At 39.0% G+C, this 288,358-nt stretch overlaps 8 protein-coding genes and 1 non-coding gene across 16 annotated transcripts; 4 read left to right on the forward strand and 5 right to left on the reverse strand.

Annotated features, from left to right (window-relative positions):
• Window positions 1–43,094: 43,094 nt before the first annotated feature.
• On the reverse strand, window positions 43,095–56,921 carry TMX1 (thioredoxin related transmembrane protein 1). Its single transcript, XM_034433301.3, has 8 exons — window positions 55,575–56,921; window positions 53,568–53,683; window positions 51,551–51,596; window positions 51,154–51,282; window positions 49,230–49,275; window positions 48,977–49,078; window positions 48,819–48,888; window positions 43,095–46,259 (listed from the first exon to the last, which is right to left on the reverse strand). The coding sequence occupies exons 1-8, from the start codon at window positions 55,766–55,768 to the stop codon at window positions 46,093–46,095; spliced, it is 870 nt and encodes a 289-aa protein (XP_034289192.2). The 5' UTR covers window positions 55,769–56,921; the 3' UTR covers window positions 43,095–46,092.
• An 8,238-nt stretch (window positions 56,922–65,159) lies between these two features.
• KLHL28 (kelch like family member 28) lies at window positions 65,160–76,360 on the reverse strand. The gene is made up of 5 exons (XM_034433306.3): window positions 76,139–76,360; window positions 73,498–74,396; window positions 71,315–71,758; window positions 68,390–68,598; window positions 65,160–65,323 (listed from the first exon to the last, which is right to left on the reverse strand). The coding sequence occupies exons 1-5, from the start codon at window positions 76,358–76,360 to the stop codon at window positions 65,160–65,162; spliced, it is 1,938 nt and encodes a 645-aa protein (XP_034289197.2).
• A 273-nt stretch (window positions 76,361–76,633) lies between these two features.
• TOGARAM1 (TOG array regulator of axonemal microtubules 1) lies at window positions 76,634–107,654 on the forward strand. 4 transcript variants are annotated; one of them, XM_087894945.1, is made up of 22 exons: window positions 76,634–77,935; window positions 80,936–80,987; window positions 82,739–82,873; window positions 83,722–84,030; window positions 85,720–85,982; window positions 86,419–86,651; window positions 88,102–88,202; window positions 90,855–91,022; window positions 91,811–91,909; window positions 92,493–92,668; window positions 93,717–93,873; window positions 94,289–94,366; window positions 95,057–95,216; window positions 95,512–95,617; window positions 97,109–97,344; window positions 99,041–99,199; window positions 99,752–99,878; window positions 100,592–100,707; window positions 102,118–102,307; window positions 104,534–104,753; window positions 105,886–105,972; window positions 106,493–107,654. In XM_087894945.1, exons 1-22 carry the CDS (start codon window positions 76,793–76,795, stop codon window positions 106,744–106,746), a joined length of 4,569 nt encoding a protein of 1,522 aa, XP_087751071.1. In that variant the 5' UTR covers window positions 76,634–76,792; the 3' UTR covers window positions 106,747–107,654. The 4 variants fall into 4 exon arrangements, with proteins under 4 accessions (XP_087751071.1, XP_087751073.1, XP_034289193.2 ...); XM_087894947.1 differs by having other exon boundaries at window positions 95,063–95,216; XM_034433302.3 differs by having other exon boundaries at window positions 83,722–84,018.
• A 4,620-nt stretch (window positions 107,655–112,274) lies between these two features.
• On the forward strand, window positions 112,275–135,501 carry PRPF39 (pre-mRNA processing factor 39). Its single transcript, XM_034433307.3, has 14 exons — window positions 112,275–112,499; window positions 115,230–115,590; window positions 118,113–118,238; window positions 118,897–119,015; window positions 119,621–119,788; window positions 121,756–121,924; window positions 123,387–123,494; window positions 126,453–126,617; window positions 126,939–127,065; window positions 128,397–128,665; window positions 131,459–131,643; window positions 132,220–132,294; window positions 133,558–133,678; window positions 134,804–135,501. The coding sequence occupies exons 2-14, from the start codon at window positions 115,264–115,266 to the stop codon at window positions 134,858–134,860; spliced, it is 2,016 nt and encodes a 671-aa protein (XP_034289198.1). The 5' UTR covers window positions 112,275–112,499; window positions 115,230–115,263; the 3' UTR covers window positions 134,861–135,501.
• Window positions 128,725–128,808, forward strand: LOC117675185 (small nucleolar RNA SNORD127). The gene has a single exon (XR_004594155.1). It is a non-coding gene; the product is annotated as a small nucleolar RNA SNORD127 (small nucleolar RNA).
• A 555-nt stretch (window positions 135,502–136,056) lies between the features above and the next one.
• Window positions 136,057–143,560, reverse strand: FKBP3 (FKBP prolyl isomerase 3). Its single transcript, XM_034433308.3, has 7 exons — window positions 143,290–143,560; window positions 141,659–141,760; window positions 140,150–140,257; window positions 139,223–139,358; window positions 138,582–138,649; window positions 137,311–137,408; window positions 136,057–136,265 (listed from the first exon to the last, which is right to left on the reverse strand). Exons 1-7 carry the CDS (start codon window positions 143,389–143,391, stop codon window positions 136,211–136,213), a joined length of 669 nt encoding a protein of 222 aa, XP_034289199.1. The 5' UTR covers window positions 143,392–143,560; the 3' UTR covers window positions 136,057–136,210.
• A 1,128-nt stretch (window positions 143,561–144,688) lies between these two features.
• FANCM (FA complementation group M) lies at window positions 144,689–190,700 on the forward strand. Its single transcript, XM_087894971.1, has 23 exons — window positions 144,689–145,270; window positions 147,087–147,259; window positions 148,483–148,560; window positions 149,214–149,372; window positions 153,410–153,541; window positions 155,530–155,662; window positions 159,405–159,521; window positions 161,052–161,150; window positions 161,614–161,798; window positions 163,684–163,890; window positions 165,385–165,616; window positions 168,282–168,439; window positions 169,641–169,793; window positions 174,943–176,770; window positions 178,314–178,390; window positions 178,487–178,552; window positions 181,404–181,538; window positions 182,389–182,542; window positions 184,050–184,156; window positions 185,659–186,180; window positions 187,233–187,584; window positions 189,398–189,689; window positions 190,486–190,700. The coding sequence occupies exons 1-23, from the start codon at window positions 144,787–144,789 to the stop codon at window positions 190,598–190,600; spliced, it is 5,958 nt and encodes a 1,985-aa protein (XP_087751097.1). The 5' UTR covers window positions 144,689–144,786; the 3' UTR covers window positions 190,601–190,700.
• A 5,612-nt stretch (window positions 190,701–196,312) lies between these two features.
• On the reverse strand, window positions 196,313–220,981 carry MIS18BP1 (MIS18 binding protein 1). 4 transcript variants are annotated; one of them, XR_015734439.1, is made up of 17 exons: window positions 220,711–220,981; window positions 218,323–218,897; window positions 217,159–217,290; window positions 215,260–215,672; window positions 214,006–214,097; window positions 212,119–212,249; window positions 211,106–211,196; window positions 209,932–210,080; window positions 208,405–208,571; window positions 205,928–206,036; window positions 202,638–203,523; window positions 202,130–202,296; window positions 201,460–201,599; window positions 200,411–200,578; window positions 199,912–199,996; window positions 199,361–199,418; window positions 196,313–196,937 (listed from the first exon to the last, which is right to left on the reverse strand). XR_015734439.1 is itself a non-coding variant. In XM_034433309.3 (17 exons), exons 1-17 carry the CDS (start codon window positions 220,755–220,757, stop codon window positions 196,846–196,848), a joined length of 3,480 nt encoding a protein of 1,159 aa, XP_034289200.2. In that variant the 5' UTR covers window positions 220,758–220,981; the 3' UTR covers window positions 196,313–196,845. The 4 variants fall into 4 exon arrangements, 2 of the variants coding, with proteins under 2 accessions (XP_034289200.2, XP_087751109.1); XR_015734440.1 differs by having other exon boundaries at window positions 220,860–220,942; XM_034433309.3 differs by having other exon boundaries at window positions 200,411–200,556.
• Window positions 220,982–269,204: 48,223 nt separating this feature from the next.
• LOC132712214 (coiled-coil domain containing 8 subunit of 3M complex) lies at window positions 269,205–279,048 on the reverse strand. Of its 2 annotated transcripts, XM_087894989.1 has the most exons (4): window positions 273,937–279,048; window positions 273,104–273,295; window positions 271,919–272,073; window positions 269,205–269,612 (listed from the first exon to the last, which is right to left on the reverse strand). In XM_087894989.1, exon 1 carries the CDS (start codon window positions 278,734–278,736, stop codon window positions 274,006–274,008), a length of 4,731 nt encoding a protein of 1,576 aa, XP_087751115.1. In that variant the 5' UTR covers window positions 278,737–279,048; the 3' UTR covers window positions 269,205–269,612; window positions 271,919–272,073; window positions 273,104–273,295; window positions 273,937–274,005. The 2 variants fall into 2 exon arrangements, with proteins under 2 accessions (XP_087751115.1, XP_087751119.1); XM_087894993.1 differs by lacking the exon at window positions 271,919–272,073.
• Between the last annotated feature and the right edge of the window lie 9,310 nt (window positions 279,049–288,358).

Genomic DNA, 288,358 nt, shown 5'->3' on the forward strand with positions numbered 1-288,358 from the left:
CTCACTGTCCGACTCCGCTGCCAGCTCTGCAGGCTGCTGGTGGACCACAACTCCTATCGAAAAACCGTTTTCTTCCATCTCCAGCAAGCTCTTTGCAACAGCTTTCACAATAGCAGCATCCCTGGAGGCCTACAGGCAGCTTTCTACCAGTGAGGGAAAGCAGGTTAAACCTTTTCAGGAGAAGAGATGTTTTTGCTGTCCCCGGTGACAGACTAAAGGAGAAGGCTGATATCACAGAAAGCAGGTTTGCTTTCCACTCAGGTAATTGATAGAGCTGCCCTATTCCTCTGCTCTTGGCAATTGTTAATGGACATAAGTATATTTGTTATGACTGTCCTGATGTGCTGAGTTTTTAAATGACTCCTGAAAGAAAAGTGTTTGTAGGGAAGGAGGCTGCTGGAAAAAAATAAGAGAGATGCTAAGAGTGTGGTATGCTCCATCTTCAGGTCCACCATTTCTGAACTGTGCTATTGTCCTTCTTTCAGGAAGAAAATTCTACCTGAAATTCACCTGCAGTTTGTGCAGCCCTAAAATCTTGTTTTCATACTTTCTAATCATGTTTAGGCTGATACTGTTTGGGTATCTTGGAATGATAATTTCTAGAACTGTAGTCTCTTTAGGAGCTCTTAATGGAGGGCTCCAAGTAGAATTGTCAACAAAGGGCATCCTTAAATTTCCCTCAGTTGTGTTAACAATCATGATCATGTTCCATTTTGCATTCATTTAAAAACTAAACTAAAACAATATCAATAAGCTGCAGCTCATGAACTCCATGCAGCCTCCAAACCCTTTTGTGGAGCTTATTTGATAGCAAATCCGTAGAACATTATTTCCAGCCTATTTCAGCTGCCAATGATAGAATAACTATCATAGTAATAGATAGTAACAACTATCAGGAATTTAATATTAACTCCTTAATGAGTGCTTATGATGTTCATATTTGGATCTGTGTTCTATTTTTGTACTGATTGCTTATTGCCATGATCAGATAATGATTTAATGTCTATAACTGAAGCAAACCAAAAAATCTCCGAGCATATATACAACCAAGTACTGTTGCTAAGTCTCAATCAGAAACTTATTCATGGTAGATCAAAGTATAAATGGCAACACATAATGGTTAAATGTGCTACTGTTTTGTACTAGATCAGATTTTTCCAGTTTAGTCCCCTTCCAGATGTGTTGGACTAAATTCTCAGCTAAGAATTCTAGATGATGCAGAAGTGGGATGGGGAGATTCATTGAATGAAATTCATTCAGTGAATGCATTTTATGGGAACTGGTTTAGTGCTGCTATTTTTCCAAGTGTGTGCCAACATGCCATGTATAACAATAGCATTTAGACTTATATGCTGCTTCACAGTGCTTTACAGCCCTTTCTAAGCGGTTTACAGAGTCAGCATATTGCCCCCAACAATCTGGGTCCTCATTTTACCCACCTCGGAAGGATGGAAGGCTGAGTCAACCTGGAGCCTGGTGAAATTCGAACTGCCAAATTACAGGCAGCTGGCAATCAACAGAAGTAGCCTGCAGTACTGCATCCTAACCACTGTGCCACCACGGCTCATGTATGCTTCTTAGTTAGACAGGACACGTTGCAGGACACGTTGCAGGTCCCAGCTATGAAGGAACTACATCTTGTGGGACGTAGGAAAAGGGCCTTCTCTATGGTGACTCCATCCCTTGGAACTTCATTCCCCCAGGTTTAAGATTGCACATACCTTTCTGCTTTTCTACAAGACCTTGAAGACACGGTTTTGGGGATCAATTCAGAGTCTATCAAGTGACTTGTCTGATTCTGTGGTCACTACTACAGTGTAGGGAGTAGGGTGAGGGATTTAAATTGTGGATTACAGTAAAACTTAGCTTTCATTGTGATTGTGGTATAGTACCCCAAATGTACTAAAACAGACTGAGTGATTCTTTCTTAATCTTTGCAGGAACCTAGGGTATCTCAGGAAATGAATAAAAATATCAAGATGGCAGCTGCAATAGTGTAGTAAAAGCTCTGCTGTTTCTTATGTGTGTCACAACGTTTTGGACTGTTTTGATCATACCTTATGGACACCCCTGTAAAAACTACTGAGAGTAAAACAAGTACAATTAAGGTTGGTAACCTCTTCTATAACTTCTCTATCTTACTAAAAAGCATAGTGGAAGACCAAAATTGGAATGAACTGGCAGGACAAACTAACTTATGCTGGTACTCTTTTTCTGCTGGCTCAAAGGCAGAAAGTGTACAGAACAAACTTTTGCTCACCATCAGGTCATTGAGAAATGCGTAAAAGTGAGAAACCTATTGTAAATGCATCTTTGTCAATTTAAAGAAAACATAAAATATGAGTAAATAGGCTTGAATTCTGGAAATCTGTTTTATTAAGATGGAGTTGAAATTTTGTTGCTGGTTGCAATAAGAATGGATACTGGACATAACACCTCTAAGTGGAATGCTTAGCAAATAGTTCAACCACAGACACAGAGATATTACAAGGGTGGTATTTCTTGTGACACTCTATGGAAGTTGAACTTTAAAGAAGGGTGGTATACAAATTAAAAAAAATAAAATAATAAAGAAGTAGGATTAGGAAAAGTATAAATGTCTTTGAACTTTGGTATTGGAGAAGACTCCTGAGAATACCTTGAGAAACCAAGAAAACAAATGGACAGATCATTGAACAAATCAACCCAAAGTTCTCATTTGAGACACAAATGACCAGGTTCAAAGTATCGTACTTTGGATGCATTCTGTGAAGACTCAGTTCTCTAACGGCTCTAACGCTGGGAAAGGTGGAAGGAAAGAGAAAAAGAAAATGACCAGCAGCAAGATGGATGAACTTACCATATTTTTTCAGAGTATAAGACACACCTTTTCCCTCTCAAAAAGAGGGTGAAAATCTGGGTGCGTCTTATAATCCGAATGTAGCCTCGCAAAGAGAGAAGCTTCTGAAAGAAGCTATAGAAAAAAAGCCTTTTTTTCTGAAGGTCTGTTTCAGAGGCTTTCAGAGGCAGAAAAAAAAGTTTTTTCTGAAACAGAGTTTCAGAAGTTTCAGAGGCAGAAAAAAAAAGCAAGGTACAGAGCTCACAACCAATGAACCTGTTGCTAAAATTCATTTCTGGGAACAGGTGATTGGGGGTATTCCAGGAGGCCGATCCACCCACCAATCAGCTTTTTTCTTATTTTCCTCCCCAAATATTAAGGTGGTCATATACTCCGGTGCATCTTATACTCTGAAAAATATGGTAGTTTACAGTGGCGATGTATGCCCTGCTGGAAATTTGAAATATTGAGTAGATTCTTACGGAGAAAATCTATCTATGAGGCCACTAGGATTCAAAAAAAATTGATGGCACATAATCAATGACTAGGATACACAGTGTCCATTTGGCTACTTAAATGCATAAGGAATGCTTGTGATGGTATTAGAGATGTCTTGGTTGAAGACGTGAATGTAAATATAGTTTTGTATGAAAAGGTTAGCTGAGAAACTGAATGACTTCCTGCACATGTTAAATAGATTGTATAATGGAACAAGGAATATGTATTTGAAAAGGAAGGTGTCAAAAACCAAGTTTGCTTCTCTTTACCAAGAATGGAATTATTGTAATTTGCCAGACAGCATTCACAATATCTCAGCCTCCTTGCCAGTCTAAATGCTGTACAGTATTTAATTTGAATATACATTTTTTCACAGCCGTGGGTTTTGCGCATAAGGCCAGGAAATTACCTCCACACCTAGATGGAGAAAAGGATTCATTCTTTTAAAAGGCAAAGGCAGACCTTTGGAAAAATGGAGAAGAAATTTAATATGCTTGTTGTATCATCTCCCAATTCCTCCAATAAATTGCTTGAATAATCCCTATATAAATAGTCCTGAATTTATGACTGTAATTGAGTCCACAATTTCAGTCGTAAGTCATATTGGTTGCAAAATGGGTCACCATATGACTGAACAGATTTTATTGTTTGTTTGTTTATGTTTGTTTGCTTACTTGCTTGCTGGCTGGCTGGCTGGCTTGCAATGGTGGTTAAGCCAATGCTACAGTCATTAGGCGAATGCATTGTTCACTGGAAACCAGAAGTAAACAGGTTTCTGGCAAAAACATCATGAATTGCAATCACATGTCAATCATGTGCTGTAAATGGCCATAAATGTGAGTCAGTTGCTGAGCACCCAAAATGCAGTCACATGCGGGGGTGGAAGGTAGATGTCAGAACTTCAAAACTGAGTTATAAGTCTCATTTGGGGGGATATGTCAAAACTTCAAAAGATCACAAAGCCAACAGGTTCTAAGTCAAGGAGTACCTGTGGGCAGTGGTGAAATCCAAATTTTTTTTACTACCGGTTCTGTGGGCATGGCTTGGTGGGCATGGTATGGCTTGGTGGGCGTGGCAGGGGAAGGATACTGCAAAATCTCCATTCCCACCCCACTCCAGGGGAAGGATACTGCAAAATCTCCATTCCCTCCCCACTCCAGGGGAAGGATACTGCAAAATCCCCATTCCTTCCCCACTCCTGGGGGAAGGATATTGCAAAATCTCCATTCCCACCCCACTTTGGGGCCAGCCAGAGGTGGTATTTGCTGGTTCTCCAAACTCCTCAAAATTTCTGCTACTGGTTCTCCAGAACCTGTCAGAACTTGCTGGATTTCACCCCTGCCTGTGGGGCAAGGAAGTTGCAAGGAAGTAAGAAGACTTTGTGTTGGGATCCAGATTCCCTTGAAATGGGTAAATGTTATAGACAGAAGATATGTTAAAATTTATTTATTTATTTGTACTGTGGACACTTCTGTTCTTTATACCATGGCCCAAGCTCAATGATCATATACATTTCAGTTTTTTATGCACAGAGTATGCGTGAGAGAGGTGGTCCCTAAATTTCATATATAAATAAAATAAAATATACCAGGTTGTGCATGAGGATAATTCCTTTCATTTAAAACTCTTCAGTTTATATATATATATATATATATATTCTCTGATAAATTATTTGATTCCAGTAAAACTCAGAACCTGGTGGAAGTATAGCAAATCAGTGCCATCTTGTGGTCTCTAGGGATGTTTTTCTTTTGCAATTTTAATCCATTTGTCAGCTGCTGTATATCTGTATAATTGGGCATCTCTATATGCTGCAGCCCCACATATTCAGAATAAAGAACTGATATCTCCAATCTGATCTCTACATGCTGTATGGCCAGGAGACAGCAATATAACAATAATGTCATCACTTCAGGTTTACATTTTTACTTACCAGAAGGGCAGAAAGGGGTAGGATCAGTGGTGAAATGTAAAATTTGTTACTACCGGTTCTGTGGGCATGGCTTGGTGGGGGAGGTGTAATGTGACTAGGTGTGCGTGGCCAACTTTTTTTTTTTTTTTTTTACTTTTAAAAGCATTTTTTCTACAACCTCTTCGTACAGATTGAGGGTTTTCTATTCCAAGTTTGGTTCTGTAAACGGAACTTTATAGGAAATGAAAGTTCATCCTAGCTGAATATTATGCTTTAGACTTCAGTTCCTTGTCTAGCTTTAGAAGAAGGAGGGGAACCTCTTTTTTTTAGCAGATGTTGCCATTTTTACACCCTTCTTTTCCTCTGAGGCCACAGCGGACGTTGGTGTCATGGCCTGCCAGCATCCTGGATTGTTGCTGATCCCAACAACGAGAAGGCTGCTGTGGTGCTGCGCCAGCAGCCTGTGCAGCCGGCGCTCAAGTCGGACAGTGAGGAGGCTGAAGAAGATGTGGTGCCAGAGGCAGGGATTCAGTCAGGGACTTCAGAACCTCCAGAGGCTCCTTTAAATGCAGAGGATGAAGAGGAGGAGCCTCTTCTCAATGCACGGGCACGCAGAACTGCCAAAAGGCAGGAGTGGTTCCTCAGGAGGAGGTCTCCTCAAGAGTAAGGTTTGGGGCTAATTGGCCACTCCCTTAGCCTATTTAAGAAAGAATGCAGCTTACAACAAGCTGCAGGAAACAACTTTAGTTCGTTAATCATCGTGTTGGGATTTCTCTGCAACCTTGCTTCTGGGCTTTTTGCCAACTCCAGTAAGATTCTGACTATCTTATCTGTGGAATTCTGGCAGGCTGTTAAGAATGCTTATTAACAGCCAGCATTTCTTAAAACTGCGTTATTTGAGTAAACTAAGTTTTGTTCAGAGTTTGTGTGTGCTGTGTTCTTTGGGATCCGTAGCTGGGGCAGAACAGTTGGTGATGTAGTGGTAACATTAAAGGATGAGGATTAAACAGACTAGCTCCTTTAACAGCAATGGAAGCCTAATGTTAGTTAGTTTACTTTATTGTCATTGCACTTTGTACAAGGAAATTAAATGCCATCTTCAATGTACATTATAGCTATAAAAGTAAAACACAAACACACATCCTTCACATTCTATACAATTGAATTGAAAACCCCTCATATTGCATTAATATTGCACTATACAGTAGAATTCAATATAGTTACTGTTCTGGGATAGAAGCTGTTTTTAAACCTATTTGTCCTTGTTTTTATTATCCTGTACCATCTGCCAGATGGTAATAGTTCAAAAAAAAGATGCCCAGGATGAGATGGACCTTTAAGAATGCACCCGTTTTAAGATTAAAAATAACCCACAATAATGTTTGTGCTATTCATCTTTCTAGGGTGAAACAAAAATAAGTCTGGCAGGTACACACAGCTCAAAATGATGCCCAGACTAATTTTAGTATTTTTAAAGTCCCAACATTTATTTCTAAACCACAATTTCCTTATTTCCATGAAATAAATTTTCTCTATCAAGACTAACCAGCCCTAAGCCATTTACAGCTTTTCAACTAACCAGCTCTTCTTTTTTTTTATTTTCACAGCTAAAATTGCAGAGGAAAAAAAAAAGATTAAGGAAACAAATTTATTCCAAAAATGTACTTATATTCTTATATTCGGGAATGCATTTATGCTCTTGCTATTCCATTATCTCAGAAGCCATGCTTTGTCCAACTTACTACTTAACAGGGCTAAATTCATCCAGCAGACTATGAGAGGGGGTAACACACTGTGAAGGAAAGCCCTCCAAACTGTATTTTCTTTCCAAGGCAATTTTGAAGCACTCAGGAGAAGAAAGGAAGAGGGGGAAGGGAACCATATTTGCAAAGTTACACTGACATTGTAATTTCTGCATATTTAACAAACCATCGCTCCTTTAACTGAAAGTGGTGATTTTCATGGAATGCTACCCTTTTCATTATTGCATACTTCTTTGATTTAATTTGGCATGGGACGCATCAACCTTGATTTTGGAAAGCAAGGTTAGAAGGGATATGCAAGGCATAAAAATGAGTTCCTCTCAAACAGGAAGGTTTGGGTTTCTTTTACCTTGGCTAATAGCATGAGTGCCACATTTTGTGCTTCGTCTGGAGCCCTGGAGATCTACTACCAACTAATCTAGACTGAATTCTTGCAACTGTTGTCTGTATCAGATTCCTACTATCCTCACCTGATTATGAGTAGAAGAATATAATATTCTTTATTGGCCAAGAAGGGATTTGTCTCTGGTGCAGGGGTGAAATGCTACCTACTATCGGACGAACCGATAGTAATAAAAGCTACCAGTTCGGGCAAACTGGTAGTAAAAAAAAATGCTACCGGTTCAGACGAACTGGTATTTCCAATGATCAGCTGTGCCGCACAATTTATATTCGCTAGAAAGAAGGAAATCCTGCTTTCTAGCGAATCTAAATTGCGTGGCACACCTGTTCTCCCCCTCCTCGCTGTTCTACTTACCTTAGGAAAGGCTTCTTAAGCCTTCTTTCTCAGCACTGCACGGTAGCTCCTGTCGTGCGCATGCATACAAAGCACACATTTGGCGTGCACTGCGCATGTGCATGCACAGCGAACCAGTAGCAGGCCTTGGAGGATTTCACCACTGCTCTGGTGCATAAGCTCTCAGTATACATAAAATTAACAAAGTGATAAATCATAAATTATAAGATACAACCAACAAAGTAATAGACATAAGATACCAGTAGGAGTGGATAATAGGAAAGATGAGAAGGATATTAGTAATACAGCTCTACTACATGGTTAGATATTCACAGGCATAAGATAGCGCTGTAGGAATTAGGTGTTTAGCAGAGTGATGGCATAGTGGAAGAAACTGTTCTTGTGTCTATGCTGAATCGGGGTTTTTTTCCTCCTAAAGTTTTACTTTTTTGTAAACATTTCTTGTCAACAGGATGTCTTGATCAAACTATTGCTTCATCTATCCTGAATTATTTAAGTATATACAATTTGGGGTGATTTAATGGCTGTCTTGAATAATTGGTGTTTGAATAGTTGCTAAGGACTGAACTTTCCCCCCCCCCCCCCCGCAGCCTTTAAACATATTATATTTAATTATACTTAATAGCAATAGCACTTAGACTTATATACCACTTCCCAGTGCTTTACAGCCCTCTCTAAGCGGTTTAAAAAGTCAGCATATTGCCCCCAACAATCTGGGTCCTCATTTTACCCACCTCGGAAGGATGGAAGGCTGAGTCAACCTTGAGCCGCTCAGAATCAAACTCCTGGAGTGAGCAGTGAGTTAGCCTGCAATACTGCATTTTAACCATTGCACACAGTGGTGGGTTTCAAAATTTTTTACGACTAGTTCTGTGAGTGTGGCTTGGTGGGCGTGGCATGGCTTGGTGGGCGTGGCAGGGGAAGGATACTGTAAAATCTCCATTCCCACCCCACTCCAGAGGAAGGTTACTGCAAAATCCCCATTTCCTCCCGATCACTCGGGGGGGGGGCAGAGAACTGGTGGGGGTGGGGCCAGTCAGAATTTTTACTACCGGTTCTCCGAACTACTCAAAATTTCCACCACCGGTTCTCCAGAACTGGTCAGAACCTGCTGAAACCCACCTCTGATTGCTCCACCACGGCTCTAATTATATTTAAATTAAATTAAAGAGAGTTTACATGATTATTCCTCATGAATTTAAATTTTGTTCTCCTTCCATCTTCTTAAAAATTAGTATTCTGTGGCAAACTTTGGAAAGAATCCAGGTACAATACCTGAGCCTTGGGAGACCACTTGTATTCTTGAGTTCTTTGATTAATATATCTGATTAGAGACCCAGGCAAGGGGGCTCAGGGGGGAATTTTTATACTGACAATGGACAAGTGCAACAAGTGCATCCAATACTCATATTTTATTTCAGGCTGCCTCTTTCTAATTGGTTCCCAATACAAAAGCAGGACATTACTGAATAATAGAGGACAATAAACCAAAATAATTCTTTTTATAGCCTACTTGTATAATAGTTAGTTCCTATACTGATAAAAATTCAAGAGGCTATTATGAAAACAGGGAGCTATAAGTTTCTTTGTAATCAGTGAAAGGCTACCTGTTCAGTGCATCGCAGGAAAACTTTACAAAAAGAAATGCTCTACGCTCTAATGTACTTGGGGATATATTAGTTAAAATGTTTTCAAAAATTGGGAATATTTCAGCAGTTGGGATTCTTGTAATTCTGTCCCTTTCATTTCAATAACTCTTACTATATAGAACTCAGTGAGAATCATACTTAAAAAAGAATCACTTTTGGTTTATTAAAAAATGAGTTGGAAACAATTTGATCTTACTCTGTAACATGAGTCACTTAATTCAGCCCTTCTCAACCTGATGCCCTCCAGGTGTGTTGGATTGCTGGTTTTGTGACCACATCTATACCAGACAGATTTGCAGGAGACCAGCATATCTGGAAAGTAAGCGAATTGCCAACATTGAACTACGTTGTAGTTATAACGTATTTTATGACTTAGGCACTATGCAATCCAGAACTGATTCACATAGCTTGCTCTTCATTCAATTTTGTAACATTTCATTGCCTTTACACTCAATTGCCAGAGTTTGACTGTCCAAATGGACTCAGCCAACAAAGTTGTGTGGCTATTTGAAATTATATGAAATAACTACTCTAAACATTATATCTTAATGTTCAATAAAAGCCAGTCATGGCACACAGAATCCAGATATAGATGACTATGCTTTATAGTCCCCTTGGGACATTAATTTTATTTTGGCCTCTTTAGTTTTCACTTTTAATTTTCCTAGAAAGATAACAAGGAAGGAAAGTCCACTGATTACAAAGCAACACCTTCAAAGTAGCTAAGTGCCTTGATATGGCAGGTCTACAGTGTCAGCTTTTGTGTATGTCTATATTGTATTTATTATAAAACATATAGATACACAAAAATTACACTCTGGTAAGATGAGTGGCCAATAAATTTTATAAATAAATATACTTATTAGATTTGTATCCCACTCTTCTTCCAGGAATTTGAAGTGGTATTCACTCCTCAATTTTCCTTTCATGACAAAATTTTGAGGCTAAACTGAGAGACTGACCCAAAACCACCCAATCAGCTTCATTGGTTGAACTGGGTGTCTCCAGTCTTCATCTGAAATCTTAATCATTACATTATACTCTGGCTGTCTCTGTAAAAGATTAAAATTATTACCTTGGATTTAGTAGGAGCAAATTATGTTGATGATTTCTGGTGGGCTCGTGGTGGGATAAATGCTAGAAGGGCCAATGCTTGGCTAGCACTAATTCTTCCTTACGAAAAGAAATATGATGTGCTCAGACATTATTCCATAAAATATTGTGTAGCGGATGTAATCTCTGTGGAAAAGTCCCACTGCTGTGACTGCATGGGGTGACTTTGCTAAGGAGGAAAGCGGGGGAGAACCAACAGTCTCGATCACCTTGAAAAATAAGCAAACCCCCTCTTTGCTCCTAAAATTCTCAGTTAATTTATGTTCAGGTATTTTATTAAAATTTCAGACATAAATCTGTCAGAGAAGAAATCTGCTTTGCAAAGATAAAAATAAATTGAACGTATTCAATCTGGTATGCAAATCATCTTGCATGTTCATCAGAATGTAATGGATCCCTACTTCCCAACAAAAGGACTTTGAAAATGATTTTAAAAAATAGTTTTACTACTGGAACTTATAATAGAGTCCATAATACTATCCTCTGGGAAATATTCCTTTTTTTTTTTCTGTGGATTCCATCTGGAAAAAAAACCCAGAAGATATGAAGGCACCTGCAGTGGTGCCTATCAGTGAAGTACAGTGCTGGCCATCCCGGATATGCTTTTTTTTTTTTCAAAAGACAATTGGATTTTCTTTGTTTTTCCTTGAAGACATTTCACTTCTCATCAAAAAAAGCTTCTTCAGTTCTTCAGTTAGTCAAAAAGCACCTTTGGGACAACTATGACCTGGATGACTGACAATCTCCATAGACATAGAGCACAGGCCAACTTTTCTTGCTGCAGAATAAGGCATTAAGCAAAGAAGCAGTAAAACAAAAGCTTCATCTGAAGTTGGATCATTTTGTTCAATAATGTGCCCCGTACAATTTATACTTTTGCACAAATTAAAGAGAGGCATATGACATATCAATAATATAGTTATGCAGAGGTCACTTTAATATAAAGTATTCTTAATTTGAAGGTGTGGGTGGGAAGAATGCTACGTTTCTGAAAAGAGACTGTGCAGCAATTTAATCTCCTTTCTTTTGAATGGAACAGAAAATAATAAGTTGACTCAGAGCCATTTTGAAAGAAGTAAAAGTCTCCTCCAGCTTCAAGGTGCTTCTCAACTTTGTAGTATTCTCACCAAGGTACTTTGACTTTTAAGTGCTATGTTCCTTTCCCCCAGTTTTCTTTCTAAAAGGTATTTTCTCATTTTCTTGCAACAAAAGCTTGCTTGAAAACATTTGTCTGTGCCCTGGGGTCAACAGTCATTCCTGACTCAATCTCTCAGTTTGAGTTTTGGTTCACAAAACAGACATGGGAGCATGTTCCAGAAAGATACGGAGTAGGATATGATCTACGTCTGAATCTGTGGACCTTTCCTTTGTAGGCATTCTGTCAATAGATACTTTGCTAGTTTGAGAACTAGGAAGGCAACTTTTCTTTCCGAAAAGAAAGAAAACACTGAAGAAAAAGTTTTGCAAGTGGAAAGGAATGGCAGAATTGTAGAATGGCATTGGATGAGTTTCTTTCTCATCCAGTTAGAAAAATTTAAGACAGGGATGTTGCAAATTAATAGTGTGAGATAGACACAAACAGAAGAGATCGGAGTCCCACAACTAGATTGTAAAGTAGACTGAGTGGGACAGACTGGGATATGGATGGATGGCAAGAAGAAAAAAAAAGTCAAATGACAAATAAATTACAAAAATAGGGAGATCAAAAAAATTAATCTGAGGCTTTGAACAAAGACCATTAGATTTTGAAAAAAATAAAATAAAACACTTTCTGGATGGCTATAAAGCATCTTATAAAACATTAAATTCCCCAACAATTAAGAGAAATGCTAGCAAGATGAGATGAATCTAGGCAAAGTACCGTAACACTAAAAAGAAAAAAGCAGATTTATTCAAGGAAAGCACTTAAAATCAGAGATGGGCAACAGTTTTTTATTGCTGCAAATTTGTCCATTTTTGTTTTCCAATTACTCATTTTTATAAATTTTTATAAGGTTCTGGTTGTCAAGCTTGCTTTTAAAAAAGAAAGAAAAAAGAAAAAGAAAAATGTGAATTGTAAAATACTGGTATGTATGCATTTTCATGACCTTTCTTTTTCCAGGGATGCATGATATACAATTTTTGCCTGAAACTTTCCCTCATGTAACACATGATTATTTCCATGAATATATGCATTTTTGTACAGATATTTCTCTAATCAACTTTTTAGAAATCAGTGACTAATGGCATTGCAAAATTGAGAGAGCTGTGAATTTCAAATGAAAACTAGGTTTCACCTCTTATTTTGGTTTGAAAATGCAAAATAAATGAACTTTCCCCCACTTCCCTGCTTGGAATATTAAACAAAGCTTGTGATTTGGCAAAGCAGAGAACATACGTTACTCCAACAATTTTGATTTTCAGTATCATTTGGAGTGGGGGAAATGTCAAAGAGCGAAGAAAATGACAACCATGGAATTAAAACTCTAGTCCTTTTTTTACAATACATAGCACGTACTTTGGGGCCATCATTTTCACTTTTTGGAAAATTTTCCTCCCCACATGCTGTTGTCCCTGGTACCTCCAAAAATAGTTAGCTTGTTTATCAGAACATCCTAGTTCCTTGTTTTTGCTTTCATTTCCTAACTTTTTTATAAAGATGCTGATTGGGAAGACAGAGGATTTCTGGTTAGTTTCTTTAATGTTTGTGTTTATCTCTGAATTTGAACATCCATTTTTGCAATGAAGCATTCATTTAGATTGGTTGCCATAGAAACTAGAGAAACTCTATTCCAATGATATCCAATCCCTCTCTTATTCCATTTGGGCACAAAATGGCTACCTGCATTCTTTCCCAACATTTTTCAGAGAAAGACCCTCTCTCTCTTTAACCATTCAAAATGTACATAAGAATCTTACCTATACCCACCTGATGGTAGAACAAGAAGCAATGGGTGGAAACTAATCAAGGAGAGAAGCAACTTAGAACTAAGGAGAAATTTCCTGACAATTAGAACAATTAATCAGTGGAACAGCTTGCCTCCAGAAGTTTTAAATGCTCCACCACTGGAAGTTTTTAAGAAGAAATTAGATAACCATTTGTCTGAAGTGGTGTAGGGTTTCCTGCCTAAGCAAGGGGTTGGACTAGAAGACCTCCAAGGTCTCTTCCAACTCTTTTGTTCTATATTGATTTTGCTGAGGAAGATTCAAAGCAAAGCCTTTTTATCAAATGTTGCGTGTTGCTAGTCCTTCTTTCCATTAAACTAGACATACCCAGTTCCTGCAACCGTTCTTCATATGTTTTAGCCTCCAGTCCCCTAATCATCTTTGTTGCTCTTCTCTGCACTCTTCCTAGAGTCTCCACATCTTTTTTACATCATGGCAACCAAAATTGAATGCAGTATTCCACATGTTGCCTTACCAAGGCATTATAAAGTGGTATTAACACTTCATGTGATCTTGATTCTATCCCTCTGTTTATGCAGCCTAGAACTCTCTTGGCTTTTTTGGTATTTATTTTTTAAAAAATAGGTTACAGAGAAAAAGTTTTAAGGGTATAGATTTTGGTTTTTCAGTAAATTTAAGAAGAGGGAGAGAAAAAAGTGGCAGATACAGAGTTAATGTTTTAAAAAAAACAAAACCTACAAACAATATCATATTACCCCAAGCAAATTAATGTCATAAAAATAATATTCAGGCAAATATTGGAGCCTTGGTGGTACAGGGGTTTAAGGCACCCTGTTATTAAGCTTATTAAGACCAGCTGCCTGCAATTACTGCAGGGTTCGAATCTCACCAAGGCTCAAGGTTGACTCAGCCTTCCATCCTTTCTAAGGTAGGTGAAATGAGGACCCAGTTTGTGGGGGCAATAAGCTGACTTTGTATAAATATACAAAAGGATGAAGGCTATTGCTGAGCACATTGTAAGCCGCCCTGAGTCTTCGGAGAAGGGCGGCATATAAATCAAATTAAAAAAAAAATAAGTAGGGTAGCTAAAAAAATGTGCATTGACTATCACATTATCTCCATCCATTTTCTTTCCTTTTGAAACAGGATTTGTAATCAGTAATCAATATCTTTAAGTGATGCATCTGAGATTAAAAATTAATTTAACCATGAAATCCATCACGCTCATTCATTTTTCAAGCTTACTCTTTTTTAAGTGAAATTTCAGCAATACATGGAACTGTGGCTCAATCTCATGATGCTCAGTCTAGATTAGGGATGTGCCTTCCCTAGTGATTAAGTCACGGGTGTCAAACTCGATTGCGTCACATGATGTCACATGACGTATTGTGATATTCTTTTGCCTTTGTGGAGCTGGGGTGGGTGTGGCCTGCATGTGATGCACCCGGCCTGCGGGCCACCAGTTCAACACCCCTGGATTAAGGTTTTTTTTTAAAAAAAAAGGTTTAGAGAAGAAAGAGGTGCAAAAGTGATCCTCATTAACATTTTTCAAAGCAACTGCATCTTTACCAGTGGTGAAGCACTGTTTCATAATCCTTTCCAGTGCTCTACACAACCCAACTTTATGCATAGAGTAGAGTCAAAAGCCTAGTTCAAACAGGAGAGCAGCTGTGTAGAACATTTCCTAGGTTCACATTTTCTTATCTGCTCGCTGACAGGTTTAGGCTGGAATGGGCATGAACGGTTTCAGAGAAATGGCCTTCAATGGAGGAAGATGGGAAGTAGAATAGAATGAAAAATGAGTGCATTTACTCAGTTCCAGGTGGAAATATATCATACCAACTCATGAAAGCATGAAGAAACTGAGAGGAGAAAAGGGGTGAGGAAACACTCCCTCTAGCAAGACACCTTAGAAAATTGAAGATGAAAACATGGGCAGTCTTTAGCAGATACGAAAGACCTGCTAAAGATATTAATACTGGTCTTACAGAAGTCATTTGAAAAGGAAGTATGTGGAAACAGGATGTTCTAGCAGCTTGGTGAAAGAAACAACCGGAGCCTTTCCTTTTCACCACCCCACCACCAATTTATTTTCTCCAGAAACCTTAAAGATTTGATGTCATTTTGGGTCAGCGAGGCTAGTCTACATGAACCAATGAGCTAACTATCAGACTGTATCTTTTGGTGTGTGTGTGTGTGTTTTTTTTAATATCCCAGGAGCATCAATGTGTTTGGTTTCTCTGGGAAACATTGTGATAAACACGTCTGGGGTCAAAAGAATCAACTTAAAAACTTAAAAAGAGAGAGAGAGAGAATTTGGTGAGAAAAGAATTTTACATGTATCACAAACAACAGTGTTTAGTTAAATAAAGTATCCAGCCTGAACTGATATGCTTCAAACTATTTCATTCCCCATTTCTCTATTGTGGAATTAAAGTAGTGCTGTGTCCTCCTGTTTTGTAGCAGAATAAAGAGCAAAATGTTCTCCTGCCACATAATTGATGGCAGTGTTGCTTAAGGACCATCACAAAAAAAAAAAAAAAAGTAAAATCAGGCACAGTGAGTTGGTGATCCCTTAACAACAACTGTGACTTGCAACCATAATTCCTGGCTCAATTATAGTTATTGAGTGCTACCTGTATTGTGGGTTGAGTCAAGCCAGGCAGCACAGAAGGAAGAAGAGGGTTTGTACGGTCCTGATAAGAATAATCAAACCTTGTTCCTTGTTTCTGGGACTGAGTGCCAATTTAACCCGAATACCTCTGGCACTGTATTCTCAATTGCTTTATATTGTTTACTTGTGCAGTTTTCTTGGGATGATTTTTCCCACACAGTATGAAACAATGCCTTTGCTATACTAGTATCATACATATCAGACATATTGGACATTAATACAATTGAGCAATTAATACAATTCTTCACAAGAAGAGTCCTCCACTCCTCTGCTCACAACAGAATACCTTATGCCACCAGGCTTGAAATTTTGGGCTTAGATAACTTAGAACTACGCCACCTTCGGACTGACCTAAGCATAGTACACAAAATTATCTGCTACAATGTCCAACCTGTCAATGACTTCTTCAGCTTCAACCGCAACAATAGAGCAGACAATGAATACAAACTTAAGGTAAACTGCTCCAAATTCGATTGCAGAAAATTTGACTTTAGCAACAGAGTGGTCAATGCCTGGAATGCACTACCTGATTCTGTGGTTTCATCCCCAAACCTTCAAAACTTTAACCTTAGACTGTCTACTGTTGACCTCACCCCATTCCTAAGAGGTCTGTAAGGGGCGTGCATAAGCGCACCAACGTGCCTACCGTCCCTGTCCTACTGTCTCCGTTTATTCATATCTATTTCCTGTGTTCATAATCATGTTTATACTTATATCTGTTATCTTATTCCTACTTGACAAATAAATAAAATAAATAAATAAAATAAATAGTAAAGTGTTCATCTGCAGCATCTTCCTGTATTGCTACAGTCCAATATAGGTGTCTGCTTGCTTTAACTGGGCTACTGGAATGATCTTCATACCTTGGGTGACCTTGTTGAAATTACATACTCTTGGCATACCCTTCCACTGTTATTCAATCATCCACCTAGGAACCCCCCTGTTTTGATGACTGCACAGCCAGACTTAGCAGGTGGAATATCTATCTATCTATCCATCCATCCATCTATCCATCCATCTATTCATCCAGCCATCTATCTGTTTATCCATCCATCCATCCATCTATCTCCTGACTTTCAGAATTTGCAGAGAATGAATGGTTTTATATTTAGCAACAAATTCATTTACTTTTCTAACTTACAGTATGACAGGAAGATTCTTCTTAGAAGAATTTGTCAGTGAGGTCCTTGGTGCTCTCTGAGGTTGGTGATTTTCTTGTAGATATTTCATTACCAAACTAGATTATCTCTTCAGTGCTAGTTGGGAGTGGGCTATGCTCTCAATTTATCTTCTAGTGGCTTGCCCTGTCTTTGTTGGTGGGAGTGGTCTTATGACTCCTTGATTGAGCTGTTGTTTATTGTTAGCTTGTTTGACAGTTTCTTGATTGGGCTATTGTTTGTTTCTTGATTGTTGGTGTAATGTTAATCTTGGTGTTAATTTTTGCTCATTGAGGTATTGATTGCTGGTGAGGAGGTGTTTTGGTCTATTTGTTTCCTTTTGGCTTTTTGATTGTCTCTTTTGAATGGTATGTAGATGTCATTTATGTCTATGCTCCTGTTGATGGTTCATTTGTGTGCCAGGCTTACAGGAATTCTCTAGTATTTTTGGACTTGGCTCGGTCTAGGATGCTCAGAATTTCCAAGTTGAAACTATAATTAGGTCTGTCCACATGTTATGCAGTTAAAGTATATAAAAGTATGCAATTAAAAGTAGATAAAATGAGAGCAAACCCCACTCCCTACCAGCATTGATGACATTACATGGTTTGGTAATGAAACATCTGCAAGAAAATCACCGAGCTCAGACAGCACCAAGGACCCCACAATTTAAGCTACAAATATTGTATTCTAAGGTTTTGCCTGTTAGTCATGCAATCTGAACATATAATCTCTCCTGTTTTCCTGTTTCTTTTCATCACTGCTCAAACAGCATGGAAAGAGCACAGAGAATTCAAAACTAGGAGGAAAAAGAAAACAAGCTGACATCTCCCACTGTTGAGTTTTTTTCAAATATTGGCAGGTACAGCTGGCCTCCATACTGTTGTGCACTTGCTGATATGCTTCTTTCTGTTTACTCAGCTGTGGAAGAAGCCAGCAAATACCCAAGTGACACCAATCTCATTGCAGCCTGGTTTGTGATCATGATCATGGTTTACATTGCCAGCTTCTGTCTTTCAATCAGCTTTTTTTATTCAACTGGGATGTATGCAAACCTGATTCATTGCAAGCTGTTTCTGTCCAGGGTTCCCAGGATATCTATGCAGCATCCCCTGTCCTCCCCCCAAAACACACAAACACACACACACACACACACCAGGAACCCTGTGAGGTAGGTTGGGATGAGGAAGAGAAAGCCAAGAAGACTTGAAAGCAGAATCTTTTCCCCTAGCTCACTTGATTTTCTAAACAGATCCTTACATCTGAACCTTTCATCAGAACAATCCATGCAGATTCCTGCAGAATGCAACTTATCTTCTACTCCTGATTCAGAAGTAAAAGCCCATAGAGTTTTGCAGAACTACCTTTAAAGAAAAAGAGAGAGAGAAAGAAGGAAAGGAGTAATTCTCCTATTTTTATAGAACTTGGTGGTGGTTTTATTTTCTATATAAAAGGAATAGAATAGAATAGAATAGAATAGAATAGAATAGAATAGAATAGAATAGAATAGAATAGAATAGAATAGAATAGAATAGAATAGAATAGAATAGAATAGAATAGAACAGAACAGAACAGCAGAGTTGGAAGGGACCTTGAAGGTCTTCTAGTCCAACCCCCTGCTCAGGCAGGAAATCCTATACTATTTCAGACAAATCGTTGTCCAATCTCTTCTTAAAAACTTCCAGTGTTGGAGAATTCACAACTTCTAGAGGCAAGTTGTTCCACGGGTTAATTGTTCTAACTGTCAGGAAATTTCTCCTTAGTTCTAAGTTGCTTCTCTCCTTCATTAGTTTCCACCCATTGCTTCTTGTCCTGCTCTCAGGTGCTTTGGAGAACAGTTTGACTCCCTCTCCTTTGTGGCAGCCCGTGAGATATTGGAACACTGCTATCATGTCTCCCCTAGTCCTTCTTTTCATCAGACTAGACATACCCAGTTCCTGCAACCGTTCTTCATATGTTTTAGCCTCCAGTCCCCTAATCATCTTTGTTGCTCTTCTCTGCATTTTTTCTAGAGTCTCAACATCTTTTTTACGTTGTGGGGACCAAAACTGGATCCAGTATTCCAAGTTTCAAACCAAGCAGTCAATATATTTTCAAACCTTGTTTTGCAAAAAGGAATCTGGTGCTTTTTGAGCATTCTTAGAACCCAAGATTCTGAAACCACTGCATGTTTGTATAAAACAGGAAGAAGGCCAGCTAATCTTCTGTCCTTCTTTTGAAATGAAAGAATCCCTGTCTCACACTGTGAATCCTTTGATTTGTCCTGCAAAGTAATGTATTCTTGTTCCTAACCGTCCTTAGCTGATGTTGCCTTGTGGCAAGAATGTCCAGTTAGTGTGGTGATTGACATGCTGAAAAGGATAGGAACCTGCAGAAGAACCAGTCAGAATTGCTAAAGGTCAGGGCTGAAATTCAAATTTTTTCCCTACCAGTTCTCTGGGCGTGGCTTGGTCGGCATGGCTTGGTGGGCATGGCAGGGGAAGGATACTGCAAAATCTCCATTCCCATCCCACTCTGGGGCCAGCCAGAAGTGGTATTTGCCGGTTCTCCAAACTATTCAAAATTTCCACTACCGGTTCTCCAGAACCTGTTAGAACATGCTGTATTTCACCCCTGCTACAGGTAGTTCTTGACTTACAGTTGTAATTGATCCCCAAATTATGGTTGTAAGTTGTGGTTAAGCAAATCACCAAGTAACCATGACTGGTTTTATGACCTTTTTTGCAGGAGTTGTTACATGAATGTGGTGGTCATTAAGCAAATTCATTTTCCCCAATGGACATTTTTTTTTGCCAGAAACCAGAATGTAAATGACAGAAACCAGCAAAAAATGTCAGAGATCACAGTCATGTGAGTGCCAATAGTGAGCCATGGGCTGTGGGTTGGGGACCCTTGGATTAGAAGACCTCCAAGGTCCCTTCCAACTCTCTGATTCTGTTATTCTGTTAACTGCACTAGGCTAACCAATGTCTCTCACTGCCTCCTGGCTTGTTTTTGAAACCTCAGAAACTCTGCTGCTTTGCAAGTACTCTGAATCTGAACTGATTGCCAAAGGAAGGATGACAGAAGTACAGCCAACACATATGCAATGCAGTCAAACCAGTGAAGATGAAAGTACAAATAGTCCTTGACTTACAACCATTTTTGTTTAGTGACCATTTGAAGTTACAACAGCACTGAGAAAAGTGGCTTATGATCCTTTGACACACTTATGACCATTGCAGCATCCCCGCGGTCACATGATCGAAATTCAGACGCTTGGCAACTGGCATGTATTTATGATGGTTGCAGTGTCCCCAGGAGGGGGAGAATCATGTGATCACCTTTTGCGACCTTCTGATAAGCAAAGTCAATGGGGAAGCCAGATTCACTTAACAACAGTGTTACTAACTTCACAACTGCAGTGGTTCCTTTAACATTGTTGGCAAGAAAAGTTGTAAAATGGAACAAAACTCACTTAACAACTGTCTTGTGTAGCAGTGGATATTTTGGGCTCATTTGTGGTTATTAAGTCGAGGACTACTTGTAACCAGGGGTGGATTTCACTTACCTTTATCACCGGTTCACCGTGAGCACACACACTCTCTTCGCGCATACGCCCGTGCTTCCATGCATGCACTTTGCTCGCTTGCACACCTTCAGCGCATGCCCCCAGCCCAGGGGTGGGTTCTACTTACCTTTACTACCGATTTGCAATGGAAGCACACATGTGTGCTTCTGTGCATGAGCAGATCGACCATTATGATGTCTGGGTGGGTGGGTGGAGCCTCCCACCACTTTTACTACCGGTTCGCAAGAACCGGACAGAACCGGGAGCATCCCACCATTGGCTCAGCCTCAAAACCATGCCTAAATAGCACAACTTGGAGCTGGGGCGAGTGGGCGGGTGATTGCTGCTACCAGTTTGCCTGAACCAATGCGAACCAGCAGAATACCACTTCTGACTGTAACAGCAACTTCCTTTATAATGGGATCTGACGCCAGCATCAGCATCGGCCTAATTCTCCTCCAGCTAAGCCCTGTTGAGCTACTGATGCAGCAAGCAACCATCCTGTTTGCAGAGTTGCCTAGGAGGTTTCGCTGACATTTTTTTGCTCTGCCTTTCCAGGGAGGGACGTGGAAGAACATATTGAAAGCGGTTTGTTTCAAAGGGCACCCAATGAATAATGGATGGACTGAAAGTGGGTCAGAGTTTATCCGAAGTGTTCTGCGTGTTCAATGGAAATTAGCATGCTGTGCTTTGACAGCCAAGCTCCCTTCCAATTGCAGACTCAGGTTGCCTCCAAAGCTGCCGGATCAGCTTCTAATCTGGACAATGATTTCCAGCCCTTTCCTTTCTTTCTTTCTTTTTCTTTTTTAACATTTTATTCATATATTTTCACATTACATATATAAGTGCATAGTGAACAGTGTATTGTCTGGATCAATTTATTTTATACAATAATACTTTTCCCACTCCTAATTTCTACCTGTATTGTCCATTTATAAAACAAATCCCATGTTCAAAAATACTCAGTACCTTCTTTTTCTTTTACTGGTAATGTCAATCTATAAATTTCTGCACAATCTAATTTTTTTTAATTACGTAATCCTCTGTGGATGTTTTCTCATTTTTCCAGTGTTGTGCATATACAATTTTTGCTGCTGTCAAGAGATGTAATATTAAATATAGATTCCCTTTATCCTACTTTGCCAGTCCCTTCCTGTAATGGCTGTAAATTGTGCTCAGCATGATGCAGATCTGTCTGTCTTCTGTATCATGGAAAGTCGGAGTTTGCCACTGACTTCTCAGTTTCCCAGGGATATCTGGGCCCAGAGAAAGAGAAGCAAGTAGGAATCTCTCAAGCTTCTGCCACTGTGACCTCTATGAATAATGTGGTTTGAAATGCATACAAATGTGCATATCAAGTATAATCTAACCTCACAGTCCCAGCTCTCCACCTGATACTACAGCAGGATTTGTGTTTCTCTTTGCTCATTCCTTCCCTCGCACATCACTGCACTGCACTTCCCTCTGAATTCTCTTTTGGCTTCTTCTCTGTTTCTCCACACCACAGCCAATGAAGTCAAATGCATAATGTAATTCTCAGGAAAAAAAATAAATCCAACCAGGGAGTGCCCGTACCTCGAAAAAGATTATTTTTCTTGCGATCAGATGCCAATCGGAATTGACAATTTTCACAGAAACTAGGCTGCCTGGATTGGTCTTTACCAGCATTAGCAAGGAATCAGATTAACTTGCATAATGTCTGAGCATGGACAGTGACATTACTAGCCAAATCCTGCCGGCAATAGAGTCATAAGTAAAGGAGGAGCTTGTGCAGCGATCATCATGAGAATTTTCCTATTTTGTTGCTGGGGTGGAATGTAGTCTGGATTCCCAGGAGGGAGGGGGCTGCATTCCAGAGAGCAAGCAGGGAGCAAAGCAAGGGAAGTTTGGTGGGAGAAAAAGACTTAAGAAGGCTCCCCCCCTAGAGATTCCCAGGGTATATCTGTTGTTGTTAGTCGCAAAGTCATGTCCGACCCATCGTGACCCCATGGACAACATTCTTCCAGGCCTTCCTATCCTCTACCATCCCCTGGAATCCATTTAAACTCATGCTCACTGCTTCAGTGACTCCATCCAGCCATCTCATTCGCTGTCGTCCCCTTCTTCTTTTGCCCTCAGTCGTTCCCAGCATTAGACTCTTCTCCAGTGAGTCCTTCCTTCTCATTAGGTGGCCAAAGTATTTGAGTTTCATCTTCAGGATCTGGTCTTCTAAAGAGCAGTCAGGGTTGATCTCCTCTAGGACTGACCAGTTTGATCACCTTGCAGTCCAAGGGACTCACAGGAGTCTTCTCCAGCACCATAGTTCAAAGGCCTCAATTCTTTGGCGCTCAGCCTTCAGGGTATATCTATAATGATGCAAATAGTCGCTTTAGTTTTGCAAGATACTCAGGCCCCAAGAACCAAGAAAGGGTATGAAGGAGGTTCTGTACACAATAGACTGTGATCCAATTACGCACACAAATGCACTAAAGCCTGCAAGTTGAGAGAGGAGTCTTGAGAAACTATTTGTTTTAATAAAAACACATAAAAGCAAAGCCTATAAGAAAACACCAACAGCCAAAAACTCTCCTCTTAGCGAAGTCCATCAGCTCTTTATGGAGTCTTCCCTCAGCATAGGGAGTTCTCGGTCCCTTGTCTGCTTCCTCGGGACCAAGGCAATGACTCAGCTCTTTTGCTCCACTGAAGTGACTTCAGCCCTGGAGGCTCTATGGCTGTGATGGCGAACCTATGGCATGCGTGCCACAGGTGGCACGCAGAGCCATATCTGTGGGCACGCGAGCATTGCCCTAGCTCAGCTCCAGTGTGCATGTGTCTGTCGGCCAGCTGATTTTCAGGCCTTCTGGGCCCATCGGAAGTTGGGAAACAGCCATTTCCAGCTTCTGGAGGGCCTCTGGGAGGGTGGGGGAGGCTGTTTTTGCCCTCCCCAGGCTCCAAGAAAGCCTCTGTAGCCTGGGAAGTATGAAAATGGGCCTACCGGGCCCATCGTTTGGCCGTTGCATGCCAAAAGCGGGGGGGAGCGCAGGTGGGGGGGGGTTGGCACGCAACGGCAAAAAGGTTAGCCATCACTGTTCTATGGCGTATGCAAGTCTCTGTCTCTCTCTTCATCTGTGTGAGCCTGTCTCTGTGTCTCTTCGTGTCTCGCTTTGGGCTGGGAAAGCCCTCCCTTATATACTTCAAGAATGTCCGTTGGAAAAAGCCCGGGAAAAAACTTGAAATCAAATACTGTGGCATGATTGGCCAGTTCAAACTTGCAAGCTGATAACCAATCAATAGTTACAGCTAATCCTGAGAGAATTTATCTCTCACAAAGGCCCTGGGTGTTACTTTTGAGCAGTTACTTTTATTATTCCTCACCCATAGACAGAAATTTTGCCAAACCAAAGCAACCATTTACATCACTATAGCAATATTCTGGGAATCAATATGGAGGAGCCTTTTTGACTCTCTTCCTCCCAATCAAATTTTCCAATTATCTCTTTGCCCTCTGGAATGCAGCCCCTCCCTTCTGGTGATCCAGGCCACATTCCACCACAGTTGCACTCCCTGGGACTGACTTTGCTTTGCAAGTGAATGAGCTGATAATGTAGCTTTCAGATTTGGAATTGTTTGTGACAGAATAACATAGAGGAAGTCAGATGGAATAAAAAGAATCCATGGATATCATTCTCCCCTTTATTTATGGAGTTGCAATCTCACACCTTATGTGTGTTTAAATGGTAATAATCAAACGTTGCCCTTTCCACTGGCTGTAGAGCTCAGGGTGTTGTACTCTATCATGCATATAGTCAGAAGGACTGAATTCAGTGCTTAATTTAGGGAAATGCATGAGATTGATCAGATAAAAATTTTTTACTGATCAGGTCAGATGAATTGGATGATTGCACCCAAATTGGCAACCATGAACCGAAACTCATTTTGATTGAAACAGTTGATGAAATTGTCATCAAATCAAATCTCAAACAAGTCTTTCAGCAGCCTAAGGACACCTGAGGTATAATGATCTGTTGAAGTGGGTATCAAATGACCCAGATCAGCCCTTCCCATCCACCTTGAAAGAACTTGAAAATGAATTAGTACAAGAAACAGAGGCAAACAATAAACATTTTATTGGTAACATAGGACAGGTTTGGATCAGCCGTACTCAATTCTGTTTTCAAGCAGAATGCAAAATGATGTTTCTTTCCTAAAAAGCAACTAATAGTTTAATAACAAGAAATCTGGAAGTCTTGTTATATGATGCTGTCAATAAGTGTTATTGTTTAAAGAGACATGTTGTATGGCCCATTGCTTAAGAGGATTAGTCTGTATGGATACTCATATCTGGTGTCAGGGTTCCAAGTAACACAACCAACGGACTCAAAGCTCCAAGGCAGGCATATTCCTCAAAGTATAGATTTATTAGGCATGTCATATTGGCATATCTGGGGAAATCCGACTCTAAACTCCCCTCGGGTTTCCCCCCTAGTTTGTTTGTTTGTTTGTTTGTTTGTTTGTTTGTTTGTTTGTTTATTTATTTATTTATTTATTTATTTATTTATTTATTTATTTATTTTTAATTTGATTTATATGCCGCCCTTCTCCGGAGACTCAGGGCGGCTTACAATGCGCTAAGCAATAGCCTTCATTCTTTTGTATATTTATACAAAGTCAGCTTATTGCCCCCACAACTGGGTCTCAATTTACCTACCTTAGAAAGGATGGAAGGCTGAGTCAACCTTGAGCCTTGGCGAGATTCGAACCTGCAGTAATTGCAGGCAGCTGGTCTTAATAACAGGGTGTTTTAGACCACTATACTACCAAGGCTAGTTAAAAGTAAAGTTTTCTTTCCCCCTGCCTATGCAGTCCATCACATCATCCAATCCAGGGGTGGTATTCACTTACTTTCCCTACCGGTTCGCAAATGTGAACGTGCATGCATGCGCACGTTCTTCCGTGCATGCGCTTTGCTCATTCGCATGCCTTCCACGCATGTGTCTGGCCTCAAAAATGTGCCTAAATAGGATGGCATAGAGCCAGGGCAGGGGGGCGGCCCCACTTGTGATTTCTGCTACTGGTTCAGGTGAACTGGTCTGAACCAGCTGAATACCACCTCTGGTCCTATCAGGTCGGAGTCCAAGGATCCCTGGGTCTCAGATCCCACCGCCTTGCACCTGGTGGGAAAGTCTTTGGTTCTCAGAGGAAAGGATTTTATTTTGGCTACAATCCCCCAGCTATCTCTACCTCCCCCCTCCCGTTCCCATAGCTCAACTCATTTCCGCTGCGGCAGCCCTGAAGGGGCCAGGAGAAAATGGCTTCAGGGCTGACATCTGGGGCTTTTTCTGAGTCGCCCCTCATTTTAGATCCACCATCTTAGAAAAGCCAGAAGGGTCCCCTTTTTGAGTAGTTTTATTGATACATTCTTAAGCACTTTGCAGAGCAACAGAGACAAGTGATAATTTCCATGGGTTAATTAAGTTCCTTGAAGGTAACTTCTGTTTTACAGCAGTCCAGGTTTCTCTTCCACATCTTACCTGATTGTTTATATGTGCCACATCTGGAAGCAATTAATAGGACAGTCCTGTTTCTGATGAGGCCCTGTGGAGCTGCTACAAGGAAGTGTGCTCTACACAGCACATTTGATCTGCAAAGAGTTCCCAAAGTACTTTACATCCAATCTGCTTTTCATCTCTATTGCCTTGCGAATCACTGATGCTTTTACACTGGTTTCATCCATATGGCGGAGAGTCTGCAGCTCACACAGAGGGCCTCCATCCAAGTGGCATTCACGATTATGCTGCTTTTGTCAGAATGATGAAAGCAGCTTTGTGCCATCACACTGCAAGCTCTGCCCCTTTGGGGGATGCATGTGGTGTAGCAACACAGATAAAGAGACAAGGTGTGCATTGCAATGCCACAACACTCCCCTTGTTCCAGTCTGTGGGCACTGCTACATCCAATGACTGCTCATCTGGATAAGCCAATACCTGAGCATAGAGAACATCAGCCCATCACTGCTGATTCCTCGTCTCCAACTTCACATTCACTGCAGTTATTGCTCCCTCTCTGTTTCCTATTTCAAACTGACCATAGAAAGCAGTACCTGGTGAGTCTGTAGAGATTCTCAGTCATCCAGGTCATGACTGAGAATCTCTACAGATTTTTAGCTATACAATTTGGGATGAACACCCTTTGAATGGTGTGGGCGTAGGAATGGATTTCCAGAAGAAAAAAATTGCAGACTACAGGAAACAGGAGCAATACTCAGGTGACTCTGAGGACACAGATAAACCTCCAAATGCTTCAATGACCCTCTAAAAGATGCAAATGACCAGTTGTCCGGAAGGAATATAAATCCTTCCATTCCCCACCACCCTGTCAGAGCTGAAGAAGCTTCTTGGATGAGAAGCAAATCATGTGCGGCTATCTCTAGAAGATCATGTGACGGCTGTGGCTAGGGGGGCTTTTTATCAGGTTCGCCTGATTCACCAGTTATGTCCCTTTCTGGATTGGGACTCCTTGCGCACAGTCACTCATGCCCTCATCACTTCCCATCTGGACTACTGTAATGCTGTCTACATGGGGCTCCCCTTGAAGAGCACCCAGAGGCTCCAACTGGCCCAGAATGCGGCCGCGCAGGTGATTATGGGAGCGACACGGCACTCCCATGTAACACCTCTCCTGTGAGAGCTGCACTGGCTCCCGGTGGTCTTCCGGGTGCGATTCAAGGTGCTGGTTACCATCTTTAGAGCGCTCCATGGCTTAGGACGTGGGTACTTACGAGATCGCCTTCTGCTACCGATAGCCTCCCACCGGTCAGTACGCTCCCACAGAGAGGGACTCCTCAGGGTACCATTGGTCAAACAATGTCGACTGGCGACCCCCAGGGGGAGAGCCTTCTCTGTGGAGGCACCCGCCCTCTGGAATGAATTGCCCCCGGAGATACGGATGATCCCTGACCTACGCACCTTTCGCCGTGCCCTCAAGACGTTATTGTTCCAACAAGCTGGGCTGGCCTAAACATTAATTTTAATGGGTTGCTTTTGTTTTTAATGATGTCGGGGCCAAATTATTTAATATGTTTTTAAATTGCTTTTAAATTTTATATATGTTTTTGTTTTATCTTTGGCTGTGCACCGCCCTGAGTCCTTCGGGAGAAGGGCGGTATAAAAATTAGATTAAATAAATTAATAAATAAATAAAATAAATCTTTAAAAGGAAAAAAAAAGAAGACAGTACCCAGTGATTGAAGAGGTGTCATCAGAAGTTGTGCACACCCCAGACCCCTGAGCATATTGTAAGGACATTGTCAATTAAGTATATTAGATCATGCCCAAAACAAACATTATGTTGAGAGAAGAGGGAACAGCTAAAATCAATTTTAAGTGGCCCCTAGTGAGCATCAAGAGGACATGTCATTTAAAAATGGTTTCTGGAACACATTTCCGCTGTGGCTATTGGGACATGAGAATGAATCCTATGGGTGCTTCTATGACTAGTTCTTTGAACTGTACCACAAGCTGTAGACCCTATCCTTGCTCTTCTCTTGTATTCTTTGAACTTTCTGGCTACCGTATTTTTCAGAGTATAAGATGCACCCCCCCCCGAAAAGAGGCTGAAAATTTGGGTGCATCTTATACTCCGAATGTAGCTTTTTCAAAGCTTTTACCAGCCCTAACGAAGTGGTAGCGAGTGAAGTGATCTTCCCAGTTTTGCCTGTTCCCTCGACTCTCCGCTGTGCTTTAACGAGATGCTAGCAAGTGAAATGATTTTCATGCTTTGCTCTGACTCTCAGCTGTTCTTTAGAAGTTTTTTTTCAACCCTAACTAGGCGCTAGCCGAGTGAAGCGATCTCCCTGTGCTTTGCCTGCTTTTCTCATTGCTGCTTCCTCTCAGCTGTGCCTTAGAAGCTGTTTTTTATCCCCAAGCAGGGGATTAAAAAAACAGCAAACTAATGTGCTGAAGCTGGCCAGACTAAGCATGCTAGCCAGATGAATACCTGGTAGGCAGATTTCCCCCCCCCCCAATTTTCCTCCCCAAAAACTAAGCTGCGTCTTATACTCCGTTGCGTCTTATACTCCAAAAAATACGGTAATTTGGGTGATTCTCCAACTCTTCATAAACTTTGACCTTCATTGGCTCTTTGTTACTTAAGCCAAAAGAAAATCAAGTCAGCCCCATATGCCCGCCATGAAAGGTGACTACTTATTCTTGATCTAAGGAAGCTACTCCTACAGTTTCATGTCAACCATGGTTCTGGCAGAATAGAATAGGATAGGATAGGATAGGATAGGATAGGATAGGATAGAATAGAATAGAATAGAATAGAATAGAATAGAATAGAATAGAATAGAATAGAATAGAATAGAATAGAATAGAATAGAATAGAATAGAATAGAATTTTTTATTGGCCAAGTGGACGAACAAGGAATTTGTCTTCGGTGCATAAGCTCTCAGCGTACATAAAAAATACATTCATCAAGAATTATAAGATACATTATAAGATTTAATAACTGCAGCTAGACTTTTGGTGGCGCAATATTGGAAGAAGGAAGATTTGCCTACTATTGAAGAATGGACATTAAAAGTAGCGAATTTGGCAGAAATGGCGAAAATTTCAGCATATTTGAAAGATCATTCACAAGAAAGATATATATCAGAATGGAGAAGATGGATTGATTATATTCAAAACAAATATCAGACTATAAATTATGAATGAATAGAAAAATTAAATGAATGAATAGAAAAATTAAAAGTATTTATATTTAGTTAAGTAAAAGGTTAAAGTGTGAAGGGGGGATAGGAATCCATAGGTAGCTAGCTTAGTTTAGTATATGATTGTTAATTGTTATACCCTGTATTTTGTTCTGGATGGGGAAATATTTGTAAATATTTTTTTTTTTGTAAAACTCTTTAATAAAAAAAAAAGAATTATAAGGTACAATACTTAGTGATAGTCATAGGATGCTAAATAAGCAATTGAATCATACTAGGAAACTAAATAAACAATATAAATCATAAAGATACAAGCAACAAGGTTATAGTCATAAGTGGGAGGAGATAGGTAATAGGAAGGATGAGAAGAATAATCATAATACAGTCTTACTAAATAGTTTGACAGTGTTGTGGGAATTAGTTGTTTAGCAGAGTGACAGCATGTGGGAAAAAACTGTTCTTGTGTCTAGTTGTTCTGGTGCGCAATGCTCTATAACATCATTTTAAGGGTAAAAGTTGAAATAATTTATGTCCAGGATGTGAGGGGTCTGTAGATATTTTCACAGCCCTCCTTTTGACTCGTGCTGTATATAGGTCCTCAATGGAAGGCAGGTTGGTAGCAATTGTTTTTTCTGCAGTTCTAATTATCCTCTGAAGTCTGTGTCTGTCTTGTTGGGTTGCAGAGCCAAACCAGACAGTTATGGAGGTGCAGATGGCAGACTCAATAATTCCCCTGTAGAACTGAATCAACAGCTCCTTGGGCAGTCTGAGATTATACCAGAGGTGGTATTCAGCAGGTTCTGACCAGTTCTGGAGAACCGGTAGCGGAAATTTTGAGTAGTTCAGAGAACCGATAAATACCACCTCTGACTGGCCCTGCCCCCATATATTCTCTGCCTCCCAAGTCCCAGCTCTCTGCCTCCCAAGTCCCATCTTTGGATTACTCCAAAGGGGAGTAATTTTGGAGTAATCTTCCCTGGAGTGGGAAGGGAATGGAGATCTTACAGTATCCTTCCCCTGCTACACCCACCAAGCCATGCACACCAAGCCATGCACACAGAACCGGTAGTAAAAATTTTTGAATCCCACCACTGGATTATGCTCTGGATTATCTTTGTACATCCCCATATAACTGAGGCATAGTGCTATAAAAACTAGCAGTACAAACTGGTACAAGTTATCGCAGGAACTCTCTTACCCTAATAGGATTGACCTACACCACCGGGCCGACACAAAGGGCATACTGCAAACCCTGTCAGTCAAGGAATTTTGGCTGGCGGCTCCAGGAGAAGGGCCTTTTTTGCCATGGCTACTGCCCTGTAGAACATTGTACCCCACTCCTCCAAGTTGAGACCTGCACCTACCCTCTTGATCTTCCTTAAGGGCCTAATAACTTATCCTGCCAATTGGCTTAGGCCCCCCTTTGGGGAGTATCACTCTGGAGAAGGCTATCGGATTAAAAGAAGGCCCCTGCCTCTCTGTGTGTATTTGCATTCCATTCTCTCTCCATCTTTTAATGATAAATTATTATTGTTGTTATTGTTTTATCCTTTTCATGGTCTCTAGTTATGTTTGTAAGCTGCCCAAACTCATCTCTAGATGAGATGGGCAACACATAGATCTAATAAAGCAAGCAAGCAAACAAACAAAATATGTTTGCAGTGCAGGGCTAGTCAAGTCAAGTCAAGTTTAGGCAAGTCAAGTTGCTGCATGAGGCTTTTGGTTTTATGTATCAAGAACAACAAATTCTTCATTCTTAAATGATTACAATTACATGAATTGTGGTGGCTCAGTGGTTAGAATGCAGTATTGCAGGCAAACTCTGCCTACTGCTAAGAGTTTGATCCTGACTGGCTCAAGGTTAACTCAGCCTTCCATCTTTCTGAGATCAGTAAAATGAGAACTCAGATAGATATGCTGAGATTTGTAAATCTCTCAGAGCGCTGTAAAGCACTATGGAGTGGTATATAAGTGCTATTACTACATTTTTATACCATCAGACCCTACAAGGAGACACTTGTGGGATTCTTGTGCCACATGAGGCAAAATGGATTTTTTTGTACCTTGACTTGTGGTACAGTTAAAACATTGTGCATGCTTACTGCAATAAAAAGCGTAGGGTAAATTCTGGTTAACAAGGAGGTGGCCTTGATGCTTTTAGTGTTGTGGACTAAGTTTTTTTTTTATACCATTCAAGTAACTTTTGAAGCATTTAATACATCAAGCTTGAGAGATTCACTATTGTGCCTCTTATCAGCGCCAGTAAATACAATCATCCCTCAGTTTGTTTATTTTTTTTCAAAAGATAATTGAATGGAAAAAAATATATTGTCGGTTTACTAGGATACCATCAAAACAACTTTTTTTTTTTTTTTTTTGCCTTGAAAGGAAGAGATGTCTTGGCTGCTGTCAGGACAAAGGAAATATAACAAAGTTTTTTGGAGTAAGAAATATTAGGCTTTCAAAAGAATACCTGGGAATGCATTCGTTTAGCTGCACGTCAAAGGAATTGCTTCAATGGGTTGATCAGGCAGTGGTATGAAAAGGGCCAAATGCATTATGGCTAGGAATAGGGATGGGAGAAAAATTTATTTAGATTTGCATTCAGATACAAACAATCTAATATTGTATTTTAGAACCTATACCCAAACCAATAATCCTCTCCATCTTTGGAGAGCTGTGCACCATAATACAGGCAAATTTCACTCAAAGCAGCAAATCAAACTTGATGTATTTTCAAAATGGACAGAAATTGGAATTGATGGTTTACCTATCCTTACTTATGACATCAGCCATAATGCCTGCTGCATACAAAACTGCTATGAGAGAGGGGGGAGAGAGAATGAGAGAGAGAGAGAGAGAGAGAGAGAGAGAGAGAGAGAGAGAGAGAGAGAGAGAGAGAGAGAGAATAAAGTCAAATATTAATAGAATAGAATAGAATAGAATAGAATAGAATAGAATAGAATAGAATAGAATAGAATAGAATAACAGAGTTGGAAGGGACCTTGGAGGTCTTCTAGTCCAACCTCCTGCCCAGGCAGGAAACCCTACACCACTTCAAACAAATGGTTATCCAACATCTTCTTAAAAATTTCCAGTGTTGGGACATTCACAGCTTCTGCAGGCAAGTTGTTCCACTTATTAATTGTTCTAGCTGTCAGGAAATTTCTCCTTAGTTCTCTCCTTGATTAGTTTCCACCCATTGCTTCTTGTTCTAGTTCCATCTTCATAAAGATTTAGATGAGGGATGAGGGAATAGAATGGGAACTCATCAACTTTGCAGATGACACTAAATTGCCAGGAATAGCCCAAGCCCCAGAAGATAGGCACAGAATCCAGGTGGATCTCGACAGATTTGAACACTGGGCTCTATCTAACAAAATTAAATTCAATGTAGAGAAAAGGAAGGTTTTACACTTAGGCAAGAAAACCAAATGTACATATACAGATTAGGTGAAACCTGGCTCAATAACTGTGAGAGGGAACTTGGAATCCTAGTGCAGGAGTCCCCAATCTCTGGAACATGGCCTATTAGTGGGCTATGAGATGTTTGCAACTGGGCTGTATGGCCAGCAAGTGCACGTGCACCCCCACATGCGAACAATGAGAGAGCACATGTACATGTGCATGCCGCTCACACAAATTAAGATGCACATGCTTTCCGGCTGCTCGTGCGGAACCATCCCCTCTCCGTTTTCCCTTGCACCAGTCCACAAGGCCGGAAAGTTTGGGGAACTCTGTCTTAGTGGACAATCACTTAAATATGAACCAGCAACGTGCAGCAGCATCTTAAAAAGCCAATGCAATGCTAGGTTGCATTAAAAGGGTGATAGAATCAATATTATGTGAAGTACTAGTACCGGTCCGACTTTAAGACCACACTTAAAATACTGCATCCAGTTTGGTCACCATATTATTAAAAAAATGGTGAGACTCTGGAAAGAGTACAGAAAAGAGCAACAAAGATACTTAGGGAGCTGGAGGCGAAAACATATGAAAAGATAGGTTGCAGGAATTCTATATGTCTAGTCTAGTGAAAAGGACTACGATGGCAACGGTCCAAAATTTGAGGGGTTGCCACAAAGAAGGAGAGGGGGTAAACCTATTTTCTAAAGCACCAGAAGGCAAGACAAGAAAAGATGGATGGAAACTAATCAAGGAGAGAAGCAACTTAGAACTGTAGGAAGTTAGCACCCACCCCTTTCCTGGAAGAATGAAATATTTTAGGAAATATTAAAAAGGCAGAATATTATATTTCCCTAGATGAGAAATGGAGAAACATATTTTAAAGACAAAGCAGCTTCCTGCCTCCCCCACATGCACCTTTGTTAATGGGCCATAATCTGCAACACAATAGCAATAGAAACTAACACAATAGGACCCATCTAGGACAGAAACTCACCACATGGCACCTGGGAAGATTACATCAGCCAGCAAGGCTAGCTAAGACCCCCCCCCACCCCCTGAGAGTCTGACAACCAATCAGGATACTCTTTCTGGGCCCCAGGAAGTTCAAAGCCAGATAAAGCATAAAACCTGGGGACTCGCTGTATCTCGCCCCTTTTCTGTTCAGGAACTCAAACCATGTGATCCTGTCCACCATTAAACCATCTTTCCAAGCAGTCTCCATGTTTCCAGTGTCTTTTTCCCCACTTGGAGCAGAACCCAGAAGGATATTTCTTCCAACAGAACTAAGGAGAAATTTCCTAACAGTGAGAACAATTAACCAGTGGAACACCTTGCCTTCAGAAGTTGTGAGTGCTTCCTTTCCTCAATGGTAGCCTTAGGTGTTTGCAGGTTTCTTGATAATCTGTTCCCAAGGGCAGAGGTTTCAGCACGAATCTTTATTCAGAGGCTGCCTATGTACCTTAGAGACTGCAACATGTTGACTTGTATCCCGAGTCGCCTTAAGTTTTAAACCTTGGTTTTAATGAAGGTGATTGTTTTTGCGAAGTTTTAATTAATATCAGATTAATTAAATGCTGCTTCTCTGTGCGTTCCCTGATGAACAAGTAAAAGCAACCCTTGCTTCCAAGATGAAAATATCATCCTTTTAAGTCTGTATCTCGCACAAATTCCTTTTCCTCTTTTGTGGAAGATTGCAAACAAGCAAATCACAGGACCCCAGGGTGGCTCACACATGTGTGGGATATTGTACAGTTACTCCAAAATAATTGCAATCATTTTCACACTTCCAAAGAAAGTCCACCCTTATGCATGAAAACAAAAGACAGCCATTGTGGAGGCTATGAATGTATATCTCATGTCCTGGGCCCTTCCAGTTATGTTGGATTTGAACTCTTATAATTCTGGCTGCAGATGATGATGGTGATAGGAGATAAAGTCCAATTGGTAAACAAGACGTATTCAACTGGGGCAGATAATACTTTACTACTCAGCTGGGTCCTGTAGGAAGTTAAAACCCACCCCTCTCCTAGAAAATGAAATATTTTAGGAAACATTAAAAGGGCAGAATATTTCCCCTAAAAGGGAGGCAGAAACTCAGCCTCCCCCTCTACCTTTGTCAATGGGCCATTAAGGCCTGGGCCAGTCTATTCTACATAACAAAGATCTACCCCCTTCAAGCAGAGCCATAATAGGAATTGCTCAAAGCCCCTTCATTACATCATCACCCAGCAAAGCTCAACCAAGCCTAGAACACAGACAACCTACAAAGGAGCTGCATGGCTCCATGGGAGTCTGACAACCAATCAGAATACAAGCTCAAATTCAAAAGCCCAGAGAGGACATAAAAACGCAGGCACTCTCAGCATCTCTTCCCTTTTTTTTGCCCAAGATCTCCAAGGCATGTGATCCTGTTCATCAATAAACCTTCTTTCCAAGCAATTTCCATGAGTCCAGTGTCTTTTCCCCCACTTGGAACTGAACCCAGAAGGATATTTCTTCCAACAGTCCATATAAGGGGCAGGAGAGTAGACCAACCCTTCCTTATTTCCCAAAGCACCTGAAGGCAGGACAAGAAACATTGGATGGAAACTAATCAAGGAGAGAACCAACCTAGAACTAAGGAGAAAAATCCTAACAATGAGAACAATAAACCAGTGGAACAAATTGCCTTCAGAATGTGTGGGTACTCCAACAATGGAGGCTTTTAAGAAGAGACTGGACAGCCATCTATCAGAAATAGTATAGGTCTCCTGCAGGAGCAGAGGATTGGACTAGATGATCTCCAAGTTCCTTCCAACTTTGTTACTCTTATTCTGTTTCTCTATTTGGGAAAGGAAATATCTCTGATACACTGATCCAACAGGGCATGGTTGTCTAGAATTTTATAAACCTGAACAGATTAGTTCTGGAAGCTTTGTATGGTGGGGAAAAACACATTATTCATTGGAGTCTTTTTCCCCTCTTCTTTTTCTTAGCAGAGAAGACAAGACAGCGTAGTCTGCCAAATGCATCAGAGAGAAGCAGATATAACAGGGCAGGAGGGAAGACAACTAGCAGAAATATGACTTACACCAGAATTCGGTCTAATGCTGCTATGGTTGTGTGACTTTGCCACCAGACTACAAATACATGGTCCATATCATACTACAGAGCATCAGAACTAAGAGAGAGGGATCTTCATTCTTGTGCTGAAAGACTTCTGTTCCCAATTGTAGTAACTGTGGAAATCCACCAATGAGGAGGAATGGTGAGAGATGGAGCTAAAACATGTCGATTCATCCCATCTTGCTGCGGTTGGCTAGGCCTTGAATCGGCAACAAAATGGCTAAGGTCATTTTTCCTCTAGGGACTTAGTGCACCTCCCAACTATTGTTGTGCCAAAATTACAGATTTGTTTAAATCATTTCAGAAATGACTGAGCAAAGTTATGAAAATGCTGTATATAAGAGTACAGAATACAACTTCCTTGCAGATGGCTTTCAGAGGCAGTCACGTTCAAAAAGGGCAAATAGCCATTGGTTCTCATAATTTTCATAAATTGATCCATTATTATTTTTTTTAAGCCAGAAAAGCTGGTAGCCTGCGTCACTTCTCATGGTAGTTTATTCCTGAGTTTGATTACCCTGTAATGAATGCTGTAATTCACTAATGGAGAAAAAGGTGGAACTATGAATAGCAGACTTTCCTAGATCAGCTTTTGCCTCTCTCGTGATGTAGCTCTATTAGCTACTGGTAGTTATAATCCACAGAAATTGGCCTTTCTATGCCAAAGATTTGTATTCTATGCCACGATCCCAGAGGTTTGCGCTGACCACAGGATGATTAATTTACATAATTAGTGGAGATCCCAAGGGCAGAAACATTCCTTATGCCTGGAGCAGTGGTGGGATTCAAATTTTTGTACTAATGGTTCTGTGGGCGTGGCTTGGTGGGCAATTCAGGGGAAGGATACTGCAAAATCCCCATTTCCTCCCAATCAGCTGGGACTTGGGAGGCAGAGAATGGATGGGGGCGGGGCCAGTCAGAGGTGGTATTTACCGGTTCTCCAAACTACTCAAAATTTCCGCTACCAGTTCTCCAGAACTGGTAGCGGAACCTGCTGAATTCCAACCTCTGCCTGGGAGATAGTATTACAATCCTTTACTTAAGATTGATCACTTAGCTATTGTTTGAAGTTTTGATGAACCTACCTACCTATGAGGGAATTTTGCTTCCCCATTGACTTTGCTTGTCAAATGGTCGCAAAAGGGGATCACATGACCCCCCTGGACTCTGCAACCATCATAAATTTGAATCAGTTGTCAAACATTCGAATGTAAATCACATGACCATGGGGATGCGGCAGAGGTTGTGTGAAAAATGGTCATAAGTCACTTTTTTCCATGCTGTTGTAAGTTTGAATGGTCACTAAATGAACTGTTGTAAGTCGAGGACTACCTGTATCCTGGGGGGAGAGGTGTCTGTTGTAACTTCAAATGGTTACTAAGCTACTGATCATAAATTAATTACTACTCACAGCCAATCTCAAAAAAGCTCACTTCGAGTCTTTTTAAGTCTTTTGAGAGGCACCAGAAACAAATTCCTTGTGTGTCTAATCACACTTGGCCAATAAAGAATTCTATTCTATTTCCTAATCAGGACAACCTCAAAGGGCTGAGAGAAAACTCAAGATATTTGTTTGAATGTTTGATAACTACTTCTTCCCTCCTTGCATACATGCACACATCTAAAGAGATGATCAGATAATAAGATTAATAAAACAGCAGCAAGAACGAGGATCAAGCTGGGATCAAAGTAGAACAATATCTCTAAGCCTGTCCAGGTCCTGCTTCCTTTAAAGATTGGCAGATGGCAGTGAAAATCAATGTCCTTTGGTTCTACTGACTTATCCCAAAGCTTATTGTCAGAGGTCTCCAGTCCCATCATTTGTCTGCTGAGATGAAAAGGTGTGCCCTGAAAAATAGCTGAATGGCAAAATATTGCAGCATTTGTCATTTGCTTTGCTTTTCAGGTTGACTGCACCAAAAACTGGATGCATTGCTATAGCCAATCCATCCAAGTCATTGTAAAACTTGATTTTCAGCTGCTTTAAGGTGGCACAGTGGTTAGAGTGTAGTACTGCAGGCTATTTCTGCTGACTGCTGGCTGCCTGCAATTTGGCAGTTCAAATCTCACCAGGTCCAAGGTTGACTTAGTCTTCCATGCTTCTGAGGTGGGTAAAATGAGGACCCAGATTGTTGGGGGCAATATGCTGACTCTGTAAAACCGCTTAGAGAGGGCTGTAAAGCTCTGGGAAGTGGTATATAAGTCTAAGTACTACTGCTATTGTTTGGACAGGTAGTGTTACATTTGAGTGAAGATTCAGACCCATCTAGGTCCCAAAGGAAGGTACAATTGATGAATATGTCATAAGATACACGAAACTAGTAAAATCCAGCTCCTTTCCTGAAAATTGATCCATGAGAAAATGTGTTTTGTTTTATACAGGTAGTCCTTAACTTATAAGTTCATTTAGTGACTGTTCAAAGTTACAACGGCATAGAAAAAAGTGACTTGTGACTGTTTTCACGGCCAGTCTTACTTATGACCATTGCTGTGTCTCAAGGTCATGTGATCACCTTTTGCAACCTTCTGACAAGCAAAGTGAATGGGAAAGCCAGATTCGCTTAACAACCAGATTACTAATTTATCAACTGCAGTGATTCACTTAACAGCTGTGGCAAGAAAGGTCATAAAGTGGAGCAGAATTCACTTAACAAATGAAGAGAAATTTTGGGCTCCATTGTGGTCATAACTTGAGGACTACCTGTATAACCTACTTATCTAGAAGATGACTTAAACCTCAACTGGTGGTCCATATTTACAAGGTGGGTAAATCAGGTTCCAGGCCAACAAGCACCTAATAATATTAATCATAATCTCCTTTTAACAACCCCATAATGCCTTGCAGGATGGAATTTGGGCAACTGAATTGAGCTAGCAGAGTGTTTTAATGACCGGATGCCCTTCCTGTCGCCAATGCAGAGTTTTGTTCAGCAGATATGTTCAGATATATTCAGTGTAGAGAGAAATATCTGCCTTTACCTAGGATTGAACTCACAGCCTCCTGATTGTGAGGCAAGAACTCGACCTCTAGGCCACTGCACCACTCCTACCTAATAGTACCTAATAGTATTAATAAGAACCAATTATGAACTGTTATAATAAGTGAAATCTTTTTAGGATGCTTGATCTACAGCAAAAAGAAATCAACTGGGAACAAATCCAAGGTGCTGGTGTTCATCTATACAGCCCATCATGCCATAGGACTGGGTGACTTATGGGATCACCTTGTTCTGTCCCCGTCTCACACACGCACCCCCAGAGACAGGCAAAAGTTAAAGTACTCAGCCGACAACAGTTTATCTGGTATCAGAATTGGCAGCAACTCAGTGGCTGGCTGCCAGGTATTCTTTACTCACGAGGGGGGAGTTTCTCCCTTCGTCCGGGAACAAAGCCAATACACAATAATCAACAAAGTCCAGTAAATACAAAGAAGGTCGTCCGATATCTGTTTTTTGCTTGTCACAGAGCTGAACCGGCCACCACACCCTCTTTTATACCCTGTGGGGTGTGGTCCAATGACTCAGCCTAATCCCTGGCACGCCTCTTCTTCTGTTGCGCGCGCTTATCTCTGCGACGCTGCCAAGGATCCAGCCAAGACTCATCTTCCTCATTACTGTCCACCTGTGGCTGCGTGGACGTGCTTGGCCTCTGGCCTATCTCTTGACCTTCAGTGGACACCGAAGGCATTGCCAGAGAGGAGGGTCCTGGAGAGGGAGGCCTTGCCAACTCCTCTCCTTCACTCTCAGAGTCCTCTCCTGCCGATAATAAAGGCTCAGGTAACGGAGCCACAACACACCTCTCCTTGTTTCTACCTGTCCCATTACACCAGGCAGAAGCCTGTTGCACGGCTTGTCAATTAAGAAATGTCATCTGGCAGGACCATGAAGAGAGACTTTTTGTCATTCTGCCTATACTGTAGAACATCATTTCCCCCAATGGCCCAACTCTTGTCGGCCTTTCACAAGGACACGGCTATAGTTCAGGCATCTCAAACTCAATTTCATTGAAGGCCGCATCAGGGTTGTGTTTGACCTTGGGGGGGGAGGTGGGGTGTGTGTAGCCAGGGTGGGCATGGCAAGCATATCACTTGTCGAGGGGCGCCTGTGGTGGCCTCGAGCGCTCTGCCAGCGAAAACAAGCTCCTGAGCTCAGTTTTCGGCTAAGACGGCCTTTTGCAACCCTCTGCCAGCAAAAATGGAGCTTGGAGGGGTGCGTGAGGCCCTCACAAGCTCCATTTTTGCCGGCAGAGGCCCTGCAAGCCGGTCCTTCACTATTTCCAGGGCAGCCCTGGAGGTCAGATCTAAGCACCCAGCAAGCTGGATCCGGCCCCCGGGCCTGCTATAGTTGAATTGTTAATCAGAGCCTGTGTGATGGCTATATTAGTTGTAGGTTTTTGTTTTTTTTTATCTTGGCTGTCAGTTATGGATTTTTTTTTTATGGTTGGTTTTTTTTTTTAAACTATTGTTAGCTTCCCAGAGCTACCATGCTGAGGTGGGTGGGCATATTAATTGAATTAAACGAACAAATAAGCAAGTAAGCCCTGGATATTCATTCCTCAGCGGGAGTTTGACACTCTGGATGCAGAACTGATTTGCTTCAAAACAAAAGAGGGGAAAGCAGATCTGAAAATAAGCAGTTTGCTGGATTACACACAAATTCAGCGCGTGCAGCGTTTTATTCCCAGTAGCAGACTAGATGCAGATGTGGAAACTCCTAGCAGGGCATCAAGTCTGGATGATATGATCTGCAGGTTACAGATCTCGAATGTGTTCATTTCCCATGTCGATCTCTTTGCCTAGCAATTGTGTAGATTGACCTTTATTTCTTTTTGCATAATCAGGAATATTTTTTTTTTTCATCCTCATCTTCATTCCTGATGCCATACTGGAAACTTTTGTGGTTTATCCTGCCTGTCCCAAGGATCATTAGGAAAGCTGCTGTGTCACCTTTGGGGCATTACATGCCAATGATCTGCTTGCATTCCTGTTCAAGTGTTTTTGCAGATCTCCCCTCAGAGTAGATTATGTTTGGCGACAGAGCTTTGCTGCCACCTGCTGCATTACCATCATATCCCATCTTTTCATCAGCAGGCCGGTCAAGGAAAATCGGGCGGGGGATTTTATTAATATGAATTTCTTGGCCTCTATCCTGTGCTTAATGTGCCTCGCAATAGCACTTCAGGATGGAGACTGAGAATAAGCATTCTATTCTGCCCCATAAATCATGATTCCTGAGCTACAATGGATTGGGTTCACAGAATTAATAATCTAGGTCATGATTTGAAGCAGAACCTATACAGGTCGCTAAGCCCTCAAGCCCTATCCAACAAAATGAAATTTAATGTGGAGAAAAACAAGGTTTTACATCTGGGCAGGAGAAATCAAAGGTACAAGTACAGATTAGGTGAAACCTGGCTCAAAAACAGTAACTATGAAAGGGACCTTGGAGTCTTAGTGGACGATCACTTAAACATGAGCCAGTAGTGTACGGCAGCAGCCAAAAGAGCCAATACAATCGTTGGTTGTATAAACAGAGTTATAGAATCAAAATCACGTGAAGTATTAGTACTGTTTTATAAAGCCTTAGTAAGACCACTCCTGGAATACTACATGCATTACAAAAAAGATGCTGAGACTTTAGAAAAAGTGCAAAGAAGAGCAACTAAGATGATTAAAGGCCTGGAGATTAAAACATATAAAGAACAGTTGCAGGATTTGGGTTTGGCCAGTCCAGAGAAAAGAAGGATTAGGGGGTACACGATAGCAGTATTCCAGTATTTGAGAGACTGCCACAAAGAAGAGGGGGTAAATTTATTTTCCAAAGCACCAGAGGGTAGAAGAAACAATGGATGGAAACTAATCCATGAGAGAAGCAACCTGGATTTGAGGAGAAATTTCCTAACAGTGAGGACAATTAACCAGTGGAACACCTTGCCTTCAAATGTTGTGGGTGCTTCATCACTGGAGGCTTTTAAGAAAAGACTGGACAGCCACTTGTCCGAAATGGTATAGGATCTCCTGCCTGAGCAGGGGGCTGGACTAGAAGACCTTCAAGGTCCCTTCCAGCTCTATTCTGATTCACTCTGGAGGTTTGGGGGGGGGGAAATTATTGGAGAGGTATATGTTTACATGTTAGGTTAATAGGGAATTTTAACTCTCCTCAAATAGACTTAGTTAAAAATGTTCCACTCATAGTGAAGAAGTTGAATTTCTAGGTGAACTAACAGCCCAAATCTTAAAACAGTTTACCATGAATTCCTTCATACAGGAAGCTAAGCTTAGTTTAAATCTAAGTGGCGTACAGCATCTAGTCTGTGAAGCAACTCTTGAACCAATTAGAAACTAATCGCAATACATAAATATATACAGTATGCGTCTATATACAGTAAGTGTATGTGGTTTTATACACACTTACATGACAATTCACTAACAGTAACATTTCATAAACAGGAATACAAAATAAATAAACAGAGGAGAGTTTGAAATAAAGGGGGCCAAGTCAGTGCAAAAAATTCTGCACTGTATAATATCAATAAGACAGAAATTGAACCAGAACATAAACTGCAAATGAAGAATTGTATGATTACTGACATGATTAATAGGGCATGCATCATTTGGAAATAATTTAGAAAATATGCAGTGCAGAGTTTTCTTCTGCAGCTGCAGCTGCAGCATAATATTGGGGGAAAAATGCAACTGCTTTCAAGGGTTGCATAATAAACATACCGGTAATTGGGAATGGGGGAGTTTGTGGAAAGGCACCAAGAAATTTTCTAACTGAAGAAAGAATTGAATCTTGGTTTCCCACATTTTTTCATGAGTTTCAGTTAGAAAGTAAAGTATTTCAAATAGACAATCTACATGTATTGCATGCCTTTCAATTATTTTTGACATCTGCACTGAAATAAATGTGTATTTTTTAAAAATTCTATGAAAAAAAAACCCTAGAATAATCAACTAGTTGAGAGTTATGGAATTAGTTCAGTATTCATATTATTCCTCAAGAGATGTTCTTTCACCGATAATTGTGTCAAAGGAAAACTTGGTACTATATTCAACTATCCAACTGAGGTTATTAAAAGTGACCCTTAAAAAACAACTCAAGTTACAAATACATAAAATTCCAGACATGGAGGTAACTTTATTACTTGGAAATGTTTTCTTAAGGGGACAAAAAACACTTACCAATTATAATAAACACATCCGCTTAACAGCTGAATACTGAACATGCTTTACATCCTTGGAGATTTAAATTGGCTTATTCAAAGACTAAAGAGATGAAGAATAATTCCTTCAGCACAGCATAGTCCTCAAGCATGACCCCCGCCTCACCCTTTCTCTCCTACGTATCTGAATTTGTTTTAAAGGTTATTTAACTGCCAGCCCACAAATGTTGAACAAGCTGTAAGAAAGGACTTTTTGACTTTAGACTGCTTATGTATTGCCTGCTCTGTAAAAAGACAACCTTTTGCAAAAGGAGGGCACAACAAGGAACAGGTAGGCTTAGAACTTTATCCCCCCCATTGTGTGACAACTTATTCTGCCTGAAGGTTTCTTTCAGCGGAGGTTGTGCTGACCAGAGAGAAATTGTTGCTAGAGAAACTCAACAATAAAATCCAGATGTTTGCCTACAGGAAGGAGAAGTATCTCCATTTCAAGAGAACCTAGTTCTGGCTAGTTCTCGCTAGTTTAAGCTTCAGATTGATTCAAGGGAGCTCTTAGGAGCAACAGCAGCAGATGACATGCTTAGCAGAAAGCCCTGGAAGTTTGCAGCAATTTCCCATAGACTGGACTGCACAGAATTAAGTCAGACTGCTTTCAAGGACACCTATGGATTCTCCATACAGATCACGTTAAAGCAAATGTACATTAATTTCAATGCTTCAGTATGGAAGTCCCAGTTGTCAGCATGTGGCCATTGTTGAAACAAGAACAGGTGCCTGAGAAGCTTGTTTCAATCAGTTAACACAATCCCGGTTCAATGGAAGACAAATCGACCAACAGAACCACCTCTTCGCATATCCTTATCTCAGCGCTGAATAGCAATAGCAATAGCACTTAAATACCGCTTCACAGTGCTTTACAGCCCTCTCTAAGCGGTTTACAGAGTCAGCATAGTGCCCCCAACAATTTGTGTCCTCATTTTACCCACCTCGGAAGGATGGAAGGCTGAGTCAACCTTGAGATGGTCAGGATCGAACTGCTGGCAGTCGGCAGAATTAGCCTGCAATACTGCATTGTAACCACTGCGCCACCATGGCTCTTCAATACAAACAAGACCCTTTCCAAAACATTCTTAAAGGTTCATAACACAGCTGGGGGTAGAGAGAAAGAAATATTAACTTGAGTCAATTGTCTGTGGTAGGGGCAAACACACCTATATAGAGCCAAAGAACCTGACTTCCAATGGCTTTTAAGACCTTTAAGGAAACAGGCAAGCCACAAGCAAGCAGGGGAAGAGATGGCTGCTTACTGGCCAGCATCTTACTTTTAACATCTTTGGAAGAAAATGTGAAATATTTTTTTTTTTGCCCATACAGAAAATGGAAAAACAAGCATTGCTATGGTCTGTAGGTTCCCATTATGTACATCAAAACTTAGGCAGGGTTCAGAAAAGAATGACAAGTAATTCCTAGTTTTCATGAGCTTGTAAAGAGAGCTTTAAGGGGGGGGGACAAAAAAGAAATATTTTATGTAAAAGTAAATTGCTCTATGCCTGCTTCATAAGCCAATTGAACTGTATTCTACTTATCAGCTAAGGCCATATACTACTGCCTTTGCAAGGAAATATCCTGTTTTTCTAAAGCTTTTCAAACTTAAACATATTTTGTTAAAGCTTTTCAAACTTATCACATAAACTTGTAGTTTGTCAATATAATAGGTGGTTAAGGCAGACTAGCCAGCTATGTCAAGTGGCCACTGAGTCTTCCTTCTTGAAGACAAATTTTGATTAAGCAAAAATATTGGCAAAGTGACTTTTTGTGGTACAAAAAGAATGTGATGTCCGAAAACTTTCTGAGAATGTTGTGTCTTAGGAAACAGAACTAAAAGGAAACAGATGAAAAATGATAGCTGGCAGAATTTCTTGGCTTTGTGATATGCTGATGGAAGCTGCTGCAAGAATCCGCATGTCCTGAAATTCTGATAAAAATGAGATTTTATTCAAAGATCTAAGCAAAAAGTTCCCCCCAGGGAAAGAAACTGACAACTATGCTAACAATGGCAGCATCCTTCCCTAGATACAGGATTATCTAATAAACTTGTACGTCTTAGTCTTTAAGCTATTAGGAATAAGATCATTAAACTAACTTTACATGATTACTTCTTTTTCCTGCCAAATAGTTGCATATGAAGCTTGAAGTACCTAATCAAGCAACATTGTGGAACAGCGTGGAGTTCAGGCTAGGCAAAAGGGATACTATGGGCTCTTTCACTTTTGAACAATAGCCTCTCATATAACAACCTCACATAACAAGCAATTTAAAACAGAAACAACAAATAAAAAACCCAAATCTCTTTGCCATGGGATCCAAATTTTTTAGAATGAATTAGCTGCTGTTCAAAAATCTGGGCTTCAACTCTTCCTGGGTATTCAAAATTAGCTAGATTTTTTAAAATTATTATTATTAGTCAGAACGAAAAAAGGCTCTTTGTAATTTTGCACTTGTAAAAGCAAGCCAACTGTAGAAGTAACCTCTTGAGTTGGGATCCAAACAAGTAATAGAAGAAAGCATTTTTCTTCCTGGGTTATTTCTACATGGAGAGAAAGGCTTCATCAGAAGGGATCATCTGGTTTTGGGCCCAATGTTTGTCCCGGCATTGCAGACTGGTAACTCATCCAAATTCTGGAATTCCCTGTGCCGTAGGCAAATTAACACTTTTGCACCTCCCGGACCAGTTCCAGGGAGACAGGTAAAAGCATTTCCGTCACCACGCTTTAAACTTGTCCCACTGAAAGATTCAGAAACAATTTTTCACCATCTCAAAACGATTCTGAGTCTTGGTTCTCTTGGGAGGTAGAAGAGGAGGACCTTCCCACCTCTCCTGCCCACCTGCAGATTTGATCATCAGGCATCCATCCAGGATCACCAGAAGATGAGCCTGCTGGCAAGAGCTATGACTGCTCTGCTTCAGAAGCTGGTTTTGCGACGCGTTGCCTCACTGGATTTGCTGGAGGAACAGGGTACCATGGATCTCCGCGGTCCATTCCACCATCAAGATTGACTCCGTCAAGTCCTTCACTTTTTTTTTTCGAATGCTGAGCAGATTCTAGTAGCTTTCCTAAAAAGAGAAGAAAATTCAGCACTGCCAATTTATCTCTTTAGATCAGGGGTGTCAAACTCAAGGCCTGGGGGCCGGATCTGGCCTGCTTAGATCTGGCCCAGAGGCTGCCCTGGAAATAGCAAAGGATCGTCCCGCGGTGCCTCTGCCAGTGAAAATGGAGCTCGCAAGGGTTTCATGTGGCCTTCCCGGGCTCCGTTTTTGCTGGCAGAGGTTTGCAGGAGGCCATCGCAGCCGAAAAACGGAGCTCAGGAACCCGTTTTCGCTGGCAGAGCACTCGGGCCACCACAGGTGCCCCTGACACGAGTGACCTCAAGCTGGCCATGCCCACCCTGGTCATGCCCATCCCAGCCCCCCAAGGTCAAACACAACCCTGATGCAGCCCTCAATGAAATCGAGTTTGACACCCCTGCTTTAGATGGTAAAGAAGCAGGGTGAACAATCTGCAGGTATGGTATGAAAGTGACTACTATTATCCACTCTGGTCAAATATCTTTTAACAGTATCTCAGTTCCCAGAAATCATGCTGCCCGCTTTTAACAAAAAGGTTGGATTGCAATTATCATTAAATTCAACTAGCGAAACTTACGTTAGGACTGTGAAAGGTAACAATCCAACTAAAACCAGGAGCCTGAGTTTAGAAGCAATCATTTTAAAAACAAAATTTGTGTGGGATTTTATGCAAGTATTACATTCCAGTTCTGCAGAAGTCATGCAGCAAAAAGCAATTTGCAGAATACCTTCAGAGTTTTTAAAGCAGACCATAAACATTAATTTGGTTTTAAATTCATGCCAGTTGAAATCTACTTGTAGGACATTTTCACTGATAAAAAATGGATTGAAGACAATCAATTTTCATTTGTTTCCCTCTGCAATTTTGTATAACCACTCTAGAACCAGAGAGTTGGATGACCCTTAAAATAGAGGTCCTGAAGTTATAAAGGAGACAAAAATGGCTTTGTTTTCCCTCTGTAAATGAGAGGGAAAAATACATGCTCCTGGCTCTAGAGAGACAGTTGCTGTAATAGTTAAGTGGCTGGAGCATAATTAGGCTTCAAATTGATCCTGAACTATGGATTGGGTGACTTTGGGCCAATCTCTTTTGCACTACATAATTCCTAGAATTTGCTGCATAGATAAAATTAAGATTCCCAAGTACTGAATTCATAACTGTTTCAACTCCTTACCCTCAAAATGACGCTTTAGAGCACTGCACACCAGAACAACTAGACACAAGAATAGTTTTTTTCTGAATGCCATCACTCTGCTAAACAAATAATTCCCTCAACACTGTCAAACTAGTTACTAAGTCTGCATTACTATTAATCTTCTCATCGTCCCCATTACCCATCTCCTTCCACTTGTGACTGTATGACTGTAACTTTGTTGCTTGTATCCTTATGATTTATATTGACTGTTTCCTAATATTTGATTATTTGTTCCCTATGACTATCATTAAGTGTTGTACCTTATGATTCTTGACAAATATATCTTTTCTTTTATGTACATTGAGAGCGTATGCACCAAAGACAAATTCCTTGTGTGTCCAATCACACTTGGCCAATAAAGAATTCTATTCTATCTCTTTTGCACCACATAATTCCTAGAATTTGCTGCATAAATAAAATTAAGATTCCCAAGTACTGAATACATGGAGGAAAAGTAGAATATGAGTCTAAGAAATAAACAAATTATTTCCCCTCAGTTCTGTCTATGAACAGAGCAGCAAGTCAGGATTCAAACTACTGCATGGGTAAGATTCTGACATGAATTTTACAAGGCTAGGTAACATATATCAATCCTACATAAAAAGGGCAGGAAAGAACTGGTTGCTAAAGCCCCCCTCATGATTTCCTGGAGGTGAAATTTACTATAAGACCGACACCTGCTAAAAATTTTGCTTTCTAATTGGGTCCCGCCCAAGGCAATTTCATTACTTCTTCTGACTTTGTATTCTATTTTATGAGGAATACGAGCTTTAGGCCTCAGAGAATAACTGTTTAAAGTTGCAAAACCTTGCTAGTATCAGAAAATTAATAGTTAATATTTATCAAACTTGGGTGAAACTATTCCTTCCTTATCTGCCGCTTGTTATTTAAGATACCCAACCGGACACAATAGCATTACTATCTCCTTTTAAGCAAACAAGATAGCCTCCCTCCCTCTGTTCTTGCTGGTTTAGGAATAAGATCTAGGACGGAGCAGAGAGGTACAAATGACCACTGAGTGGTACTGTTGAAAGTGGGCAGGGCTAAAAGAAATAGAGTTAAGTGCCATTATTTAATTAACAGGTAGTTTAATTAGTGAGATGTTTTATAATTTTGGAAAAAGCTCTGGTAATTTATTTATTTATTTAATTTTTATATACTAATATAATTAGTATATTATAATATATTATATTATATACTAATATAATTAGTATATTATATAATATACTAATGCAGGAAAATAAAACGAAAGATAAAACCACACAAAGGTGATAATTTCAAGATTGGCTCAATGCTTAAAGCTCCCCTTTTCAAGTGAAGAAATTCCCTTGGCATGCAGCAATATACTTACTCTGATGAGGATGCTGGTATGGCCTTTGCTTTTTAGTGGGACACACACAATCGGCCAGAAACACCATGATCTGAAAAGAAAACCAACATTCTTCAGTGCTACATTCCAGCTTTATCTTCTCCTTTTAATTCTGAGTGCAAAGAGGCATGTTTACTTACAAGGCCTAGCAGCAACCCCGAAAACAAAGTTACAAATGCAAAAATTGCATAGGATCCCCAGTTTGGTATACCAAGGTTTTCTGTGAAATAAGTGTGACATTGCTGAAAGGGAGAAAAAACAAATTTTGAGAATTAGCTGGACAGCAACTCTGTAAGCTGCCTGGAATCACAATGAGTGAGTTGGGCAGCCATATATATATATAAACTCAAACCTAATCTCCCTTCTGATTTAAGAGGAAGATGTGGCACGTACCCTAATCCACATGGAAAGCTGAAATAAGGCAGACATGCTGCTCATCCTGCAAAGAAACACATGAGAAAAAAATTAAAATAAGGGATAATTCTACGGTCAGAGGTAAAAAATAAAATGTACAATTAAAGAACTTTCAGTGGATTTCAGTGATCTAAGCAGCCCATTTGAGATTCAGCATTCAAGTTCTATTAAGGTTGCTCATGCAATTTTCACCTGACTGCAATGGAATCAATTCCCATGTCCAACTATAAATGAAACCCAATTGTAAATGATTCCTATTGGAAGAAAAAGTGGGAGACATCTAAAGAAATCAATGTAGAAGCAAAAAGAGTTTTCTGCGATGCTCAAAAGAAAAAAAAGGGTCTGCATAGTAGTATGAAGAAGCCTCTAATCAAAGGGGAAAATATGGTAATCACAGGATGAGCTTGAAACTTGCAAAAGTTTCCCAAAATAACAACATAAGGGGGCTGGGGGTATGTTAGAAGAAATAGATCCTAACTCTGTTGTGAAGAGAAAGGAATGAATTAGTGAACAAGTAGACTATTTTAATTAAGATTTTAGTTTTTCCCCCAAAGGAAATAAAGCCTTTGCTGGCCATTGTTGTGTTACTAGTGAAATGAAGTGAAGCAGCTCAGATATACAAGAGAGAAACATGTAAATGAACTCAAATCTCCAAGGCCAGAGGAATTATGTTTTTGAGCATTCAAAGAATGACAAAGATATTTACAGAGTTCCTGGAAATATTGTGAGGGTCCCATCCCAAGACTGCAGGAGAGCAAATGGCCCTATCTTCAAACAAGGTGGGGAAGATGAACTGAGGAAATTAAAGATCTGTCAGTTTGATGTCTTACTGGACGGGATCTTCAGACTATTAAACAGCATATTTGTGAGTTGTGGATAGGAATGTAAGAGACAGTATAGGTTGGATACAAACCCAGTTAAATTCATGTCTTTTATTGACAGAATTACTTACGGCTTACTTACGGGAATACGGCTTGAACATAGTGGACTCTAACCTTAGCAAAGCATTCAAATGTTCTTTTCTTTTCAAACCTAAACACATCCAACTCCTCTTCAAAGGGTTTCTAATCCCCTGATCATATTCATGGGCTTTCTTTCTCTGAATTTATTCTTTTTTTTTTTTTAAGTGAAGTGCTCACAACTGGGCCAGTACATGAGGTGGTAGTGGACCAGTGCAGAATAAAATGGAACGACTATGACCTATTTGGTTACCCTAAACTTCTTATAGGAAAATAATGAAAATATGAAATAACTAGACTCAATCGAGATCATAACTGTTTTCATAAATCATTAGTTTAGATCCGTGATGGCAAACCTATGGCACGCGTGCCAGAGGTGGCACACAGAGCCCTCTCTGCTGGCACGCACGCTGTCGGCCCAGGTCAAATCTCTGTGGTGTTTCTTTAGTGAGCTTGTTTCCCTGCAAACGACAAAACAGAAGCTCATGAAAGAAAAAGATGTTACCTCTTGCTGCGCTGCCGGTGTTGGGATGCCCCATCTCCTGCCAGTCAGCTGGTTTTCGGGTCCTTGCTATGCATGCACACATGCGCACATTTGCATATGTCCATGTAGTCATGCGCATGTCTGAGTTTTTAGTTTGGGCATGCAAATGCATGCAGTTTGGGCACTCTGTGTCTAAAAGGTTCGCCATCACTGGTTTAGATCTTAACTTGATCTTGGCTTCATAAATTATTAAACTTGATAGGGGAGGGAGGGAGGGAGGGAGAGAGAATGAATGAGGGACAGACAGGATTAAAACTTCCCAGGTAATTTGCCTAAATCAGTGCTGTTGACTACAGTGATGATCTGTAAATTAACTGGATTCATCTAAAGTCAGAATTCAAGCTTTGGCATTTATTTCCCAAGCCTGTTAGGGAGCAGAAACATTTCTGCTGATACTTACAAAAATGAAGACGGTCCAAGCCATGAAGAAATAGGCTCAACAGACTTCCATTCTTGCTCACTGATAAAATTGATGAAGTCACTTTTAGTTCGGGGACCTTGGTACCGTCTAAATTCTCCATCTTTACAACTGTTCAAAATAAGAGCCATGTCAAGCACTTAAAATTCTCATAATGTCTCACCTAGCAACACTGTAAACAATAAACAATATTACTTTAAGTTTCATTCCCTTAATTGATTTTAAATTCTAGGTCTTTTATCATCCTCCAAACAGCTACTTTCACTGAAGTTTAAAATTACTACAATAGAAAAACGTGAGATGCTGAAGTATTTTCCTATTTTGCTTTTGAGCCAAAAACCACAGGAGTTATAGCAACTTTAGGCTTTAAAGTACTTACTGGTAAATGGTGGGAAGTGCTGTTATGACAAATCTTCCACTTAGTCCTATATAAAGATCCAGAGAGAAAAATAAGGGTCAAGAGTTCATTATGGTAGATGTATTTCAAGGTAATCAGTCACAAGTACATTAACTTTCCTCAAATTAAATTTCCTCATTTTAATTATGCATACAATTGCAGATGACTTTTTTAAAAGAGACAGAGGTAATAAGTAATGTGACTGAAGATCGCACTACCCATCCCATCCCCAGCATCCTACAAACAATATATTACCAACAGCCATATCCAGAACTCGATCAGTAAAAACCATCTGTTTCTTATATATTATTATTAGTTACCAGTATATTATTTTTTTATGAAAAATTCAACAGGCAGACAAAAATGGAATTGGTCAGAACTTTACTGATGAAGAAATTAATGTTTCACTATTCAAACATGTTATTAGCTGTTACCCCATTCAGCTTCTAACAAGCTACTGAAGTGCTATATTCTGTTACTAACCTATTACATTATTCAATTTTCCCAACACAAACATATCTTGCTATTTTCAAAGTTGTAACAATTAGCGGCACACAGTGTTTCAGCAAACCAACAGTTGTTATTGTTTCTATATCACAATTAAAATTGGGAGTGCCTAGTTCCATGTAATTTGCTCCAGGCTACATAGTTCATGACAGAGGAATAATTTTGAATGCAAAGCTTTCCACCTATAATCCTTGCTACTAAATTATACATCTCATTAAAGGCCTTTTGTTCCAAAAATCTTTCCTCATCAGTTTGTCAGCTAAGCAGAGGGCTCAGAGGGATAAAGTGGAGAATTTATCTACCCTCAGTGCAGGCATGCTAGTATAGTCCAATCTGACTCCTGAAAGAGTTCCCAACATTCATTTACTTCTCACTAAGAAATTCCCAAAAAGTTTCTGAAGAATTATCAGGATCCTCAGAACACAGCTTGAAGGTATCTGATGGAAAAAGCCTGAGGCTACATACACATTGCATCATGAGTACATTGAATGTAAGTTGCCTACAGTTGGCATCAGGAAAGATAGGCAGCATATAAAGTTAAAGGTTTCCCCTATCCAGTGGAGTCCAACTCTGGTGTGTGTGTGTGTGTGTGTGCGCTTTATCTCTGTTTCTTAGTCCAGGAAGCCAGCGTTGTCCAAAGACACTTCCATGGTCATGCCAAGGCGCATGGAATGCTCTTACCTTCCCACTGAAGTGAGATATATTTATCTACTGTACTTGCATTTACATACTTTCGAACTGCTAGGTTGGCTGGAGCTGGGGCAAGTAATGGGAGCTCACCACGACACGTTCAAACCTAGGTAAGTTAAGCATCTTGAACCACTGAGACATTGTGCTCCTATGAGCGGCATATAGATTGAATAAATCAATAATAAATAAAAGTACTGAAGGCAAATTTCAGGTTGGAGAAAAACCTTACTTTTTTTATTTAAAAAGGTTTTATTTAAAACCTTACTATTATTATTATTATTATTAGCATATAGCATTGTGACATTAACTAGGAGAGTACAATGCTAATGCTGAGTAGTAGTTTGCCTATTTACCAGCTCTATTAGATACACGCTTGCACACTTCCCATGGTGCACCACAGGAGGGCGAGCTGGCTTCACACCAGAAAGATAAGCAGCTCTTTCTGCATCATCATCTGATCCCCCCACCCTTTCTCTGGAGTTGCTTCACAAAGGGGTGTCGCAACCTGGAAGGTTCAGAAATCTGACTGCACTGACTGCCTCAACTCATCTGTCCACCAAAGTGGTACCTATTTATCTACTCGTATAGAACATCCTTTTGAACTGCAAGGTGGGCAGAAGCTAACTGATGGGAATTTATCCCGTCATACAGTGCTAGGTCTCGAACCAATGGAGCAGAGAAAATCTCCAACATGATTAAACCACTGAGTTACCACACCCCAACCTTCCAACTGTGTGTAACTTATTCTAAAGCAATGAAACGTATTTTATGTTATTCAATTCACATCGGAACAACAATTTACCTGGCTGCTCTGTTACATCCACTTTGGCAATGTTCACTTCAAGATCCTCGCTCCATTCAGCAAAGCTTTCCCATTCTGACTGTAAATTCTGACAGGCAGGACACCAAGGAGCATAGCTGAAAAATAAATGCTATATAACCAATTGTTACACAGGAGGGGGAAAAAACATTTTCTTTCCATAACTGAGAATAAAAACTGCAGGCATCTTGGACTGCATACTTGCTATACCCTGTTTCTCCGAAAATAAGACATCCCCTGATAATAAGCCCAATCAGGCTTTTGAGTGTATGTGCTAAAATAAGCCTCCCCCCGAGAATAAGCCCTCCCTGAAAATATTTAAACGCAAAGCTGGAAATCAGGTAAGGCGGCAAGAGGAGCCCCATCTTGCTTCATGCGCCCCAAAATAATGATCTCCCCAAAAATAAGGCCACACACTTATTTCGGGGTTCAAAAAAAATATAAGACAGGGTCTTATTTTCAGGGAAACACAGTATATTGTTAATATGATTTATGAAAACTGTAGTGCCAAGCATCTATGATAGTAGAGCAGTACTGGTTACAATATAATAAATATTTAAGACTAAAAGGGGCAGAATTTTAAGGAAAGTATCTATGCCCTGCACACAAAATCTTCTTAGTTCGTTCCTTGGTATATCTAATTCAATGGATATATAGTTGTGATGGCTAAGATCCTCTTTGCTCAAGAATTTCAACAACTATCTCCAACCAGAGGAGATAGTTTGTTTATTCTGGAATAAACTAACCACTGAGGTTCTAACTCTGTAATATAAAGCAGCTTGCCGTCATAAAACCTTGATCAACTTCACTGGATTCTATAACACAGAGAACTGTTTTATTACATTATCTTACTTCATATGGCAATTCATTAACCTTAATAATTACAATAATTCAGTAACAGGAGGCATTAATGCTCTTGAATATTCATGGAGTGTCTCAACAACCAAGTGCTAGAGAGGTATATAACATTCCATTTGTTAACTGTTTCAAGCACAAAAGAGCTAGTTTTAGGAGATTTGTGTCAAACCAAAACACTCATGTTATATCTATGCATGGAACAAATGAGTTGTTTTGCTACAGTCACAATTGGGAGTGGGGGGGGGAGTACATACAGTGATGCTGATGGAGGCAGGGATTCCTCTTAATTGCCTAGACTGGATGCACAAATCAGTACATTGGCAGTGGCTGAACTGAGGGAGAAAAATATGATATACTACACTGCAAAAATGGGAGATGGACTAATGGGATATAGTACTAACTAAACAAAGCATGGGGAAAATAGGGCATTCAGGGTTTAACACATGGAGACTGTGACTTGCACACCAGTCTTGGCCTACTCATTTTTTGTTTCATTCAAAAATTGCTTCTGCTTTCACTTTTGTAAAACAGTAACTGGCTTGAAACAGCAGAGTTCCTCCCATTCAGAAACTCCCCTCCCCCAAAGAATTACCAAATCAAGGAGCTGAAGAAGCTTCTTGGATGAGAAGCTAAACCTCTTCAAAGAAAAACCAGGAAGTCTAGTTACTTCTTGAAAAAAAAAACACTTTAGGGATTTACCAAATCTAGGGTGCAAAATTCCCCTTGGCTCACGTCCATCAACTATGGTTACTTTTTAAGATGCATGAAGTCTATTCCCAGAATTCCCCAAGCAACATGCAAGCTGCCCAGGAATTCTGAGAGTGAAGTGAAGGGTCAATAATATATATCCTAAAATATTGACAAAGCCTGCTCTCCATCATTTAAATAGCCAGCCCCAAGGAAGAGACAGGAAGGTCAGGGGGGCATCCACTGTTCTCCCGACTGACGAGTGAAATGGGGCGAAGGAGACAAGCGAAGGGTGGAGCGGAGTTAGCCCTGAGCAGATACAGAGTTCCCCTTTCTAGAGGGCTGGACTAGATGATCTTTGCGGTCCCCTCCCCATCCTACGATTTGCCCGGGCACTTCCGGGAAAAAAAAAAGAGCCGCTTTTCTCTGCCCGCCACGACTCACAATTCCACCATCCACTCGCCCTGCAGCAGTTCTTGCCACGCTCCGTCAGTCAGTACTTTGACTCGATTCCTGCCGGCCAACGCGGGTCCCGGCACTATAAGCAGCAGCAGGAGCAGCAACAGCAGCATCGAGACGAGCGTTATCCAGGCAGATCTCGCTGAGGAGCCACGGAGGGGAATAACGACCGCCATCATCTCGGACGACTTCCGCTTTGGCAGGGCGCCAGGAAGCCAATCAGAAAGGATGCCGGGAAAAGAGGCGATTCATCCTTGGGAAGAGAGAGAAAGAGAGAGAGAGAGAGAGAGAAACTAGTCGCGCGCGCGCGCGCACGGGCGGGCGTTTCCTCGCTTCCGCTGCCCGTGGTTACGGAGGGGGGGGGGCTTTCCGCCCCCGCCCTTGATTTGATTGATTTGGAGAACAGCGAACCAATCAACGGCTCGCCTCGATCCTTTCGCCCCGCCTTCCGCCTCCTCTCTCCCTTCTGCTTTTTCTCCACAGCTTTGGAGCGGCTTTCATAACAGTTTCGGTGTCGCTCGTTCGCCGACTTTTCAAGGCGACGGAACTCAGGCACCAGACGGATTAAAAGGAACCAGGAGTTGCTATGACGATTTATTATTATTTTTTTTCCTTTTCAAAGGAATAATAAAACACATGTTTTAGAAATAATATTTCCCGTGTTGTTGTTGTTGTTTGTTTATTTAAATGCGTTAAGGCATGAGATTTCTTCCTCTATGGACAGGGCATTTTTTTTTCTTGCTCACTAGTTACGGCTAGTGAAAATGAAGAGATTTCAGAATCCTCCCGAATTCCTTTTCCAAATTCCTTCTCCTACATGTAAGTGGGGCCTTGATTGAAGGATCCTAATGTGCCACAGAACATAAGTCTTTAAAAAAAAAACTCCCTGCTCTGAATTAACAGGAATTTCCTGCTCCTACTGGCTTGAGATAGGTGACATTCAACCCAATGTATTTGGACAGGGTTAAAAAAAGTTAAGGGAGGCAGCTTTCTGCTTCATATTGCATCATCATCGCCCTTTCAGTCTAAGGATAAATTAAGCAAAGCAATGTAAGAAATTAACCCCTTTCCTAGAGGAATGAAATATTTTGTGAAATATTAAAAAGGCAGAATATTATGTTTCCCTAGATGAGAAATGGAGAAGTATGTTTTAAAGACAAAGCAGCTCCCATCTTCCTGCCCCCCACCCTATGTCAATGGGCCAGAGGCAGAAACTCAATCTTTGTCAATGGACCATCATCTGCAACACAATAGGACCCATCTAGCAACGGAAACTAACACAATAGGACCCATCTAGCAACAGAAATTCACTACATGGCACCTGGGAAGATTACATCAGCCAGCAAGGCTAGCTAAGACCCCCACCCCACCCCCTGAGAGTCTGACAACCAATCAGGATACTCTTTCGGGGCCCCAGGAAGTTCAAAGCCAGAGAGAGCTTAAAACCCAGGGACTTGCTGCATCTCACCCTTTTCTGTTCAGGAACTCAAAGCATGTGATCCTGTCCACCATTAAACCATCTTTCCAAGCAGTCTCCATGTTTCCAGTGTCTTTTTCCCCACTTGGAGCTGAACCCAGAAGGATATTTCTTCCTACAGCAAGATACAAGGAACTTGAACTGAAGTAAACTATACACCTCTACAGGTTGACCTTGCTTAGTGATTGCCTCCTTCATGGACGGTTCGCAGTTATAATAGTGTTCAAAAAGTAATTTTGGAACCAAGCCTGGCATTTACGACCTTTGCAGATATAGAAAGCAAAGGAAAACTAAAGCAAGACCATAAACATAGTCATGGTTTGACTTAGGGACCATTTCTCTTAACAACTGAACTGCTAATAATTCCAGACGTGGTTGCAACGTGAAGACTATGTGTGAGGGAGTAGTCTAAGAAATTAATTTGAATGAGACATTTAATTGGGCACTCCACTCAAAATATCTAAATAATGCTCATCTTCAGAGACAGTTTGTTACAGTAGGTAGGAGAGTTTATCATGGAGCAATAGATCGTCCACAACTTACAATAGTTTATTGACTGACCTTTCAAAGTTACAACGGCACTGATCCCAAAATGTGACTTGGGATCATTTTTCATACGACCACTGCAGCATTGCCAGTCACATGATCAAAGTTCAGATGCTTGGCAACTGGCATGTATTTATGATGATTGCAGTGTCAGGGGGAATCATGTGATCACCTTTTGTGACCTTCTGACAAGCAAAATCAATGAAAAAGCCAGATTCACTTTAACAACTGTGTTACTAACTTAACACCTGCAGTGATTCACTTAACAACTCTGGCAAGAAAGTGGTAAATTGGGACAAAATTTACTTAACTATCTCGCTTAGCAACAGAAATTTTGGGCTCAATTGTGGTCATAAGTGGAGGACTACCTCTGGTATAAAATGAAAGCTGTCTTTTTCCCAAAAGGCTTGCTGTTCTGGGATGTATTTTCGTCTCTCTAAAAATTCTTTTTCTAGAAATTATTTTTTGTTCCTGCTGAGATAAATTATTTACCCAAATTTTTATAAGTCAAGTATGTAATATCCTATTTTCTATGAAATTATATCATTTTAATTTTTTGAATAATGATTTTTTTTCTCTTAAGGGATATGTGCTTCATTTACATTCCATATTAAGCATTTGTAATCCCATGATGAGGCTAAGAATTTAGAAAAGTCAATACCTATAATACCTTCCCTTTCACTTTCCAGTTGCACTTGTAAAGGTTTTTGTGTAGACTCATCCTGTCACACGCATTCGTATTGTAGGAAGAAATATCCTTCTGGGTTCAGCTCCAAGTGGGGAAAAAGACACTGGAAACATGGAGACTGCTTGGAAAGATGGTTTAATGGTGGATAGGATCACATGGCTTGAGCTCCTGAACAGAAAAGGGCGAGATACAGCGAGTCCCCGGGTTTTATGCTCTTTCAGGCTTTGAACTTCCTGGGGCCCCAAAAGATCCGTTGTCAGACTCCCAGGGGGTGGGGGTCTTAGCTAGCCTTGCTGGCTGATGTAATCTTCCCAGGTGCTATGTGGTGAGTTTCTGTTGCTAAATGGGTCCCATTGTGTTGCAGATGATGGTCCATTGACAAAGATTGAGTTTCTGCCTCTGGCCCATTAACAAAAAGGTGGGGGCTGGAAGGTGGGAGCTGCTTTGTCTTTAAAACATGCTTCTCCATTTCTCATACAGGGAAACATAATATTCTGCCTTTTTAATATTTCCTAAAATATTTCATTCTTCTAGGAAAGGGGTGGGTGCTAACTTCTTACAGTATTGTCTCCAGTGTTTTGAATTTTTCTAAACATTCTCTTGTTTTCTTCACAGAATTCAGTTAAAGCCTATGTTGTTTGAAGGTAAAAACCATTCTTGCAGTTTGTTCCATCAAAGTACATTATTTTTCTGTTTAAGTCTATCAGTCAGAAAGAAGCACTGTTTTCTTTGATGCAGTATTTTAATTGACATTTAATTAAATGTCAGACGTTTGAAGACAGAACAACCACAGCACAAGAGAAGCGAGCACTCCGCAAAGCCAGAGCTGCAAATGCTACAACAATGGCGCCCACACATCTGCCCGACATGTGGCAGAACATTCCGTGCCCATGTAGTCCTTACCAGCCACCTGCGGACACACCATGGACAGCCCACAACCCATTAGATGTCAAGGTCCTCTTCGAACATGATGACGAACATCATTTTAATTGAATTTCTTTAAGAACAAATGCATCTTTATTATTAATCTTCAATCTTGCATTATAATGCTTCTACACAACTTGGTCTCTTCTCTTTTTCCTAACAAAATGCACCAGGACATCCTTTCCTAATTTTGCAAATTCTGTGAACTTCGTCATTTTTTTTGCCTCTGTATCCTCTTCATCTTTTCACCTCCCCTTTAATAACTTTTGTCTTACTTTTCAAAAATTCTTTATCATTAGTTTTACATGTCTGGTCACTTCTCTCTTCCAGAGCTGTTCATTTAGTACTAAGTGATTCAAACAACTTTTTGCGTAAATCCTCAAATATTTTCTGAAGCAATTCTGGTGTAATTTCTCTTTCTGCAAGTTGTGCTAACAACCCCCTCCTCGATTCTCCTGTTTTTCCTGCTCATCTGGTAATTGTCATTCTAATTTTGTAATCCAGAAACAAAAGTCTCAGTTATAAGAGCCGAGGTGGCGCAGTGGTTAGAGTGCAGTACTGCAGCTACTTCAGCTGACTGCTAGTTCAGCAGATCAGCGGGTCAAATCTCACCAGGCTCAAGGTTGACTCAGCCTTCCATCCTTCCGAGATGGGTAAAATGAGGACCCAAATTGTTGGGGGCAATATGCTATTTAGTATACTGTCTTTGGTGTAAGCCGCCCAGAGTCCTCGGAGAGTGGGCGGCATAGAAATATGAATAATAATAATAATAAGAGGGAAAGTAAAAGGCAGGCATCCCCCCCCCTTTTATTTTGCTTTTGTCTTTCTGCATCTTGGATACATTCATCTAAAATTACACTCCGTATTTGCAGTCACTGTCACAATCTGGCTCACATTATCTTTATTCTGTAAAAACTACCAATTGTCTATGCTCTTAATGCTAAAAAATAAGAGTCTCATGAGTCAGGTCTGCTTGCCTGTTTAATTCCAATATTTAAAAAAAACACTCACCAAATTTAATATTTCAAAGTTACTGTCTCATTTATCCATTTTGAACTTTTGATATCCAATTCCTGTTAAACTTTTTGCTGAAAATTTAAGTCCTTTATATCCTCCCCACCCATCCTTCTTTATCCAGAAAGTATGTTGACTCTTTAACTGGTTTTCTTTCATTCTGCCTTACTCTTTTAACTGTAAATTGATTACATGCAACTGTGATTATGAAAGTGATGCTTTTGCAGATCTTATGTCCATTACAGGCTGCATTGTGGCTGTGGAGCTTGATTAAAATCCCTCAACCTTCCCAATAAAAGTATGTTTACTAAAGAATATTTCTGGTTTATCTGTGGTATTTAAAGATGAAGATAATCAAGTTAGATCAGGGGTCGGCAACCTTAAACACTCAAAAAGCCACAAAGGTCCTAATCAGAAGGGCCCCTCCCCATTCAGTTCTGGAGCTGACCAGAAGTTTGGTTCCCCCACCAGAGAGTCTCCTCCTAGCGCGGCATCTTTTTTCCTCTACCTGTCCTAACCGAAAACCCTATCAATTGTGGAGCCAACTGGTGACAGAGAGCCGCAGTAGAGGGATGAAAGAGCCACATGCGGCTCCAGAGCTGTGGGTTGCCGACTCCCGAGTTAGATATTTTAAAAAATTACAACCAAACTTTTTTTGTCTTCATAAATTTATTTAGTAAACAGTGCACATTGAAATGAAATACTGTAGCAATAACAACAGAACATGACCACATTTAGCAAACAAAGGAGAAAATTATCTGGTAGCTTCCTACTCAACTACCATCTTTGTAAAGGAAGCTGGCAGAGAGGGAAAGAACATGAAACTCTGCTGGTAGGAGAACGCAACATAAAACATCACTGCCCGTCTCCTAACATCCACAATAAATCCCTCTGTGCAGGTCAGAATCTTACCAAAAGCTACTGTGTATGAAAGTTTAGAATTGGGTCACAGAAGTGAAAACACAGAATAGCATGTAAGGCAAAGAAAAGGAATTATTTCTCAGTTCTTTCATGTATGAAAGGGGATTTAAGGCAAGTAGGAGAGTGAGCTCATATTCTGTCATAGAATGGAAGGAATTAACAAATGACCTTGGTAGATGGGGTAGAAGAAAAAACAGAGAAGAAAACAAATAGAAATAAAGAGAAGACTGCCTACGTTTGTCACATAACAAAAATATTTAACCACTGCGAGGCTCCAGTCTTACACTCTAGCTGACATAACTCCAGGAACCCTTTTATACCATTTAATATTTCTTGACTGAAGAAAAGACCCAGCCAAGGTGCCAACTTCTCTATCTCTCATAAATATTCATTTATCATGAATGGAAAGGTGTATTATGAGAAGAAAAATTCTTCTATAACAACAGATGCTGGCACTGGAAACAGTGTCTGGTTCTGGAGTTGTGCTTTCAATCAAGATTACAGGTAGTCCTTAACTATATTTGTTTAGTAACCAAAGTGATGACTGGGATGAAAAAAAGTGACTTATGACCGTTCCTCATACTTATGACTGTTGCAGTGTCTCCATGGTCACATGCTCAAAATTTGGGTGCTTGGCAACTCATATACATTTACAATGGCTGCAGCATCCCAAGGTTACATGGTCATCATCTGAGACCTTCCCAGCTAGCTTCCGACAACAAATTCAATTCAAGCCAGCTCCAATTAATGACTGCAGTGATTTGCTTAATGGCCACAGCAAAAAAAGATCATAAAACTGGGCATAACTCAGTCAACAACCACCTCACTTAGTGATGGGAAATTCCATCCCAAGCGTGGTCGTAAGGTTGAGGATTACCGTACTTGTATTACATATGCATATAATGCTACCCTATATTACCTATGTACAAAGCTATGGGGTTATTTTTCTTCCAAACAAAAGAAAATTCTAAAAACAAACAGCCAGGAAATGTTAAAGTGCTTTTGCTTAATCATTAAGTAAGTCACTTGAATGGTTTTGTGGAACTGGATGTTAAAGTAGGTACTATTTTAGGAAAGGCTTTCTCTGTAATGCTGAGCTATAAGCAGCTTATTGCAGCCTACAAATGTTAAAATTGGTTGTCCAATTTATCTACACTTGAGCAGTTCAGTGAATGGTGAAAGAGAAGTGACTATGATAAGTTAATTTAAATATAGTATTATTCCCTGTATTTGCTACAGAGATAGTATCTACTGCACTAGTGAATTAATCTAATTGTGACTAAATAGCTATTTGTGCCTTAAATTGTTGTTAATACAGATGGTCTACATAATTAAAGCAATCAACTAAATCTCCTTATGGGCAAATATCAAGATAGACTCAAATAAATTAACAACATCCTTAGCTGAACTGCACAATAAGGGCTACCCTCAAATTGCCTGGAGATTACTAATAATTCAAAAAGTGTTATATTTAGAGTAATTGACTTCTTACTGGGTACATGCCATCACCCAAAAGGGGTGCCGAAGCATATCAAATGTTGTCACCGTCTGCGCTCTTTTTTTAAAACAGAAGCAAAAAATCTCCTTAACTCTGATGTTCAGATCTGCCAGTCAAAGCAGTTTGAGTGGATGCTTTGCAAAACATGCATGAACAAGGTAGATAACCAGGTGAACTCTTCTTAAGTCCTTCAGCTACAATGGGATTTTCTTTTAGCATTTTCCACTCTGTGATCACTTCTCTCTCTCGTTTAGAGCTGTTCTGTCTGATTCCCAGATTCTCACTATGTGAGCAACTTCTCAAACAACTACCAAGCATCAATATATTTTTTCTAAATTCAAAGGCAGCTTGAAGAAAGACCTAAGAAAAAAAAACAATTTAATTTTGCATTTTTTGTGAATGCAAATTGAATAGCTGTTGATCCAGAAGCAACTGCTTCTACTGTCACATATGATTGCTTTCTTCAGAATCCAGATCTCTCAAACGCGTTTCACTGAAATGAATGAGAATGTCCTAAGCACACAATTCCATGCATTAAAAAAATCAATGTACATGTTGTATTATGCTATTATTGCTGCATAACAGGTATCAACTAGCATATTACAAATTGCTTGTTTCATAGTTAGTTGCTTCAAAACTCTGCTTAACCCCACAAATACCTAAACAAGAGTTTTAGGATTTGATAACATCTTCAAGTGTTGGTAGAAAAATGATGTTAAGTAGTTTAAGAAGTGTGCTCCTCTGGTCTTAATTAGAACATTGATTAGCTCATGGAAGAAGAAGAGCTTTTGCAGCTTGGTTAGCTGCCATTCTTATTACAGAGCACAAGTTACTAGTCCATAATCTCCCCTTTTGTGTAGATAAAAGTAAAAGGCTCAAAATACAGGTCAGTCACACATCTTATTATTGCATGTTTCTGAACACTACCAAAAATCATGCTAAAGGGAGATGAGGAGAAATGTACTTCCAAAGGGAGAAAAGGCAAACAAGAATAAATTGAAGTACAACTCTTTCAACAAAACAAAAATATACATTGAAAAGTACCTGAAAGAGAAAACTGCAGAAACAGTTTCAGTTATTTATGCTAAACAATATTAAAAAATAAGGTTATGCTTTGTTCTCTTTGAACCTTAACAGTGAGTTTCAGAATGTTCTATCAATGACCAAATTTCAATTTATTAGAGGAATTGTCCTATTACAGAACAATCCAATCACTACTAAAAAGTTCTGCTGAGTTCTAGGATATCTCAAAGCAATGTCTGGGGGAGCTGCTAAGAATGCAGAGATAAATACCCAGTATTGTTACCTAATTCACTTTTTAAGGAGACGAACTATCTCTAAGGAAATCAATACGCCCTCCATTCTCTAATCTGTTCAGGCTTCTGTTCACCAAACATGCTCATTTAATAAATTCTAGCATAAGAAAAGCTTGATAATTTCACAGGAATAGAAAAGAAAAATAGTGTTATATTTCAATTTAGTAGGTATCATTACATATCTTGCAGATCACCAAAGACAAAAAAGGTATTAGTCAAAAATTTGCCTTAAATTCAATGCTGTACATATTCAATCAATCCCTCTTAATATTTCTAGCAATCTCAGCAATCTAATTGTTTAGCACCATGTCAAAGTTAGTACACACTGAAAATTTGGTTGTACATTCTTTGTAGTCACTCGTGGGCTACAAGCCATAAATTTATGCACAGAGGTGGAAGATATTTCTTTCTGGAACATTTACAAAGGTGCTGGCATATCATTATGCATTATTTTAAGAAAACCCAAGCCACATGGGCTTTCTCTAGGAGCTTAAAAGCTGTAGGTCTTCAGATAAAGGGCAAGAAGGGTTTACTTTTTAGATGTACAGACAGGTCCAAATAGTGTAAGAATAAAAATAAAATTTTAAATGCAATGAACTAAAAATTGGAAACTTCACAATAGCTATCCATTCTTATCCTCCAGTAAATTATCCCTCCACTTCGAAAGGAGGAGGCGTATTAAGTGCAGATAAACAAATTACAGTATCAGATATTTACAAAACCTGCGTAATGGGTGGAGGGAAAAGGCAGCCCTTTAACTGTTCATAAAAAATGTGAAGCAATCATGGTCTCTATGTAAATATGGAGACAGACATCTAGTAAGATTGTGCAACACAGTCAAAATGATCCCACCCCTTTAGCAATATTACCTATGCCAGTCACAGGAAGATAAAGATCAAAGCTCTGAGTTTGGGAGGGTTTTTTTGCCTATTGCAGGCAACACAGTGCTTCTTTTATCAAGATAAATTATTTCAGATCAATAACAGTGTGCAATTTGGATCTCCATTAGAAAGACAGTTCCATATTCCCTCCTTCCATTTCTTTCCTATCAACAATATCCAATTCTTATTTGGGGTTCACCTGTTTGCATTACAATTAAGTCATTTCTCCTATCTTGAAGAAATACATCGTCTGCTTTGTACAGGTCGGGCATCTTCAGTGCTACTTGCGTCCTCAAATGTATTCTTCAAAGTGCAGTCAAGCCAAAATTACAACGGCAGTACATCATGCCAGCAGTGTCCAGCCAGTTATCAGATATAGGGTCGTATTTCTGTACGGTATTAAGATAGGATGACCCTGAGTGTCCACCAACTACATAAAGATACGTATCAATTACAGCTGCGCCAACTCCTATTGGGGAAGAAAAAAGAAAATATATTTAACATTACAAAACCAAGTCCTTTTCATAGAAAAAACATCAGGGGTGAAATGTAAAATTTGTTACTACCGGTTCTGTGGGCGTGGCTTGGGGGAAATGTGACTGGGGTGGGCGTGGCCAATTTTTCCTTTATTTTTAACTTTTCAAAGCATTTTTTCTTTTCAAAGCAATCCTCAGATGGGATTGTCAGAGAGACTTTTTAAAAAATACCTCTCTGCCATCAGGCAACTCAGCTGGGATCGTCAGAGACTTTTCAAAGCATTTTTTTACCACCTCTTCGGCCAAGAGGTTGCAGAAAAAAATGCTTTGAAAAGCCTCTGACAGTCCCAGCTGAGCCGCGCAATCATCAGAGGCTTTTTTTTTTTAACTTTTAAAAGCATTTTTTCAGCAGTTGTAGAAAAAATGCTTTTAAAAATAAAAACAAAAAAAAGCCTCTGATAATCGTGCAGCTCAGCTGGGCATGGTGGAGGGGGGGGGGGGCACAGGGATTTTTGCTACCGGTTCTCCAAACCACCTGCCATCGCTACCGGATCGGGGGATCCGGTCCAAACCGGGAGCATTTCACCCCTGAAAAACATGCAAACTAAAAAAAAAAAACCAACCCACAATTTAAATAAGTGTTAAAGAATTTGTGGTCGTTATGAGGAAACTGGGATGCAAGAGTATTACATATGTTCACCATCTTCAGATATATGTAAAAAAAGGCAAGTAAAAACCTAATCATCATCATCATCATCATGAATGCTGTAATGTAGAGGGTGGAAAATGTCCAAAGATCAGATGTTTTCTTGAGGGAGGGGAGGAACACCTATAAAATTCTCCTTTCAATTCATCTCTTCACTGCCCTTCTCTATCATGGAGCCTAGCAAAAGACAATAGTACAGGAAACTCAGAACAGAAATGGCCAAATATTACTCCAATATCATGAAAATGGGTTAAACAGAAAATGTTTTCTAGAACAAATTCTTGGCCTACAGGTTATGCTTTTACTGCCATAAAGAGTTTTGGCTGAGAAGAAAGCAGCAATTTATCCTTGAAGATTTGCTTGAAATAGCTATATTCTCTAGAATCAAGGATCTAATAAACAAGCAGTTGTGTAACAGCTCTGAGGACCCTGTCCACTTCCTCAGATCCAACAGAGTCAAACTGCTCCCAGATAATCAGGTGAGTCTCTAATGCACAAGTGTCAAACTCAGTGTCACGTGACATACCACATCATTTTTTCCCTTCGCGGGGCTGGGGTGGGTGTGGCCTGCGTGTGACACATCTGGCCCACATGCCACCGGTTTGACACCCCTGCAATGGATCTGCTCCATGCTTGGTTTCCAGTCGAGAACGGATCCAAGCAATTTTGTCTGTTATATCCTTGACAAATTCCTCCACATGATTTCCTAGTTGCAACTGAGGAACTGAAGACTGTCTATGTATGCTAATGGGATTTGGGAGAGTATATGTTCTGGTTAGTCTGGGATTCTATCTTTTCTCCTTTTCTTTTTTGAATGCTATCTCAAGACAATGGGAAAAGGATGTTGGCATTGTTGAACTGAATGAAACAGAGGTCGTGGGAGAGGCCTGTGTGTGTCATGTTTGTTTGGTGTGGTACTTGATGCTTGAGAAGTGTGTGAATTTATTTTTTATTTATTTTATTTTAATTTGATTTATATGCCACCCTTCTCCAGAGACTCAGGGCGGCTTACAATGTGTTAAGCAATAGCCTTCATACTTTTGTATATTTATACAAAGTCAGCTTATTGCCCCCACAAACTGGGTCCTCAATTTACCTACCTTAGAAAGGATGGAAGGCTGAGTCAACTTTGAGCCTGGGGAGATTCGAACTAGCAGTAATTGCAGGCAGCTGAATGTTAATAACAGGCTATTAGTCTGCTGCGCCACCAGGCTCCTCGTAGTTGTAATTGATCAACTACAAACTTTCACTCAGCTTGGAAGCTTTTTCTGCTAAACTGGATATCAGGCTGAACAGAGAGAGAAGTCCTGTCTCTGCCAAAGTGTAGGCCTCATGAGTAAGTGGCTGCTAGCTGGCTGTGAACATCAAAGGAGACCTCACAAGGACAGCCATCTATTCCTGATATCATCCTTTCTCTGGTCATTTCTCTTGTGTACCTATTTCTTCATAAGCTCAGCCCCACTTGGACTCTGCAAAATTTGCCTGCACCATGCCTGTTTGCTGAAAGGCCAGGAAAAGAGGGAAAAGAGAATGTGGTATTTCCAGAGGAAGATTTACTTTTACAGACTGTGCTTTATAGTTTGCAGAGATCTATTGCGACCCTAACACCTGAGCCAAATAATAAAGTAGCAGGAGGGAAATAAGGGTGATTCTGCATTACACACATAAAGTTATGTTTGCAAATTCAAAAATATGAAGTAGTTCCCAAATATGTAATTGCCTTACAGGGAGAGGATCCTGTAAAGGTAGAAGTTACTAGAAGAGTAAAAAAAAATCAGCTTAGTTGGATTCATTAATAGCTATAAGATCTAGAATGGTATCAAATTAATACCTTAAGTAATATTATTACTCAATCACCAAAACGTCTAACTCTAGAATAGACACACTGTCTATCCACATTCCCACAAAACTAAGTTTAATTTATTTTATGCTAGGAAGTCCTCTGAAATCCTAAATGATCCAATTTTTTATGCCACCATCTTTATTAATATAATCACATTCTTTTTGCTTTCAGAGAAAAAAAATGCAGTCTTTGGTTGTAAATAGTTTGCCTGTGTCTTAAAGTACTGATGATATAAATGCTGTTCAAGTAAATCTCTCTCTTCCTTTTTCCAGGGTTTTTCTGGTTTATCATAGCAAGGATAAGAGTTGTTTTTAAAGGAAAAGACAACTGAATAGCATGTTGGGGCATTCTAACACAATTTGCATAGAAGTAGCACAGTAAGGGAGAATTCAGTGATGATTTTTTTTGTTCAACGTAAGACTTAATTGCTCCCAAAGTGACATGAAAAAAAGAACAACAAAATTAAACTGAACAGGAGCAGTTTAGATAATAAACTGAGAAGTTTATTACCAGTTCGAGGTTCCTTCATCGGATGACAAACAGTCCATTGGTTTTGGTGTGGATCATACCGCTCAATGCTGGACAAGTGAGAAACACCATTGTGCCCTCCAACTACAAAAATGAAGCCCAACATAATCCCAACACCGAAGTTTATTCTCTTGTCTGCCATTGGTGCAACTGCTTCCCAGGAGTCCTTGTTGGGATCATAACGTTCCACACTGCAGATGGAAACAAACAACAGCATTTAATGACCAGAGTTTCTACTGATTACTGCAAGCTAATACTATAGCTGCTTTCATGAGGGATAACCAGCAAGTTGCAATTCCCACATGAATGCAGCTTCAATGGCCTCTTGAGATAATCTATAATACAAGTTATAGTCAAGGTATTTTGATAGCACACAAAACTCTACAGTCAAGATGGAAATCAGGGACCAAAAGGAGAGAAAGATTGAATATGGTTTAAGGTATAAAACAAAGCAACTATTTTTTAAAATTAGTGGATGTATGACAATTATACAATTGAGGAGATAAAGGGAAGTATGGCATCTAGCCACAATACAGTAATACCAAAAAAAACCCTAACCCTAGTTTAATGGGATTGACTTGTGTGTCCTTTTGCTGATTAAAATACAGGTCGTCCTTGACAGTTCATTTAGTGACCATTTGAAGTTACAATGGCACTGAAAAAAGTAGTTTATGACCAGTTTTCACACTTATGACCATTGCAGCATCCCCATAGTCACATGATCAATATTCAGATGCTTAGAAACTAACTCATATTTATGTCAGTTGCAGTGTCCTGGAGTCATGTGATCACCGCCTGCGACATTCTGACAAGCAAAGTCAATGAGGAAACCAGATTCATTTAACAACCGTGTTACTAACTTAACAGCTGCAGTGATTCACTTAACAAACATGGCAAGGCAAGTCATAAAATGGGGCAAAATTGACTTAACAAAAGTCTCGCTTAGCAACAGAAATTTTGGGCTCAACTGTCATTAAGTCAATGACTACCTGTATCACAGACATTTCCACATATAGCAAACAAAGTGTGAAACAGAGCTAAAAAAATCTGTAAAAAGGTAGTAAATGTAGAACAATGAAGAGACTCAAACATTTGCCTGTAGCAGTGTAAAGGTAGGAAAATTTTGTATCTGATGTAGCTCAAGCAAACAGGGCTGCCTGGTTTTGCTCTACATCCATCACCTGGCCAGACAGTCCATCATGGATAGGATTCTATAAATCCATTTCCTAGATTAACGCCCCCCCCCCAAAAAAAACACCTGTGCAGTCATATGCACCACAACTCTCTTTTGTCCTTCTCCCTGCAAAATTTCAGTGAACTGCAAAAAAAAAAAAAAAAAAATAGGGCATTTTTCTAAATGCCTTTCCACTGGGTTTCTATAAAAGTCCAGAAGGAATGAAAAGGAACTACCTTTTTTTCCTATGATCTTTGAAAAAGAAGAACAGAACAGAATAACAGAGTTGGAAGGGACCTTGGAGGTCTTCTAGTCCAGCCCCCTGCTCAGGCAGGAAACCTTATACCATTTCAGACAAATGATTGTCCTATCTCTTCCTAAAAACTTCCAGTGTTGGCGCATTCCCAACTTCTGGAGGCAAGTTGTTTCACTGGTTAATTGTTCTGTCAGGAAATTTCTCCATAGTTCTAAGTTGCTTCTCTAAAATAATATGACTTATTACTTTAGATCTTGGGACACTTGCTCTCAAAGATAGCTCAACAAGCTAATGCTATCCCAAATTTTTTTTTAAAATGCAGCCAATGTCTGTTTATAATGCTGGTAACGCACCCACCCCCACTCTGAAAAAAAAACCCTGGCATTTGGGAAACACAAACCTTTCTTTCTTCAAACAGGCCATAAATTATAGTAATACATTGGCTTCCAGAGGCTCCTTCATTTCATTCAAGAACTTTCAAACTGTTTTAGTATTAATCGCATACAAATTACATACTAATTTATGCTGTTAGGTGACTGTGACGTTATTTTTCCACAATAGGAAAGAGACTTGAACTTTATACTGCAGCTGTGTTATTCCATGTTTGTGATGGTCTTTACATAACAAGTTTTGATTAAGTTTTAGAACAATTTTAACTTCAGATTTAACTTTTTATTAATGAGGATTGCCTATTAAGAGTCTGCAGAATGAATTGGGTTAGAGTTAAATGACATAAACCTCTACTGTAGTTGGCAAGTTGCACTCTAATTTTGCATGTTTAATCTGGGGAAATTTTTCTCTAATTTAAACCAGCAGACATATAGGGAAAATTACCAGGCTGTGTTCACATTATGTTTTTACCCATAGTTAATTTAGCTTTTGTTTCCCTAACACTTTAGAAAGTTGGATTAACACAGCACACTCAACAGTAAACTAGCCCCAAGCGCATTTACACAACACACTTGCAAAAAATGTGGCTAGCATTTTAGTGTACCGTTATCTCAGGAATACAACCCCAGGCTACAGTAATGAAATTATGTACAAGGCTGGAATATCATATAATTAATCTTACATCATCAACCAGTTGCTCTCATAAAGGGAGTTTTTAGTTAGAATGAACGCTTGGTTTCTGACATGTGTGTGCACATGACCAATAAATACCACAGTATGATTTAAGGCCTAACTAAATATATGTAATTTCTTCTCCCCAGGTTTTGAAAAAACAAACAAATCACAAGTATAATTTTAACAAACCATCCCAAGGAATTTGTTAGACAAATTACCTAAGGCATGAGTTATGAAGGCATTGTTACACTGGGAATAATTAATAAGGTAGAGGGTCTTGCATATTATTGTTCTGCTATATACCACCCAGAGTTGCTTTCCATGAGAGGGTGCCCACTTAATTATATGATCAAATCAAATCAACAAATGTTTAATAACAACAACAAATTGCCAAGCTTAAACATGCACTTGCCTGTTCATATGAGCTGGACCATAGCCCCCAATGGCATAAATCATTCCATCTAAAACAGCTGCAGCAAAGCAACTCCTGGTTTTGTTCATTGGTGCAACAGGCTGCCACTCCTTCACCTTTGGAATATACTTCTCCACGGATTGCAGATAGGACTGCCCATCATAACCTCCCAAGGCATAGATTTCTCGTGACAAAACTGTTACGCCCAGAGTACTTCGGCTCTCATTCATACTCTCAATTGACGTCCAAGTGTTTGTATCAGGGTCCCAGCATTCCACAGAGCTTTCATGCTTCCGATAATTGATGCCTTGACACATGTGGGTTGCAATTCCTCCTATTACATAGATTTTCTGATCAAGGGCACAGATTCCAAATTCATAGCGAGGAACACTCAGAGGTGCTAAGCCTATCCAAGAGTCATTCTTAGGAAAATACATCTCAACACTGAAGAAGACAAAAAAAAAAAAAACAATCATGAGGCAAAACGGAATTTCAATATATCAAAAGCTGATATCCCAAATTCCAACTTTTATCCCATGTCTCTTTATTTCCAACAGTTTTTTCTTTTCTTTCTTTCTTTCTTTTTTTTTACAAAAAATGCTGGTTTGAGTTGCTTGATACTGAATCATCTTCTAAACGGACCCCTACGCACAAAAACATTTTAACTGAATTAATGTTGTGTGGTAAGCTATATATGGTTTGGTTTGGGCTTAATGCTTTGGGTAAAAGAAGTCATTGTGGCATGTAAATAATAACTGATGGTTTAGCAGCTAAGTGTGATCTCTGTAATATATTCATCAAATTAATTATAAACAAAACACTGCTCAGTGTGAGGTGTGTAACTAGTCTCTAAATCATAAGAGTTAGAAAGAAATTCAGGACAACAAATCTTAAAAATAATTTTACTTGCAATATTTATTTATATGAAACTAAACTAAGAATGCAATCATTTGATTTGTTCTGCGAACACATAGGGGATACTTTCACACAATATTCCTGTGACCACAAAACTTTGTATCACCCAAACTTTACCAAAGCAGAGCTTTATTGTTTTGAAAAACAGCTCACCTCCTTAATGAAAAGATTGCTCACCGGAACTGAAAGGCCCTAAAAACACGGTCCATCAATGGAGATGAAGGCAGTCAAGCGGCTGATTTGATTGTGGTGTTGTCATGGAAGTGGCATTTTTTATGGGTTATTATATGGTGGGTGTCACTTATGTGTGAGTTGGGCGGCTATATAAATTTGCTTAGTAAATACATAGATTTGGTTAAATGGGCAAAGTTTGGAGAGTGAAGCCATCCTAGCTAGTTTCTCCATCTATCTTTCATAGTCTTTCAATTTACTGCTACTGCAAAGGAAGGTTAAATGTATAAGCAGTTCACACAAAATCTACTCTGCAAGATCTCCTAAATCTTTAGAGTGGTCTGAGCAAAAGGATTACAAGGAAGAAAGGGAATTTAAACTAATAGCAGTATCCATTCCGTGATGCTTTAATAAAACTGACTACTACTCAATATTTGGAGATAATGTAGTCAAGTAAAATATAGCCCTTAAAAGGTGAGGCAGGGGCATAAATGAGTTGTTGACTTTCTAAATATGAGCTGTCATACATTTTACAGCTAGCGATTTTAGGCAATGAAACTGATTACAGGATAATTAACCTCAATACATTTCTTTGTTGTAGTAACAAACCTAAGAGTTGACAAAGAAAAATAATAAGACCATTTATACTTCTAACAGAAATTAGATTTGCAGTTCTTATTTATGCTTCCACTTTATACTTAATTGTGGGGGAAAAAAACCCTGAAATCGCTTTCCTTTTTAGTAAATGGGATAAATTATTAGACTGATATGATTAAGATATAAATTAATTCCTGGACTAAACGATTGCTAGTAATTCTTACAAGGCTGTGACAGTGAGAACAGCAGCAAAATGAAGAATATTCAAAATTATAATACCCTAGTCAATTATCTGCTTTTCTAAGGCTTCTGCATTCCAGACTATTCCCTTTTTCTACTATGGCATGACAAGCAACTGAAGGTTGTCAAAACCTGTATAGTTTCCTCAGAGATAGGCTCCGCTAGCTACTTTGACTTGTGAACGGAAGAGGTTAGCAAGGCAAGCCTGCTTAAATCCAGGGTTTTTGGTTTTTTTCGTTCTTGTGGCTGTTATTTCTCACCTTTCCAAACAAGCAAAGAGTCCAGCTTTTCCTCCTACTGCACAGAGCACTTTAGGAGGGCAGCGAGGACGTGTAGTTAGTACAGTCTGATATGAAAGCCTGTGTTCAGGCATGAAATGGTACTTCAGGGCTTCATTCAACAGGTGTTTACAGGTATGGTCATCACGAATGAGATGATTGGCTTCATAAAGTCTTGTGAGAAATTTAACACTCAACAGAGGCAGCCGTACACAGTGAAGTAGCTGCGCCAGAAATTTCTGACGCTCCTGTACATCATATTTGATCCAAGATTCCAGCGCATAAAAAACCATTTCCTCTGTAACCACATTCAAGCAGTCATTGGAAACAATTTCATCCAGTTCAGAATGGGTAAGTTCAAAGAACTCTTCTGTCTGACAAACATCTTCAAAATTCTGACAAATATATTTATTGGCAGCCGAGTACAGATCATGGCAGCCATACGTCTCTGCAAAACGGGAGATACCAATACAATTGCCAGGATCCAGCTGGCTTTCTAAAAAGGTACAACATTCTTTCAGCACAAGCTTGATTTGCAAGAGATTGGCAGCGGGCAGAAGTGATTCCACGGTGTCCTGTGATATGAATACAGTCCCAGTATAAGCATATTCCACTATGGCCTGAAGAGCTGCTTCTGCAATGCACTGGAATTCTACTTCTGAGTTTTCTTTTTCAGAGAGATTGCCACTGAACATGGCTTTGAAATATGGACTGATACTAGCAAGCACAACTTTATGGGCATGGATCTTGACATCTCCAACTCGAAGGATGACATCACAAAGTTCATGGTGCTGGCGGAGTAAGTTCAGGCCTTGCAGGAGTTGCTCTGAATGCAGGGGTATTAAATTAGCAATCATATAGGTTGGAGATGACTGGTCCATCTGTTAAAATAAATTTAGAACATGTTTTCATAAATTTTTAACTACGGTAATATACTTTTGATACATACAAAGCAATATAAGGACTCATGCCCTTATCACAATGCAATGTCTTCGATATAGGGAAACTTTGAAGACTTCTCAAAAACAGCATCTAATACAAAATGCAGCAGTCTGTTTATTGAGCCACTTGAGTCACATTATACTAATTTTGTGAACACTGCATTGGTTACCAATGGATTTCTAGGTGAATTTTAAAGTTCTAGTTTGATTTATATGGTTTGGCTCCTATGTATTCCAACCAGATTTGGCCCATTCAAGGGTCTCTTGCAAAAGTATGAAGGTTGCATTCATATGAAGTGAATGGAACCAGAATGTGCTTGTTTTCCAATACGGCATTAACATTATGAAATAGTCTCTCTTGAGATTATGAATGTCAACAGATTAGTCTCTCTGCATTTTATTTCAAATCATTCCTATTTTTAAAAATCATTGAGCTTCTTTATCTTTCTCAATTTGTATCAGTATCTCTGGCTTTCTTTTTGGATAGAAATACTGAAACTATATTGTAAAGAGATTTTCATATTCTCCCTAGATGTCTACACACCCAAATTATATTCCTTTTACATATGTATATGTGTATGTAAGTGTATGTGTGTGTATACCCACACACACACAAGCTATTTTTTATTTGCAGTGATTTACTGATTTGAATAACAGTAAGAAAAAAAGAACTGTACTGAAATAGAAAATCTGAGTCTGAAACATTACTAGTATGAAACAGAAAATAACAAGTCTGCCTAAAGTTAGCAATAAGCCAACAATCACAGTATGGCTAAATATTCTCTATCTTATACTGTTTGGTTTATGTGCTCTATGCAGGGCAACACTTTAAAATTCTAAAAAAGCTGCCTTAGAATGTACAGAAACGCAAACACTTAGTGAGTCATTAAAGTAGCATGTCTGTTATAGGGCTGCACTTATGTTCCCATTGCTCTAAAGCAACTTTTCAGTGTCGAATCATAAAACTTTACAACAAACTCTTAAGTGCTTTATCTTTAAGTTCTGTGAATCTTCATGACTATGGGAATGCTCACTCATTTCTGACGAAGATTACTTTGGAAGTCCTTATCACAATAATTAGTAAAACGTGAATGTTTTAGAACCACCACAGGTCCCTACATTACCCACCCCCCACAAAAAAGTAAAACTCTACCCCTAACATTTGAAAACCAGCAACTTACAGCGTGTATATTTGATTATGATAACCTCTGTCCAAGGCAAATAATCAACTTTAACACCACTTATCTTGTCTCAAGAGAGACATACTAACTAGACATTACAGAAATTGCCACCAATTCGCTTGAAAACCAAGTCAATCCCTTTCTGTTCTTGCATTCAGCTCTAGTAACCCCAACTGCCAGCCGACTGTTCCCAGTACTATTTGGGGCGGTGGGGGAGGGGGAGCGAAAACAAGTTACCGAGCACGTAGAGACGACAAAGGCACCTTAACCTGCCAGGGGCAAAGAGCCCAAAAATACCCATCGCGCCCATTTGCGAAGGACGAGGAGGAACGGAGAAAAACCAGGACCTCCCGCAGCCAGTCATCCCTTCCAACCCCCGTCTCGTATTATGCTGGATTTTTTTTTTCTCGATATCGTTGTCGAGCCACGCTCTTTCTGGCCCAAATTCCTCCATTTCGGCCATTTCCCTCACAATTGATACCGCGCGGGAGGGTCACTCACCGGACTCAGGAGACGGCAAGCCCGGTCGGGCGGGGGCCTCAGCGGGCTCCTTTCAGGCACAACAACACAGCCAGACGCAGCGGAAGAGGAGAAGAGAAAGAGGCGACGGCTGGTTGCGTCACTTCCGCTAACGATCCACAGACTCCGACTCCTCCTCCAAAATTTCGACTCCCGGCAGCCTTTTCGCCGTTCACGGGGACAGGTGTTGCCACAATTGCACATTCCAATTGTACATTTAAAACGGAGCAAAAAATAAACCTTCCCTGGGCGTAGTAGATAATTATAGCACCATTTAGGCCTTTGGCCCTGTTGGGTGAGGGATTGGACTACATACCCCGGCGCGCACTGCGCGCCTTGCCCGCGAGACCCTCCTGAGCGTTCTTTGCCAGCCTTCGTGGCTTCTCTCTCTACGTTTCCTATGAAAACGATTGACAGGCGCTTGCTGTTCTTTCTCCCCCCCACCACCCCGAGCTGGGCGTTGTGCGCACGCGCAATGAGGCCTCCGTCGTGGCCGAGGCGGCGAAGGAAGCGGCGGTAGCGGCGGTGACGCGTTTCCCTGGAGACGGCGATGCTCCCCTGTGAGGGGCCCGGCGGCGGCGGCGGCGGCCTCGGGGCGGGCTGGCGGGGCAGCCGGGCAAAGCCCTGGAGTGGGGCATGGCCAGAGAGGAAGAGCAGGAAGGGGGTGCCTCCGGCGGAGGAGGGGGCGGCCGCGGCCGCGGCGGGGAGCAATGGGAGGCGCCCGCCGCTTCTTTTCCTGCAGGCCTCCCGCCGACCCCGCCGGGAGTCACGCCTCTGCGCTTCGGGCTGGTCCCGTCGGAGCTGCACGCGCGGCTGCTGGACCAGCATGACTACCGAGGCCGGGTGGGCGCCATGGAGCAGCTAAAGCGGGTTTTGGGAGAGGCGCCGGGGGCGGCCTTGGCCTGCTTGCCGCCCCCCAGCCTCCTCGGGCTGCTCAGCCTGCTGCGGGCTCTGCTGGACGACTCGAACTTCAAAGTGGCGCTGGGGGCGCTGGAAGGGCTGCGCCTGCTGGCTGTCCGCCTAGGCCCGGCGGCCGGGAGCCGGTCCCGCTTGGAGCCGTTGGTGGCGGCCGCGGCTAAAGTGCTGGGCGACGCTAAGCTGGCCATCCGCCAGGAGTACCACCAACTCTTTCTGGGTCTGATGCGGGCAGCCGGCCCTCAGCCCGTGCTGGATCTCCTGCTGCGCCCCGAGCACCTGCAGCACCGCAATTCCCGCGTCCGCGAGGTTGTCCTGGCCATCTCCATCGCTGCTCTCCTCACCTTCCCCAGCGAGGACTTCGAGCTCCCCAAGCTGGTGGTTGCGCTGGCCCCTGCTCTGGCGGACAGCAAGCGCCGGGTTCGTCACGCCGCCTTAGAGGCTTTTGCTGTCTTGGCTTCGGCCCTGGGCCCCGGCCGCACCAGCCTCATCTTCAAGGCAGTGGACGTGGTTGAACTTCAGGATAATTGCGAAGGAGTCATGAGCGCCGTGCAGGCTCGCTTGGCCAGAAAAACTCTCCCCAAGCTGACCGACCAGTGGTTTGTGGAGTATGCCGTTCCCCTGCCGTCCTCGGCGAACGGGCGCGGCTTTCATTTGCCTCATGGAGCGGACACAGATTGGCTCCTGGAGGGCAACCGTATCCAGAGTGCCCACAGCTACTCTGGAGAGACTGCTGGGTCTTTCACCCCTTTTGCGGACCAAGGAGTATGTCCCCGGCGTGTGTTAAGTGCTGGGAAAGGAAAACTGCCTTGGGAGAGCGAACGACCTGGGAACCAAACTTGCTTTGCGAAAGGAAGTGAACCAGTAAGTAAAATCATTGTAAAGTGCTGCTCTTCTCCTAATATATGGTGTCCTCCAGGTGTCTTCAGGCCAAAACTTCCACCGGCCAGGATTCACATTCACTTCGCTGAGTTAGGGCTGAAAGGATATGGAGTCAAACAATCTGGATAGTACCAGGTTAGGGGAAATTAGTTTGTATTCTGTTAAAGAATAAAAAGTAAAACTCCCATTAGCTCTGGTTTTTAGCTGAAGTTCATGCTACCGTTCCCAGAATTTTGAGTGACCCAATTGAACTTACTTTTAGATATTCTTAATACTGTAGGGCTTGTAAGTTTAAAGAATATTTTAAGAGTTTGCATTTGAATGCTGTAATAGCATAATTGTGATTTAATTGTTGGCAGGTAGTCTTAGGGCCATAGTATAATATCAGTGGGATATGGTTAAATTAAAAATGACATAACTCTAATTTTATTCTTTCACTCAGCCCCTCAAGACTTAGCTGTCAGATCACCTGATTTAATCCTTTTAGCTATTACCAGTACTTTCTAATGTATTTGTTTAATATGATTACTGTGCTTCACAGTTAATTAGTCATGTTGATCTGGTGGATGTTAAAGGAAAAAAAGTGGAAAATAGGGCATTTAGAGAGGATTGTTGCCTATGTTGAAAAATCTGCACCACTTGCTGGCTGCTAGCTGGGCACAATTTCTGGTACTCATGTTAAGATCTTTTGCTTTACTGTTAAGAATTTTTATGCCATTAAAATATGCTGAGAGGTCCTTTTGATGATGCTCTCAAACTACCAGTTTACTAATAAGACATGTAGGAGACACCTTTCTCCTGTTACTTTGAACTAGATCTTCACAGTCAAGTTATAAAAATTTGAGCATTTGGCAACCTGCATGTATTTATAATAGTTGAACAACTCAGAGTCATATTATTACTATTTGCAACCTTCTTACCTCTTCAGATAAGCAAAGTCAATGGGAGAAGCGGGATTTGCTTAACAACCACATGATTCACTTAATTGCTTAACACCCATGGCAAAAAGTCGTAAAATCAGACACGACTCACTGAACAACCTGCTTGCTTAGCAGTGGAAATTCTGGTTACAATTGTGGCTGTAAGTCAAGGAATACTTGTAGCTTGTCAAAGTTTGCCACAAGTCATGTCTTGAATTTGGAAGACTCGTTATCTAGTGAAACTTGCACTGTCCCAAGAACAGTGGAGGAGTGGTATTATTATGGCCAGACTAAAGTGGTTCATCAGAAATTAATAAGAACTCAGATAAAACTCAAATAGATGAATTTCAGGTACATGCTTTGGATATTTGCATTATCCTCCCAAACTCTGCTCTTCTATTCAAATTTTATTTTCACACAGAACTTAACAGTTGTATGTAGGACTATTTGCATTGATGGAAAGCTGAATTACCATGGAGATTAGTTGAGATTTAAACTCTTATCATATGTTTTCTTCTGAATTTCTGCATAGAAGCATGGTATCAACAAAAATTGACAATATGTAATCAGAATGTCTTGAATATGTACCATGAAGAAGGAAGTTGAAAGCTGTCAGATACTCCAACTTCTGTATTCCATATTAATTAGTGAACCATGATAAGAGGAGATGCTAGATCAGACCCAATTTTTTAAAAATGTCTAGTCTGAATGGTCTCCATGCAGAACTTGGACTTTAGCAACTAACTTTTAGGAGACTGCAGGGCCTGAATTTGATAGATTCATTCAAGTCATTATGATTAATCAAGATTTGATTGTTCATAGGTAGAAAGTGTTCTGAAACTTTTTGAATCAAGAGCTGAAGCTGCTGCTTCAATTAAATTTAAAAATGTGCAGTTTACAGTAGGGTTCACACGCCTATGAAAATCTAATGCCTAGTGATCTGAGGTGGCAATGGTAGCGCTGGGGAACAGTTGCAAATACAGATCAAGTTTTACTTGCCTTCCCACCACTCATCTCCAGCTGTGCAGCCTAGGTCCTAACAGGCCACAGACTGGTACCGGTCGATGACCCGGGGGTTGGAAACCCCTGCTTTATTAGACCTCACCCCTAGACATTACATCCCTTTTGTGTAGTGTAATGGAAGTAATGCCACTATATTGCAAGTATATGTTTTCTATATGATCATGCCCTTCTTTTTCCTCTTCTCAGACCTATTAACATTTGTGAGATGGGAAGCTACATAAGTATGATGTATAAATAAATAAATTAAAAAGAAAAAAAGTTGAATATCAAATTCAGTAGATAACACAATTAGGTAAAACTGATATTGACTTTGAACTGCCTTTTTAAATAGAAAGGTCAAAAGATGCAAGTGTCTTAAACCATTCAGAATAATTTTCTAATGGTCAAGCTAGTATGCTATATTGATTATTGAAGATAAATCTTTGGATTTGAGTTAGGATAAGTTCAAAGAAAGGTAAATGAATATAATTTTCACAGTCTTTAGTTTTTTAGCTAAGGTTTCTCAGGATTTGAAGAAGATTAATAATTACATTTAGGTACATTCCAATGACCTCAGTTTTGTTACAGATTAACATAAGTAGCCCCCAGCAGTTAAAGGAATTTGTGAAGTCAGCATTGTTCATAGGAGGTCAGTAATAGTACAGACCAATACAGGAAACTAGCAGGTACAGAAATAAGTCTTTTGTAGTGATTTTTCAATATATATATATATATATATATTTAATAAAGACTATTATTTGTAGTCGACTAGATGGTCTCTTAAGTTGACTTTCATTTCTGTATTTCTGAAATTTGCATTGTTCTAAGAACAGTAGAGGAATGGAGTTATGATCACACTAAAGTGACTATGAAAAATTATCAGACTTTAAAAACTCAGTTTAGTTAAAATATCCTTTTTGAAAACTTCAGATGGTTTCCTATACTATATCCAGGGTCTACATTCTAGTCAGTGCACTTTTTTCTTCTTAATTTTGCAAATGAAAAATATATGCAAATTACATTATACCGTAATACTATTTGCCTTTTCTTTCTGTTCCAGTGCTTGACATCAAATGATTTTCTTCACTCTCCTAAATTAAGAGCTTCTCAAGGTAAGCCAGTGAAATACTAAGTATGTATAGAGCTCTTAAGAACATCAGAGTTATTTATAATGACAAGATAATACAATAGATGGTACAGTACAGAAAAGTTTCTGCCACCCCAGGTTCCTGTTCTGCCTTCACCCCCATTCTGTTTTATTGTGTGGCCTGAGTAAGACTGAACAAAGAACTGCTAAGATACTATGAAGTGTGGTGCAATTGAACATTTTTGAAGCTGTCTCACTGTTTTCTTTTTTCTTTTTCAATACTCCGACTGTCATCTTTAAAATGTTGGAAAAGGATTCGATTTAACTAGTGAAAATAGAATGAGACTGAGATGACAAGAACTTCTACTGCATTGATTGCCTAGTTATTAGAAAATGTGATAATATTTTTGTAGTTTGTATGCTAACTTAATCAAAACATTATAATTTTTTTGCCTAGAAAGGTATAGGAGAAGATGATTCAGGGAATATCCCAAAGAAATACAGAATTAAAATCAATTGAAATTTTAACTTGAGAAAATAGAACTATGGGATAATGCAGTTGGTTTTAATATTATATTTTTTGTTTTTCCCATCTCTGAGTGACAACTGGACCAAGTGGCAGATGGGTTTTGTAGATATAAAAAAAAAGCCAATGAAGAATGGTAATGAATATGGGATATGTAGTTAGTATATTGATATAGCCAATTTAACTCTTTTAAACGCTTACTGTAGTATTTTTGTAACTCTTACAGTAGTATTTTTTCTTGTAAAACACCTGTTGCCTTATCATCCTGGTTAGAGTGATAAATGACCACTGGAAATTGTAAATACTAAAATGGCCCGCAGTTGAACAGTGGTCTTTGAAGGAAAATGCAATTAATTATATAATTATTAATGTATACATTCACATGTCACATAAGGATTGTGTATTCTAAGATCCTGTTGCTTACAACTTCCAGAAATCATTGAATTCCATCTATCCTTCTTGGGGAGCCAATGGAGGTGTCTAGAAATACAGTACTACAAAAACTTTACTATCAGTTGATAGTTTTATAAGGCAAATCTAGTCAAGGACATTTCTTACAGTTTGCTCTGAATTTGCTAAGTAGGACAGAAAGATGGAAATTTAAATTGACAAGTACTACTGGGGAGGAAATTTAAAGCTTAAATGTTTTGCATAGCATCTTAAAGAAAACTGTTTACAATGAGATCTTTATAATGATATATAGGTTGCCCTCAACTTATGACCATAATAAAGCTCACATGATTTTGTTCGAGGCCTTATGTTAATATGCTTATTGACACACACACATAGGTCTCTATTGTATATCAATTATCTTTCTGATTGGTTTAGTCATGCTGCATGTTTCTTTGTGGTTATGTGCATTTAATTGCTTTTATTGTTTCTGATTTTGTAAATCAAGCAGAGTTTAATAAAGTGAGCACTTATTAAAATACAATAAATATTAATTATTAAAAATTGTATTGGAGATTTCTTGTATCTCCTACTCTGGAAACTGTAAAACATATATTTAAACAAATGCAACATTTTGATATGCTATGAGGGAAAAGGGTTCTATCTTTTCAATTCTATATAGGATATATTATTCTATTTTATAAAAACACTGTGCTAGAAAATATTCAGAGTGGATTTTTACAGCTTTCTTTCATGCTGTTCTCTTTACACTAAAATATATTTTAAAATTTGAATTAAACTTGTTACTATCAATGGGACATGGAAACATATCTGGCTATCTTTTGTTTTTTGCTTGAAAGGTGTGATGGCCTCTCATCAGCCACATATTTCAGGAAAATCCAATCTACTTGGTTTCTCTCATAGCCGTGGGAAAAGTGGTAGTGTGGATTCTGACCTACAGTTTCTAGGACTTAGCAGTCCATGGCAAGATAAAGGTATTGAATAGCATGATTTTCCTGGCTACTACTACTATTCCACATTCAGTAATAGTAGATTTTTCCTCATTATTTTTCTATTTCAGTCTGCTCCATAAGGGTTCTAATATTCATAGACACATTTGTGGATAATGTGTTCCATCAATATTTCAGCTATAATAGGATTACTTTAGCCATCCAAATAATTACAATACAGTATTAAGGTGTTCAGATTTCGGTATTTAACCTAATTAGCTGGGTATGGATAACAGAACTCTTCCCCAGCACTGCAGATTAAAATCCTTAATCAGATGGACTTTACCTGTGCCAAGCATAAGCATAACCACCAAGTTAAAGCAGCAGTTCTCTTCTTAGAATATCTTGTGATGTCAGATTGATTTTTGGTCTGCTTCTCTCTTAATCTTCAAATTTCTAAATTATGTTTTAATTTAATGCTTAATTACTTTTTGTTATTTTTGCTCATTATAACCTGTGTTGGGAAAACACAGATAGTCATATCTATCCTGTTATATAGATCAGGGAAATGCAGTTTGTAGAATTCCACATGTTGCCACATTCCAGTTGCCATTAGGTTTAACCATTATGAGTAATTATGAGAATTATAGTGCTATAATATCTGAAGAGCCAACACCCCCTCTTAAAATGTTCCAGGAAAGAAAAGTTAGCACAACCTGGTTTAATATATGGACTAACAAGAACTAAAAACACTTCTGCTTGATAGAATTAGGAACTCAAATAAAAACCTTCCATGCTCTTCTCCTTAAAGATTAATGATCAGACACAATTGCCAATGGTATTGTTTTTCCAGGATTATTTTATGCAAATTGTCTACTTTGTGTCTTTTCCAGTGTGTACTAGCCTCAATTTTACCAACAAGCCTCAACGGACCTTTTGTAGCCCACCTGAGCATACTTCTCCTCTCTTGGGCTGTCATACTAGCCAAGGAGCATTCATTCTTCCATCCTACCCATTTTCATCACCCAGGCAGAGTCCAAAGCACACCTCTCCGCCAACAGATTCACTTAAGAAATCAAAAGATCATGCTGTTAATTTCTCTAATTCCTGGCCTCTTAAGAGCTTTGAAGGGCTTCCAAAACCTACACATCAGAAGAAGTTTTCCAGCCCAATATCAGGAGAGGAAGCAGGTAACATCCTTGGTAATAATCTGTGCTGTTTCCAATAATGTGCACAAAATCTGGAAATAAAATGCCAAGAAAGGAAAAAAGGAAGTAAATGTAAGAGAGACATTAGCAGTCAACTCCCTCTTAAGCTTTAACAGCTTTTCTTCAAAGACAGTAATTTACATTCTATGTCAATACTGTTTAATGAAATTACCATCTAATATCAGTTTTATCTTATTTTTCTTTGTAACAGACATGAAGTCTGGTACTAGACTAATTTAATTTTGATACACTAAACAATTTTTTAACTTGCAACCAATTTATAAGAATTTGTACAAATAAAAACCATGCAGTTCTATATTGCTGTTCTAGTCTATTGTATTTTCTTTAAAGTTGCCTTGAACTGCTTTTAAGAGAAGTACTGGTTTCTGGATTTAACACATTTCACGGGAATAGAGCTTAAAAATTGGTAAACGTTTGTTTCAGGCAGCATGCTTAAAGAGATTCTTCCACTTAAGTCTAGGGATAATCATCATTATCGTTCTCAGCCATTCAGACATGTCCGATCCTCAGCCACTCTATGCATCAGCATTTTCCATGCTCCTCTGTCTCATACCACCACCTTCAGATCCACCATGTTCATCCCAGTGTCATCTTTTTATAGTGTCCAGCCAGCAGTTATTAGGGTGGCCCCTTCTCCTTTTTCTGCTGATCACTCCCAACATGATTGACTTTTCAGCTCTAAGTGAGTCAGCTCTGATGACATGACCGAAGTATGAGAGCCTCTGTTTGGCAATTTTGGCTTCAAGTGATATTTTTGATGAGGTTTGGTCTAGGACTTCTTTCTTTGTTATTTTTGCAGTCCATGGGATTTGTAATAGTCACCTCCAGCACCACAGTTCAAAGGCATCCACCCTTCTGTCTTCCTTTTTCAGAGTCCATGTTTTGCAGCCATAAGCAGCAATTGGAAAAAATTATTGCATTAACTAATCTGCATTTGGTTGTGAGGTTGATACCTTCATTCTTCCAGATGTTATTCATGCCAGACATTGCAGTTCTTCCAAGTACTATACACTTTCTTGTCTCAGGGCTTCAGTCATCACTTTGGTCGATTTTAGAGCCCAAGATTCCTTTACTTGTTTGACTGTCTCATTGTCAATCTTCAGTCTGACCTGTGTGTTCTCTGCAGTTGTCATTATCTTTGTTTTCTTGATGTTAATGTGCCGTCCAAATTTCTCACTTTCATCTTTGACTCTCAGGATTAACCACTCCAGTTCCTTCTTGCTTTCCCTGAGCAATGCTGTATCATCTGAATATCGGAGGTTGTTGATATTCCTACCACTGATTTTAACCCCAATGCTGGATTCCTCCAAATGTGAATTTATCGTAACTATTTCTATGTACATGTTGAATAGTATAAGTGACAGGATGCAACTTTGCCGAGTGCGTTTTTCAATCCTGAACTATTTTGTGTCTCCATATTCCGTTCTTACAGTGGCTGCCTGGGCAGAGCACAATGACTGAATGAGCTGGATGTGGTATGGTGATATTCCCAGTTCTTTAAGGCAGATTCCAGAGAAAAAACAAATCAATTGAAACCTTTAGAAGCTGTTGCAGATAATGCAATATCTCTCCAGTTATTCCATTCTGTACTAATCAGTAAGTGCTTCTATTAGGACATCAGCAGCACATTTCTAAAATGCCCTATATAATCTCTTCATACAGACGTGAAACCTCAAGATACTCCTCCTATTCAGCTGAAACCTGCCTTTGTGAGGACCCCAGCTTCAAGGAGAGGCCTGAGTGGAACAAAGCCAGTGCCTCCAATCCCCAGGGGGGTGAGCCCCTTGCCTGATAAAACAGAAATCAGCTCAATGGGACAAAAGAACGGGGAGCCAGAAGACATGTGGCTAAATGAAAGGGATAAGAAATTGGCCATTGATCTTTCAGAGTTAAACATCAATGAAAGAGAGCTTGATGAGGAAGAGGTAGGAGTACTGATTAATAGTAAATTTGCCTGCTCTTTTTATTCTCACGGACTTCTTATGTGATATAATTACATGGTTGACATGTTTTCGCCCTTTATTTATTTTATTGCATTTATTAAATTTATATGCCACCCATCTCACTATTGAGTGACTCGATGGGTAAATTTATACCTATTTTTTATCTTTTACAGTCATTGTTAGAAAGTTATGGATGATTTTGGAGTTCTTGCTTACCACATTTATTAGAAAATAGATATTACCATACCAGATATTACCATACCATTACCAGTAGCAGAAGAACATCAACTGGAATTGACCCTTATAACCAAGTAGTTGTGCTATTCATTCAAATGTCCTACAACAGAGAAGTAATAGACATTGCCTGGATTTATACTTTTCTTTACAGCATGGATTATGTGTTGTTCCTTGTCTTTAGATGCATAGTTCTCTTCGGTCTCTTCGTAATAGTGCAGCTAAGAAGAGAGCAAAGTTGAACGGCAGCACTTCTGATCTTGAAAGCCCTGATTCTGTGTTGAAGCTTGATCTAACTTCAGAGTCACCTTCCTGCTTGTCATCTCCAAGTACTAGTTCTTACAGTGAAAGTGGAGTTTATAGTCTTGAATCTGTAACGTCCCCACTATCTACAGCACCTCAAGGTTTAAGAACAATGTGAGTTTTATTCAGAAATTAAAAGATATATATATATATATATATATATATATATATATATATATATATATATATATATATATATGTGTGTGTGTGTGTGTGTGTGTGTGTGTGTGTGTGTGTGTGTGTGTGTCTTTGGTTATTCGGGTTTTCTCCCACGTAAAATTGGAGGTGTCTTGGCAACGTTTCGACGAAGTCTCATTCGTCATCTTCAGGCTGGTGTTTTCAGCTTCGTGCTCGAGCCGAAAACACCAGCCTAAAGATGACGAATGAGACTTCGTCGAAACGTTGCCAAGACACCTCCAATTTTACGCGGGAGAAAACCCGAATAACCAAAGACCTACATACAAACACCCGCGAAAACCTCAGAAAACACACACATACACACATATACATAGTTCGGGGAAAAAATTGTGCATGATCATTGTTTCCACTAAGTTACCTTAGTGTTGTTTAGCTACCTTAATTTGATTTTCAACCAAGCAGTCAATTACTTGAAAAGGATTGATGATCCGGAAGTAGTGTTACACTATTTATATCAGAGGAGCACAACGTTAAGTCCTCCTAGTCACCTCTGGGCCAATTTGTGTGTAGCCCTCAGAGATTTCTAATATTTGGTAAGAAATTATAGCAGCTTCTGAGTAAATAATTGACTGGATGGTAATTAGCAGAATTTAATTTGAATTAAAGACAATTCATATTTTTAAAAGTAATGTTTTGTCTTGGCTACGCTTGCTACTTTTGGAGTATATGCACTAGCCTTGAAGAATTGTGCATTGGATTTGGAATAATGTTGTAAAATCCCTCAAAATGTTTTAACTATCTGCCACTGAGATAGCTAAAGCTTTACTTGTCAATGTCATCAATTGTTGGTGAAGCATAGCTATTTACTCCATACCTGAGGAACATGATTAATTCAGCTAAGTTTATCTACCTTAACCAACAGCAACTTTTAAGGATTTCATATGAGGATATTTTCAACCTTACCTGTGTATACAAAGCAGGTAATCTGACACTTAGTTATGGTCCTTGAATTTACAACTTTGAAGATAAGAATATGGTAATACACATTTAGGTATTTTAATATGCTAGTTATGTCTCCGTGGCAACTTCCCCATTCCTCTTATTTACACAAAAGGGAGGGGAACATTCCTGACAACATATTCATCCAACTGTTGTAGCTTTATAACTGAATAATAAGTGTAAAACTCATTGTTCTAGTCCCATTGAATCTCGTAAAGAGTCACTTTTTTCATTTTGTTGAATTTCTAATTGGAAGCACTTCTTTCAATTTACCATCTTGATACCAGCTACATTTAGTGTTTTTTGAAAAAATAATTAAATTTTTCTTGTGCTCACAAGATAGCTTCTTCAGAATAATTTGATAGCATTGGAGTGTCTGTACAAAGTTGGTCTATGTTAATCTTAAATATTTTTTCTGCTTTAATAGATCAGATATCTTTTCTCTACCTGGAGGTAATTCCCGCCCCACAAAGCTCTCACCTGCACGAAATCGAAGCTCTATCATTGTGGAGCAGAATCCCAGTGCAGGTATAGTATTGAGAATAGGAGAAAATATTATATTTAGTAAAATAAAGACATTTTAGTTGTTTGTAATATACCATATCTCTCTAGTATATTCAATCAAATATAATAAAATATAAATGCATATATATGCGTATGTATATGCATTTATATGTATAAATGAATATATAGAAACATATCCATGCATATATTTATATTTTACTGTTTTGTATATGTACATGTACTTGAGTAGATTAATATCAAGTTTTGGATCCTGATAAAGATAATATTAACTGTGCTACATCACTGAGAAAACTGTCAAAACCACTAGCAAAGAATTTTAAATGTATTTCACAGTTGGGTTATTTATTTTTTAGTAAGAAAGCTGTGCATTTTCTGTAGCACAAAATTAGGATTATCTATAATAATACTGATTGAATGAACAAGGAATAAGAAGTTTTTAAAAAATAGAAGAAATGAATAGAGAAGGTCATCAGAATATAGTTGAAGGCATATCCCCAAAGAGAAAGAGGCAAATTTTAGAAGTGTGATGCTGATTGTGCAAGAGGTACAAAGGAAAATATAATCATAGGTACATTTAGAAGAAAAGGTTCTTTTGAATCTTCCTGAAAGGTCAGAAAAGGTGCTTTTTGTGTGAAAAATATAATCATAGGTACATTTAGAAGTAAAAGTTCTTTTGAATCTTTCTAAAAGGACAGAAAAAGTGCTTTTTGTGTGAAAATCCACTGTATGTAGTGGTGACACTTCCTCCCTGTGACCTGCCTACCTCTAGACATGCTCAGAATGGATTAGAAGAAGGGAATGAAGTCAAATATGATAGCAGTCTGATTTAAAACATTGGCATATAAAAAAAAGAGTTGACCTGTTTTCTGTTGCCTTAGAGAGCAGAACGGATCCAATGGATGTAACTACAGGGAACTTTAGATATCAGATTAGATATTTGGAGGAATTTTGTATTAACTTCTTTATGTTTTAGTTTATATAGTTTTTCTCTTTAATGATTATAAGTCACCCAGAGTTATCTTGAGGTAAGATGGGCGGCCCTATAAATTTTATAAATATAAACAGTCAAAAAATTTATTTAATAAATGAATAAATTTTCTGACTCTAGGATTTGCCAACCAGCGCAACAGGTTGCCTCATAAAGTGGCATGTTCCTCTTCACTAGATGGATCTAGACAATAAAAAAGTTATTATCTGAAATGCTTTAGCAGAGTTTAGCAGAATTTTAACCAAGCCAGGAGTTGGATCAGATTATCTCTTATGGGTACAGTTCAATCATCCTGTGATTAACTATTGTTGTAGCAAAAATACATAATACTGTATTATGTGTTCCCAAGTGAATAAGGGTCATGACTGGTTATAATGAGGAATCATTGGGATTTGAATTGTTATAAAAATCCCCAGGCCTCTGTATGGTAAAGTGCAGTTTAGAAACCAAACGTGGATTGGAGTAAATGTAACAATGCATCTCTACTACTCTGACTGGTTATAGTTTTTGTATAATATGCAACAACAGGCAGCTTTGTGCAGTCTGCCAACATTTTTTTTTTAAAAAAAAAAATAGTTCTTGAGTTTCAACCATTCATTCAGCAAGTATTCAAAGTTACAACAGCACTGAAAAAAAATGGATTTAAGACTAGTCCTTGAAGTTGCATAATGTCTCTGTATCACATTATCAAGATTTGGATGCCCGGCAATTGGTCCGTGTTTATGGCCATCACAGCACCACACTCTCACATTCTCCTGCCCTCCTGAACTACCTCTGCTTCAACTCCCCCCATCTGCCTATTTCCCTCCCACACACACATCTCTGTACTTTTGGCCACCCTGCACAACTTGGTCAAGATGAAGAATCCACTGTATTCAGCCACAACCTTTGCTTCCAGCTGACCTTCATCGTATTCTTCACTTTGCTTCCCCTATGCTGGACTTGCCAACAACATGATCCCTGGCTGGCAATGGTCTGCTGAAGTGGGGCAGAGGCCCACCAGGAGCCTGGCAGCTGAGGAGGTGGAGGCAAGCTGTGGAGCTTGAGGTTGACCATGGCAAGGAAGCGAGGCAAGACAAGGAAGGGGGCAGAAAATTCAGCCATGCTGTGCAGGATGGCTGAAAGGGCAGAGATAGGAGAGAAAGGCAGGTTGAAATGGAGGCAGTTTGTGTAGTTTGTTTCTCTCTTAACCAGGACTGCCAGAATTTCTGTCGCTAACCAGTACAGTTGTGATGGTTTGTTTATCGAGTGCTTCACTTAGCAACATAAATTCTGGTCCCAGTTTGGGGGGACTAGATATAAATTGACAAATGCCACGACCCATAAAACATGCTGCCGAGCCCCTCCAAACATCTCCACTATTGACAAGTTCAATGCTTCTGCCACTCTGCTAGGCATAGAATGGCTGATTGGCACTCAGGTATTTCTTTGCAGCCCGTGAAGATTTTTAATTCATCAATGTGGTCCTTTCCCTAGACAAATTGCGCAGTCCTGTGCTACAGCCCTTCATCTCTATAATACAAAGCCGACGTGTGTGTGTGTATGCGTAGACGTGTATGTATATATGCGTAGACTATAAAAAGATATTGTATCTAATGGGCAGAATTTGTGTGAAATCTACAGATGCCATATTAGACATTTTCCAGTGATGTTTACTTATCCTTCAGGAACAAGGTTTCATGAAAAAGCAACTTCCTATGTAAGTGTTAGTGGCCAGCATCTGAGCTGTGGAAATGGATCAGGAGATTATGAAGATGATAAACAGAAAGTTTTGTCTCCTGCTAGTCTGAAAGGGCAGAGCAAAGAGTATCAAATGCACTGTAAATCCACAAAAGGTAAATAATTATGAATGTCACAGAATTGGAGGAAGAATTGAGAGGAGAATATGGAACTGTAACCTAATGAACTGCTGCTTACATTTCTGGACAGAGACCATATCTGCCTAACTTCTTTCCACTTCTTTCCTTCACTTTCTGTAATTTCTACATGCCATAGTTGTATAAAGTAAAGTAGAATTCAGGAGCAGCTGTTTTAAAATTGAGGTGAAGTTAGCTTCAGAGTATGGAAAAACGAATCACACAAATTAGAGCTGTGCTGTGTGCAGGCAGTAGTATGTATTGATAATCTAGAGCTTTCCATGGTAAAATTATTAAAATAACTTTCAGTTTTTAAAGATTTTACTAGAACTGAATAGATGCCTTTACAATTGACTATGTTATCAAATTAGCTTTTCCTGTGCAGTTTCAATAGTAATCTCTCATTCTGCGCTTTGGAAATTTCAGTTGTTAGTTACTGAGGGAGATTTCAGTTTAGCATTTTACCTAAATCATTATGTATCATTATATGTAATTTAAATTTGGCTAGAATAATTTTGCTTACTGTAGAAAATATGAATAGTTTTTTTTTCTTTTTCATTTCTCTGGTATATAAATAATTATTAGCTGGTCAGTTGTTTAGAGGATTATTTTTCAGTTGGCTCATATCAAGAAATCTTATTGTGAAAAGCTTATATAGTATCAGGGTAATAGTGACATAATGTCAAAGTTCTTTTTTTTTAACTTTCTGAAGGAAAAAAATACTTATTTGGGAAAAACATAATTCTGGTGTTATAATTTTTTAAAAGGATTTACAGGACCTTCTTCAAGTTTACATCATTTGAATAGTCTAGAATACATTTCACCGAGTGCCTTGTCAGAAGATTCTGTAGTTATTGTTGGAAAAGGTATTTGAAACAATTACATTTACCCTTTATTATATCTTTGTTTATCCTGCCTTTCAGTGACTATGATCAGAATGCAATTACAAGAAAACATTAAATATAACCAAAATAGAACAGTGATTCTTATATGCCTTTGATGAAGTGTGCAATATTTGTGTATAAGCAATTGGGAATTAAACATTTAAAAATTGTTTTGTGTCTTTGAACCTTACTGGTTAGTGCACTATATGCAACTCTGCTAGTTGAAGACCAAATATTTAAAAAGGACCAATTTTTTTTTTTAAAGGACAAAGGACTTGTACACATTGAAGAGACGTGGTATTATTCCTTTTTGGTTAATTCAGTTCCCAAAACTATCATCTTTTTAAGCAATATTTTAATTAGATTCCTTGCATACAGATATAGAACAAAATTAAGCTTTGATACTAGCCATGCTGACTTGACCTCAGAAAATGTCTTCAGACAACATTGGCTCCCTTGGCCAACAGACGGAGATGAGCACCGTGCCGTAGAGTTGGACACGATGGGACAGGCAAACTTTTACCTTTTTTTCTTTTTTTGTAATCCAATGAATTGTGCATTTCAGGAATGTTTGAAAGCCCCTCTTCACTTCCTACATATGGTCAATCCATAATATTCTCCATGGAGAATGGAGATGCACCTTCGTTCAAACCAAAAATGGAATCACTTTCTGGCATCTATGGGAGAGCCGTCCAGCAGCAAAGCTCTGCACCTTGCCTAGATGTGGAAAACGAAAGAGATGTAAGAATGGACATTCCATCATTTAAGAAAGAGGGCAGTCAACTCACATCTTTTTTTTTCCAGATTTTGTAATATAGTATATAAGAGAGTGGGGGCTACATGTGAATGTGTTTCCAAGTATGTCATATAATTATCAAGCATGTATCTTCAGGATATCAGATATTAGTCAAATGAGAAAGCAGAAATATACAATTTGACATGCCAGCCATTAATTTTGTCTCACTTTGGTGTGCATGACCAAAAAATACATATGTGTATCATAATAGGCTTTCAAGAATGAATTGCATATGTTGATGTTTGCTATAGCACATTAACAAATACATATATTTTCTTGTGTTTTATTCTAATGGAGTCCAACAAATAAACAAATGCAAACTTCATTTTTATTTTTACTCATTTAGGATTACAGTATTTCTAATACAACTTACTATTGTTATGAGGTAACAATAGTAAGAAAACAATTGTAAATGTTGTGTCCGACTCTTTGTGACTCCATGGACCACAGCATGCCCTGACCTTCACTGTTTGTCCAAATTCATATTCATTGTGTCAGTAACACTATCTAACCATCTCATCCTCTGCCATCCCCTTTTCCTTTCGTCTTCGATCTTTAGACAAACAATAATAATTACTTAAAAACAAATTTTTAAAATCCTTCTCACAGGACAGTTGATGGGTATCTTATTTAGTCTCACATATTAAGTCATCATTTTATTCTTACTCCAATTAGTTTCCTAAGAATTCTTGGTTTGGGCTCCCCTCATTTCCATTTCATTCTAAATGTGTATATACCACCAAAGGGCAATTCCTATGCATTTATCATAATTGAAATATCTGAAATTATGTGATTGCCAAAAGTTGACCCTGCCTTGATGGCACATAATCAGTCTTGATTATGTATTGCAGTTAAGAGCATCCGGGTGAAATATTGGCATGGGTTTGCATCTTGTGTCTCAAAAGGAGGAGAAATGTTGGCTGTGTTCTTTTTTATTCGAGTGTTACATTCTTTGTTCATCCCATACTGAATGTATTTTACTTTCTGTTGTAGATGAAAGTTGCCTTATCCAAATCTGCCCGAGAAAAGATGAGACAGAAGAAGAGAGAGGAGAAGGAGCATCAGCAAATTAGAGATCTAGGGAAAAAGGAATCCAACCCTTGGGAATTGCTCAAGATCAGTGAATCAGAAAAGATGACAACCGACAGCAGTAATTCATTATTTCCTTAATGATTCTTTAACATGGTTACCAAAATGACTGCCATCTTAAATTCTGTAGCATGCACACAAGGTGTATTACTGATTTCTTTTTAAGTTCTGCTTCCTAGTTCCGAGGGTGATTTTATTAAATGCTGCTGTAGGCAGATAAACATACCATAAGGAATATAGTTAAAAAAGAAATCATCTAACAGCATGGCTGTTAGATAAAAATCTGATTGTTCCTTTATTCAGATAGTTGTTGTTTGCATTAATCAGTTTTATCTGTAACCTTACAGTATAATTTATAATAATTTTCTAATATCTAGTAGAAAATGTTGCTTCCTGTACTTGGTGAAAGAGAACATTTACAGAGATCATTATGGAAACATTCTAAAAGGGCCTTTGTTTGTTTCTTTGTCCTTAAGGAAATGTTGCTTTCAGTCCTTTGTTGAAAAGAACATCAAGTATTAAAAAAGCACAGCCTTTGATCTTGTTAGACTCAGGTAATCATTTTATTTGTTTGTTTGTTTATTGATTAATTGAATTTTTGTCTCTTCTCCCTCTAAAATACAGCATTAACAAAAACAACCTTTTCTAATTGTCATTAAACACTAGATGGAACTAATAATATAACTAAAGATTTGTGCCTTCATCATGTTAGGATTCAAAGCTCTACTGAAAAGCATGTTTTTCAAAGACCAATCTGCCTTCTAGTTCATATCTCATTTATTTCTTATAGAAGTGGGACCTTAAACAGATCCTCTCTAGATTTCTAAGCAGGACAATAGTAGTAAAGCCCAATCTGTCCCTTCTAGATTTTGCCACTCTTATTGTGCTGGCAGAATATATTTTCAGCCAATATAGGAACCTTGTTTTCTTACTCACCCAGTATATTGTTTGCCCCAATCCTGCACACTTCTGGAAAACTGACTTTTTCTCCTGGGTTTCTCCAGATTTCCCCAACAGATGAACTATAGTACACTTTACTTCTGATTGCTGTGTTATTGCCGTAGTCCATTTTTAATAGTATGTCCTGTTTACTTTGATATATTTTTTTTTATTTGATGAGCTATTCTACGCCACCCAGAGTCACGTCTGAATTGGGCGGCCATATAAACACAAATAAATAAATAAATAAATGGCTTATTCACATCACAGAGTTAGGTCACTTTTGCATAATCAAATGGATGAAGTTGCAGGTGAAGACTCTCCAGGTCCACAGATGCCGTTTAAGGATCGGATGTTATCGGTCATGCACAGTTCCGAAATAATGGAACCCTCAGATTTGAGACCCTTCCCCAAGCCTGAATTTGCTCTTTTGGAAGCCTTGCAGTACCTTGCTGATAATGATTGGTATGTTTCTCAGTCTTTATCTTTTTTATTTTTATTTTTATTATTATTATTATTATTATTATCATCTTCACCTTTGGGGTGAAACGGAAAAAAATCCTGTTGGACACAATTAAATAAAAAGCAAATGCCACAGTATTTTACTCTTAGTGTAAAATATTACTTTTTTTTTCTGGTGATTTTAGTTATTTTTTAGAAGAGTGATAAAATGTGTAAATTGAGAATTTTTAATGAATCTGAGCTGTTTGTCTATTCTGTGCAATAAACCATACATATTTCATCTTTTGTTTCAACATAGGGAGAAGAAAATTGAGGGCCTCAATTCAATTAGGTGCCTTTCTGCCTATCACTCCGATGCTCTAACTGCGAAGCTGCATGAAACTAGTTTGGCTGTTGTGCAAGAAGTAAGGTCCCCCCCCCCCCCGTTTCTTCATATCTCATGGGTGGGAGTGGGGAGGCACTAAATGAGAAGATGTTTGCTATTAGTTGCTTTTTTTTTTTGTAATTTGTACTTTAATTTTTGCATCCTCTTAATTTTACTTTAAATGTTTTCCTTTTTCATGAAGTTTGCTGCTTCCGGAACTTAATTGTCTTAATACCTATGACCTCAATATTTAATATTTCCCAATATATTAACTATGACTCTAGGCCTCCAAAGCTTGTAACAAAAAGGCATGCAAAAAAAATGTATAGATATGCCCAAAAAAAACCCTATTCATTTTTGCTTGGCTGTATCTTCATTTTAGTAAGACTTTAGTTAGAAAATGGTTCGTAAAATATTTTTTCATGTAACATTTCTGGCCTACCAAACTTAAGCAAAATTATCTAGGTTATAATTCTCTGATTTATCATCTTTTCTACTAAATCTGTAGCTTAAAGCTATAGCCTTGTGTGCATATACAGGTAACCCTTGTTGTACAACCATTCCATATTACGACATTGCTGAACAAATGGTGGGCCCCACGCCATGCCGTTCACAAAAACTTTCATACCCTCTTTGTTTGGGTATTGGGAAGTCGGCAGGAAGCTGCCTTATCTAATGACTATGAAATTTCATTAATGACAGCAACCAGGATCACAGAGATCATGCTTTACAACTTCATTGCTTAGCGACAGAAATTCCAGTTGCTATCATAAGTCAAGGACTACCTATACAGGTAATCCTCGCTTAATGACCGTTCAGCAAATTTTTGAAAGTACCAACAGCACTGAATGAAAGGACTTATGAATGGCCATTGCAGCTCTCCGACAGTCACGTGATTGTGATCTGGGTGCTTGGCAACCGATTCATATTTAGGGCCATGATCATCTGGTCACCATGTGCAGTCTTCCCTGCCAACTTCCCCATAAAGGCAATGATTGCAAACCACTGCCACCTACCCAAATGAATCCCTCTGGTTTCTGGGGACTGGCTGATAAAAGTCTCTCCCAAAATCCAAGCAAGAAATCCTTCTTGGATTTCAGGAGGGACTTTTTCAGCCAGCTTCTTTCTTTTTCAGATAAATGACCTTTTGTCTTTGTGTGCCAATGGTGCATCAATTTATAGTTGCTGACCCACTTCAGCACTCATTCCTCTGACTGACTGTAAATTCCAAGAGGACAGCCCTGTTTGTAGGAAGGGAATTAAACAACTAATGCCAACACAGTTACTTAACATATAAACATTTCTTGGCAACTACCTTCTTCATTAGCTCCAGAAGGTGGGATTTAAACCTGGTTAATCCAGTTTAATGTATAATATGTTACATTTGCATTTATTGTGATATCCCATATAACATGCTTGCCTGCACATAAAAATTTTTGTAATGTAATGGCTTGATGGTGGATAGGGTGGTGGGATTCAAAATCAGCAGTGTTTTGCCAACTGTTGCTGATTCAGGTCTTTCTTTTCCTAGGTGAAAAATTTACGTTCTGTTGTTTCCCGAGCTGCGGTTGTTTGTTTAGGAGATTTATTCAACTACCTGAAAAAAAGCATGGACCAAGAACTAGATAATACAGTTAAAGTCCTTTTACATAAGGCTGGGGAATCAAACACCTTCATTAGGGAAGACGTTGACAAAGCGCTGAAAGCTATGGTTAATAATGTGACCCCTGCACGTGCTCTTTCTTCTCTGATCAATGGAGGTCAAAGGTAGAATTTTGAATTATGGTCTTTCAGAGGCTTTCTTGACTCTGCTTAAAATAAAATAGGTAGAACTATCAAGCAAATCTAATCATTATCAGCTCAGCCTATTACAGTTCTGATGATTCATCTAAGAGAATTTTCTTTTCCTTTACACATAGGTATGAGATATGAAAATGAGCAAATTTGAGAAGTAGAATGTGGCTTTATGCCAACTACAGAATGTGCAGACCATATTTTATCTCTAGAGTGAGACATTGAGAAATGTATGAATGGGAAAAAATAAAATGTACATTTCTTGATTTAGAGAAAGCATATTGTGAAGTGAATCTGTTCAAATTATGGAACAGTTTGCATTTATATTGGGTTGAGACAAGGTTGCTGAACATAGTTATAGCAATATATCTTGTAAGTAATGAATGCATGAGAATAATTAGAATTAGTGGATAATTCAGGAAGAAATAAATTAAGGATGTGTGATAATCCCTCAATTGTTTAAAATACTTCAGGTTAAATGTATAAAGATTGTTGATAATGAAGATAATGTTGTGATTGTTGGGAATATGAATGTGTATTTACTATTGCTTGCAAGAGGTATTTTATTGTCTGAAAACATGAAAGATATGCAGCGAGTGGTAGATTGCATGATGCATTGAAAACGTATGTAGCAAAGACCAAGATAATGTTTAATAGAGAAAATGGAATGAGTATAATAACCTGTGCATAAATAGTGAAAAATTTGAACAATTAGATAAATATATGTACCTTGTTGGATAGAATATTTTGTAAACAGGAATATAGGAAAATAACAGTTCCACCTCTTTTTCTTGTCCACGATATGTATAGCCCAGAAACCACTCTCATTCAGATGAGAGCGATGATCTCCACCTATCTTTAATTTTAGTGAAAAGCTGATTTGGTTTTTGTGTCATTCCTTGTGACTACATAAGAAGTTACTCTTGTATGATGTACTCAAGAAGTGTGTGAGGTAAAACAAGAAGAAATAGGGTCAAGAGTGAAAAAGTGCTGGATGAATGAGAATAAATGTAAAATTGATTGAACAATACCTAAAAAGTTATGGTGAAGTGGGTTCTTTTTTTTCATATACTATAGACTTGATTATCTCTTGAAAAAGAGAGAAAAATGTATGAAGCAGTGTACATACATGATAGAATCAAAGACGGAAAGGTAGAATGGATGGTTCAGGTGTAAACTAGATTTGCCTAAATTTCCTTTTCTTATGTCTTTAATAAACTATTTTTACTCCCTTCTTGCACTGTACATAAGCTCGTTTAAGCATTTTTGTAATCCATTTTGGAAGCCATAGTGGAAAGGCAAGATATAAGGAAGCAATGGCTGTCCAAGAAAATATTCAAGTTCTTCTATTGTTATTTCTTCTCTTTTATTTAAAACATTTCTTTAGCTTTAATGACCAAAAAAAGACCTTGTCGAGCTTCCTTTTGCTGCAACACACCTGCATTTTAATCTGGAATTGTGTTGTTTGGAGTGGTTCTACTACATAAAGGGCCTTGCATTGCTACTAGCCAAATGCATTAAATTTAGCTTCAGATATCTGGGATTTTATGCTTTTGTTATCTTGATTCAGTTATAAAATGCGTAAGAATTTTCAAAAGGTCTTTCAACATCACTGTTGCAATAAATAATAATCATGTATTTTTCTAAACTGTATATTTATTCTTACCAGCCACTTAAATACAGCAGTAAGAAGATGCACTGCCCAACATTTGTCAGATGTTGTAGAGCACATGGGACCAGGACGTATATTGTCTGGAATTAAGGATATAACTGACAGGATTTTGTCTGCTGTGGCCAAATTTGTCCAGGATGGTTCACAAGAAACAAGGTGAGCAGATGCAGGAAAATGCTGAATGGCATGATTTTTTAAAATAAGCAAGGACATGAACATGTTTTAGACTGTTTTGTATGAAAGCTTAAGTTTCTATCTCAATTCTTGAAGAAATATCAAGCTGGCATGACAAATCCTTCTTAAACTGTTATATTTATGGAAAATAATGTTGGCAGATATTTTTTATGGAACTAAAATATAAATTCTATATATGATACTACTGTGTGTATTCACAGATTTGTTTGGAGACTAATATTCTCATTTCACAAACTAGTAAATAGTAACATATGTCTGTTGATTTTCAAGTATGCAAGAATGGTAGGAAGATAAGATTCTCTAAGAGAATCACATATCACTCCCATTTGGTTAGTATGTTGCTTCCTAGATATTCCAGATTTCTGCTTTCTGGCATCTCCAGAAAGCAGAAATCTGGAATATCTAGAAAAAAAAAAACAAATTATCCAAGGTTTGTATGACTGCATCCTAAAGCAAGTACATTTAGTAATAAATGTATATGTATTAATAAAACTGATTTTGTAATGTTTGTAGATACTATGGGCGAAAGATGCTTTTCACTTTGATGACACACACGGACTTCGATAAAATGCTTGAAAAGCATGTGCTGCCTAAGGACTTGCCTTATGTTAAAGAGACAGTCAGCAATTTGCGTCAGAAGGTATGTTAAAAAGCACCCCAAAATAAGATTGAATTAAAATAAACCATAAATTCCTATTAATCTGGGGAGTGATAAAAACTGAACATGCTGCTATATGGCCTGGATAAATTTACAATAACATTTATGTTTTAAAAGTGCAGTATTTTAAGTATCATTATACCTGTCTGTCTTTTGTTTTAATTTAAAGTTCTTTTTCCAATTCCTCTTTAGCAGATGTATGCTATTGCGTTTCTATGAGAAACTTTTCTCAAGTAATGTCTTTTGCACTCCGTTTTAAAAGTTAGTTATGCTTTTATTACTTAATTAGAATATGTTAAATCTTTGAGATCTATTAAGGCTGAACACCTATTTCGTAGTGCTTGGATTTCAATTTGAAAATAAGTTTTGAGTCTTGGAACTCCATTAAGTCCTTTGCTTTAGTACAGAGGAAACATTAAATAATTTCATTAAGCCTGTTTTTATCAGAAGCATGTAAGCTGTTTTTATGAGGACTTCTTTCATTTATTGTTTATATATTACATTTTCTCTTTTCCTTTACTTTCTCCTGTGTTTACGTATTTACAAGCATTTGAAGTTTTTTTGAGACAAGAACCCATATTTTATAAACGTGCCCTTCCTTCTTGATGATATTGTATTAGAGATAAATGAAGATATGAGGTAATATAAAGATAATTGAAATAAACATTTTTTTTATTTTTGTTACATAATTTCAGGGACTTGGGGAGATGCCAATAGTTACACCCTCAGCCAAAGGAAGGCGTTCTCATACTGGCAACATAGACAATTCAAGATCAAACATGTCACGCGAAGTACTTAGTGCTAGTGACAGGTATGGTTGTGCCCTCTTACTTCAAAGATTCCATCTAAATAGTATCTTTCAGATGTTGCAAATCTAAAAGAAAATAATGTTTATTTAAAATTTTATACAGCTGCTATGTATAAACAGGTGTGACAGTTTTTCTTGCTCTTGTTCAGTATAAGTAGAAAATTGAACATGGAGTGTGTTTGTAAACTAGGCATAGAAAAATTGGAACAAAAGAAAATACCAAATTAACATTTCAGAACTTTCTTCTTATGTGCATGATAACCCTTGCATCCTGGACATAAACTGCTTCAACTCCTACCCTCGAGATGAGGGCACTGCACACCAGAACTAGACACAAGAACAGTTTTTTCCTCGAACGCTAAATAAATAATTCCCTCAACACTGTCAATCTATTCACTAAGTCTGCATTACTATTACTATTAATCTTCTCATCGTTCCTATCACCCATCTTCTTCCACTTATGACTCCATGACTGTAACTTTGTTGCTTGTATCCTTACGATTTATATTGTTTCCTAGTATGAGTTGAATGCTTATTTGTACCCTATGTAGGTGCTGTACCTTATGATTTTTGATGAATGTATCTTGTCTTTTTATGTACACTGAGAGCATATGCACTAATGACAGATTCCTTGTGTGTCCAATCACACTTGGCCAATAAAGAATTCTAATCTAATCTAATCTAATCTAATCTAATATGATTGCTTCTTTTTTAATAACTAATTTGTCAGGTTTTGTGCATTTTGTTTGTGAGAAGTCAAAAAGTTAAATAACATTTTCCTTATGTTAGTACCTGAAAAATTTTAAAAAACTGGTTTGTCACTGTTGACGCTCTATAAAAGCAAAGCTTGTACCTAAGTAAAAAAAAAATAATCCAAGGAATATAATTATTTTCAAAATAGCAGTTTTCTACAGTAGATGGTTTTTCATTTAATGGAATTGCTTATGGTTTCACCATAATCACTACTTGATCTGAAGGATAGAAATATTTTCCAGATCAATGAAAAATTCTTCTGTTGAGACTATATACACCTAATACTGAGCTTTCTGGATTTGCAATTGATAATTTCTGAGTCCCTCTTTCTCACTTCATTTTTATATGAATTATTGTTGCATTAAACTCTTAGTAGTAAGTACACCTCTTTGTATTCATGTTACAAATAGACATTTTCAGGATTTGATTTCTAGCCCACGTGAAACTGATGTTATAATTGACCTGATCTCTGTAGGAGATCCAAGAAAACTCAGTTGTTGTTTTTCTTTTAGAAGCTAATATATTTAATAACTTTAAATCTATTAAAGTAATACAGTACATATATAGAAAGATCCATGGACTATGGCTATGTACATGTACTGGACTATACAGGAGATTGGACTATGCAATTACAGAATGCTCTCATTATTTTCTCAACAGAGAGATTAGAGAAATACGTGACATATCCAGGAAATTGGTTCCTCGCAATGCTTTGGAAAGTGCTGAATATGTAAAGTTTATAACAACTTTACTGAATGCAAAAGATTTCCGCGATCGAATTAATGGAATTAAACAACTGTTAGCAGACACAGAGAACAACCAAGACCTTGTTGTTGCGAACATTGTGAAGGTAACATTATATACAGTAGGTTACAACAGAACCTTCAGTGCTTTCTCTAGAATTGGCAGGAAATCACATAGGTGATATATTATGCTATTTACCCTGAAAAAATGTAATATAAATGCAAGAAACAAATGACTATAATGAAAAAATAAGTAAATCACTAACCCAGTAAATAGAATCATAGTTACAGTTGGAGGGAGTTATGGAGCAAAGATAAAGAAAGAAGCCTTATATGTTGTCAGAACATTGGTCCATGTAGCCCAGTATTGTCTGTTCCGGCAGCAAGAACATGACATGGCAAGAATATTATTTTGAGTTCTATTTCCTGAGCTTCCCTAATATGAAGAAAGTGGAATTATGTAGAATATATTTTATGTGTTGCATCTGTCATACTGCAGCTGTCCAGAATATATCTTGCCAGTACACGGAACCCTCCTGCAGGATGTATTCTTAGTAGCCGTAAGATGGCAGGTGCAACATAAGAAAGACTATTGACATAACCAAGGCAAGACTGTCATAAAATATTTAATTAAGCTTAAGACATAAAACTTGCCAGTACCTTGGTTTTTTTCTGAACCCACATTAAACAACACATTGTTATTCTAGAATTTAATTTTAGTCTTGAGATGTTTAAAATGTATTTTATTTTACTATATCAAAATAGTTAACAAGAAAAAATGTAAATACTTAAAACAATATTAATATATTGAAACTTCAAACTTAATAATGGTGAGAATACAAAATAAAGGAAGAGATGCCTGGAAATGATAAACACAACATCTCCAAAAAGTATACTCTTGATTCTTGTGTCCTGATAGATTCCAAATACTAGAAATATTGCCAAGAAAAACAAAGATAGCTTCAGGAGTTGGAATACTGTAATATGGTCTCAATGGTTAAGTTACTTCCAAATTTTGGACTTATCAGGATTGTTGTTGTCATCTTGGATCAATTTTACTTCCAATAGCAAAATCATTGCAACCCATTCCACTCCCCAAACATTATCTGAAGTGTTCAATACACAGTAAACCTTTTTGTTAGATTAATTTATGATTATAGAAAAATAATTTCATGTTACTCAAAACAACTTTCAATAGTTTATCAGGACAGGGCAGTTCAAGCTCATTGTTTCAGAGGCTACATAAATAACTTTGATTACATCATCTTGTACAAATGAGCCACAATTTAGTTCTTCAAAAGCTCCAGGCATGTTGGAACTTAAAATACTGAATAACAAATGTTTCAGTTGTCTCTTTGTAAACATACTGAGATAAAGTTCAATTTTACAAACATTTTAAACATAGCTTTGGCAGAATTGTTTCGATTCAAATAATATGATACTCAATTTAGTCAGAAAACACATTAAACTACATTTTTTAACTTCTGGCAAAACCATAATATAAGATATTCATGAGTAATATGTCAATATTTTCCATGTATATATTGCAGTATTAAGTGCTTATACAGAAAATGATAGCTGCATGAATCAGATCTCTTACTTGTCAGCATTACAGTGAAGTAAAATAAAATAACTATCAGGTGGAACATAAATATAAATACGTGCCCATTGCATTATGCTGTGTAAGCAACATTATATAAAGTATGGAAAATGAATGAGAAATAAAAGAGGGAAAGGAAAGTCAAGAAATAAAAAAGAAATTTGGCTAAATCTAGTTTAGACCAGCACCAGTTATAGTATTTCTCCATATATTTTTATTAATGCAAATTATTTCTACTATGTCCTTATATAATGCATTTTGTTAAACCCATACTATTACATTGCAAAATGAATTGCCTTAAATGAGCAGATCAATCATCCTAAATATCATTGTTTATTATCTATTTCTTTTGTGTGATATTTCTTTATCAGATATTCTTTAAGCGATTGAATATCTCTTGGAGTTCAAACTCCTTTAATAGTTGGGGTTTTTAGGTATTCTTGAGCAAAGAAGCATATTGGTTAAAGAACTTTAAAACTGGTTACATGAGTTGTATGTCCTTGATTTGCAAAGGGGTTTGCTATCCTTTGGCTGACCAACAATTCTTCAGGATATTCCACCAGTGCAGCAATATATGAAAGGAAAAAAGAACTTGTTTGGGTTTACATTGAAATTATTAGAAAAGTTGGGACCTGAGCACATTTTCATAGGATTCCACATTTTAAACCTGACAGTTTAAATATATATTTGGTCAAATAAAATAATTCAAACTATTGTAATTGTGTCTGTCTAGATCTTTGATGCCTTCAAGTCTCGCTTACATGACTCAAACAGCAAAGTCAATCAGGTTGCTCTAGAGACCATGCACCAGTTGATTCCTCTGTTAAAAGAGAGACTATCTCCTGTTATCAACATGTTAATTCCTGCCTTGGTTGACAACAATCTGAATTCTAAGAACCCAGGCATCTATGCTGCTGCCACCAATGTCATCCAGGCTCTTTGTCAACACTTAGGTAAACTGACTGTTTTTCTTTCATCTGCTATATTGAGCTTTAAGGGGTAGTGTTGCAAAAAAAAGGGGGGACTAAACAATTTGGAATTTATGGGTTTTTATTTATCCGCTTATAATACAAATGTGGATTTAATAATGCTTGCTTTGTTCAGTTTGTAAACATTCCTGTAATGTACCAGTCTCATTTCAACAATACTTTAGGGCAAGTTAAGAAGTTTGGCAGGATGTAGAAAAAGTCACATATAGGTTCCACATATATTGAGCCATGGTTTGGGTTACCCATAGTTGGTTGATTATCATGTCAGAAAGGACAACTCAAATTAAACTATTGGCCCATGTGTTGCTTTTTTTTTTTAGATTTTATTAATCCAGCCTTTATTAATAATAACTCAATAACAACTCAAGGCAGCAAACATACATAATATCCTTCCCATTCTAAGGAGATTGGGCTGAATGACTGTCATAAGGTCATCCAGCTGGCTTTCATGTCCAAAGTGGGACTGGTTGGAGACCTTTTTCTATTTTTTGTACTTCCCAATTACACTAGATTGTGCTACTGAAATGTGGTGACCAGTAATTATTTTTATCTATTTGTATGCTGTCTCAATCACCTAGGGAGCTTTAGGCTGTTTTTGATACCATACCTTTATTTTTTTCTCTCTGTTCCTCTCTTCCCCTCTTCAATTTAAGTGGTAAAGTGTTGCCTACCTTCTATAACCTTACTGCCACAATTAGAACTCAATTTTAAAAATACTTTTTAAAAAGTTCTCAACCATTCTCTAATATCACTGTAATGCCATGTTTCTCAGAATGTTGAATTTAAAAAAATGAAAAAATTAGGAGTGTTCTCCACCCCACCCAGCCCCAAACATTGTAGCTCACAAACAACACACAACAGCTGCATTAACCACCATGCTAAGTGAGTCCAAATAAACTATACTGTGATTTAATGCAGCATTTAAATTCATCCATTGAAATTCTGGGATTTCTGGGCCTTGAGATTAAATTTTCTATTCCCTTGCCATCTTCCAAACTCTGTTTCATTTTTGTGCCAAAGTCGTCTTATTAGAGCTCAGAGCTAAATCTCCTGAAGCAAATCCTGTGTTTTATGTCCTTGTTTCCTTTGCTTCAAGACAATTACCTGCTTCTCCAGCCATTCTGCACTAAGGCCCAGTTTTTGAATGGAAAAGCCAAACAAGATATAACTGAAAAACTAGCTGGTAAGGTTTTCAGCAGTTTTTTTATGCTTCATGTCTTTTTTTCTCTTCAATGTTTTTTTTTCTCGGTAAGACGGATCTATACCGAATAAGTCTATCATGCATTTTCATGAGTCTTTATTCAAGTGTTTCTGTATTGCAGGGTTGGCAGTAGATAGTTTTAGTCTGAAGCTCATGGCCAATACAGGAAATTGAAAAGCAAATGTAATATGGCCTGTTAATATTCTATTCCATTGAAGTGTTTGAAATCAGAATAGAGATTTGTTTTCTATTGGTACACATTTGTTTGGCAGAAACGTATTTTTCAATATTTACCATGTTTCTAGAAGATCCTTTGACTTTTTCGTATGCAGTACATAGTTCACAATAGTTGCTTCTGAATTTGCACAATAGCCTTCTTAAAAAGACTATATTAAGATAGAATTTCTCTTCAGTTTTAGGAAATAATCTGGGGAGTCAGCATTTTACCATATCTTTGTATGAAAAATAACTCTTTCTTCCTTGGTTCTTTCCCTGCATTCAGAACTTGTTGTTGAGTTGTATCCCCGGAAGCCTCATGCAGTGGAGCAGAAAGTCTTGGTGGTTTTATGGCATTTGTTGGGCAACATGACAAACAGTGGTTCCTTACCTGGAGCTGGTGGAAATATTCGGGCAGCCACTGCTAAACTGTCAAAAGCACTTTTTGCACAAATGGGTCAGAATCTGTTGATCCACGCTGCATCTCAGCCCCCACACATAAAAAGAACTCTGGAGGAATTCCTAGACCAAACTACCTGAAGCAGACCCTGATGTGGACATAAAGATTATTATAGGCTCTGGATAACAGCATACAGTTTTACATGGGCTGGAATGGATCATTTTCAAGCAGCCTGCCTTTTTTATGTTTGTGCTTTTCATGCAGAAATGAAATTGGAGTGACTGCTTTTAATGACCAACCATTTAGGACTTTATTTTTCCAGTTTAAGTCCTAGGCTGAAACCAAAATCAGTATGGCACTTGTGAACGTACTTCCTGTCCTGGTGCTGTTCCAAGATTCTGTAGAATCGGGATTGGATGTCTGTGAAAGCAAAGTCAACTCTGCTTCTTTGCACTCTTTTTGACTTGGTGGCATGGTGCCCTGTGTGTACTAACAAAGATGAAATTTAGAAATAGTTTTAATCATGAAATCATGTTATGACATGTCTTCTCATATAGCCTTAAAGGGGGGGGAGGGACTTCAGAGAGACATGAAGAACAGGGTTTTGTGTGATATTTGTGGAAAAAAAATGTATTTTAAAAATCAGTCCCACTCATGATTGTGCAGTGTTAGCTTGCTTTTGCTGCTGTTGATGTATTACATCTGCTTGACAGTTGAGCATAATTATCTGCACATTGTTGTAAAACTTGGAAAAGGTTTTAATGAAGCATGTTGTTGACCAAAATTTATAGAAAATAATTTTTTACAGATTTTGAACATGTCTTAAAAGAGATGGCACATGTTGAATATAGCTTCCATATTTTAGTGTGAAAAATATTACTGAATTTTATCTGTCCAAAATTTATAAAGGTGTTAACTTTTCTGACCTTATGTGCAATCCTCAGCAATATAGTGCCAGTTCTGCTCTCAAAATATGACACCTACAAGTACTGTATTCATCTGAAAGATAAAAAAAGTTATAAAAAATAAATGGCTTTATTTCTGTAAATAATGTTTATTTTCTTTTCCTGATTTGTATGTCTTGAAGATTACTGTTTTTGAAACATTAAGTTCTAATTACTTGACACATTTTTTATTCCATTCAATTGTGTCGTTTTCAGAGCCTGCCTGGACAAATCCCTGCAGTTTTCTTGGGAAATTTTTTTGGAAGTGGTTTGCCATCACCTCCTTCTTAGGGCATGAGTGGGCCAAAGTTAGGCAGCTGGCTTTGTGTCTATAGCAGGACTAGAACTCCAACTCTCGTAGTTTGCACAGAAAAGGACCAAGAAATTGTAAACAAATATGAAAGGGATGTTGGAATAAATGTCCATCTGGGTTCAGTTGCAAGTGGGGAAAGACATTGGAATCATGGAGACTGCTTGGAAAGATGGTTTAATGGTGGACAGGAATCACATGGCTTGAGTTCCTGAGCAGAATCACATGGCTTGAGTTCCTGAGTAGAAAAAGGGGCGAGATCAGGGGTGAAATCCAGCAGATTCTGACAGGTTTTGTCTTTAAAACATGTTTATTTATTTATTAAATTTATATCCTGCCCTTCTCCCCGAAGGGACTCAGGGCGGTGAACAGCCGAGAATTAAAATAACATACAATATAAAAGTTAAGATAATTAAAAATAAATTAAATTAAACGGCCGCCCCAATTTAAAACCCCTAGCTATACAATTAAAAAACTAACCCATAAAACCTATTCAGGCCAGGCCGGCTTGCTGAAATAAAAACGTCTTCAGGGCCTTACGGAAAGTGCAGAGATCCGGAATCAGCCGTATTCCGGGAGGTAGCTCGTTCCAGAGGGCGGGTGCTCCCACAGAGAAGGCTCTCCCCCTGGGGGCCGCCAGCCGACATTGCTTGACCGACGGCACCCTGAGGAGGCCCTCTCTGTGAAAGCGTATTGGCCGGTGGGAGGTTATCAGTAGCAGAAGGCGGTCTCGTAAATACCCTGGCCCTAAGCCATGGAGCGCTTTAAAGGTGAGAACCAACACCTTGAAGCGCACCCGGAAGACCACCGGGAGCCAGTGCAGCTCATGCAGGAGAGGTGTTATATGGGAGCGCCATGTCGCTCCCGTAATCACCCACGCGGCCGCATTCTGGACCAGTTGGAGCCTCCGGGTGCTCCTCAAGGGGAGCCCCATGTAGAGCGTGTTGGCGTAGTCCAGGCGAGAAGTGACGAGAGCATGAATGACTGTGCATAAGGAATCCCGACTTAGAAAGGGGCGCAACTGGCGTATCAGGCGAACCTGATAAAAAGCCCCCCTGGCCACGGCCATCATGTGCTCTTCTAAAGACAGCCATGGGTCCAGGAGGACGCCCAAGTTGCGAGCCCCCTCTGTGGGGGTCAATGACTCGCCCCCAATAGCCAGCGATGGCACCAGCTGGCTATATCGGGATGCCGGCATCCACAGCCACTTGGTCTTGGAAGGGTTGAGTCGAAGCCTGTTCCTCCCCATCCAGACCTGCATGGCCTCCAGACACTGGGACATCACTTCAAGGGCATCGTTGGGGTGGTTTGGGGTGGAGATGTACAGCTGAGTGTCATCAGCGTACAGATGGCATCGCACCCCAAATCCACGGATGATCTCACCCAGCGGCTTCACATAAATGTTGAACAGGAGTGGCGAGAAGACCGACCCTTGTGGCACCCCACAAACAAGGCGCCTCAAGGTCGACCTCTGCCCCCCTGCCAACACAGACTGTGACCGGTCAGAGATAGGAGAAGAACCACCGCAACATGGTGCCTCCCACCCCCAATCCCTCCAGCCGGTGCAGCATGATACCATGGTCGATGGTATCAAAAGCCGCTGAGATCTAATAGGACCAGAACAGAGGAGCAACCCCTGTCCCGAGCCCTCCAGAGATCATCAACCAACGTGACCAATGCCGTTTCCATGCTGTACCCAGGCCTGAAGCCGGACTGGCACGGGTCTAGATAGACGGTTTCATCCAGGTACTGCGGGAGCTGTTGCGCAACCACACTCTCAACAACCTTCGCAATAAAGCGAAGGTTGGAGACAGGACAGTAGTTAGCCATAACAGCTGGGTCCAGAGAAGGCTTCTTAAGGAGGGGCCTCACCACCGCCTCTTTCAAGGCAGGCGGCAGGAAACCCTCCCCCAAAGAAGCGTTTATAATCCTCTGGAGCCAGCTTCGCGTAACCTCCCGGGTAGCCAGTACCAGCCAGGAGGGACACGGGTCCAATAAACATGTCGTTGCATTTAACCTCCCCAGAATCCTGTCCACATCCTCAGGAGTCACAGGATTGAACTCGTCCCAGATAACATTCTCAAGACCCGCCTCAGCCACCCCGCCGGAATCTACCCAGTCAGAGTCCAATTTCTCCATTTCTCATCCAGGGAAACAAATTCTGCCTTTTTAATATTTCCCAAAATATTTCATTCTTCTAGGAAAGGGGTGGGTGCTAACTTCCTACATAACTTTGTAGGTTATCTCTCAAGCTTGCTTGAGCCTTGCCATGTGGTGAGTTTCTGTTGCTAGATGGGTCCTATTGACAAAGGTTCAATAGGAACCAATGATGGTTCATTGACAAAGTGGAGGGAATGAGTTTCTGCCTCTGGCCCTTTGACAAAGGTGGGGGGAGGCAGGAAGCTGCTTTGTCTTTAAAACATATTTCTCAATTTCTCATCCAGGGAAATATAATATTCTGCCTTTTCAATATTTCCTAAAATATTTCATTCTTCTAGGAGAGGGGTGAGTGCTAAACTTCCTACAGGGAAACACAGCTAAAAGTTTTTTACACCAATTCTATTCATTCCTGTCCCTGGTCCCATCACATTCATATGGCATTTCATATATTTTTTTTGTTCTTTAAATTTATCTGTGCCCCCCCCCCAAGATTCTCATCAACCTTTTTGCTCTCAGCATCCATTCTTCATATACTGATTTGCAATGGCCCTTGTCAGTCACCTAAGTATAATACTCTACAAGCATTTTTATACAAGACTTAACAAGTTCTTTGTTAAGCATGCTTCACTCTAAAACTTAGAGGAAACAAAAAGTGACTGAAATCATTAAGCATAGGAGACAGATGAGACGGTTTGGTACAGAGTTTGATAACTTCTGTCAAAGTGAGTATTTTACTATAAGCAAAAAGTCGGCAGTTCAGCGGTTCGAATCCGTAGTCGCGTGTAACAGGGTGAGCTCCTGTTATTTGTTCCAGCTTCTGCCAACCTAGCAGTCCAAAAGCACATAAAAATGCAAGTAGAAAAATAGGGACCGCCTTTGGTGGGAAGGTAACAGTATTTCGTGCGCCTTTGGCATTGAGTCATGCTGGTCACATCACCACGGAGAAGTCTTTGGACAGTGTTGGCTCTTCGGCTTAGAAACAGATGAGCACCGCCCACTGGAGTTGGGAACAGCTAACATATATGTGCGAGGGGAACCTTTACCTTTACCTTTAAGTGATGATCAGCTAGGTTCATTCTTCAGTAACTCAAAATTGGCACATTACAATGACAGAAACAAGTATTTAAAGAGCGCAATTGTTTTGGCAGTGGTTGAACTTTGCAGAGGTACTTCTTAGTTTTTCCAAGGTATTATTCAGTAGTGCAAGAGATGCTCAGAATCCCATTTCTAGTTATAGCTAAATCCTTTAGAGGTGGAAGAAAAATCCATCTGGTTCAGTTCCAAGCTAGGAGAAAGATGCTGGAAACAAATAAGGGGCTGGAGGCTGATTGGAAAGGTCCATTTATTAATTAACAGAACCACCAGGGCAGCTGACAAACTGGTTTGGTTTTACATGGGCTTTTTATACAATTTTTACAGCATTTTGTAATCTGGAGGCTTGCCTTGTGTGTTTTTTATTATTTGATTGGTTTTACTTGTCTCATGATGGTCTTGATCACTTCTTTAATCCTGTCAGGCATGTGTAATTCATTTTATCCTGTTATCTATTGCCTCTAACCTGCCTTTCTTAATGGACAGGTATTGTTTCCACTTTTCTCAATGTCCTGTCCTTTATTCCATCACCCTGGAGCTAAAGTTCTTTTATCTTGTGAATAGGCTGGCCCAATCTTTCTTAATGGGCACACAATATCTGCTGGGGGCTATTAAGAAAGACTTGAGTCTGCTCTGTCTTTAAGAGCAGCATGTTTCTCCATTTCTCCCTTTGGGAAAATGTAATATTCTGTCTTTTTTTAATATTTCCCAAAATATTTCATTCTTCTGGGGGTGAGGTGGGGGGCTTCCCAGAGGATTTAGGACGCCTTCCTTCATCTACTCAGCCAATAGCATCAAAAGTATGGTGTTTCCCCACGTCAGCTATGCCCTCCAATTCTGCAGTTTGCACACAGAACCAACCAAAATAATCGCGTTTGCAGCTTTCAAAAGAAATTAAGCCGTTATCGGGGTGGAGAGTGACAGAGGAGGCGTTTGGATGAACTTTAGTGTCTGGTTATGCCGCCGTATTAGTTAAAGATGATTAGAACGACACAGCGTCCACATTTGGAATAACTCAGGACTTAACTAATAGATATAGGAAGTAACTCTAAAGCGGCCCGTAAGCAGCTCCAGCAGAGACTCGCGGACTAAGAACCGCCTCACGCAACAGCCACGTCGCAAGAAAAGGCCGAGCGGATCTCCTTCCGGCGCATGCTCTTTCAGCGGGTTGTCTTCCGGGCCTCCGGCTGGGCGCGCCACCACGCATGCGCCTCCTTCTTCCCGCCGGCGACGCAAGTCAGATTGGGCCAGAAAGAAAAGAGAGGCCTTAGGACCGACGCGCCTGCGTAATACGTTCTTTTCGGACGGCGGGCAGACCGGAGGCCTCTCAGGGAGTCAAGTCGACGGCGACGGCCGAGCGGGACTGATGGCAGAGAACACGCGCCAGGTCTGTAGGGAAACGGGCGAAAGAACGAGAAGCCTCCTGGTTGTGCGTGTCACGAGGCCTGAGGAAAGGTTTAATAATTGAAAAGAAAAAGAAACCGCTTCGCCAGCCACGCTCGCTGAGGCAAGGCGGTTGGGCAGTGAGGAAAAAGAGGAGGGGTCGTTGTTGCCGACCCACGTCCCTCCACACGGTTGGCTTCTTTCCCTGCTCCCCTCGAGCTTGGCGTGGCCTGAGGCAGCGCTGTAAACCCAACCCCCCCCCTTTCCCGTCTCCGGTGGTCCGAAGGCGCGCGTGTGCGCGTGCGTGGGGGGGGGAGAGGGGGAGAAAGGTAGATCAAATGCGCGCGTGCGAGAGAGAGAGAGAGGTCGGGGTGGGTTGGGTGAGGGAAAGCAGCTCTTTCCTCAGCTACTCTTTGTGGAAGGAGCAGCGCGAAAACCAAGGAAGGAATTTGCTGGCGTCGTTATACCCGGAGGGCGGGCGACTCCTAAGCTTTCTTTTTCTTACTCGGCCCCGGGACGGAATGACCGCGGCGGAGCTTCAGTCAGAAAGTCTATTATAGCGACTTTCTCCCAGCCATATTTCTCTCTTAACCAGGATTGCTTTGCTTGGCCCGAATTTTTGCGCTTTTCGGTGTACGTGTTGAACTCTATATCTATATATATCATGCGGGTTGATCTCCAGCCATGTGGCTTTGGGGCTGTGATCTCTCAAAATAAAAATGTTGAGATTAAAAATAAGGGTTTTTTGGGGGGGGGGGAAGCTGGTTGAAAAAAAAGGGGGCGTAATTATACTTGCATCGCTCCTCCTGATCAGAGCGGTCGGATACATAACTTTCATTTTCTGAACGTGACTCGCTACAGTTTTCAACGGTCAAAAGTTACAGTAAGGAACACAGGAGAACGGGCGTCGTCGTGGCCGGTGGGTTTGCCACTGAAAAGGAAATGATGATGAGAGTTAAGAGGTTTCTCCCCCCCCCCCCCAACTGCAGATGCCTAAAGTGCCTTATAAGGAACTAGGCGTTTTGAAAGAGGTCAGGACAAAAAAAAGGGCTTTGAGAAAGGGATCTTTTTTTTTAAAAAAAGCAAGTAGCTTGGAAGAAAGTTATTCATTTACTAGAACTTCATTTTTGCTCTCTACACCTCCTATCATCAGCTTCTGTATGCAATTCAAAAAATGGTTGCTTTACTTCTGATACAGGACAAACATTTTCAGAATTGTAACTTGAGAATTATGGTTATTTATATTTTTAGACTTTTCCTGTGAGCTGGGAATATTTTACATTTTTCCTATTTTGGAGGAAATGAGAGGAAAGCCTTTGAATAGCCAAATATTTGCTCTAAAAGGCAGAGCTAATTTCCTGTAAATCTCAGTTCTATTGAATAGGTTCACTGTCTGAATTCTCTTGTAACTAAATCTTGACAGATTTTTATATGATGATGTTACCAAGTTTGGATAATGAAACCCCTGCAAGAAGACAACCAAGCTCAGAAAGCAACCCCTCAGATTTACACCCACACCCACACATGTAAATCTGAAGTGTCCTAAAGCTTTTTAACATGTCTGCCTCTGCAGGGAGGTACTTGGTACTGAATATATATATAACCAAGCTGTGTGTGTATTTCCATTCAGCTTAGTTATGTATATTTTCAATACCAAGTACCTCTGCAGAGGCAGACATGTTAAAAAGCTTTTGGGTTTCTTTGTGTTCTAAAAACATTATACTTAAAATCCATTTCCTCCAGAATGATTTTGGGAATTTAGATAATTCTATTATCCCAATTATAGACTGCTCTGTCATCTAGAAAGATCTTGATTATAGTTGTTAACTAATACCAACAAACTCGGAAGCATTGTGGGAGGATACCACATAAAAGTCTATCAAGTAGTTCCAACTTGACTGAAGTTAGCAGGTAATGCTTCCTTTGAGTCTTTGTGTACCAGTTAGGGATTATCAGAGCTGATGCATGATCTTTAAGGAGTGAGATGTGATTGGACTTCTTGCCACTTTTTAATTGTAGGTTAGGGCAACTTGTTTGCCCTTTTGTAACTTAATTTGCTATGAAAGCTGCTGCCGATGATTTGAATGAGCAAGTTATCTCTTGTATGACAGACTCAGTTGCCACCTGTCCCTCCCTCCCCATTCAGTTGAATTTTTTGGAATTTGTTTCAGTGAGACTATGACTGTGAGAAAGCAGGATCCAAATAATAATTTATTCATTTGTTTTTATTGGTAATTGAGACTAGAGAAGATGGTGCTTATATAAAAATATTTGGCTTCTCTGTTGGAATTTGAAGTAGAGATTAATGGGAAATGAAAACAGTTCCACCAGATATATTAATGTAGCACTTTATTTGGATATTTTAAGTTATGAAATACAGTGCAAATATTTTTCTTTTTCTTGTAATTTGTGCAGAATAGAGGTATGCTAAAGTGGTATGTTAATTATTCATTATTGTTTACTCCAGTTAGAATTTTAGCCACTTATTAATCAGGGTAGTTTAGCTGGGCTAAAATGGGCTGGAAAATGGTTTTACTCTGATATTTGCCTTATACTTTGCTGTCAATCTATATGTTAGAAAGACTTGACTCATTCATTCAGCTTTGATTCATCTAACTTTTAATTATTTTAACACTTATCAAATGTTATCTTTATTTTAAAAAGTCAGATGCCTATACTGTTTAATGAAAATTCAATAGACAGTACTGATGCTAATTATTTTCTGCATTTACAGACTATTTCATAAAGATAAAAAGGTATCAGTCGCTATGCAGAGTTCAGAACATACAGAAGACAACAGCAACTTGAAAAGTGAGAACATGGGTAAGGACACTGAGGCCAAGAATGAGCAGCCAGCTGACTTTAGCACAGAGATCATGAGTGTCATGGAGATGGAGCAGTCCCCTGACAATTCTCCAGCCAATTCCCAGGAAGAGACTGTTCAGGACACTGAAATACTAGATACAGAAACTGTAAAGACATCTGATCCTGAAAATTCATTCCCTGCTGACTTTGACAAGTTTTGGAAAGTAGTTGAAACTAACCCACAAGATTTTACAGGTTGGGTTTACCTCCTTCAGTTTGTAGAACAAGAGGTAAGTAATTATATATTTTGGGCCAGTAGTAGTGTTTTTTCCTCTACTGGCCAATACTTGAATGTGTGAATTCTAAATCCCATGCTTCTAGCAATTATATCATCCCTCAGGTTCAGTGAAGTTGTGTTAATATATCACATTCAATATTGTAAAATGCTTTGTGTGCCACATGTAAGAAATGGATGAATTGAGTGGAAAATGATATACAACTGAGGGCTGTTCATCTTCCAAGTATTTACTTTCTTCCCATTATTTCCTGAGAAGATAACCTTTAGTATAAGATTTCTTCCACTCACCTATCTTGTGAGTGAACGTTCTAGCACTCTTAAAATGTTCTCAGTATTCGTTCAAAAATTCTTGTGATAGATTTTTTTTTGTATAGAGAGTATGGGGAAGGGTCCTAGAGCAGCAGTTTTCTTCTCTTACAGGCAAAATAAGGGCAGTGGCTGTAGCTCTTTCAGTTTATTGGAGTGTAGGAAAACTGTTTTGGGAGGCAAAACATTAATGTCTATAATAGCAAAGAATAGGGATATGGAAGGGCAATGGGAGTGGCAGCAACAGCAGTTGCAGTAGTGACAATAATAAGGATGTGGGTAAGGTAATCTAGAAGTGTGGAGAAAGGGAAGACAATAGTGAATGGACCATTAAATGTGGAGTGGACAGTGCCTGTGGCTTTTGGATACATGTGTTAAGTCTCTAGTCCTCCATTCTGTTGGAGTTCAACTATCTTTATTTGTAATTGGGAAAAAACTGAACTGAAATAAAATATTCCCATATTTATGAAGGGAGAATAAATTTCTATATGTAGGTGTTGGAGATGCAAGTGTTAAGTTAAACAATTGCTGTCCCTGAAAAAATTTGCATGAGTTTTTTGTGAAATATTTTGGAGTGAAAAAAAAACACCATAGTTTTAGTAATACGTACAACATTTTAAAATTTTTATGGGTTTAAAAATTTTTTTGGCACAGTGCAAATTTAGGAATACAGCTACATTATGTTTTATGAATCCCAAGAATCTAGTTTATTTGTTGAAGTTTCAAGGTCTTTTTTGATACATGTTTGTTTGATATGTTTAAAGCTTTAAGCTACTGAATCCTTTTCCATCGCATATGTGACAATAGGATACTAAAGCTGTCTAATATTTTGGAATAATGAAATATTGTCATGTATATTTTAAAATACAGTGAGAGCTTGATTTAACCAATTCCATATTCAGCAAACTAGGATTTCTGTACAGCGTCTCAGAAATTGCAGACTAGTCCTTTGCATTCACAGTAGATCAAGAGAGGCATTTAAATTTATATTAACTTTTCCTTAATGTTATAACTGGAATGTTATGTATGAAGACTTTTATGCAAATAATATGAGTCATGTCAGTTGCACCTATTTATGTAACGCTCTTATGACATAAATTCAAATGATATAAATTCTTTAATATTTATTTATTGGACAATAGGCAATAGCAAATATTCCTTCCTTTCCTAATTAATGTAATAAAGTGAAGCTTTATTGTAGTTTGGATGAACCATGTGGAATCTAGAAGAGCAATTAAAGCCTTGCCTCTTGATAGCAGATAATTCTTGATTGAGCTGGGTGATCCAATCAATCCCATATTCTTCAAAAATAAGAATAAAAATTATCAAAGGAATTATTTTGTCTAATGTTACCTTAATTGAACCAATTAAATCTGATTGCTGATAGTAAAATTTCCTTCAGAGAAATTGTAATATAGATAGTCAACCTGGCAACCTGTTCTCGCTTCTGACCAAGCCCTCAATCTCGAAAATCACTATTTTCAGTTCCCTACTCAGTGAAAATCATGAAGATCTAAGTTTCCTTTTTGTACCCTGTGGAGCTCTCCTGTGTGCACAGACAAGAACTCCTGCTGAGGTGCAGAAATGGAGCTTGGAATCTTCATGATGTAAGCTTTGTTTCTGCATCTCACCAAAGGAGTTCCCTTCCATGCATGAAGGAGAACTGACATCTTTTTGTGGGGTGCAGAAAAATAAGTTTAAATTGTGAAAATCTGAGCTTTGATCGTCATGATTTTAAGCTTTTCTGCATCCCATGAACGGATTTCAGCTGTCTTCCACCCACAGAAAGGAACACTTCCAGTGGGGTGAAGCAAAGGATCTTAGATCTTCACATTTTAAGCTTCTTTTCTGCGTTCCACTAAATGTTGTCAGCTCTTCTCCATGCATGGAAGGGAAGTCGTCTGGTGGAGTGCAGAAAGAGCCTTAAGATTTTCATGATTTAAGACTCATCTGCACCCCATCGGAGGAGTTTCCTTTTTGCACATGGTGGACAGCTGACATCCTTCTGCAGGCTACAGAAATGAAGCTTAGGTCTTCAGATCTAAGTTTCTTTTCTGCTTCCCACCAGAGAAGTTCCTTTCAACTCACGGAGGGGAGGGGAACTCCTATGGCAAGGCAGATGATGTACAAATTAAGGTTTTTTCCCCCTTCCAATCTACTGCAGAGTCTAAAACTACTAAATGCTATCCTCTATATTTTTTTCCCCAGAACAATTTACCAGCTGCAAGGAAAGCCTTTGACAGTTTTTTCACACATTACCCTTATTGTTATGGCTACTGGAAGAAGTATGCAGACCTTGAGAAGCGGCACAGTAACATGAAACAGTCAGATGAGGTATGTATATAGAGGTATGCAGCTGTTGCTCTTGGGTTCTGTGAGCCAAATGATGACCAAACCACTGCGTTGCAAGAAATTCTTTGGCTGCCAGTACCTGCCACTTTCATTCAGGGTTTTCTATTTACACTTGTCACTCCTTATGGCCTTTGGAGCTAATATCTTCTCTCTTTGTTGGCAGGTGCGTTAAACTTCTACTACAGTTTGTCAAGCTTTGCAGTGCAAGCGTCTGCATTACACTGCAGCTTAACAAGTAGGGCAGGGCTTTTCTGTCACTTACATTATACATTTATTCACAAAATTCAAACGCTGTGGTTGGTTTTGCTGGTCACCATTGCTACATCTTATTGCATTTTTGGTCAGACGCTGACATTGATGCTCTAAAGGGTCTGTGCCCTATGATCTGTACCCCAAAGCCTGCCCACACAGCCTGGTCAGATGCAGGGACTGCTGCGCTTTGAAGATCAAGACTCCGCACGTGGAGATCAGAGCATTGCCATGTTCTAGCCAACCTCCACCCAAATGGTAATGGTAGATTATTTAAACAAAATTCCAGTACATTAGTATTTCGTAAGGTTCACCAGATAAGACAGTGTTGCCTCTCTCATATAACCCACCTAAAGGTTCAAAGGATAGCTATTTAATGTTCTCTTTGTAGGTGTATCGGAGAGGACTCCAGGCGATACCTCTTAGCGTTGATCTCTGGATTCATTATATAAATTTCCTCAAAGAAACACTGGATTCCAGTGAGGAAGAGACCATTGGGACCATTAGAGGGTAAGTTGGTTGAAAAGAATCTTAATGTGTGTATCATGTGTAGTGGAATTGTACTTAGGACTGTACTTGATCATATGAAAAGACACTTTAGTATTCGGCCTGAAGGAGAAGCCTGAAATTAGAAATGCCATTTATAGCAGGGTCTTCAGAAACTGATGATTTATAAAGTTGAAATGTACTTGTTTACTAGTTTTCTGAAGGTCAGATAGGAGACCAAATAAAAGTCTGGTCAGACTTCAGAACACCTTAGCATATATAAATGTGAATAAAAATCCCATGCCTGATATATGTGATTTTATAAAAATAATAATTAACAGCCTAATATATAGCATCCATACTTGCCATTGATATCCTGATTGGGCCTGAAAGAAGTTTCACAATACTAAAAGGATTAAATTTGAGGAAAGCTGTCGTAAGACCGCCAATTTTTCAGTCACAAACAATGCAGGTACTAACTATTGTGTTCCGCTTTAAATAGCTAAAAGGTATTCTGTGCTAAATACTCAAAAATCATGTCTCAGTGACTTCATTCTTTTCTAAATGAAATATTACTAATTTGTTATGTGATGTATTTTGTGGTAATGAAAAATTTCCTTGATTCCTAGGACATATGAGCATGCAGTGCTTGCTGCAGGGACAGATTTCCGTTCAGACAAACTCTGGGAAATGTACATCAATTGGGAAAACGAGGAAGGCAACCTGAGAGCAGTGACTACTATATTTGATCGCATTCTTGGGATTCCAACACAGCTATATAGTCATCACTTCCAAAGGTATAAGGATTGTAATTGTTTGGGTAGTGTTCTTTTATTAGTATAATTGTATGGTACATTTTTACAATTACATGGCAATATAATCTGACCTACCAGAACAAGGCAGAATTTCTTTCCTGAGTGTTTTTGAATATCTTTCCAGTCATATTTTTGCAACATTGCAAAGAGAACCAGATTCCACAGTGGTGTTCTGTAGATTTTTCCTGAATTGAAAATCTCTGTCAGACCAATCTACCTCTCAGGATTGTTGTGGGAATTGTAAGAGTTTTAGGTATTGTCACCTCTGTGAAGTGGGCCAAATATATAATAAGCAGGATAATAATAATAATAATAATAATAATAATAATAATAACAACAACAACTACAACTACAACTACAACTACAACAACAACAACTAAGTGATAAATACATTGCAACTACGTGATTATGGATGAAACATGTAACAGTGATACCCATTGTCATCGGGGCACTTGGTACCATGTCCAAGAATTTTATATGATACATCAACAAATTGCAGCTTCTTACAATAACACCAGCGGAACTGCAAAAAAACTGTGCTACTTGGAACATCATACATCTTAAGAAGGTACTTGGTTGATACCTAGGATGCTGGCAGTAACCTGTATCAACCATTAGCACCAGTCAATGGTATTTGTGATGCATTTTTGAATGTTCAGTTGACTTGAGTTTCATGTTTAATGAATAAAGTTAATAATAATAAAGCTGTAATGATCTTCACACTGAAGTATTATCCAAATCATTTTTAAAATGTTTTTGTACTTTTCAAAAGAGTACTGATTTACTACTCTTACCAAAACAATTTTAAGTTACTGTGTAAGACTTGACTCTTGGGTATAGAATGTGATGCTAATCCAGGACCACTTAAGTATTTTTGTGTCTGATAAACAGATAAAAAAAATACCCCATTCTGCCAAAGAAAGAGCATAAAAAATATCTATTAATCTCATGTGTTTTAGTTTCTAATGAAATTTACTTCCAGCAGCCTGCATATCATTTGTCGGGCAAGCTCTTGAGAAATTGATAGTATTGCTGGAAATACACCCTTTTATCTAATGAGATTGCAGTGGCATTGGAGTTGACCTGACCTGTTCTGAAATCTTGTAGTGGGTTAAGTTGTTTTTAGACTCAATAGAAGGATCTGATCGAATGTTATATCCAACTATATAAGGGAGAATGAGGAAGGAAGGAATAATCTCATTAGATAACTGAATATTACACTAGTTGTATCCCACATAATTCATTGTTTATTATTAAAACTTACATTGTATATGACACTGATAATTAAATTTGCCAGCCTGTTAAAGAACATAAATGTGTTAGATTTCTAAAATATTTCTAGGTGGTCAGTTGTGCAGCTGCAGCTTTCCCTAACATAGTGTACTGCAGTTACGCCATACCAGTTGAGGAAAATTAGAATTATAATTCAACACATGATAGCTTCATTTGGGAAAAGTTGCTATAAACTTATATGCAGAAACCATTGATATTCAGTCTTATGTGTAACCTGTTAAACGTCTCTTTAATGTTTTCTGATTAAAATATTTTTTTCTTTATCCATTTTAATTGCATTTTATATTCTTGGAACTCCAAGGCATTCATGTTAAACTAGTGGCTCCTGCTAACTTGTTTGGTTGCCTATAGTAAAACCCCCAAATGAGTCCAGTTACTTCATTTTGTAGCTCAGGGTAGAAGAAATAAACCTTTGTAATCTGGAAGTCGATTATTTTCATAGATTTAAAAAAAAGCCTTGAGATTGAATAATATTTTCAGAACTGCTTCACTGAGGTGTAAGCTTGGCCTGCTTTATCTTGAGGAGTTCACAACTGTGCGTGTACTTCAGGAGTGGAAGCTTGGAATAGCTAATATTTCACCTTGAGCCCTGTATTATGTAGAAGTGAACAAAATAGTAAGATTTTCTACTCCTTGTTTTTGTTGATACATTGCAGGTTCAAAGATCATGTCCAGAATAATCTGCCTCGAGACATTCTTACTACTGAACAATTTATTCAGCTGCGTAGAGAACTTGCTTCCACTGCCAATAATCATAATGGGGAGCATGAACCACCTGAAGATATCCAACCTTCTGGAATTGAAGATATTACTGACCCTGCTAAAGTAAGCAATCAGCATTTTCGAATAAGTTTGCAGTTTGGAATATACAATAGACAATTTGTCTGGGGCTAGCAGTTTTTTTATAATTTAGTCAGCTGTTTGGAAATGTTTTTGTTGAAAGTGGTATTAAAAATTATATTCAGAAAATTGTTTCTATACAGAAACACCAATGTATGTGCATTTACTCATAAATTCTGTGTATTCCAGTTCTTTTTCTTTGTCTTCTGCCTTTAAAATCTGTTGGTGCTTTTGGTTTTCCATTCTTTTCATTGGATGTTTCTGAAATGTCATCTAATGATTTTGGTGTCCTGCTTCAGTGCACAATCTTTTAAGCAGCGTGTCATTTTCCTACATATTTATACAGAAACTTTATCAATCGCAAACACTAGTGTAGATATAGTTCAGGGAAATATTTTTAAATAGATGTATTGTTCTGGTAAACTATTTCAGGTAGCTGTATTTAACACACTCATACACACAACTAGTACTCTGAAAGATAAAGCTAATAATTCTGCCTAGTTTGGTACTTTTATTTGAAAGTTTCCAAGTATGTTTAGGTGGAGGTATGCAGTTCCATTTACCTACGCGTATGTGTCACTTACTTCCTATAGAACAGGAAGGGTTATTGATGGAAAGATTCTGACAATTTACCACGGCCAACTTGCTGTGACAAACATGAATATCAAAGAAATGGTGGAGTAGACTCATTAAAAAAAGGATGCAAAAGGAGGGACAGAATGGAATGTGGATGACAAAAAATAAAATACGTTTTTATTTATTTTGAATAATTGATTTGTTGAATTGGCTGTGGCAATTTGTCCTAATCTAGGTGGAAGGGTGTACTGATTTTACTGTACCATTTTCTTCCTATTGGTAATTGTGGTAAAACTACAGAATAATTTTTGATCAGCAGAACATCTGGAACTTGATGGTTTGTTCCAAGTTCAAAACATCTTCCCCATCTTTTTGCATACCTCTGTTTCTGATATTGCAGTAGGATATTAACATAGTATATTGAATAAGCTACATGTGGCTGGGTTTCTAAAACATGTAAAACCATAAATCATGGTTTACCATTTATAGCAACATACTAAGACCCAAAAGAAAGAAACCACATTTTGTTTTGTTATTAGTATACTTTAGCCACAGATAAATTGTCTAGCACAATACTATCAAGTTAACCATTCTTTAGGATTCTTAGAATGCTTTGATTGGTGTTTCCAATCTATGTGTGGTCAGGTATTTTGATAAAGGTTGTGGGACTAGAAGATAATTGTTTTAAGGTTTTTATTCATATTAAACTAATATATATCAGCAGTTCTATTGGAATACATCATATTTCACAGTTGCACTAGAACAGTTTTTTTATTATTATTCCCCTCCAGAGTGTGTACTTGTTTCAGAAATTTCTAATAAAAATGCCTCTTTGCCTGAATTGTATTAACGATTCCAATGTCTGGTTTAGCTTATCACTGAAATAGAAAACATGCGCCACAGAATCATTGAAATTCATCAAGAAATATTCAATCACAATGAGCATGAAGTTAGCAAGCGGTGGACATTTGAAGAAGGGGTAAGTTCATTTGAATAATCTTGTCAACGTTGAGGGTTCATACAGTTTCTGTCATGGCACTGCATATTAAAAAGCCTCCCTCTAGAAATTAGGCTGCCCCCTTCCTAGTGGCTTTGCAGAATCTTTAAAGAGATTAAGGTTTTTCTATTTCTGTTTTCTACACATTAGTGAAAACAATGATGTCATACTATTTAGTTGATGGGACATTGCCTTGGCTCTTCCATTTGCTTGGTACATAGTAACACATTAACATTTTTATAAAGGAAGGTGCCAGCTGCATGTTTGTGGCTTTACAAAACAATATCTGACCATTGCTAATTAACAAACGTGGCAATTTTAGTGAAAATATTGAATATATTTTTGGTTGCCCAAAGTAGAATGTATGTAGGTATTTCATTTTGTACTTTAAACTGCATTTGAAACAGGGCATGGAGGAAAAATAAATAATATCTGTTCTTATTTTGCAAAATTAGAGGTTGCAGCTGGATAGTAAATAAATACTGTCTCCTCATTCACACTTCTTTCTTAGTATTTTAAGAAAATACAGGACTTTGCCAAATTTTCATATGTAGTTTTAGGCCAATTTTTCTGTCTTTATACCATAGAAATGCATTTGTACTAGAAGTACTAGAATTCCCAGCAAAATGGCCTATAGTAGCGGTCACCAACTGGTGGTCTGCAGAAAAATTATTTGCATTTTTTTATATTGCACTAAATCAGGGGTCCTCAAACTACGGACCCTGGGACGGATACATGCAATGAATGTTTGTGTTGCTGCAGAGAATCTCCCCCTTTGGGGTTTTTTTGTGTGGGTTGGAGGGGGGTAGAAATTCCGACTTGGATTCTATTTCGGCTTCCTGGTGCGGGGCTTTGGGCGAAGGCTGGAGGGAAGTGCTGCTGGTGGCGAAGAGCCAGAGGGCCTTGTTCCAGTGGGACTGCATCATGGCCTGGAACTGGCTGACCATCTCAGCATCCAGATTCTGGTTCCTGGCCTTGCACTCCCGCAGGTCTTCCCTCTGCTTGGAAAGGCTACGTTCATAGTCCTCAGTGAGGTGGTTCTGTTGAACCTCCTTCTCGGTCATATCCAATTTGAACTGAACTGTTTTGCCAACTCTTTCTTGTGGTGGCTGCTTAGCTCCAACAACTGCTTCCTCTTGGGGCCCTAAGGAGCCTGGACGGGTAGGCAAGGAGTGGCTGGGAGGGGAGGGGCAAGTAGAGGCTGACGAGGCACCCCTCGATGTGAGTGACATTGAGTTGGTCATGCCCACCGAGTCACATGACCACCTAGCCAGTCATTAGGCAGATCATATTAGTGGTCCACGGAATTTAAAATTATGAATTTAGTGGTCCCTGAGGCCCGAAAGGCTGGGGACCCTTGGCCTATAGTACAGTATAAACCTAAAATGTATGGAGGTAGAGTCATCAGACAGGGACAGCTTTTCTGCTGATGAGAACTATAGTAAGAGAAGTTAGAAATCTGTTTCACATATATGGGATCCCTTACACACCTATCAATCTATTTGAACATTTTGAAAGTTCAGCACATGCTCATCTGTTTTTCAGTGGTAGAAAACTCTAAAATGCTTTTAGGGTCACTTCAAGCATTTGATTAAAGATTGGGTCGTTGTTGGAAGAGCATATATCTTCACTGTTTGCAATTTATAGTGTGACTCCATATAACCACAAAGGCCCCAATGTGGTTTTTCTCCCTTAAAATGTCCACCGTATTAGGACATATTTCAGACAGGAATAAGATAATGCCTGCACAGAAGGTTGGATTAGAAGATTTCCAAGGTCCCTTCCAACTCTTACTCTGTTATGCCTGGCATCTCCAGCCCTAGTAGTATGCTTTTTTCCAAGGGCATTATGTTTGACTCTGTAGCTTCTTGCATAAATTTTGCTTGAAGACATGCTTGGTGTTTCAAAGTATCAATTGAATGGGAGTCATTGCAATCTTCCTGATCCCTCAAAATGGGCGAGTCAGAACAAATAAATACTATAAACAATCTTCAGTAATCTAGGTGTGGTTCCAAACCCTTTTGTACTCCCTTTAGTGTCTTGCAGTCAGCACATATTAATTAATGGCTTTACAGTAAAGACAAGTTGTGTTCTTGAAACATTATACTTTATTATTTGCATATTTCATTTTTTTAAAATTCGATCCTTAAATGTCCAACATTTTTCTGTTGTTTCTCCTCATAGCTGTGTGTGCTAAGTTACTAAGCCAAGGTCTCACAGCAAACATGTTTTATTTATTTGATGTCTCTCTGCATGCTGCTTTTTGTTTAATTCAAGGAAGAATATTTGGCTAGACCAGAGTAAGCACAAAAAAAGATAAAGATGAGTTTGGGCATACATTGTCTTGTAGAAGGGATCTTCTGTTTTTTCCCGTAAGACAGGAGTTTTTATTCTTGCCATCATACACAAATCATCTGAAAGTTTAGTGCTTCTTTAGACTTAATGATTTTGTTGTATCTACACATACCTTTTTATTTCTGAGTGACTTCCTTGCTTGTCTACAAGCTGTTTATATTGCTTAGCTGATTATATTCACTTACATTCTACTAGTGAAAAACAACACATGTCCAGGAACCAGTGTTCACTTTACACAATATTTTGTTTTGGTTCTTGTTCTTCCTTTATTTTTAGAAAGCTACAGTATATCCAAATTGGATATATTTGGATATGATATATTCAACAAACAAACTGGTTTTATTTGAGGATAATATATAAGATTATGAAAGTAATAATTTAAAAAAATATTAAATTTATGTGCTCCCTGACTCCCAGAGAGGGTAATTTAAAGCAACAAGAGACAAAGAATAAAGTTCTCAAGAATGACCAAAACAAATAGTTGGGATCAAAATAAATATGGTTTACTGAGATAATTCGGCTTCTTAATAACACAATGTAAAATGAAATTTGTTTTCATGATTTCCCATGTCTTGTCCATTTCAGATAAAACGACCTTATTTTCATGTTAAACCTTTGGAGAAAACCCAGCTAAAGAACTGGAAGGAGTATTTGGACTTTGAGATTGAGAATGGAACTCATGAACGAGTAGTGGTTCTTTTTGAGCGTTGCGTGATCTCCTGTGCTCTCTATGAAGAATTCTGGATCAAGGTAAGGGGTGTTTCTCCTATGCCAGTTCTGCTCTTTGCAAACATTGATGATCAGTGACTAACCTTCTGTACTCTTGTTTGAATGTTGTTCATGTATAACTATATCTGTTGCATTAGGAGATGGTCTGCTTGCAACCAGATTTGACAGCTGCATATGCCAACTTCGTTGCCTCTCTTCGTCCTTCCTTACAGAAACTAGTCTAATGGTTCAATAAAGGTGCTGAATGGGTTTAAAACACAAGAATTTTATAGTTCTCTCAAGTATTTAGCAACCCAGAGTAAGCTGGGAATCATTCAGTCTCTGCTCTGTCTTCAAATGCAGTATGCCAAGTATATGGAGAACCACAGCATTGAAGGGGTGAGGCACGTATACAGCCGGGCCTGCACGATACACCTCTCGAAGAAACCGATGGTGCACTTGCTCTGGGCTGCTTTTGAAGAACAGCAAGGTGAGGAGTAGCTGGTGGCCATATAGGTCTCTATTGAAGTGACTCATTCATCTTTTTAGATTCTCGCTCTAATTGAACAGTGGTCTGAGCATACCATCCATCTCCCCTTTTTTTGCATGTGTCTACATAATATTATCTTGTCTCACAAACCTTTTCTCAAAGTTCCTACTGAACATTGTTTTTGATTTGCATCAATCAAATTAATCACAAGGCACACACTCCTAGTCCCTTTCTTTCCTAGTCCCCTGCCCTAAGACACCCCCCTTCTCTCTGAAGTTTGGCAGGCTTGATTCCTAAATCTAAAGCACTAAAGACCTGGCTTTTTTCCTAAGTAGCTGTGATAAGACCAGGTTATTCAAGTTATCAACCATTATTTGTAATCGTTGCTCATCAGCTTCCCTAAATTAAATAAATGTTTCTTCTTTAAACTTGGTATACTGAACAGAAAGTTCAGGGAGAGTTGAAAACCTTTAATTTCTACTATGCCGTCAGGTAATTATTTTCCCCTTTCATGCCAGCAGGATCAAAAGATTTCCTATAGATAGTAAATTGTACTTATTGCTCCTCAACAAATTGAACCAACTATAAGGTTGCAAGAGGAATTTTCTGCTATAGTTCTGTTTGCTTTTTTAAATCTTTTAAGGATGCTTAAGCATCCATCTTAGAGACTGATCTCAAAAGATGGAGATTATCTACACATTGTGACAAACAATGATCCATGTTCACAAGGGCTGGTGCTTTAATAATCAAGGCGACAGCTACCAATTTTCTATTTGACAGTAATTCCATGGTCCAAACACCTTCTAAAACACAACTCCATAGAACTATTGATTGTCGTCGAAGTCTTGCATCCACTATTGAGACTAAATCTCAGCCAAGGAGCCAGGTTCATTCAGATTTGAGCTAGTTATAACTGGAAATAAACAGTTCTGTTAGACTCTAAATTGTGACTCAGTCTCTATCCAGACCACTCTGGCCTCCCATGGAGCATCAATATTCAAGCTACTTGAAACCACCTGGCACATTTTCTGCCAAAGAGAAAAGGAAGTGGCATAAAAATCATTTCTTTAGATACTGGCCTTTTTTGTAAATGGGTATTAATTATTAAGCACGTTACATCATAGATTTCAGTGGTGGCTTTGATCCTTTCAGATTCTCAGATTCTTGACTGCTGAAAATCCAACTAATATGCATTATATAATATCCTCCATCAAGAGTAAAAGAAGGGCAAAACATAATCTTGATGTTGGGATGAAGAGATATAAAATATTTGATGAGCTCGTGTAAATTTGCAGTTCCAAGTCCATGCATACTCTCTCTCTTACTTTTAGGGAATATCAATGAAGCCAGAAGAATTCTGAAGATCTTTGAGGAGAATGTTTCAGGATTGGCCATGATTCGTTTACGAAGAGTTAGTTTAGAACGGAGACATGGAAACATGGAGGAAGCTGAGCACCTGCTTCAGGAAGCTGTGAAAAATGCCAAATCAAATTATGAAGCCTCTTTCTTTGCTGTAAAGCTTGCTCGACACCTTTTCAAAATTCAGAAGAGTCTTCCAAAAGCCAGGAAAGTTCTTTTGGAGGCCATTGATAGAGACAGGGTATGTAATTTCCCCACTGTTCGTTTGTATGTCTTATCTTAGGAAGAAGTCATTATAGCTGGCAACTGTGATGATTCCTTTAAACTCTGCAATGTGCTTAGCTGCAGTATGGAGACAACAGTCCCTCTAACCTGATGTTGCTTGGCTTATCATTTGTCTTGTTTCTCCCTAAATTTCAGGCTTCCTTTCCAAAGAAAATTATTCTGGTATGGGAATTACCTGGCATTAAAAGCATAGTGATGCCATATCTTGGTAGTATAATGTGGCCAAAAATGATACATCACTGTACCTGAGTTGGTTGTGTTCAAAAGAAGCAATGCAGATTTCTAGATAAAAATGCAACTGTACATATTATACCCATATTATAGGATGGGTAAATGTTCCTGGGGGAGTGGGATTATATGGCAAGAAAAGTAAGATCTTGCACTTAGGCAGGAAAAACCAAATTCATAGAATACGAAATACCTCGCTCAACAATAGTAACTGAGAGGGATCTTGATGGATCACTGGTTAAGTATGAGGTTAAGCTGCAGGGTGCTGCAGCTGTCAAAAAAGCCAGTGCACTTCCAGACTGCATCAGCACAGGGATAGCATCAAGGTTATGGGAAGTGATAGTACCACTCCATACTGCACCAATGAGGCCATTGGAATACTGCATCCAGTTCTGATTACCACAGATGCTGAGGCCTTTGAAAGTGGACAGAGAAAAGCAACAAAGATAAGAGTCTGAAGGCTAAAATATATGATGAACAGCTAAGAGAACAAGGGTGTTTAGCCTAATGAAGGCTTAGGGGAGACATGATAGCAGTCTTCCAATACTTGAAGAGCTGCTGCAGGGAAGAGGGCTCTGGTTTATTTTCCATAGCATCTGAGGGTAAGACAAGAAGCAATGGGTGAAAGCGGGTCAGAGAGAGATTCAACCTAGAAGTAAGAAGAAATTTTCTGATAGAGCAATTAATCAGTGGATCAGCTTGCCTAACACAGTTGTGGGTGCTCCATTGCTGGAGATTTTCAAGAAAAGATTGGACAACCATTTGCAGGATAATATAAGGATTCCTGCCTTGGTTACGGGAGGGCTGGACTAGAACATTCCTTTCAGCCCTACACTTCTATGAAATATGTATGCCCTTATTTGAGACCACATTTGAGATAGTTCCTCTGATATTTGTATGTAGAAAAGAATGTTGACTATCATGGAGCTTTGTTTAATCCACAACATTCCATTCAGATGCTACAATACATGTGGCCATGTATGGACAAAACATATAAGCTTCCAAGGCCTTATATTTTCAGTATGTACCATGTTTTGATTGAGAGCAACATGATGGCTTAGTGGTGAAAACACTCGCCTCCCAGTCAGATGGTTGAGAGTTCAATCGTAGATAACAGATTTTCTCTCCTACATGCAAAAAAAAAAAAAAAAAAAAAAAATCTAATGCAAACTCCGCATAGGCAGCAGAGCATCCAATCAGTAAATGCTCAGCTCTATCCAGTCACCTTAACTTTATCCTGAATAGAGATTATGGGGTTATAAAAAGGGAGGTTTTTTTAAAAAATGTTTTGATTAAGGTGCAAGACATCAACAAGTTCTTGCAAGTGTATATTTATAATGAATAAAGACTTTCTCCTACAGTATGCTTTCTCTTAGTGAAGTACGGTCTATTCTGATGAGTTGAGCCATTTAATTTTCTAGGTATTGTAAAATTGCTGATAATTTCTTTAATGGAAGTAGGATAGAGGGCTTGTTACGATACATATTCCCAAAGGATTGGCTCAGCTGTCAAGAAGCATTCCTACTATTAAGACACCTAATATTTTAGCCTCAGGTTGTTGCTGTAATTTGAAACCTGTTGCAAAAAGCATATTTGTGCAGTGCTCACACAAAGAGATAATGAGCTGTCTTCTTGCACTGGATGATTTCACTTAGAAGTGTAGAGCTGCATAAACTGTATTTGCCTTCCTGTTGTTTTGTTGGCATCTGATCTGGCTCTTTCCTAACACTAGAGAAACTGAACTAGGAAATCTGCTTTTTGTGTATGCTTAATCTTAAAATGTGAATTGAGCAGGAAGCCTTCAGGAACAGAGCAGGCATTTTGACGTACAGTTCCCCAAGGAGTACAGCTAATGGATTTACATACCTCAGAGACTTTGGCTGAGTTCATATATATATAAGCCATGGTTTACTGAAAACCCACACTGAGTTTATATATAAGTTGTAAATCATGGTTGTAACCTACACCTGGTTTTACATAGCACAAACTATGGCCCAAACTTGTAAACATTTTGGAGGGCCTGGAAGATAAAAATGATTGAAATCCCCTTCTGGGTCCTGAAGGTGGCCTGTTTTTTGCCATTCTTTTTTCCTTGTTTTATTATTGTATTAGTTTTGGATTTTTTTTTTAATCCATAAACTGCCAGACTTATTGGGAGTCAGGCAGCATAGACATTTAATTAATACATGATAAGATTTATTGACTCAAGCCGTGTTTTCAATTTCATAAGGTAATTACAATAGATATATTCTGTCAATTTCAGAGTTGTGAAACCATTTCAAAATGAAATGAACAACAAAATACTGAGTTACTCAAGATTCTCATTCATAAATCTTAAGCCAGAATTTAAATCATGCTTTCAGGTTTATTGCCAAAGTTTGTTACCTGATGTTCACTTAGAAATTGAGGAAACCTGTAGATTAAGCATAACTGTTAAAATACAAACCAGGAGGCCATTCTCAATGATAGGTCAACACGTGGGAACTTAAATTGACCTTAAATTATGTTGCTTTTTGCACAGGATAATCCAAAACTGTATCTCAATTTGTTGGAAATTGAGTACAGTGGAGATCTAAAGCAGAATGAAGAGAACATCATTTTGTGTTTTGACAGCGCTATCAATGGAACGTTGCCTATAAAAATTAGGATTATATTTTCTCAGCGCAAAGTGGAATTTCTTGAAGATTTTGGCTTGGATGTGAACAAGTAAGATTTATTTTCAGTGATTGCAGCCTTTGATTTTTGGGTTCATGGATGGTTTGTAGCCTACAGAGATCAAGCTCAGTCTTTATACATTCTCCCAGAAATTCCAATCCTAAAATTTATTTTCCATTTTACTCTGATTATAATACCGTGTTTCCCCGAAAATAAGACCATCTTATATTTTTTTGAACCCCGAAATAAGCGCTTGGCCTTATTTTCGGGGAGGTCTTATTATTTTGGGGCGCATGGAGCAAGACAGGGCTCCTCTTGCTGTCTTACCTATTTTCCAGCTCTGTCTCCCTAACCCTAACCAGAGGAAATGGTGGGGACCGGCTGCATATACATTTAAATATTTGAGGGGAGGGGGGGCTGGGCTTATTTTAGCACATGTGCTCAAAAGCCCGATTGGGCTTATTATCTGGGGAGGTCTTATTTTCGGGAAAACATGGTAGTACTTTCAAAAACCAGCAAAAACAGACAGCGAAAGCAGTATATAAAACACCAGTGTTGGGAATTACGTTTGTTGCAGATATGTCTGGAATAGGAATCTCAGTTTTCTCTTTTCTTTCCTTTTGGTAGGCTTTTGGATGCTTATGAAGAACATCAAGCCCTTCTGAAGGAACAAGAATGTTTAAAAAGAAAAGCAGAGAATGGGTACGAATATTTTCTTTCTAGCTACGAGTTCTGGATTGCTTTTTTAAGCATAGCTGTTATTTACTGTTACATTTTTGGAACCTTACTAATGGCAGTACATGTCTGAGCTGATTAAATGTAACTGAAGTATATATTGAGAAGAATTGTGCACAGGTGGTCCTTGAGATACAACCACAATGGAACCTGCCCATCATGATCATAACTTGGTGATGGTTATAAAACAAGTTGGTCACTGATGAACGACCATATTTTATTTTTTGCAGCAATCATTAAAGCAAAATAATGGTTTGGTTTTGTTGAAAACTGGAAATGCTGATTTTTGACAAAGCTGCTGTAAAAGGTAGTATGACTGCAAGACACTGCAAATAGCCTGGTTGCCCAGCACCCAAAGTGCAGTCAACTGACCACAGGTGTGGAGTACTGTCAGAACTTTCAGTCTGGGTTGTAAATAGCCCGTAGGTAGGTCCCTCGGAACTAAGTGACCTGTTGTAAATCAAGGACTATATCATATTTCCAGAAAACATGAGCAAGAAAAATACTTTTTTCCTTGATGTGATCACCGATATTGCTATAATAATTTTTATATGAATAGAACAGTTCACACTTTAAATATACTTTTTACTTAAATAATTATATAGGCAGCAGTAGTAAAATGTGCTTGTATGCCCTTTACATACACAATCTTTAATTCTGTTGAAGGAAAAAAATAATAATTGGGACTTCTTTGCAGATGTCATTTAAGATTAAACAGGAAGCTCAAAAGACCATAATTTCTTTAACTGAATTAGTAAAAATGATTATTTTCTTGAAGAAAACTAAGGAAAGTTTGTTTTAGCCCATGCATCCATTTAGGACTTTAAATGTTGCATGACATATTTAATGTACAAAGTTTATGTGTGGTGTGGGATATTGAATTCCAGTCTTCAGTTTAAAATTCATTATTCAATAATGCTGTAACACTCTGGAGAAACTTGTGCCAAATAAACTTGCCTAGGAATATAGTCACCATCTTCTACTCAAGATTGGGGGAAGGGCCCTGAAAAAGGCTTCAATGCTGAACTCCATATTTGGCACCCTCCACTGAGGTTAAATTTTGATTAAAAGTGACTGCTTTTCACAGTTTACAATATGATAGGAAATGTATGGCCAAGTTCAACATGGAGGAAAGTATAGCATTTCCTCATACAGTCATTGGGGGGGGGGAATCAAAAATCTCTGCAAGGGTCTTGCTTCATAAACAAGTGACACAAACAATTTTTGCAGCTGTGAAGAACCAGATGAGAAACGAATTCACAGTGATGAAGGAGGTCTTATGTCTGGACAAGTAGCAGATGGAGATATGCAAGCAAATCAGGCAGCCTACAACTACAATGCCTGGTATCAGGTGAGCATCATTTATCTGCAAGTTTTTGGACTAAATACTTCAATTCTGCCCGTTTCCCTGCAACTGAAATTATTTAATTTTAAAAATGTAGTCCAGCTTAATAATAGTTCAAGAGTGGGTCGGTATGCCTTATGTACAGGCTTTGCAATAATTGAGGGCTCCCAAATCCAGCCTGCAGATATGTATGACCAGTAGATGGCAACAAAGAGAGTTTGAATCACATGGCTGCAGTCTATGGCTCCCTGGAGATTTACAGCCCAGTTGTAATAATCCTTGTCCGGCAATCATTCATTCAGCAGCCTTTCAAAGTAGCAACAATTCTGAATGAGGGGACTTGAAACCATTCCTTCTGGTTGCACTTCGGATACTTGACAATTAGCATGCAATTACCATGGCTGCAGCATCCCAAGGTCATGTGATTGCCATCTGCAATCTTCACTGCCAGTTTCCAACAAACTCAATGAGGAAACTTACAGTAGGCCACAAATGGGAATCCTGGGATGCCGTGACTGCACAATTCACATAACAATGGCAACTAGAACTGCTGTCATATGACATCAGCTTTATCAACTGAGTTATCAAATCTCAAATTACCTTATTAAAAAAGGGCTATTTGTGTATTTTACACCTTGAGAATTTTAGTTTTCAAGTTATTTTTTTTTTTTAATTTGATTTATATGCCGTGGATCAGCTTGCCTAACACAGTTGTGGGTGCTCCATTGCTGGAGATTTTCAAGAAAAGTTTGGACAACCATTTTTTAAAAAAATTTGATTTATATGCCGCCCTTCTCCGGAGACTCAGGGCGGCTTACAGTGCGTTAAGCAATAGCCTTCATACTTTTGTATATTTATACAAAGTCAGCTTATTGCCCCCACAAACTAGGTCCTCATTTTACCTACCTTAGAAAGGATGGAAGGCTGAGTCAACCTTGAGCCTGGTGAGATTTGAACTTACAGTAATTGCAGACAGCTGGTGTTAATCACAATGCTTTTAGTCTGCTGAGCCACCAGGCCGTGTGTTTTAATTGTTAATTGTTTTAATTTTAATTTTGTTAGCTGCTTCATACTGGAGTTTACAGCATTAACTATAAAGGGTATTAATTTTCTCTATTTTTTCCCCTTTAGTACAATTACTCAAATGCATGGAATTATGGACAATATTACCAGTCATCTTCAACCTGAGCAGAACAATTTAACAACAAATGGAGTTTCACAATGTTTTCTTAAGGCTTTTCTTTTGTAAAAGAGAGAGAAATAGGGATGTGAACAAACTGTCACGTGATTGTCTTTTTTGCATGTATGATGAGTTGATTTTCACATTTTTCTTGTGACAAACTCATATTGTTATCTTGCTGTATTCCAAGTCTACTGAGCTATTAACTTTCTCAATAGTAAAATTATCAAATGATTATATGAAGTAGTGTTGATGATTCGTTGGGAAAGTTAATTTGCAACAATTAACATGTATTAATACCAAAATTTACCCCAGCAATCTCGGACATTACCCAAGCCAGGAGATAATACTTTCCTTTTCTTCTGCAGTAAAATGTGCTTGAATATTTTCAAAGTCCCACATCCCTTTTCCTGCATCTGTTTGGTTTTTTTTACCAGTTTACAATTGCAGCACCCAAAAGCTGCGAGCTTTTAGAAAAATGTTAACAGATGAGGATGCATAATGTATAGGGTATCTCTTTGAGTGACTAAAATGAAGTGTGTTATTAGAACCATGCTCTGTCTTAGGATGGATTTTGTATTGGAATTTTCATGTGTAAGTTTAGTTTTTTGTTTAAAATGCCTTTTTGTAATAAAATCAAATTGTGTAATTTTTCTTAACAGTAGCTTTTCCTTAGGGGTCTGTTTATCAAATTTATTTTGGAACATGGCTTCTTTCTGATGATTTCACCTGTACTGCTATTCAGTTCCAGGTTTCCTTTATGCATTGATTTTGAAACTTTGCATGTAGGGCAATTGTATTATTATGTGTTGCAAAAGCCAAGATGCATATTTGGTCCAAAAATTATTTACTACTCTTTTCTTAGGTTAATCTGCTTTCAAAATATGAACATCCTTGTTGAAATACAACATGGTAGATATCACTGGATATGTATGCTCCAGCTGAATAACCACCCTACTATTCTGATATTGTATGCCTGCAAGATTAAGATAACTGATTTAAACATATAATCTCCCATTCTTTGTGTAATCAGATAGACTAAAATAGATTAGGAAAATATGGTAATTTGGGCTGAAAGGGATAGAAATTATAACCCAGCAAATAAGGAGCCCTGATCTTAAAATGTCTTTCCATAGATAGCACAAAGTACTTAATAAATTAGAGTATTTTTTGCAAGTCTTTGCTACAAAACATCAGTCAAAGCCATGTATAAAGTAGTTTTTAGTAATACAGACATTGTACTATAATTGCAGTAAGAGTCTTTTGACTCCTCCATCAGATAAAAGGCCACAATTGCATTTCCCTGAAATCGGAAGTACTGTGTCTTCACAAATACTCAAGACTGAAGAGACAATACATCATTCAATATCTACCAGTTCAATTTCAAAGAAAAGTTTTGCATTGGGTGGAATCCTGAAATAGAAGTTAAGGAATTTCTTATATAGTAGATTGTGTTGCAAATGTATCTATACATAAAGATTGGTGTAATTTTTTAAAAATTGCATGACTTTTCACAAGGTATTCTTGTTCAGCGTATAACTCAGATGGGAGCTTTGGCAACCAAGTACAGGTAGTCCTTGACTTACAACAGATAATTTAGTGACTGTTCAAACTTACAAAGACACTGAAAAAAGTGACTTTCGACCATTTTTCACATTTCTAACCATTGTAGCATCCCCATGGTCACATGATCAAAATTTAGACATTTGGCAATTGACTAATTTATGATGGTTGCAGTGTCCCGAGGTCATATGATCCCCTTTTGCAACCTTCTGACAAGCAAAGTCAACAGGGAAGCCAGATTCACTTAACAACTAAAGTGATTAACAATTGTGGCAAGAAAAGCCATAAACTGGAAAAACTCACTTAAAAAATGTTACACTTAGCAACAGAAATTTTGGGCTCAATTGTCCCAAGTCAAGGACTACCTGTAATGAATGCTCATAAATAAAAAAAGTACCTAGACATTGTGGAAGCAATGCTCCTTAGATGTAATGCCCCTTAGAGGATGTAAGCATGAAATTGAGAATATGAAATACTCTTAACCACCCATCAATGTCCATTTTTCCTTTTCTACCTGTTTAGACAATTAAAGATAACTTAATCATGAAGATCAGACAAGATAACATAATTAAATCAGTGAAACATAGTCCCCCCCCCTTTCTGCTTTGCATCCAATATTAGATGAGAATACTGAGGATTGCCATTTGAACTTTGCCTTATTCTGTCCCACCTCTTTACCTCTCCACCCCCAAGAAGTTTTTCCAGTTCTTTCACAATGAGGGATCTGTCAATGAAGATCCATCCCATTGATGTATCTGTCAAGACACTTAGTATTATGGACAACAATGGAGACTTCTGCAACAGTATAAAATTGTTGGAAAAAATATGCTCTCAATCTCTTGTATAGGAAAAATGGTTTTTGCAATCTACATAGTGATAAATGTCAGCAGGATACTTGGCATCAGGTTGTCCTTTCTTCCCATAAGCCCATTCTGGCTCAATTTCCAAATTAGCCTTTTCTCCTTTGCTCATTGTCAGTAAGGCTTCATCCCACTGAAAAAATAGAAAAGAAATGTGTTCTGGTTAGTTTTAATACGATGCCTTTCTTTTTCATTCTCCACTGCTGCTGAAGCCTTTTTGTTAAGATTTCCACACAACACATGCTAGATATTATTTAGAGAAATAGTACAAGATACTTTCATCAGGCCTACAAAATTCATCTGAAAATTAAGTAGATTGGACTCAATTGGACCCAGGGACTGCAATATTACAGAAGGTCATGAATAGGTAAAGTAACGTGCTTGTCGTTCCTGACTCTAGGGGGCGGTGCTCATCTCCGTTTCAAAGCTGAAGAGCCAGCGCTGTCTGAAGACGTCTCCGTGGTCATGTGGCTGGCATGACTAAACGCCAAAGGCACATGGAACAGTGTTACCTTCCCACCAAAGATGGTCCCTATTTTTCTACCTGCATTTTTTACGTGCTTTTGAACTGCTAGGTTGGCAGAAGCTGGGACAAGTAACAGGAGCTCACCGGTTATGCGGCACTAGGGATTTGAACCACTGAAATGCTGACCTTTTGATTGACAAGCTCAATATCTTAGCCACTGAGCCACCACGTCCCATTAGGTCATGAATACAGATTTACAAACCTGAATATTACAGTCTCCTGTCTCGGTAGAGATGCAGAACTAATAAACAATCTTCCTACAACCCAAAACTAAAACTAAGGAAAGTATCAGAAGTGACATCTGCAAACATATGATATAACATCATGCATGTGATGATGTATGTATGACATACAGCTGTCTTCCAAAATCTCTAATTATGACAATTGGACACTGGTCCAAGATCTGCAGGAAATGTAAACAATCTTCCTACAACTGAAAACTAGAACTAAGGAAAGTATCAGAAGTGACATCTGCAAACATTATGATACAACATCATGCATGTGATGATGTATGTATGACACATAGATGTCTCCCAAAATCTCTAATTATGACAATTGGACACTGGTCCAGGAAACGTATGGGCAGACTTCCAATGGTGTTCTCTCATTCCTGGCAGGAGAGAAGAATCTAAAGGGCTCATGGGATGACATATACCCAATGCCTCCTCTTATTGAAAGAAACAGACAGATGGCTGAACAGCTGCAACACCAAAACTATTTTCTAATAATGAAAGGGTATGAGAACCTGATACACTCAGTCACCCACATTAGCACACTTACACCTCGAATCACTTTTCCAACACCAACTTTGAAGCTCAGTGGTTTAGATGCTTTTTTTTTCTTTGAACCTGAAAGATAAGATTTGGTTGCAAACTATCAGATTAACAGGGAATTAAGATTCAAATCTTAATAGAGCATTTGCATCTTTCTCCTTCCTTTCTGGGTACAAAATAACACTGTAGGGAAGACCAGTCTTGATTCACAAGAATTCTAGTAAAGTCTAAAGTCTGCTGTAGATTATTAAAATACTAGGCTAAAAATCAGGAAACGGAGTTCTGGTACTACATTAGGCATGAAAGCTAACTGAATGATTTTGGATCACTTTCTCAGCCCAACTTCCTTTACAGGGTTGCTGTTGTGAAAATAGGAGGAGAGAATATCAGGTGTCTGTTTGTCACCTTGAATTATATTTATAAAAATAATGTGGAATAAAAAAAATTTTTAAAAAAAGATTTTCCATCTTTTTTCCATGATGGCTTGAACAAATGCAAAATGTAGAGGGTTTACAGTCTAACTTGGCTCCAATTTATTGTTTGAAAGACACTGCAGCTAGCTCCATCACTCTGCCTTCAATGAGGACCACTTGAATCTTTAAAAGCTTTGCCAGCTTTTTTTTTTTAAAGAGCTGTCTAAACACTTACTTGACTGAATATTAGTATCAAAAACAGTTCCATCTTGCAGCTTGCCTGTATACCAGCAATGAACAATATCACCTTTTTTTGGAAAGTTGGTTTTATCCCCCTTTTTCAGAATTGACTTGGTATATTTTGGGGAAGTCTGCAATGAAAGAGGAAAGAAACAAAACACTAAATAATTTTAAAAATACAGATGTTCAAAGTTTTATATAGTGTATTTTTAAAAGGATATAAATAGTCCACTTTCCTTTTCATACCCTCTCAGAGAAGTATACATTTTACAAAATTTTACAGGAATTCTGTCCCTCCTTCTATGGGAGGGGATATTTATTTAGCATCTGGACAAACTGCTAATTAATTAATTAGGTCAATTAATGTTAAGATCACTACTGAACTGAAAATTCTTTTCAAGTGGCTTTCTATCTGGTCCCAAAAAGGGTAATACCATGAACTATATCATTTTGTACACATATATCCAGAAATGTCTTCTCCAATAGATTTTATTCTTAAAAATATGTATAGAGGTTTATGACATATACCACTAAGCTTGATCATATACATTTTATTTTAAAAGAATTATGTATTCAAGCTTGAGTTGACCATGTTGTTACATATATGGAAAATGCAGCTGATTTCAGAAGTCAGAACCCCAAAAGATCTAATGTGCATAATAAAAATCACTATCAGCTCAAAATCAGACACAACTATCACAGAACTTAAATTTAAACAGTTATACAGTATTGACCTATTTTGCGGAATATGCTTTATAATTACATCATTATTTTCAATAGACAAAAGAACTTGTCTCTTACGTATCCCAGCTATGCTAGGTGTATTGTGAATATGTCCTTTCTCATTAGTATATATATATATATATTAATTTACTCACTTAGTAGAAATTGAAAACCATGACTGAGGTACTTCCCAACTTACCTCATCAACAACTTCTTCAGGTTTTGTCTTTTTGGGTTGGTTTTCATCAATCTTGGTATTTTTTAGCTGTTCTGCCACTTGTTCAGTGCTCTCTGTGTCCTTAAAGCTCTGGGAAATATACATTTTAGTGATCTACCTAAGGAAGTTATAACAGTGCTATGAAGAGTATTCATTAATCAAATTTCACAAAACGCATTTCTAGATGGTGTACAACAATCTAATAAATAAAGTATATAAAATCCAGATTAAAAAGTAAATAAGATAAAAAGAAGTATACAATTCTAGACAAAGGGGATTAAGAATGGGAATCTAGCAAAGGAGCCATTTGAGCATATCTGCTCACAACAATGTGAAGTCACAGCTGCCAGTTCTTAGCTGGTATTGTCCTTTGTAAACCTCAAGTTCTTACTAAGAATCTAGGAAGTTGTAATCTATCATTGTAGTATATGTGTATAGCTAAGCAATGTGGCCATTTGCAATTGACAGGTAGGTGCTTGTTGTCAATGTGCAATTTGTCAAAGTGCTACCCATGATTTTTTAAATGGACCACCATAGCCATTTGTCGGAAACTTTCAATGTCAGTTTTTAAAACTTGATACATTTGTGATCTTTACCAATTCTTTGTTTTTTATTCCAGCAGTCCCCAACTTCTCCAGCTCTGTAGACCGCCAGCGGCAGCAGGGCCTAATACTGGGCTATAGGTCAGGGGATGGGGACCCCTATTCTATTCTACTGGTATATTATTATAATATTGAATGAATCTGAATACAATCATACTTATTATATTATGAATGTTCAAGGCATTGCACTTATATTTTCTTGGTGCAATCTTAAAATCTTTCTCTAAAATGTCATTATAGTTCTGCCATATAAAATCTATCAGTACTATATAGCAGGTCCAAGTTAAAATGATGACGTTTAATTAAAATAACATTCTGGGAAAAACATTCATGTAACACAAGTTTTAACAGCTAATTTGACCATATTTATATACTGATCCTAGTCTGTCTAGAAGCATTATACATAGGTATTTCTTTAAAAATTGCTTTTTAAAAAAATATTTGTGTTAAAAGTTTTTACTTAATATAAAATATAAATATAAATAAATACAATATAAAAAGTGGGAAAGAAAAGGGGAGAGTAAAGAAAGTGAGGAGAAGGAAAAGAAACAAAAAGTGACTTCCAACTTATTTTGGTGCAGTAAGATACATAATACAGTTACAATGTCAACTCTTCACTTATCTAAAATAGCAAATACTAGTCACTTCTATAACCATTATCTACTTAATAATCAAAACCCAAATCAGAGTTTTATTTTTTTCTTTCAAGCAGAAAGTTTTAACAACAATAAAGAATACAGACAATAATTTCTTCAGCACAGCAGTCTTTTTAAGTAGAGATGCTCAGCACCTTTTGTAGAAAAAATACTATTATCTATCCACTGAGCTTTTCATCCATTTTCAGTTTACAAATAAAGCACTGGTAAAGTAAGGCAAGCATAAGACCTACCTTTGTTTCAAAGAGTTGGTTGTATGCTGTTATTAACTGATCCTTACTAGCTGTTTTAGCCACATTTTTTATCTGACCAAGCAACTTGTGCTCTGCAAGAAACTACAAACAAAACTTAAGATTAGTTCAGCTAGCTGTAATAAATGACAAGTTTTCCTATACTGCAAAGTAAGCTGGAATAGTATATACACTTTACAATATGAAAAACTGAAGTCTATCTAAAGTTTCTAGTAGCATCAAATAAATCCAATTATTGGTCCTCAAATCCAAAAACGTGTGATTCCTATACTATACTATACTAAGAAGTCCATTCAGGGTGGTCACAGCAAATTGCAGAACAGAACCCAATCGTAAAACAGAAAAAGAGCAAAGGGCACAGTGAAAAGAATACTATTCTCTTCCTCTTGGTTTTTCCTATCTACCAATTTTATGGACAATAAACATAAATTCATTTGCAATGTAAGTAAGCCATGAAATTGCAGATCAGCTTTAAATAAATTTAAAAACAAATCACAATATCGCAGTATTCCAGATAAAAATGTCTATGATCTCACGTCCATAAATCTAGATCAGGTAAAATTAAAAATAGAAGATACTGTACAACTGAAAGAAGCTTTCAGTTATACAATATACCCTTCTCCTTTGCACTTTAAACTGAAAGCTTTTTGGATTCATCTAAACTATTTCAATTCGAAAAAATTGAGACTTTTTTTTCATCTCCTAGCAATTCCTTTCATGTTAACACAGAAAGCAGATGAATGGCTACAGGAAGCCCTCTCCAAGCCCTATTTCTTTGTCTTTGATAATTATCCAATGGGCAGTTTTCTTGTATTTCAAAAACTTAAAGGCTATTGCCCATAACAGCAGGTTATTTTAATGTTTTGCTCTGCTCTGAAATTCAAGGCAAAGTATGCGAATGGCATCCAAAGATCACTCAACAAATAACGGGGGGGGGGGATCAAATGTATTAAAATCTGCAAGAATGAATTAGTGCCTGACCAATCTGTGATTATAAATTACTTTATTCTGACCTGTCAGTAATGTAATCAGTAATCCCTATCCCCTCCCAACACCCCACTCCCAGGCGTGGGAAGGCTGTTTTTTCCCCGCTATGCTTACGACCACAACCCAAGCTGGCATGTGGGAATGCCGCAGTCACGTGAAACGAAAAAGGGGAGGAAAGTTAAGGCGACCCCAGTGAAAGGCTCTCATCACGCCGGAAGAGATCGATCGATCTATATGGCTTGCTTCGAAGAGCGGGACAGGGCTAAAGAAAGAGGGAGCCCTGACTAAAGAAAACTGGGCAACGTGGGCAAAATAATAATAATAATAATAATAATAATAATAATAATAATAATAATAATAATAATAATAATAATAATAATAATAATAATAATAATAAAAAATAATGATGATGATGATGATGATGATGATGATGATAATGATAATAATAATAATGATAATGATAATGAGAAGAAGAAGAAGAAGAAGAAGAAGGCAGGAGAGGAAGGGACTTCGCAATTTAGCACAGATCTTCTGGCCAAATGAAAGCTACACGCGTCCAGGCTAGCTCCGCATGAACGTATGAATAGAGCCTGACCACCCGTCAGATCGCGCCTCGGACCCCCCACCCTGTGCGCCGCTTGCTCCTGCAGAAAGTGGACAATCTCCCGCTTGGGCAGCTCCTCGCTCCGCAGCTCCTCCAGGCTCCAAGGACGCGCGCGGTCCGCCATTACATCGCCTCACGCGCGGACGCCTACTAGGAGAAAGTCCGGGAACCCTTCAGCTGCCCCTCACAAGCCCACAGCACGAGATACAATTCCAGCACGCTTGGCGCGCCACGCCGCCTCCATCCGTACGCGGTTCCGTTCGCCTCTTCCCGTTGGGAATGCTGGGTAGCGTAGTCCTACCCGAGAAAGCAGAGGCTCCTGTTACGTGATTGGGTGGACGCAAAAGCCAGAGCGTCGGAGCAATTTCTGATGCATGCTGGGTATTGTAGTCTAAGAGATGATAGCTAGCTAGCTAGCTAGCTAGTCACTTTGAATGTACACTAATCGTCATTAAATTGGAATTAAAATGGAATTTCATTGCAAGTTGGTTGTTCCCTTTAAAAATCCTACTTCTACTTCTCTCTCTCCCTCTCTCTCTCTCTCTCTCTCTCTCTCTCTCTCTCTCTCTCTCTCTGAATCTCCCTTTCTCTGGTAACCGAATTAAAAAAAAGTGAAAGATCCAAAAAGATCGGTCACTGGGACGAGAGGTTTTGCCTTGAGGTTTTGGCTAGAAAAAAGTTCCCTGAAGTTGTGTTCCAGGACGAGTCCGAAAGCTCGGAACACAAAAAACCTCAGCTCCCGGTGACCGATCCAGATTGGATCCTGCAACATTACCCTGGAACAGGGGTCTCCAAGCAGGGCAACTTTAAAACTTGTGGACTTCAACTCCCACAGTTCCTTAGCCTTTTCTTTGCTTTTTTTTCTTTGCTTTGCTGGCTGAGGAACTCTGGGAGTTGAAGTCCACGAGTCTTAAAAGTTGCCCAGCTTGGAGACCCCTGACCTGGAACACGTTTATTCGCCTTCCTTCGTGAATAAATAGTTTTTTCCCCGAACTATTTGCTAAACAAATAATTCCCTCAACACTGTCAAACTACGGTATTCACTAAGGCTGCATTACTATTACTATTAATCTTCTCATCGTTCCTATCACTCATCTCCTCCCACTTATGACTGCATGACTGTAACTTTGTTGCTGGTATCCTTACGATTTATATTTATATTGATATTCTTTCCTAATATGATTTGATTGCTTATTTGTACCCTATGCCTATCATTAAGTGTTGCACCTTATGATTCTTGACGAACGTATCTTGTCTTTTTATGTACACTGAGAGCATAGGCACCGAAGACAAATTCCTTCTGCGTCCAATCACACTTGGCCAATAAAGAACTCTATTCAAAAAAAAAAAAAGGCGAAAGAATGGAGCACGTGATCGATCCGCCCTTCTTGGGCCCGGCCAATCAGGGCCCTCCTCAAAAGCTGGCGGGTTTTTTCGGCGGCCCTCAAGATGGCGTCGCTGCCCATTGAGAGGAGTTGCGGGAGAACGGCGGGAGGGCGGCGACGGCGGCGCAGCTGAAATGAAAGGCAGAAGCCGGCAGGCCACGCTCTTCCAAGCATGGGGAGCGCAGCCGACTCCCGCGCCGGCGGTGAAAGAGGAGGAGGAGGAAGAAGAAGAAGAGGCGGCGCTGTTGGCTGCAGCCATAGAAGCCGAGGCAACGGATTCGCCCTCCTGGTCCTCTCCGTCAGGCTCTTCTGCTGCCCGGGGATTCATCGGCGGCGCTCCGGGCGCTCTGTGGATGTTCCCGTCCGGCGGCTGCGTGGAGGAGCGCGCCTACCAGGTCCGAGCGTCGTGGGAAGCGCTCCTGGCCAACACGCTGCTCTGCCTGCCGACAGGGCTGGGCAAAACGCTGGTAGCCGCCGTGGTCATGTACAATTTCTACCGGTGGTTCCCAGGCGGCAAGATCCTCTTCCTGGCCCCGACCAAGCCTTTGGTGGCTCAGCAACGGGAAGCGTGCGCCCGCCTCCTGGGCATCCCAGCTTCGCATATGGCCGAGATGACGGGTGGGTCACACGCCCTGCCTGTTGGCTCAGGATCGCGCTGTTTTGGCAGGAGCCGGCTTAGTGTCTTTTGTCTGCTCCGTGGGAAGCTAAGCGGGGTGTGTGGATCACTAGTGGGGGGGGGGGGAAATGGGATGAGATCTATAAGACTGTGAAGTTGAAAAGAAGTTCCATTTTAGATAGGTTCAGATTAACAGAGTTGGAAGGGACCTTGTAGGTGATCCAGTCCAAACCCCCCCAAGCAGGACATCCTGCCTACATCATTTCTGACAGAGGGCAACCCAGTCTCTTCTTGAAAGCTTCCAGGGATGAATTCCAGAATAAGGCATCTCTTTTATCCGTGGAAAGGGACCAGTAGTGAAACTGGACCGAAAGGATTTATTTCTTTTTTTATATCCTGGTTGGAAGAAAAAAATCCATCTGCTGACCCAGAACTGCACGCTGTCTTTGTGTGTCGTTCTGTTTACCAATAAACTTCCCCCCCCCCCAAAAATCAGGCTCCATGTTGTTTCCAGTTTCTTTCTCCCAGCTTGGATTTTTCTTTTTATGTGCCTGTTTTGGTTGGATCGATACCACCAGCACTTCCAAGCAGCCCAATTCCTGTTGATGTGGTAGGCACCAGCATGCCTACCGTCCCTGTCCTAATATTTCCTTTTTACTCTTACTCTTTTCATGTATTCAAATTATGTTTATACTTTTACCTGTTATATATGCTTGATAAATAAATATTAAGCTGTGACGGGGTTATTGGTTTCATTGTAGGGTTTATTTTGTACCTTATTCAGCAGTCTTGCTTTTAAAAATAAATGCTGAAGAGTTCTGTGTGTATTTCTCTACCCAGAATAAATGGAATGACAGTTGTGATTTAAGAGAAGCACAAGGTAGACCCTTATTAATTTATTTTTAGATGTTACATGCTTATTTGCAAAATCCAGTCTTCTGTACAAAGCTGCATAATTTAGGGAGAAAGCCTGTGGTACCTGTTATTACTGGTATTTCATAGTTTTTTTCCTTATGGATTATTTGCATTCCTGTTTATGTGCTAATTTTTGACTTTCACCAAGTCTGTTTCCACCCAAAATAGTTAAGAGAAATGTGATTCATTCTAGCCATTAAATCCTTTCACAGTTGGATTTCTTAAATTGTTTGATCCAATTACCCTTTTTCTTAGTCTCAAATATAATTATTCCCACAAACTTGACTACTGTTTACTCAAGTATTTTGGCAGGGGCATTCCCTAACTGTTACTCCATTATCCCAGGATATGCTCAGATTACCTTCTTGGGAGTAATTATCCCCAGTTTTGCATGGTTAAAATGGGTAGAGAATTTAATCCTGATTATCTTGAGTATATTTTTTTACAAGATGAAGTATGTGTGACTGTGTAGGCTTCTAGTACCCAAGCACAGCAAGGATACTGTGCAATCAATCAGTCTTGCTGGGACTTTGAATTGTACTTTCTGTTTTTGTGCAACCATTTGGTGATTTGTAATTCAACAGATTTGGTGGATTTTAGTTTAAAGAAAAATAGTTCAATTGAATTTCTTCAATTTGATCTGTGATTGCTGACCAGTACTTTATGCAAAATGCAAGTAATTTTCTATTTTCAGTATAGAAAAGTACTACCAGTATCATTCTGAAATGCTGTCACTTAAAATATTTTTCTGGCTAGCAATGTAGAAACCTAAAGACTGATTTTTAAATGTATAAGAATGCATTTAATATAAACTTTGCTAGAATATGCAGCTCATATTAATTGCTAGCAAATGGCTGTGCTATGTATGTTTAGACATACAAATTTTTCTTATCTTTTTTTCAGGAGGTACCCAAATTGTTGATCGGAAAGAAATCTGGCGCACCAGAAGAGTCTTCTTTCTCACTCCTCAAATAATGGCAAATGATCTTTCTCGTGGCACATGTCCAGCAGCAGAAATTAAATGCCTGGTTATTGATGAAGCCCATAAAGCTCTTGGAAATCATGCGTATTGTCAGGTAGTCTGGATTGTACAAGCTTATACTCTGTCTTTGAATAGATTATTATTTAAAAAGCAATCAAGTTGGGAGCACATATTAGTCTGGAGCTAATCTGGAGTGGCTTTGACCAGAGCTAAAAATTGATGCAGGCATTCATTCATTCTTTTTTCTGTCACATGCAGCAAGTTGGAGGGAAACAGTTAGCTCTTTCTGTAAGTTTGAACTAATTTCTAAACAGGGATTTTGAAACTGCTGCTCTAGAAATTGTTAAAGTGTCTTCCAGCTGTTGATGAGCACATTAGGCTCTTTTTAACTGATTTAGAATTGTATATTTATATAGACTCTTCAGTGCATGTATTAAAAAAAGACTGCATCAAGAAACAGGATTTTAGGATGAGAGTTGAAAAATTCCACTTTAAATCCTACAGGAAAATACTTTTTTTGCCACTAGGTGGCTCTTAAATGTCATCCTATAGGTAGAAAATCTTTTATAGGTTATAAGTAGTAAATCTTAAAATCGATTCTGTTTTACCTGTAGCCAGTGAGCCCAAGTATGCAATTCTTTTCAATTTTATTTTTTATTTCCAGATTCTTTTTGATGTGGTATTAATCTTCTATTTTTTTTTCTGCATTTCAACATAACAGAAGAGGCATCATATAAATAATACAATTTGAGTACGAATGTTAGCAAAAAAAAGGAAGCATTTTTTTTTAGAAAAAGTATTTGGCTCTAGGGCAATATAAGGAAAAAGGGAAATTAACAGCTATTTTGATAGAAGACATGCTATCTATCTCATCTTTTAAACTCTGATTTCTGGCAATACCAGTAACAGTGGAAGTTAGAACAGGAAGAACCAAAAAAAGTGGAATGTTTAAGTTAGAGTTTATAACCCAAACATTCCATCTTTTTGGGTTCTTACAACTGCAAAAATTGCCCCACTGCAAAGTGGCCATTTTGCAGTTTAGCTTTAGCAGTGCAGTTTCATGATGCTGGGGACTCTGTCTTAACCAGAAAATAAATATTGTCTCTGGATTTTATCACATAGCATAAGTTTACAAATATAGGCTTACACCTCAGAAAGATACACATTTATTTTATGGAAACTGATTTTTTTTATTTTCTGTTAGATGCTACTAATTTGGGAGTCAGAATTTGCTTTGTTCATATTTTGCATTTTATCAGAATTATTTTGGATATAATAGAATAAACTTAGTTGTGATGAAAGTTATTCTCCCTTCAGGTGGTGAAAGAATTATGCAAATATACCAAAGAGTTTAGAATCTTGGCTCTAAGTGCAACTCCTGGCAGTGATGCGAAGGTGAGTCAATTCTTTTTGTTGAGGGAACTAGATTTTCTTAACAATTATACATTATCTCTGTTGATTTTTAAGACTATTGCTATACTTCAGTGCACATCTCAGTTCTCCAAAGTTGTTTTCCTTCTTATGCAGTTTCTTTATCGGCTGACAGTTTAAACTGACAGGAGGGAAGGGCCCAAAACTATTCCTTAATAAGTTCTATTAGTAAAATATTGGAAGCTACTGGGATCTTCTATAGGTACATTGTGAAGTGATGTGCGGTGTTTATGTTTGGGGTAAAAAAATTTTTTACCATTTTGAGGGAAAAGCTTTTAAAATTAACTTAAAAGAAATACAGTCAAGATTATCCCAACATTTTTTTAAAATTTAAAAATCATACATGCACAGCCAGCCTGACATTGGCAATTCTGTGGCGGATAATTAGGTGTTTGCATCTTAATATGTGTGCTACAAACCCCACAGCTGGGACAACTTGAATTTTTTCCTCATTTACTCTTGCTTGTCTATAATATTTACAGACTGTGAAGATTAGTAAAGGATCTGAAAGACTTTAACTCTGAAATTCTGTGTCCAAATACGTCTGATTTTTATTGTGCGAACGTGAGCCTAATCGAGATGCAACACATAATTTTATTTGCCACTTTCTTTAACAGGCTGTTCAGCAAGTTATTACCAACCTGTTAATTTCCCACATAGAACTTTGCTCTGAAGATTCTCCTGATATTCAGCCTTATTCTCATGAGCGACGAATTGAAAAATGTGTGGTTCCACTTGGGAAAGAATTGAGTGAAATTCAGACTGCTTACATACGGGTAAGTTTTAATCTGTTTCAGAATTATGAAAATGAAGGTAGAATTAACATGAAAGAATTAGGTAAAATTTTATTCAACACTTCGTTGTACCCAAAATGGGTACCACAGTCAATAAAGACCACTAGACATGAGGAATGGCATGTTTTATTGGAGTACTCCAGCAAAAGGGTCTCAGCAGCTAAAGAAGCCAAGACCCAGAACAATGCACAAATACAAAATTTATACAGCTATGATTAAGGAAGTTAACACCCTAAGAATAAACCATTGGTTCCTTGGCACATGTTTCTTTTGATTGGTTTCTTCTACTTTACACTCTTTCTTCATACATTGCATGTTAATGTTAATAAACTTTCTTATCAAAAGAGGTGTGCCTTTTACTATTATAATAAGGTAGAGGTGCCCTAGGTAGCATCTTTCTAGCATGTCCTTCTGACTTGTAACTTTCTTGTTGCTAGGCTGTAGTGTCCCACTTTGTTACACTCATCACAGCTGCAACTTTCTGTCTCAGCAATTCCTTTAACAAACTTTCCTAATTCCAGCCTGAGTCCTTCAACTTGAAATATAAGTTAATAATTAAATTTATTTTTCATTTTGCTAAGGGAGTTCTGCTCGTTGAGCCTGTTAAATAAAACACTGAATTTACTGGTGTGTTTCTGAACTTACTTTTCAGTAGTTTAAAACTTCAAACAGTGACATGTGTAATTAAACCAGATTGACAATAGAATGCTTAACAGTTGGTGAATTATCCTGATTGGGTTTGCATTTTGCTGCAGTTTCTCATTAAAGTCACTCTAGCATGTCTGATCAAAGGTTGTGGTTTATTCTTGGAAGAATTCAGAGACTGGCTTTGGACAGTTTTGTAATTAACTAGATGCTGAACTTAGAAAAGATATTTGGAGATCTTGTAGTTTCATTTTCTAGTTGGCCCTGTGCAGATCGCATTACAGTGAGCTGTAATTATGATTGCTTTATAAATGTTTGTAACAAACAAATCTTTGTTAAAATTAAAATCTCAGATAGATATTTAAGAGAATCTTCAGCATTAGCCTCAAAAAATAATTGATTTTAGAAGGTAATGATGCGTTATATTTGAGGCCAGATTTACTGTCTTCTGTAGTTATAGTCTTGGTTTTCGTTAATGCATTTAATTAGTTTGATTATTACAAGGCTAACTGCTTTCTTTTTATACCACTATTTGTCCTAAAGGAGCCCAGAATGGTATGCAAAATAGTAAAAACATCCTTCCGTGAAAAATGTTTGAGGAGAGGAGAGGAGAGGAAAGAAAAAGTGAACTCCTATAAAACGAAACAATTGTACAAGGAGTAGAACAGTTATAAAGAATTAAATCAAAAGTGTTGTCCTAGGATAGTTGTTAATGTGCAAGTGTCTGGAAAAACAAGCTGATCCAACAAAGATTAAAACAAGATAGGGAACAAGTTATATTCTCAGTAGAGAATCTTATAACTGGGAATCTGCCTTACTCCAAGTCAGCATACAGAGAGCCATGGCCACCTTTGGGGTCACAACAGGACTTTTCTACCAATCTTATCAGTGGTGAAATCCATTTTTTTTTACTACCGGTTCTGTGGGCATGGCTTGGTGGGCGTGGTTTGGTGGGTGTGGTTTGGTTTGGTGGACGTGGCAGGGGAAGGATACTGCAAAATCTCCATTCCCACCCCACTCCAGGGGAAGGATACTGCAAAATCTCCATTCCCACCCCAATCTGGGGCCAGCCAGAGGTAGTATTTGCTGGTTCTCCGAACTACTCAAAATTTCCGCTGCCGGTTCTCCAGAACCTGTTAGAACTTGCTGGCTTTCATATGGCTTAAATAATGTTGGAGGCATCTTTTCAAATAATTGGGTCCTTTTATTTATGGCTTTGTAGGTTTATGTCAAAATAATGGTGTGGACTTTTATGGCGGGCATGTGATGGGAAGTATTGAGCTTTCAAGGTTTAGTGACTACTGTCAGTAAATTTTGAAGCTCAACACTGTGTGCACTGGATAAATAATTTTTGCAGTGAGCCTTGACTATTGTTTTTTTTTTTGGGGGGGGGTGTTTCCTATGTTTTATTCCATCATGGTCAGGTTGGACATAACTTGTCAGTAGGGGCAAGAAAATGGCAAAGGTCAGCTGGGTGCGGCAACGCCTATGGAGCACAATGTGGCTGGGCTGGGGTATACTGAGCTGAGCTGTGGAGTGGCTGAGTCTTCCAAGACTGGCTGTAGCCTTATGCTTCAGCTCCAGGGTTTCTTGCAGCTTCAGATCCACAGTGCTCCAAGAATCCCCTGAGCTGCAGCAAATTCTTTCCCTAATATCCCTGTGTTTCGCTACACCAAGAGCCTTGGTGGTGCAGCGGACTAAAGTGCTGTTATGTAGCACTTAGCTGCCAGCTGCCTGCAATTACTGCGAGTTCAAATCTCACCAGGCTCAAGGTTGACTCAGCCTTCCATCCTTCCGAGGTAGGTAAAATGAGGACCCGGATTGTGGGGGCAATAAGCTGACTTTGTATAAAAAAGAACACCGTTTAGGGGTGGCCAAAAGCCCTACTAAGCAGATATATACAAAAGTATGAAGGCTATTGCTTAACGCATTGTAAGCCACCCTGAGTCTCTGGAGAAGGGCGGCATATAAATCGAACCAATAAATAAACAATAAATAAATAAATACACTGTCCCTCATCTCTCATGCAGACTGTGCCAAGCCTCCCATCTCTCTGTGGCATTCCTCCCTCCGCTTAATATCCCACACATCTGGAGTTACAAGAGTAACCAGGAGTGCCAGGATTGGGATCATTAAGCAATGTGGTCATGTGATATCTCGCTTTACAAGCACACTGCTTAGCAATGGAAATTTCTATCTCAACTATGGTCATAAATTGAGGATTATCTGTATAACCTTTGTATCACTCTGCTCTGACAGCAGCCTTAAAGGGAAGGTAGCTGGTATAAGAGCCTTGGTAGTACAGTGGTTTAAAGCACCCTGTTATTAACACAGCTGCCTGCAATTACTGCAGGTTCGAATCTTACCAGGCTCAAGGTTGACTCAGCCTTCCATCCTTTCTAAGGTAGGTTAAATGAGGACCCAGTTTGTGGGGGCAATAAGCTGACTTTGTATAAATATACAAAAGTATGAAGGCTATTGCTTAACGCATTGTAAGCCGCCCTGAGTCTCCAGAGAAGGGCGGCATATAAATCAAAATAAAAAAATAATAAAAAAAAATACACCATTCTGATCCCTTATAATTTTCTTTTCAATTCCATATGTGGTCCTTCTTTCATTTCCTTGACTGGGAACACATGTAGCAGAACTATTAGTTAAGTCCTTAACTAATACTTCTCCTTCTCCCAAAAAAGAGATTGAATCCAATTATTGTTTAGAAGTCCTAAGGCATCTAAATTCATGAATTTATCCTATTTGCTAGAATGGATTGGATAGGCTTTTTTATGAGCAGTGTGTAGATTTTAAGGAAGCAATAGCTGCATCAAATGAAATCTTTTTTTAAAACAAAAAAAAGCAGAAGGATTCATGGATTTCAGGATGCATAAGATTTAATTGCAGGTTGAATACAGTTGAATGCAATCTTTAACTTACCCACTCTCCCCCAATTGTGCCATTGGAATTCAGTGACAAAATGCCTGAATTTTGTAACTGCAATTTCAGGCAATCAATGGTGATAAATTGAGAATGCTAATAGTTTGTCTTCCAGGGGCTTAACACTGCCTCAAAAGTATCACACTCTCATTCTCACGCACTGCCCCACCATTAACACACCGAAAAATATTGGTCATTTGTTCTGAGAAAGTTGCTGAATGACCTTCTGGGGTCATGCAAAAATGCAGGAAGCTGACTTGTTTCTCCACTTTCTCAACAATTAAAATATAAGAGATTAAATCACTTCTTCTTTCAAAGCCTTGAGTTCTACTTGGTTCAACCTGCTGTGAGATAGCTCATACTGAGAATTGTTTCTCTGTGCCATGTAGAACCACTTGTGACATAGAAAAAAATTCATTTTGTGTCTTCTGTTTTATGTTCAGGTCTTGGAAATTTTTACTAGTCGGCTAACTAGACTCCAGGTGTTACCACGACATGAAATATCTGCTCTTACAAAATATCAGATAATTCTAGCACGAGATCAATTTAGGAAAAACCCTGCTTCACGTTTTGAGGTACATATTCTTTAGAAGTATATCATTTTAAATATTTAAGTATTTTAAATGTTTGGGGTTTTAAATCGGCCAAATTTATGTAATTATTTTAATTTTTAATTATTGTTGTGTGTTGTGTTTTTAAATTGGCTGTACACCGCCCTGAGTCCTTCGGGAGAAGGGCGGTATAGAAATAAAATTATTTATTTAATTATTTATTTATTTGTTTTCTTTCTGTATAATCAGATTTGTAATTGGTCACATTCAAATGCACGTCTGGGATGTGATGGACTGGTCCCTCTGTTTCCCATGGTGGGGAGGTGTTAGGCCTTTTCTCACGTTGTTACTACAGCCTCCTTTACTGTTTGCAGAGTCTTTTCAGGAAAACCCACACACCTGGCACTTTTCCACAGTGGCACTCAAGAATAGATAAGTGGTGATAATTTTTTTTCCTGCTTTCTTCCCTTTTTGTACCTAATCAAACAGGGGAAAATGTGCTTAGATTAAAATCCTTTCAGAATTAAGATAACTGTTTCAGTAAGAATCCAAGTTATTTATCGTGAATACTAAAATCTAAGTACTAAAATGGAGTTGAAAAGGAGAAAACAATGTCTTAAAAAAATATCCAGGTTTAATTCCTTTAGCCAAGAGCACCAATGTGCATGCACAGAGTTAGCACAAAATAACAGCAAATCATTTCCCATAAAATTAAAACCAAAGTTCTAATTCCACTTCCACCTCCAATGTCCCTTAATACAGGGGTCCCCAACCCCGGGCTGTGGTCCGTTTGGAACCGGGCCATGGAAGTGGTGGGGGAATGCGCGCACCCACAAAGCTGCATTTGCAAAAGTGTGCACACGTGAACTGCCGCCTCCGCTTGTCCGCTGAGCCAGAAAGTTTGGCCCACACTGCTTTAATATACTGTATTTTTCGGAGTATAAGATGCACCTTTTCCTCCCCTAAAAGGGGGTGAAAATTTAGGTGCATCTTATACACCAAATGTAGCCCCGCCTACCCACTGGCCCCCACCCTTTGGCCTCTGCCTTGCAGCAGTTACCTGCTTGCAAGCAAACAGCAAGAAAAAACAGCTCCTTTCAGTTTCAGCACAGCCTAATTAGCACAAGTTGATTGGATCGGCCTCCCGACTCTCAGCTGATTTGCTCTCAGCTGTTTTGCGCAGGGCTCTGCTGCTTGCTGCAAAGAGATAAATTGCTGGAGCAGTTTTTTTTTCCCCTTGTGCTAATCAAGCTATGCTGAAAACAAAAATGAAAGTAAAGCAGGCTGTTTGCTGTTTGCTGCAAGGAGGCAAAATTGCTCAGAGGCAGGGGGAGATTTCTTTTTCTTCTTTTCCTCACCAAAAAAGGTAGGTGCGTCTTATATTCCGAAAAATACGGTACTTTTTCTATATCTCCATTGGGTTACAGCAATTCTTATCTAGCTCTGCAATGTCTAAGAAAAAGAGGTGCCCATACTGCCTTTAAAAAAAAGGCAACGTACCACTGTCTTCTACTCTTTCGAAAGCCCACCTGATGGAATGTTTATACATTTTTGTGAACTTTAAACAAAGGCTTTATCCGTTTATCTGAACACATTCAGATAATGCGGTATTCATATTCTTGCGGTATTTGTCTCAAAAATGGATTTTTTCTCACTACAGTTTTCTATCCCATTTATGTGGTGTTTTTAAGCCCCCCTGGTCAGAACGAACATTTGCAGACGTATAAATGCAACAGTTTATGCAACCGTCTCCGAACAACAGAAAAATACGTTCCCTGATGTGCAGTGAGAGAGAAATCTAATCCTGGCTTTAGCTTTCAAAGCATCTGATTTTTTTTTCCCCAATAAGCTTGACATGAAATAAAAAGTGCCTAGATAGTTACCCTGGTGGAAGTCTATTTCACTTCATTATTTACTTAAACTGTAGGTAGAATCACAGTAAAATTGCTGTTACAAATGAATCTGTATGACTATAATTTTGTTGCTGAAATCAGAAATGTCTTTTTCCCCAGCGAATGCAGCAAGGTGCAATAGAGGGAGATTTTGCTCTTTGTATTAGTTTATATCATGGTTACGAACTGTTACTGCAAATGGGAATGAGATCATTGCATACCTTCTTACGTGGAATTATGGATGGATCAAAAGGTAAGGAATCTGTTTTTACTCCCATTTTTTTTATTTTATTTATTATTATTTTTTATTTATTAGATTTCTATACCGCCCTACTCCCGAAGGACTCAGGGCGGTGCACAGCCAAACAATAAAAACACATACAATACAAAATTTAAAAAATAGAATAAAATCAAATTGAATAATTTTGGCCCCGACAAATTTAAAACCCCAAACTTTTAAAACCAATTTAAAATTGAATATATAAATACTGAAAGATATTTAAAATTTTAAAAATCTTTTATAAAAGAGGGGGAAAATTAGGCCAGGCCGGCCTGGTGAAATAGTAAGGTCTTTAAGGCGCGGCGGAAGGTGCGCAGATCCGGGATCCTCTGTATCTCTGGGGGGAGCTCGTTCCAGATAGTAGGTGCCCCCACAGAGAAGGCTCTCCCCCTGGGGGCCGCCAGTCGGCATTGTTTGGCTGACGGCACCCGGAGGAGCCCCTCTCTATGGGAGCGTACCGGCCGGTGGGAGGCTATTGGTGGTAGTAGGCGGTCCCGCAAGTACCCGGGTCCTAAGCCATGGAGCGCTTTAAAGGTGGTAACCAAGACCTTGAAGCGCACCCGGAAGACCACCGGGAGCCAGTGCAGCTCGCGCAGGAGAGGTGTTACATGGGAACGCCATGTCGCTCCCATTACCACCCGCGCGGCCGCACTCTGTGCCAGTTGGAGCCTCCGGGTGCTCCTCAAGGGGAGCCCCATGTAGAGAACGTTGCAATAGTCCAGGCGGGAGGTGACAAGGGCATGAGTGACCGTGCGTAAAGAGTCCCGATCCAGAAAGGGACGCAACTGGCGAATCAGGCAAACCTGATGAAAAATCCTCCCGGTCACGGCCGTCAAGTGCTCTTCTAAAGACAGCCGTGAATCCAGGAGGACGCCCAAGTTGCGAGCCCTCTCCGTGGGGGCCAATGATTCGCCCCCAATAGTCAGTGATGGCGTCAACTGACTATATCGGGACGTCGGAAACCACAGCCACTCAGTCTTGGATGGGTTGAGCCTGAGCCTGTTCCTCCCCATCCAGATCCGTACGGCCTCCAGGCACCGGGACATCACTTCAAGGGCATCGTTGGGGTGATCCGGGGTGGAGATGTACAGCTGGGTGTCGTCAGCGTACTGATGGTACTCCACCCCGAAACCACGGATGATCTCGCCCAGCGGCTTCACATAAATGTTGAACAGGAGAGGCGAGAGGACCGACCCTTGCGGCACCCCACATATGAGGGGCCTCGGGACCGACCTCTGTCCCCCTGTCAACACAGACTGCGACTGGTCAGAGAGAAAGGAGGAGAACCACCGCAACACAGTGCCTCCCACCCCCAACTCTTCCAACCGGTGCAGCATGATACCATGGTCGATGGTATCAAAAGCCGCTGAGAGATCTAACAGGACCAGGACAGAGGAGCACCCCCTGTCCCGAGCCCTCCAGAGATCATCAACCAACGCGACCAATGCCGTTTCCGTGCTGTACCCGGGCCTGAAGCCCGACTGGAACGGATCCAGATACGTCGTTTCATCCAGGTGCTGGGGGAGCTGTTGCGCGACCACACTCTCAACAACCTTCGCAACAAAGCGAAGATTGGAGACCGGACGATAATTTACCAACATTGCCGGGTCCAGGGAAGGCGTCTTGAGGAGAGGCCTCACCACCGCCTCTTTCAAGGCGGCGGGAAAGTCACCCTCACTCAGCGAAGCGTTTATAATCCCCTGGAGCCAGCCTCGTGTCACTTCCCGGGAAGCCAGTACTAACCAGGAAGGACACGGGTCCAATAAACAAGTGGTCGCGTTCAGTCTACCCAGAATCCTGTCCACGTCCTCAGGGGTCACAGGATCAAACCCATCCCAGATAACATTCTCAAGACCTGCCCCTGTCTCTCCCCCTGAGACTACCCAGTCGGAGTCCAAATCTTCCCGAATCTGAGTGATTTTGTCATACAGATACTGAACAAAATCCTCGGCTCTACCCTCCAAGGGGTCCTCCCGCGCTTCCTGGTGGAGCAGGGAGCGGGTCACCCTAAAGAGGGCGGCCGGGCGATTATCTGATGACGCAATAAGAGCAGCAAAATAACTACATTTCGCTGCTTTTATCGCCACTAAGTAATTCCTAATGTGGGATCTTACTAGTGTCCGGTCAGATTCAAGAAGACTGGCCCTCCAACTACTCTCTAGGCGTCTTTTCCGGCGCTTCAACTCCCTCAGCTCCTCGGTAAACCAAGGAGCCACATTTCAACTTAATCATGGGCATTTAGATATATTGTACATGTCTATTAAAATATTTTAAAGAAATATTAGAAATCTCTGGTTATACTACAGGTCTGCAATAAATTGAACTGATTGGAAACAAAATGTATTTAGACATGTGGAAGATATGGGAATAAACCATTGTTTTCACATTTCCTAAGTCATAAATTAACTTGAAATATATTTATATATTGTAATGCTTCTAAAGATGTCAGAAAGTCCTCCCGTTTATATGTTTATCATTATTAAAAATGGCAGAATTAAGTCTGTTTAGTTTGGAAAATAGTGTAAACACCACAAAAACCAAAATGTTTTTAAGGGAAAAAATTGGCATGTGGTAATGTAGAAGATCCATATATTGACAGTGATTTCAGTTTTTTCAATCGGTTCTTACCAGAGAGGGAAAATATATAATTCATCCATTCTGGCAGAAGCACCATTGATTGTCTTTGGGTATAAAAAGCTGAGACAAAATAGAAAATACTGCTTTTTAGTTGACTTGAACCATAGCCGCCAACTGATCTAAGACTGATGGTGTTGAGGAAATTAAAATTCAGTAATTAAAATTAATATTTACACTTTCCAAAGTACTTTTTAATGTAAGGCTGAATAAAATAGAATTAGCATAATAAGGTCTATATCTTGAGTCTTTTGTCTGTCTCTCATGTCTTGCCTTTTCTATAATCGTTCATTCCAGAGGTTTTTATTTTTGATACCAGAGTAGTAGATAGAATTGCTTCCTAGCTATAATGAAAATGGGACTGTATTAAAAGAGACAACGATAGACAGACTTCATAAATATGAGGAATGTGTCCATCCAACACAAACTTATTTTCTTTAACTTGGTTCACCTAAGTCCATCCAAGATAAATGTTTTTCTACATATTTTTTATGTATAGAATATATTTTATTCTATTATCTAAAAATTATGTCTGTCTGTCTGTCTATGGAGATTCTCAGAGCTGAAGAAGCTTCTTGGATGAGAAGCAAAATGTCTTCAAAGAAAAACCAGAACATCCAGTTGCCTTGAAAAAGCACCTTTGGAATTTTTTTGACAGTCATTTTCAAATATTTGAACTAGAACGTCATCATAATGCTGGTTACTTCATAGGAGAATAATTGCCAGTAGGGAATTGGGATGAGCCTATCCTTCATTACAAGAATTCAGGCAAAAAGAGGATGGAAACCTGTCAGGGAAACTATAGTAGTGGAGTAGTTACATCAGTGGCAGTTTAACTTAAAAGATCTTCAGTGTCCTTTCCAACTGAATTAATTATGTTGTTGTAATACTGCATTATTCTTTATCTGTGTCTGAGAGACAAGACTTATTGCAGTCATTAACCAGGACACTTATCTGTGGTTTCTTTTTTTACTATTAATTTTCACTGCAGACTACAAAACTGTCTAGCTTGATGTGCAGTTTATGTAAGTCAGATATCTAAACTTTAACATTTTTAAGTTCAACTACTTTTCTTTCTAAGGAATGACTCGAGCCAAAAATGAACTTGGGCGTAATGAGGAATTCATGATGCTATACAGCCAGCTTGAAGACATGTTTTTGGATTCAACTTCATCAAATGGAAACATCAATGAACTAGGTTGGCAATTTATCTACTCAAAATACAGCAGTGCTGTTTGTTCAGCATGGCAAGTGACTCTACTAAGGATTGAAGGATATGTTTAAAATACCCATGGATATTCCTGGTGAAGGCTGTCTTTATATAGTATGAATATTGTGGCTTAAGGGTATACTAATTTTTTTCAGATATTAAACGGTATCTCTGTTTTGCCTTAAATTTGAGGTCGCTCTTATTTATTTTAACAAATTTCTCCTCTTCCCCCAAACAGTCTTCTTGTCAACATTTTTGGAGGTGATTTATCATTGCTTTCTTCCTAGTGCTGAGAGAATGTGATTGCCTCAGAGTTATCTAGCTGGCTTTATGCCTAAAACAGGGTTAGAACTCACAACCTTCCAAAGTGTAGCCTAATACTTTAACCTCTATACCAAACTGAAGTTCTCTATTTCCAATTTACATTTGAATAAATTGTAAATACTTAATTGTACAATATATCTATTTCTTTTCTTCCCTTTATTCATTAAATTTCAATAGCAGCCCAATTCATCTATGTGACTCTGGGCAGCTTACAATTCTAACTGTATTTTACAATTCAGTTGTACATTCTACATCTGAATTCTACAAATCAGCAGAACTGGAGAAATTTCTTGGATGAGAAGCGAAACGTTTTCAAGAAAAAAACAACAACAACAAAAGGCCCAGTTGCCTTTTGAAAAGCACCTTTGGGACAACCATGACCTGGATGACTGAACCTCTACAGACTTTTAGCTATTCAATTTGGGATGAACATCCTTTGAATGGTGTGGGTGTAGGAATGGATTTCAGAGGGAAAAATTGCAGAATATAGGAACCAGGAGTACTACTCAGGTGACCCTCAGGACACAGATAAACCTCCAAGTGCTTCAATGACCCTCTAAAAGGATGCAAATTACCAACTGTCCGCAAGGAATATATATCCTTCCATTCCCCACCATCCAGTCAGAGCTGAAGAAGCTTCTTGGGTGAGAAATGTCTTCAAGGAAAAAGCAAGAAAGTCCAGTTGCCTACTGAAAAAGCACCTTTGGGACAACCATGACCTAGATGACTGAGAATCTACAGAATTTAAAACAGTCAAAACATCTAGAATTTACATACAACAATTATAAAATTATAAAACAAGAACAATAAAATAGTTAAAACATTCAGAAAATGCATACAGCAACAAAGATAGTTAATCAGCTAACAGTAAAACCAAGAAACAGGGCTTTAACATATTCCGTAACAGGGACTTCAGCAGAGTAGTCCCATCTTGTAATTCTTGCCATTCGGCACTCTTTGACTGATGGGATTTGCAGCATGCCCAATCTGCTGGATTGAATTGGATGGGTAGAGACTCTTGGAAAAAGACAATCCCTCAGCTAACTGGTAATCATACAGGATTTTTCCTTAATGATAGAATTAAGGAGACATTTTATTATATTTTGAAGGGTAACTTTTCACAGAGGAGATTTTTTTTTAAAGTTAAAGCTGTCTTGATTTTTATATCTAAAATTAAAATTTTTGGGTTTGCAGGAACCGAAAACATGAAGACTTTCATTTATAGCCATCCCAAATTAAAGAAATTAGAAGATGTTGTTCTACAGCATTTCAGATCCTGGAAAAAACGTCAAGGTACCTATAGGATTTAACTCGGCTGCTAATGAAAAAGCTACAAGTAATCACATAGCATTCAATGCTCCGATTCAATTTTACACAGGAAATCCCTTGTTGGGTTTATATTCTATACCCTACTGTTTTCTACTTCAAATTTTAAGATTATGGATTATTTGCTCTTTAATATTTTGCCATTCATTTTATACTGTCCTTATTTAAAACACTCTGGCTAATATTTGGTTTACCAATATATGCAGCTTTCAGTCCGACACAATTTATCGTTTAAAAATAAGAGTTCTTTGTTTTTATACTTTTTAAAACTTTACTAGTTCCATTTTACCAGTATGATGCTTAGTCTTGATTAGGATGCTAGTCAGTGAAATTGATTAACTGGAGTTTCTGCATGGGGCAATTTGTATCAAATTTCTCTGTATGTGTTCATCAAGGTATAGTTTATTGGTTTGCTTTCTCTATTACATAGATCAGACTACATCTGAAGCCACACCTACAGATACCAGAGTGATGATCTTCTCTTCCTTCCGTGACAGTGTTCAGGAAATTGCAGAGATGCTTAACTATCACTACCCACTTGTGAGAGTCATGACTTTTGTAGGCCATTCTACAGGCAAAAACACGAAGGGTTTTACACAGAAGGAACAGCTTGAGGTAATGAAATGGGTGGAGGCAGGGATGCAAATTGTCCTGCGTGGTATAACGAATGTTATCCTTGGTATATTTTGTAAATTATCATCCCAAACAGAGTTCTGATGCCAAGAAAATGGATTTGTAATATAGCAATACCTATAGAATGATTCTTAAATTATGCTGTACTATCACATGATATAAGTTAAATTCACATGAAATGAATAAAATTGTTGTGGCTTCGTTACCTGAGCCTGTGTCATCGGCAGGAGAGGACTCCGAGAGTGAAGGAGAGGAGTTGGCAAGGCCTCCCTCTCCAGGACCCTCCTCTCTGGCAATGCCTTCGGTGTCTGCCGAAGGTCAAGAGATAGGCCCGGGGCCAAGCATGTCCACGCAGCCACAGGTGGACAGTAATGAGGGAGATGAGTCTTGGCTGGATCCTTGGCAGCGTCGCAGAGATAAGCGCACGCAACAGAAGAAGCATGCCAGAGATTAAGCTGAGTCACTGGACCACACCCCACAGGGTATAAAAGGGGGTGAGGTGGCCATTCAGACTCTGACGGACTACTATCGAGTCACATTGCATCTTTGGAAACAACATTATCTGCCTTGGATTTAATTACGGACTGGACTTGACAATTCTTGAACTGTGTGTATTTTGTTTATGAGTAAAGTCTTGGCAAGCAGCAAGCAATCCTCTTATCGAAAGAATTGGTTCTCTGCCAGTTTATTTAACCCCCGGCTGTCTGTTTGTGTGCGTGTGTGAGACGGGGACAGAACAAAAACTCAGAAACGTATAACTGCCCTGCTCATAGTTATAAGCATGTGATTATTGGCTGTGGAACTCTCTGTGTTTTTCAGATGTGTAATATTGCATTTTTCAAATAAATTTGTTCCCTCTTATTATTTTTAATAGAAAAAGTAGTTATTCTTCCTATAGAAATAAAGATGTAATGAGAAGCAGAATTTCATAGCTTTGTTTCATATATCAGCTGCTCCTTGAGAATTTGTCTTGCTCCCAAGTGCCTGAGATGCAGAAAACCAGGGAGTGGCTTTCAAAGTTCTTCCATCACCATAGAAGAAACCAGATGACTGTCATGTCTTTCCAGCAGCCCTCTCCAAACGGAACATGGGTTTAAAAATACATGGTGCTCCAGTCATCTTTGACCCCTTGGAGAATCAGGAGAGCCTATCTGCTCTCAACACTTTCTGTCTGTCATTCTCAGCGTGGGTACTGAGAACTAAAAAGACAATCTGCACCCAAAGTCATTTTATGGGGCTCCTCTATGAGCTTGTTTCTGATTCAGCAACAGGGAAATTAGTTATTGCTTCATGAAGCTTCTCAGCTGTGTGCACAATATTGTTCATCAAGTTAAGGTTATTTTGGGACTTTGGGGGATAAAATTAGCTCATCTATCCCTGTCTCCAACTGGGTTAGAGCGTTCACATGATATATCGACACTATAACTGCTTTGACTTGGTTAAGAAAGTGGCATAGATAGAGTGTGTACATTATATCTGTCCTTCCTTCCTTCGGATCTTTTGTGACTGTGATTACTATCAATTACTAATGCATTGTGTAGAAAACAAAATGTTTTGTAATAGAGCAGTATAGTAATTGATAAAAGTCAACTCCTAAGTTGACTGAACAGTTGAATAATTTAAACTGATCCTATCTGTTTACATTGGGTTATTATCTTAAAAAAACCCTCAATTGTTCCATGTAACTTAATGCCACTTTCAATACCTTCCTCTACTTTGAAAGGTGCACAATCCTCAGTTCTCTGTATCTCATGCATATTTCAAATTCTATGATAGCTGCTGATCTCATAATATTTCCTTACTACATGGATTTGTTTTCTTAAGAACTACCAGAATCAAGCTAAAGCTTGTTTAAATTTTCCTTCAGGTAGTGAAGCATTTCCGGGATGGCGGCTACAACACATTGGTCTCCACATGTGTAGGAGAAGAAGGCTTGGATATTGGCGAAGTAGACCTCATCATTTGTTTTGATGCTCAAAAAAGTCCGATTCGTCTTGTACAGCGAATGGGCCGAACTGGACGCAAACGGCAAGGGCGCATTGTTGTCATTCTTTCTGAAGGAAGGGAAGAGCGAGTAAGATGAGACTCCAGACCCAAGTTTTGTTCACTGCCTAACAAATTCTAAGTGCAGGGATTTTGGTGTTCTAAATTTTTCCAAAAACTCAGTGCAAATCCTAGGTCTTGCTACCAAATAAAGTTGAAAGAAACTAATAGTTGAACTAGCAGATGCTGGCACTGCCTTGGTGGTGATAGCACTTAGCACTTAGACTTATATACTGTTTTACAGCCCTCTCTAAGTGGTTTACAGTGTCAGCCTCTTGCCCCCAACAATTTGGGTCCTCATTTTACCCACCTCAGAAGGATGGAAGGCTGAGTCAACCTTGAGCCTGATGAGATTTGAACTGCCAAACTGCAGGCAGCCTGTAGTCAGCAGAAGTAGCCTTGCAGTAATGCACTCTAACCACTGCAACACCTTGGCTCACAGCCATGGTTCTGATGTTAGCAGTAGTATGAAGGACTTGGGAGAAGGGTTGTTGCTAGAGGCACATAGGATTATATCTAGAAAACCTGCTTCCATTGGTCTAGTGGTTAAGGCACGAAGCAAGAAACTAGGAAACCATGGGTTCTAGTCCTGCCTTAGGCACAAATCTGACTGGGTGGCTTTGGGCCAGTTACTCACTCTCACAACCCAACTCACAGGGTTGTTGTTATGGGGAAAATAGAAGGAGAAAGAAGTATTGGGTCTGTTCACCTTGAGTCACGTATAAAAATAATAAAGGTGGGATAAAAATAAATAAATTAGCAGGAGGAATGTTATTTATTTTAATAATATTAATTCAGTAAATGTGGGGAGAGGTGATTTGACTTTCTTTTCTTTAGGCAAGAATAAAGAGAGGTACATAAAATAAGAACATCATTATCAGATTTCTAAAGCTATGAATTGAAGTTAGCGTAATTGTGGACAGCATGATCTTTAACATGTTGGTGGAGTCTCAATTATGCTGCTGCTTTTTTGTTCTGCTCCAATAAACCCTGACTACGTTACATTAATGATACCTTCTTTTTGCATTAGGTTTCTTCAGTCAATAAGCTTTATGGAGTTCCAGGTCATGGTTTAATCCTTTATAATTACATACATCACAGAACATTTTAAGGGCTATTGTATTAGATGGCCATTTAGTAAAAACATTAACATGGGTTTAATTAAGACTATTGACTATGCCAACACTTTGCTTTCCTTTACCTATATAAATTCAGTAAATAGATATTAAAAATCACCTGAACATTATCAGACATGGGGTAATACTGGGACGACATAATCTGAGTTCTGCAAATAAGTTCTGACATGACATAGGTTTTAAAAATATTATCAAATCACTTCGTAGATCGAAAAATAGGATATTATGTTGGCATTTGTTTGCATGTGAAAAACAGCAAATTGGTTGATAATGAGCTGATACCCAGAGGAATTGTAGTAAATCAGTGTAAATCATATTTGTGAATGTGTAAACTAGGAACAGATCAGACGTTTTACTACAAAAAAGTGCCATTTTTTTTTCTCTTGTAGACTTACAATCAAAGCCAATCCAACAGAAAAAATCTTCTGAAAACTCTTTCTAAAAATAAAGGCCTCCATTTGTACCAGCACAGCCCACGTATGATTCCAGACGGTCTGAACCCCAAAATGCACCGTATGCTGATTACACCTCCAGAGAAGGAGCCAGACACCTCCACAGCCTGCTCAAAGAAGAAAAGTCTCACTTTGGGGCGAAATAATTTTCTCAGTTTTGCCAATGCAGGTAAGAAGAGAGGATATCTGCTGAGTTTAAATTGCCACACAAACAAAAACTGTCTTTTACACAAGGTACAGGAAGGTTGCCCTGTGTAACTGATTGGCAGATTTATGGTTAATAAGACCTAGAGTTCTTTCATTCTTTGTATAGTCAACAAGATTCATTGCCAAAAATACTGTGATGGCTATTTATTTAAATAATTTTGCAAAGGTTGGCTAGTCTAAAGAAAAGAAGGACTAGGAGGGACATGATAGCAGTATTTCAGTATTTGAGGGGATACCACAAAGAGGAGAGGGGTCAATTTATTTTCCAAAGCACCAGAGGGTAGAACAAGAAAAAATGGATAGAAACTAATCAAGGAGAGAAACAACCTGGAATTATGGAGAAATTTCCTAACAATGAGAACAATCAACCAGTGGAAGAGCTTGCATTCAGAAGTTGTAGGTGCTTCATCACTGGAGGCTTTTAAGAAGAGATTGGATGGCCACTTGTCTGCAATGGTATAGGGTCTCCTGCTTGAGCAGGGGGTTAGACCTCCAAGATCCCTTCCAGCTCTATTCTGAATTAATTACCGTAGCTTCCCATGCCAATGTTAGTGGGGATGTGCTTTTCTTTTTGGTAATTCCTTGATTAGGGGTATTGTTTTCTGATTGATTGTTTATCTTCTTGGTAGTTCCTTCATTAGGTATTATTTTTCTGCGGAATATTCCAGTTCTGTGCCAAAATTGCTCGGTATTAATATTTGTATGATGAAAACTGTGTTTTGTATGTACCATATTTTTCGGAGTATAAGACACACCTTAGTTTTTGGGGAGGAAAATAAGAAAAAAGCTGATTGGCAGGTGGATCAGCCTCCTGGAATACCCCCAATCAGCTGTTCCCAGAGGTGAATTTTAGCAACAGGTTCCTTGGTTGTGAGCTCTGTGCCTTGCTTTTTTTTTTTTTTTTGCTTTTTTTTCTGCTTCTGAAACTCTGTTTCAGAAAAAACTTTTTTTCCTGCCTCTGAAAGCCTCTGAAACAGAGCTTCAGAAAAAAAGCCTCTGAAGCTTTGTTTGGGGCTTTTTTTCTGAAGCTTCGTTTCTGATGCTTTTTTCAGCCTCTGAAACCTCCGTTTGAGAAGCTGGGCGGGGCTACATTCGGAGTATAAGACGCATCTAGATTTTCACCCTCTTTTTTTGGGGGGGAAAGGTGCGTCTTATACTCGAAAAATACAGTATACTTACCAGTAATTGAGGTGAACTTGAGTTAGTCTTACCTTATCCATCTAGCCAATTTAAAAAAGCAACCAGAAATGTTTCTGAGCAAGACAAGCCAGTGATAGTAATCCTACTGTTTATGTCAATCAGAAATTTACTGTGCTTGATACTGAAGACATGCAAGTAGCATCAACCTACATGGCCAGTGAAGAGAAATTTGGGGTGGTACAGCAGGCATTGATTCTGCATATATAGGATTTAGTATCTATTTTAGAGATAGGCTAGAACTATAAAGATTCTGTCTCCCTCTCCCTCCCTCCCTTTCTCTCTTTCTCTTTTTCTCTTTTTTTGGGGGGCGGGGGGATGGCAACAGGGAAGTAATATCACTGCATGTCCTTGGAGCATGAATCATCACTCGTTTCAGCAGTCTCTAATAATTCTCTAATTTTGTGTGTGCGCATGGGTATGCATGTGTATAATTATGTGCATATGATTTTCCATGAATGTGGATGAGTATGATAAAATAAAACTATGTACCCTTCAAAAATTATTTTGAAATGTAATTTGGAAAAGATGAGTAAGCACATCTTTTCTTGGACTCCATGTGAGCCTGAAAAAAAAAGCTACAGTAGCTCAGATCAGACTCATAACTGAGCAACATCTTTTTTCAGGCTCAAACACAAGCTTTTTTTTTTTTTTTTTTTTTAGATGCTTGTTTTAATGAATAGCAGAGAGAGACTGTGTTCATGTAAGGCCCAAAGTACTATTTCTAAATTATTTCAAAGCATGCATAGCCCTCTATGGTACTGCTTCCACTGCTCATTAGACCATTAAAAGTTTATAGACTGAATCTGATCCATTTGTTTGTCTGGTTTTCAGTGCAAATTTTATAATCAAAACACCATTATTTAAAAGACCTGCTTATGGCTAAATTGGCTATGAAGATAAAAGCAGCTGTTGGTTTTTTATAGTGATTTTTTTCAGAGCTTGTGAGAAGGAAAAATGCCAATATTTTTTAAAATCATAAAACAGAAAGTGCTTTGAAAAAATTATTTAGGCTGGATGCTTATAGCAAATGGTCAAGTAATAAAACTTATTTCAGTCACTCAGCTTGTTTCTAAGGAGTCTTTCATAGCAAATGAAGAAACCTCAACCAATTGATATAGCTATATCACCAACCAAAGACATGAAGAAAGAGAGAATATGATTGTAACAGTTCAGAGTTCTCCCTCACAGGATCCATCATAGAATATACCTGGTATAACTGGGTAATAATCTGAATATGGCCTATAAGTGCAGTGGTGCTAAAAAAAATTGGAACACTTTTGGATTCTTGATATTTCTATATAAATATAGAATCTATTCTGTAGGATCTATACATGATCTATTCTACACACACACACACACACACACACACACACACACACACACACACGCTAACTTCCTTCCTTTTCTTATCTCCAAATATTTTCCAGGTACGAAGCAAGCCAGTCCAACTGACAGCTGGGGTCTTACAACTGAGGAATATGAAAAATGGGATAGACTATATAAAATAAAAGCTGGTGAAGGAATAAAAAAGCCAATAATGCCATGCAGTCAGTTTGTAACATTAGAATGCAAAGATACAAGAACAGTAAGTTAAAACATACTTCAGGTTAATTTAATGTGGTCTGGCTGAAGATCATGAAAAAAGTACTTAAGCCTGGAGAAAAATGTCTTGAGCTATTGTCAATAGTAACTGATATGTTTTGATATAAATATAGAAAAGACATACATGTATTTAACAATTATATTCATTATATTCAAATAGAACTTCAAATTATTGGAGAAAATTCCAGATATTTAATGCAAAATAAATAAAGGACCTTGTGGCAATCAATTATATCAGACATGATCCTTAAAAGATTATATCTGATCCTTCTTTCATTTGAATGTTGTCCATTTTATGTAGACTTACAGCCAGCATGGTCATTGCTAAGAAACCTTAAATATTTGAAGTGCACTTATTGGGGAAAGTTTGCATAGAGATTCATGTTAAAATTTAATTTACACAAGGGAGTGCTACAAAGGAATAAAGTGCCTGTAAAATTACAGTATATAAATATTCCATTGTAGATCTTTACAATAAATATTGATTCCCATCTAACAAATCAGAATTTCCTACAAGCGCACTGCTTTTTGTAATAGGCTAATGAAAGAATTCAGAACAATTTATTATAGTGATTAAGGTAGCAGGTCAATAAACTATGAGTTCTACTTTCACCTTAGACATGAAACTAGTTGGTTGACTTTGGGCCAGTCATTCTCTCAGAAAAATAAAGCAGCCAGACGCTTTCAAAAATCTTGCCAAGGAAATAGCAGGAATTAAGAATCAAGATTTACTGAAGGCACAAAACAGGGAGGAATTATATGGCTGCTATAACTAAATAAACTAAGGCTGTGATTTATATGTGTAAAATTAGAAAAACAAATGCTTCAACATTCTCAGTTTGTTAACTAGTAAATTGGTGGTAAAAATAAAATGCTTATTGTATTTAAAAAAAACATTTTTTTCTCATAAATAAAAGTTAATATTTTTTTTTCTAATAGCAATAGCATTTAAACTTATATGGCTGGAAAGCTGAGTTAACCTTGAGCCTGTCAGGATCGAACTCCTGGCAGTGAGCAGTGTCTTAGCCTGCAGTACTGCATTCTAACCACTGTGCTATCACTACTCCTCAGTTCTAAATTAGTTCTAAGCTAACTTTAACTTTATTTGGGATTATTCTTTTGACAAGCCTAAACTGCGACTGGCATTGGTAGCGTTCTGTTTTCTTTGTGTTTTGAAATCTTAGGAATTGGAAACTAAAGAAGTTCATGAACTGTCGCTGTCAGAATGGACTGTCTGGCAGAACCGGCCTTTCCCTACCTATCTAGTGAATCACTCTGATCGTTGCTTCCACTTCATTAGTATCATGGACATGATAGAGCAAATGAGACATGAAGAAGTGAGTAAAACAGTGTTCTATTCTGGAGAGCCTTATCGTCTTTCTAAGCTCCCACATGCATTTTATTGAGTTGTGACCAGGGTGGATAAAAATCAAATTTTTTTTTTAAAAAAAATAATTAAAAAATTGGATTTAAAAAAAAATCAGATTTTTTTTTAAAAAATAACAAATTTATTTTAATAAAATGCTTGTGGAATAAAAATCTATCTAAATATAGTTTTCTATTTAAGATACATTAATAATTCAGTTTATTCAGCATGAAATGGAGCTTAGTTATGTAGCATGAGGCTGTATATTCTGCAATATTTATATTTTTGGTAAACTCATTCAATGAATCCAAGCTCTTCAAGCTGAGATAACATGCACTGCATTGATGCATTCACACAATTTCACAGTAACCATGAGATAAATCATAAAACAAAGTTCAGGAATATTCCTTTATCCCATTGTTTTGCAAATCTATGCACACTACAAACTGCATGATTGTTTGAAGAGAAATGAATTTGTACCACCAGGCTCTAAGTGTGAGGAGGAAGGGCAAGCAGTAAAAATGAAAGTGAAACCTTCTAAGCAGCTTATAAATATAATATTAAAGGGCAGCTGTCATTTCAGACCCATCATGGCAGTGCCTGTTAGCGGGCATCCACTCACCTGCTGCCTGCCACGTCCCTCACCTTGTTGTGTAACTGCCGAATCACCGGCCGTCCCATTGCGGGACAGAGATAACAGTTGCTCTTTAAAAATTATGATTTAAATTGTGTTGATTTAAATCAAGCCTTTCTACTAATGATTTAAATCAGGATTTAAATTGTGATTTAAATCAAATCCACCCTGGTTGTGACATAGAATTCTGGAATAAACAGTATGCCCAAAGCATGTCACTATTTTGTATTTCTCTATGATTCTGTTATTCAACACAATGAACCAAAGAAGATTACTCCCTCTTTAAAAAGGTGTTGAGAAACCTATTAAAAACTTATTATTTTGCCTGATCTCATCGCTTAGGCCAGGTTTACAGATAGCTGATTTTTTTCACTAGCAATTAATTTGACTTTTCAGAGAATGACTCATAAAGTTACTCATTGACTTTTAACTAGTTTGATAATTATATTGTGGATGAGAATGGGGAAAAGAGCTTCCTTAAAAAAAGCAACAACACTTCCATACTTTGTGAATTTCAGTGTTACCAAAACTGCAATGCAATTAGGACTTCAAGACAATGACGATAAACAAATTACCAAAAAGAAGAAGAAAAAAGAAAGAAAAAAGAAGAAAGAAGCAATTCTTTAAAAATGTAAATGTCAGGGAAGCATATATGTTTTCTTTAGGATTAAAGTTTAGGAAAGTACCTTGAATAAAAGACACCTCTATTATATTTTTCTCCAAGTTGTTAGACATTTCTTTAATCCGTGTGTCTACTTTTATTATTTTCCATTTGCCAATGTTCTGATTTTTAGTTAACAGAATAACAAGAGTTAGAAGGGACCTTGGAGGTCTTCTAGTCCAACCCCCTGCTCAAGCAGGAAACCCCGTACCATTTCAGACAAATGGTTGTCCAATCTCTTCTTTAAAATCTCCAGTGCTGATTAAGTTTTGTGATGGTCTTAGGATGTAGGTTCTAGAACTCTGCATAAAACTGGAGATGCACTTCTATGTCCCCTCAGCTAAGAAGTTTCTACTCACAAGGTAACTGTTAGTTTTTTTTAAAAAAAAAACTAGGATGAAATTCCTTCTTGGTCATTTTGTGATGCTTAGGAAAAAGAACACAATAAAGGTATACGTTGGACCATAGTATTCTTTCTCTCTGGAAATGTTTGAACTGAATTATAGTTGTTAAATCAGAAACAATGTTGTAAAAAAAAGAAAATAGAGCTGTGCAAGGTTTCATAGTTAATCTTCAAAAGGTGTACTCGAGAATGTCCAGGCGTGTGAATATAGCACTATTACGGCAGCAGTTATAAAAATAACCAAAAAAGAATGGCCCTAAACAGGGGTGGGTTCTACTTACCTTTTCTACTGGTTCGCAATGGGGCCGCACACGCTTCTGCGCAGAAGCGTCCTGATGACGTTGGGGTCGGTGGGCGGAGCCTCCCGACGGTTTTACTACCGGTTGTATAGAACCGGTCCGAACCAGGGGCAACCCACCACTGGCCCTAAATGAGAGAAATTTTTTGGTTTGTGAGTATTTATTTTCCTTTAGTCAGATAGATCCAACAGTGTTGAGTCTGAATCTAATATAAGCAAATATAACAGTAGAAGTGCTATCAGTGATATGGGGAAACCTAACCTTTTGGGGCTTTCACAATAAACAGCAGATATGATAAGCACTGGGCCTCGTCAAAGATTTATTTCTGGAAGCATAGTGAAAATTACCGATTCTTTATCAAACTAGAGTGAAGATGTGGTGTACTTAGTATTTTGTCCTGTGCCTGGTACTCCTTAACACTTTTCATGATGGCTTGGGGAACAGCACTCATAAAATTTATAGCTGATGCAAAACTCAAAGTAATTATTGTTTTAATAGACAGAGTTAGGTTACAGAAGTACACTGAAAGTACTAGAATGAAATTCAATGGAGTTGTTCAAGGCAAAGTTATTAATGCAAAATAAATCTAGAAATACAACATGGGATATCTGGCTTGAGAATGTATGAAAATCCCTGTATGTAGCTGAACCCAATCTAAATTAATTTCCAAAAAGGACCAATACAGTATTTGTCTGCATCAATAGAAGTATTGCGTTTCCAAATCAGGGATCTAATAGTTCATTCTGTTCTGCATTAGACAGACCTGACCTCAGGTACTATGTTCAGGGCACCATGCTTTAAGAAAAATTCAGGCAAATTGGAGCAGATAAAAAGATCAGTGAGACTGATCAAAGGATTAGATCTAAGTCTTATGAGAAAATGAAGGAACTGGGTAGAGGTAGCCTTCTGGAAAGTTTGAGAGGACGTATAACTCTTCAAGTGCACGAAGGAGATTCTGTCAGAAGATGACATCTCTGTTTTCTATTATATTCAAGTGAAGGCTATAGAATGATATATAGCTGTAGGGGGCAGCTCCCAGCTGAATGTGAGGAAAAATCTAAGACCTAATTAGTGGAACTAATTACTTTAAGGGACCCTTTGGATGTGTTGAAGTAGAAACTAGATAGATACTTCACAGAGTTTGGATTCCTGTAATGAACAGGAGATTGGATGATCGGTCCCCTCCCAACTTTCTTTTTCTATGGTTCTATAGGTCTTAGGCATGTGTTTCATTACATTGTATAGCACCCCTAAAAATGAATAGTGAATTATACTTCTAATGTGTCTTGCTGTATATTGTACTTTTGATTTCCCCTATTCTCATGCTCCCATATTTCTTTGATTTAAATCTCAATAAGGCAAAGTGTCAGACCCGCATCTGATTATATCTCCAGCAGTTCAGATTAATACATACTATTATGTAGAAAAATTGACATAAACTTTGATTTTGAACATGAACATATACTGCCTTTCATTGTAGGCTATTCATTGTGTGATTCATATATTGTGATTCATTCATTGTCATTCAATCATAGGGAATATATATAGTTAACTCAGTAATGGAAATTAAACTGTCAGGAACTAAACAGATTTCCATTTTTTAGCACACACACATTTCATTGATGATTAAGTAAAATCACCATCATTATTTAAATGTCCAACTAAATGAACAGACAGAAAAATCTCTTGCATAATTTGCAGGCTGATGGAGAGGACTGTGATGTTTTACATAATCTGCTTTTTAACCATTTTGGAAAATAAGCATGAATGTTTCTAAAACGTTTTTTTTAATGAAGTACTGCAATCCAAAAAATGTAGGAATGATCTTGCCATGGAACATTAAGTTGTTATCTGGACAGCTAAGAAAATAAGCCTCGTCAGTCTAATTTAGGAGGTGGCAAAATCTGATTGGCTTTGTCTGGACTCAAACAACTAAGCAGGTTTTATCCTGGTTAGTAGCTGGAAGGGAGACTATGGAATTTTAGACTTGAAGGTTAGATTAAGAAAAGATGGATGGATGGATGGATAGAAAAAATAGCAAACTTGAACTATGTTTTTTTTTCAATTTGTACTATTTAAAGAGATTTATTGAGATATTTTGAATAATAATAATTTAGAAAATAATTTAGAAAATTTCCATCTGTTACAAAAGACCACACTGATTGGATCCACACATACACTGTGATGATACAATATGACTTCCTAGGTAGGTTCTTGGGAAGAAATTATGCGTACGAAGGCCAACACTAGTTGAAGAACTGGCAGCTGTGATTTCACATTTTTGTGCATATCACGTCCGACTCTCAGCAAGTCTGGGGTCATGCTAATTGATGTGAAATTTAAGTATTCCATTTTCCTCTTCCAGAGAGTTGCTTTTTTATAACTTTACCAGATTTGTTAATTTATGTGCATTTATGAATCCTAAATCATAGGAAAGTTCTTTTTGATGTTAATTACATACCAAGAGTTGAAAATATTATGAGAATGTGGTAATGTAGTACAGTTAAGTCCTTCCTATTGATTAAGATTAAATCAAAGAGTATCTGGTCCATTTAAAATTTAGCTTCTAAAACAGAAACTTGTGAGCAACACAAGTTCGGAATTTTTCTGAAGGTCCATGCTGGGCAAAAAGTATCTCAAAATATTGGTATATTAAAAGTCCCCCATGGTTACAATTTCCTGCCTATTTGAAATCTCTGCAATTAATTTTTGAAAAGTCTCGTCCTTGGCTAGATTAGTCATAAACATCATGCTTGGCTGGATAAGACCGTTACAACTTGCCTTAATGGACAGGATCCATTATGGTCGTAGCTCAGGGACTACATGTACTTTTACTAATGTAACATGATGCAACTTCTCCCTTTCTATTCCGATTTGTGACATTCAAACAGAAGAAGCAAATCAGCATGCTCAAGTTGATAGCATTGGCTTTGAATTTCAAATAAATTACCTAAAATGATAGTGGGTTCATTGAATGAACCATAGTCTTTCTCTTTTCTATCAAATTCCATTCCATTCTGTAAAATAACAACAACTTAGTGAATACCAATAATGCAGAAGTTAAAGAATGTAACTGTAAATTTCAGAAATAAAAAAGGCATTTTTCTTTATTCTCTTAACTAGGGAGTGTGTGGTTATGAACTGGAAATTCAACCTTATTTCCATTGGGAAGATGTTCATGCATCAAACGTTCAGACCAGCAAAAGATGTGACACCGTGACTCTTGAAAAAGTATCATCTGGGAAAAAAGCAGCAGCTACAGCAAAAGAAAAATATTCCTTACAGGAGTTTGATGCAGAATGTATGTCACTGTTTAAAGTGGCCAATTTTAAATCCTCGAAAAGACCTCCGGTGATTGATGTAGAAACTGCAGTTCATGCTAAAAAGGATGGCAGCACTTCAGATTGCTTTTCAACAAACCTATCACCATTTCTTGAAGCTACAGGACAGAAAAGTTTGGCAGATGAGAATCAAGAAAATATGGGTGCAGCCCTCAACACAAGTATTCAAGGAAGGGCTTGTATCAATCCTGAAAAGGCTACGACAAAAATAATTCATCCTGCTCCTGAAAATTGTATACAAAATGGACAGTGTGTGGATTCTGGCTATGGCTGTTTTGCAGATGATTCATATCTTTCATCTTTATTTTATCTACCAGTGCCAGAGATTGATTTGTTTAGATTTTCTGAAACAAATGCAGATGAAAACTTTTCCTGGGGAAAAGACATCCAGATGAATGTAGCAAGACTTCTGTCACAGTCCCCGCCATCTCTGGACGAATGGTTTGCTTCTGAGGAAAAGAGGGTGAATGAAGGCCTGGCGCTTGATTCCTTACAGCAATGTGTTTCCAGCAAGTCTAAAGACAATATTTCAGAGAAAAATGTATGCTTCAAGAATGTGCCCATTTTACCTCAGAACAGCTGTGAACTCTTAAATACCCGTAAATTGTGTTCAGTGGATACCTGTCCTTTGGAAACAAATAAAATTCCAGATACTTTCCTTAGCAGTATAAATGATCTTAGCTGGGATGACATCTTTGAAGTTGAAACCGAAGAAGAGAATGGAATTCAAGGGGAGAAATTGTCAAAAGTAAACAATAGTCCACTGCTGAATTCTTTGAAAAGGAATAATGGTAAAAGTTGTGAAAAAACATGCAAACCACCTGGAAGAAATGTAAACCCTGAGGAAGATTGTTCTATGCATTTATTGGGAAGTCATGCACAGACCAACCATCCACCAGTTGAAAAAATGGGGGCACCTTCAGAATTATCTGGCTTGTGTAGTCAAGCCAACATGCAGAGTAATAGACCAAGAACTCCTGAATGGCAATTTTCTGACCCACTTGCTTCTGTTCGCAATACAAATCCCACAACATCATTGACACCACATAGAGATGAAGTAGAAGTCCCTGGTGAACTTGATCATGGAAGCAAAGCAAATCCCCATGATTATGAGCAGCTGTATAATGCTTCTGAGGATTTGTTCTCTGTTAACTTTGATCTTGGATTTTCTTTTCAAGAGTCAGAAGACGATGCCTTAGAGCAGATGAATCCCATGAAAAATAAGGGGAGCCCTGCAGCTGGTCATTCCAACAGGGTTGAAGCCTTGTTCTCAAATAGTAGTTTGGTAAATAAATATCCCGGTAATGAATGTTTTAATAATGTGACTAAATCTTCTACACCATTAAACATGCAAAACCACAATCCTGGTCTAGCTGCTATTTCTTTGGCATCTCCTTTCACACCAGCAACTCACAGATTTTACCAGTCACCAAACCACGTAAAAACTGTGTGTTCAACACCAACAGGTGGACAAATGATACATACTTCTTGCTCTAGAAATAATCAAGAAAGCTCACATATGAGAGCTTCAAGAAAAGCAAACACCAGCATAGTTAAAGTCTTAGCCAAAACGGCTTTTGGAGTAAAGGATCTTCCATCCCATGAACCTGGTAAGACCAAAAATGAAAACCTAAATTATTTTAGCACGCTTTCTGCTGAAGTTAAGATTTTCAAATGCATAGATATGTGTGTAAGAACAATGATGCAGTTATATCGTTGAGAAACCACTCTTTAGAAGGCGTAACGAAACTAGTGACCTGTTGTGACCTAGGCCCAAATAATTATTACCAGACACAATCAGTCCTAAACAAACATATTTTATTAGAACAGCTGAGAATTACTTCATTCTCAGCTTAGTCCAAATTAATTCCAAAACAAGTCCTTCAGAAAAAGTCCTTCGGCCTTATCTCCAACCTTTGTCTTCTTTGGCACCCTGCCAAAGGCTTTTCTTGGCAAAGCCCCACGAAGTTCAGAAACAAGATGCCAACAAGAAACAATTGTAGCAACGTTGTTTTCCTACAAAAAGCTCAAGAGCCCTTGCTGCTCTTTTAAGCCTTATGGGAGGGTCCAATCATCTGGCCTTATTCCTGAGTCGTTTTTGCTTTAGCTGCTCTTCCCTTCTGGCAGCTCTTTGCATGCGTGCACTAGGAACAGACTCCTCCTGTTCCTCTGGCTCTCTGCTGTCCGCCTCTGGAGGCTCCGGAGTCCGCGCATCATTCCCAGATGGCCCTGGCCCCATCTCTACCTCTGACGCAGAGCCGTCGTCCTGGTCTTCCCCTGACTCCAGGACTGGCCCATTGCCCTCCCCAGCCTCCTCACTGTCCGACTCCGCTGCCAGCTCCGCAGGCTGCTGGTGGACCACAACATGACCAAGTTCCTGTCTTTTGGGATATTGAATGGTTCTCATTATTTTATTCTGTTTTAAGCTCAGCCTAGCCTTTTAGATGTTCTGTGATGAAGCTAAGGATCAACTTGTAGCAATGTAATCATGATATGATAAAACTTGTAAATATTTACTGTTATAAATATTTACTGTTACGTTAGCTAAAATGATCCTCCTTTCCAATGGTGTATCTTCTTTATGTGAGAATATATAAGATCCCTATATTTACTACTGCAGTTTTCTTGACTGTACAGTTGCTGGGTTTGTACATTTAAATGTACAGAAAAGCATTTATAGGTAAAGTAATGAATCTTGGAAATATTTTAAAGCGGTCCTAAGATTGATAACCAAAATTTGATTTGCTCTTTTGAAATATTATATCAGACTGAATTCTTGGTATATTTTTTATTTCCTCCTCAAAAGAAAGAATAATGCACTTGATTAGGGAAGCTAGATGAGAAACAAAACACAGAAACTCAGCTAGTTGGATATGCTTTTTTGTTATAGAGAGCTAGTTTAAGCAGTCAAGTCCAGGTGCAATAAGTAACACTGGTTTACTAACACTTTCCCTTCTCTTTTATTTTGTTTTGTTTTAACTTAAGCTTCAGTTCCAGCTTAACTAGGACGGACTTTGTGTTGTTAGAGAAATTCTGGCAAACAAGAAATCGCCTTACTTATTTTTAAAAGTTGAAATGTATATTTTTTGTCTAACCAACAAGTTCATTGCATGCTGAAAAATTCAGATTCTTATTATTAATTCTTCACTGTAGGGGACAGCAGTGAGAAGGAAGAATTTTCTTTTCTTAACAGAAAAAAGAGAAAAACAAAAATTTTGAGAACTTCAGATGTGAGTAATTTAGTTACACTTCAGCAGTTTTAAGTAAATCAAACGTTCCTCTCTGGGACTTCTTAATGGATGCTCATGTTATTCATTCTTTCTTAGGTTAGTGACTGTGACATTGAATCACCAATTCATGCTGTCAAGAAACGGAAACGTCCACTCATTGCCGTAAGTTTCTTCTCTGACTAGTGTAGAAAGAAGGTGCCTAAAACATGGGTTGCTGAATTTAGCTTGAATAGGTATGGTAAAGGTAAAGGTCCCCCCGCACATCTGTGCTAGTCGTTTCCTGCTCTAGGGGGTGGTGCCCATCTCTGTTTCAAAGCCGAAGAGCCAGCACTGTCCGAAGACGTCTCCGTGGTCATGTGGCCGGCATGACTAAACACCAAAGGCACACAGAACACTGTTACCTTCCCACCAAAGGTGGTCCCTATTTTTCTGCTTGCATTTTTTATGTACTTTTGAACTGCTAGGTTGGCAGAAGCTGGGACAAGTAACGGGAGCTCACCCCGTTACACGGCACTAGGGATTCGAACCGCTGAACTGCAAACCTTTCGATCGACAAGCTCAGTGTCTTAGCCACTGAGCCACCCCGTCCTCTTTAGCTTGACTAGTCATCTCCAAATGAAATTAAATTTTATGTTCTCCATCAACTTGGCAAGATTGCTTCATTTGCTAACTCAGAAGAATTTATTTATTATATATTTTAATTATACGAGGTCTATTCAAGATCAAACCAGAGTCAATTTGGTGTAAACTCAGCAGATTAGAAACCAGGAGACTTGAGAGTTATAGTCCTGCCTCGGACACAAAGGCCATCATTCTCTCTCAGCCCCAGGAAGAAGATAAATCATTTTTAAAATGTTGCCATGAAAAGTGTATGGATTTGTCCAGGGAGTTGCCAAGAGTCAAAATTGACCCAAAGCCCTCCTTCCCCTCCCCTCCCCAACTCACACATCTCTTTGCTGTATAGGGAAAAATATATTCACAAGACTGAAAGTTATTTTATACCATATCAGACCTTCCGTCTAAATACCTCATTATAATATAGACTGACTGAAATCTTTCTATCATTTCTTTTAGCTTCAGTATGAGGAAGGCTATAGACTCAAAGATATGAAAAGGCTACCCTTTAAAAAAAAATTTTTATTAAAATATTTTACAAAGATTTTAAAAATTATAGAAACATGAATGAAATAGAAGATGATGTTAAAAGAGTAAAAGAAACTGAAGAATAACAAAAAGGAAGATACCTTTTTTTAAAAAAAACAAGTTTTATTGGTTTTTTTCTTTTCTCCTCTCCCACCTTCACCCACATCTTTCTTTCTTTCTTTTTTTTTTGAACAGAGTGTTGGTCGTTTCTTATCTTATACAATTAGTCAAATTCAAATACATTTTACTCAATTACAATTTTTGTCAATATCGTCTTCCTCCCTTTCCTTTTTTTGAATATACCTCAGTATTTCTTGCATACCTCAGTATACTTGCATACATAAACATCTTCTTCATTTATCCTTAAATTCTAACTTTACTATTTATACATATTTGTCCTCTTTTATTCTTAAATAATTCATTCTTTTTCTTAATATATTTATATTTGTTTGTTCAGAGCCGCCTTTCTTCCTTCATCTTCTTTTTATTATACAGCAATCTTTCTCCTCAAACCTAGCCTCTCCCTCTTCTCCTTCCAACTTTCTTTCCCCACCTTCTTCTTCTCTTCTCTACTTCCCCTTCCCTTCTCCTTCTAACAAAAAGGAAGATATCTAAAGAATGACTTTCGATCTTCAGTTACAAACATAGCAATTACTGTCCCCACCCTCCCATATTCCATATCATAGTACCGTTCTTCCCATAAACAAAGCTTTTCACTCAATAAATTCCAAAATCAGCAGTTTATTCTAATCCATTTTCAGCAAAAAGTCAATAGTAAGAGTTTCTGGTATTTCATAAAAGTAATTGTAGTTCCTGCTTCGATCAAACAAGTCAATTTAAGCAATTCTGCAAACTCAGGCATCTTCAGAATTCATCCCCTCCATTACCAGTGTTTTTATAGTCTTCCTTTTAAGTATCTATAACCACCTTGTTGCAGTTAACAGGTAGTCCTCAACTTACGACCACAATTGAGCCCAAAATTTATGTTGCTAAATGAGAAATTTGTTAAGTTAGGGTTAGGGTTTTTTGCCCCACTTTATGAATTTTCCTGCAGTTGTTAAATTAGTAACATGGTTGCTAAGTAAACCAGCCTTCCCCATTGACTTTGCTTGTCAGAAGGTCACAAAAAGGGATCACATGACCCCGGGATCCTTCAACTGTCATAAATATGAACTATTTGTCAAGCATCCAAATGTAAATCATGTGACCGTGGGGATGCTGTAATGCTCATATGTGTGAAAAATGGTCATAAGTCATTTTTTTTTCCAGTGATTGTTGTAAATCGAACAGTCACTAATGAACTGTTGTAAGTTGAAGACTATCTGTTCTATATACAAATGGTCCTCAACTTACAACCACAATAGACAGGAGCTTCTATTACTAAGGCGTTCATTAAGTGAATCATGCCTGATTTTACAATTTTGCTCAATTGTTAACCAATGTCAAATCATTGGTTGTTAAGTGAATCGGGCTGTCACGTTGTCAGAATATAGCTGGGAAAGTCACAAAGGACAATCACATGACCCCAGGATGCTGTAACTCATAGATACATGTCATCTGAATTTTGATCACAAGATCACAGGGACACTGCAATGGTTAGAGATGCAAGGACTGGGGAAGGGTTTTGGTTTTTTTTAAGCACCATTGTAATATGGAAATGTTGCTAAAAATGGATATAGGTTAAGGACTATCTGTATAAAACCAATTGTCAATGAGCCTTTTCTATTTAAATGTCCATAAGTCTCAATAAGAAAAAATCCAGTTTCATCTGAAATGTTTAATTTTTAAACCTGCCTGCCTCCCTATATGCATTTATAATGGAAAAACTAATTTTGTTGTAATTTTAATCAACAATTATGTTACATTTTAGTCAGATATCTCTAGTGATGAAAGCACAGATTTTGCTAAGATATTAAACCCAGTGTTGCAGAACAGAAAGAACTATATCAAGAAGCCAGTTCAAGATACGAAAAGGCAGAAGAAAGGAGATAGACCTCTGATCAAAGTAAGGATGTTACAATTAATTAAGATGACTTCTCTGATGTGAATATCTTTTTTTTTTTCTATGTTTTGCCTTTGAATTGGTAACATTAAAACCTTTCTAGAATCATACGCATGATTCAGAATGAACACGATTTGGTTAGCAAGACTCCTTTTGTCTGTAGTTATTTTGGTGATTGAGGCAGCAAACAATAAAAATTTATACCAAATTTATAATCAGGAGAAAGTTATTGCCAGCCAGACAATTAAGCCATAAGAAATCAGGAACAAGCTAACATTTTAAGCATATTATGCATAATAAATGAGTATATGTCTGGGGAAAGGTGTTTTTAATACAAATGGAGTTAGCCAATGAGTCAAAGTTCCCACTTTTGCAAAAAGAGAAAAACAAAAAGAGAAAACTCTAGCTTAATCCATTCAGGTTAGCACCTGAACATTCTCTGCCATTAACATATTGATATAGTAACCAACTGTCTAATTGATTTTGTATAGCGTAGTAGTGTAGTATATGCTAAGTAGTCAGAATCCTATTTTTCTTTTGGTGAATATAAGTTTCATCAAAATTAATCATTTCATTAATCTGAAGCTTTGACAGCTGGGAATTGAAGCACTTTAAAAACTTAGTGGATCCCAAGAATGATCCATGAATCAACAGCTAGAGTTTAAGCATGGCCTCCTCTGTGATTTGCTGTAAGCCCCTAGGAAACAGATCCTTAGTTCCAGCTGATGCATTTTTTGGCCAATCTACCATTATTGAAATTCACAGCAATCCATTAAGTGGGTTTTATGTTTCAGTTCTAAAGTGAATTCTTTGAAATGGAACTGTATCCAAAAGTTTCTTTTCCATCCTGTAGAATTTAGCCAAACACTTCATAGACGAGGAGGCAGAACTTTCTGAAGATGGGGTGGACGTTTCGTCTGATGAGAGTATAAAATCAGAAGATGAATTGAGGTCTTCCCTTGTCCAGTTTCTTGATGATGAGACGCAAATTGCTCAAGATTTAAATGGTATGCAGAGAAAATCCTCCCAATCAGTTGATATTTGAACTTATCTATGTCTGAGCATCTGGTCTGATAAATAACTTTCTTAGATAAGATATATATATATAATATATATATATATATATATATATAAAAAATAAGAAGTGTTAATACCACTTTATAATGCCTTGGTAAGGCCACACTTGGAATATTGCATTCAGCTTTGGTCGCCACGATGTAAAAAAGATGATGAGACTTTAGAAAGAATGCAGAGAAGAGCAACAAAGATGATTAGGGGACTGGAAGCTAAAACATATGAAGAACGGTTGCAGGAACTGGGTATGTCTAGTTTAATGAAAAGAAGGACTAGGGGAGACATGATAGCAGTGTTCCAATATCTCAGGGGTTGCCACAAAGAAGAGGGAGTAAAACTATTCTCCAAAGCACCTGAGGGTAGAACAAGAAGCAATGGGTGGAAATTAATCAAGGAGAGAAGCAATTTAGAACTAAGGAGTTAGAACAATTAATAAGTGGAACAACTTGCCTGCAGAGGTTGTGAATGCTCCAACACTGGAAATTTTTAAGAAGATGTTGGATAACCATTTGTCTGAAGTGGTGTAGGGTTTCCTGCTTGGGCAGAGGGTTGGACTAGAAGACCTGCAAGGTCCCTTCCAACTCTGTTATTCTATTTCTATTTCTAATTCTAATTCTAATATTCTATTTCTAATTCTATTTCTAATTCTAATTCTAATTCTAATTCTAATTCTAATTCTATTCTATTCTATTCTATTCTATTCTATTCTATTCTATTCTATTCTATTCTATTCTATTCTATTCTACATGAATAAAATATTTCCATTTCTGCTCCTGGTTTTTAACTTTGAAATAGCAGTGTCTATATGTGTGTGTGTGGGTAGGGGAGTTAAAATTTCCATTACATTCTTGATAATTCCTCTCTCCGATACCTGAAGATGTTTCTTTCCTTGGAAAGAAGCTGCTCTTGATCTGCTAGACCAGGGGTGTCAAACTCAAGGGTGCATAGATCTGGCCTGCGGGGCCACCTTGAAAACAATGAAGGACAAGTCCGTGATGCCTCTGCCAACGAAAACGGAGCTCGGGAGGGCCGCACATGCCCCCCACAGCTCCGTTTTTACTGGCAGAGTGCTAGCAAAACAAACTACTAGCAAAAGTGTATTTCCCTCAGTCCCCCCACCCTCTGGGTCACCACAGGTGCCCCCCTGACATGAGTGATGTCGAGCTGGCCATGCCCCACCCCACCAAGGTCAGACACAACCCTGATGCAGCCCTCAATTAAATCGAGTTTGACATCCCTGTGCTAGATGTTTCCCTTCCAGAAGCCCACAGAGATACTTGTGTAATGAAGGTTGTAATGGATCCATAAGGCAATTTTTTTCTAAAGGTTACAGCTTTTATATGACAAAAAAAAAAAAATACTGTTTGGAGATCAGACTCAAGATTGAGTGCGGTCTCAGTTACTTTTTTGTCTGACTGTCTATTTTCTTTTTCTACATAGAATCTGAGATGCAGGCAGTTTATCTGAAATCTGTACGCAGTCCAGCTGTTGGCAACAAGTATAAGATGGTGCATAAAGAATTCAATCCAATAACAGTTTTCTCACAGGTAAAAAGCCAGACAAAGAAAGTGACACTGTAATAAATGGAACCACATCACAGATTGGTTTGAACCTGCAAATGCTTTGAAATGCCTAGGCATTATTTTATTGTAAGAAACATTATCAGGGCGGGAATATACTTAATTAAAAAACACTAAAACAATCCAAATGCAACTATCACAAGTGAGAATATTTTAAGGATTGTTTTTACAATCCTACCTGAACTGTCAAAACTTGTCAGTGGTAAGACCCTTATCACAAACACACAGGGTTTTAAAGATTAGTAGGAAGCTATAGCAGGTATAAAATAGAGTGATAGCAGCAGAAACCTGCTAGTCTAGAATAACATGGATACTGCAGTTGTTGTATTGGTTGTCAATAGACTTCTGGACTCACCTCCAAGTGCTGGTTATTTCCGATAAATTCCAATACAATATTCCTAAGAACATCAAGGGTTGCAATCTTCCATGTTATCAGTGAAGAGAAATGCCTCCTCATCAGATAATAAGGCTGCAAGCAAGAGAACCAAAAAAATCTGTGCTATATCTGGAGATAAATTAGTTCTAAAATGAAGCAACTGAAATTAGCTAACTTGCTTATATTTTTGTGCCACTACCTCTTCCATCATAGTAAATCTTGCTAAAGAAAACTAAGAATCATGTTTAGAAACAAATCTTGTTTGGTTTTAGGCAATTGACAGAAAGCCTGACATCTGCAGAGTAAGATCCTTGACCTTCATTTGTTGATGACTTTATAGACACATACTTAGCCCCTCCCATTCAAGTATTAACTGAGTTTCTCTCTGTTTTAAGTTTGTGAAATCAGACAAAAGCTAGATAAAAGTACATAAGCACTAGGGAAAAAATAGTTCTTTTTTAAGCTGTCAAAAGTCAATTAAGTAGGATAAATGCACAAGTTCCATCATTCAGAGATGACTAACTACCAAGAAGATAAACCAGGGATCAAGAAAAGGTTTTATCTTGAAGATCTTAATGTATTTTTGGATGCATAATGAAATCAGGTAGGTTTTTAAGTATCCTGAACTTATGTTGTAAATTGTGTTTTTTTAAGCGCCAAAACTCTGAATTTGGATCAGTAATGGCCAGGAACCCAGTATAACTAAATATTACTGATAGTGTCTAATTAAAACTATTATTTTTGCTTCTTTCTCTCATGAGGCATAGGGACACTGTCAAACTAGTTATTAAGTCTGCATTATTATTAATCTCATCATTCCTATCATCCATCTCCTCCCACTTATGACTGTAACCTTGTTGCTGGTATCCTTACGATTTATATTGACTGTTTCCTAATATGATTTGATTGCTTATTTGTTCCCTATGATTGTCATTAAGTGTTGTACCTTATGATTCTTGACGAATGTATCTTTTCTTTTATGTACACTGAGAGCATATGCACCAAGACAAATTCCTTGTATGTCCAATCACACTTGGCCAATAAAGAATTCTATTCTATTCTATTTGTCAGGATTTGTCTTCTTTCTTCTTAGATTCCAGAGCAAGACGAATGCTACGTAGAGGACAGCTTCTGTGTTGAGGACAATGAAGAGGATAACCCCAAAAGCAGTTCCAGTGATGAAGACGTGCACATCAATTTTGACCTGTTAGGGGAAGAAAGCTTTGTGAACGGGAGAAAACAGTACCAAACCCGTCACAGGAAAAAAATGAAAGTGGTCCATGTGAAGCAGAAAACAGGAACTCCATTAGCCCCAAAGAGGTTAACTAGGGTTCGTATTCTTAACGGATCTAGTGAAGATGAGGAAGCTGATAAAAAGGAAGAGCAGATGGAATCACGAGTCAGTGTTAAAGTTGATAAGGATTCTAATGTTACTTCCTTAACTAAAGACCAGACTCTGCCCCAAAAATGCTCAGTTCTAAAACCCCAAGAAAGCCATGCCCAGGTATGCTTGGCACCAAAAGTTTTTTTGCCGGAACAATCACATTTTCCTCTTCAAAGCAAATATCAGTGCAAATCAGAGCTTGTGGGTGAACAGTTCCAGATTATACCGAAGGTAAGACTCTTTTTTTAATTACTGCTTCTTTTTGTGGATGGCTTGGAATAGTGGAATTAAGGAGTCAGGAGAAACCTTTAAAAATGATTGGTTTAAGCCTCTGCCACATTTCTCTTGAGAATCTTCACTAAAAGATTTAATAGTTTTCCTCTCATTCGCTAATTCTGCTTATATTATTAGCATACTGTACTGTGTCAGACAAGTTTGTCTATTCATTTTGCAATAAATTGTCAGACCATCCTTGACTGGTAAAATTCTAGACCACCACACTAAGAAATTGAAACAGGTTCACACAATGACAACAAAGTTGGTCCAGGAACTAGAAACAGAGCTACAAAGAGAAAATGAAGGATCTAGATAACTTTAGCCTTGAGAAAAGATGACTGAGGGATATAGTATAATCATGTACCTGAAAGCGTACAAGATCAAAAATTATTTTCTCTGGTTCCAGAACATAGCATAACAGATTTAAATTCAGGAAGGCAAATTCCAAATGAAGTAGGGGAAACTTTCTAACAGTAAGAATTCAGCAGAGACAGGTATCCATTAATTGGTGGACTGTTCTTAATTGGCTTTGTTCAAGCTGAAGCTATAAGACCTGTTCCAATCATGTGGCTCTATGAGATTACAGAAGTAGGTTATCCTGACATTTAACAAAAGGAATATATATGGACATAAAACTTTAAATTGATTGCTAAATGTTTCTTCCATAGCAATATTATAAGATAGCCATCCTCTAAATTTAAAAAATACGATTTTTCCATATTTTTTCCTCCCAACATCCCAACAGTGTTTCCAATAATGTCTCTTTAATCAGTCATTGGAAACTGCATTTTTAAAATTTAAAATTTGGAAAAAGCACCTTTGGGACAACCATGACCTGGATGATTGAGAATCTCCATAGACAGCTGTGATCTGCATTTTCTATGTAACTCTGCAGGAACTAGGTACTTTGATTGACACAGTACAAATATTAAAAGATTGTTCCCCAGTTTCTTTAGATATTTGCTGTTCTAAGCCTGCTGACTGATACGGTATTGTGATCTTTGCAGCCAGAAACATCTTTGGGGAACCCTCCTGGACTCTCTTCTTCTTCTTCTTCCTCCTGGACTCTAAAGAATTCAAAGAACCAAGCACCTCTGTGCATTCTGGTGGATAACCATGAGATCTCCTCTGGGCCAGAAGTTATTTCAACCCTGAAAACTGTTCACGGAGTCAAGGTTGAGATTTGTTCTCTGGGTTCCTGTGATTATATTGTCAGCAACCGTCTGGCGGTGGAAAGGAAGTGCCAGGCAGAATTGGTCAACAATATACATCACAGTAAAATGGTCCAGCGGATGCAACAGCTGAAGAACAAGTTCGATAGGATCTGTATAATTGTGGAGAAGGAAAGAATTAGGACAGGTGGGTATCTTGCCTGATAGGTCTCCCTCTGGCACTCCAGAGGCTCTTCAGGCTCAATTTTTAGCCGTACTGGTGATGAGATTCAGTTAAATAGGAAATAAAAGCCATATTTCACAAGGAGGTGAAGGTGGGACTAGAAACAGAATTACAAATTGGGAAGTAGCAAGAGAATTACATCACGATCCTGCCTCTTTGAGCCAGCAGTGTGCTGCAGCTGCCAAAAAAAGCCAACACAGTCCTAGGCTGCATTAACAAAGGGACAGAATCAAGATAACATGAAGTGTTAATACCACTTTATAATGCCCTGATAAGACCATACTTGGAATACTACATCCAGCTTTAGTCACCATGATGTAAAAAAGATGTTGAGACTCTAGAAAGTGTGCAGAGAAGAACAACAAAGATGATTTCGGGAATTGGGTATGTCTAGTTTAATGAAAAGAAGGACTAGGAGTGACATGATAGCAGTGTTCTAATATCTCAGGGATTGCCAGAAAGAAGAGGGAATCAACCTTTTCTCCAAAGCACCTGAAAGCAGGACAAGAAGCAACAGATGGAAACTAAACAAGGAGAAAACCAACCTAGAACCAAGGAGAAATTTCTGACAGTTAGAACAATTAATCAGTGGAACTACTTGCCTCCAGAAGTTGTGAACGCTCCAACACTGGAAATTTTTAAGAAGAAATCAGACAAACATTTGTCTGAAATGGTATAGGGTTTTCTGCCTGAGCAGGGGGTTGGACTAGAAGACCTCCAAGGTCCCTTCCAACTCTTATTCTGTTGTTCTGAGATGAGCAGATTGTGGATCAGAGGAAAGATCTTTTCTGTGACACTCTTATCACTTTTGGAATATTTTATCGTTAGAGGTGTGCCTTTTCTATCATTCCTGTTTATTTTTAAAGCGGTGAAAGCAATTTTACTCAGACATTCAAAGTTTAATAAGGAGTCTCGTATTCTCCCAAACTGCTCTCACTTTGTTCTCACTTTGTTTGTAGCTGAAGATTTTGACTTTCGTCTAGCTACTGGTATTTTACTTTACCATTATTATCTCCCCTACTTTGTATTCTGATTTTGTTGTTTGTTATATATTTTACCATAAGTGTATACACACACAGATACTGTACCTACGTGTGTGCATGTGTGCATATAGGTTTTATCTCACTTATTTTATGGGCTGTAATAAGATTTAGTTTGAGATTTGATTTGATTTGATTTTGGGCTGGGTTACTGTTGCTTCTTTTATATATTTTTAACCGTGGTTTATTCAACTCAGGTTTTATTTACTCACATAATAAACGGAACTATAAACTAATCACAGGAACTGGGCCTGCACAAAAGACTAGGCTAAAATATCATTAGCTTGTTTGTTTTTTTAAACAAGTTTTATTGGTTTTTTCTCCTCTCCCGCATTCACCCACATCTTTTTTTTTTTTTTGAACAGAGTGTTAGCCATTTCTTATCTTATACAATTAATCAAATTCAAATACATTTTACTCCATTACAATTTTTGCCAAAATCGTCTTACCCCCTTTTCTTTTTTTTTAAACATATCTCAATATTTCTATATTTGCATACATAAACACCATCTTCATTTGTCCCTAGATTCTAATTTTACTATTTATTTATATTTATTCTCTTTTATTCTTAAACAGTTCATTCTTAACTTAATATATTTATATTTGTTTGTTCGGAGTTGCCTTTCTTACACTCCATCTTTTTTATTGTACAGCAATCTTTCTCCTCAGACATTAGCTTGTTCCTGTATCAGTGTGTTGTGCCATCGTAGGAGAAATGTTGAACTTTTGTCTTTCAGGAGAGGCATGGAAGGTATTCCACAGAACCAAGCACTATGATGGCATGTTATCAGCATTCATTCAGGCAGGAATCAAAGTGCTCTTCAGTGCCTGCCAAGTGGAAACTGCTGACTTGCTAAAGGAACTAGCTTTGGTGGAACAGCGGAAGAACGCAGCCATCCGTGTGCCAACAGAAGTGGAGGGACCCCGACAGGATGTTTTCCGTTTCTATTTGAGCATTCCCTGCGTCAGCTATACCCTGGCTCTGGCCTTGTGCCACCATTTTGGTTCTTTAAAAGAGGTGGCAAACAGGTACAGTTCCCCTTTGATTGTTCTGATCTCGACCCTTTGTGGGATACAGGCAGATAGGTTGGTTACAGTGCCTACGTTTTGTTATTCACTTTCGAATCTGACGGCTTTATAGAACTGTCATAGTAAAAGCCATTTCTTCTTCTTCTTCTTCTTCTTCTTCTTCTTCTTCTTCTTCTTCTTCTTCTTCTTCTTCTTCTTCTTCTTCTTCTCCTCCTCCTCCTCCTCCTCCTCCTCCTCCTCCTCCCTCTTCCTCCTCCTCTTCCTCTTACAAAACTTCTAATCTGACAGTTTGATTCATCCAATGATAATGTATTAGGAACTGTTATATTGAACAAAAAGTATAAAGTGATTCTATGAAAGTCTAGTTGGATATTTTCACATTTATTGTTAGAATCAGAATCAGAATCGAGCTGGAAGGGACTTTGGATGTCTTCTAATCTAGCCCCCTGCTCAAGCATGAGGTTGATCTCTCTCATAGCTTAGAGAGATTGTATGTCATTCGTTTTGATGTTATTTTGTACGTTGTTTATTTGCCATCCAGAGTCACGAAAGGTGACCACATAAAATAAATTTAAATTAAGTTAAATATAAATAAAGGTAGCCACAAGAATTTATAGGACCAGAATATTTAAGCCAACCACACAGGCAGATATTACCATTATAACCTTGTGAACCTCTCTGATTATCCCGTCTGTTCTAGTAATTTTCATATTCTTCCCCTTTGTGTTTTTGCTGAAATATCCTGGTTACAACTAGTGCCTTAATGAGAAGCACTCCTTTCCCTCTTCCTTTCCAGTACCCCAAGGGAGATGGCAGGCCGCACTCAGGTCAATCAGCAGAAAGCAGAGGAAGTATACCGCTACATCCAATACACCTTTGACACTCAGATGTTGCCCATGATTGTCACATGACCCTCTATAAATCAAAGTGGGGCATCCCTTTTAAAAAGAAGCACTTTATTACTACATTCCTTCAGTGTAAGATATGTAAATAAAATTTCAAACAAAATGAGCTTCTGTATTGCACGCTGTCTTTATAGAAGTAGCAAGTGTGTCTTTCCTTGGTACAGGTTCCTTATTCCATTGGTGTGAGACGAGGAAAACATCTTTCCACTTTCTCTTGCTTCTGAAGGCAGCTATTTTTCCCAGGATAAAAGTTTGATACTATGAAAACCATCCATGTAGTCCTCCTGTTCCAGCTATAGATAATTGGAGAGGAAGATGTTCAAAGAAAGAGGAATGGCTGGAATTTGTCAAATGCACAGAATTGTCTTCTGCTTTGGGGTGTATATTAGGTGTTCTGCAAAGTGTTTTACTTTGAAGTTCTATATTCATGTCAATGAAGCACTCCTCAAAATGTTGATGTAGACAAGTAGCCATATGGTCTGGAAGGCTGTGGAAACAACCAAGAAAAAGCCTTTGAAGCAGCTATGCTGAACTTTGGTTGTGGTTGGTTAATGTGGTTATGGGTTTTGAGCAAAAGTGCTTTACTCATGCATGTTGCAAAGGATCTCTTTCACTTGCCTTATGTCTGCAATCTGCATAGCATGGGCATAAAAACGTTTAAACGTGGAATAAAACAGCTTCGTTCAGAATTTCTTTGGAAATATTTTGAGTGTTCCAGCAGAACAAACTTCAGACTGTTGAATGATCTTCATAAGAGTGAGAATCCCCTTTCTTTTCTCCTAAAGCTACAGAAATAGATAGGTTACTAATCATACTACCGATCATCTTAAGTCAACAAGTTCATATTGAGCCTTGGTGGCGCAGCGGACTAAAGTGCTGTTAAGTAGCACTTAGCTGCCAGCTGCCTGCAATTACTGCGAGTTCAAATCTCACCAGGCTCAAGGTTGACTCAGCCTTCCATCCTTCCGAGGTAGGTAAAATGAGGACCCAGATTGTGGGGGCAATAAACTGACTTTGTATAAAAAAGAACACCACTTAGGGGGGGCCGAAAGCCCTACTAAGCAGGTATATACAAAAGTATGAAGGCTATTGCTTAACGCATTGTAAGCCACCCTGAGTCTCTGGAGAAGGACGGCAAATAAATTGAACCAATAAATAAATAAATAAATATTTTTTAAAAATGCATTTCTAAAATTCCCATTGCGAATGATGGTAGCACTAAGAAAGTACACTCAGCAACTAATCAGGCAACAATAGACCAACGTAGGCCATGAACATCATCACCAGAATATATTTATAGGGTTGTTCATGGTCTATAAACAGAATAAAATAGTAGGACAGTTTGTGGTGGTTGGAGGTGGGTGGCAGAGTTGTTATTGTATTATTTTCCCTGTTGCAGAGCTTCATCTCTTCCTGAGCTGGAGTTGACATTCCAAGACTTTAAATCTTGAGCGACTGGAACATACCTTTGTTTGGCAAGACCAGAAAAAGGGAATTGTAAAGCTAAAAGTCTGTAAAGATTCTCAGTCATCCAGATCATGGTTGCCCCAAAGGTGCTTTTTTAGGAGGCAACTGTTTTTTCTTTGAAGACGTTTCGCTTCTCATCCAAGAAGCTTCTTCAGCCCATCCAACTACCCACTATCCTGCCAGAGCTAAAGAAGCTTCTTGGATGAGAAGCGAAATGTCTTCAAAGAAAAAACAAGGAAGTCCAATTGCTTCCTAAAAAAAGCACCTTTGGGACAGGAAAAGGGAATGTAATCCTTCAGGTCTTGATGGATCTCTCAGCTTTTGTACCATTGACAGTACAAATCTGTTTGGTCTCGTTGTAAGGATTGAGAGCATGGATCACTGCATTCCAGTGTTTCTGCAGTGCCTACAGTATCTAACTATGAGTCCATCTAGTTTTGTTCATGTCACACTGCTAATAGGAGCTGCATTTGCAGTTCAGAGCAGTTGGGGTATGGTTATCTCTTAGCCCCACTTCTCCAAGTTGACTTTACTCATCCAGTGAGAACCGCTGTTAAGACTCCCTCCTTCTCAATAATGCTCACTCTTCTGTGGAACAATTTTCCACAGAAGCACCCTAGATTTTCAGACAGTTCTTCCAAAGCTGAATCTGAAAATAACATTTGGAAAGATGGTGAATATTTTGAGAAGATAGAGAATTGTAAGGTGGGTGAAAACCAAGCAAAGGGGAAATTAAAGCTCCTTTCTTCTTAACCAGTCCGAATATTGCTTGACTTTAAGTACAGAGGATTAAATAGATTATCCGAGGCAGGATGGAGTAGGGATAGTCATACAACAGTTACCTTGCCAATAATCCATTTGTCTCCTCAAGGTCCATTTGGGTCTATAGTCTTCATTGATACTTGAGCAGTAGCATCCAAAAAGATTCTCCAATGTTGCATATGTGATCTTATCTCTAATCCTCGCCCATTTCTTCCTCTCAGAGCTAATGCATTTGGTTTGGAAAGTGTTTGAAAACAAATTAATCAAGCCAGGCTAAAATATCAGAAACAATGTAAAATGCAATATTTTATATTTGGGTGGTTTTTTTTGTTTATTTCAAGGCTGAGCAAAATCTCTCACACTGGATCTGTTGGAAAGCAATATTTCCAAGTTTGTTTCCGAGCTCAGAATGAAGAACAAAGGGAATTAATGTATTTTTCAGACTATAAGACGTACTCCCCCCCCACCTCCAAAAGTGGGTAGAAATTACTGTGCGCCTTATAGAGCGAATATCGCAGGGGAGGGCAGGGTGGTTGGTGCAGCACTGATCAGCTGTTCTAGGTGGCGATGGGCGGCGGCAAACAGACCATGGTGGCGAACAGGCTATGGCAGCGGCAAACGGGCCATGATGGCAAATGGGCCGCATAGGCAGATTTTTTTTCTTGTTTTCCTCCTCTAAAGCTAATGTGCGTCTTATAGTCCGAAAAATATGGTGTTTGAAAGAGGTAAAGTTTATTTCTGAGGGCATAACTGGTGAACCCTCCCCCAGAAGCCCTTTAGGGAAAGTCTTGTCTTTGTCTTTTGAAAGCACGCCTGCCCATCCTCTAGGAATTCCAAGAAAGTGAACTTAGTTGGGTTTCCTCTGAAGTCAGACACCCTGCTTTGTTGTGGTTTCTGCTTATTCAGCATCCAGATGGAAGCAGCAATCTCTTTGAGGCAAGGATCTTTCGTTATTTAATTAAGACGCAGGATCCAATCTGGGTCAGTCACTGGGGCCAGAGGTTTTGTCTTCCCAATTTTCAGACTCGTGCTGGGGTCCATCCTTAGGGAACTTCTCTGTGGGCTTTGGGCTGTTCTGTGTATAGTACTATATTTATATGGTGCCTGTTGTGTGTAGTTTTTAGATGTAGATTGGGAAATTGATGGCTGGCTATTAAGTTGTTGGCTGTTGTTTCCTTGTGCTGTCAAGCCCTTGCCTCCTAAGTGTTTGTTAAGCTGGGGGTAAATTAGTATTCGTTGATTGACGAGGGGCCTGTTTCCCAGGCTTCAATCATTTCCCTGGCTGTTTTTGGGCCTGCTCGTCCAACAATCTTAGTAGCTGCAAAATTGAATGCATGTCCTTGTTTATTGCAATGTGAGGCTGCATTATCTTTTGTCCTGCACAAAAAAAGAGCAGCCAACAACTTAAAAGGTAGTTTTTAACCATTTGCCCTTATAGCGGGAAGAGTGAATGGCAGCAAAACGTGATTTCCTTCCCATACATCGTTTCTCATTACAGGCGGCTCGAGGAACAAATTGCAAACTCAGTATTTTGCATATTTCTTTTCCCAAGGTCTCTTTCCAGCATGCGAAGAAGAGCTGGCCATCAAATGCCTTATTGAAATTCTCATTAAGATAACATTAGGAGGAACAGAAAAGATAGAACAAAGAAATTAGGAAACACAAGCAATTTTCTCAATAAGTAGAAATAAATTGGGCTGTGCATCTGGTCTGCTATGTAGTGTAAAGAAAGCTGCTTCTAACTTGTGTTTTTCTATCCCTTAGGTTTTTAAAAAAACATTGATAGATTTTACTGTAAAAACTGCCTAGAAGCAATCTCTAATTACCGGGTCTGTGAACTGTTACAGCCATTAATAGTAAATATTGCTAGCTCAGCCAGAACTTGCTCTAAAAGTGATAAAGCTCTTAAAAGTATACATCTGTAGGTTTGGGAATGTAAGCAAGTATGTAGGGTTACTTAATGCATTCTTTAAAAGATTTTGCGCATTCAATATTTCACTCTCTGAAAATCAGAGGATAATAGACCTATTCTCAGTAAGTCCAAATAATAATAATAAAATAATAATAATAATAATAATAATAATTATTATTATTATTATTTTATTTCTATACCGCCCTTCTCCCAAAGGACTCAGGGCGTTGTACAGCCAATTTAAAAACACAAGACACAACAATGATTAAAATTAAAATAATTAAATAGATTTGGCCGATTTAAAACCTCAAAAATTTAAAATACCCCAATTTAAAATTATTATGTTGATAGCCCGGCCTGGCGGAACAACAGGGTCTTCAATGTGCAACGAAACACCCGGAGGTCGGAGATCTTACGTATTTCCGGGGGCAGTTCATTCCACAGGGCTGGGGCTCCCACAGAGAAGGCCCTCCCCCTGGGTGTCGCCAGCCGACATAACTTGGCTGATGGCACCCTGAGGAGACCCTCTCTGTGGGAGCGGACTGGTCGGTGGGAGGCTATTGGTGGCAGAAGACCGTCTCGATGAGCAGAAGATCCATTAGAGATGCCTGTGGAGTGGCCTTACCTGATTATCTGGGAACAGTTTGGTCCTGTTGAACCGGATGAGATAGACAGGATCCTCGATGCTGTCAGTGTAACTACAGGTAGTCCTCAACTTATGATCACAAGGCCAAAATGAGGATGAAGGTTCATTCTTCGAGCTTGTGCGTTGGGTTTCTGAACATTTTGTTACTAGGCTAGGTAATATCTTTAACAGAGTTTAAGGGATGTCAGTGTTCTTCTGTTGATAAGAGCTTCAGGTGTGGTGTGTCAAGTGAGGGTCTTGTGATGACTCAGCTGTGAGTCATCAATGCGTCTTGTTTTGGGTCTTGTGATAAGGAGATTACATACAGCTGACCCATCACAACATTTGACACACCCACACCTGAAGCCCTTATAAACAGAAGAACATTGACATCCCCTAAACTCCACTGAAGATGTTACCTAGCCTGGTAATGAAACGTTCGGAAGCGTTCATCCTACTTTATCTCTGAAAATTTTTCTTTACCATGTAAGAAAATTATTTATGCACTTGAAATAACTCCTATGAGAGCCAATCACAGATATTAAATGTACACTGATTTCCAGCAGTAATATTCATTCATTAATACAGTACAGTAAAATTATTTTCAGTAGGCCTATCTTGAGAAAAAGTTTAATGAGAGAATTGATTCTTTTTCTATTATTTTCCCTCCTCCCTGTCCATTGCCTGCAGTGACAATGGCTCACTGTTATTTGTACTGTATAGTAGTTTTTTTGAAGTGATTTTGAAAATTTGTAATATGTATGCAGTTGCTGATGAAGGCGTTATCAGTGTGTTATAAAATATGTAATGAATATTATTGACTTAGAAAAGGCAGAATTTCAAAAAACCTTATTCCCTTAAATAAAAAGTCCAGAATAGTTATTCTACTACTTTCCTCTTCTCTAAATTGTTAAGAATGTAATACTACTAGTTTATACATTGATAGAATAGCTTTGTTTACATAATGTATTACTCCAGATTTATTGAACTCATTGGTCTTGGTTCACACAACATACCAGACATAAACTAACCATAGAGTGGGCTAATACATGTTTCAGTTATATATTATGTATCCAGTTACACTGTAATTGCCAAATTAAAAAGGTATCAAAAACATTTAAAAGATACTAAGCAAGTAAGTTTAATACAAAAATACATAAGCACTGCTGTTGGAACAGAAAATAGAGATTCTTTGTTATTACGAACAATACTCTTGACATTTATCGTACAAGTAACTTCTAAAAACATTATTTTACTTCCATTAAAAAGGTAATTACCACAGCTACCTCTTTACATAATCTCTGCATCACATCTAAAAAAGAAAGCTAAGTATGTGTGTGGTAGATTTTTCTCTAATCTGAACATTGAGAGTACAGAACTGTGGAACCATTTAGTTCAACTCAAATCAGGCTGGAATCAAAACTCAACTGTTAGCAGTTCATTAAAAACATCCATAGTTATGGAGTTAGAGCCTTGATCAGGTGGCTATGTGGAAAAATACATATCATCCTCTTCATCAGACTGCATTTCTTGTTCCACTTCAAAGAGATTCCTCACTCCAGCAGAAGTTGCTGCATCTATAGCAAGGTAAGAAAAACCCCCCAAGGATGATAGTATACAAAATGGTCCCATATAATACCATCCTCAGGTACAATCTTATAGCCAACGTGAAAAGCTCCACTGATCTTGGAGAAAAATTTTATACTGCATGAAAACCCACACCAAACCAACTTAAGTTAAAAAGAGACTATGGCAAACCATATGCATAGATATTCACAATCCCAGGAGTCTGATTAATTACCTTTTAACAATTATACAGAAATTACTTCAATGTCCACAAGAGCAGATTACCTCTGTAATTGGTGTGGGGCAATCAAGTGTTCATAATTATGGATTTCAATTTCTGAATATCTGCATTTAAAATTGAGATTTCCCACCCTGGGAAATATACTCGGGGGAAAATACAGGTAGTAAAATTGGATGCCTAAATCTGAAACTAATTCTTAACTCTGCAGTCACTAAATCTCATGAGCTGCTTTGTCTGCTGGCTTCATGTTAAGGTTTGCAAATGAATGGTGCAAAAGAAAATACTTTCAAGATTACAAATCCTGAAACATGCCGTGTTAATTACTGCTACTGCAATGTTGCTCATATGCAACAGATGGCTTCCTCTGTAGACTACTATTTCCATCAGGGTGGATAAAAATCAATGATTTTTTTTAAAAAATCAAAAAAATCAGATTTTTAATTTAAATCGGATTTTTTTGATTTTTATCGAATTTATTTTAATAAAAAACTTTTGGGGTAAAAATCTATTGTAAGATAGTTTTCTATTTAAGATACATAAATAATTTAGTTTATTCAGCATGAAATGGAGTTTAGTTATGTAGCATGAGGCTGTATATTCTGCAACACTGGGACTATCAGTGAGTCAACAGTGGGTCAAAGGAGTAGCAGAGATGACAATTGCTCTTTAAAAATTATGATTTAAATTGAGTTGATTTAAATCAAGCCTTTTTACTAGTGATTTAAATCATGATTTAAATTGTGATTTAAATCAACTCGATTTAAATCAAATCCACGCTGATTTCCATCCCTTCGTTTGACACAGGTAGTCCTCAGCTTACAAAAATTCGTTTAGCAATCATTCTAAGATATGATGGCACTGAAAAAAGTGACTGATAACTGTTTTTCATACTTGACCATGGTCACACAATTAAAGTCAAATGCTTAGCAACTGACTCATTTATGATCGTTGCAGAGTCCTGGGCTCATGTGATCACCTTTTGACAAGCAAAGTCAATCGGGAAGCCAGATTCACTTAACAACCGTGTTACTAACTTAACAACTGGAGTGATTTGTTTAACAACTGTGGCAAGAAAGATTGTAAAATGGCCCAAAATTCACTTAACAAATGTCTTGCTTAGCAACAGAAATGTTGAGCTCAATTGAGGTCATAAATCGAGGACTACCTATACTACCCTCACATTCATATCATGCACAGACATTTCTTTGAAACCTCTCACAGGAGGAATGGCAATAGCACTTATCAGTGCTTTTACAGCCCTCTCTAAGCGGCTTACAGAGTCAGCATATTGTCCCCAACAATTTGGGTCTTCATTTTACCCACCTTGGAAGGATAGAAGGCTGAGTCAACCTTGAGCCTGGTCAGATTCAAACTGCCAAATTGCAGGCAGCCGGCAGGCAGCAGAAGTAGCCTGCAGTACTGCATTCTAACCACTGGGCCATCGCAGCTCTACTATATATAAGGCCAAAAACATCCTTTCCTTCATTTGGCAATGATAATGAGAAAGCTCTTGTGATTATCCAACCCATAGGTCCCCAGTCTTTTTGGACTGTCAGAAACATTTTGAATGTTGAGCACAAATTACAAATAGGATGCTTGCCGATTCATAACATATCTATTAATGACATACCTTTTATTTTGCAGTCTGCAGATTTCCAACTTTGTTACATTATTTAAAATTCTTCTTTTAAAAAACACAGGTCACCGTGGCAGCCATATAGGTAGATGACCAGAATTGGGACCTGTACGTCCATTGCTAAGCAAGGAGTGATCCGTTGTTAAAGTGAGCCACAATCAATTTCAACATTTTTGCCATGGTTGTTAAGCAAATCACAGCGGACGTTAAGCGAATCACGTAGTTGTTGAATGAATATGGCTTTTTCCTCATTGATTTTGCTTGTTGGAAGCTGGGAAGGTCACAAACAATGATCACATGACCCAGAATGCTGCACTTGTGATAAATATCGGTTGCCAAGCACTCAGGTTTTGATTACGTGACCCTGGGATGTTGTGACAGTCATAAGTGCAAGGACCAGTTGTAAGTCACTTTTTTCCATGCCATTATAATGTTGAACAGTCACTAAATGCATAACTAAATCGAGGGCTAACTACATTGATGGTGCCATGCTGGGGACTCCCAAATCTAATCCTAAATCCTGACAACGTAGTGTAAAGCAAGTGAAACAGGCCTACCTTCAAAATTAAAGACATTTGTTCTTCGAGACATGGGAGTAGTGAACACTGTCGGAGCCTGATGGAAATAAAAGATACATTACTTTCCACAAGCAAAAAGCTTGTAGAAAAGCTTCGTGGCAAAACAAACAAGCCAGCTAAGAACACCGGACTGCAGTTTAGAATCAATAAAGCCATGGAATATGCAGTTTATGATCCAGCTCTGTAATCCTGCCATGCTACGTTCCTAGGTACTATATGCAGGCAGAGGAAGGAGATGTTAGTTTCTCGATTAGTTTAGTCAGTAGGTAACCAGCCAAGAATTATTTTTTCAAGGGGCTTTTCCATTTCCCATTTTTAGCTGTTAATAAAGCTGTTTGCTTCTGGAGTGGATTTGATAACTATTTTTATTTATTCAGGGGGGGAAATGTATTGTTACTGAGAAAATAACCAGGTCCTATGAATAGCTTTAGATCCCCCTCAGAGAGATAAGGAAAATGCATGAATTATTTTTTAAAAGATGCAGGAATCTAATTTGTCTTCATATGTGATAAATGAAGGAAAGGCATTACCGCTTTCTTCTTTACATTCAGCCATGTGCGTCCCTTGCCTTTCATATTATTTTGCATGCGGAAGACATGTTTTTCACAGCTTTCCCTAAAATAATAATAAAAAAATTTAAATGGAGATTCTGTGTATGTGAATGTGTCTCACTTACTCACTCCCAAGAAGCAAGAACTACTTTGCTTATTGTCAGGCTGTAGCAGCACTCGCTGCTTATTCTTACCACCACCACCCCCAAGTTGTTGCTCATTATCCTTTTCAGTATTTCTCTTCCTGCACTTGCCACCCTATCCCAAAACAGCATATTCCAGAATGCTCAAATGCCCACATAAGCCAACATCCCTGTTGCTTGACTCAGTCCTATTTTTATTGTTGGAACAGTATATTTATGTGTGAATTTTGCACACTTGTCAGCAATGACCTCAGTGAACCTAGAATGAGTTCTGCTCATAAAAAGGCAGATACGTTTGCCTTTCAAAATAAATATAATCTATCCAGAGTACCTACCTATCAAGAGATTCCAGCATGCCAGGGCTGATATGATCACATTGGGGTGTCTTCAACCAGGGGAAAATAGCTGAAGCAGGTGTAATAGGATGTCTGTCTTTCAACTGGAAAACATCTTCCTCTGGGGCCACGCAGAACTGTGGCAACTACAGATCATATCTTGGTTATCTCCAGAAAGAGAAGGTGTTTGCTGTAAGTTTACTATGATATTATCCCCATCCAAGAGCATCTTTCTTATGTTGCCTGCATTCCATTTCATTCCTCCACCCCCATTAGAAGATGATGCATTTATTAGAAATTATCCATAATTAAAGTGATGATAGCATTTTTAGTTAGGTGAAAGTAACATAGTTTCAGTTGATGAAGTGGGCCTTACCAACAGGATGAATCGTATAGGTAGGGTAATGATTGTAAAGCTGTTAAGAGTTTTGAGGTTGTGAAGATTTTTAAGCGGAAAAGGCCCAGAAGCAGATAGAAAGTTGAGTAAATGATAAACAAATGAAAAAGGCAGATGCCTAATGTAATAAGTATATACTATTAAAGTAAAAAGCTAATTTTAAAAACTTAAATTCTAAAGTTTTTAAAAAATCAAAGGACCAACAGTTTGCTGCTACAGATGGACTGAATTCCAGAAAATGGTTCACGTATAAATAACACTTAGAAAAGCAGAGTAAGATAATAGGGTGGGTATAATTTTTTCTATATTTTCTTTCTTTTGTACTGTCTTCTACCAGCTATCCACAACTAACAGTGTATTTGCAACTCTCTGCAATAGCTAGAATCCCAATGAATACCAGATATTTTAGGGAATGTCTGTTGTAGAGATACAGTATATACATTTTGGACTAATCTCAAGATCTAGACATAAACCACGATTCTATAAATGCATTGCTGAAGACAAGCACAAAATCAAGAATGAATTTATTTCACACCATCTGAGCCCAGGAAAAGGAAAACAACTTTCCATCTTGTTTTGAACATTCCTAATATCCTGTCTGATGGAACCCTGGTAGAAATATTCCAATATAAACAACAGATGTGATATTTACTTTTGTGTTCCTATTTTGGAAAGGTGTGGAAGCAAAGATGTCATCGTAGTTATCCTTGGGCATCTGTTCGAGGAAGTTCCGCATCTGTTGTTTCCTTTTCAGGGTTCCCACCTTTGCCAATGGCTGTTGTGTCCCCCTATCTACCAGCAAGAATGATACAAACTAACATGGAAATTCTTTTTTTGCAAGAGGATGGAAATTGCAGACAAAGGTTAGAAGCCACTTTTAAAAAACCTGTTATTTTCATTAATCTGAACTTTTAGATTGGAATTTTGTTCACTCCCTACACTGTGTTGAAACCACACCATACACAAACAGCTTCATCAAACCATTTTAAAGACAGAATTAGTTTGTACATAGCCACCTTTACCAACAAGTGAACAATAATACACATAAGCACATTACCTGAGTATCTCTGTCCAAAATTCTGAAAATTTATCCCAATATTCTCAGGTACAGATTCAAAAAAATAGCCTTTATTCATCTTAAAACAGAAAATTGCTTGCCTAATTTTGCAAAATTCAAGTGCACCCCTAAACAAATAAGAAAAGTGCTATGCTTTTGCTGAAAATCTACCCAGACTCCCACCCTTCCATGCTCCCAGAACGGAAATCTTGACACTTGTCTGGCTTTGCATGGGAGAAGACAGGGAAGAGGTCAGGACTTGTACCTCTTTCTTCCTTTTTCCCAGGCTTGGCGGTCTTGTTTGGGGCCCGTTTCTTCCCTTCCTGCTCTGCCATGTATTTTTGTTGGCATTCTTCAGCAGATCGTGTTCTCAGAGTCTTTGCCACATCCATCCAGAAACCACTTTTGTGTTTGGGAAAAGATGCCACTGCCCTATAAAAATATGAAAGATTCGGTGAAGCACGTTATGTTATAACTTTGGTGCCGACAGTATGAAAGTTAGACACGATATAGAATCTAAAAGGGGAGGTAGAAGAGAGAAGAAAAAAAAGATCAGGAATTTTCAAAAAAAAAAAAAAAGTTGGGGGTTGTATAGGAAGCAAATTTTTGCAGGATTGGATAGGGGATTAGAAAAATAAAGCTTTCAAATCATTTTGTTGACTAATATGGAATCAGATAGTTATCCTTGCATTAGAAGAGCTCTGTAAGTCACAGCTATACAGACAGCATCTTACAGCATAAGGGAAAATTATCGTCCAACCATCCCTACTTGCCTGTACAACTTTTCCAATTCTTCTTCAGTCCAGTTTTCATTAGTGTCTGGAAGAGACTCCACAGCATTCCTTAACTTGCTCTGGTTGTATGGCTTTCTAGTCATAGGCAAGGCTTTTGGACTAGTTGAAATGTAACCATTAGTTCTCTTGGTAGGTATTTTTATCTTACTTTCTTTCACAGGAAATTCCTCTAGGCTGTTTTCACTTTCAGTCTCTGATGCAAAAGCATTCTTTCTGGCTCTGTTGAACCACTTCTGTGATTTTTGTCTATTACTTTTCTCTAACTCAGAACTGATAGCCAAGTCAGGAGAAGAACTCTTGTTACTTAGTTCTTCCAGCGTGTCCTCCTGGACAAAGTAAGAACAGTTTGTCTTTCTGCTCTGAGAAGGTGCTACACAATTCTCTGTACTTTTTTGCTCACATAATGGTCCTTGTGTATTATTACACTCCTTGTTGAACGTTTCTCTTTTGAAAGAAGGCCGTGTTTTCCTTTTAATACATGGGATCTCTTCACTAGATTCATCTTCATCTGTGCAAGGAATGCTTTCCACAACTTTCTCAATTTGTTGGTGTTGTTTCAACAAATTTAATGGGCAGTTCAAAGTGTCTAATTCTACATCAGCCAAGTTTCTTTCATAGCAAGTAATGTTTCCACACTCCTTAGTCACATTTTGCTCATTTCTGGACCTCCTGTTGGAGTGCTGCTTTTCTTGCATTATTTTCTTTTTCAGAGGTGTCAGCATAACAGCGGCTCTCTTCTTCCAAATATCTTTAATGATTAATTCAGGGTCATTTCCTTCAATGTCTGAAATAAGATGTTGTGACTGTTGCTTCAATTTACATTTAGTTTTCCTGGTTATATTCTGAGATTTCATATTAATTTTTCCTAGGTAAAAATTAAGTTTTGGAAATAAAAGTTAGCTTAGGTTCTAAATCAATGAAATTATAATTTGTTAATAGAATTAATTTCTTCTTCACCTTTCTGTTCTGCAGATATTCAAGGCAGCTGACAGGATTTAAACAGCAAAAGCAAAACATAACATTTAAAAAATAAAAAGCAATACAAATCTTACATTAAAATTAACCATTAAAAGCATAACAAAAGATGTGTGTCTTTTAAAAATACTAACAGAGGGAGCAAAAAATCAGCTCCAAGGGGATGTGTTCCTTACTATTGGAGTATGGGAAAATCCTCTCTTACATGCCAGAAAGTGGGGGGGGGACGACATTAAACAGAGGGGGCATTTACAAAACAGCCACTCATGAAGGACTGAAAACAGGACTGAGACAGATTTGTAAAATGAGGGCAATCCTTTCTTTAAGCCCCAACAGTTCAAATTGTGCAACCACTGCATCTCTTTTCAATACAAGTAAATAATCCCTGTATCTTTCATTGGTTAGCAGCCAAATCATCCTATTTAACATCATCTGCACCTTCCAGACAATTTACAAGCACAGCCTAAAGGGAGCATTTTGTATAGTCATATCATGATCACCAAGGTATAGAAAACATTTCAGAAAACTGAAATGTGCCTGGTACAATAAGGATTGCACAAGGCATGTAATGTGTAAATGTATGGAAACCCTTCTCATCACAACCATGTCCAGTAAGTGCTCAGGATCACAGAGTATGCCCAAACTCTGAACTATGCAAGGCAGTGCAACTCTATCCAAAATGATAATTTCAATCTCTGAGTCTACTTTCCTATTTATCAACAGCATCACTGCTTTGTCTTGATTTAATGTCAGTTATCATCCCTTTCAAACCCATTATTCATCAGTTACCTGGCCCGGATCATTTGAACCATATTTTGTTGTGGCTTGCACCAATTGACCAGGGGGTAATCCGTCCTAACATGCAGGGCTCCTCACTTTTGGATCACCAAATCAATCCAAACAGAGTATCAAATCCAGTATGTGCACAAATTGATATACGGAGTTGTTGGGACAGACCATGATGATCAGAGGAGATGACTTTTTAGATGAAGAATTTGAATTGAGTACAAGGTAAAGTACAAGGAGAAAGGTTAATTTAATGCCACACCAAGATTAGTGTAGCCAGTTTGGGAAGACAGAAGACAGGGGATAAACCATATCCCTGCATAGCTCTGGCCAACCAAATGCAATAGCTTGCACTTAAAACTATGAAGAGTCAACACATCATCAAGAGAAGTGCAGACTGTGGGCACTGCATTTCCAATCCCAGTTTGCTGTAGCCTGCTGTATTACTAAGTACTACAGCAGATGGAGCTGGGGAAGATGAATTTTCCACAATTCCCTTGCAACAATACTGTCCTTCTGAAAGAGGATAGATCTGCAATTTGGCCCACACTGATAAAGGTGAGCTAAACGTTCTATAGAGCTGGGAATCTATGTTCTACTGGTTGTTAGCCAATGGTTATCATCTCCCATTATTATCCATATTAGCTGGGGCTTCTGGGTATTAAGAATTCAGCATTATCAGAACAACTACAGATTACTCATCCCAACTTAGAATTTTTCCTATGGACCATCTTCTTACAGCTTTTTTGATATAGTTTGGCTCTCAGTTTTAATACTCTGTTTAATGTTTTTATGTTTTACTTTTTATGGCCAATGGATCTCAATGGAAGGTGATACAAAAACAGGAGATGGAATGGCGTGTTAAATGTGGTTGGCAGGATTTGGCAAGTTAAGCGTAATTTTCAAGAACCTCCCCATATGACTGAAGAAAAAAAGTTTTCAATCAGTTTTGTGACCATTGCTGTGTTCCAAGGTCATGTGATCACCTTTACAACCTGCGAGTGGCTACAAGTGGCGCAAAGAACCATGGAAAGATTCATGCTCGGCATTACAAGACAAGATAGAAAGACCCACGCATGGATTACAGAACAAACAAAAGTATCATCAAGAGAGTAAAAGTATTGAAATGGAAATGGGCTGGTCACATAGCAAGAAGAACTGATGGCAGGTGGACTAAGGCAATCATAGAATGGATCCCCTTGATAAAAAGCATCCACAAAAGAGACCTTAAACAAGATGGATCGATGACATCAGCAAGTATTATGGGCCCAACTGGCAAAGGAAAGCATAAGACCATATTGGTTAGAAGCATGAGGAAGAGGCCTTCGTCCTACAGTGGCTACAATGAATTAATGTTTTACATTAATTTAACTGTCTAATTTTTATTGATATGATGATTAGGGCTCTTTTGAAGAGAAAAGAAGGGCAAAAGTAATTTTACACCTGTTCAGCAGTAGAATGTTTGAATCAATAATTTCAAGAATAAAGTGAATTAAAATATTCTCTACCTTTTGCTTGGTTCAAAGGCACTTCTTTATGATCTTTCAAAAGGCTCTCACCATTTTTCTTTGGAAACTTGATAGTCTGCCTCCTCACAGGGGGTGTGCTGCTGATTGTCTTCAGGAACAAAAGAACTAATATAAGCAAACATAATTTCAAAAATGCACTTTTATCCTGTACTATACAAATTCCACTTTCAGGACTGTGTTCATTTTCTTAATACTATACTTTCAAAAGGATCGAGACAAATTGGAATAGATTGAAAGAAATGCAATGAGGATTATCAGGGCATAAAAGTTCTCTTGCAAGTAAAGATTTAGCCTTGAGAAAAGACAATTGGGAAATTGACAGGCATTCTTCAACTACAGTACCTGAGGTTGTTTCACTTAAATGGCCACAACCATTTACAAGATGTAAGAGTCTTAACCCAGTGTGCCCCAACTTTTCCAGCTCAGCGGACCAGCGGAGGCGTGGTGGGGATGGTTTTGCATGTGCTCGCCCACCACTTTTCCTGTTTGGAAAACAGGCTGCAGACCCCTGTCTTAATCTATAATGTAAATTTCTACAGGAACACATTTTCTAACTGACTGTTATACCAACTCCCTAATGCAACACTTTGGAATTTTCTAAACTATTGGTCTCCCATTTACTGGATGTCTTCAGGCATAAATTTTGTTTTGATTTCTTGAATTTAGGAGGAGATTAGGGTCAATGGTTTAAATGGTCTTTTTCCAGCTTTATGATTTAAGGATTTGAAGTTACACTCTCCGTTCATTTAAAGTTCAAGCCTTATGCACTGTGGATTTTTTTTATCTGAATATAGAGTATCTTTCAAGTAGCAGTTGCTACTTTAAATATAAGAGTTTATATTTACTTTAATATAAGAGTTCAAAATAACAATTTCAGAAATTATTTAAAAAAAAAATAACACTACTGAAATTAACATCAAAAATAACAAACAAAAAAACCCAGAAGTTATAAGTTCTTTAAAGCAGTTCAGTAGAATTAGCAATTTAGTAATGTTATTGTTTTCTCTTTAAAATTCCAATCCATTCTCCCCAAATTTACTGAGGAAAACATGCTATAAATGTGGGACCACTACAGCTAAACTGTTCCTGGTCAGGTTCTTAATATCTCTCCGTGTTTCCCCGAAAATAAGACCCTGTCTTATATTTTTTTTGAACCCCAAAGTAAGTGCTTAGCCTTATTTTTGGGGAGGTCTTATTATTTTGGGGTCGTGGAGCAAGATGGGGCTCCTCTTGCCATCTTAAATGATTTCCAACTCTGCGTTTAAATATTTTTGGGGAGGGCTTATTTTCGGGGGGAGGCTTATTTTAGCGCATGCGCTCAAAAGCCCGATTGGGCTTATTATCAGGGGATGTCTTATTTTCCGGGAAACAGGGTACAGAGAGAAGTGCTCAAATTGTTTCGAGTCAAAACTTTTTATCCTTTGTATGCATCAGCAATATCCCAGCACTATTTTTTTTTATTTTTTTTACAGAATTAGAACATTTCTCAGATTTTAAAATTATCAGGGAATGCTTGAAAGCCAAATCATCTCTATTACAGATAATAACTCTGAAATATTTAGGTCATTTGATGTCATGCAAGAATGGTTCAGCCTTCTGGAGCCAAGTAGAAGGAGCAAACTAAGAAAGAACTGTGGTTTAGTTAAAAATAATAATGAACCAAAACTTTTATTCCTTAAAGTGCAAACCTAGCATTTTTAAACTAGAAATTCTGAAACCAAATGTACAATTGAGACACAACTAACAAAATATGTTCTGAATGTTGCTATCCTAGTATGTATCCATTTATGACAAGATTCAGTAGTCCATCTGCATTTGAAAGACAAAGGTCACTCTTTTGAAGACAGCAAAGTTCACATTCTGGACAGAGAGGTCCACTGGTTTGAAAGAGAGGTCAAAGAGGCCATCTATGTTAAAATTGGGCAGCCCTCTCTCAACAGAGGGGGAGGGATATAACACCACCTATCTCCTGTCTGCAACACTGTCCTTTCAACAGTCCCAAGAAGGTTCCATACCCTTTTGCACTCTGGTTCAAGTGACTCTGAGGATACAGATAAATCCCCAAGTGGCCTCAAGGACTCTCAGAGAGCTAATGAAGACCTTCAGAGTGCACTAACAATCAGATGACTGCAAAGAATATAAATCAGTCTGTTCCCCACTCCATTCCATTCAGTTCAGTCAGAACTGAACAAGCTTCTTGGATGAGAAGCAAAACGTTATAGAGGAAAAAACCAATAAAGTCCAGCTGCCACCTTCAGATTACTCAACAGATTATTCCTTTAGGCTCAGGGAAAGTACAATCATTTCCAAGTTAAATTGTACACACAGTGGATTTTTCAATCCATAATACTCTCAATTTGTAGGAATCCAAAATATCTACAAGCACCTGCTTAAAATTTCTATCCTTATCATCACTCCAGAATAATTTACATATAGTGAGAAAAAAGAAATCTTACAGGTGATAAGTAGTTGGCGCCTCCTTTGTTTATAGTGATATTAAATGCCTGATCTTGCCGTATCCGTTCCCCACACCAGTACTGCATGCGCGGCTTAATACACCGCCCACTACGGGTGAAACTTTTCTCACTGTCATTCTGTAAATCAGTTGTTTTCATCTGCTTACCTATCAAGGAAAACAAACATGCACAAAAATATTCTTCAACAACAACAAATTTCTGCCTGTGTAACAAGGTAAATTGACTGTAAATGTAAACATAAAGTTAGAAGCACCCTCATAAATGATCCAAGGAAAAGATGAAGTAGCTCTAGATTAACCTAATGTTCAAATGCAAGTAAGCTAAATGGCAGGAAACAAAGTTGATTAAGAGATTTAATTGTCTTAATCAACTTTTATTAGCTTAAGATAACCGGAGTCTATAGAAGCAACAGTTATTGGTAATGAAAATACTTTTGGGGGCTTTTTTAAACATTTAATATGAAAAGTTGTTTCCTGCCATATAACTTACTTGCATTTGAACATTAGGTTAATCTAGATATACCGTATTTCCCCAAAAAGAAGATCCAGTCTTATTTTCTTTTGGGCCCGAAAATAAGCACCACGTCTTATTTTCGGGAGATGTCTTACCCGCTTACCTTAGGACCACCGCAGCCAGGCCTACCACGCTCCGACACCTGTCGTGCTGCTGCCCAACTTCTTGCAATCACTTGCAGCCAGATGCCCCATGGCTCACTGCGCCAGGGCCGCCACTCAAGGTAGGCCATGTGGCGTGTCACGTCATTGTGTATGCAAGGGGCAGCACAGGTGTGATGCGCCATGTGGCGTCTGGCCACGAGTGGCCACAGAAGTCAAGCAGCTCTACGACAGGTGTCAGGGCATGCAAGGCTGTCCTAAGGTAAGCAGGTGCGGGACACATGGGGCAGCTCTACCCCCCACCCCAGCTTGATTTTTACACATGCACCTCGCCCCACCTCGTACAACCAGACGGTGGGATGGAGTGGGTGGAATCTTAACTAGGGCTTATTTTTAGGGTAGGGCTTATTTATTAGGCATGAAAAATCAAGCTAGGTCTTATTTTCGGGCAAACACGGTAGCTATTTCACAACCCATGGAATACATTCTCATCGCTGTATATGGAGCATGGTATTAACAGGGGTAGTGGATTAATTGGGCTAATAAAGTATTTCCTCATTTAGCAACCAGTCTGTTAAATTGGAAGTGAAATGGTTACTAAACAAAAGTGACTGAGGAAGAGAAAGAAAGACACATACTACAAAGATCACTGGTTGCTACCATCTCATTTAGGTAAAGTTCTCTCGTACAGCTATGCCAGCATTATTTTCACTTCAGCATGCAGTCGTTAGGCCCAAAATCTGGTTGTAAGTGCGCAATTTTTATTACTGTTTCCCATTGTGAGCAAAAGTATATGTCATAGGAAATTACTAGGGTTAGGAACATCATAAATACAACAGTATTTTTTGAAAAGACCGATATCTTCCCCAAACAAAGAAAATAATATGCATACCATGTATTTTATCATTTTGCAGAGGTAATACATCATAAGTTGTGTTTTTCATTTTATATTTTCTCTCAATATTTTGTGGCAGATCCAGTTCTGAGCATTCGTTTATTTTTTCACTATCACCACTTACAGGAAATGCTCTCTCTTCTTTCCTAAAGATTTAAAGGTTTGCATAAGTAGTATTAATCACCTCAATCTTTTAAGCAGATTTCATATTTTCTTTAAACTATTTAAATACTGGTAGCAGTAATTATGCTGCAGCAGCAGCTCTTTTCTGAAGTAGTTTGTTTAGATAGGATACAAGGAATTAGGTGAAGCCTGAGATGCCTATCCAGAACCCAAATTGTTCTAGAAGGCTATCTTCAAAAGAAAATGACAATTTCAGTAACCCCAAGCCCTGCTTTCATCCATTTCCTCATAAACATCTTTGTTTCTTAGGTCTCTGCCTAAAGTAGCTAGAGAAGGCAGAAGTTTTCCAAACTTTTGGCTGCAAAACCAGGATATAAACTTCTCAAGTGGAATCGTCTTTTTTAAAAAACTTAACTTTTATGGAAGGATTCTATGCAACAGTAAAATAAATCACAACTAAGAAAAGAAAAAAGAAAAATAGTGAATACAGAAAAAAGAGAGGAAAGGAAAAAGGGGGAAAAAAGTATTGGGTGGCTTATTTGGCTTATTTCAAAGAGACATGGATAACCAGTCTTTCCATTGAGGCATTATTGACTGTGATTTGAGGAACCATCAGTAGAAATACTCTGGAAATTTACTCTAGAAGATAAAATTAGTACAGACTACCTGAGGTCACAGACTAAATTGCATTACACTGGTGTCAGAAGCACTGAAGCACTTCTGGGTTGAAAGGATTAGCCGGTGATATCACTATTGCCCAGGGGACACCCAGTTGGGGGTTCCTTTCATGTCCCTGGCAAAAGCTGGAGTGAAGGTCAGGAGATCACCCCACCCCAGCACTTGGGTTTCAAATGTGGGCTTGCTAACCTTCAATCCAGCACCCTAACTATGCGAGCCATCGTGCTCCTACAGACTAAATACACAGTATAAATAAATGTTGTAGACATTTTACAGTTTTTCTTAAATATTTTGAAGATTGAAAAATTCTTACCAACAATCACAGCTATCACAACGACTCAAAAACATAAACATTTTCAGTGACACTGACCTTTTCATATAACAAAGCAAATCATCAACAAGCATTTTCCAATTTCTTGGGATTCCTGTCCCAAACTTCTTTATGAATGTAGGTGGTATTCCTGTTTGAAACAAAGGTATAGTCTTTGGACAGTTGTTATGTTTTAGAAGGGTGCTTCTTATACCCTTCTTATTTTTTAAACCTTTGGAGGAGATCAAAACAGGGATAATCTTACAGGATTACAGAATTTTAGGGAAATTCCTAAATACCTTAAATCTGTATTATACCCCCTTTCTTTTTGTAATGCTTTATTTTTATGCAAATATTATCTTGGAAACTTCTAGATAGAGGAGTTATGCATTGTAGAAATTATGACATCTAAGACTCTACTCAAGCTGATGCTATCACACAATCAGCATTAAGTTAAATTGAAAAAAAGTATTTTGAGAGGAGGGTGCATATAAACATGAAAAGTAGCTTAGATCATATTGGGCAAAATGCATAAATAAAATGAGAGTACAGATTTCTGTACCCCTTCCAAATTAGAATGGCCAAGTGATCCCTTTTATGAGTGTTTCAATCATCCACTATCATTTTACAGTCATATTAAGCAAATATAGCAATAGATATATTAAATATTGTCCTTCCTGCAAACACTATTACTTATTCAAGCTATCATTTGAAACAAATTAATATTTAGTAATGTGGTATAGTTTTAAACCTTATATGACAAGCACAGATCAGACATATGTTGTTGTTAGATTTCAATGAATACCAGAAGGGAACTGGAAGTAATAAAGTACCAGTGTTCAGTAGCACAGTGATCAGTACTACCTCTTATATGTGTTATCCTACTTCAGTCAGGGCAGTTGCCTTATGATTCCCAATGTAGGGCAATATAGAGCTCAAAAATAATTACTAGGGACTGGCAGTTTAGGTAATAGGTCAGCATAAATAGTTGGAAAAGAAGCAGCAAGGTAGAAGCCATTTTCACAAGCTTATAAAAATTCCAGGCTGCCACTGTGGCTTTCCTTTTCTCTTACCTTCTTTCTTCATGTTAACTTCATCAATACGCCCTTCTAACACGTAGATATTTCCTGTCAAGGTTTTGACTTGATTGTGTGCAATACGTTCTACAATTACATTGCTATGCCAGAAGACATTACCCATATCTCTAAAATAAAAAGGACATAGTAGCATAATTTGAAAATAATTAATCTCACCATTTTTTACTTCCTTAGGATCCCAGCTCAAAAAGTAATGTGAGCCCATTATAATTTTTTTCTCCCACTTCCCAATGTACGTGTTTTATATTGTGAATTGTGTATCTTACTATGTGGATAAGACAGACTTATCGTATTTTCTTTATGAAGAAATATTTGCAGCCATTTTTCGAATTTGTTATAAAGGACTTAAAGCCTTTGTTAATTGTTCTATTTAACTGTTACAAGATGGACCAGACAGAATAAATTTTGATAAATACACAAGTCTATTCAAGATGTAGGTAATATCTAATCAAGATGTAGGTAATATCTAGGATATATTCAATTTACTCTTGGGAACTTAAATTGTAAGCCACATTATGCATTCAAGATTAAACAGAAACGTAGTCTGAAAACAAAAGAAATACACAAAGGAATTTAGTTAATAATCAAAGCCAATCAATCATTTACATTACAATGCCCAGCAAAAGTTACTACAATTCAGTACCTAAGCCCCATGTTTTTTTAGTTTTACAAAGTGTAGGTTGCAAAGGAAAAGAGTGAGTAAGGAGCTGGATATCAAGATTTTTTAAAAAAAATAAATAACATGGGAGAGGAGATAACTGTCATCCACAGTACAGGTAATCCCCCGGTTACGAGAGTTCCCTTAGCAAATGTTTGAAGTTATGCGATAAGCTCCCCCTAGCATTTACGAACAAGTCCCAAAATGACAAATCTTGCAGCACCAGTGCAATTGTTTGCCCATATGAACAACCGCAGAGGCTCTGCAACATTCGTCCTGCACGTTGCCGGCCAAAATGGCAGTTTGGGTGCGCCCCTCCATTCAGGCCTCCAGCCTCCCCCAGCATGTTGCAGGCCGAAATGGAGCTTCTGAGGAGCAGATCCATTCCTCCAACGCTCCGTTCGGGCTCCAGAGACCTCACCTGGCATGTTGCAGCCTGAAATGGAGCTTCTGAGGGGCGGACATGCCGGGGCCTAAATGGAGCTGCAGAGGAGCGCATGTGGCTGAGAGACTGGAGATGAGACTGCTTGCTGGCTCTTCACATGGTGTCCCGGTGCAACAGGTTCGGTGGGGGGGGGGAAACAATTGTGAGGAGCATGAGGTATTTCAGTGTGTTGGGGAGGCTTTGGATAGTCTTGGGCAGGTGGCCTGTTCCATCAGTAGCCCCCTCCACCCCATGGCCTTCCCCATCCCAAAATACCTCATGTACACTTAACGAGCCTCACATTCGATTAACAAATGTGTGGGCAAAAGGAGGGAGTGATCTTGTTCAAGGTGCGAGATTCACTCTCATGAATCCTGGGGTTACAAATGGAATGGGCAGGCTCCATTATATTTGTAACTTGAGGACTACCTGCATTACTTGGAAAATAGGATCAAGGAATCAATCCAAACTGAAGTTTTCATTCTTACAAAGCTGTCCACTGCTAAATTTATGGCATAACAACTGCTCCATTTAATTTTGCTTATTTTGCTTTCCTTTGTTTTTTGTTTGAGCGATTGTCTGTATTTATAATTTTTCTTTTAAATTGCTCTACGCTCCTCAGAGATAAACTTCAAGCTTATGGAAATAAATCCAATAAAATAATTCAATACTAATTCAATACTAATATTAATTCAATACAAGACTAATGCAAGGACCATCCATGACAGTGATTAAAAACCATGTAGACATATCTGAACAAAACTGAAAAGCAATCACTTGCCTCCGTATTCCTTCCAGACGCACAGCAGTATTATCATTGATCACTCTGATTCCCCATTCATTGATACATATAATCTCTTTTTCCTTTGAGAACTAAATTAAAAAAAATAGGGAATATAATTTTTGCCATAATTATTGGTTTTCATCCAACTAAAAAATCATATAATGTATACCGACAGTTCAATGACATTCTCAGATTCATATTTCTTCCTTATATTTGTGATCACTACTTAAATTCAAACTGTGCATGTTTTAAGATTTGAACCTAAATATTAAATATTTTCTTCTGAATTTATGAAAAAAAGAACTTTCATAGCTAGTGTGGTAATGTACCCTTCCTATCATATATAAGTTATACCACTCAAGCAAATATTTGTAGAGAATGATATACACAACGCCATGGGTGCCCATTTATGTATATTGTTAGTATTATAAACAATCCCAAAGTAGGAACAATCCAGGAAAATCTTGAAGTTTACAGATTTATTTATTTTTTCAAATTCTAAGTTTCTGAAATTATTCTGAGATTCTGAAAGAAATGAAAATTCCATTATTTTATTACAGAAACTTAAAAACATTTTTTTAAAAAAAAAAAATAGATGTTATTTTTCTAATAAAAATTGCAGGGACATAGCATGTCTCTGGATCATTTATTCGACCTCTGATCTTCACAGTGGTATAAACAAATGGACTTGCCTCCTTTAGGGAGATGGGTGGTCTATTAATAAAAAATATAAATAAATAAATGTAAATAAGATGCAGTAGTTTCCAGGATTTTTAAAAAAGTATAATTATTTAAAGAAAGAGCTTTTTTTCAGATTTATGGCTCTTCAAAATTATTCTTCCATAAAAAATCTAAAAGAGCAATATGAAAATAAATGATAAGCTAAATTAAGCTGCAATTAGGGCTGAGAATGTAATCTATTGTCCACAGCTGCCAGGTGATGCCAAGAAAAGCAGCTATTTTAAAATAGCAAAACAGTTGCTTATTCATTTGCTTCAACACTCAAAAATACCTTTCTGAAACAGAACCTGAAGCTTTGTGCAAGTCTACTCATTTGCATTTTTCAATGAAGTAGTTAACAGAAAATATCCTGGTGAACCATTTATGACCCATACTGATGTGGTAGGAAAAAAATGTAACACAAGAAAAGATAGTTGCTCCCTTTAGTTATGTTTAATTGTGATTGACTATGGCTGGTGTGCATTGTTTTTCCAGCCAGTAGGATGGATAAAATAAAATAAAAGATTCTACCTTTTCATTTGTGCCTGTGTCAGGTTCATCCAACAGCACCTTGGTAACAGGCTGTCGTTTTCTTGGTATATGGGCTTTTGGAGTAGCAAAAATTGTATCACACAGATATTGAGAAGGTTTTTGTGGCGAAACACTTAAATTTTCTCCTGTTTTTTGGCCATATATATTTTTGGATGGAGTCACCACTGCTTTTTCTTGAAGATTTCCAGATGCTCTTTCCTTCAAGAATTCTTTAGATTTAACATGACCATCACTCATAATCACAGGATTAGATATTATTGTAAAAGTTTCACTGGCCAATTCAGCAGGTTCCACAATAATCTTCTCTTTCTGGCTAACAGCAGTATTTAGGTATTCTTCATTAAAATTATTAATTTTTTTTGTTGGGTGGGATGTGATTAAAGGTTGCTTTGCTGTAGGTAAAGGAGAGACATTTTAAATTTAGTACAGTGAAACATCTCCTACAGGAAATATTCTCTTGATAGCTATTGTTTCAGAATGACTTGTTATGCCTAAATCATATTTTTCCTCAGTCATGCTAACTTCTTAGACCAGTGATGGCTAACCGTTTTGCCACTGTGTGCCAAAAGCGGTGTGTGTGTGTCTCGCACGCGCACCCACCCATAATTCTATGCGTCCTGCCCCCCTGTGCATGCACACACACCCCCACGCTTTTGGCATGCGATGGTACGGTGGGCCATTTTTCACCCTCCCCAGGCTCCAGAGCCTTTCTAGGAGCATGAGGGCAAAAACGCCCTTCCCCACCCCACCCCCACCCCCAGGCAGGAAATGGCCTATTGCCGACTTCCGGTGGGACTGGAAGGCCCATGTTTTGCCCTCCCCAGGCTCCAGAGCCTTTCTAGGAGCTTGGGGAGGACAAAAACGGCCTTCCCCACCCCCCACAGGCCCTCCGCAGGCCAGAAACGGCCCGTTTGCCGACTTCCGGTCCCACCGGAAGTTATTAGACAATAACTTCTTCTCAATAACAAGAAAAAGACAGAACTCTTTTCATTAAGATTTATGGATAGCCAACTAGAACAATCTGATGGAAGACTAATTTTATGCATGGTAACTGCAACATAATTAATATGTGCACAGAGATGGAGGCATACTGAAGCTCCCAAAATTGTGGAATGGATTGTAAAGATGACAGAAATGGCAAAACCAAGCTATTTGGTAAAGGACAAAACAAGTACTTTTTATGGACATTTTATTGAAAATAGAAAAAAGCCAAGTGAATTTGAAAAACAATTAAACAAGAGGTTGAAGAGATTTCTGTAATATCAAGAGGGAGGAATGATAATGAGTTTGTTTATAACTGTTATAAAAATTGCAAGTTGCTTACTGTTTTGTTTCTTTAACTATTTTTTCTTCCTCTTTACATTTATCTTTTACTTACGTAAAAGTCTTAATAAAATGATGATAATTGATATAGCTAGCTCTACCTATTGTGTGTGTGTGTGTGTATCAATAACAAAGAGCTTGCTGAATGGTGCACATGCTATTTGATGACCATTTCTGTTTACTTACTTATTTAATCTATTTATATGCCACCTATCTTACTGACAAGCAACTCTGGGTGGCTTACAAACATAAACAGGGGTACAAAACATTAAAACGTTAAATGTTAAATAAATCAAAATGAAATAAGTTAAAAATCAGAACCAGAATACTATGGGGCAAAGGTTTGAAAAAAACTAAAGGCAAATGATGAGTAAATGAATAAAAGCAACTACAAATTATTTGGCAGTTTGCTATGTTTGGTTATTATAAACAGAATATTCCATCTTTTACAAGAAAATTATAAAGTGACCATAAGTTTTCAGGTAGAAGAATTGAAGACAGAATTTCAAGACAAAAATATATGCAAAACTTCTCATCACCTAAGAAAATTATTACCTTTCTGCAACCAATCTTCCTGCAACCTCTGTTTTACACGGGAAAAGAATTTGTTGGGAGATTCCAGAAATGGAGGACTTATTACTGTAGTACATACATTTTTGTTCACCTCAGTAAAATCTGTCACTGAAACTGAAAGAACAAAACCCACAGACAAACAGCTTTCAATACCTGATAGATTGAAAAATAACCTTTTAGAAAACATGGAATTTAATATTTGCATGGCAAAATACAATACAACTAATCTAACAGACAAGTGTTATCACTGAGGAAGTTCAGATGTGCTTCTGCAAGTTCTCAGAGGTGCCCAATACATAATTTGACAATTAATTAATTATATGGTTATTTCTTCATCACTCTTTCTTGGTTGCTATTCTTAAGAAGTGGTGCTGGGAAACAATGATTCAAGTGTGGTTTAAAGCACTTCGTGCATGGTTTATGCACATAAAAATGAACAATAAGAGAAAGTTGGAGAAAAAAGCAATAGGCAATAGATGAAATGGGAAGGACAGTTTATTCAAAAATATTGGTGTTGGTCATCCAAGGTATCTGAGGAACCAACTTGCTACAATGGGATTGACCCAGCCACTTGTTCTGGCAAAGAGCACAGACCCCATCAATCAAAGAATTTCAGCTAGTGGGAATTCTAGCAGTCTAAAGGAGCCTTTTTTGCCATGGCCCATCTGGAACATCTCACCACTGGAGGTGAGATCAACCTCCACCCTTCTAACCTTTAGGAAGAGCCTTAACATCTTGCTCTGCCAGTTGGTGTCCAGCCCTGATGGAGAAGCTATATGCTAGAAGTGGCTGGTGCAGTGACCAGAGAAGGTACCACCTTTGCTCCGCTCTAAACTCATTATTTTTTTACTCTGTATGTAACCTTTTATCATTTTAATTTGTTTTTATGTTTATAATGGTTTTTTAAAAAAATTCTATTTCTTACTATATTGTTAGCCACTTGGGAATCACCCCAAACAGCAAGATGAGTGGTATATAAATTCAATCAATGAATCCTAAAGGCGAGTCTAAATAATAATAAGGCAGGGAGCAGGTTGTCCAATTTCTATCACTGCTGGATAGAAGCTCTAGAGTTATTTTTGTAATTGTATCTCAAACATCTAAGTATGATACTAGAAGAAATTTGGAAGAAATTATATAACCAACCTGTTTTTATATTGGATTCTTCAAGAAAATCCTCATCCAGCTTTGTCTTTTGTTTATCTTCAACTATAGGTATTTTTTCTGATCTTTGTAGAAAGGCAGGTTGCCTTTCAGGAGTAAGAATATAATCTATAGTACACTTTGGGTCCAACAACTTAGCTTCTGGAGGCTTGTTTTTTTCTTTGACAAGAGATGCTTTTTGTTTCATTCTTGAGAAGATTTTTGCTGGAGATTCAAGGGATAATGGCTCACAAGCTTTACGTTTTTGAACGGCACTCCTTGTCAGGGGCTTAGTTTTCTGACATGAAATCATTCCCAGGATTTCTTCAGATGCTTTTATTTCACTGAGGTCAAAGAATTCTTGTCTATGTATACTGCCAGACATTAAAGTGGACTGGAAAACATTTATTCCTTTAGTCTCTTGGCCAGAGCAAACATTTTGGCAAGTAAGAACCATTGAAGGAGGAATTTTAGCTGAATCCAAAGTACAATTCATCTGGAATTTTACAAAATCCTTTAAAGGTGTACCACCCGGGATATTATGTAAGGAAACTGCTTTGAATGACATTTTTTCTTTCCTTTTAAAGAAAAAAAAGACATGTTAAAATTCTTCAATTTTCAAAAAGTACAGCATCTGCAAAAACAAAATCTCTTTATTATGCTCTTTTAATTAAAAAAATGTCTTATATCTGCAAATACAAACTGTATTCCTTTACATTTTTACTTAAAAAGGTATCATAAAGTAACAAAAACAATCTCTGTGAGACCACATACTAAATGCATCTAAATTACCTAAATTATTTCATACTTAACTTATAAATGAAATATAATAATACCATATAATGACACTATATGTAACACTATATACAATTTAAATCCCTAGTGCAATTTTAAAAATTTAATAATAAAATATTAAAGGACATTTTCTTTCTAATAATATAAAGCTGTTGCATCATAGAAATTGCACCAGAATGATATGAGATTCGGTAATCACTCCATAAAAGTGTTGAATATATAATGTATGATATAATACTGGCATGTCCAACATGAGGCCCATGGAGAGCTAGTAATGTGGCCGCACAAAATTGTAAACTTTTATATACATTTACAATTATATTATATACAGTTATATATTTTATATGCAGTCCAAAAAAAATCTTCACCCAATGTAGCTCACACAAGCCAAAAAGTTGGATACCCATGATATAAAGAATACTAATTTTGTCTACAAAATTCAAGAAAAGTAACAGATATTTGTACTTTACCAGCGTAAACAATTCATCAGGCACTTTAGCAAACTCAAATGAAGTTAATTATTGCCATCAAAAGAATAAAAGAATGGAAATGGAAATGGGCTGGTCGCATAGCAAGAACCACTAATGGCAGGTGGACCAAGGCAGTCATAGAATGGATCCCACTTGATAAAAAGCATCAGAACAGAAAAGAGTTGGAAGGGACCTTGTAGGTCATCTAGTCCAACCTCCCCCCCAAAAAAGCAGGAGACACTGCCTACACCATTTTTGACAGATCCAGTCTCTTCTTGAAAGTTTCCAGTGATGAAGCTCCCATGACTTCTGAAGGCAAGCTATTCCATTGGTTGATTGTTCTAACTGTCAGGAAATTTCTCCTTATTTCTAGATTGCTTCTCTCCTTTGATCAGTTTCCATCCATTATTCTTTGTCTGTCTGCTTTGGAAAATAGCTTGACTCCCCTCCTCTCTGTGGCAGCTCCTCAAATACTGGAATACTCAAATATCATGTCTCCCCTGGTCCTTCTTTTCATTAAACTAGACATATTTCAGCAACCAGTCCTCTAAACATCTTCGTTGCTCTTCCCCGCAGTCTTTCTAGAGTCTCAACATAAGCATTCACAAAAGAGACCAAAAACAAGATGGATCCACGACATCAGCAAGTATTGTGGGTTCAGTTGGCAAAGGAAAGCCCAGGACCAGATGGGTTGGAAACATGCAGAAGAGGCCTTCATCCTACAGTGGGTGGATAACGGCTAAAAGGATGATGATGATGATGATGATGATGATGATGATGAAGATGATGAATATCCCTGTAATGTAGCTGGGCTAGCCTGATCTCCACGTGACAGATGGAAGCGCTCCCAAATCCAACCCAGACAAATCCTGGCAGAAAGAGGGTCCTACTTTTCAGGGGGCTGCCCTAAAGTCCCCGGGGCAACCATCCCCAACCTGGTGCCCTACAGACTTATGGAGGCTTCGACTCCTTACCTTAACCAGCCCCAAACGGAGGAAATAATAATAATAATAATAATAATAATAATAATAATAATAATAATAATAATAATAATAATAATAATAATAATAATAATAATAATAATAATAAAAAGATTGAAATAACATTTTTTTTAAAAAGAACCCACCAGAGGATTTCCCGCCAATACCCTAATGGGAATAGTAGCGTTCTCATCTAGAGCTCGGAAACCGCTTTCGTTGGAGTGCAAGCAAAATCTTCTCCCACTCACAAAGTCCCCTCCCTCGCCGAGCAGCCATTTCTCCCCCCCACCCCTACCTTCTCTCCCTCCCTCCCTCCGTTCGTTCGGCCGTCCGTCAGTCAGTTCGCAGCGCAGACGTCAACCGCCACGCGATTCGAATTCCTCGCGCGCCGCCCTCCCTGCCGCTGATTGGCCCAACGAGCGCGGAAGGCTTGCGGACGTCCTCAAGAGTCGCCGCTGCGCCGGCGCGTGTCTTGGAGGGACATTTTGGAGGCTGGCAAAGACTGCCAGGCGAAGGGCGGTTCCTTTAGGATGACGTTGGGGGCGATTTTTTTTTATTTTTTTTTTTACAAAAGAATACAGCGCCTCGTCGCAACAACCAAAGGAAGAGCAGCCGGAGCGGCGGCGAGAGTGTAATCCGCACCAACGTTATATTTTCTGCAAGCAGTTAGTTGAGACCTATGTATAGTTTGTTAGTTATCCGTTAGTTCACTGTTTATTTCATTCGCAATGATAAAGAATCATCCTGTCCATATTGCAACGAAATAATTGTATCTGTAAAGGGCCCTTGGCAGCTCTCTGAACTTGTTTTCTTGCAATCGTTTCATTGAGGATCCAGGTTGTTGGGGGAAATGGACTGACTCTGTAAACCGCTTAGAGAGCTGTAAAGCACTGTGAAGTGGTATATAAGTCTAAATGCTATTACTATTCCCCAAACATCATTTGAGTAAATGAAACGTCTGCAAGAAAACAACCAAGGCCAGAAAGCACCGAGGACTCCTCCTTTTAACTTGAGCTACAAATATCCTCCCCTATGGTTTATTGTATGTGCATATAAACATGCTTTTTTAAAAAAAAAAAGTTTTATTTTTAAACATTCATCATCCATTCCAATTACAAGTAGTGTGTCGGTCGGTTACAAATCTTTTGTGCTTCATCTCCTTCATCTTTACAAATTCTCTAATTTCTCACATTATCAATCTAACATATATCTTTATATCATTATTCTCATTTGTCACTCATTTAACAATGGCATTTTCATCCCATTAAAATCATTTCCATAAATTATATTATTTATTTATTATTTATTTATTACATGTATTTATATGCTGCCATTCTCCCGAAGGACTCAGGGCGGCGAACACAAGTTAAGAAACAAGTACAATAAAATCATAATTTAATCCAAATAATTAATTAGTAGTAAATAATAAAGCCCGGAATCAGTCTCAGCCTATTTGTTTGAAAAGCCAAGTCTTCAAGTCCCGACGGAAGGAGTGGAGATCAGGAGCCATCCGGAGCTCAATAGGTAATTCATTCCATTATGACATCTATTTTGTGTTTCATATTTCATTTCCATGTTTTATTATCTAGCCATTGGTAAAATAAATCCCATATCTTATAGTAATGTCTATCTTCCTGTTCTCTAATTTCAAATGTCAATTTGCTCATTTCAGTACATTCCATAATTTTCCTAATAACTTCATCTTGTTTATATATAAACAATGTATAAACATTCTTATAACATTTCAGTAATTCATACATACATACAGAGTTCCTAGGGCTGCTATGTGATGCTGTCCCTATTTACTGGACTTCAGTTTCTAAATTTTTAACTTCAGGAAGTGTGTCCCAAGAAACATTTATCTGCTTTCCACCTGGGATTTTTTGTTATTTCTTCAACCTATGCTTGGCTCATCCATCTCATTAAGCAGACTTACAACAGTTCATTTACTGACTATTCAAAGTTACAAAGGCACCGAAAAGAGTGAGTTATGACTATTTTTCACACAACCGATGCAACATCTCCATGTTCAATATTCAGATCCTTGGCAACTGATTCATATTTGTGACAGTTGCAATATCCTGGGATCATCTTGTTGGAAAGTAAAATCTGGTCCGGTTCCAAGCCGTGAGAAAGATGCAGGAGGCAATGAATTTGGAGGCAAACTGCAATTGGAAAGGAGTTCTCCACTTCTTTAGGAATCAGAAGCGAAGTGACACAGCAGTCGGCTCTGGGACAGCTGCTCATCTGGTCTAATGAGCGGACAGACTTTTATATTGCTTTGGAGCTGTGTGATTGAGATTTCTGGGCTTGTTGGACAATAGGTTTCAAGTCTTTGATTATTCTAATTGTGATGGCTTGGTTTCCATTGTGGCTGGGAGGTCATGCCCTGTCCTTGAGGTCGGGTGGGGGAATGCAAATTTGAATGCCATTGTCTTTATATGCTTAATCTATTAGGTTTGCAATGCTCTCTACATGGGGCTCCCCTTGAGGAGCACCCGGAGGCTCCAACTGGCACAGAGTGCGGCTGTGCGGGTGGTTAATGGGGGCAACATGGCGCTCCCGTGTGACACCTCTCCTGCGCGAACTGCACTGGCTCCCGGTGGTCTTCCGGGTGCGCTTCAAGGTTTTGGTTATCACCTTTAGAGCGCTCCATGGCTTAGGACCTGGTTATTTACGAGACCGCCTACTACCACAAGCAGCCTCCCACCGGCCGGTACACTCTCATAGAGAGGGGCTCCTCCGGGTGCTGTCAGCTAAACAATGTCGACTGGCGGCCCCCAGGGGGAGGGCCTTCTCTGTGGGGGCACCCACTATCTGGAACGAGCTCCCCCCAGAGATACGGAGGATCCTGGATCTACGCACTTTCCGCCATGCTCTTAAGATTCTCCTATTCCAGCAAGCCGGCCTGGCCTAATTTTCTCCCCTGTTTTAAAATTCTTTTAAATCAAAATTTTAATCTGTTTTAAATTATTGGGATTTTTTAATTGTCTCGGGCTAAATTATTTAATCTGGTTTTAATTATATCTTTTAACTTTTGTATCTATGTATATTATTTTGTGCCTGTTCACCGCCCTGAGTCCTTCAGGAATAGGGCGGTATATAAATCTAAGAAAAGAAAAGAAAAGAAAAGAAAGAAAGGTTTTGTCTCTCTGTGCTGGCTGTAGTCAGCAGCACTTTGCCTATGAATAGATTGCAACAGGCAATGCTTTTGTTTATGAATGGAGCTGTCCAGTTATTTAATTTCCATTCACAAAGAGTGTTCTGCTTTTATGAATGGATACAAGTTTTCCATTCACAGGCACTTTGGCTACTTGCAAAAACTGCTGGGGTGATTTCCTACTAGGAGGCGGGGGATGCAAGTCAGCTCTTGTCAAGGGGGAGCTTTCTCCTTTCTTTTGGGAAGGAGATTTCCTTGACTATTTTAGAAGAAAGAACAAAGTGATCATCTTTTGCGACCTTCTGACAAACAAAGCCAAAGCCAGATTCACTTAACAACCATGTAACTAATTTAACAACTGCAACGATTAACAGCTTAACAACTGAAGCAGGAAAGGTAAAATTCATTTAACCAATGTCTCAGCAACAGAAAATTTGGGCTCAGTTGGGGTTGTAAGTCAAGGACTACCTCTAGTTTGTTTTAAAGCTGGCTTCACCCATTGTGCTAAACCACAAACAATAGCTTATCAACTACTGTGGCTGTTACTAGGAGTCGAAAATAACTTGATAGCACATGATAGATTGGCTGTATGTATGAAACAAATGGCTTTTTTATCATATGAAAGAGTATAAATCTTTGAGTTTAATGCCAAAATCTCGACTCTTATTATTTGTAAATACTACAGTAAAAAGTTTCATTCTTCTGAAATCTTACAAAACATTTAAATATTGCTGAGTGAAGAGGTGCCACAAGGTATTTCCAGGACGCTTGTTCTCCTCTGAATGAAAACTCAATTTCACATAGTTTTTTAAAAAATCAGAAACCTATGCAATCTGTTTAATTATTCTTCTTTGGACACATTATGCGAAGACCTAGTTCTCTGAAAAAGGCTGCAACGCTGGGAAAAGTGAAAGGAAAGGGAATAAGAGGATGATAAGCCATAAAGTAGATTAACCCAGTTTACAGTGGCAGTGAGTCCACTGTTGGAAATACCACAAAGACCAGATTAGGGACAGACGTCATGGAGAAAAACTCTGTGTTTGCTAAGAATAAAAAATGACTTGACATACAATCAGTCAGTGTAATCTGTTTGCACACATAGGAATTCAGAATTAATAGATATTATGTCATCAGTATAGTATAGTACAGTACAGTACAGTACAGTATAGTGTAGCTTTTATTGTCATTGTACATCATATATACAACTAAATTGATTAGTTGACCAATTGAAAGTCAATTGAAATTTGAAAGACTTCTACAATATAAGTTTGTCAGAAATTACTATCTATTCAACCTGTTGGAGTTCCATTTGCTGCTGTTGTGCAAATAACTGTGCAACTATTTACTTGTTTATTCATCCACATACATTTGTGTTAATTGGAATAAAAAGGGGAAGAAGGGAGAAAGAGAAAGCCAATTTAGCTAATTAAAACAGTTTTCCTATTTGATTGCTGGTACCTATGGAAGCTGTCCATGCAAATAAGAGCTTGTGGGGGAGGGATCAAGATTCTCAAATCAATGAAGGCTTTAAATGGACAAAAATAATTTCCCCGGTACACAGGGAGGGAAAAGATAGGAGAATGTAGGTAGTACACACAGAGATCAGACTAAAACTCCCTAATGTGATTACTGAGGAATAAGAGTTAGTGAAATCAGTGAGACATATTCCAGAGTAAATATATACTGTTTATGCTTGCTGAATGAGATGCCCATAGTCTTCCCCTCTTTTGTGTTTGCACGATTGTGTATGATTTCATAGAACCATAGGGCTTGAAGCAGAGATGGTATTCAACCGATTTGCACTGATGTTTGCAAACCATTGATGGAAATTTGGCCAAGGTTGCCAAACCGGTAGCGATGGCCAATTGGCCAACCCCCCCCCCGAACTGGTCCCCCGGACGCCACTCACTCACCCCGCCCACCATGTTCTTTGCCGCCATGTTCTTTGTACACACGCATCCCATTGCCTTACAAGTCCAATGGGATGCACATGCGCGAAGAACATGGCAGCGATGGCAGCAGCTTTTTCCACAACCTCAGGTACTTTTCAGTGGCCTGCGGCCAGCTGCCACAGCTGCAAAACAGCTCTCAAAGGGGCATCTTTGCCAGCCGCTTTCCAGCAGCAGCAGCTGGCTGGGGGCTGCCGAAAACCCTGGTCATCTTTCCTTTCGGACTCTGGACCAGCCACCATGGAAGGTAAGCAGCCCGAACAAAGAGACGGTGATGGGGGAGGAAGCGGGGCTTGGGCCGGGGCTGCTAAAGGAGGGGAAACGGGTGACTGGTGAAGGGAGGGCTGGGGTAGATAGGTGGAAATTCCAAAAATTTTCCTACCTTTTCCTATGGGTGTGGCTAGGTGGGGGAGGTCATGTGACTGAGTGGGCGTAGGTGTGAGTGACATCAAGTTGACCACGCCCACTCAGTCACATGCTCCCCACCTAGCCATGCCCACCAAACCAGTAGCGAAAATTTTTGAAACCCACCACTGGCTTGAAGGGCCTTTGGAGGTCTTCTAGTCCAACCCCCTGTTCAAGGCAGGAGTCTTATATCATCCCAGTTAAATTTGCGTATGGGCAATCATTTATTTATTTATTTATTTACAGATAGTCCTTGCTTACCAATTGCCTTGTTTAGCAACCATTCAAAATTACAACAGGTGAAAAAAAAAGAACACATTTGTGGCCAATTCTTGTATTTACGGCTCTTGCAGTATTCCATGGTCATGTGATTATCATTCAGCGGCTTCACAACTGGTCCGCATTTGTGACCACGACAGCTTTCTGCAGTCACATGATCACCAATTGTGAACTTCACAGCCAGCAAGAAAAAGTGATAGAAAAGTCGGAAGTCAAATCACATGATCCTGTGATTTGGTATATATATGTATGTTTGTGTGTGCATGTGTACCACATACATGTACATGCATACACATACATGGATACATATATACAGATACACATACGTACATACACACGTACATACATATATTTTTAATTTGATCATACTTATTTGCGGTGAAGGTTATCTTAAATTCAAGGCTGCCTTCCTTCCTGGAAAATACGGCATATCAGATATAGTGATACTGCAAAAAGGATACTTGAACAGAGATATGAAAGTATAGGTTCACACAGAGGTTGAAACTGGCATTCAAATGTGGGATTTCTTAAGCATTTGTGCTCAGCTATGTAAAATTTTCTAACCCCTCTGAGCTGGAGACATCTATGTATATGCTTGGTTGGCTTTATTATAAGCCTAATTAGACAAGTTTATTGTAGAAGTCCTTAACCGTTCTAAACATTAATGGACTGATAAAAACAACATGTTCCAGACTTTTGATCAGCCAAGTTCAAAATATGTCCCCCTCTGCAGTAAAGCCTTGGCCTTATTGCTTGGTCAATGAAAGGAACCAGTTATACTTATTTTCCGGTCATTAGCTGTAACTGAGTTTAAGTCATATTATTTTAACCTTCATAAATGGTTAGTTCCTGAATGCATCTAAAAATTGTGGCTTAACTATTGTAATTGCACAGATAATTTTTCTGGTTCAATTATAGTTTTACCATTGTTCTATTTATCCCCTTGGACTTCAGCGGGATAAATAGAATAATGGGCTATCAACAAGACACTGCACCACATGCTTATACATATACAGTATGCATACATAGATATTTTTCCTTTGCAAAAGAGAAAAAATAAGCAGGATTTTGCCCTCCTGTCTTACAGATGGTATCCACCCAAAGCAGTTTATCAGGCAGAGTTAATGGAAGATATGTTTGTTCATATAATTAGCCACCGAGAACAAGATTAAATTACACTGTAGGGAATGCCAGCTATGCCTCTAGCTCTTATGACAGACTAATGACAGTCTGTTTGTTTGAATTCACATTTAGTAGATTATTCAAGCATGTTGGTCAAATGTATTTGCTCCATTTGAAGCCCTTTTTCTATTGAAAGTAAAACATTTAAGTAGTAAAACTCAAATCACAGTGCTGGGCAAAGACTTTTAGCAATAGTGGAGAATATCTGTAGCTCGGGTGTAGCATGAGAGATGAAGGTTCGTCCTGCAGACTTGTGAGTTGATTTCCGAACGTTTCGTTACCAGGCTAGGTAAAATCTTACATAGCCTGGTATGAAATGTTTGGAAACTGACCCACAAGCTCGGAGAATGAACCTTTACTCTCAAAGACTTTTAGATTCAGAAATGGCATGTGCTCTTCTTAACTTGCTGCCTTTAGATATTTAACAGATTAACAGATTTGGAAGGGAACTTGTAGGTCGTCTAGTCACATCCCCCGCCCAAGCAGGAGACCCTACACCATTTCTGACAGATGGCAGTCCAGTCTCTTCTTGAAAGCTTCCAGTGATGAAGCTCCCATGACTTCTGAAGGCAACTTCTGTTCCATTGGTTGATTGCTCTCACAGTCAGAAAATTTCTCCTTATTTCCAGGTTGAATCTCTCCTTGTAGTCCAAAGCACCATATTGGGAAAGCCGGAGTGCAAAATATTTTTTTTCCAAATTCTCCACCCTAAGAACTCTTCTTTTATATCTGTCTTTGTCAGCTAATTATTGATTGATTGTATGCAATGAAAATGGCATTGACTATTACCAAATAGAGTTGCCTGTGGAGATTCTCAGTCATCCAGGTCATGGTTGTTCCCAAGGTGCTTTTTTCAAGAGACAGCTGGATTTTCTTTGTTTTTGCTTGAAGACATTTCGCTTCTCATCCAAGAACTGAAGAAGCTTCTTGGATGAGAAGTGAAACGTCTTCAAACAACAAGTAAACCCAGTTGCCTTTTGAAAAAGCACTTGAAAAGGCAGTTCCGGATTGAGTAGTTCGGAGAACCGGTAAATACCACCTCTGACTGGCCCCACCCCCATCTATTCTCTGCCTCCCGAGTCCCAGCTGATCGGGAGGAAATGGAGATTTTGCAGTATCCGTCCCCTGCCACGCCCACCAAGCCACATCCACAGAACTGGTAGTAAAAATATTTGAAACCCACCACTGGGTGACATGATAGCAGTGTTCCAATATCTCAGGGGCTGCCACAAAGAAGGGGGAGTCAAACTATTCTCCAAAGCACCTGAGGGCAAGACAAGAAGCAATGGGTGGAAACTAACCAAGGAGAGAAGCAAACTAGAACTAAGGAGAAATTTCCTGACAATTAGAACAATTATCAGTGGAACAACTTGCCTCCAGATATTGTAAATGCTCCAACAGTGGAAGTTTTTAAGAAGATGTTGGATAACCATTTGTCTGAAGTGGTGTAGGGTTTCCTGCCTAGGCAGGGGGTTGGACTAGAAGACCTCCAAGGTCCCTTCCAACTCTGATATTCTGTTCTGTTATCTTAGGTGACTCTGCTGTGAAAATATATAGCTTTGGCATGCGCTCTTAATGTTCTTCACTCATCCCTCCCAGGAATACACTCTAAATACACACACACAGCAAGGCAGCAGTATTTAGATATTTTAAATCAATCTGTTAATAGATTTAAATCTTTTAATAATCAGAACTTTATAAAGTTCTTTGCTTTGATCTTATCTGTGAGACTTTGGGCAAGAGTTCTTATCAGCACAATCACAACTTGCATCTGATTGCTTCACATCGCAAATAAGCCCAATGTACAGAAAAATCAGAGTTCACTCTCTTTTTCCAGCGACAGACATTTTGGAACATATTACAGACCTCACTTTGTGCTGCCCTGGAATACTTTTATGGCTATTTCCTGAGAGAAAGTAACTTAACAAATTTCTTATTAACTTAAGAAATTTGCTGGCAATAGATGTCAGAAAGGTGTTAGTTTCATTAAAGTAACATGGATGGAAGCCCCTGGTAAAATTATTCTCTTTCTTCATGAGTTCATTTCAACTGCTTTAAAACTTAGTTAAAATAATAAAGAAAAATCCAAAAAAATACCTCCTAAATGCTAGAAGAGGACCAGTTTGGTATAATGGCTGAAGTACCGGGGTAGAAACTGGGAAACTGTGAGTTCTAGTCTTGCCTTAGGCACAAAGCTAGCCAGATGACCTTGGGCTATTTAATCTCAGCCCTAGTAAGGAGACAATGGCAATCCACTTCTGAAATCTTGCCAAGAAAACTTCAGAGACCTGTCTTGAAGACAAAGAGGTTAGATTGCAGTATTGCAGGCTAATTCATCTCACTGCCAGGAGTTCGAACCTCATTGGCTCAAGTTTGACTCAGCCTTTCATCCTTCTGAGGTTGGTAAAACGAGGACCCAGATTGTTGGGGGCAATATGCTGATATTTGTAAACCACTTAGAGAGTGCTGTAAAGCACTAGAAAGTGGTATATAAGTCTAGGTGCTGTTGCTATAAGAGCCGTGGTGGTTACAATGCAGTAATTGCAGGCTAACTGCTCACACTGCCAGGAGTTCGATTCCTTCGATCCTGACCTGCTCAAAGTTGACTCAGCCATCCATCCTTCTGAGGTCAGTAAAATGAGGACCCAGATTGCTGGGGGCAATAGGCTGACTCTGTAATCCACTTAAAAGGGGCTGTAAAGCACCGTGAAGCACTATGGAAGTCTAAGTGTTATTGCTACTGTTAAAAAAGGGAAAAATATTCTAGGGAAGCCAGAATATCCTGGCTCTGCCTATTGACATGACACCTGTTCCTCCCTACTTTGTTTTTTCACTCCAGTCCTTTTCCTCTCCCAACTGTTAAATGCTGGTCCTTGGCCTCCTCCACACATTTGCCACGTATCTTCTTCAAGAGCCCGAAGGAATGGCTGTACAATGAGGAACGGGCCCTTATGCCAATCTGCTATGTGCATGTTATTTCTGTATAATTGCAAACAAGGAAAAAAGGGGTATGGATCTCAAAGGAGCATTAAAGCAAAGAATTGAGTGCATAATATAATGTGCCATAAAAAGTATTTTTATTTGCCACAAACTAATGGGTAGAGTGGAAGGAGGCATTTTGTGTCTCCACCACTAGATGGAGATCTTCTCCTTTCCTAGTTGGATTCCTTCCCTATTCATCTTCAAACTTTGAGGATCAGAAAGACACCGTCAGGGATCTACAGAATTTTCATAATACTAAAAGATGGGTTTACACAACAGGTGACACTAGACTACAAAAGGCAGTGAGTAAACGTGGGTAGTTCAGCATTTTGTGGGAGCCCAGGGTTGTGGTATAACAGTTCTATGCTCATTGAGCCAACAGATAAAAGAGAAATATTTTTATTCAGCAGCAATCGGTTGTATGATCCGTCTCCCAATATCATTGCACTTTGTGTTGTTTATTGTGTTTAATCTTTTTTTTTATCAGAGATGTTTTAAATTGTACTTTTTCCATGTAAGCCTCTGAGAGTCTTTTGTTTGCTATGTATAGAAATATGTTTAATAAATTCAGATAAATAAAATAAATAGCAGTATTGCGACGGTTATGTTAGTTATAAACATGCATAATACATGTTCATTTCTTATTAGTTTAATATATGCTGTTGCCTTATATAATTAGTCTTTACACTTTTTGTGCATGTAGGGCACTTTGTTCCCTATATAGTATTTTGAAACATTCAATGCAGAAGTGGTATTCAGATGGTTCAGACCAGTTCGCCTGAACTGGTAGTGGAAATTGCAGGTGGGCCCGCCCTCCCCCTGCCCCCCCGGCTCTATGCCAGGGGGACATTTAGGCACATTTTTCAGGCTGGGGACATGAGCAGAAGGCACACATGCAAGCAAACCGCATGCGCGGAAGGCTGGGCACATGTGTGGAAGGCAGGCACGTGCGCAAACTGGTAGTAACATAATGTGAACCCCACCACTGATTCAATGGTCAGGGCTAGGGACCTATGTTGTTGTGGTAGCTGTCTTGGGTTTCAGAGCTCACTGACTTACCCTGTTTCTCCGAAAATAAGACCTCTCCGGATAATAAGCCCAATCAGGCTTTTGAGCGCATGCGCTAAAATAAGCCCCCCTCCCCCCAAAAACTAAGTCCTCCCTGAAAATATTTAACCGCATGTGCAGCCGGTCCCCACCATTTCCTCTGGTTAGGATTAGGGAGACAGAGCTGGAAATTAGGTAAGACGGCAAGAGGAGCCCAGTCTTGTTCCACACGCCCCAAAATAATAAGACCTCCCCGAAAATAAGGCCAAGTGCTTATTTCAGGATTCAAAAAAATATAAGACAGGGTCTTATTTTCGGGGAAACACGGCATGTATACTGTACATAAAAAGAACTTGTGACAATTTCCCTATTCTAGAACTTCCTAACATGAATACCAATTGCATCCTACAGGTATCAACTTATGACCATACTAGGGAGTAGAATATTCATTGTTAAAACAGTGTGGTCATTAGATGAGGCACCATGTGGCCACCCGTGATTTTATGACCTTTTTTGCCATAACATTTAAATAAATCACCTGCAGTCGTTAAATGAGACCTCATGTGACCATGACTTGCAACCTCTTGTGGACTTCTCCCATTGATTCCTTGTTGGAAACTGCCTGAGAAGGTCACAAATGGCAATCATGGGATCACAGGATGTTGCAGCTGTTGTAAATGCACAATAGTTGCCAAGCACTTAAATCATGATCACATGGCAACAAGGATGCTACGACAGGCATAAGTGCAAAGGCCAGTCATAAATCACAGTTGTAAGTTATCCTTTTAGTGCTGTCATAATGTCAACAGTCTCTAAAAAAATGAATGTCATTAAATGTACTACCTTGATTTCCTTGTACATGACCCATTTAGAGGTAATGGAGAAGAGGTTTTATTTGTCTCTATACCCAATAATCTTTGTATGTTACAAGTGGCAGGCATAGTATGTTTAGGCACACTTTGTTACGTGAGAATAACAATTGTGCATTGTCAACCTCATATAGAGTTTAGCATGTTGTATGAACAAAACACTTAGGATTTCATGCTTTACACAGCTCCTTCATTTGATTTCCACTGGAAATAAATTCTGTTTTCTTACTGGTAACTGAAAATATTGCTTTTTGAGAATACAAACATTAGCATTGAAGAAGCCAAACTAAACTAACACAGCTACTAAGATTGTTAGCCATGCAGGTGCAAAGATAGCCAGGGAAATGATTGAAGCCTGGGAAATGGGCCCCTTATCAGTCAACAGGAGTGCTGATTTATCACCAGCTTATCAGGTACTTAGGAGCTGAGGGCTTGGCAGCACAAGGAAACAACAGCCAATCACCAGCCATCAACACACCAATTGAACAATAGGAAGACACCACATAAATACGATTCACAGAATAGCCTAAAACACATATCCAGTAGAGAGAAGTTCCCTGAAAATGGGCCTCAGCATGAGTCTGAAACTCAGATGAATAAACCTCTGGCCTATTAACCAAACCAGATTTGATCTTGTTCTATTTTTTCTTCCTGTTTTCTGCTTTGTTTTGTTTTTAACCCCGAAATTAGATAGCATAATGGAAAGTACAAGATAAGACACAAACCAAAATAGGTGTTGTGGTCCGCAAGCAGCCTGCGGAGCTGGCAGCGGAATCAGACAGTGAGGAGGCTGGGGAGGAACTTGGGCCAGTCCTGGAGTCTGGGGAAGGCCCAGACAAGGGCTCTGTGTCAGAGGCAGAGATGGGGCCGGGGCCATCTGGGAGTGATGCATGGACTCTGGAGCCTCCAGAGTCAGACAGCATAGAGGCAGAGGAACAGGAGAAGCCTGTTCCTAGTGCACGCATGCGCAGAGCTGTCAGAAAGCACGAACAGTTAAAACAAAAAGGACAACTCAGGAGTAAGACCTGGAGATGATTGGCCCCTCCCATAAGGCTTAAAAGAGGAGCAAAGGCACGTGGGCACTTTGCAGGAAAGCAATGTTGTTAATTTTGTTCCCAGTCGGCATCTCTGCTTGATTCTGGAATCCATGTGGCTTTGCCAAGTAGGTCTTTGGCAGAGTGTCAAGGGAGATAAAGGTTGGTGATTATCCCGAAGGACTTCTCCTGAAGGACTTTTTGCAATTAATTGGGACTCAGCTGTGAATGAACATAATTCACAGCTGTTGCAATAAAAGAGGTTTTTGGGACTACTCGTGTGTTTTAATGGCTCAGGAAGCCTAGGTCACAACAATAGGAATCGTGCACTGAAATATATTGTTTTAATATTTCATACAGGGTGGTTTCTAGAACTAAAAAGAAATTTAGGATTCTTCCATGTACATCATGATTGTTAGATGTTTCACATTTTGACCCCAACAAAGAAGGAGGAAGGCCCACTCGGCTGGACTCTTCTCTTCCCTTGCTTTGGAAAAGCCAATATCAAAATATCCCATATGAATATTATTTACATTGCTTGGGAAGATTGTTATCTTGTCATTTTTATCTGCTCTTGCTAACTTAGTGTGGAATTTTATATTAGCTGTTTTTATTGCAAGCTGCCCAGTTCATTGAGTTGGGCAGCTCCATAAATTTGATGAAATCAATAAAGGATGGTATTAATCATGGTAATATATAAGTAATGGAATGATGGTTTCTTATCAACAAAGCAACTCTAAGGAACTGAACAAAAGGACAAACTCATTCCAACATAACATTTGCTTGGTTTTGATGGCAAATAAACTCATTTGCACATTTAAAAAAAAAAAAAGCCCTATGAATTAGAAGGAAAATTTTTGAATAATCCTAGAAGGGTGCAAAAACTGCCGTTAATTAGCAGTCTTTTAACACTGGTAACTGAAGATGGAATTAACCCAAACTCTACTCCAGCAAAAAGGATAATCCTTTTAAAAGCGGCAGAATTGTTTTATAATAGATAGCAGACAGACCTTCATTCCTGGATTTTTATCTAATTAAAAGTAAGCTTTCCTTGATTATCCAAATCTAATTTAAAGAATATCATACCACTGACTAAATTAACAATGCTAATTAAAAAGTGGGCATTTAGATCATTTTAGGTGGAGGAAGAACCTGAAATTGTCATTTTCACTGATAAGGCTGAGGACCTCACATCATCCTCACCAAATTGTTTATGTCAATTGTTATGCCATTGTTTCTCAATCTTGGTGACTTGAAGAGGTGTGGACTTCAATTCCCAGAATTCCCCAACCAGCTTGACTAGGGAATTCTGGGAATTGAAGTCCACACCTCTTCAAGTTACCAAGGTTGAGAAATACTGCTTTATGTCACAGTGCAAAACAGAGGTGGAATCCTGCAGTCCCTAGTCTAACTACTACTCTGTACGTAGAAGAGTTAAAGCTGGAATAACCACAAGCAACCTGTCATTTGGAACTTCCTGCTAATCGCCCACAGTATTGTTTCCACTGGCTCAGAAAATTTCTATGTATGGATAGATCTAGAGAAATAAGAATAATTTTAATTCTTGCTCATTCACCTCTCTTTCTCTATCCCTGTTTTTTGTCTACCTTTTATCCCAGTGTTCTGAACTTGGCCAGTATTTAAGAAACAAACATCAAGCTATATTTTGAACTGAGTAGCATGTATGCTTGCTCTAATCTGGATAGAGAGATTGACCAGGTGTGTGGCAATACAAACTAAACCCGAAATGACTCACAGTAATTTCTCAACACTCACAAGATGCTGGATTAAGTTATTGTTGGGCTGGCACGCCTTTATGTGGTATAAAAGTACAAAAATACAGGGTTATTTTAGAAGGCATATGATACGAGAATCTTTGTTATTAAACTGGGAGAACATCAAACAATGTCATTACTTAAAAATTCCAGTCTGGTTATCTCCTATTGAAGCAGTCTCACACTCAATAACATTTAAAAAGGGACAAATTGTCAGATATGGTGAATTATTAAATGAAAAGGGTGAACTTAAGTCAAAGCAAGAACTAGAAGCACAAGAGATTGAAATGGATTGGTTTTCATATATGCAAATACAGTCTAGATATGATAAAGATTCTAAAATGGAGGGTTTTTATAGTAACTTGACGAATTTAGATAAAATTTTAACAGGTTCTGATGACTATGTAATTAAAAAACTGTATGGTTACTTATTAGAAGTAAAATTGGCAGAAGAACAAATTAAGGAAACAATGATTGCATGGGGGAAAAATGTTTGTCACGGGATTGATTTAGAGAAGTGGGAAAAACTGTGGTTGCAGAATTATAAAATGACAATGTCAACAGCATATAAGGAGAACTTGTATAAGATTTTTACAGGTGGCATTTACCCCTGGCAAGAATATCCAGAATGTACAAGAATAAATCGGAGAAATGTTGGAAGTGTCATCAAACTCCCGGTTCATATTACCATATGTGGTGGACATGTGCAGAAGCCAAAAGATATTGGACTAAAATCCACACATGGCTGGAAAAAATGACAAAGAAACACATTGACTTTAAACCAGAGATATTTTTATTAGGGATCTTACCAGAAACATACAATAGAGAATTGAGATATTTAATTGTGAATGTTTTAACGGCAGCTAGAATTGTATTTGCTAAAAACTGGAAAGGAGAGAAGATACCTACGGATGACGATGTTATTAAGAAAATTTTGGAGTGTGCTGAAATGAGTAAATTGACATTTGAAATTAGGGAACAAGAAGATAAACAATATTATTTGATATGGGATTTATTTTATCAATTGTTAGACAAGAAAGCATGGAAATGAAATATGAAACATGAAATGGATAAAATAATAAAACATATAAAGAGGGGTTTATTTCCCTTATGGAGGATAAGCTAATGTCAAATAATTGGTAAAAGAGAATAATAATGTAATAAACTGTTAAATAAGAAAATGTTGGATAGAGGATTAAGCACAAAAGATTTGTAACCGATCAATACACTTTCTGTAATTGTAATGGATGATAATTGTTTTATTTTTTTTTTAGTTTTGTTTAAAAATATTTTTTTTAAAAAGATGCTGGATTAAGCTAGAAAGGGACTGGATAGTTTATAGTTCAGGGTATTGCAGTAAACCCACCAATGATTTAAGATGTTGTGTGAACAATGTTATTAAAGCAAGCTTTACAGTAAAGTGTTTTATTTGTTTGAAGCGCTGATGTAGGGTACTGAGTCCAAACAACTGTGCTGGGCCCCAACAGATGATCAGCATTAAGTAATCTGTCTCTTGAGATGTATAAAAATCTATAACCAACCAGCATGGTTACATTTTCTCTCTTGGACAATCACTCTGCGCCCCCACGGCTCTTGTAATACTACTCACCCTGAGAGGTTCTTGGTACTCTCTGATTTTGCTTGTTTTCTTGCAGATGTTTCATTACCCTAACTAGGTAACATCATCATGCTAGTCTAGATATAATGAAACATCGGCAAGAAAACAAGCAAGCTCAGAGGGAACCACGGACCCATTTCAACCCTGAGCAGCAAATATTCTCCTTTATTGGTACTTCTCACCCTCTCTTATTTATTTATTTATTTATTTTTACAACTTTTACAGTTGAATTTCCCTCTCTCTTTAATCAAATGCAGAAAGTTTTTGTTTCAGTAGAACAGCTGCAGTAAGTTTTCTTTTTTCTATGTTGTCACTACCTGAGAGTCTTCTGTCAGCCATTATTTCATAGCAATTATGCAGTCAAATATTTTGGATGACCTGATATTAGAAAATGAAAAAGGCCTTCCTTTCCCTCATTCTGTTTGTGCTACGGATTCTCTAAAAGGGTTTCCTGGGCTGAGCCAAATATCAATGGCTTTGAAGCAGGGGTGAAATGCTCCCGATTCGGACCAGATCGGGCAATCCGGTAGCGATTGTGGCGGGTGGTTCGGACAACTGGCAGTGATGGTAGCACGAGGCTCTGCCCACCCGCCCGGGTGTCGTTACTTCCTGGTTTTAACCAGGAAGTAATGTGTTTTTCACCCTCTGCACATGTGCAGAAGGTTTTGCGTGTGCACAGAGGGTCTGTGCGTGCATGTGATGCGTGTGTGCACTTCCAAACCAGTAAGGAAGGAAAGTAGATTTCACCCCTGCTTTGAAGAAGTAAAACCTAAGGTAAAGAAGTCCCTGCAGACTTTACTCCACTAGTAGTTGCCGACTATAGGGGGCAATGCTCCTTTTTGCGGCCATTGGGCCACTGCTGTCCGAAGACATTTCCACAGTCATGCGGCCAGCATGACATGACGGAGTACTGTTACCTTCCCACCAAAGTGGTTATCTATTTATCTATTTGCATTTGCATCATGCTTTCAAACTGCTAGGTTGGCAGGGGCTGGGGCGAGGATGGGAGCTCGCCCTATTGCATGGAGGTCAGGTCTCGAACCTGGGCTGCTGGCTTTCCAGCTGACAAGCCCAGTGTCTTAACCATTGAGCCTCTGTGCTGCCAGCTTTGAAGAAGAAAAACAAAAAATAAAAATTCTTGATCCAACTTTGTTTCATTTGCAAAGGTGATCTCAAAGTGACCTAATTGCAAAGTATCAATAGATTGTCTTCAGCTATCAATTTTTCTGGCACTTATGTAATTTCCCTAAAAATGTTGAAAGATTACAGTTATTTTATATGTGTCTTGACATCGATACTTTGTGCTAGAGTGAGTTTTCGATTACAGATTTATCTTGCAGTCTCCAGACAAGAAATGGGAATTAGCCACAGATTAAATGCTTCACCTGGGTTTGAATAATACTAAACATAAATATCTAAATATATCTAATTTTAAGGCAGAATGGGAAATCTGTAATCTCCAGGGGACTTCTGTACTACAAGTCACAGTATCCCTTACTGTTTACCGAGCTGGTGGTAGTTCAACAAATTTTGCATTTTCATTTAAACTAAAAAGGCTATGAGCTGTTCCCAACAGGAATCTGGGATCCTTGTATGCAAAGCAGGTGTCCCAGCTTTGAGCTATGGACACTCTGCAGATTCATATTTAAAAGTTCTTGTTGTAATTGCCTGGCTTGAAGTCCAATTAATTCTGAATCTTGACAAACAATTTGAACATCTTGTAATGGAATTATTTCTCAAGCTATATTAGCAATAACTGGAAATGATTCATTGACAGTAATTAAGACTGCCAAATATAGGCTGCAAAAATCCAGATGAAAACTAGAGGGCACCAAAAAGATTTCAAAAATTCTGCTGTCATCAGGATTTTTGCAGCCCAGATCTGGCAGGTTATAATAATGATCCTTTGATGGCAGCTGCTGAAAAGCATGAATAGGGCAAGAAGAGAAATGGATAACCTCTGTGTGAGTTGCCATAGCTACTAGACATATCTATTCTCTGACGTCCAGTTGAATTCCTTTGCATCATAATTTCTTCTGTGCTGGGTTGTGTCTCTCATATTTTGCCCTGAGAAAAGCCAAGCTCTGTAATCATATTCAATCATCCAAATTAAGTGGCTTCTAATATTCATGACTGGGGACTCTGGTATCCAATCAAGTGCAGGAATGGGGATGTATGAATCAGTGGAAAGCTTGGTCTGTGTCAGTATCGTATGTATTTATAGATTTTTTTCTGTGTGTTCTTATTTCTTCAAGACTCGTTTTAAAAAAAGAACTCCCCCCCCCAAAAAATATTAAATAGCTTTCAAATGAATTTGGCACATATATTTCCTGCAAATGTATAACCCCCTCCATATATACATTTTTCTATACAGCAGCTTCTAATACTTTATTTGTGTAAATTCTTTATATTTTCTCTAAATATAATAAAGACAAAGACAAATCTTTTCTCTAGTCAGAAGAAAGATTATTCTCTCCCCCCCCATCTTTCCCCTCCCCCTCCCTCCTTCCCTCCCTCCCTTTGGGTATGTGTGTATGTGTGATTACAATTTTTGGATACAGGCTGGGCTCTCAGAACTCACCTAATTTAGTAACTAAAAATCCATAATTTGAGTGGGTATGGTATACTGAATCATAAAATAATCAAACTAATTAGGTTCGCAAAGCACACTAAGTATTCTTCTATATGGCTCCCATTTTGTGTGATGCCAAAATTATACTATCAACATAAATTTTGTGCCCCTATTACAGAGGTGGGCAACTATGGCCTCTTTACAATCTGTGGAGTTCAACTTTTGAGAATTCCTGTTGGCTCAGGAATTCTGGGAGTTGAAGTCCACACGTCATAAAGGGGCCATAGTTGCCTATTCCTGCTCCATTGTTAATTCCAATTCCTTCTATTCTGGTTTGTAACCAGAGGATGCTATTATTTTCCACATAAAGAATGGTGTCATCCATATACCTTTTCATTGCTTTTATTGCTATCAGCTATTCACCAATCACAGCACAGCCATTAGTCAAAACTCATCCCTTTTCTCATCACTTCTCCCAGCCTCGGTATCAGCTTTGAAGTTGAGAGAGATGGCAAACAAAGGGGGTGGGGGACTTTATCTGCCATGTCTCTGGGCAGATCTGGAGTGTGAGGAGTAAAATCTCAATTCCAAAGTTGTTGGAATACAAAACAATTTTATTGAAGCATTTGCAGAGAACCACTCCTGGTTACAGATCTCAGCATATTTTATATATTCCTATCATCGGCTGCTTGTCCATCCTTCCCAGGCCCAGTTGATAGGCCCAGCTTAGTCACAGTCTTCCTATAATCTATTATTCCACCTAAAAATTCAAAATTAGTTAAGCACCCGGCCCCTTCATTCCTCACTACTTTGGTCTTCCCTTATCTTGTTTTTCTGTACAACACAGTACCTGGTACCTACTGTATTTCAAGCCAGAAGCTGTGTATGTCATTCTTTAACAGGGTTCATACATCGGGCATATATTGCTGTGCTTTGGCAATGTAATAGTGTGGCTATACTTTAAAATACTAACTAGATAATTTGAACAAAGAATAAACCTTATATAAATTGTATAATGTGTCATTCATAAGCTATATGCTAGTCTACGTTATGAAAAATTACAACTTATGATATTGCATCTCACAGGAGGAAATCTTATTACAGCTCAAACAACAACTGGGCAGGCATGAGCTGATTCTTTCTTTGCTATTTTACAGAGTAGACAAGCCCCTACGTAACCTGTTAGCAGTTGTGTTGGCTGCTTTGAACACAGGCGTCATGCTTTTCCTAAAGAGTACTAAACTCATGTTTAAATAGCTGTAGGGTTTGGGGTTCTTTTGGAAGACCACTAAACTTGCAGTTAAAAAGCAGCCTTTAAAAAAGCAAAGAGGAAAGACAGCTCTTTCTCTTCACTTTCACTCTACCTGCCACCCCAAGCTTGACATGCTGGCTCAGGAATTCTGGGAGTTGAAGTCCATGAGTCATTAAAGGGCCAAGGCAGGGTTGAAATTCAGCAGGTTCTAAAAAGTTCTGCAGAACCTGTAGCGGAAATTTTGAGTAGTTTGGAGAACCGGCAAATACCACCTCTGGTTGGTCCCAAAGTGGGTTGGGAATGGAGATTTTGCAATATCCTTCCCCCAGGAGTGGGGAGGGAATGGGGATTTTGCATTATCCTTCCCTGCCACACCCACCAAGCCACACTACGCCCACCAAGCCACTCCCACAGAACCAATAGTAAAAAAAATTGAATTCCGCCACTGGACCAAGGTTCCCCACCCCAGATCACCTGATAGCATCATTATAAAATAATGGATGAAGCACATCAGATTACACCCATGTTTTGTTGGCTGCTTAAGAGGGAAAACACTGCTTCAGCACTGGAACAGCGCAACTTTAAGCCACTCCCAGTAGTCTGTTTTAGTGATCCAAGTGTCAGTATGTTAAACCTTTAAGCTACCCCAGTTCTTGCCATGATATCATGGATGTCCAATCCTGAACACAATGACACGTGAGGCCAAATGATGTGTCATGATGTCATGGCACAAGTTCTTCCCTTTATGCCTGTGTTGCAGTATTGCTTGCAAGACATAATACAGTTTGTAGCATGACATTATGATGCATGTTATTTTTATTGGCCTGTCCTGGCAGAGGCCCTGATGTTTGGAGAAAGTCATTTCTCACTTTGGTGGTTGGCCTCTTTACCAACTAGCAGAACCATATCACTTTGAAAAAGAAAGGATTTTTAGAAGTCATCTGGAGGAACAGCTGCTTGTAAATGCATCATAGCCCAGTGAGTGCTCCCTAAATTGGTACCATCCAGGTGTATTTGTTTACTTATTTACAGGGCTCATTGCCCATTCCAATTAGACTCTGAATGGTATGAGTCCCAGGATTCCTAGACAACAGTCATTTTAGGTGGGGATTGTGGGAAATTGTCTCTAGCAGACTTGGGGTCCTCAGAATGGAGATGGCTATGATAGAGTACAACTTGAAGAAAATGTTATTGTAAAGTTACCCATTTCAAAAGTGCCCTTAGTTTTTATCAAAGGAATTGACTGTGGTGTAGAAGTTTAGTCATAGACAGTTGCAAACAAAAATAAGCAGAGCACAAATGCCTGCAATTTATAATGCTAGCAATAATATTCCCTTGTAGGATCCTGAAATCCAGATTCCAATATGAAGAAAGAGATTTGTATGTGACATTGCTGTGTTTTTTTTTAATAGACTGGTTTTTTTAAAAAAAACATTATAAAATCCTTTCCCAATCTAATATCCTTCAGATATGTGGACAAGGCCCATAATTTCAACCATCATGACCATTTGGAGTCGAAATTATAAATATTTTAGGTGGGTCAAGTGTCAACTGGGAAAGACTTACTTTGATAAAATATCCTCTAAAGAATTGTAGCTTTTGTAGTAGGTCTTAGATCACAGCTCTAAGAATTCCCAGCCAATGGAGTGATTTGAAATGCTAGAACCTTTCATCCAAATTAGAGCAGAATAACAGAGAGTTACAAGGGGCCTTGGAGGTCTTCTAATCCAAACACTTGCTCAGGCAGGAAACCCTATACCATTTCAGACAAATGGCTGTCCAGTCTCTTCTTAAAAACTTCCAGTGTTGGAGCACCCACAATTTCCGGAGGCAAGTCCTTCCACTGATTAATTGTTCTGTCAGGAAATGTCTCCTTAGTTCTAAGTTGCTTCTCTCCTTGATTAGTTTCCAGTTCCACCCATTGCTTCTTGTCCTACCCTCAGTTGCTTTGGAGAATAGCTTGACTCCCTGTTCTTTGTGGCAGCTCCTGAGATATTGGAACACTGTTATCATGTCACCTCTAATCCTTCTTTTCATTAAACTAGACATACCCAATTCTTGCAACCGTTCTTCATATGTTTTAGCCTCCAGTCCCCTAATCATTTTTGTTGCTCTTCTTTGCACGCTTTCTAGAATCAGTACTGATGGTGCTCAAATGATGCCCCAGATGTTTTGGAATTGGGAAAGCACCTATTAATACTCATACTAATCTTTGTTTTTTTTTGCCACAGTCATTCTACTTTTATTTGAAGGTCTTTGTATTTTGTGATTATAGAATAGAATAGAATAGAATAGAATAGAATAGAATAGAATAGAATAGAATAGAATAGAATAGAATAGAATAGAATAGAATAGAATTCTTTATTGGCCAAGTGTGATTGGACACACAAGGAATTTTTCTTGGTGCATATGCTCTCAGTGTACATAAAAGAAAAGATATATTCGTCAAGAATCATAAGGTACAACACTTAATGATAGTCATAAGGAAACATTTTCTCCACATTTTTCCTTTCTATTCTGCTTTTTTCAGGTATTGCCACATTCACTATCTAGATTTTGTTTTGTCTCTTATTAACAATTGTGGTATAAATTCCAGCACCTACCAATTCCAGCAAGTACCAATTCCAGCAACTGTTCTTCATATGTCTCAGCCTCCAGTCCCCCAATCATCTTTGTTGCTCTTCTCTGCACTCTTTCTAGAGTTTCAACATCTTTTTTTACATCATGGCGACTAAAGCTGGATGTAATATTCCAAGTATGGTTTTACCAAGGCATTATAGAGTGGTATGGACACTTCATGTGATCTGGATTCTATCCTTCTGTTAATGCAGTCTAGGACTGCACTGGTTTTTTTTGGCAAATCAGCTGAAAGACGTAAGTTGGAGAATGCTAAAGTATAATTTCTAAGATCTTGACCTTTATTCTAAAATAAAAGAATTTTTTTTTCTTAAAGAATTTGGCAGTGGCTATCTTTGATGCTGACTTGGATGAAAAGGTGACCAGAGGCTTCAAATCGGGGCATGAATTAATGTTCTATTATTGTAGTTTCAGCTAGGATTTCCTCTTGGAAAACAACCTAACTGCACAGCAGTGATTACTGAAAACAAATGAGCTAAGTAAAAGATAAGACTCATAGCTGAACAGCACCAATTTGTACTCCTTCCACATTGTTGCAGTAGTGGGGCCTGGAAGAGATTTGTTGAGAGCAGGTGGAGTGAATTATTCATCAGGAGGTATTTGGCACCCTCATTATTTCTGGCTTTTTGGATTCTTCTATGTGACCAACTTACTAGCTTTATAATGATGAGTATAATGATTTGGCAGTATATTATCTTGGATTATTTTGAACTATTGCTTACTCATACAAATTTCAAGGTGTGTGCAAAAGAAAAAAAATCCTTGCATGTCATAAGGGGAGGGGGAGAGAGTATTTTGTGGCATTGTCTTTATTGTGTTGGTCGGTTGCTTAGATTTTATAGGTCGAAATATGGAAATGCTATCTGGTTGGGGAAAGATTTAGCGGCATACTGAATTGGATGCTGCTAATTCATAATTTTTATGGCCTCCTTGTTTAAATTGCAAAAACGAGGTTCTAAAATATTCGCATCTCACTTTTTATTGTAAGTGAAAAAAATGCACTTTGGACACAGTATTTTTTTTTTCCTGTAAATGCTTGTAACTTACCACATAGTGTTGGCTGGCAAAAGGGTTTTTTTCCCCCCAACATGGCTTGCTGCTTCATTATTGTGGGGGAGGTGTTTGTTTTCTAATTTGAATGCACTGTTTTATGAGAAATGAAAATATGAGTGGTTTTAATGCAGACCAGAGGTGGGTTTCAGCAGGTTCTGACCAGTTCTGGAGAACCAGTAGCGGAAATGTTGAGTAGTTCAGAGAACCGGTAGAAAAAATTCTGACTGGCCCCACCCCCATCTATTCACTGCCTCCCAAGTCCCAGCTGATCGGGAGGAAATGGAGATTTTACAGTATCCTTCCCCTGCCACGCCCACCATGACATGCCCACCAAGCCACATCCACAGAACCGGTAGTAAAAAGTTTTGAAACCCACCACTGATGCAGACATAAGAAAACTAATGACTTCAATATAGTTAGGCCTTCAAATCTCATCACTTTTCACTGGTATAGCCAATGGCAAAAGGACTGTGAAAAGTATAATCCAAAAATCTCTGAATAGCATAAAGTTGCCAAATGTAATGGAATGTTTAATAAATCCTGGGAACAAAGAGGAGGAGGCAAGATAATGATGGGAGGGACTTGGCCCATATAGAAAAGATAATGTCTGGCCCACGTGAGGACAAATGGAATTAGAAATCAAGTGTAAATAAGTGTACACCATGCATGCAATACAACTGCATTACTTTTCTTTTGAAGGTGGCTGCTTTTTTTTTTTTAATGTACATATGTGTGTGCATGTATGCCTATATACCTTCAAAATAATGTGTTGGACCCTATTTCTCATGTGGCCCCTTGAGAAAATTAATTGCCCATCCCTAATGTAAAGCAGGAGAGATAGTAACAATCACAAGAGGGGGAAGAAGAGTGCAACCCCCCCCCTCCAAGATAATGGTTATGACTACATGAGTGAAATGTGTATGTGTATGCAATGTTGACACCAGTGATGGGTTTCTACCAGTTCGCCCCTGTTTGGGCGAACCGGTAGCGGCGACGGGAGGCTCTGCCCACGCGCCCGGACATCATCACGGATACTGTGCGCATGCACAGAAGGTTCTGCGCATGTGCAGAAGCGCCACACACAAGTGAAGCAAGCGCGTGCATGCTCACAGTTCCGAACCAGTAGCGAAGGTAAGTGAAACCCACTACTGGTTGACACATATTTTAAAAAAAGAGAGGAAGGGCTTCAGTTACATTGATGTGACTACCATCTTAACTTTTTTGGTCTCCATCCACCTGCAGCATGGATGCCATCAAGAGAAGGGGAATTAATAGCCCTCTAAGCTAATCCCCAAACCCCCAAAATTTTAACCTTAGACTATCTACTGTTGACCTCACCCCATTCCTAAGAGATCTGTGAGGGGCATGCATAGGTGCACCAATGTGCCTACCGTCCTTGTCCTAATGTCCCATTTTATTCATATCCATTTCATGTATTAATAATCATGTTTATACCTATATCTGTTATCTAATACATGCTTGACAAAATAAATAAAAAAATGTTTCTCAATCTCAGCAACTTTGATAGGTGTGGACTTCAACTCCCAGAAGTCCCCAGCCATTCTGGGAATGGAAGTCCACACCTCTTAAAATTGCTGAGGTTGAGAAACATTGCTCTAAGCTATGACTGTCCCAAAGCTCCTATCTGATATATCTCAGAGTGGGAAATCTGCAGATCAGAAAGAAAGAAATCATGAAGTTGCAGGTGCTCATTTAGGTGGCTGAATCCAATTCTCTATTCCACAGGTGCCAAACTCATGGCGTCAAGTTGCCGTCACATGACATTTCATGACATTTTTTCCCTTCGTGGAGCTAGGGTGGGTGTGGCCTGCATGTGATGCATCCGGCCCGCAGACCCCCTGTTTGACACCCATGCTGTATTCACTACAGAAATCCAAATGAAATCCAACTATGACGTACAACATTACGTATTTAAATGAGACCATATTGTATGACTACAAGAATAATGGTTATACTCAAGGTGTGTAATCTATACTATCTATACTTAAAAAGGACTTGATATAGCCAGCACACTATCATTGCAAAACTGGAAATGTGATGTATAATAAAGGAAAATGTATAATAAAAATATTTTTTTTAAAAAGAAATCCTAATGAAAACATCCCTGACAGATGCCTATCTAGCTTGTTTGAACAAATCAGATGAAATGAAATTTCCTATATCTCTGGATAATGGTTCTTAGTGGTTCCATCATTTTCTGAATGTTTATTTAATAATCCACCAGTGGAAAGTTTGAAAGACATTGCTCTAGATGTCAGATTGTAGTGTATGAATGCATTAAAATACAGTTTTTAAGATCAGAGCTCAGAGGCTAAAGAGATCTCCAAAAATGGAGAAGGTGGTCCTTTCTGCCTAAATTCACTTTTAACAAGTCAAAGTTGGTACCCAACTTGATATAAAATATACCTCAAAAGTTCTATTTTTTAGTTGAATAAAGTCATCTCATTGACAGGGACAAGATTTGCCTACCACCCAAGCTTTCCAAACCAAGAGCTAAAAAATGTAATATTCTATAGCACTTTCTGTACTTTAAGGGCAATAACACTGATGGTGCCAAAGGAAAAAAAAAACCCTCAATTTTTGATTGAGTTGGCAGTAATCCAAGTGAACTCATAGTGAAAAAAACCAATTAAGCAGTCAGGCAATTCTTGACTGTATCTTCTTTTGTGGTATAGACATGTGCTGGAACAGAATTTTTAAAATAATACATTGCCATTTGTTATTATGATAATAAGACTGATTGAAATGAACAAACCTATCACTTTTGGATCTGTGTGACTATTCTGTTGGATTTCTGCATTAATGTAGGAATGCATTAAACTCTGCATCTATTTGTATATGAAATTATCCCTCATACACTTATTTGGTACATGATTTCCATATGATATACAAGGGTGATGTCAGGATGAGAAGAGAATGTGGATTGCATTTGGGAAGCGCAATGATGGCATCAGATTTTTTAATTTTTTTCTACTTTTATTGTTGCTGGCTTTATAATTGTATATACAACATTGCTTTATAAAATAGCCAGAATTAGTTTTAAGAAGGACAGCTGTACAAATATTTTGAATAAATAAAATATATATATATTGTATGCTGCTTTCTCTAATATGCAAATACTTGCAGACAATTTTTTTGTATAAATCTATCTTGCAAAATTTAGAGAAAAGGATAACTGTCCACATTATTGCTTGCTGTCTATTGAGTTAGCTGCAAGTGAAACCATAATAGACAGGAGCTAGAATCACAAATGCAAGAACAATAGCTAATTAAGTTTACAATAATAAGAGCCTTGGTGGCGCAGCAGACTAAAGTACTGTTAAGTAGCACCAGCTGCCTGCAATTACTGCAAGTTCAAATCTCACCAGGCTCAAGGTTGACTCAGCCTTCCATCCTTTTGAGGTAGGTAAAATGAGGACCTGGTTTGTGGGGGCAATAAGCTGACTTTGTATAAAAAAGAACACCGCTTGTGGGGGGGCGAAAGCCCTACTAAGCAGGTATATACAAAAGTATGAAGGCTATTGCTTAACGCATTGTAAGCCGCCCTGAGTCTCCGGAGAAGGGCGGCATATAAATCGAATCAATCAATCAATCAATCAATCAATCAGTCAATCAATCAACCAATCAATTAATCATTTGTTCCTTCAAAATGTAAGATAGGCCAACATTATGAGTTCAAAGTAGAAATACATCCTTTTGCCTATTAAGGTGTTGTTCTTGATGAGGATAGATTGATGTACAATTAATACTTTCCCAAACTTACAATCAGATTTACAACCAGAGTGTTGAAACAATAGAATAACATGGCACATATACAGTTAGTCCTCAACATACAATAGTTTGTTTAGTGACTGTTCAAAGTTGCAATGGCACTGAAAAGTGACATGACCATTTTTCACACTTACGACCGTTGCAACATTCCCATGATCATGTGATCAAAATTCAGATGGACTCCTTTTTATGATGGTTGCAGTGTCCCAGGTCATGTGATCATCTTTTGTGACCTTTAAGAGCCACGGAGGCACAGAGGTTAAAATACAGAATTACAGGCTAATTCTGCTGACTGCCAGCAGTTCTATTCTTACCAGTTCAAGGTTGACTCGGCCTTCCATCCTTCCAAGGTTGGTAAAATGAGGCTCAAGATTGTTGGGGGCAATATGCTGACTCTATAAACTGTTTAGAGAGGGCTGTAAAGCACTTTGAAGTGGTATATAAATCTAAGTGGTATTGTTATTGCTATTGCTGATAAGCAAAGTCAATGGGAAAGCCAGATTCATTTCACAACCATGTTACTAACTTAACAACTGCAATGATTCACTTAACAACTGGAGCAGATTGGGAGAACATATGGAACAGAAACCATAAACTAACAAAATCAGCAGCATATAAAGAAAATGCATATAAAATGTTCTACAGGTGGCACTTATCCCCTTTGAGATTAGCAAAAATGTACCCTAAAATGAGCCCCATATGTTAGAAATGTAAAAAGAAAGAGGGAACATACTACCATATGTGGTGGTCCTGTCCTGAGGCTTGAAAATATTGGCTAAAAATTAAAGATTGGCTACAGGAAATTACTAATGAACAATTAGACTTAGAACCAGAACTCTTCCTATTGGGGATCTTCAAAAAAATTATATATGTGAAGGGCACAAAATATCTAGTACTACACATATTAACCACTGCCAGGATTGCCTACGCTCAATGTTGGAAACAGCCATGTACACCTGCAGAGAAACTGGTCATACAAAAGATCATGAATTGTGCAGAAATGGACAAATTAACGCTGAGTTTAAAAGATAAAGAGACATCTATATTTTACAATGTGTGGGAACAGTGGTATAACTGGATAGAACGGAGATAGATTGAAGATAGTTATTAAGTATAAGATAATTAATTAATAATTAAAATAATTAATTAATTAAATTAAAATAATTAAAAGTATAAGTTATTAAGTATAAGATAAAATAAGAATGTAAATACGCACAATTTAATTTTTGTAAATAATGCACAAATTGTCACAAGAAAAACACCACAATTAGCTGTTGTTGAGTGAAATAATTTTTTATGTTTTTAATGTAATAAAAGTTTAATAAAGTGTTAAAAAAATGGGGCAAGAAAGGTTCTAAAATGGGGCAAAATTCACTTAACAATTCTCTTGCTTAGCAACAGAAATTTTGGGCTGAATTGTGATTGTAAGTCGACGATTACCTGTAAATGTAGGTTACATTAAGTGCTCAAAAACTTCAACAGACATTGATAGAATCATAGAATGTATGAATTGGAAGGATATTGGAGGTAGCTTAGCCCAACCCTCTGCCCAGTGGAAGAATTCACCATCCAGACTCTGTTTAAACCTTTTCAGTGGGGTCTATGACAATTCACTACAGCCAACTCACCATGAGCAACTCGCCATGGGACAATTTGCCACAGTCAACTGACTGCAGGACAACTCACTGCAGGACAAGAGTTAGACTGATATCAAAGAAATGGTGGAATAGAATCATTAAAGAATGGAAAAAAATGAAATTTGAATGAAAAAAATGAAAACACTTTCTTACTTATTTTAAATAATTAAATTGACTTGATAAATTGTTCTGCAGCAAGTTGGCCATGGCGAGTTGTCCCACGGTGAGTTGGCCAAGATGAGTTGACCACAGCAAGTTGACAATGGAAAGTTGGCCATGGTGAGATGGTCACAATGAGTTGGCAGTGGCAAAGAGCCTTGGTAGTACAGTGGTTTAAAGCACCCTGTTATTAACACAGCTGCCTGCAATTACTGCAGGTTCGAATCTTACCAGGCTCAAGGTTGACTCAGCCTTCCATCCTTTCTAAGGTACGTTAAATGAGGACCCAGTTTGTGGGGGCAATAAGCTGACTTTGTATAAATATTCTAAAGTATGAAGGCTATTGCTTAACGCATTGTAAGCCGCCCTGAGTCTCCGGAGAAGGGCGGCATATAAATCAAAAAATAAAAAATAAATTGCCTCATTCTGTGTCCAGTGAGTGAGTCTACCACTTCCTGAGGCAGTCTGTTCCTCAGAATGTTTTATGTTCAACCAAAATCTACTTCTTTAAGCTGTTGTTTTTTTAAAAGCCATGTCATTTAGAATAACCCTGAACAGTTCTGCCTTGTCTTCTACAATTAGCCCTTCAGGTACTTGAAGACAGTTATTTTGTCTGCCCACCTACCTTTTCTCCAGACTAGACTTGGTAGAGGTCAAAGAGCCTTGATGGTACAGTGGTCTAAGCACCCTGTTATTAACACAGCTGCCTGCAATTACTGCTGGTTCGAATCTCTCCAAGGCTCAAAGTTGACACAGCCTTCCATCCTTTCTAAGGTAGGTGAAATGAGGACCCAGTTTGTGGGGGCAATAAGCTGACTTTGTATAAAATATACAAAAGTATAAAGGCTATTGCTTAACGCATTGTAAACCGCCCTGAGTCTCCGGAGAAGGGCGGCATATAAATCAAATTAAAAAAAAATAAATAAAAAATAAATAAAAAAGTGTTTGCTATGTGTGTATGTATGAGTGGAAATCTGACCTGAACAATGCTTAGTGAAACAGATTTTATAACTATCCAAGAAAGGAGTGTAATTTTAAGGTAATATATTGGAAGGTTGTGTAAAACTTAGCACCTAACCAGCAATATTGTACCAGGAAGAGAGTCAGGGAGCATTGGATCTATGCATTTATGCCTGGAGAAAAAAGTCTGAAGAAAGTAATTTGAAATTAGTAATCTCTTTGACAAAGAACGATCAGAATGATAGATAAAGAAGGGACACAGAATAAATTCTGAATTCTCTATCAATATGCCATTACCCCCCTGTGGATTGCAGGTAAGAGGTAATGATGAATCTGTGCCAGTGGTGGATTTCAATTTTTTTTACTACCGGTTCTATGGGTGTGGCTTGGTGGGTGTGGCATGACTTGGTGGGCATGGCAGGGGAAGGATACTATAAAATCTCCATTCCCTCCCCACTCCAGGAGAAGGTTACTGCAAAATCCCCATTTCCTCCCAATCAGCTGTGACGCGGGAGGCAGAGAATAGATGGGGGCGGGACCAGTCAGAATTTTTACTTCCGGTTCTCCGAACTACTCAAAATTTCCGCTACCGGTTCTCCAGAACTGGTCAGAACCTCCTGAAACCCACCTCTGATCTGTGCCGCTAAATTTTCTGAGCCAAATTTGAAATTAATGAAATGGGTGCTTTGCATTCCATTTATGCTTTAGTAAAGACAGAAAATTTGGCCCCAACCTCTTCAGGAATTTACAGGGCTATAAAAATAGTTGAGGTTTGCATATTTATTTATATAATTTACAACACTACCCAACTCTAACAATGCGACTCTGAACAATGTATAGCGTAAAAAATAAGCCATCAATAAAAAAGAAAAAAACACCATATAACAAACAAATAGAAAATATAAAATGGTCACCAAGTAACGTAACAAAACAACCAAAAAGGGACTTCACTCATCTAGTCTCTGTCTAATGCCTGAGGAAAGAGCATATGTCCAGTAGATTTTCCTCCCTGCTATATTTATGAACGTAACTATTGGAATTTCTAAGGCTTTAAAAGCCTGTGGCTTGCTTATGGCTTACTATGATGTCAGAGCTTCATACAGAACATGGGAATAAATGCCTCTCTAGAAATTTAATCAGAATTCAGAGGCTAGCATAGAAAAGGACAAGACAATGAACACACTAATTTTACTGCAGATACAAGAAGCCCTTATAATGAAAACCAGTTAATGAGGAATCTGCCAATCTGATCTAGTACATATGAACTTCTGGATTTAAGTCTTAAATCTTTTCCTCCTGCCCTTATGTAGTAATGGATTTATTGCTATTCATTTCTCAGCCTTAAATATGGAAAATACCTGCCCTGTATTTTGATAATGGTCTGGTCTCAAATTTGTTGTTTCCAGTCTTGGCAGGTTCAACCTTTAATCTAATTAGTGACAAAGTCATTAGCATACACATACCATGTTCCATGGTAAGGGACAGGGTGGCTCAGTGGCTAAGATGCTGAGCTTGTTGATTGAAAGGTTGGCAGTTCAGCAGTTCGAATCCCTAGTGCCATGTAACGGGGTGAGCTCCCGTAACTTGTTCCAGCTTCTGCCAACCTAGCAGTTCAAAAGCACGTAAAAAATGTAAGTAGAAAAATAAGGACCACCTTTGGTGGGAAGGTAACAGCGTTCTGTGTGCCTTTGGCATTTAATCATGCCGGCCACATAACCACGGAGACGTCTTTGGACAGCGCTAGCTCTTTGGCTTTGAAACAGAGATGAGTACCGCCCCCTAGAGTCATGAATGTCTAGCACATATGTTCGAAGGGAACCTTTACCTTTACCTTTACCATGTCCCACCTCTCTGCTTCCAATATTGCCTTAGGAACATTAACAGAATAGCAGAATAACAGAATTGGAAGGGACACTGTAGATTTTCTAGTCCAACCCCCTGCTCAAGCAGGAGAACCTGCAGTATACCATTTCAGACAAATAGTTGCCCAATCTCTTAAATTTATTTTATTTAGCATATGGTTGGTCACACACAGTATTAAAACACTTCATTTTTACAGGTTAAAAACAATTAAATTTTTTTTTTAAAAAGTAAGAAAACCTAAAAGGAAAACAGAAATAACATTTCAAAGTTTAATGTCGAGTTTGGAGATCCAGTCAGTAGCTGCCATTGTTATGCAGAGGAAGTCCCTAGATAGGCAAAGTTACTCGCGTCCGTGGCAATCCTTAAGTCACACGTGCCTCCTGGGTGGTGCTAAATGAGTAACAGACGGACTGGTAGCCAGACATCCGCGAGGATCTCCTGGCTTCACACACAACCCCACAGTCCTTTTAAGGACCTTTTAAGTTCCAAAAAACTAGCAGAAACAGCAGAAATCTCTTAAAACCCTACAGTGATGGAGCACCGGGCATCTCCTTGCGCACGGTCACTCACGCCCTTGTCACCTCACGCCTGGATTATTGCAATGCTCTCTACATGGGGCTCCCCTTGAGGAGCACCCGGAGGCTCCAATTGGTCCAGAATGCGGCCGCGCGGGTGGTGACGGGAGCGATGTGGCGCTCCCATGTGACCCCCTCCTGCGCGAGCTGCACTGGCTCCCAGTAGTCTTCTGGGTGCGCTTCAAGGTTTTGGTTACCACCTTTAGAGCGCTCCATGGCTCAGGACCAGGGTACTTATGAGACTGCCTTCTGCCACCAGTAGCCTCTCACCGACCAGTTCGCTCCCATAGAGAGGGGCTCCTCAGGGTGCCATTGGCCAAACAATGTCGACTGGCGGCCCCCAGGGGGAGAGCCTTCTCTGTGGGGGCACCTGCCATCTGGAACAAGCTCCCCCCGGAGATATGGAGGATCCAAGACTTACGCATCTTCCGCCGCGCCCTAAAAACGTTTTTATTCCAACAGGCTGGTCTGGCCTAACTCTCCCTTTTAAATTGGCTTTTAAATTTGGGTTTTAAATGTTTTTTAGATAAATTGGATGTTTTTAATTTGTTTTTGAGCCTAAATTATTTAATCTGTTTTTAATAGTTTTTTAACTTTTGTATGTCTCTGTATTTTATTTTGGCTGTTCATCACCCTGAGTCCTTCGGGAGTAGGGCGGTATACAAATATGATAAATAAATAAATAAATAAATAAATAAATAAATAAATAAATAAATAAATAAATAAAAATAAAATAAATAAATAAATAAATAAATAAAAACCGTCAGTCAAATTATGCCGACTGGCGACTCCAAGGAGGAGGGCCTTCTCTGTGAGGGCTCCAACCCTTTGGAATGAACTGCCCCCTGAGATACGAAATATCCCTGATCTCCGTGCTTTCCGCCGTGCCCTCAAAATCCTGATGTTCCAACAGGCGGGGCTAAACATATGAACATGTGAATGTTTTTAAAATGTTATCTAATTTTAGGTTCTATTTAATTGGGCCAAACTATGTTATAATAATAATTTTAATTAGCAATTTTATGATTGTGTATCTATATTTTTTTTGACTGTACACCGCCTTGAGTCCTACGGGAGAAAGGCAGTATAGAAATATAATCAATCAATCAATCAATCTTCTGAAGGCAAGCCCTTCCACCAATTAATTGTTCTGTCAGGAAATTTCTCCTTATTTCTTGGTTGGTTCTCTCCTTGATTAGTTTCCATCCATTGCTTCTTGTCCTGCCTTCAAGTGCTTTGGCGAATAGGTTGACTCCCTCTTCTTTGTGGCAACCCCTGAGATATTGGAACACTGCTATCATGTCTCCCCTAGTCCTTCTTTTCATTAAACTAGACATAGCCAATTCTTGCAACCATTCTTGTATGTTTTAGCCTCCAGTCCCCTAATCATCTTTCTGCTCTTCTCTGCACTCTTTCTACAGTCTCAATCTTTTTAATATTGTGATCAAAACTGGATGCAATATTCCAAATGTAGTCTTACCAAGGCATTATAAATGGTATTAACATTTCACATGATCTTGATTTTATCCCTCTTTTAATGCAGCCTAGGACTAGACTTTTTTGACAGCTGCAGCGGGTTGGGCTCATATTAAAACTGATTGTCCACTAGGACTCCAAGATCCTATTCATCTCTTTGTGATCAAAAATTTATTCTTGTTTTCCCTTGTTTGTAGTTTGGTGACTTAGTTTTTAGAGTAGACTGACAGTAAAAATAATGCCCTCAGCATACAACATTTTCTTAAACTGCTGTCCATACTTTTATTCATTGGATATTGATATGATAAAATTTTCATTCATCACAGATTCCATACAGCATAAAATACCATGATTTTTAATTAGAAGCTTTTCTATTTTAATCTTGATGTGTGATGAATGACATTAGAATTTAGGATTTTGTGAATGCCAGTTTGGTAGCTTTTTTGGTGTGTGGGGGGAATTCCATCAATGTTTTTATTTAAATCAGTGTTTCTCAACCTTGGTAGCTTGAAGATGGGTGGACTTCAACTCCCAGAATCCCCCAGCCAGCGCTGCTGGCTGGGGGATTCTGGGAGTTGAAGTCCACCCATCTTCAAGCTACCAAGATTGAGAAACACTGATTTAAAGGCTTGTAGAGAGAAAAACAAGAGAGAAAGCTCAAAATAGTTAACCTCTAGAGGAGAAAATTCATTGGGACAATGGAAAATGACTGAAATTAGGATCAGCCAACATTCATACAATATGATATGTCAGTTTTTCAATGACGTTGAACTTTTCACCACTGAAAATTAAAGCAGAAAAAAAGATTCTTCTGGCTGCATAATGTGAGCATTTTGTTTTAGCTTTAAAATGGAAGGCCTGCTAAAGGCCATTAGTATAGGGAAGGACAGCATTATAATGCTAAAGCATTAACTTTGCATACAGAATGTCCTAATTCAGTCCCCGAGAAGGTAATAGAAAAGAATTAGATATTTTGAACGATTGCTGGCTGCGTTCAAACCCGAAATCTATTAGGTTTGTGTAGTGTAAGGTTCAGCCTGTTGCGGGGCCCATCTGTTATCTTAGCATATTATCAGAGTTTTGGAATTAACTGTCTTAGCTAGAGAATAAATTTTATGACATGGTCTTAATGAAAACAAGGGAAAAGGAAATGAGTTTTGAGGATCCAGATTTAGAAGTCTGGCTCTTATCTAGAAAGGGCTGATGTGACAACAGTATGTCAGATGATCAAGGGACTGAAGCAGCTCCTCAATGAAGAAATATATTTGGGGCTTTCTTGTCTAGGAGAAAAGGACAAATGAGGGGAGACATGATTGAAGTGTAGAAAATTATAAAGTGGACGAGGAGAAGCTGTTTTCTTTTGAAAATACCACAATCAGAGGTCACCCAATGAAACTGAATTCTGGAAGAATCAGAACAGACAAAAGGAGGATGTATTTTTACACAATAGCACCAGCACTTAGACTTATATACCGCTTCTCAGTGCGTTACAGCCCTCTCTAAACGGTTTACAGAGTCACCATATTGCCCTCAACAATCTGGGTCCTCATTTTACCAATCTTGAAAGGATGGAAGGCTGAATCAACCTTGAGCCAGTGAGAATCAAACTGCTGGCAGATGGCAGAATTAATCTGCAATACCGCATTCTAACCACTGTGCCACCACAGCTCTTACAATTCTTTAATTACAATGTGTAATTAAACTTTAGAACAGTCATGGTGCCTGTTACCAGCTTGATTGGCTTCAAAAAAAAGTTGGACTAATTCATGGAAATCATAGGGATAGGCAGTTTGTCTAGTAGTTAAGACACCAGGCTAGAAAGCAAGAGACTAGGGGTGGTATTCACTTACCTTCGCTACCGGTTTGCAAATGTGAGCTTACACATGCCACCTACACACATGCGCAGGACCTTTTGCGCATGTATAGAGCGTCAAAAACGGAACGTGATGGTATCCGTGTGAGTGGGTGGAACCTCCCGCCGCCGCTACCAGTTCTCCTGAACCAGATAGAACCGGCTGAATACCACCACTGCAAGAGACCATGAGTTCCAGTCCCACCTTAGGCATGAAAGCCAGTTGGCTGACCTTGGGCCAATCACACTTGCTCAACCCAACTTGCTTCACAGTGTTGCTGTGGGAAAAATCGGAGGAGGCGGATACGCTTGGCCCCTTGAATTATTTGTGAAAATAATAAAGACGGGATATAAACAAACTAACAAACGATGGTTATTAGCCTGGATGGCACTGGGACTGTCTTTGAAGGCCACCTGCTGTGAGACTAGTGAATTTCTTTGAGCAGTTGGTTGAAAACAGTGAGAACAGTCTGTTGGTCTAGATTGGCCAGAGGCCCAATCCAGCAGGACATTGCTTATGTGATTATATTCTTACATAAGTATGTGGGGCTGTGGTGAAATTCAAATTTTTTTTATTACCAGTTCTGAGGGCATGGCTTGGTGGGTGTGGTGTGGCTTGGTAGGTGTGGCTTGACAGGTGCGACAGGGGAAGGATACTGCAAAATCCCCATTCCCTCTCCACTCTTGGGTGAAGGATATTGCAAAATTTTCATTCCCACCCCACTCTGGGGCCAGCTAGATGTGGTATTTGCTGGTTCTTTGAACTACTCAAAATTTCTGCTACCGGTTCTCCAGAACCTGTCAGAACCTGCTGGATTTCACCCCTGATGTGGGGAGAGGAGTCAGAAAATACACACAGTTTTATACTTCCTAACTCCAGGATGGTAAAATTGCTTCCCCATCCCAATGTCCTTGTTCTCAGGCAGTCTGCTTCCATTCGTTTTCTGCTTCTCACTAGCTTTTTGGAATCAAACTGGATCCCACTGTAGTCTTTGCCCTTTTCCCTTTTAACATAGTTATTCATGCAACATGCACATCTCACTTAGCTTCAGTTTGTTTCAACTACAGTAAGTAGTTAGTAAGTAGCTATAGTTTAAAATTCCATGACAAACAGAAATTTGCAGGGAGGATTTATTTATGTATTAAATGTTTATACTGCCCATCTCACTGATATAGTGACTCCGGGTGGCTTACAATATAATAAAAAGTTAAAAAGTGCTAGAAATCAATTAAAATTAGAAAAATGAAACAGAAAAGCTAAAAACCAAGATGGTAGGCAGCCTGGGGAGTGGGGAGGATTCTCTTATCTTATTTGCTTAAAAGTCATCCTGGGGGCTTCAGGTTGGATGCCCCTAGTTACCCAAATATCTGGGGATTGCACATTTGCTGCTTGCAAATCCTCTTATCCCTCTCTAACTTTTTAAAAGTAACCATAATTTCATAAATAAATTAATGGGAAACTCGCATTCCATAAATTAATTCCACCTACCGGCATTGTGTGCATGTATATGTTATAAAACTAAAATGGTAGGTAGCTAGAAATTAGTGTTTTGTTTGGAATTATTTTTACCTGCTTAGAAAAAAATAGGGAGGCTATAGTAATAGGGAACAGCCTAGAACTGTGACAAGGAGTAGCACTAGCTTACTTTCTGTAAAACGTTTGCAATTGTGAACAAACTGGGTAAGCTCTGCTTATGGTAGATATTTTGTGATAGTGTCCCTGATGTGCTCTCAACATGTTAAAATACACATTGGCCAAATAAAGCTTTGGGATCTCTCCTGTCTGGGAACAGAGATGACTATTGGCCCCACAGTCTGGAAGTCATTGTCTAGGTATCAGTAGAAGGACTTTACCGGTCCTATTATCTGGAAATACAGAAGAACATATCTGAATCTTCACCTATACCAGGAGTTGGCAACCTTAAATACTCAAAGAGCCACAAAGTTCCTAACTGGAAGCCCCCCATTCAATTCTGGAGCCGACCGGAAGTCCAGTTCCCCCACCATAGAGACTCCTCCTAGTGTGGCATCCTTTTTCCTCTGCTGACCAGAAGTCTAGTTCCCCCACCATAGAGTCTCCTCCTAGCGTGGCATCCTTTTTCCTCTACTTGCCATAACTGAAAGCCCTATCAATTGTGGAGCTGACCAGCAACAGGGAGCCGCAGCAGAGGGATGAAAGAGCCACATGCGGCTCCAGAGCCACAGGTTGCTGACCCCTGACCTATACAATGCAGGTTTACAACCAGAGGCTTCACATAATTTAACAATCGGTTTGGCCCAGCATCGAAAATGTGAGCGTGGCCTTCTGCACATGCACTTTGCTCACGCATGTGCTTGCATGCATGCACGCGACTGAAAAAACGCAGCTAAGTAGGACGGCATAGCGGGTGGGCGGTGCAGGTCACAACTACCGGTTCGCCTGAACTGGTCCAAACCGGCTGAATCCTACTCCTATTTACAACTGTCTGCAGGCTCCTGTTGCTTTTGTCAAGAAGATGAAAGCAGCATTATGCTGTCATGCTACAAGCTGCGGGTGTACATGCGACATTGCAACATTCTAAGAAGAATGGAACTTGCATTGCAATGATATGATGAGGCTTACATTAGGTTGTCCTGTTTGGTGGCTGCCCTAATCATCAACATGGGTCTACAATAAGTCGCCACAGCCAACTCACTGTAGCCAACTCACCATGGGACAATTTGCCGCAGGACAAGAATTACACTAATATCGAAGAAATAGTGGAATAGAATCATTAAAGAAAGGATGCCAAAGGAGGGACAACATGAAATGTGAATGACAAAAATTAAAATAATCTTAACTAGTTTAAATAATTAAATTGAATTGTTGAATTGTCTTGCAGAGAGTTGTCCTGTGGTGAGCTGGCCATGGTGAGTTGGCTGTGGCGAGTTGTCCCATTCCACATCTTCATTCCCCATCTTTCTTATCTTCAAAGCAAAACTAAGTGAAACTCCTATCCTGATTCTTTCTTCCTTATTTTTTTTCGCTATGTCACACTGCTTTCTTTTTCTTTTTCTTTTTTTTAAAATTTGATTTATATGCCGCCCTTCTCCGGAGACTCAGGGCGGCTTACAATGCATTAAGCAATAGCCTTCATACTTTTTGTATATTTATACAAAGTCAGCTTATTGCCCCCACAACTGGGTCCTTAATTTACCTACCTTAGAAAGGATGGAAGGCTGAGTCAACCTTGAGCCTGGCGAGATTTGAACCTGCAGTAATTGCAGGCAGCTGGTCTTAATAACAGGGTGCTTTAGACCACTGTACTACCAAGGCTCTTATATACCTCTTATATACTTTTACAATATACCTCACATTAATCTTTTCTGGTGCCTCTAGATCAGGTGTTTCAAACTCACGTTGTCACAGCAGCATCACATGATGTATGGGGACTTTTCTCCCCTTTGTTAAACTGGGCATGGACATGGCCAACGTGTGACGTATCTGGCCCAGAGGCCAGGAGTTTGACAACCCTGCTCCATATGTACAGGATAACAATTCCCATGTTCCCCAGCCAACAAACCAATAAGTGTATTGATTGAAATGGGGACTTAAGAGTTGCAGTGTGACACATTTTACAGGTGAGATGTCTATTCCCTCTTCACTTAACAGACAAAATCATTAAGTAAGAAGGTAACTAATTAGAAGCACCTACCCCTATCAAGTTAAGTCTGCCTGCTTCCACTGGTTGTCTCACCTCAGAGGGATGGGTAACATCCAAATGCCACTATCAGGACAGGCACACAGGAAAGCCTCATTTTCTATGAAAAAGCTACAAATCATATAATTGTCAAACTGTTTAATGTGCATGTTTAGTTGGTTAGCCAGTTGATTTTCAATGTGTTAGCCAGTTCTGCACTATGACAGCCTTCAGTTGGACTGAAGATCTGAATGTTGTTCATTTCACCTGTTCTAAGCAGAGACAGTTTCCCTAAAGGCCAAGACCAGGGGTGAAATCTACCTACCTTCCCTACCGGTTTGGAAGTGCATGCTCTGTGCACGTCATGTGCGATTTTGGACCCTCTGCGCATGTGCAAAGCCTTCTGCGCATGTGCAGAGGGTCAAAAACAGGTTACTTACTGGTTAAAACCAGGAAGTAATGACTTCCGAGTGGGTGGGCAGAGTTTCACGCTGCCGCCGCTACTGATTCACCAAACCATGCACCCCCACCGCTACAAGTTTGCCCGAACCGGTGTGAACTGGAAGCATTTCACCCCTGGCCATGACCTGTATGCATATAATTGGGGAGATTTGGTTATATATATATATTTTAAAAAGTGCTTGTTTCAGGAAAGGAAAAACTATAGTTCTTTGACCATTGCAATTCTATCCGAGATGAAAAGCCTACCTGGGGAAGCTGGACTTCTCTGCATTTGGAAGTAATTTCTTTTGTTTTCAGGAGAAAGTCACAGTTCTGTTTTGTTACCACAGCAGTTCAAAGCCCTACATTTGAATGGAGTGAAAGATTTTTGATTTGTTTGCATTCGTGGCCCTTCTTCCCTACAAGAAACTCAGTAGCAGTTGGAAGAAGGACCTTCACAGGACATCTGGCACCCAGGCTCATAGAAGTTTGGTTCTGCTTCACTTCCTATTGCAGGTCTTTTACAGAATATGTTCTTGTTTACAAAAAGAAAACAAACTAATATAACTTTGGTGGTTTTTGTTTGAGGGTGTTTTTCCCCTTTCAAGCAGACATCTACTCTTCTGAAAACATGACATCTAAAAGAAATTTGGTGTCCCTCTGGAGTTTGAAATCTATTAATCATGGTTAAATGTAGACAGTTAATTATACCCCAGAACCTGACAAAAAGATTACCCCTGAGGCCTTGTATCTTCAGCATCTTCAGAAAATTATAGTTGCAGCTTTCCAGTTGGCTGCTTCCTTAAACTAGTTCATTTTCATTAGCAGCAGCTCAAGGTCAGGTGTTATGACATTCTCAGCTCAAAAGGATGCTTCACCATGTTGCCATTTAGTTATTATGACTGATCCCAAGATATGAATTCACAGGGAGCTACTGCTGATTACTCACAGAAAAAAAGGCAATTTAAGCAAGGAACTATTTGGATTATTTCACTAGGGGAGCAAAAGGCTATCACTAAAATTGTTGTCAAATAGAGATTACGGACTAGGTCAAAGAATGTAGGAATGAGTTATCAGGATACTAGGCAGGGGATTGTAATATGATCTCCAAAATCCTGTCCAGTCTTTACATTTGAAGGTTTTAGGTGACATAAGAGCATTCACATAATATACTTAATCTGTATTAACCCATTTGGGGAGTCTGACCAATTCAAACCATAAGTTAACCATACTAACTGAGACTATGTAACATGCTAACCTGCATAGCAGGTCAGCAGATTAACCAGAATATTTGCCTTATCCTTTCACTTTAACTTAATATGCAGGTACTCATACCTCATTTCTCATTATACAATGGCATAAATAAACCATTATGTAAGATTAGTCTTGACCTTGACTAATTGACTAATTGACCTTAGTCAATTAATCTTGATCCTGACCTCATGGTGGCTGCCAGTTCTGAAAACTAGCTGAGCAGATTTCCAAGAGGGCAATATCACCCAACCAACTTTCAGTAATATATGCCATGGTCATCTATTTATTTACAACCAAGTTTATTACAGAATGAGGAACTTCCTTTGGAGACAGGTGGAAGAACTGCAGATTAGACTATGATCAGACAAGCAGCAGCTCATATTTTAGAAGGATTGTCAGTAGCAAACATCACAAAAGGGACCTTATCTAATTTCTTGGGTTGTAAAGAGAAAGGGAGGGGAGATGTACTTAGGACTTGCAAGATTCTATTAATGTATTCTTACAATAAAGCTAGAATTAGTACTTTTGGATGTGTCTTTTAGGTTACCTCAGGTTACCTCAGAAGGTGGACATCAACAGAGCTGACATTTACCAGTAGTAATATAAGCCCAAGTCATCCACAATCTATCTACCAAGTTCTAGGATTTGGGTTCTATTATTGGAAGTGGAAATTGACATCAGGTTATTGATATTTCTTGTAGTAAGGCTCACATAGTCCCTGTAGCCTGTTTCCCTCAGCCTGTGTTATATTTATGGAACTTGTACTGTCTCACAGGGGGAAAAAAATAACCTCTCAATGTGACTCTGCTTTCCTGATTCAATATTTTTTTTCCCAAGAGTAAGAGTCAGTAGGGTGGTCTAGAATGATTTAATTATCAATTGCCATAATTACATTAATAATAAATAAGTAATTGCCCTTAGCAAACCCCCCCCCCCCAATATATATCCATGATACTAGGTAATGAATTTACAGAATACATTAAATTAGGCTAAAATGGATTTGGGCAGTTTATGATTAAGCATTATGATAGGGCATATTGGAACCAGACAAATGATTTATTGGTTTGGGCTTAGCATGTTGTGTGAGTAGTGATTTGCTAAACCAGCTTTAGAACGGAGTCTGTTGTAGGAACTCAGGTAACCGGAAACATGCATATTTTGACTTCATGAATAAATCTAAAGTGTGCTGGTTCATGTTTAACGGCTGTAAATGACCTTGTGCTACATGCCCATGTGTTTTCTTTGTGGATTTCAGAAAAACGAGTTAACACAAAACATGTAATCTGAAAGCAACTGGAATTTCAGAAGTGTTATAAATAGAATTGCAAAGAATTTGACACCAATCATAGGACAAGACTCTTCCAATGCTCTGAAATAGGGTAACAGTGAATGATACAAATCTGATATCCTGGGGGAACGAAAATTAGGTGAAAAATTAATACAGAACCAAGCAACACATTTATTCTTGCTGCTTGTGTGTATGATGTCTGGTTCAGACACCTTTAAGTACATCCCTCCAGCAGATTATGCTCAGTTGGTAGCAACACAAATATGGTATCAATTTCCTTTTGAAATGTGTGTTGTGATTGGAGGGAGGCATATTAATTATTGGAATTTCTCTCTGCTGTACAGATTGGAAGAACAGAAACTAAAGACAAGGACAGAGAAGAAATTAGGAAAAACAATGAGGGAAAAAGTCTGGGGGAGGATTTTATGAAGGGAGGTTCTGTAATGTAATGAATCTCATAATCTTTATCAAAAAGTTGGCAACTCACATCTGGTAACAAGTTTCAGTTTCTCTTTTATTGCATCATAATACAGGTAGTCCTCGATTTACAATTGTTTGTTTAGTGACCATTCGAAGTTACAACAAAAAAAAATGACTCATGACCAATTTTCATACTTATCATCATTGCAGCATCCCAATGCTCATGTGATCAAAATTCAGACAATTAGCAACTGACTCATATTTATGACGGGGGTTCATGTGATCATCTGTTGTGACCTTCTGACAAGGAAAATCAATGGGGAAGCGAGGTTCACTTAACAACTTTGTTATTAACTTAACAAGTACAGAAAAGGGCAGACTTACATTGAAAATTAAGCAGAAAGAAGATACAGAATACTACCAAACATGGAATTTATTTTATCAATGGCTGGAATAAAGGGGTAAAGGCAGTGGTGAAATCCAAATTTCTTTTACTACCGGTTCTGTGGGCATGGCTTGGTGGGCGTGGCAGGGGAAGGATCCTGCAAAATCTCCATTCCCACCCCACTTCTGGGGGAAGGATATTGCAAAATCCCCATTCCCACCCCACTCTTGGGCCAGCCAGAAGTGGCATTTGCCGATTCTCTGAACTACTCAAAATTTCCGCTACCGGTTCTCCAGAACCCGTCAGAACCTGCTGGATTTCACCCCTGGGTAAAAGTGAGGAATATAATTTGTATTGTTAAGCAAACAAAATAACCCAGACAACATGCTGTTTATTAAACACTAGTTAAATGTAATTTAAGAAAATTAATAAAACTTTATATATTAAAAAAAAAATAAGTGCTACGATTCACTTAACAACTGTGGTGAAAAAGGTCATAAAATGGGGCAAAACTCACTTAACAAATGTCTGATTTAGGAACAGAAATGTTGGACTTAATTGTGGTCACAACTCGAGGATTACCTATATTGAGGGAGGTTTTTGACAGAGACTATATTCAGTTTTGTAGATTATCTCTCAGGGCTTTAGTTTCCAAGATGATCTGAACTATTTTAAACAATTTTAAGTCTGAGGCTATCTAAAATATACCTAAGGGGCTTTCCTCATTTGCACTTAACCATGGCACCCAGAAACTCTTTTTTTTATGCTGAATCCATAAAAGATCATCTTCATCTGGTCTTCAGACTTTACCAGAGACAACCAAGTTGTGTTTATAGCCAGAATCTCCAATCTTGGCAACTTTAAGCCTGGCGGACTTCAACTCCCAGAATTCCTCAGCCAGCTTTGCTTTGCTGGCTGAGGAATTCTGGGAGTTGAAGTCCGCCAGGCTTAAAGTTGCCAAGGTTGGAGACCCATGATTTACAGAACTTGTTCAGATTTTAAACTAGTATTTTTCCTCATATTCTCCCTCTCTCTCTCTCTCTCCAATGGATCCAATGTCATACTTTGTCTATTATTCTGTTGCTGATGCAGAAAGATGGACTTTCTCAAGGATTGGTGGATAGCCTTTTAATTTAGCTTTGACAGAGAGCCCTGAGCCTCTTATAACAATGCTAAATGTTTAGTTGTTGTAGTTCGTGAAATCTTGACTTCGTTCACATATCTTGGCTGCAAAAATCTGGTCAGCCATTAGACGGCATAAGATTTATCTGGCATCTAGTAAATACGCTCTCCTGGTGATCTGTCCATAAACAGAAGATACAAAAACATTTATTTTCTCTTCTAGAATTGAGCTATCACTTCATTGCCCTTGGTGGCACAGCGGACTAAAGTGCTGTTAAGTAGCACTTAGCTGCCAGCTGCCTGCAATTACTGCAAATTCAAATCTCACCAGGCTCAAGGTTGACTCAGCCTTCCATCCTTCCGAGGTAGGTAAAATGAGGACCCGGATTGTGGGGCCAATAAGCTGACTTTCTATAAAAAAGAACACCACTTAGGGGTGGCCAAAAGCCCTACTAAGCAGGTATAAGCAGCCACTTTATTTAATTATTTTACATTTTATACTGTTGTTTTGTCTGTGCTTTTAAATAGGCTGTACACCGCCCTGAGTCCTTTGGGAGAAGGGTGGTATAGAAATAAAATTATTATTATTATTATTATTATTATTATTATTATTATTATTATTATTATTATTATTATTATTATTATATACAAAAGTATGAAAGCTATTGCTTAACGCATTGTAAGCCGCCCTGAGTCTCCGGAGAAGGGCGGCATATAAATCGAACCAATAATTAATACTTTTCAAACATGAGTAACTACTTGGGCTAATAAGGTGGGGGTTTTTTAAGGTCAGTTAAGGAACACCACATAGCATCTGGAAATGCTGTTTATCTCTTTAAAGTGTATTTTTAAAAAAAAAAATACAGTCAAGATAAACTCAGATGTCAATGAAAACGAGACAGGCCTTTAGTGAATTCCAAATATAGTTAGTTTGCAGCATGTGATAAAAGAGGGGAGAAATTCAGAATATACCTGTTTAGTGATGCTTTGTCTGATTATTCATTGGCTAGATCGTGTGAGAGAGAGCAGTTTCTGCAGCCTGTCAACATCTTGAAACTTCCCCACAGATTTCTGACTTCTTTTCCATCAGAAAGCTAATTTAAATCCACATCTACCCACCAGGATTGTGCAGAGTTCTGAATCTGAATATCAAACTCTGATTAAAACCTGTCTACAGAAGCATGTAGCATGTATTAAAAACATCAACTGCATCTGTTCCTGAGCTCATGCTGTTGTCATGACACACTGGAAAAATACATATCTGGTATATAATCTCCTGAGGGGTGCTGTGTATTTGTCCATCCAGTTAAACAACGGAAACAGAAAGATCTAGAATCCTGGCTCCTGGTATGGGGACTGAGAAACAAATGTGAGGTATCAAGTGAAGATATATTTCATGCTTCATCTCCAGCCCTGCCCAACACCTTCCCAAACCCAAGGAAGGCCCCTATTTATCTACTTTCGTTTGCACGCTTTTGAACTGCTGGGTTGGCAGGAGCTGGGGCAGGAACAGGAGCTCACCCTGTCACACGATGTTTGGGTCTCGGAGTGCAAACCTTCCAGTTGACAGTCCAGCATCTTAACTGCTAGGCCACCATGCCCCTTCTAGGCCTGAACTATTCAGGTCTATTTTAGCATAGCCCATTCTGTCATAAGAATGGCACTTTTGTGATATAGCATTGACAGACTGTATTCAACACTGGAGTTGAATCCTTCAGAGAGGTTACCCCATCAATGACATATCATAACTAGGCAGCTCTTGGAACAACTTGGTATCCTTAACTTGGTCCCCATCAAATTTGTTGGGATTTCTATACTCATAGGTTCTCTAAGCAGAGCTGGCCCATGGTATTTGTATATGTCAGAGTATATTCATCAACTGGAATAGGACATGGTAACAAGGTCAGCCAATGAATAGGCATAGCAACTAAGTCAGCCAATTGGGAGCTGAGACAGACTGGAGCCAGTGCGTGTCTTAGTCTGCAGCTTCTGAGTCTGTGCAGAGAAACTGAAACCACTGTGAACTAGTCTGCTCTGCTGAAATGAAGCTAATGGTTCTCTCCTGCCATGTGTTTTGCTTGTAAGAAGAATCAACTGTTGGTAGTGTACATTTATCGTCATGTATTATGTATATAAAGAAGTTAATGAATCCTGCTGAATCAGTTTATCTGTATGTGCTTCTGGATTTGATTTTTGCAAAAAAACCTCCGACAGTATATGTGAAGTAAAAGTCCAGATGCCTCTAATCTGTTCTATGTACACATGTCATCTAGGCTGGCAGCAGAAAAAGGCCCTTTCTCACATATGAGAGCAGCAAGTTGGTTTAATACAAGATGCATAATATACCTCCCTACCCTCCAGCTTTGCAATCTCTGTTGCTTGGGATTCTTGCCCTCTGCTTAAGGGCAGAACTGGTCAGTATCTCCTACCATAGATAGTGCTTTTAAAAATGCAGAGATTCATTTTGGAAAGTTATTCAACTTAGGTCAGTTTGTTGATTGCTGAGGGCTATTGTAACAGATAGTCTCCAGGAGGAGTTAGCAATGTCAACTACACTGTATTTCAAAAGTTCCTTCCAGGACTTATGCAATCACCAGACTAAATATGTTACTTTTATGGATTATTGGCAAAATACAGTAGTAGCAAAATTCAGTATGGAAGGTAGTGCTAATTTCTCCTAACTCCAAATATTACTTACAGCCACCTGACCTCCAGCAGAGGCCAAAGAAATGCTAATTATTTGATGACAACCAGTTGCCTCTACTTCTTACCTCTTTTACTGGTGTCAGATATTCATGCCCAGAAGCTGATACCATAATGATTTTGGATTTTTCTATCCAAACTTCATCACCATATCAGCTTCTGGGGATGAACATCTGATACCAGTAGAAGAGGTAAGAAGAGCTTTCTGACTAATTTCTGACCCATGTTGTAAGGCTGTCAATCTTAAAATCTCCCAAATGCAATGCCCAGTTGATGTCAAACATTTCAATTTAACAGAATAGCAGAATAACAGAGTTGGAAGGGACCTTGGAGGTCTACTAGTCTGACTACTGCTCAAGCAGGAAACCCAGACCACTTCAGACAAATGATTATCCAACGTCTTCTTAAAAACTCCCAGTGTTGGAGCGTTCACAACTTCTGGAGCAAGTTCCACTGATTAATTGTTCTAACTGTCAGGAAATTTCTCCTTAGTTCTAGATTGGTTCTCTCCTTGATTAGTTTCCATCCATTGCTTTTTGTTCCACCTTCAGGTGCTTTGGAGAATAGCTTGACCACCCCCCCCCCACACACACATTTTACAGACCAGTGATAAATTGGTCCTACCTAGGATTTTAACTATAGCACAGCACAAGAACTATACAGAGTATCCTAAAGGAGATGAATCAGCAACAGTGCCAGATTGCATCTCTGCTACAAATTTTAAGACCTACAGAGAAGAGTCAAACCCTATAGCAACTGAAGCAAAGCTAATGCTGTGCTGAAAGTTACTTTACAGATTCTCTTTAGTTTAGTCATATTCATCCTATTTGATGTTAATGAATTGCTTTTTAGGTTTTTTGTTTGTTTTTGGAAGAGAAGAAGGGTTTTTTCCCCACAGATGGGGTACTGGACTAAGGCACTGAATTTAAGTTTTGTGATGGCATAAATTATGGAACTGTGCAGGAATTCCTAGGCAATTGGTCTCTCCAGCAATTGTCAGCCTCCCAACCATCTCACACTGGCATAAAATTCCAGCAGAAAACAACATCAGGAACTCCTGCCTAGGAGTAATCCTGAAACTGAGGCAGACTGATCTTATGTAAAAAGAGAGGAAAGCAGCAATTCCCTCCACCATACAGTCATAAAGTCAACTCAGAAACACAATAAGTTAATACTATGAAAACTCTATGGCAGCTTGAAAAGGAGGTAGAACAGAAACCTCTTTCTCGGCAGAAGAAACTAGACTTAGATGGAACATGTATTTTAGCTGTTGACCCCTCATCGTCCTATGGGCAAGGAGTTCTTAATATAGATCATCTGACCTGATTGAAGAAGGTCTGCGCTCATCATCTCATTCTTACATACATATATAGGACAGACACTGCAGGTAAATGAGTAGAATATCAACAGTGAGAAGTTTTAAGTAGCAAGCATGTCCTTTGTGTTGAGCAGTCACTTCTCTCAGATGATGGACACCTAATGCTTGAACTTGCTGTCAGAGCTTAGCAGAACGTGAGATAATTCTCGCTGACATTCCCTTGTGGTTGATTTTGCTGTTGGGTGGCAGTTTAAGAGAAGGGGGATTGGGTCTTTGCTTGGATTTCAGTTTGTACTGTAAAATAGATAGTTGCGTGCAGTGAAGTATTTTCTGAAAGGAAAGCAAAAAAATAAGATGAAAATATGAAAGAAAGAAAGAATTTCTCTTTTTTAACCCCATCCTATACGCTCCAATTTAGCATTCAAGTTGTTTTTTTTTAACAATCAGAATATATTTATATATATTAACAGGTCTATCTGCCTTATTCTGTTGAGTTCAAGGGCTATCAAGCTCTTGTTGCATCTGTTGAAGTTAAGATCGGATAGCAAAGAAGAAACAAATGTCAGTGGCTGCCTCAGGATAGATGGAGACTGATATGGCTTGGTCGCTGCAAGGTGGCAAGGTGGGGGAGAACATGACTTGCAGAGTCCTGCAGTTGCTGCCATGTATTTAAACTAAAGCCAGACAAAAGATCTCCCATCAGCTGGAAAAAGCTGTGATTAAAGGCTGCATGTTGCAGTAGGCACAAATTTGCCCTTTGTTTGTGGGAGAACTTCTTGAAGATATGGGACTGCGTTGGTGGAACAGGACAGTTCCTTGGATGACGCAGGAGATGGAATTGGAGACTTTCCCTGGAGTGAAAAAAAACCAGGAGATGGTCTTTTCAACCTGGTGGCTGTAGTGATGTAGGGCCTGGAATGAGGGTGCTATTGGTTTTGGAGTTGGGAGGGATATATAAATGATAGAGAGAGAGGAGACAGAAAGAGAAGGTTGCCAGATTGTTGACTTTAAGTGTGAATAGTGAGGAGTCTACAGTTGGACTGTGGGGAATTTGGGTGGCTGGATGGTAGAAGAAGAGCTTGGGAGTGCTTGGGAATAGATGTTGACAGGGAGCATATCAGGGATTGTAATAGGGAGAGGAAGATACAGTGGAAAGTGTTGGCCTGGTATCCCCTGAAAAAGTGCGACCAACAATTTGGTGCCAAACTCTGCTTCTTGACACAGATCTCTTCGCTGCATCTGGGAGACTGAACTGCGGGATTCCTTGGTCCCCATCTGCCGATCCCCATCTGCCGATTGACAATGGTGATTGTCATCAGCCGATTGTCGGCTGGCAACCCCCAGGGGGAGGGGCTTCTCTGTGGCAGCACCTGCCCTCTGGAACGACCTGCCCTCGGAGATACGTAAGATACCAGATTTCCGTGCTTTTCGCCGTGCCCTTAAAACTTTTTTATTTAGCTGGGCTGGCGTAACCCCCCACCCTTAGATATTTTTAGATATTTTTAATTGTAAATTGATTTTAGTTGGGGTGTTTTAAATTTAATTGGGCCAAAATTTGTCTAATTCTTTTAAAAAAATTTGATATTTTTATTTTTGGCTGTTCACCGCCCTGAGTCCAGTAGGAGAAGGGTGGTATAAAAATTTAATAAAATAAAATAAATAAATAAATAAATTGACAAAACAAGTGCATAATAAAACCACATTCATCTCCAGTCTAGTGATAGGACATGCATTTCTACGCCACCCAGAGTCACTTTCATGTGAAATGGGTGATTATACAAATATAATTGAAATATAAGTAAAAAGTTTCTGAATCCTGACTAGGCAAAAAAGGAAATGTGGTCTAGTCTGAGATCTTCCCCTCTTTGTAGACCATAAAGAAACATGTTGTCACATATTCTCAATTTAAGAGTATAAAGGCATTTCAAACATTTATAAGGAATACATCTCTTGAATCCATTCCTTAAGTTGAGAAGCATAATTTTCTTTTTATCTCATTAAACAATTATCTTTGCAAGCCCTAGTTAATTAAAGCCAGAGTTGTCAAATTTCATATTTTGAGAGTATTAAGTCAACATTAGATGTACATCTTTAATTACTGTAGTATATGCTTTCTCACCATTATTTTAACATATGTTAAAACTGAAAGGTAAAAGGGAGCCAGGACTGGACAGGAGCAAATCAAGTGAGTTAATTGTAATTTTTACCATTCTAATTGTAATTTTTTATAATACTAACACAAAAAAATCAAATCTTTTTTAAACATTATCTGAAAAATCCAATAAATGTTAAATAAGAATTTTCAATGAATTCACTTTATTCTTAAATCAGAAGATGTACATTGTACAATTTTTGAAACTCATTTGCTTTTCCAAAACTGGATATTCCAATTCCTTACCCATTATTTCATATATATGTATATGTATTGGTGTGTATTTGTCTCTGTGGTTTGTGTGTGTGTGTGTGTGTGTGTGTGTGTGTGTGTGTGTTTGCGTATAGTTTGTTTTTGTTGTTGGAGGATACAAGTCATGTCAGTGCTAAAATCAATGCTACTTTTTTTTAACTATCATGTAAAACTGAATTGTTGGTTTCACTTCAGGTAAAACATCTCTCATAGATCTCAGAATTCCAGGTACCTTTGAATGGTCAACTCCAAATGACCAGTGAATCCAGTTACTGTAGATCTCAGAAAGTAAGTGAGGATTCTTCCAGTGTATCGCAGCCAGTTCTACCATAGAATTCATCAAATCACGGGTGCAAGCCCACAATGTGGTTAGATCAGGCCTGTGATCTAAAATTTGCCCAATACAGAACATGGTCAGCCTTAGATCCACGGGGCCACCCTGGAGCCAGCAAGGGGCTGCCTCTGCCCCACTTCCTAGGCATCCATCCAGGTTGTCACAGGCACCCCTCAACTCAAGTGATATTGAGCTGGCCATGCCCACCCCGGCCATGCCCACTCAGCCATGGCCACCTGGCCCTCAAGGTCAACCACAATCCTGATGCAGCCCTCAATGAAATTGAGTGACACCTCTGCTGTAGATGATTACTCCTAAATGGTCTTTCTCTTTCACTAATCCCAAAATGCTCTCTTGTCTGGGCAACAAAAAAAGATACCTAAAGTGATGACGGGAGAAGACTATGAGTGAACATGATTAAATGCAGGTATAGCTCATGCTTGTGCCAACACCGCAGTGGCACAAACAGCACAGTGGTCCTTCTTTGCTGCATTTCTGCATTTGCAGAATCTCCTTTAGTAGCCTTGTTGAGGATAACCTGCAATCTGTTGTGGAAGAACCAGACAAGAGACTTTTCTACGTGCTTCTGTGACTCATTTGCCAGATTCTTAGCAACTATAATTACTTACATTTGCTCTGAATTAGATGCTACTTGAGCAATCTAATGAGATAATTAGGGAAACATCTTACAAGGTCATCTGGGATTTCTTTCAATCTATGGAGTCTGAGGATACAGATAGAATCATCTGCACCACCAAATGTGGATTGGAGCACTTTCTACTTGGCTCCTTTGGGTAGCCCTGAGTTCAGGCTGGTTCCTTCCCTACTGAAATTTAGGAAGCTGTTTAACATCGATCATCCAGACATTTACAATTAAGGATTTCTGGTGTCCTGATCTCATTGGCGAGATCTACTTTTATTTATATTTACACTTTGTTGTTTCAATAAGAATGATAAAAACTCTCTGCTATTCACTTCCCCATCCATTATTCCCCTAGGAGGTTGTACAATGATTCTGGCTACATCATATTTTTAAACAATTGTATTTATTTTTAAATTGTCACTATACCGATAATCACTGACCATTGATGCCTGCATCCTTGGAGGATCACTGACCAATGATCTATCTGCTACAGGGGACAACAGTTCAGCTCCTTTTGATAGAACAGATGTTGAGTGATGTACATTCATTGTAAATGGGGCTCTTTTCCATATCAGTAGCTGCTTTTTCCCCCTCTCATCTTCTCCAGCATCCTTGAAGGATTTCTACATAGGCTGAAATTCATAGGTATCAGCAACACATTTCAATGCAACCTATGTCAATTGATGTTTTGATTCAGCTTTTATTCAACAGTTCACATATTACATTATGTAAAAATTGTGTAATACAAATATAATTATATAATTTATACAGTTCAAGAGGGAGTTGCCAATCTACATTTTTGTATCTGAAATTCTACATTTTTTAAAAAATTTGATTTATATGCCACCCTTCTCCGGAGACTCAGGGCGGCTTACAATGTGCTAAGCAATAGCCTTCATCCTTTTTGTATATTTATACAAAGTCATTTTATACTATATTTTGCAAATGATCTTTTTTGGTAGTTTCAATTTTTTTTAAAATAATGAAAATTAACCAAATCTTTACAGATCTACTTGTGATGATCTTTTATTCATCCCCAAAAGATAATTATTCTGCTTAAAGAAATCTTGTTTTAGGTCTGCTTCTTCATGACTATAGCTTTGCTTTTCTGATGAAAGGGACCCAACAGATTTCCTAAAATATTTCCCCTTTCCATATATTTTGTCTTTTTTTTTTTTAATATATAGTAAGACCGAGCAAACCTTCAATACCATTCTTCTTTTTAGGGAAAAGACAGTGCTGCCTATCAGTCTACAAATAGCTAATTACTCACTGGGTATAGTGGCCGTAGGGATCATGGTCATTCTTCATTCCTTCATCTCCTCATGCTGCCTGTCATGTTTTATCCACTTGGCTCAGTTATTTCAGTCATGTCTTCTTCTGGTGGTTTGTCACTGTTCTGGGGTTCCTCTGTATTTTCACGTTTCTGAAATGAAGATTCTTCTGTTTGCAGATTCTGAGACACTACTTTTCTGCCTGTTCTTTTATTGATCCAGCATCCTTCCTCTACGGAAACAGCACTATATGTCCGTACAGATATATCATCTCCTTCAGCAGTTGCTATACTTTCTAGTGTTGCTTCACTCAAGTGTTGAGTTAGCAATTGTTCAACATCGTCTGTGTACTCATGCTCTTCTCCCTCAGTTTGCTCTAGATTTTGTGGGTTCTCTGTGTCACTGAGCAGTTCTTGATTTGAACCTTGCTGGATGACAGGTTCAAGTTCTTTCCCCAATGGAGGCTGGTCCTGGCCAGAAACTTCTTGGCTACCAGGAGGGGATTCTTTGCGAATAAGCTGCTGCTGGTCCTGATCTATCTTTTCCTCATCTGTAGTACCAATCTGATTTAATTCTTCCAACTGAGGCCCTATTTCAGGGCTCCCAGATCCAAATGGCCTTGCCATGTTTCCACTCTCTGCTGCTCTTTTATTAGGGGCCTGACGTGAGGCAATTTCAGTTTGTTGAGTGTGACTTACTAAAAGCTTGCCCGTTTTTCTGTTCAGCCACATCCCATCTTCTATAGAAATTATGCTGCATGTCTGCAAACCTTTGTTCTCCCTGTCTAAAGGACCAGTGGATCTTTGTAGAGTTGCTTGGCTTTCAGAGGCACCTACTTGTTCAGTCATTTCAGCCATATACAGTTGTCTACTCTCTTGTGATTGCTTCTGTGTAACTTTTATGGATTCTGGAACCTCTGGCTCTTGGAGATTCTTTTGAGACTCTTGTGCTTCCAGCTGTAGACTAGCTTTTCTAGAAACTGGAATCTCTGGCTCCTGAAGACTCTTTCTAGACTCTTGGGCTTCTAGCTGTTGGCTGGCTTTTCTGGACCCTGGCACCTCTGGCTCCTGGAGACTCTTTCTAGACTCTCGGGCTTCCAGCTGTTGGCTGGCTTTTCTGGAAGCTGGGACCTCTGCCTCTTGGAGACTCTTTCTAGATTCTTTGGCTTCCAGATGTTGGCTGGCTTTTCTGGACCCTGGCACCTCTACCTCTTGGAGACTCTTTCTAGACTCTCGGGCTTCTAGTTGTTGGCTGGCTTTTCTGGAACCTGGAACCTCTGGCTCTTGGAGACTCTTTCTAGACTCTCGGGCTTCTAGTTGTTGGCTGGCTTTTCTGGAACCTGGAACCTCTGGCTCTTGGAGACTCTTTTGAGACTCTTGTGCTTCCAGCTGCTGGCTAACTTTTTCCAATCCTGGAACTTCTGGCTCTTGGAGACTCTTTCTAGACTCTTGGGCTTCCAATTGCTGGCTAGCTTTTCTGGATCCTGGAACCTCGGGCTCCTGGATATTCTTTTGAGACTCTAGGGCTTCCAGCTGTTGGCTGGGTTTTCTGGACCCTGGCACCTCTGCTTCCTGGAGACTCTTTCTAGATTCTTTGGCTTCCAGCTGTTGGCTGGGTTTTCTGGACCCTGGCACCTCGGCCTCTTGGAGACTCTTTCTAGACTCTCGGGCTTCTAGTTGTTGGCTGGCTTTTCTGGAACCTGGAACCTCTGGCTCTTGGAGACTCTTTTGAGACTCTTGTGCTTCCAGCTGTTGGCTGGCTTTTCTGGACTCTGGCACCTCTGCCTCCTGGAGACTCTTTCGAGACTCTCGGGCTTCCAGCTGTTGGCTGGCTTTTCTGGACCCTGGCACCTCTGCCTCCTGGAGACTCTTTCTAGATTCTTTGGCTTCCAGCTGTTGGCTGGCTTTTCTGGACTCTGGCACCTCTGCCTCCTGGAGACTCTTTCGAGACTCTCGGGCTTCCAGCTGTTCGCTGGCTTTCCTGGAACTTGGAATCTCTGCCTCCTGGAGACTCTTTCTGGACTCTCGGGCTTCCAGCTGTTGGCTGGCTTTTCTGGACCCTGGCACCACTGCCTCCTGGAGACTCTTTCTGGACTCTCGGGCTTCCAGCTGTTGGCTGGCTTTTCTGGAACCTGGAACTTCTGGTTCCTGGAGACTCTTTCTGGACTCTCGGGCTTCCAGCTGTTGGCTGGCTTTTCTGGAACCTGGAACCTCTGCCTTCTGGAGACTCTTTCTGGACTCCCGGGCTTCCAGCTGTTGGCTGGCTTTTCTGGAACCTGGAACCTCTGGTTCCTGGAGACTCTTTCTGGACTCTCGGGCTTCCAGCTGTTGGCTGGCTTTTCTGGAACCTGGAACCTCTGCCTCCTGGAGACTCTTTCTGGACTCTCGGGCTTCCAGCTGTTGGCTGGCTTTTCTGGAACCTGGAACCTCTGCCTCCTGGAGACTCTTTCTGGACTCTCGGGCTTCCAGCTGTTGGCTGGCTTTCCTGGAACTTGGAATCTCTGCCTCCTGGAGACTCTTTCTGGACTCTCGGGCTTCCAGCTGTTGGCTGGCTTTTCTGGACCCTGGCACCACTGCCTCCTGGAAACTCTTTCGAGACTCTCGGGCTTCCAGCTGTTGGCTGACTTTTCTAGATCCTGGCACTTCTGGCTCCTGAAGACTCTTTCGAGACTCTCGGGCTTCCAGCTGTTGACTGGCTTTTCTGGATCCTGTCACCTCTGGCTCCTGGAGACTCTTTCGAGACTCTCGGGCTTCTAGCTGTTGGCTGGCTTTTCTGGATCCTGTCACCTCTGGCTCCTGGAGACTCTTTCGAGACTCTCGGGCTTCCAGCTGTTGGCTGGCTTTTCTGGACCCTGGAACCTCTGGCTCTTGGAGACTCTTTCGAGGCTCTCGGGCTTCCAGCTTTTGGCTGACTTTCCTAGACCCTGGAATCTCTGGCTCCTGGATACTTTTTCTAGATTCTCGGGCTTCTAGCTCTTGGCTTGCTTTTCTGGACCCTCGTACCTCTGATTCTTGGAGACTCTTTCTAGAACCTCGAGCTTCCAGCTGTTGGCTGGCTTTTCTGGATCCTGGCAAGACTGGTTCTTGGATGCTCTTTTTAGATTCCTGCACAATGTGCTGCTGTACTTCTGCTGTTACTTTTGATTCTTGACCTTCCCTCAGAAACTCATTTCTCTCTGGGGTCTGACTTTTTTTCTGTTTAGGAACTGAACCATATAATTCTATTAGATAGTCTTTGAACAGACTCTCACTTGTTTGCTGACCTGAACATTTAAGTTGTGCTCCACTTTTTCCAGTCATCCGGACAATTTTCTCATCAGAAACAATGCCAGATACTGCTGAAGGTTCCTGAACTTTAGCATCTGTTTTTTTACTGTCATCCACCAATCCTAGACCTTCTGGTTCTCCCTTTTCATGTTTGGATTCCTGAACTTTGGATTCTTGTCTGACATGCAGTGACTGCTTACTTTTCATATCTTGACTGCCACGTCTTGATTCCTGTCCTTCCCTTTGAGTTTCGAACTGGGATTTTTGTTGTGGTCTTTCCTGTAGAAACTTTTGCATAGATCCTCTGCTGCTTGTTGAACTGCCAGAAGAGAGACCTGTTTGTTCATTTTGATCCATCAGTTCTTTACGTCTGAAAATGCTCACACTGCTGTCAGTCTGTAGTGTTATATCTGCCACTTTTCCAGCTGCAGCTATCAAATCTTTTACTTGTCTGTCATCTTGGGATTCCTTTCCTTTTAATTCCTGACTGCCTTGCTGGGATTTTTGGCTTTCCTGCCTGATAAGCTGTGTCTTAGCTATTTCTGCCAGTTCTTTTTCTGGCCCCTTGGGAAGAACCGTCTCTCCTGTGATCACTTTTTCTTTAGAATCTCTGATGCTCTGTGCCTGTTGTTTAGAAAGGATTTCTGCAAGGGGTTTATGTTCCCAGATTCTGCTTGTCTGTTGACTTGTGCATTTTACTAACTTTCCTTTTTTGCTAATCCAAGACACGACCTCTTTCGGTTGTTCGGTACCCTGTTGTGAAGCCTGACTTCTTGGTTCTTGGCTGCTGATCTTTGCTTCTTGCCCTACAAGCTGAGAAGAAATGTGAGCGGCTGATTTCTTTATGCTTCTGCTTTTATGAACTACTTGATTATAAGGTTGAAGAATATCGGCAAGTGGCTTGAACTCCCAAACTCTACTTGTCTGCTGGCTTTCGCATTTCACCACTTTCCCTGTCCTTTGACTGACCCAAGTTGGATGTTCCTTTGTTTCTGCTTCATTCATAGGTTGCGTTCTAGAAGACTTCTGGCTAGCATGACTGCTTCGCCGAGATTCTTGACATGGGAGATGCTGACTATGCTGACTACTGCGACGGGATTCCTGGCCAGGTAGCACTTGACTGCCACGACGGGATTCTTGGCCTGAGAGTGGCTGACTATGCCAGGATTCCTGGTCTGAGACATGAGTGCTATGGTGGCCTACCTTCTGACTATTGCGGCGGGATTCCTGGCCTGGGAATTGTTGTTCCTGAGTTTCAAAATGCTGACTATTTCTGGATTGTTTTCTGGAGGAGTCTATACTAGTAGTTCCATAGGCAGGAGGAGTGTGTGTTTGATCACTTTGGTCTGTGTATTCTTTTCGTCTGAAAATGCTAACTTTGCTATCAGACTGTGTATCTTGATCTACAAACTGTTTAGAGGAAGGTTGCACCTTTGGAACGCCTGGTTCTATTACGGGGGCAGCGTCTCCATTTTCTTTATGTTGTATTACATCGCTGTTACTCTCTTCTTTGATGCCATCATTTTCTTCCATTTCTTTAATGTTCTCAATAGTTGCTGAGTTGAGAGCAACCAAGGAATCATTAATTTTTCTTCTTCCATCTACATGTGGCCAGACAAGACTGCTCAGTCCACCAGGCACTAGCTTCTAAGACACCCCCTTGGTACCAATTATCTGGGCCAGATGTTTTTACCTTTCTGGCTTTGTTGTTTATTCAGGTGCTCTTTACAAGAAGAATCCCAAGACCAAGGTGGATTCATGGTTCTTACATTAGAAACAATAGCCTGGCACAGAACTTCATTGTTGTTGTGGTCTCTTCCTTCTCCTGCTGTCTTCCTTTCTTTCTGTTGCTAACAGCTACCGTGTAGTTCTAGAAGTTTCAGAACTGATGGCTATATATTTATGACATCACTTATATTTTTATCCCATTCATTCAGAAATTATTTTAGAGATCCTAGTGTGTATAAGATGGTATGATTGTGCTTGAGGGAAAACTCAGGTGCGGTTGCACTTGTAGCATTGAAGCAAAAATTTGCTAAAACTAACCAATTCCGTCCTTACCTTTAACAAGGAATGCTGCATACAGCATGAGTACAGCTAAGACTGTAACTTAATATATCCCATCCCTTTCATCCTATAAAGCAGAGTTTCTTAAATTTTTTGCTTTCAGGAACCCTTTCCACATTAAAAAAAAAAGAGAGAGAGAGAGAGAACCGTAAAAAAGCTTTTGTTTGTATGGGTTATATTTAGTGATATTGAACATATTATAGCAATAGGCCTTATATACCATTTCATAGTGCTTTAAAGCCCTCTAACCAGTTTACAGTGTCAGCATATTGCCCCCAACAATCTGAGTCCTTATTTTACTGACTTCGGAAGGATGAAAGGCTGAGACAACCTTGAGACAGTGAGGATCCTTGAGTCAGCAGAATTAGCTTGCAATACTACATTCTAGGTGATGCGGTGGCTCAGTGGCTAAGATGCTGAGCTTGTCGATCGAAAGTTTGGCAGTTCAGCAGTCCGAATTCCTAGTGCCGTGTAACGGGGTGAGCTCCTGTTACTTGTCCCAGCTTCTGCCAACCTAGCAGTTCGAAAGCACATAAAAATGCAAGTAGAAAAATAGGGACCACCTTTGGTGGGAAGGTAACAGCGTTCGTGCGCCTTTGATGTTTAGTCATGCTGGCCACATGACCACAGAGACGTCTTCGGACAGCGCTGGCTCTTCGGCTTTGAAACAGAGATGAGCACCGCCCCCAGAGTTGGGAACAACTAGCCCATATGTGCGAGGGGAACCTTTACCTTTTACCTTACTACAGTCTAACACTGCACCACCATGACTCTTAAATATATAAATATATTAAAGACTAAAATGGATGCATGCATCAAATTCTTATTGTATCATTTAGAAAGAACAATATGAAACCCAACAGATAATATAAATAAAACATTTCTAATAAAAAAGTCCTATATTTTTTAAAGAAGTAGAAAAATAATAATGAGAAGAGTGACATTGAGAAGGTATTGAAATATCTTCAATATCTGGTAAATAAATTCTATTATGCAGATCTCTGAAGGGGTTTTGGAAGACCCTTGGTATTCTTGGGCCACACTTTAAGAAACACTGCTCTAAAGCATTGTTTGAAAGCCTTGGATGATAAAAGCCATACTGTTAAATGCAGCATGTGTGTGAAACTAAGAGAAAAGGGAAAGATGTAATAGATCAAAATGAAGACGTCCATAAATGAATGAACAGAATGCATGAAAATGCATAGGAAAATGAAGATGTAGGTATGATTATGAATGAGAACATGAAAATCAGAAATGAGGGATTGATGTGTTGCTCTGATCATATGCATATCAAAATTGTAAGCCATAAGCTGGTGATAGTATGGATAAACATATTATGTTCCAGTGAAGAGTGAAACATATCATCAGTGGATGGTTTTAACAAAGGAACTAGATTTGCAGGAGGTTGGACTAGAAGACCTCCAAGGTCCCTTCCAACTCTGTTATTCTATTCTATTCTATTCTATTCTATTCTATTCTATTCTATTCTATTCTATTCTATTCTATTCTATTCTATTCTTATTCTTATTCTTATTCTTATTCTTATTCTTATTCTTATTCTTATTCTTATTCTTATTCTTATTCTTTACTTTATTCATTAAACATGAAACTCAGTCAACTGAACATTCATTTCCTGAGACTCTGGCTCATGACTCAGCTGAAGATCTGGTGGCCGCCTGGGACAGTGCGGCCGCCGGGGCTTTGGACCACATCGTGCCTTTGCAGCCTCTGACCCGGCACCGAACTCACCTAGCTCCTTGGTTCTCCGAGGAGCTGAGGGAGATGAAGCACCGGAAAAGATGCCTGGAGAGTGGTTGGAGGACCAGCCGTTCTGAATCCGACCGAACACTGGTGAGGTCTCATATTAAGACCTACCTAGTGGTGATAAAAGTGGCAAAATCTAGCTATTTTGCCGCCCTTATTGCGTCATCAGATAATCGCCCAGCTGCCCTGCTTAGGGTGACCCGCTCCCTCCTCCATCTGGGAGCGCAGGATGATCCCTTGCAGGGTCGAGCTGAGGATTTTGTGCAGTATCTGTATGACAAGATCGCTCAGACTCGGGAAGGCCTGGCCTCTGACAGGGTAAGTCCGGACGGGATGATTGAGGAAGGTCTTGAGAGTGTTATCTGGGAGGAGTTTGATCCTGTGGCTCCCGAGGACGTGGACAGGATTCTGGGACGGCTGAACGTGACCACATGTTTATTGGACCCATGTCCCTCCTGGTTGGTGCTGGCTTCCCGGGAGGTTACTCGAGGCTGGCTCCAGAGGATTATTAACGCTTCTTTGAGAGAGGGTGTCCTACCGGCCACCTTGAAAGAAGCGGTGTGAGGCCCCTCCTCAAGAAGCCCTCTCTGGATCCGGCTGTTTTGGCTAACTATCGTCCAGTCTCCAACCTTCGTTTTATTGCGAAGGTTGTTGAAAGTGTGGTGGCGCGGCAGCTTCCACAGTAACTGGATGAAGCTGTCTATCTAGATCTGCTCCAGTCCAGCTTCAGGCCTGGGCACAGCATAGAAACGGCATTGGTCGCATTGGTGGATGATCTCTGGAGGGCTTGGGATAGGGGTTGCTCCTCCATCCTGGTCCTATTAGATCTCTCAGCGGCTTTTGATACCATCGACCATGGTATCATGTTGCACTGGTTGGAGGGGTTGGGGGTGGGGGGCACCATTTTGCGGTGGTTCTCCTCCTACCTCTCTGACCAGTTGCAATCTGTGTTGGCAGGGGGGCAGCAGTTGACCCAAAGGTGCCTTGTTTTTGGGGTGCCGCAAGGGTCGGTCCTCTCGCCCCTTCTGTTCAACATTTATGTACAGCCGCTGGGTGAGATCATCCATGGCTTTGGGGTGGACTTCCATCAGTACGCTGATGACACTCAGCTGTACATCTCCACCCCAGGCTACCCCAACGATGCCCTTGAAGTGATGTCCTGGTGCCTGGAAGCCGTGCGGGCCTGGATGGGGAGAAACAGGCTCCAACTCAACCCTTCCAAGACTGAGTGGCTGTGGCTTCTGGCATCCCAATATAGCCAGCTGATGCCATCACTGGTTATTGGGGGTGAATCACTGGCCCCCCACGGAGAGGGCTCGCAACTTGGGCATCCTCCTGGATGCATGGCTGTCTTTAGAAGAGCATATGATGGCCGTAGCCAGGGGGGCTTTTTATCAGGTCTGCCTGATACGGCAGTTGCGTCCCTTTCTGGATTGGGACTCCCTACGCACAGTCACTCAGGCACTCGTCACTTCCCGCCTGGACTACTGCAATGCTCTCTACATGGGGCTCCCCTTGGGGTGCACCCGGAGGCTCCAGTTGGTCCAGAATGCGGCCATGCGGGGGATTATGGGAGCAATGGGGCGCTCCCATGTGACACCTCTCCTGCGTGAGCTGCACTGGCTTCCGGTGGTCTTCCAGGTATTGGTGACCACCTTTAAAGCGCTCCATGGCTTAGGGCCGGGGTATCTACGAGACTGCCTTCTGCCGCCAATAGTCTCCCACCGGCCAGTTCGCTCACACAGAGAGGGCCTCCTCAGGGTGCTGTCGGCCAGACAATGTTGGCTGGCGACCCCCAGGGGAAGAGCCTTCTCTGTGGTGGCACCTGCCCTCTGGAACGACCTACCCCCAGAGATACACACGATACCAGACCTCCAGACTTTTCGTCGGGCCCTGAAAACACATCTATTTCATCTGGCCGGGCTGGCTTGATCCCATCCTTTCAGTTTTAATTTGAAATTGGTTTTAACTGGGTTGTTTTAAATTGAGGGCCGAAATTATTTAATGTCTTTTAAACTGTTTTTTAAATTTTATGTGTTATGTTTTATCTTGGCTGTTCACTGCCCTGAGTCCTGTTGGAGAAGGGCGGTATAAAAATCAAATAAAATAAATAAAATAAATAAATAAAAATGCTTCCTGCAATAACACCAGTGGAACTGCAAAAAACTGTGTTACTCGGAACATCTTACATTTTAAAAAGATACTTGGTCAATACCTAAGATGCCGGCAGCAACCTGTATCAACCATCAGTGCCAGTCAATAATATTTGTGATATATTTTTAAATGTTCAGTTGACTGAGTTTCAAGTTTAATGAATAAAAGATAATAATAATAATAATAATAATAATAATAATAACAACAACAACAACAACAACAACAACAACAACAACAACCCAAACACAAGCTGTTTGGTATTATGATTGGATGAGTAGGAACAAGATGAGAAACAGAGAATGTGTTTCGGCCACAATCAGGGGTGAAATATAAAATTTGTTACTACTGGTTCTATGGGCATGGCTTGGTGGGGGGGTAATGTGACAGTGGGCGTGGCGAACTTTTTTTTTTAACTTCAAAGCATTTTTTTCTACAACCTCTTCAGCTGAAGAGGTTGCAAAAAATGCTTTGAAAAGCCTCTGCTGATCAGGCACACAGCTGGGATCGTCAGAGGCTTTTCAAAGCATTTTTTAACCACCTCTTTGGCCGAAGAGGTTGCAGAAAAAAATTCTTTGTAAAGCCTCTGACGATCCCAGCTGAGCTGCGTGATCATCAGAGCCTTTTTTTTTACTTTTAAAGCATGTTTTTCGGTGGAAGAGGTTGTAGAAAAAATGCTTTTAAAAGTAAAAAAAAAAAGCCTCTGATGATTGTGCGGCTCAGCTGGGCATGGTGGTGGTGGTGGGGGGGCAGGGATTTTTGCTACCGGTTCTCCGAACCACCTGCTGCCATTGCTACCGGATCAGGCGATCCGATCTGAACCGGGAGCATTTCACCTCTGGCCACAATCCTTATTTAAAAAGAGACTAAAGAATGAAAGGACTCGGTAACTATTGAGCACCAGACTGCTTAGAAAAAAGTCAGCTACATGGTTTAAAATAAGTCTATGCATATACCGTATACATATGGAATAGGAAAACAGCAAAGGGTATAATTGATTTGATTGTTTATGCTAAAATTAATTAGTAAAGGAATGAAAGATTCTGAACCTGAGACAGATCACTATTTATAGTGTTCAGAGTAGATATTGGGAAAAGAGGAACAGGGAAAACATGAGTAGATGTGAAGAAAACCAGAATGATGGTGGAGTCACATCTGGAGGAGATAGCATGAGTCCTGTAAGGGGAAAAAAAAACATTAGAAGTTAGAAGAATCTCCTAAAATAATGAATCAAAAATGAATGTGGAAGCTGCTTGGAACAGAATGAAAGAATTAAGGTATAAAATGCCACTGGAGTGTGCAGAATTCTGCTAATGGAAAGCATGAAAAAGGATGTTTGGTGGGATGATGAAATAGATGGTGAAAGAAAGAAAAAAGTTCACATAAAATATTGGGTTTTTTTTTCTGCCAAAAATGAAAGAGAGAGAGATTTTGTGCCCATTAAGAGAGACTGGGCCATCCTATCTACAAAACAAAAGACCTTCAGCTTGAGGATGATGATGATGGGATTAAGACATGACCCTCCAGGACATAATAGGATTAACCCATTAGCAGCAGAGCTCATTACATTGCACAATCTCCTAAGGACATTGCATCAGAGTCCAAACTTCAACCAAACTTGAGAGCTCAGACCTAGCTATGACCCCCCCCCCAGACCTAGCTATGACCCCTACAACAGCCAATAGAATACATGTTCTTGCAGAGGAACAGGAAGTTCAAGTGCAAAGCCCAAGAGAAGGTATAAATACCATGTGATCAGCTGCACCAGAACCACAGGTGCTTGGTGATTCTGCTTCATCAATAAATGGATCTTCTTTCCAATCAGCCTCCAGCCTCCATTTTGTCTTCAGTGCCTTTCGCCCAACTTGGAACTGAACCAGATGGATATTTCTTCCAACATAGTTAATCAAAAATTATTGGAAAAGCAAACCAAATTCCTTCAAAGGTTACTTGTCTTATTACCAATTCTCTGTTGCATTGAAAAGCACCTGTAAAATGTTACATTGGCAATCTTGTGAAGTAAAATAATGTCATCTTGGTAATGCTCCAACCAGACAACCTTCCTAACAGCTGTGACTATGATGGCATGTGGCTACAGAGGCTAGATTGGAGCGCGGAGTACCTAACCTCTTCCACATGCATGCAAGAACAGACAAGCTCCAGAAACAGAATGCTGAAATTTTTAATGGGAGCAGCAGGGAAAAGAGAGAGTAGTGGCTGGTTTGAATTCCCAAACCAGGAGATGAGATAAGGTAAGAATCCCTGTCAGTGGAAAATCTCATTCCTGCAAGATCACAAAGACATTCAAAGGCAAATATATATTCACCAAAAGGAATTTAAAATGAGTTTTCCTCGAGGAAGATAGGGTAGGATCTAAATGCACACAGATTATTACTGTATTCTCAGCAAATCTACAGATGACCTCCCCACTTACCCTTCTTTTAAAAGAAATATGGTATCAAGTTTGCAGCATTTCAAAGAAACTAGAGAAATAAATTAAATCCACTACTCAAAAACGGATAGCACGAGATTAATCAGCTTCAATTCTTTTTTTTTCTTTTTTTTTTTTGTTAATGTTGATTTGGTTTTGTTGCAATAATGTACAAAAAGGGAAGGAGGGAGAGAGGGAGGAAATCTAAAAAGTATATATACCAAACATTTTTATTTTCAGGCTGTTTCAACAATTTCCATTGGAAACATACTTTTTCCTAATACCTAATTTTTTTTCACTGTTTTTAAAAACATAATCCACAGGATCTAACACAGTAGTTTCCGTATATCTGACAGACATAGAAAATAACTATTGCTCTGATTGTGGAACTTCAGCTTTGAAAATACAATTTTATTGCAATAACATACAAATCTGTAAAATGTTGTACTCTTATTATGGACCAGAAGATATTCCTTAGTAGCACTGAGATGAACATGAAGCTATACAGTCTCTACAATACCGGCACTGAATTGTGACAACAAGAGTAACTTCTCCCTGGATTTTGATTATTAATAGGTGAATAAATCACAGAAGGTGTCATAGGTTTGACCTGATATTCTATAATGGTAATTAATATATTACAAGTTTCCCTTGGAGAGTCTGAACAACTGGGCAATTGCCTTTTTAAATTTTTAATTAGAAAAGATGCCTCTTGCTTTGACTTTTTTTTTTTTTTGACTTTGACCCTACTATTCCTTCTCAAGGCAATGTCACAGAGAGGAACGCTTCACCTCAAGAAATTAAATGACTGAGATTGATCCAAAATAAGATAAATTGTATAATTCAAATTTGACTCTTTCCATGCAACTCCCAAGTGTTCAAAATAAAAGTTCAACTCCCAAGTGTTCAAAATAAAAGTACAAGTGATGACACATTTGTATAAGGTAATCCACAGTTGCTGCAATTATTCTGAGAAAATGACCATGTGACATTGGAATTCATGATTTATGTGAAGACAAAAAGAAGCACCACCAAATATACAACCTTAAATTCAGAAAAATGCTTTTCTTTTCTAAGGATTTGTCAAATATACCTTCAGGTTTTGATGTCCTGCTATTTAAGAAGTAGACAACATAGCATAGGTTGAGAGGCAAAACTCTGGTCAAAATTATGGAAAACAAATATTGTGAGGAGATGTTGAAGGAGAGAAGAGATACTTCTAGGAATGATCAATACAAGATATTTAATAAATGTTCTTTACAGCTGCAGATGACAGCACTACATATAATGAGCTAATTAAACAGGCTAGATTTATGGTAATTTTTGAACAATATCTCCAATAGTAACAACAGCTTAATAACTGTTTTATTTTTGAGAGGATGATAGGTTTTCCATCACAAAGATCTTGTTGGAAGATCTAGGTATCTCTTGAGAATGCTTGAACTGTGGCTTTTCTACATTAACAGGAAAGCAGAATGGACTGGAATGGGGTTTGATATGATTCTCTCCAACTCTCTATTTTTCTCTTTCTGTGTGCAGAAAAAAAGGCCAAATTATTGTAGTCTAACATCAATAAGTTTCTTATGTTACCATCACAGTTTTAAGTATTAAGGAATAGTAGGGGTGGAGATTTCTAACACAATGGTGGGAAGGAAATTAGAACATCCTTCCTTGATTTGCTGATGCTCCTATCCACCTTTTTTCTACAGCGTATCTCTTCCCCTCATCAGAAATTCCAGGCTTATGGTTCTTCTGCAAATAAGGATTTAAGTTTAAAGATCTGGAGCCAGAAGTTACATCTGTTCTACTTTTCAAAGCCCAGAGGACTTCTTTGTCAAAGGAACTATTGGAGATAAAATATACCGAGTTCAAGCTTGGCCAATTATTCTATCACAGCAACAATGAAAACAAAGATGTTTTCAAAAAGTAAAGTATTTTTTGAATTGCACACCTGAAACAGAACATAAATTGCCAGGTAAGGTTATTCTAACTGAGAAAAGTCCCTTCAACACTACCCCTGTGGTACCTTTTGTGTGAGAACATGAATTAAGGTCTATGAATTAGTTCCTTTTATTGCTTGTGCTGCTTAAATGGAGTGCATATTGAATAATAAGCATATCGTGATTTTGGATTAATGGCCCTAGTCATTTAAATGATGTGAACTAGCTATAGTCAAAATTCCTTTCACCTCTCTCTCTCTCTCTTTTCTTGGTTGCTTAACATTTTTTTGTCTTTCCTAAAGTTGATAGTTTTGCATGTGTTTTACATGGCTGGAAGCCCGAGTACAATAATCTTAGTTACTTTCAGGGGAATGAGATACGTGAATGCTGTTTGGTGCGGGTAGATAATGCCATTAAAATTGCTTCCGTTTAATGTTAACAAGTCGATTTCCTTGTCCAATAAGGCAGAGTAGCTTCAGGCCTCCATTTTTAAAGAAAAGAAAGTTCTCTTCAAAAGCATTAAAATTAAATTACCCTCGTTTAACAAAGTGCCCCTTGAAGTTCATTACACTTATTCACTTCATCTGCCTGAAAAATGTAATGAAGGCTGTTAATGTATGGTGATGGAACAGACAGGAGAAGGGGGTAACTTTATTAGACATTTTCACCCCACAGCATGGAGATTCTACATAAAAATAATGAATGTAGTGGTTTATTTAAGAAGACCAAGATTCCGCTAGGAGTCTTACCATATTTTTTTCAGTAAAATTTACCGGGTAAAAACATACAAATGCCATACTGG

This window comes from Pantherophis guttatus, chromosome 1, assembly GCF_059756535.1.
Source record: "Pantherophis guttatus breed Tessera chromosome 1, ASM5975653v1, whole genome shotgun sequence".
Taxonomy (NCBI): Eukaryota; Metazoa; Chordata; class Lepidosauria; order Squamata; family Colubridae; genus Pantherophis; species Pantherophis guttatus.

Bases quoted from the DNA above. Each gene is read 5' to 3' on its own strand.
- TOGARAM1 (XM_087894945.1), top strand. From the start codon at position 76,793: ATGGCCAGAGAGGAAGAGCAGGAAGGGGGTGCCTCCGGCGGAGGAGGG. The intron at 91,023-91,810 runs GTAAATAATTAT...ATTTTTTAAAAG, and splicing joins GCACTGTAAATCCACAAAAG to GATTTACAGGACCTTCTTCA. The intron at 99,200-99,751 runs GTGAGCAGATGC...TAATGTTTGTAG, and splicing joins GATGGTTCACAAGAAACAAG to ATACTATGGGCGAAAGATGC.
- KLHL28 (XM_034433306.3), bottom strand. From the start codon at position 76,360: ATGTGCAATTGTGGCAACACCTGTCCCCGTGAACGGCGAAAAGGCTGC. The intron at 74,397-76,138 runs GTGAGTGACCCT...TTATTTTAACAG, and splicing joins CTTGCCGTCTCCTGAGTCCG to ATGGACCAGTCATCTCCAAC. The intron at 65,324-68,389 runs GTAATAAACTTC...CTTCCCCAATAG, and splicing joins GATGAAGGAACCTCGAACTG to GAGTTGGCGCAGCTGTAATT.
- TMX1 (XM_034433301.3), bottom strand. From the start codon at position 55,768: ATGATGGCGGTCGTTATTCCCCTCCGTGGCTCCTCAGCGAGATCTGCC. The intron at 49,276-51,153 runs GTAAGTATCAGC...GTTTCTTTGCAG, and splicing joins CTTGGACCGTCTTCATTTTT to GATGAGCAGCATGTCTGCCT. The intron at 46,260-48,818 runs GTAAGTATATTG...TTCTCTTTTTAG, and splicing joins ATACCAGCATCCTCATCAGA to GAAAGCTACTAGAATCTGCT.
- MIS18BP1 (XM_034433309.3), bottom strand. From the start codon at position 220,757: ATGAGAACGCTACTATTCCCATTAGGGTATTGGCGGGAAATCCTCTG. The intron at 215,673-217,158 runs GTAATAATTTTC...CTTTACCTACAG, and splicing joins GGAAGATTGGTTGCAGAAAG to CAAAGCAACCTTTAATCACA. The intron at 196,938-199,360 runs GTAGGCCTGTTT...ACCTTGCTATAG, and splicing joins AAATGTCTTTAATTTTGAAG to ATGCAGCAACTTCTGCTGGA.
- FANCM (XM_087894971.1), top strand. From the start codon at position 144,787: ATGAAAGGCAGAAGCCGGCAGGCCACGCTCTTCCAAGCATGGGGAGCG. The intron at 178,553-181,403 runs GTAAGTTTCTTC...GTTACATTTTAG, and splicing joins GGAAACGTCCACTCATTGCC to TCAGATATCTCTAGTGATGA. The intron at 187,585-189,397 runs GTGGGTATCTTG...TTTGTCTTTCAG, and splicing joins GAAGGAAAGAATTAGGACAG to GAGAGGCATGGAAGGTATTC.
- FKBP3 (XM_034433308.3), bottom strand. From the start codon at position 143,391: ATGGCGGACCGCGCGCGTCCTTGGAGCCTGGAGGAGCTGCGGAGCGAG. The intron at 141,761-143,289 runs GTGGGGGGTCCG...TTTTGTTTGTAG, and splicing joins AGGAGCAAGCGGCGCACAGG to TTTCTTGCAGAGCACAAGTT. The intron at 140,258-141,658 runs GTAGGTCTTATG...TATATTTCCCAG, and splicing joins ACCAACTCTTTGAAACAAAG to AGCTTTAAGGACACAGAGAG.
- LOC132712214 (XM_087894993.1), bottom strand. From the start codon at position 278,736: ATGGAAGAAAATGATGGCATCAAAGAAGAGAGTAACAGCGATGTAATA.
- PRPF39 (XM_034433307.3), top strand. From the start codon at position 115,264: ATGCAGAGTTCAGAACATACAGAAGACAACAGCAACTTGAAAAGTGAG. The intron at 127,066-128,396 runs GTGAGGAGTAGC...TCTTACTTTTAG, and splicing joins TGCTTTTGAAGAACAGCAAG to GGAATATCAATGAAGCCAGA. The intron at 132,295-133,557 runs GTACGAATATTT...CAATTTTTGCAG, and splicing joins AAAAGAAAAGCAGAGAATGG to CTGTGAAGAACCAGATGAGA.